The following is a 288,358-nucleotide window of genomic DNA, read 5'->3' as shown; positions in this document are numbered from 1 at the left end:
GGTCCCAGACTCGGTGTCTAAGCATAAGAACAAAGAATGCCCAAAAAGTAGTACCCCTGTTGTGAACGATTCCCACCCGCCACCCAGTATTTCCAAACCCTACCCTAATGTTGGAGCAGGGAGCAATAATGGTCCCAAATTAACCCATGCTGTACCCACTAATTCCCAACAACCATCAAATATCCCTATATTCCATCCTGTTGTACCAGCCACTAGACAACCATCATTCTATCCAATGAAGCCCCCTCAAAAGATGCCCCCTGTGAATCTTACCCCGGACTCCTATCCTTATGTGGCGGTCCTTACCAACGTACCACCTCTTTTGGTAGGACAAAGAGAAACCTTCCAGATGCTGAAAAATAAGGTAATGCACTGGTTAAGGGTAAATAGACCACTACCAGGGGAAGTGGATGGGCTGATAATAGGGGTAAGGAGGACAGATTGGATTGGGTACACTCCTAAAAACCTGGGGGGGATTGTATTATCATCAATTTTCAAGATCCCAGGGTGGCAGGGTGGATAACGAGGCTGGGCTGGGGCACAAGTAGTGGTGGAATTGGAATTGTGGACCTTACCTTTTTCTACCCAAGGCAAACTTGTGCTCAAGTAGGTGTGATAGGGAATCTAGGCTGTTCTAATGGTCTCCCCTTGGCAGGGGTTGTTCCATCTACTATCCCACTTCAATGGCAAACCTATAGTAATGACCAAAATTATAACTTTTCGGAAGGCATGCAAGGTTTGGGTTGGGGCTGCTGACCAACAACTGACTATCTGAATAGTAGGGGAGATACACCCTGTGGGATTCCATGTGGGAACCTTGATGTTTTTCCTTTAAACATTAATATTGTGTCAAATTAAACTAACACTGGTGAAAAGATTGTACTTGTGGAGGAAGTCAGGGGGGAGTTATTGCAAAATAAGGGGAATGGGGAACCACCCGCATTAAGTACCACTGGTACCCAAGGAGTAGAGCAGAATATTATGGGCAATGACCAAAACTTGGGAGGGCATGGTGGTAGTCCAATTAATCCGCCTATCCAGCCTTCGACAAGAACAGTATGTAGAGATGGTACTATTGTAGGGAGTTTTATGTCTTGGAATATTGCAGGATTGGGTAGTAAGCTGATGTCACAACCCTGGATTGATTTTATTAACAGGTTTGAAGTATGCTTTCTACAGGAGACATGGGCTTGTGAACCACTTTACCTCTCAGGTTACTTAAACTTCTCAATCCCAGCAACTAGAGGCGCCAGAGGTAGACCAATGGGAGGTCTTACAGTCTGGATCAAGCAGACTTTGGACATTACAATAAAAATGTGGTATTTGGGTTGTAGAGACATTTTAATGTTGCAAACTTCTTCAGAAAAGTGGGGTGTGATAGATTTGTACAACGTTTATGCCAGAGGCACTAATACCGGGAGTTCCCCCACTCTAGAGGCCCTGTCTACCTTTCTGCAAACTAAGTCCCTAGGAAATCGAGTGGTGGTGGCGGGGGATTTAAATAGGACCTTTGAACCCCTAGACAGCACTAACGATCTTCTGGGGCAAGAGGAGGATAATCTATGGGGAGTCCCCTCTCTGAACCTAGCGCCAGTTAAACGTTGGACGAGGGACATACTTCTTTTAAATGCCATGTGTTTGGAGCACGGGATGAGAGCCCTAAATGGGAGGACAAAGGGTGATAAGGAGGGTGTTTGTACTTTTGACAATGGTCACAATAGAAGTAGGATAGATTACGTTATAAGTAGCCTTAACCTATGGCAGGGGGTTTGTGATATGGAAATCAAGGGCAGGATAGAAAGTGATCACAACCCCCTTTGTGTGACTCATACCTGGTGGATGTCTGCGCTGTTTAATTTGGAGCCATGTGATGTTTTATTCCCTGACACGGCCAATGATATGCGCAGATTGAAATGGCCATGTGTGTTGGCTAATGCAGAATCTATGGACCTTATTGGCTCTGAAGTGGACAACGCTATTGACTCTATGGAGCTAGTGGGGCCCATGGTTCCAGGGTCAAGGGCAATCACTGACATCCATAATAACCTCTTTTCCCTTTTGAGACCTCATTTCATGAGAGCACACAAGGCAAATCATACAGTACCTCCTAAACCAGCTATGTGGTTTAACCAACAGTGCAGGGAAGCCAGATAAGCCTTGGGTAGGGCCATAAGAGACAGGGATAGGGCAGCAATTTGTGTAGCAAGAAAGCATTACAACGCAAGCATTTCCCTGGCAAAAAAAAACGTGGGACGAGAAGTACTGGGCTGACCTAAAGGAGGCCTCTGGAGCCAAGGATTCCAGGCTCTTCTGGAAAATAGTGAAGTGGGGTAGAGGTGGCATCCCAAATAAACCAGATAACAACGTTGCAGAGGCTGCTTGGGTGGATTATTTTAGACCCCAATATGCAGAAACAAAGGAGGTGGTGGCGGGGGAAGTGATTCCAGCTGTATTTCCCACTGATAATTTGTTTACCGCCAAGGAAGTCGAACTCGCAATATGCTCTGTAAAAGGGGGAAGGGCCCGGGTTTAGATGGGATACCCTGGGATGTTTTTAAAAATGACAAAAATAGGTGGGTTAGGTATGTGTTCCTATTGGGGAATGCAATCGCAAAAGGTGTGTTAGTCCCATACCAATGGAAGGGAGCAATTATTATACCGATATACAAAAAAGGAGATTGGTCCCTCCTGGCTAATTATAGGCCAATAAGTTTGATTGCCACTATCCAAAAAGTAATAGGGAAGATGGTGGTAAACAAACTTATGGTTTGGGTGGATGAGAACAATTCCCTTTCTCCGTATCAGGCAGGCTTCCGGAGGGCTACTAGCACCATCGATCAGGTGTTTCGTTTCACTATGTTGCGGTGGGGGACGGTACTTCTTGGCAAGGGCAGCCTGTATGTCGCCTTCGTCGACTTGCGGGCTGCCTTTGACTTAGTTCCGAGGAGTAAGCTATGGACAGTTTTAAATAAAATAGGTATCCCAGCAGAATTGCTCACCCTAATCATGAGGTTGCATGAGAACAATTTTGCTAAAGTTCAGTGGGGTCTGAACGGCCAATCTTCCATCGACTTCCCAGTCGAACGGGGGGTTCGCCAAAGTTGTGCAATGGCACCCTTGCTTTTTTCATTATTTATTAATGGGATTGTTGGCAGGATGCTGGATGTTAGTGTAGATACACCTTCGTTAGCGGGCCTCAGGGTCCCTATCCTGATGTTCGCTGACGATACGCTAATTATGTCCAAGACCCTTTCTGGGCTAGAACGTGCTTTAAATATTTTTGATGGGTCCTGCCTGGAGCATGGTCTCGAAGTTAATGTTGGCAAGACCAAGTTGATGGCTTTCGCCCGAGGATGTAAACCTCGCCCTAGGATATATATGAATAACATCGAGCTCGAGGTAGTTAGGGAGTTCACCTACCTAGGGGTACAAATATCAAATAGCCAAGGCTCGTCCCATCATATAGAAAAAGCAGTTTTGAAACACCAGCAAATTTCGGGGGCATTACGGGTGGAGCACAAAAGATCAAAAACAAAACCCATAAAACCCGTCCTTGCCGTATATGATGCAAAGGCAATAGGGTCGGCCCTATATGGGGTAGAGCTGTGGGGTTTTGAAAAGCTTACCTCCCTGCAGATAGTTGAGAACAGGTTCCTCAGGGGAATTACGGGACTACCACAGAGCACCCCACTAATCCCGCTTAGCCTTGATCTTGGGCGTAGATCCGTTAGTGATCGAGCTCGATTGCGTCCCATTCTATACTGGAGACGCCTCTGGTCTACCCCCGAGATTAAACACTATGCAGATGGGTTCTTGGCAACAATTAAAATTGACACCTTCCATAAAATATCATGGTTGAAGAATTTAAGAACCATGTTAGGCGAACTGGGTCTTTCCAACCTCTGGGATAATCCCGCGGGGGAAGTCTTCCCAAGTAAAGATACCCTTAAAACTTTATACTGGGAGTGGATAGAAGGTAGGCTCTGGAGGGGTACAAAATCTGATTCGATGGGGGGTCGTTTTCTGGAAATCAAAATGTGTCCAGTATTAGAACAGTATTGGGACGTTATTTTTCCAATTGAGATCTGGCTCCCTCCCCCTGAGATATCTAACAGGAAGGTGGAAGAGCTCGAGTACCCTGTGCTGCCCAGCGTGTGGTGCAATAAATGAAAGTATGGGTCACTTTCTATTTGTTTGCAATGCCTACGCCACCCCAAGGAGGGTGTGGTTAACTCCAGTTTGCAAGAACCTTGGGACATCTAGTAGTGTAGAGGCATTGAGAATCATCTGTACCTCCACTGAGGAGCCTATTGTTTTGGGTATAGCTAAGTACCTGGGGTGGGCTTGGTCCATTAGGCGGAGGGCCCTTTCCACAAATGTGATTTAATTGATGTTTTAAATCTGTGTTAATTTTTATATTGATCAAGCTTGCACAACTGTTTTACAAAATGTATTGTATAAATGTGATTTAAATATTTAATTGTGATGTATTTAAATGTATGTTGTGCTTTTATGAGTATATAACTCAAATAAAGCTCAATCTACTACTACTACTACTACTAATACACCCTTTCACAGGCTCACTCAGATACTCATGTACCCACTCACAGACCCACTATTCACACATGCACTCACAGACCCACTAAGACACTCATACACCCACACATAGACCCACTACTCGAACCCTTTCTCACAAGCTCTCATAGACACTCACAAAACTATTTAGAAAGCCATGTAGGCACTCATACACCTACTCACACATCAACTCACACACCCACTCAGGCACTTATGTACCTTCTCACAGACCTACTCACATATCACCACACCCACTCACAGACCCACTCAGACACTCCTGTACCAACTCAGAGATACACTCAGACACTCACACCCCTACTCTCAGACCCATTCACAAACTCACACACCCTCTCACTCACCCACTCAGACAATCACACACCCACTCATATACCCCTTCACTCACTCACTGACCCATGCAGACTGACACACCCACTTACAGACTGACTCAGACAGTCATGTACCCATTCACAGACCCAATCCAACACTCACATAATCGTTCACAGACTAATTTACATAGCCACTGACATACCCACTCACATACACTCTCATTAATAGATCCACTCTGACACCTATCCACCCCCTTACACACCCATGTAGGCAATCATGCACCCATTCACAGACGTATTCAGACACGTATGCACCCACTTACAGACCTACTTAGATATCAATACACCTGCTCACAGACCCAATCAGATACTCATGCACCCACTCACAGACCTACTACGCAAACACTTACTCAGTGACCCACTAAAACACTCCCAGGCCCACTAAGATATGCACACACTCTCTCACAGACCCTCAGAGACACACACCCACTTAACCCACAGAAGTACTTACATACCCACTCAGATACTTATGCACCCACTCATAGACCCACTCATAAACTGATATGCCCACACACAGACCCACTCAGACAATCATGCATCCACTCAGAGACCCATTCAGACACTCACACACCCACTCACAAACCCATTCACATACTAACCCACCTACTCACTCACCCACTAGGACACTCACATACCCACTCACAGACACTCATATACCCACTCACAGATCTACATAGACATTGACAAAACCAGTTACAGACCTACTCAGACAGTCATGCACCCACTCACAGACCCATAATGGACAGTTACACACCCACTTACAGTCTACCTCAGACACTCATCCACCAACTCATAGACCCATTGAGACACTTACACATACACTCACAGACCTACAGTGACACACCCACTCACAGACCCACTCAATCACACACCCATTTACAGACCAATTCACATACTCACACAGCCCCTCACATATTCTCACACCCACTTACAGACCCACTCTGACACTGATGCACCCACTCACACACCCATAATAGACAGTAATACAATCACTTAGTCTCCCTCACTCATGCACCTACTCACAGACCCATTGAGATACTCACACACTCACTCACAGACTCACTCATAAATTCATACATCCACTGAAAGACCTACTTAGACACTCATACATCCATTCAGATACACAGAGTCAATCAGACAGTTGTGAATCTCATATGTGTTTGTGTGTATTGCATTTGTGGATTCATGACAAACTTGCAAATTCAAATAAGAAATTAAAAAAGGGATCTAAATTAAAAAAAAATTGTGTTTGAGAAAAGGGGTGGATCTTAGATGGGTCTTTGGGTTTCTTGTTTTGTAGATCATACCTACACAGAAAACACGATGCACTTTTTAAGTTGTTAAAGAAACACCATTTTGCCTTTCTCTGTGAAATGAACTCCATCACCTCAACATATACTGTTCATGTCAAACATAACTTGTTGTTGTATATGGAGCCCACGTTGTGGGCTCTTAAGAATGCAGAAATAGTTGTAGTGACATGTTTCCTGGCTTTTTCTATCTGTGGACAGAGTTTGTTTGACTACTTCCGTTTCTGCCTTTGGCAAATGTTGAAGAACACAAGGCAGCGTAAGGGAAAAGTGCCATTAATTGACCAAAGGTATCCTTCATTAGGATCTCCAGTCCTACCCCAGTAAATGTGCCTAGGTCATTGCCACCACAATACACAATCATGAGGTCTGGATGTTGGCAATCCACAATGCTTTCAACCAATGGCAGCAATTGATGCCACTTTACCCTCTCTGGCCAACCCACGTAATGGCCACATTAAAGCAAACCCAAGTCCCTATTAATGCTAGTCTTTCTACCACACTCTCTGACCCAAAGCACATAGCTATGACCCACATTCCACACTCTAACCATTTTGAAGGGATGTGGAGTAGGACACAGGAGAAGACTACAGTGGAAAGAGAGATTGTTTAAAATGAAAGGCAGTTAACATGAAGAACAGGACTTGTTAAAAAAATATTTGATTGGATTGTGTAAATATGTAATGAGTTAAAATTAGGTATTGAATTTAAAGGAAAAGTATGTAGATCAGTGATTGGCTCAGTAAAAAATAAAAAAGTGTTATACTATATTGAAAATGCTTATATTTGCAAAAAGTCAACCACACCTGGTGCTGTTGGATTTGTAGCTAGATGAGGTACAGGAGAGTGTTCCAAAGGAGGTTTCTATGCAAACCGAGCTTAAAGGGTGTGGGGGTAAGGGTTCCAAAAAGACTACTTTGACGGTGAAAATGAGAGTGGTTCAGACACTTTGCTCATTATGGGGTACATATTTCCAAATTCAGTACTATCATGCAAGGTAAACTGTGGATGTAAAGTATTAACAGAATAATGTTAAATCCTTTTATGAACTCTCATATAGATCTGCGATCCTACCAAAAAAAGTAAAAAAAATATTGGAAACAAAACACTTTAACGTGAAATTAGGGATTCAAAAATAAACATACATGGTGATTTTGTATTCATTGTAAGCTACATCTACTGTGATCATAATAATATTATCATCCTGCAAAGTTACAGGTTTTAGTTAGCAAAATTACATTAAATAAACGTAAAACTCTATTAAATATCCGTAGCTTCCATGGATGTAATAGTTATCATATATATTTGAAAAACCTGTAGAAATTCACTGAAAAAAACTCAGTTCACAAGGGTGTTATAGTTAGGAAAAGTAAAATTAAAAAAACATAGACATTCACTGAAAAAACAGGCTAAAAGGGCATTATAGTTAGGAAATAAAATCTTTAAAAAACTCAAATTTCACTGAAAAATCCAAAGGTTACAGGGACATTATCGTTAGGCTCAGATTTCACTCATGAAAAAAAGTGGAATTCAGCTGTTATAGTTACCTGGGCTTACTATAAATTGCGCTGCTAATAAATCATCAGTGGCATCACTAATAACATCATCCAGTGATTGTGAGAGTTTTCTAAAAGCTTATGCATGTTGAACATATATACAAAGGTAAAAGTTTACATTAGTATCAGCACACAACCTACTACGCACACCCATCATCTGAGAGAGAGGTCTGACAGGAGAGGTCTGTCACTACCCATACACCCTACTATGCAGTCATTTAATCTGAGAGAGAAATCCGAAAGAATAGGGCAGTCCATCCACACACCCTACTATGCACACCCGTCATCTGAAAGAGAGATATGGAAGGGGAGACCAGTCCATCCACACATCCTACTACGCACACCCGTCATCTGGGAGAGAGTTCTGAAAGGAGAGGCTGGTCAGACCACACACACTCCCTCCTATGTACACCTGCCATCTGAGACAGAGATTTGAAAGGAGAGGCCAATTCATGCACACAGCCTGCCACACATACCCATCATCTGAGAGAGAGGACTTAAAACAGAGGTATGTTACTCCGAACACACTACTATGAACACTCGTCCTCTGAGAGAGAAGTCTGATAGGAGCGGTTTTTGCTTTATATATTCAATGGGCCAAATGATGATCAATTTTACTAATATAATCAACATCTGAAATCTGTTACTTTGTCCAGATTTACAGAAAAACACTTTTCTTAACTTACTGCCAAATGTACAATCTTGTCGGAGGGTCACAAGAGCCGATGAGGAAGTGCATCTTCTGTGGAGCCCATGCAGGGGGTTGTGTGTTCAACTCCTATCAGCATCTGATGAGAGTCACCCCCTTTCTCTAAAAAAATCAAAAAATGAATATTACCACCATATTTTTATGACTCTCTTTTTACAGATTAACATTAAAAAATTACTGAGTACATAAAGAAGAACTCTAAACAGTAGATTAAAACAAAATATAAAACTATACAACCTCGTGAGCATCTCTAAAGATTAATCACAGACAAATTTGATTTATATAAAGAAACTTAAGGCTATACAATATTAAAAAATGAATTACTCTCTTTCTGAATTATAATTTACAGCTTTAAGGTAAAAACACTTACAAAAGCTATGAAAAGTACGCTATTGCACTATTAATAAACTTGCTGGGAAATGTCTGAATATGAATTCAAAGAACTGAGGAAATAGACCTATGTGGGACAATGGCTTTGAAGGATGTGTGTTGTAAACATTTTTAGCACTGCTGAATTAATGATGTGCGCCCTGTGTTGCCAATGACTCATTTGTCTAGCCAGGTTGGTGTGTGTGTTTGCTATAGGCCACCATTTGGCTTTGTTCCCCATGTGACCAGGGGTCTTTTTGTATAGTTAGTGTCCATAGGCCTGCATATGATCTTTGTTTTCTAGGCTGCCTGCTTGTTTTTGTAACTATGTGGCTGGCGGCCAGTTTGTGTGGGCAGCCAGTGTACTTTTGTCTTAGGCCTGCATGTCATCTTTGCTGTGGCCATGGCTCCTTGCTTGCTGTTTTACCAGGTGGTCGGTTGCCATTTTGTGCTTTTGCCATAGGCCTGCATGTGTTCATTGTTTTTTAGGCCTCCTACTTGTTGTTGCTTGTGACAATGTGGCTGGCATTCATTTTGGGTAGCCAGCTAGTGTGCTTTTACCATAAGACTGCATGTCTTCTTTGTTGTGGCTATGCCTTCTTCCTGGTTGTTATTCTGACCATGTGGCTGGCAGCCATTTTGCGCAGGCAGTCAGTGTGCTTTTGCCATAGGCCTACATATGATTTTTCTTCTTTTGTAAAGGAAAAATGCTGCACAGTTTAGTACATTTCCCCATGTTTTTTAAAATAAGTTTGCTGTATTCTTTTAATGCACTATGTGGCTTAGCCTGCCAAAGGAATGGGGCTTCCAGCTTGTAGGTCCAGTGCTAGCCATGGGTGAATGAAAACCATCCGTTTTTGTCCTGTCTGTTAAATTGAAACATCATCTAGGTCTTGGTTGCCATTGGATTAAAATACCAAGTGTTTTTGTGGTATTTCTTTTTCTCTGCAACCAGTATATAGGTGGGGTAATGCCTTTGGAGTATGTGTGTTGTTGTAAACATGTTGAGCCCTATTAATTTTAGTTTTTGCCATTTCTGAATTAACTAATGATGTGTTCTTTCTGTCTAACCAAGGGTCCTGAGTGCCTTTGCAATAGTCCACCATTTGCCTTTGTTCCCCCTTCCATGTGAGAAAGGCCATTTTGTGTACTCAGTGTCCGTCGGCCTGCATGTGTTCTATGTTTTCCAGGCCTCAGGCTTCTTGTTGCCATGTGACTTGTGGGCAGTTTGTGTAGGCCGTCAGTGCGCCTTTGCCATAGGCCTCAATGTATTCTTTGTTTCTGGCCATGCCTACCTGCTTGCTGGTTGCTCTTGTGGATCAATGACCATGTGGCTGGCTGTCATTTTGTGTAGCTAACCATTGTGTGTTGACATAGGCCTGCATGTTTTCCCTTTTTCCCCAATGACTTATTGCTCAATATTGTGGTTGTCATTGTTGCTGACCATGTGGCAATGGTAGGCAGCCATTTTATGCTTTCCTTTGTTTTGCCATATGCTTGCATGGATGGTTGAGCAATGAAATAGCAGGTGAATCAAATATTATGATACCTTTGAGGATAACTTCACTTATTTATAATTTTTGTAATTTGAATGTTTTAAATTTTAATTTTTAATTTTTATTTTTTCAATTAATTTGATTTACATTTGTACACTTTTGTGACTTTTTCTATTTTTTGTATCTTTTTTACATTTTTTGTTTTTTATGAACCATTTTTATTACATCTGGCATCAATGAATTAATACAACACAAAAAAATCCTTGGGTCTAAAGTAAAGAGGCAAATGGTCAGAGATACTGAAAAAAATCACACAGAAATATCTGTTGGATAATCCCTTTCAGGACGTAATCCCTCACAAACCATAGGTGGCATTCTTCATCACCTGGGATTCTCCTCTTGATGGGAAGGCCTAGTCCCACCAAGGGCTGCAACATAGGGTATACATGAGCTGACATGATCGACACCCCAAAATCTGAACATGAGGGTGGTTACACTGGAACTACTTGGTAAACCCCGGGAATAATGTCTGGATTACTCTTTAAATTTGTTGGACACTTATTTTCTCCCTATGAATTAGAATCAATATATTTGCCTTCCCATGCTCCTGTTACTGATGATGTGCTACATTTGATAAACGTAAGTTAAATACAGATGTTGCACAGATATCTATGGATAGACAGCATAAAGAAGCTCAAAACCTGTCACGCGTCCTTGCTTGCATTTTTAAATAACGCATTAGGTGACAAGTTCACAATAACAAATAATTTATGCTGGTTGTTAACTGTTGTGCATCTGTGCTCGTATATCTTGTTCACAGATATGGGGAAAGTGACTTTGACGTCAATACCCTTACCAACAAAGTTTTCCAGGCAACCACGAGTAATAATTGTTCACTTTGCGAGCATGAGCAATAAAAGGGGCGGTTACAGGATCTCGACTACACTTCCCGTCATGCAGTAGCACTCTGACATTGAAGTTGTATAACTGGTATGTGCTCTGGTATCACAAATGCGGATCTGATACAATTAAACACAATGTTTAGACCATGAACATTAAAGTTTCAAGATAACCATGAGTAACATGTGTCCAGTTCGGGTGCATGTGTGGTATTACGCGCCATCATGGTATTTGAACTACATTTCCCGGCAAGCTCCAGTCACATCACACTCCTGCATGCACTTGAGACTCTGGGAAGAATACTTTAGGAGGTCGACTGAGCTGTCACACTCACCTCCGGTTGCAGCCTCGACATACTGCTCCTGTTTCTAGGGTGTTTCTATCAATTCCCCCTGGTACGGCATTCAGTTTACAATAACGTTGAAGCAATTATTGCCGCTTCTGTTTCCTGGGTTTTCTATTGATTCACCCCGGGCGCTGCAGTCATTGAATAGTGATGCTATTACTTGTATGCCTGCACTATACATCTCTAAACGCTATTAGACATATATGAGCAGTATCTTGGGTGTTGCTAATATCCATGATACAGCATTTCTCTTTTTAGGTAAATAATGAGTAAGCTACGAAACTACATACGTATACAGAGAGACACCAATTAATATAACTAATGCCTCTTTTAGAGAGTTACCAATAACGCGGTTGAGGCGGCAGTGCCTGGTCCGTTTCTCATGTGAAAAGGGTTTTGTCTTGATCAGTTCTTTTATTGAATTCTCCATGTTCCAGGTAGGCTACAATGCCTCTGACACTGGGTGAGATGTAATCCTAACATATGTGCATTCACATTTTTATAGAGCGGTGCCCCCCTTCCCTGAGCTGTTGCCAGGTAGAGGTGGGATATCTTTTCTGTACACGACGGGTAGGAAAACTTTATTTCACAATTACACATGATAATTGCATTTGATTTGTGGTGAGACTAAGGAACCCACAGGTGTATAAAGCTTTGTTAATACTTGTTTGGAGTCACTGATGCTTCTTTTTTATCTGTTCCCATTATGTAAACTTACTAGTCTTTGAACTGGAAACAGCTGTACAAGTGGTTTTGTATTTCAGTATCATTAATGTTTATTATTTGTTCAGTATTCACCTGTTTGTTCGCACCAGCATCTACCTAGGTCCTGACCCAAGCCTTGACACCATGTGGGCCATCACGGCTGAAACATGTTGACCTTCTGTTTCGTCTGATACATGCAGTTCAAATCCATACTGCAGGTGCACTGTTTTTAGTCCTGACAGTGAGAACACACTAATAAAGCACATTATTGGTTTTCTCTAGTTAGTTTTCCCATCACTTCCCACACAGTACTTTTCTGTTGCGCTGCACCCTCCCCTAACTTATCTCTCTCATCTGTTGGATTTAGAATGTCCTTTAAAGAGCAGAAACAAAAACATCCCTGAGATCCTCCCTCTTAGTGAGAGGGTTGAAGCCCTTGACTGGAGTGGGCCTTCCCATCAAGAGGAGAATCCAAGATGATGAAGCATGCCACCTTTGGTAGTTGAGGGATTACGTCCTGAAAGGGATCATCCCATAGATATTTCTGTGTGATTTTTTTCAGGATCTCTGACCATTTTCCTATTTACTTTAGACCCAAGGTTTGTTTGTGCTGTATTTAAGTATTGAGAATTGGGGATACATTCCTTTGCAGGTCTATAAACTTTCCCTTGGACTCTCCTTAAAACTTTCTGTTTGAAGCATCAATGTATCAATTCCATGCTGCTATAGGTGCACTACCGTATTCATTGTCTAACGATTATTCCATTGTCATTTGTCAGCTGCGCCTTCCTGAGCTCCACATCCAATGTGAAGTGATGCGCATAAAGCAAACAGTTACATCTGTATTTTGTTGTTGCTCTTTCTTATCATTCCTGAGTTTACAGTCAGTCACTATTAACGTTTATGTTGGTGTGGTTTTCTTTTTTACGAATGGATGCACTGTATTGTTAATTATTTATAGTAAGAGTAATCAGTGACCACTCTTAATGATATTGTTTGTTTGTACTACTAATTGAACTGCAACAATGCTATGTTTCACTGATATTCTTCTTTCTTCTTTTCTGTTAGGGGCGTAAGAGTCAACGTTACCCACAATACTGCCAGACAGAAGACCTGTGCACGACGTGGCGTGTGACCCATATATCACACAGACATCTCTTCAGCTTGTGAAGCTAAGTGCCACTGCTTACTGACAGCTTCAAGATGACCTGAAAGAAAGGTGCTACCAAGAAAGTGGCCAATGAGAAAAAGAAAGAGCTTACCACCACTAACATGTCGACCCAGGCCTTTTTTGGAGGGAACAAAACTGTGCCACAGGGCAGCAAGCTCCCCCGCATCAGTGGTCCCACCCCAATCTAGGTCCAAGCCAATGTCTGTCACAGAGCCAACCAGTCTATCAGAGCAACGGAGATAAGCAGTGATGTGGAAATTGATGTATCTTTATCGCAAAGTAATACCAAAACATTGCAGGAAACTCAGAGAAGTAGACAACAATAGCCGCATCCACCAATAGTAGGTCTTCCAGGAATGGGAACAGTTCAAGAGATTGAGCTTCATGCTGAAGAAGTCGAGGAAGCCACTCTTTTAGAAAGATCAATTATTTTCCAGATCTCCAGCTAGAAAATGTAGGGTTAGTGCATCATCTTCTTCTCCAATACCCCTTGTAATGATCTAGACACCACTTGGTTCCCGCCTCAGTCTGAGAGTGAGACATGCCACAAGACTAGGTTAGAGAAAAGGAAGGTTCCTGGAAGGCTTAGAGTTATGGAGCCAGATGTAAAAGAGGAAGATGACTACAACCCAGTCATCATGGATGTTAGCCCAGCCCCTGTGGAGACAGATGTTACTTCATCCCAACTTGCTTGGAGGGATATTGTACCACAGATATCACCACCAGGGCCAACTGCCACATTTGCAAAGTCCCTGCAGAGACCTAAATCAACAATCACCTCAGTAGAAGTAGGTACTGCAGAGAGTCAAAACGCCCGCCTACCTCCAGTTCATCTGACATTGGCAGTGGCACCAACATCAGAAAGATAACCTTCCCAGTTTGAGACTTCTTTATGGTTAGCAAGAAGTAGGTGAACATTGTCATATGGTCCCCTTGTGGAGCAACAACCCATTTGAGAAAGCATCATATGATCCAGTGGGGGGCACACCTTAGTGGCCAAGAAACCTCAAGTGTTGTTGGTGTAGGAGATGAAAGGCTGAGCAGGGAATCCGATCTAATCACGGTGGAAGGTGAGGAAGTGGAAGACTTTTCATTATGCAAAGCAGCCCTCTCTACAGCAGCCCTGTAGAATCACCCACATCAGCAACAATGCAATGATACAAGACTCAGATTGAGACACCAAGGCAAGAGAGGACAGTGACTGCCCTGCTGAACCACACATTGAGCCTACCACCGTCGGCTCCCAAGAAGTCAACTTAATCAGTGGTACCAGAAATGAAAAAAATCCAGGCTGCTATTTATGGAATGTTTCGGTTGGAGGGGCAGTGTGAACACAATCACCCAACGTCATGTTTAGACAACGCAAAGCTAGCTAAAATGTTAGTGCAGAACCTCCTCTCTTTTTCTTTACTAGAAGGGGTCAGTTTTCTTGAATTTGTGGCAGCCATCTGTTCAAAATGGAAGGTTCCTAGCCGGTCCTCTTTCTTCAGAGTTGCTGTTCCAGCGCTACACCACGATGTGCTGGAATTCCTTGGACAAGCTTTGCAGCAGAGTACTGTTCACACTATCCACCTGATGACAGGCATGTGGACCAGTTGCCAAGACACTAATTACATGTGCATCACTGTACACTGGATCTCTTTTGTGGGGACTAGAGAAAAGATATATGCAGGTGTTGACGTTGCTAACATTTTTAGTGCTGCTTGGAAGCATCCAACATGAGCCATGTTGGAAATAGAGAAATCCCATACTGAGGCAATCATTTTGGAAAACATTAGGAACAAGGTCTTTGAATGGTTACGACCAAGGGGGCTTAACATTGGATTTGTTGCCACCGACGATGGCATTAATATAGTTAAGGCCATTGCCGATGATGGCTATTTCAGGGTCCAATGTTTAGAGCACTGCAACCTCATTGCAAAGGACTTCCTCAGAAAATAAGACAGAGTAAGCAACTTACTGTCCACCTGCAGAAGAGTCTGCACTCATTTCCACCATTCAGTTAAAGTCCAGAAACAGCTGAAGGTCATTCAGTATGATAATGGAATGCCAGTTATAGCACTCAAGCAGGAGGTGCCAACATGTTGGAACTTAACTTATTACATGCTTGAGCACCTGTTTGAGCACTACAGACTGATCAATGAATATGTCATGCAAACAGGACTTGCAACTGTAAAAGGCATGATCATTGAGATGGGCTAATGGGGCCTAGTCAAATGCTTTACAGAGATGCTGTTTTATTTTGAGGGGTTCACATGTGAAGTCAGGAAGGAAGACTGAACCATGAGCTAAGCTATCCCGTTGTTGAACATGCTACAGCAGCATCTAAAGGAGGTGTCAGCAATGTATGCAGGTATGGAGGAAAAAAAGATGCTCATGACTTGGGGGAAAGCTTAATCCTTCGCTTATCTGTTAGTACAGGGATGGAAAGAGACACTGTGTATTCCAAACATTAAATCTGCGGCACAATTCTTGATCACAGTACAAACCATTGACAGTACAAACCATTACTGTCCACTTTTATTCCTTTTTCAGACGGGAATGTTGCAAATTATAAAACTTTGGTAGCTGAGCAAGCCAGTGAACTAGAAAAAGAGCTTCTGGGGAATTAGAGGCCCACTCCTCCAGGGAGAACAACCTTCACGTTTAGAGCCTGAGGGCAGGGCAGTTGGATCATAGCAGCCAAAACCAATAATAAAAACACAATCCACAACCAGAACAGAAGCATCAGCTCCAAAATGTGCAAATAATGGTTTCTACTTGTCGTGCTTAAGTCCAGCGCAGAGGTGAAGGCAAAAGAAGTCGAGCAAGGTGGAATGCCAATGACCATGGAGCGGTTGTTCTAGACCTATCTGGATTACCAAACAGAGGTCTACCTTTATCAAAACTCAATGATGTATTGGTATGGGAAGAGGTGCCAATGGTCAGGGCTAAGCAGACTGGTAATAAACTATCTAGCTTGTCCGGTAGCCAGTGTCTCCACTGAGCATGTTTTCAGCGCTGCTGGTTGCTGTTGTCACAGAGAAGGACTCGTCTCCCAACCCAAACATGGAGAGATGAACCATAATTTAAATGAATCACACTTTATACCACTGGATTACTTCATACCCGAGGTACAACAGGAGGAAGATGAGGGGGACGAAGGTCATGAAAGTAGTGTATTAGATGAACTTCTTCTGGGCGAACCACCTGAGTTTGAGTATGAGCTCTACTTTCCTGACTACTAGGCCGGGGCCAACAACCATTCAACTTTCTCTCTATCGATGATCCTCTTTCTTTGTTGCCCCAAAACAATACATATATAGTGTGCAGTGAAAAAGTCCCCCCCACCCATTTCCCTCAAGGACTTTGGACACACAAACATATGTGTGCCTACCTCCAACCCTAAGCCATGACTAGCTATCCTTTCCTAGTAGTTTATTATTCCCCTAGCCGGACTGCTCCACATTATTTGATTTTGACTTGTCTGTTTCTTGAACAATGTAACGGCAATGTACTACGGTTGAGATGACCACACCTGAATTGTCGTGTAGTTCCTAGGAGTCCTCAAGCCTAGCCTAGATTGCCTAGCCTAACCTGGATGTGTAATTGCGTACGCTTAAAGCTATGTGTATCTGTAGCTAAGAAACCCTTAGGGATGAATCAGCCCCTTCACCTGATGGTTTAAAATGAAGGACCCTGTCTCTGCGTCGAGGATGACAGCCCGCAAGAATTAGAAGAACAGGTAAAATGGCATGCATTGAACTCCAAGGGACTATTGTTTGTGAGTGTGTTGAGATGATTTGTGTGGTGGCAGGCAGCGACACTCTGTGTTTATTTATCTATAGCTATTATGCTTAAATGTGTTTGTGATGATTTAGAATGTTAGTGGCCTACTCACAGCTGGCCATTTTTCCATTAAGTTGATTTTTTCCTTCATCTTTGAGAGTTAGCAAGATTTGTTCGCCGATGATGAGTCCACTCCACACTGCTTTGTTTCCTGTTTTAGTTTATACTCCTCAAAAACAGTCAGACCCAACAAGTCCCTTTAGAATAGATAACACAAACACAAATCTAGTCTACACAAAAAATGTATCGATATTTCTCTTTTCGTGCATCAACCGCATTGTGCTACAGGTCGATCAATTCCACTTGAGTCGGGACACAGTCAGTATGGAGTTGGATACCATACTCAGAGTCAGGAGCTCAGGGATGATGAAAGAAGGCAGGGCGTGATGAGGTTCTGTAAATTATGAACTCGTTCGTACTCAGCCTCCATTTTGAGATCGCCCCCATTTTATGTTGCCCTCACTCAGGCAGCTCGGCGAACGCGATGTATTTGTCATTTCTGCCTTTGTGTGTCAGGTGGCTTCTTTGCCTATGTTTACTAACGAGTGTCAGGGTTTGGCTGAGTACACTAATTCCTGTCTGAGCTGATTAATCCCTGTCCGAACTACATGTTGGTTCACACCATTGTTTCCTTCAAGTTATCTTATCTGCTGTCCTTCGTTACATGTCTCATTCATTCTCCTGTTTCACGACTGTCCTTCTATAACACGCAGCTGTGTTTCTCTGCTTGTAAATCAAACTGTGTGGATTCATTTGTAATTTACTTAAGGGGTCGCGTGACAAACAGAACCGGAAACTTGAGTTGCTTTGGTCTTAAAACATTGTTTATAACGTTTGCCTATAGCTCATGCTCTTGTGTGATTGCATTTTCAATTGTATTGTATCGTATATAAACCTGTGCGCCATGGAGATAAGTGGCAGTCTCTTTTGAACCTCGTTATACTGACGACTTCTAAGACCACTGTACTAGCTGCAGCTAATAAATACCATCTTCTAGGTCAGACAAAGAGTCTGTGTCTCTGTTTTTGACAATTTGTGACATAAGTATTAGTGACGCAGTCAATATGTACCACGTAACTACGGTCAAGAGTACCAAAAACAAATTTATTTTCTTTTTTTGTTTTTTCAAAGTTTCAACAACACAAGGGCAAACTAAGGACTGTCACGACAGTGATTCCATGAATACCATATCTACACATATATACAGAAAATGCAAATGTACAATATTTACAATAGAAATAAAGCAAGACTAATGAAGGCAAATAGCCAAAAAATTAAACAAATGACACACAACTAACAATGCATCAATACAATATTCACAACTTGATTGCATTAATAAACAGTGAAAAAGTTCGTGCAAAAAGCAAGGGACAACCAGTCCATGGGGGTGTAAAACCATGGGACAGGCGGGAATGGATGGAATGGGACGCCTGCCTGCCTGACAACACTGCGGTGCAAGGTTTATATTGGGTTGCACTGCTAGGAACTCCGCTGTTAGACAATTTCTTTTCCTAGATGCACCCTTATGCGTGACCGCAGGGTGGTGGAGTCGACGCGTTTCGAACCCGGGAATTTAGGGTTCTCTTCAGGACGGGGACTGGGAGCAGGGAGTCTGCACGTGGCAAGAGATGTGCCTCGGTGTCGGTATTTCGCCAAAGGTAAGAGAATTCTTTTGTTCACCACTCATTAACTGAATGCTGACTCGACTGATAAGAGATCCTCTGGCGTGGAACAAGTCCCGGGCTACGGAGACACCGCCTTCTGGTTGCATATTGGTGCACCAGACTAGACACCTTATTAAGAAGCTGTTAAAATACGATGACAATGTGAGCCGTTGTCCCCCCCGAGTGTTGCACCGTGGGTCAAACTTCTACACGAACCGTTGGTGAACAAAAGAATTCTCTTACCTTTGGCGAAATACCGACACCGAGGCACATCTCTTGCCACGTGCAGACTCCCTGCTCCCAGTCCCCGTCCTGAAGAGAACCCTAAATTCCCGGGTTCGAAACGCGTCGACTCCACCACCCTGCGGTCACGCATAAGGGTGCATCTAGGAAAAGAAATTGTCTAACAGCGGAGTTCCTAGCAGTGCAACCCAATATAAACCTTGCACCGCAGTGTTGTCAGGCAGGCAGGCGTCCCATTCCATCCATTCCCGCCTGTCCCATGGTTTTACACCCCCATGGACTGGTTGTCCCTTGCTTTTTGCACGAACTTTTTCACTGTTTATTAATGCAATCAAGTTGTGAATATTGTATTGATGCATTGTTAGTTGTGTGTCATTTGTTTAATTTTTTGGCTATTTGCCTTCATTAGTCTTGCTTTATTTCTATTGTAAATATTGTACATTTGCATTTTCTGTATATATGTGTAGATATGGTATTCATGGAATCACTGTCGTGACAGTCCTTAGTTTGCCCTTGTGTTGTTGAAACTTTGAAAAAACAAAAAAAGAAAATAAATTTGTTTTTGGTACTCTTGACCGTAGTTACGTGGTACATATTGACTGCGTCACTAATACTTATGTCACAAATTTTCCCTATTTAGCCACTTTTTTCTGTTTACTCTATTGTTGAGATCCGGGCTAGGTAGACGTAGGATCCAAAACCTTATTTGTTTCTCAGTCTGTTTTTGACAAGGCAGGTGAATCCCAGGGATTTCAGGTGCACCCTGCTCCGCCGGGCCTTAAGGCTGTGGTTCTCTAACTGGCGCCCAACATGGGTCGACTTCAGCTGTAGCGGTTGAGCCCGAGGGTAGTGAGGAGCCCCGCAAGAAAATTCCGGAGGAAGAGCACCACGCGATCGACCCCTGAATCAGAAGTGGACCGAAGGTCTTTGATAGCACGGCTACTCCTCTCCGACGGCTGCTGATGACTGCTGCCCTGACTGTCGCCCTGCCTTGGACCCTTCTGATGATGTTTGGTAGAGCAAGAGGATAGACGGACCTTCGCTGGTGTAGAATGATTCTTAGTTAAGTATTTGTTGGGTCGCTCCCACAGACCTTTGTTTTGTTTTGTTTTTGGGATTTATTCGGGTATTGCAATAGCTGAAGCCAAGGGGTAAGTATGTTTGTACTGTTTCATTGATCTACACCCCTTGTTGTTTGTGATCAGTCTAGAGAAGTGACGATGCCTGGGCTGAGTAAGTTCAAAAGATTTTGTTGTTTGGGTTGTACAAGGGATTCCCAGTTGGAGGAATCATGTCCGATCCCTTCAGTTGGAACTCCCACTTATGAGCTCTATTCGAAACACGGTATTGGTCCCATTACCTTTAACGAGACACTGGGTCCGATTCACAGAATGAATTTAAGACTCAATCCTAAACTTACTACTATTTTGGTATTCACAGAATGCACTTACTACTTTTGGCATTCGCAGAATGACCTTACTACTTTTGGTATTCACAGAAGTTAGGATTTTGTCTTAAGTTTGTCTTAAGTCTGTCTTAAGTTTGTCTTAAGTCTGTCTTAAATTTGGCTTAAGCCTGTCTTAAGTCTGTCTTAAGTCTGTCTTAAGTCTGTCTTAAGTTTGTCTTAAGACAAACTTAAGACAAAATCCTAACTTCTGTGAATACCAAAGGTAGTAAGTTCATTCTGTGAATGCCAAAAGTAGTAAGTGCATTCTGTGAATACCAAAATAGTACTAAGTTTAGGATTGAGTCTTAAGTTCACTCTGTGGATTGGGCCCATGGGCCCGATACATGAAAAATAGTGGAGTTTTGAGATGGCCCCAGAATGGTAGCTTTGACCCCGCTATATTATATAATTTGGAATCGACTCTGTTTATAAGAAGAGCCCGGCCGGCCATGTTTGACTCCTTTCGCCTTTGGCGTAAAGAAGCAAAACAGAAATAAATCAAACAAGTGAAAAAGGATAAGAAAGCACAAGATATGTCGATTTTACAGGCTGCCCAACAGTTTAAAGATTACAAAGTAGATGGTGCGAAGGAGGTACTAGAGAGAAAACATGGTATGGCGATAGATAGGTGCTATCCGATGCTGCCTACTTCCTCTTCAGATAAAAATAAGGAATTAGAAGAAGATTCCCTAATGTCTTGTTTATTGAATTCACCTCCGGCCTATGTCCAAAATGCTAATGCACCTCCGTTACCCCCTCCTGTCACTCAACAAGTGGTTGCTCAATTGCTGATTGTCCAGCAACCGGCTCAGCCTATTAATGCTTCTTTGCCTGCTTCTGCTCCGTCTTTCCAGTCTGTGATTCAGCTCCCATCTTCTCCCGCTCTTACTCTTCAATCTGCTACGTTTCAGTCCCCGTTGCCTTCTACATCTGTAATGCCTCCTATCCTCTTGAGGGATTCTCCTACTTCACAGAGGAGGATAGCAGATGCTGTTTCAAGTTTCTTTTCTCCTCATCTTGGGTCTTTAAATATGTCTCCAGCTTTCTCTAAATGACAATCTCATTGTCAACTTCCCCTTACGGACGAGAAAGTAGTTTTGGGTTCTCTCGCTCATAAATGGATTGAGCATGGACTAGAATATAGTACCGAAGATATCATGAGTTGCTTATATCAATGGGGGGAGCCCACGCAGAGATATGTTTTCAATGTCATGTGTCAAACTCTTATTAGAGGTTGGGAAGATATGGAGTCAGATACAGTTCCTCCGGAACTACTGAAATTACAAGCTGATTTTGATAGGGGTTTTATTGTAGGACCTCGAGTTGAAGAGGCAGTGAACTGACTTATTGCGTTTCGAACAATGTTCTTGTCCCTATCTTTTTCCGAGGCTGATCCCGGCAATAAACACGGTAGTAAGAATTATCCAATGCGCGAAGTTCCTCCCGTATAGAGAGAAGCGGTGATTGGTCCACCTCCTGTCCCTGCTCATTTCCAGCGTATATGGGTCCACAAACCCTGGAAAAGGTCTGAAGTATTGGCGCTTAAACAAACTCTTCCGGACCCCCGTAAAAATCCTGCTGGATATTATAAAGAATTGTCCCAAACGGTTGACCCTTGTATTATGAATTTGGCCGGCATTGATATGGTATTTGGAAATGTTGTTCCGCAAGGCATATGGGCACGAATTCGTAAGGAAAAGTATGTGGCTGAATTAGGTGGCGATTGGGCTGCTATTAGAGTTGCGGATGCGAATCAGGTGGGTGATGCGAAACCCGAGGATTTGATTACGGCTCTTCCAAGTAGAATAATTGAATTAATGAAGACAATGATGCCTGCGGTGCGAGTGAATTGGGATAAGCTGGCTGCATGCAAGCAAAAGAAAGATGAAAGCGTCACTCGCTTTGAAGAAACGTTTATTGACCACAGTGGTCAGGATCTGAGTGTAGAGGGTGGTCAGCGATTGTTTGTGGACAAGTTTGTATATAATTTGCTTCCAGAGTAACGAATAAATTAAAGAGTTCTGAAAGCGCATGGGCTGGCTCTCCCTTTGCTAAAATATTGGCTACTGCACAGTATTACGAGAGTAGGGATAAGGAGGAGAAGGAGAAACAAGAGAAGAAAAACAAAGATTTGAAAACAAAGGTTCTTTTACAGCAGGCGTATCCGCCTCGCTCGAACAAGCATCAGCAAAACTCTCAGTTTCAGCAGCCTCCACAGTTTCAGAGATTGTTGCAGAAGCCTGAGTATTTTACGCTGCGACCTTCGTTAGGTCCTAATCAATGTGCGTATTGTAGAGAAGAAGGACATTTCAAGAATAATTGCCCGGTTTTATTACAGCGTAATAATGGGATGTCTGCTCCCCGAGGTCGTGGTAATTTTCAGACAGGATCTAGAGGTAGAGGACGAGGTGTGTCCTCTCAGGAGCAGCGTTCTTTTCCTCCATCTACTTCGAACTACTTTGACCAGCAGACATTTCCGTCTACGCAGTATTACAATGATGATTATCACACAGATAGGGCTTACGATTTTCAGATTGAATAGGACAGCAATGGATGAAGTAAGGGAGTTGTGTCGATTCCAGAAGATCAAAATGGGCCGTATGTCACTGTCAATACTATTGGTGTTTCAGAGCCGTTTCTTTTGGATACTGGTGTGATGAGAAGTTCTATCATTCATTCTAAACTCCCTGGGGCACCTTTGTGTGGCTTAAGGAATACCTCTGTGGGATTTTCTGGCGCCCCAGTCCGTAATCCGGTTTCTTGCTCTTTGTCTGTCTCGATTGGTCCTTATGATTTGGAAGCTTCACTTATCCTGACAACTGGTTGTGGTGAGAATTTGCAGGGTCTAGATTTGTTGAAAAGACTACATGCAACATTGTATTGTTCCCCTTCTGGTGCGTTTCTTACGTTGGGAAAGAAATTGATGTCCTCCATGTATTTGTCCCGAGACCAGTTTCCACCTGAGTTGCTTTCTCTCCCGGAAAGTCTTTGTGCCACGGGCCCGAATGACGTGGGTCGTCTTGTGATCCCACTGTATGTTGCCACAGTTAAAGATAATGTTAGAATGCCACGCATTCCTCAATATCGTATTTCTAGTGATGGAGAGAGAGCACTGTTGGCTATTGTTGATGATTTTATTCAGAAAGGTGTGGTCGAAGAGACCAGAGGCAATGTTTGTAACAGTCCTGTTCTTCCGATCCTTAAGAGGACGGATCCTTCACAGCCTCCTGTCTATCGATTTGTTATTGACCTGAGAGAGGTCAATAAAATAGTGGTGCCACAGTTCCCTGTTGTTCTGCACATTACAGCTTTATTGACGATGATCCCTGCTTCGGCGGCTTGGTTTTCCGTGATAGACCTCAAAAATGCTTTCTTTAGTATTCCTATTGCTGAAGAAAGTAGGGACATCTTTGGTTTTTCTCTGGGTGGCCAAAGTTTCCGATTTAGAAGAGCTCCTCAAGGCTACTGTGAGAGTCCCTCCATCTATAGTAAAGCTCTTAAGTCTCAACTTGATGCTTTCTCTTTGCCTCCAGGTGCTACGCTTATTCAGTATATGGATGATAGGTTGGTGGCTGCTGATACGGAAGATGTGTGTAAGAGTGTGACTGTTGCGTTGTTGCATCATTTGTCTGCTTTGAATCATAAGGTGTCACCCTCTAAGCTGCAATATGCCTGCCATCCTCGAACTTTCATCTTCTTGGATTGCCTAATTCCAGTTGCGTGGACCGGCTGCCTGGTATCGTACCCCTGCGCCCAGAATAGCATTGCATTGTTCAGCTTCAATTTATTATTAGTGCCGGCTGCCTGGTATCGTACCCCTGCGCCCAGAACAGCATTGCATTGTTCAGCTTCAATTTAATATTAGTGCTAATTTCATCCGCCTGTTTCTGCACCCCTGCATCTGTGCTTCCATTTGTATTTGCTGGTATCAATGCTAGTGACCTCCTGACTGCGCCCGATCTCGGCTGCATTACTATTGTGGTGCCATTTTGTTGTTGTTGTGCCCCTCTGCCTGTCCCTGCCGCTGCTCCCCCGCGGCCCCACCCCCGTCCCCTACAGCAGCTCCAAAGCAATCCCTTCCCCACTCGCCACCCCGCTACCGCCTCCCAGCTGCTCCTCCCTCTCTCCGCCCCCTCCTCTCTCTATTTATGACAGATGCTTTTGCACGCAGCGTTCACGCGCAGCGGGCGCGCCCCCTTTTCTGAACCATGCGCGCCAAAGGCGCGCCAAAGGTAAGCCCGTCTACGCCTGTCCGTGCCTGGACTGCGCCCAGCGCCAAACCCCCTGGTCCCCGCAAAACCCCCTCCACCCGCATAACATACGACGCCGCAACCCTCTCAGCCCTCAACCCCGGCCGACCACCAAACTGCCACCAAGCCGCCCCAGGACACACCCATGGACCCTTCACCTGCCACTCCTGCAAGCTCGACTGCATCAGGACCCACACCAAATCCACAACCCCCAAACAGAGCTCCAACACTAACCACCTGAAGTGCATCCTGCTCAACACCCGCTCGGTCCACAGACATGCCATTGACCTCTGGAACCTACTCGACACCACATCGCCGGACGTCGCCTTTCTTACAGAAACCTGGATGAACGCCTCATCAGCACCCGACATCGCCATAGCCATCCCGGACGGCTACAAGATCATCCGAAAGGACCGCATCAACCAAACAGGAGGCGGCATCGCCATTGTTCATAAGAACACCATTCACATCACGACCAGTTCCGACGATCACCTCGCAGCCGCCGAACACCTTCACTTCCAGATCCACACCGACCCCAAGACCACACTCAGAGGCACCCTCATCTACAGGCCACCAGGACCCCGCACACAATTCAGCGAAGACATCACTGACTTCATCAACCCACACGCCCTCCCCTCCGAGGACTACATTCTACTGGGAGACCTCAACTTCCACCTGGAAAAGGACAACGACAGCAACACCACCACCCTTCTGGACAACCTCGCCAATCTCGGACTCAAACAACTTGATAACACCCCCACCCACTATGCCGGGCCCACGCTCGACCCAATCTTCACCTCCAGCAAGCACATCTCGTTCAATCACACCACAGCTCTCCATTGGACGGACCACAGCTGCGTTCACTTCAACTACAAAAAGACTACGACCCACAACCACCCACAACCAATTACCCACAGAAACTGGAACAAAATTACCACCGACCAACTCTTCACATCGCTTCACGAAAACCCTCCTGCAAAATCATCGGACCCAAACCTTGCAGCCACCAACCTCACACAATGGATCACCCACAGCACTGACGAATTAGCACCCTTGAAAAAACATCGAACCAAGCAAGGTAGCAAAAAAGCCCCCTGGTTCAACAACAACCTTAAGAAATCCAAGAAGTTCTGTCGCACCCTCGAGAAAGCCTGGAGAAAAAACCCAACCACTGACAACCTGGCCACCTTCGAAAACGACTCGACAACAACGCCCACAACAGCAAGGAACTATTCAACATCGTCAAAGAATTTACCAACCCCATCGCCGGCACCAACGACATCACTCCCTCCCAAGACCTCTGCAACTCCCTAGCCTCATTCTTCCACAACAAAATAGTTGACATACATAACAGCTTTGAAAACCAGTCCGGAGACCAGTCCACCCCACCCACCTCCGAACTAAAACCCCCCTCCAACAACCTTTGCGCCTGGAACCCAATCACCTCTGAAGACACCATCCGCCTAATGAAATCCATCCACTCAGGATCGCCAACCAACCCATGTCCCCACCACATTTTCAACAAAGCAGACTCCATTATCGCACCCCATCTCCGAGACATCATCAACTGCTCCCTCAACTCCGCTACCTTCCCGGAAAGCTGGAAACATGCCGAACTCAGCGCCCTCCTGAAGAAACCCACAGCAGACACCACCAAACTTAAGAACTACCGCCCCATCTCGCTCCTCCCATTCCCTGCCAAAGTCATTGAGAAAGCTGTCAACAGTCAGTTCCCCGCCTTCCTCGAATCCAACAAATCCCTCGACCTTTCACAGTCCGGCTTCCGAGCCAAACACAGCACCGAGACCGCCCTCATCGCAGCAACAGACGATATTCGAACACTACTGGACAATGGAGAAACAGCTGCCCTCATCCTACTTGACCTCTCTGCAGCCTTCGACACAGTCTGTCATAGTACCCTTATCCTCATAGCTGCTAGTAAACATCCCTCCCCAGTGCTGCGCTGTCCATTGGAACTAGTGCTGAATGGACGTCCAATGGTCATGCGCAGCACTGGGGAGGTAGTGCTGCCGTCGGCCAACGCACCGAGGCAGCACTTAAGGGGTTATACAACGCCTCAGCAACGTCGGAATACAGGGAAAAGCATTGGACTGGATCATCTCGTTCCTCGCCGGAAGAACCCAGAGAGTCCGCCTCTCCCCTTTTAGATCAGAGGCCACCGAAGTCATCTGTGGCTTACCACAAGGATCATCACTCAGTCCCACCCTCTTCAACGTTTACATGAGTCCCCTCGCATCCATCGCGCGACAACACAACCTCAACATCATCTCCTATGCAGACGACACCCAACTGATCATCTCCCTCACCAAAGACCCAAACAACGCCAAAACCAACCTACACGAAGGGATGAAAGAAGTAGCCGAGTGGATTTAAAAGTGAACTCGGACAAAACGGAAGTCCTCATCTTAGGATCATCCCTCTCCACCTGGGACGACTCATGGTGGCCACCGGCCCTGGGAAACGCACCCATACCTACGGACCACGCACGTAACCTGGGCTTCATCCTGGACTCCTCACTCTCGATGACCAGACAAGTCAACGCCGTCTCATCATCATGCTTCAACATCCTACGCATGCTCAAAAAATCTTCCGTTGGATCCCCACCGAAACAAGAAAGACGGTCACCCACGCACTGGTCACAAGCCGACTGGACTACGGAAACACCCTTTACGCCGGAACCACAGCCAAACTACAGAAAAGACTCCAACGCATCCAAAACGCCTCAGCCAGACTCATACTAGACATCTCCTGCCAAGCTCACATTTCCGGTCACCTGAAAGACCTTCACTGGCTCCCCATCAACAAGAGAATAATGTTCCGCCTCTTCACCCACGCACAAAAAGCCCTCTACGACCTAGGACCCGAATGCCTCAACACGCGCCTGTCCTTTTACACCCCCACCCGCCAACTATGATCGTCCAATCTAGCCCTCGCCGCAATTCCTCGCATCCATAGATTCACCATGGGGGGAACATCCTTCTCCTACTTAGCGGCCAAAACCTGGAATTCTCTCCCCACCCACCTCCGCCTTACACACTACCACCTCTCCTTCAGAAAACAACTAAATCTTGGATATTCGATAAGTAAAGTACCCCCCTCCCTCAAGCGCCTTGAGACCCTCTGGGTGAGTAGTGCGCTATACAAATGTTAAACTTGAACTTGAACTTGTCGAAGGAGGGAAGGCGATTGACCCCAGAACGTATTCATGCTATTTCACAGATGTCTGTACCTACCACACAGAGAGAAGTGCGTGCCTTTTTGGGTATCACTTCCTACTGTAGAAAATGGATTTCCAATTTTTCACTTTTGGCGAAACCATTGGTGGCACTAACGTTGAAAGATACGCCCCATCCGCTCCCTTGGACGGATGAATGTCAGAGAAGTTTTGTTGACTTACGTACTGCTTTGTGTTCTGCTCCAGTGTTGGGTACCCCAGATTAACGTAAGTCCTTTACACTGTACGTTCACGAGAAAGAGGGTTGCGCGTTGTCAGTTTTGATACAGCGATTCGGAGATAAGCAGAGGCCATGTGCCTATATCCCTGCTACACTAGACCCAGTAGCTAAAGCTTTGCCCAGTTGTCTCAGAGCTACGGCAGCTGTTGCAATTTCTATTAGACAGTCTGCTGGATTAGTGTTGGATAACAAACTCATTGTTATGGTTCCACATACAGTGGATACTTTGCTGAATAGAACCAAGACGCAGCATCTCACGAGTGCTCGTTTGTCTGGTTACGAGCTGACACTTCTAGCGAGCCATGTACATATTAAAAGATGTAACACGTTAAATCCAGCTACACTGTTGCCGCTCCCAGATGAGAAAGACGATCAGGAAAAGCATGATTGTTTTCTCCGAACAGAAGAAGAAACGAAGGGTAGGATTGATTTAAAGGACACTCTGCTCAATGACCCGGACGGGACCCTATGGGTGGACGGTTCTTGTTTTAAGCTTTCAAATGGAGAAACTACTTCTGCCTATGCTGTTACCACCTTATGCACAATTGTTGAGACTGCACATATTGGACATAATTCAGCCCAAGCAGCTGAATTGATAGCTTTTACTAGAGCGTGTGTGTTGTCGAAGGGAAAGAGAGTGAATGTGTACACAGATAGTCAGTATACTTTCGGTGTTGCACATAGTTTTGGCAAGTTAAGGAGGGAGAGAGGATTCTTTACCTCCCATGGGACAAAGATTCAGCATGGTCAGTTAGTGACTGATCTTCTTGAGTCACTTACCTTACCTGCACAGATAGCGATCATAAAGTGCAGCGCACATAAGAAAGTCACAGATGATGTGGGTCGTGGAGACGAGGTAGCGAAAACTACAGCTAGAAACACCACTAGTCGAATGTATGTGACAGGTCCTGCAAACTGGGTTAGGGAAATTGGAATGTGTGAAGACACGATTAAGAGTGTGAAAACGATTCAGGGAGAGGCTACTGAGAAGGAATTGAATACGTGGAAAGAAAGTACAGGAATGTTAGATTCAATGAGTTGTTGGACGGAGTTGTCGGAACATCAGCGATGGTTGTTACCTGACGCTTATGTGTTACCGGTCGTGACTATGCTCATGGCCCAGCTCACATTAGTGCAAAAGGCATATGTAAGCTTTTGGCTCCTGTGTGGCAGAATGAAGGAATTCCGAAATGTGCAGAAAATGTGGTTAAGTATTGTATTGTTTGTTTAATGCATAACCCAGGAAAGGGTACCCCAACTCCGGCAGGTCATTTTGCTCCCCCTCCTTTTGAAGTGTTGCAGATTGATTACATTCATATGGATCGATGCAACAACCTCAAGTATGTTCTGGTGGTGGTATGTGCCTTTTGCCGCTGGATAGAGGCCTACCCCATGAATGATAACACTGCTCTGTCAACTGCTAAAGTGTTGATTAAGGAATTCTTCCCCAGATTCGGTTTGCCGCACATTGTCTGGAGTGACAATGGAAGTGAATTTGTGGGCCAGATTATGCAGAAAGTATGTTCTGGTCTTGGTATTAGACAAAAATTCCATGTGGCAAACCATCCACAGTCAGCGGGTTTAGTTGAGTGTTACAATGGTACACTCAAGCTTAAGCTGGTCAAGATTCAAGCCAGTACGGGCCTTGCTTGGCCTGATGCTTTGCCCCTAGCCCTTTTGTCAACCAGAACTACTGTGCACTCTCGTATGGGACTTAACCCATATGAAGTGGTATTTGGACGCCCAGCTAATGTTTGGAGCGCCCTGTCCCAAAAGATATTCAGACATACCATATCCTCTGTTAATTGACTATTTGCATGATCTGACTACTAAATTAAGTGTTATTCGCCAACAGGAATGGTAATACTTTATTATACATGGTTATTTAAAACCTTTACAATGTTAACAAAGGAAGAAACTTCGATTTATAAAATGTGTATCTGAATTAAACGTGTTAAAAAAAAACTAAAAAATTCTGTACATGAAGGAATTAAACGAGAATACTGGATAAAATATCGTCATTCCAATAGGAAGGGGCTAGCATCTTATCAAAACATCCTAATGTGAGAGTCAAGAAGTGTCAATGTTGGGGGATGGTCTTCTGGGGTACCGCTTTTGAAGCGGGACTCGGCTCTTTCAAGAAATTTTACCATTCGACAACTCAGCTGGATGTTGTCCCCTTTAAAGCAGGCCAGAACTGCTTGTCTACAGGTCTGTATCCTATGGAAGTTAAAAAGCGGTCGCAAGAAGACTCGCCGATCTTGAGTGAGCTCGGTACAGGTGGTGATCAGGTGGAATATGTTTTCCTTTCCTTCCCCACAAAGTCGGCATCTGGTTGGTGACGGTGGCCATAGCCATGGAGGCAAATGGGCCGCTGAAGGCAGCAGCCCCAGGCAAAATTTCAAAAATTTCTCTTATTTTTTTGGTAAAACCTATCTGCAAATAAGTTTGAGGCGAAGGCACGGTGTATGATTGTACTGTAAGCCAACCATGCGCCCGCTCTATTAGGGCGGCTTTTCGCCAACAGGTACAAAGTGCTTTGCCGGAGTCCTCCACAGACCAGGTCACACCATTCTGCCCGGCGACTGGGTCTGTATAAAGAATTTTCAATGGACTGAGAACTTGGAGCCTCGCTGGTCTATGCCTACGCAAGTTTTGCTCGTTATCCGCACGGCTTTGACAGTGGTTGGCAAGCATAACTGGGTGCATGGCGTGCACTGTAAGAAGGTGCCACTGCCATTACCCTTCGACCAGTGGATTCGCAGTGGTGTAAGGGAATCGGATGCTGCAGCGGTTCCTTGTTTTGTTCCCTTCAGTGATGCTCAAATTTATGGGACTCAGTCTGAAAAAGTAGATGATGATATTCTTCAAGCTGCTGTGCCTGTGCATCGTCGAATAGACACTACCAATCCAGAAACTCTATTCAAGGACCAGACCGTGCCGAGCAAAACAAGTTACAACCTAAGACCGAGAGCCAACAAGGAGAACTGAACATTTTGAACATTTTTTTATTACTTAAAGACATTCCCTTTTGGGTCCCCTTTCTGCCTCCTTGTTTTTTGATGTGATATTAGTATTAGATGTGCCATCTGTCTCCGTCGCGGGGTCACGGTAGGAGCCTCAGACTGTAACCTGATTTTTGTCATTTTAGTAAGTGGCTAGTGCCTCAGGATATACAGAAGTGAGTAGCTGAGTGATTAAGGAAGATTGCCGTGAGCGACATTTTTTTTTTAGATAAAGATGGATGGTACAACAATTGTAGGCAGGAAATGAGATCCAAATATTGTAAATTATTGCTTAGTCGATTTGGCGTAACATTGTGTGTTCTTATGTTTTTGTGTATTTTATTAGCTTGCACAGGTTGGATCGTACATGTTTTACGATCAAGAAATGTTGCTAATTCTACAACCTCTTTGCCTTCTCGTCTTTCTGTCTTTTCACACAAAATGCATACTCTACCCCCTCATGAACAGATAAGGAGAGCTGAATATATGAATAATATTATTCAGTTGTTGCACCAACATCAGTTGGCCATTAATATGACTGATTGTTGGGTGTGCGGACTCATGCCACACAATGCACAAAAGGGAATGCCATATCTGGTTCTTCCTTTTTCATATGAAGGTTCAGCTTGGGCCTATTTGACTATGTTTTCAGCCGCATACCACAACAGACTTAGAAGCCCTGTAAGAACTTCTGGGAATGGATTAGATTTCAGTCATAGCTCTTTGATTAAAGGTATAGTGGTAGTGGCTAAGATTATAGAGAAGAATAAGATTCCATTAGATGAGAATAGAGCTTATGACGGATGGAATGTTATCCACTATGTTTCTATCCTTGGTGACAAAACTAAGAAGGGTGAGTCTTCTCCAGTATGGACTGTGCCCCATCAAGGTAATTTTTGTCTCCAAGTTAATAGCAAGAAAGCTGATATCAAGCAGAAATGTTTATACACGTACATTTTCTCGTCCCCTGATTTCCCTCCGTTAGTTTCGTCTCAAGGAACATATTTAGTCTGTAACGACCGAGCGTATACTTGGCTCCTTTCCAACTTTTCTGGAGTTTGTTACATAGCTTTTCTCCTCCCCCTGCATATACGGCTCCGTCAGACCACCATAGAGTTAGACATAGCAGAGGTGTATTTGATGCCAAAGACACAGTAGAACAAGAGGGTGGAGATTTCCTTAAAGAATTCCTTCCCTTTTGGGGCCCGATGGTCAACAGCAGACACATCAGGCAACTGGTTCGAGTGGTTGAGACCACTATTAATGTTACTGCAGGTGCAATAGGTAACATTACAGCAGAGCTTCAGGCCGACCGTCTCATGACGTTGCAAAATCGGAATGCGCTAGATGTGATCTTAGCAGACCGAGGAGGTGTCTGTAGATTGATCGGATCTAGTTGTTGCATTTATATTCCAGATGACGCTCCGGCAGCATACCAAGCCATTTCCAAATTGCACACGGTCTCCGAGTCGATTCATCAGGACGAAGGAGATTGGTCTTTTATGGGATGGTTTTGGAGAATATTGTCAACTTGGGGATGGAAGATCTTAATGTTCCTTGGAGCAATTTTGGCCATCATATTCTCCTGTTGCCTATGCGTCCAATGTGGTCCTGCAGTTTGTGGCTTGTTGGCTACTTTATATGTTCCACAATCTGCGACTCAAAAGACAGAGAATATTAGGATGATGGTACAGCAACAGCTTGAAGATTTCATGAATATCAGTGTTGATTCCGACTCAGATTAGCATGAGTTGGTTCATTTTTGCCTGAGTAATGGCAAAAGGAGGGGCTGAGGTTCTGTAAATTACAAACTTGTTCGTACTCAGCCTCAATTTTGAGATCACCGCCATTTTATGTTGCCCTCACTCAGGCAGCTCGGCGAACACGATGTATTTGTCGTTTCTGCCTTTGCGTGTCAGGTGGCTTCTTTGCCTATGTTTACTAACGAGTGTCAGGGTTTGGCCGAGTACACTAATTCCTGTCTGAGCTGATTAATCCCTGTCCGGACTACATGTTGGTTCACACCATTGTTTCCTTTAAGTTATCTTATCTGCTGTCCTTCGCTACATGTCTCATGCATTCTCCTGTTTCACGACTGTCCTTCTATAACACGCAGCTGTGTTTTCTCTGCTTGTAAATTGAACTGTGTGGATTCATTTGTAATTTACTTAAGGGGTCGAGTGACAAACAGAACCGGGAACTTGAGTTGCTTTGGTCTTAAAACATTGTTTATAACGTTTGCCTATCACTTATGCTCGTGTGTGATTGCATTTTGCATTGTATTGTATCGTATATAAACCTGTGCGCCACAGAGTTAAGTGGCAGTCTCTTTTGAACCCCGTTATACTGACGACTTCTAAGACCACTGTACTAGCTGCAGCTAATAAATAGCACCTTCTACGCCAGACGAAGAGTCCGTGTCTCAGTTTTTTACAAGGCAGGTGAATCCCTGGGATTTCAGGCGTACCCTGCGCCGCCGGGACTTAAGGCTGCGTTTCTCCAGTGAGCGTGACTACTTCGAGAACCTCCATCAGAAGAAGGAAGTTTTCAACTCCACTGAAACCAACTGATTTGGTGATGACTTTATAGTGGCCTGCCCAACTCTGTAGAGTGGTGATGAGTGGTGACAGCAGTGCATTGATTTTACTTGATTTGGGAAATACAATGTTCCTCAGTGTGTGCGCTCAGTGAATGCTGTCTTGCTCAAATTTAAAGCTAAGTGGTGGTTGGGCCTGTTGTTGTAGGTAACTGGATCAATCAATCAATCCATCAATCAATCAATCAATCAGAGTACTTGTAAAGCGTGCGACTTACCCGTGATGGTCTCAAGGCGCTGAGGGGAGGGGGTGCCGCTACTGCTCAAAGAGCCAGGTCTTGAGGAGTCTTCTGGAGACAGACATTTAGTCCCAGATGATCATCACATTATGATTGTGCTGTGCCTATTAGGCTACATATTACTGTTATGATTCATGAATGATGATGAATTGATGATCATTACAGTTGGGAGTTTGATCAGCCTTATATCAAGAGTTATGTGCTGCCCACTTGCTTGATTTTTGATTGTTGTGAAATTGCGCTCAACTAATTGTTCACACATCAGTCATAAAAATGAAACAGTACAAAAAGGGCTATTTTTCACTTCTCTCTTGTGCTGCATCTGAGTCTTCTCAGTGCACTCCTTATGAAGTTTAACTTCTTTCTTTCTTTCTTCTTGATTCTACAATATGATTTTCCTCCCATAACAAATGTATGATGGTTGGCTGCTCATTGCCCAGACAAATGTTGTCCTTGTTTAGTGTTTGTCTTTGTCAAGCCTTTCCCCAAATTCCCCTTCCCATCTAGACATCAAAAACCCCTAACCCTTTTTCCCTGGGCTGTGTGGTTTATCGAGGTGTAGGTTAATTTACACCATCAATGGATCACACACTTGGTGGGGCAGATATGGTGCAAACAATACCAAGTGACAAAGAGAATAAGTAAGAGCTCTGTGATACTCCGAATGATACAGACAAAACCACACTGTGTTGAAGTAAAACCCGTCAGCCCACCTTAATGGCGGAGCATCGTCATCTGGGAATGACCACTTGAAATATGAGCCAATGCAGTTCACACCTATCCAGTCGGTATTCTCGAAAAAAAAAGAATTTGCAGTATCAGTTGGTCCTGAAGTAAGCCAGGTTACCAAACCGTTCTTGGCTGACACATGTCGAACCCTATCCTATTGCTTTAGATAGTTATTCTTTCAAACTACCAGCTTGTTCTTAACATTGACACTGAGGTAGCATTTATTAAAATTTCTTCTGTATCTCAGTAATCAATTTTAATTCTTATTTTCTTTTTTCACGCACACCTTTTTTGCACTGCAAATCATCAGCACCACCGACTTGGATCTTCAATTTGGATGGATCAGTCACTGGGTATGAATCAAGTGCAGTATAATCCGTCTGGATAGGTGTGAACTGCGTTGGCTCATATTCCAAATGATCATTCCCAGATGACGATGCTCCGCCGTTAAGGTGGACTGATGGGTTTTACTTAAAATGTTAAATGTCGTATACTTGTAAAGCGCAAAACTGCCCGAGCAAAAGGGCGTCCCGGCGCTGTATACAGCTGGGGAACCCATCCTGGCATTCCCTGTGAGATGGTCCCTCCTGAGCATCTCCAAGGTGAAGACAAGCATCCCCGGCGCTGATGGGGCTTTTAGTAGAGATAAAGCAAGCTATTGCCCAGAGTTGCTGAGTGGGACCCATGGTTGGAGTAGGCACAGAGGCGAGAATTATCGAGTCTGCTGACCCTGGCCCAAGACCCTGCCGCGTTGGGAAACAAACCCTGGTTCCGGGCCGACCTCTGCTTCCGGGTCTGCCGCCTCTAAAGAGTGAGCCACACCACTCCACTTTTACTTCAACACAGTGTGGTTTTGTTTGTATCGTTCGGAGTATCACAGAGCTATTACTTATTCTCTTTGCCTCTTTGTTTGTAGACCGGTAGTCCCCCTTTTTGTTGTTTCAGTTGTAATTGGGGATAGGGGTCTTCCTGGTCATCAAATACTTTTCCCTAGGACCCTCTTTTTTCAAAGAGGTGTATTGGCAAACAATACCAAGTCATTGCAGGATCTTCAGTTTTTACTCCTATTTCTGAAACAATAGTCCACACCGGTCCCAGTTACACAACTATGCATACACGTTGTTGATATGATGCTTATAGATGAACATCATTCATCAGTATCATCATTTAGGCATTGTGTGTTGTGTTAAACACTTAAACTACAATAACCATGTCCTCCAGACTTTAAGTCCCCCTCCTTACATATCTCAATGCAAGACTAAGAGTCACTTTTGTTTTCTCGAAATACTAGCTCACCAACCATTGCTCTGACTAATTTAGATGTTATTCAGTATCGGGTATTTTTTGTTGCGTGCTACATTAGTCTCAACTCTCAAAAGTTTGTAATGCTAATAATAAATAACACACTAACTTTTATTTCCAAATAGTTGCCTGAGATGAATAAATATTCTGAATAAAATCTAACAGTTGGAGTTCACCTAGGTGGGAGTGGAATCGGACTTCTGGTTCCAGTACTGTTGTTAGTGCGATATCCTGTTACTACTACCACCACAGCACCTTGAAACTCTGAATCCCTATGCAGACGAAATAGCAATAGATACCGGAGACGCTAACACAGCAGTGAAAGCAATGGAATATGAAGCAAAACAATTTGGGGAGATCTCAGGATACAAACTTAATCAGGAGAAAACTCAGATAGTCGTCAATAATAAGATTCGAGAGGCAAGATGGCTGCCGACAGGCTGTGGTGAGCAGTCGCTGCTAGACCTCTCTCTTCTGTATCCCCCCTGATGGTTCTTACTTGAGGATGTGTGCTCTCCACTGATGTTTGGACGCTAGATCAAGGAAAGCCTTCGTTGCTATGAGGCTCTGAAAAAAGCCATCTTCAAAAGACTTAAATTCAGGGCCCTACATCCCAACGCGGAAAGGAGCTTTGGAATCCTTGGAATCTTTGGAGTTGCTCAGGAGGCGAAGTGTCTTAGGAGGATGCGATCGGAGAAGGACACAAGTAAACAACCTCAAGATGTTGGAAGAAAGGAGGTTACACCAGTACCAGTGACCTTGAAAACGGGTGCAACACGGAAGACTGCTGTTCCGTTCCCTGCAGTCAAAGGGAAAAAAGCAGATGTCCAAGGAAAAGCGCCGGCAAGGGGAGAGCAGCCCGAGGATGGGACACCCACAGCTGCATCATACGCAAAGAAACAGAAGGCGGAAGCGCTGTTACGAGGCAAGGATGTCGCGCTCCGACAGCCCACTCTGACGGAAGCATTTACTCCGAAAAGCGGGCAGAGGCTAGAGGAAAGTCTCTCCCGTACTGAAGGCGTCCTCGAGGACGCTGCAAAGGACGCTACCGTGGACACGAGCGCAGCTATGGGCGTTGCTAGGCAACGCTCGCATACAGACTCGGCCCCAGAATTGCATGGAGGCGGAGGAGGCGGCGGTGGCGATGGCGGAGAGCTCGCAGGTAGCCCATAAAGGATAAGCAGGACAATGGAGCTCCCCACAACCCCTGAGATTTGCAGGAACTCGGGCAAGACTACCCACACTGGAGGAGCATTGGCACTTGCTGATAAGGGCGTGAACGAGGCTATAGCAGGGAACACTGATATGCTGGACGCCCTAATGCAGGTTGAAGCTGAGCTGAAGGCAGGGGGTTCGTGGCCCCCCCTGGTTAGCAAGAAGTCTTTGTTACCTAATAGTGTGGAGGTGGTGGATGGCGCAGAAGGAGGCTCAGCAGAGGGGGACTGCTTTTACTCTGTGAACGAGGATACGGATGTCTCAGCTACAAGTGAGACTGGGACAGAGGGGGAGGATGATGGCTCACTATCGGATTCCAGCTTATCAGGAAAAGAAAGTACACAGAAAAAGAGATGGACCAAAGGGAAAAAACAGACCTCGGGTTCAGGGTCTCCTACCAGAGGGGGTAAAAAGCTTGTATGGACTACTCGGCCACCTCGTAGACATACGAGGAGACTAATTCATCACAGCTTCAGGCCCCTTTGGATGCAATAACTAACACACTGAAACAGATCCAAGGGGAGGCCAGGGCTGAAAGTCGAAGGGCCAGACATGCCACGAAGAAACTGCATAATACTCTGAAGAAAGTCAATAAATTGTATGAGGGTATGGCAAACAGGGTTACTGAGGTTGAGGAGAAAACAGGAAGACTGGAGGACGATATGGGAGCTTGGCAGGAGTTTAAAGTCAACCAGGAAAAGGTGACCGATGATATGCTTTGGAAGATGGAGGAGTTTGAAAACCGACAGCGGCGGAATAACATTCGCCTCTTGGGTGTGGAAGAAGGGACAGAGGGTAAGAACATTATGAAATTTGTTGTAAATTTGCTCCGTGGGGCTTTCCCGGAATAGGACTGGCAGTGGGAAAGGGAGATACAGCAAGCACACAGGTTTCCCTTTGCAATCAGGAAAGGACGGGGAGGGGGCCAGACAGGTAAACCACCTCTTCCCAGAGCAATTCTGATATATGTTGGGAATTATCTCCTTAGAGAAGAGATTATGGATAAGGCAAGGCCAGATAGCAGACGATCATTCGAGGGCATCTCCTTTTTTGCCAGGCCGGTCTTCTGCCATGTCACCGTAGAGAGGAGGTGGAGGTTGAGGCAGCTTATTAAGCCGTTTCAAGCACTGGGCTCTGAGGCTTACCTGTTATTTCCAGCAAGACTAAAGGTGGTAACAAGAGGGAATGTAGAAATGTTTTGGTCAGAAATTAAAGCTCAAAAGTTTTTGGAGCAAGTAAAGTCACAGAAAGGAGGCTAAAAAGGAGGCGCTTGGCTGAAGTGCCTAAGGATATGAAATAGGACGCCAAGGCTTGTGTATTTTGTCTAAGGGGGGAGCACAGGGATTATAAGGTTTTTGGGGGGGTCAGAGAGGGAGGTAAGCGACTTCCACACACTGTAGCAACCACATATAGGTCTATTTGACCTATTTGCCCGTAGAGGGGGGGAGGGGGTAGGATCAGGAAGGGGGGTAGGGAGGGACATGGGGGGTTAGGGGGTCAATGGAGGAAGACATTGTTGATAAGAATTGGGTGGCACTGGTTGGTTCAGCACAAGAGAGGACAGAGTAGTTCACAAGTAAAACAGCAAACACAGTATATGGTCATGGAAATACAATATATGCAAACAAGGGACGGACTTAATTTGAGAAAATACATGAGGGGTTGGTTACTATCAGGTATGGAAGGGACTTCAGCCCATGGGGAAATGATCATAAAATCTTAATGTGTTGTAGGATTGCTACCATAAATATCTGTGGTTTAAATGATGTAAATAAAAGACTCAGGGTGGCTGCACTGTTTAAAATTCTTCGATTGGATTTAGTATGCTTGCAAGAAACGCATATTGAGGTATCAAAAAGCTATCTTTTGGGACAATTGGGACTTGCTCTTCTTGCAAACCCTAAGCAAGGCTCTAGGAATAAGGGAGTGGCTATATTGGGGAGGACTGGGGATGTTGTCGTGATCAGGAAAAAGGAGGACGAGGGTGGTCGATGGGTGATTCTGGAATTAGCCTTTAAAGGGGAGAAATTCACCCTCGCTACGGTTTACGGATTAACGGAGGATGATCCTGAGATGCTTCAGTATTTGGATATGGAATTGGCACACTGGGTAGAGCCAATTGTTATTTATGGGGATTTTAATCTACACGATCCTAAAAGTACATTTTCACAGGTGGGCGGATATTATCCAGGTAGGAAAAGAAGAGTGTATAGAGCATTATCTGATCTGGTTATCCACAATTCTCGGATTGATCCTTGGGTTAAGATCTATCCAAATAGAGATGGTAGCACAATTTATTCTGCCCCCCACAGAGTTTTGGTCAGATTAGATTATTTTTTGGTTTCTGGGTCCTTGCTTAAGAGAGCAAAGATGGAAAAACATCCCCGCGTGGTATCTGATCATAGCCCTTTAGTTTTAACTATTGTAATAGGTCAAGAGCAGAGGAAGGAAAGACAATGGACCTTTGAGAGAGCTCTCCTTAAGGATGAGGGATATAGGGAGTATATGGAAGGTTGGATCAGGAGTTTTCTGGACATTAACAGAGGAACAGCTGCTCCAGGGGCGGTCTGGGATTCGTTTAAGGCCAGTGTCCGGGGGGAAACTATGAGCTATGTACTCTCAGCGCAAAAAAGAGAGAAAGCCAGGATAGAGGAAATAAATAAAAAACTGATGGAAGCTGAAGAGGAGTTGGTGATAGCCATCCGACAGCAGTTGTCGCTAGAAACACACTTACTTAGAATTGTTTCCCTTAAAGCAGCAGCCACAGAGCATATATCCAAGAAGGCAGCAGAGAATTACTTAATTAGAAAGGAAGGGGTATATGAGCTTAGTGAAAAGGTAGGACATCTGTTGGCGGTTCGAACTAGGCAGAGGTTCGCAGCAACAGATATCTCGGAGATCACAGATGCTCAAGGGCATAGGGTGGTAGGGGTGAAGGGAGTGAGGGAAGTCTTTAGGCAGTTTTATGCATCCCTATACCGGGCTGATAGGGTGGGAGGGCTCTCAGAGATTGAGGGGTACTTAAGGGGTGTCACACCGCCGCGTATTACCGCGGAATGTAAGGGGGAACTAGAAGCACCCTTTAAGGTGTAGGAATTTCTATGGGCTTTAAGTACCCTACCATCAGGTAAAGCCACCGGTCCCGACCAACTGCCGGTGGAATTCTATAAAACGTTTCAGGGAGTAATAGGTGCGGATATGTTCAATATGATGAGGCAAGCACAACTGGGAGAAGCAATTCCTGATTCATGGGGAGGAGCAGATATAGTAGTGATTCTTAAGAAAGGGAAACCGTCAAATCAGCCTGGCTCTTATAGACCAATCACCCTCATGAACGCCAATGTTAAAGTTTATTCAAAAATATTGGCCAAGAGACTTGCAGGGATAATCGAGAGCTTAGTAATCTGTTCACAACATGGATTTATACCGGGTAAAGGGACCACACAACACACCAGACAGGTGATCACAATGTTTGACGCAGCAGGTATTCTGGGAGACCCTATGGCGGCACTATTTCTCGGCGCCGAGAAGGCATTCAATAGGGTCTCCTGGGAATATTTATGGGGTATCCTAAGGTGGAGCGGAATAGGTGAAGGGTTTATTAAAGCAATGAAAACCTTATATAAAAATCCATCGGCTAGAATTAGGGTCAATAGAGGGCACTCGGCAGCGGTCAAAATAGAAAGAGGAACCAGACAGGGCTGTCCATCATCTCCTCTCCTATTTGCGTCATATTTAGATCCCTTTTGCGCAAATTGGAAGGTAACCAAGGGATCCCCAGAATGTGTTTGAATGGCTGCGAAGTAAAAACGCTGGCTTATGCAGACGATGTAGCCATGTTAACATCTAGTCCGGAGGGTGCTATTAGGGAGGTGGAGATAGAGGCTCAGAATTTTGGCCAGGTTTCTGGTTACAGCCTGAATAAATCTAAGACCCAGGTAATTTGTAATCAGCATGTCCAAGGGGGGATGGATCCAAGAGTTGTAGCCTCAGCAGTATACTTGGGAGTGGCAATCTCGGCTGATGTTGGAGTTGTCGTACAGAACAATATGGCTCCATTGATGGCTAGTGTAAAAATAGATTTGGAACGGCTAAATAACCTCCATCTTTCTCTAATGGGGTGCACAAATATAATTAAGATGCTTATACTGCCTAAATTTTTGTATCATTTTAGGGCAATCCCTCTCTTTTTTGAAGCAAAATGGTTTAACATCCTGGAAGGTATCCTCAATAGATTTATTTGTGCACAGGGCAAGACCCGCAGGGCATATAGGTTCATGACACTACTGAGAGAAAGAGGTGGATGGGGGGCACCGGATTTCAGATTATATTATTGGGCTGCAGCAATCCAGTATATGCAAGGACTTATAGGAGGAGGGGGTTAGATCAAAGAATAGTAGATTGCTCTTCTAGAATTTATGCAGCTGTTCTGGGGGAGGATGTGGAAAATTGTTTTTTAAAATGCACAGAGTATGGATATTATAAAAGAACCAGGTTTAAGACAGTCGAGGCAGGTATTAAGGTATGGAGTGCTTTTATGAAAAAATGGGCCATAGGGAGATTTAACCGGTATACAAAGTGGGTTAAAAATAGATCTTTTCCGGTAGAGATATTTGGAGATATGACAATGGAAAGATGGGCAGCAAAGGGAATTGCTCAGATTGGAGATGTTAGGAACTCGGAGGGATTTGTATTATTCTCAGACTTAAGGGATAGGTACGGATTGGGTAGGCAGGACTTTTTTTAAGTACCTACAGATAAGGAGTTATTTAAGGAATAAGCACGGGGGGCAGGTGGGGTTTAACACAATTGAGATCATTGAGAAAATAAGGCTGGGGGGGGTTGTTCGATACGAAGCTTCTATGCCAGTCTCTTGGATACAAAGCAGGATGATATTGATAAGCACAGTGAGAAATGGGCAGAGAAACTGGAGGGTGAATTAGGGTGGTTTCAGGACTCATTAGAGTTAGGACAGACAGTTTTATGCTCTGCGTCGCTGCAGTCGCAACACTATAAAACCCTTTACTCACTCTACTATACCCCGGCTAGGATAGCGAAATGGGGTGGGACTACAGGCACTACCTGCCCGCGGTGCAACTCAGGAGAAGCAGATATAATACATATGTTTGCACTATGCCACAGCTTCATACCCTCTTAAAGGATATAGAGACCTTCTTCGAGGCTTCTCTGAGTATTAAGATAAGTCTCAGACCTGTACATATATTGTTAGGAGTTGTTCCCGAGGATGGTATCCAACAGCGGGAATTTATTTTTGTTGCCATGGCAGTGTATAGGCTATGCATTGCCAGGGCTTGGTTGGATAAGAATCCCCCAGGGCTGCAAATATGGTTGTCTAATTTGCTAGCAGCATATAACTTAGAAAAACCTATCTAGGCAAGGAAAGGTAGGAAAAAAAGGCAGCTGGGAATTCGAATTTGGGAACCGGTTAGTAATTGGAGAGCGGGGTTGGGATAGTATTCTGGGGACGAGTATGTGTCAGAGATGAAGTATTATCATGACTATGTTTATGTTTGCGCTTATCAATCTATGGTTTCTGGAATGTAGGCGTTTTGTTTAAAACTTTGTGCTGTATGGAAAATAATAAAATATATTTAAAAAAATAAATAAATAATAAGATTACATACCTTGATGATCGGGTAGTCACCAATGCCATATATCTAGGAGTAAATATAACATCAGACCTAGACAATCTGGTCAAAATTAACCTTGAACCCCTCATAAATCAAACAAGTAAAAACCTGCAGAGAATTCACAATCTTCATCTGACCTTAGTAGGCAGATGCAATGTCATCAAAATATTGTATCTCCCTAAATTTTTATACTTTTTCCGGACGATTTGCTTAGATTTCTCTACACAAATATTTCAGGACATTGATAACTTATTTTCACAGTTTATTTGGAATTATAAAAAAAAGCGTAGGGCACTCAAATATATTACACTCCCGAAAGACAGAGGTGGGCTCTCACTACCGAACTTCAAAATAAATTGCTGGGCCACAATCATACAGTATAGCAAAATACTTCTGACCTCATATAGCGAAGCAGTATGCGAAGGAACAATTCCGATACCACAGGGTTTAATATTAGTTAGTGAAACAAAAACGCATCTCTGGCGACTAACCTACAACTGTTATTACAAAAAAGTATGATTTAAAACCTTAAGGGGTGTATACTCAGCCTGGAACAATGTTCTAAAGCTGTGTGGGATTGGGAGATTTTCTTACTACACTACGCTAGTCGGAAATATCAATTTACCAGAAATATTTAATGATGCGTGCCTGATAAAGTGGCAAAGGGCGGGGATCACCCAGTGTGGTAACCTTTATTCCAATATCGGATTCAAATCATTTGACAAACTGAAATCAGAATTTGGATTAAACCAATCAGATTTTTTTTAATTTTTACAAATTAGAGATTTCTTAATGAAGAAAGGGGGGGCCGGCCAAATTTAGAAAAATCCACTTAATAGACACAATAATTGGTACCCACACAATAAGAATCGGTGGTATATATAATAACCTCATATTCGCTCTACCAGATGATATCACAAAATATATATCAAAATGGCATGAAAAATTAGACGTGATGCAAGATACCTGTGAAAAATCACTTAAGGCATCTCAATTATGGTTAATGTCGGCAAACCTCCAAGCCCAATATTATGAAACTTTTTTCCAGTTATACTACACCCCGAACAAGATCGCCAAATGGGGGTCAGGCAGAGGTACAGAATGCCCTCGTTGTAAGCAGCACGAGGTAGATATTGTGCATATATTCGCAACATGTGTCACATTGGGAACAATAAGGCGGGAAATCTCTACCTTTCTATCTAAAATCTTTAACTTACAATTTGAAATAACAACGGCAGAATTAATACTTGGTCTAGATGGAGATCTACGGCCCAAGGAAATGCAAGGTCTTATTTTTATTTCTGCAGCTGTATACCGCTTATGTTTGGCTTTGGCGTGGTTAGACTATAACCCTCCGGCTTTTGAACAATGGCAGGCCAGACTCTTGGCCACATATAATTTAGAAAAGGCTATATTCCGGAAAAAGGGAAGAAAGAAACAAAAAATTGGGTTAAAAATGTGTGACCCACTGACAAGTTGGATACAGAATACGGTCTGATAATTATATAATTTAATCTGTTTGTAATCAAATTAAGATAATGCATATTATGTTTGCTATAATTTGGACACAAAAAACAAGATCAGATTTAATGCTCTGTGCTATTTTTTTTTCCAACTGTTAATTTGCTTATGCATATACTCAAGTTTGGGGGGGAGGGGGGAAGCGGACAATTCACAATAGACCTAATTTTGTTTAAACAGAATTTTTTTTCTCTGTGTAAAATTGTGGAGGGGATAACATGTCAAAAAATGCTTCAATAAATATCTTTTTTTTAAAAAAAAAGAAACTCTGAATCCCTTTCTTCTCCTTCAATTCAGTAAGAAACTATAGTTCATCGTTCTACTAAGTTTCTGCAGTAAAGGCATTGGCAAACCCCCATACCCCCTTTAGTGGTCAATATAGTTGCAGACTGCATAGACTAGGAGAGTAGTAGGCCAAAAGTACCACATAGGCATAGCACATACCTAAATGTTTTTACACACTATCAGCACATTTTCCAAATGTGTTGCACTAAAAGGCAGCTTTAAAAAGGCAAAACACCCTTAAAAGGCCTTAATAAGATATTAGAGGCATAAATAAAGAAATGTAAATATTACTTTTACTAGACAAACAAAAAACCACCCCTTCAAGCCACCCCTAACAACTACTGGCCCACCCCTTTCCCCAAACAATTGAAATACCCCTGTCACTAAACATTGCCCATGAAAAAGAAACTCCAGAATTCCCAACCGCAAATCCCGCATTTCCACCCACTACAACAAACAAGTCCCACCCACCAAAATAAAAGTTAAAAAAGGGTTAAACTAAACATGTCACAGGATCTCCTCTAGGTATCGATCTATTCTTCTCTGTTGGGTCCTTATGCACACCAGCCTTTGCAGGACGTGGCACAGTAGGGTGCAGTCTGAGGCTGTAAAGGGACAGCAGTGTAAGTAGTTGAATGGCATGCAAACTGGGGCGCAGATGTTTTGTGTTGGGCTTTGGAAGCTGGAATGTGCTGGGACCTGGCTGGGGCTCTGGGCCACTGCCCTTCCTCCGCCTCCTGGGCCACGAGCTGCTGGTGCTTGGACCATATTGCCTCCAGCTTCGTCTTCCGAAGCCGGGCTGCTACACCCTGGCACGATGTACAATGTTGACCCAGAGTAGCTAGAAAGAAAGAAAAGACACATTGGAAGAAATGCTCTGTCACTCTGTTCCAAAAACATGTTTAAAATTATGTAGTGTGAGGCACAGTATATTATCGGTCCCCTGGGGCCATTAGATTTGATGTGATCAGAGTCACAGCCACCATTTCTCTCATAAAACTAAAGGTAAATGTCAAAAGCTCCAAGTGTCTAAAAAGAATTAGGGCAGCATTAATACAGCAAGGATTTTCTATTGAAGTGCCTAAAAGGTTTGTGGCTTCAAGAATTAGGCCCATTTACTAATGAATGGTCTGGTTAGCTACAATAATGACTCTGATATGATCAGACAACTTCAATTTTCTTTTAGCATCTCTGGCCTGAACTTTTCAATTTGCGTATTTCTTTTCATAAGAGATCAGTCTACTGCAAACTGTCCAAAGTGATCAGACCTCTGTCTCACTGTCTGCGAGGTTTTGGAAGCCTGTTGGATCTTGGGTCAAGGTATTTAGATTTTATCCTAATAGCTGGTCATACAAGCTGTAAACAGGGATTGTCAAACAAGAATTCTGGTGTTGCTATGTGTATGTTAATTTTGCTATCACCTTGGGCCAATTTAACCTTTAACTTCCTCAGCTACAACCTACATCCTTTTGAGGAAGTAGATGGCGGGAAAAGCGGTTAGGTTTGGTAATTGATATGCACCTTTTAAACTTTACATTCTCTCATCCACTCTTTTGCAATAGAGAACTAGTCCTCAGTATCTAATCAATCCATCCATCCAAACATAGCTCAGAACAAACCTTTCACCAACATCCATTTACCTAGCCATGCATCCTTGATTTCACCCATTCCATTCACCCATCCTGCTTTTCCTTTGCCCACCCAAGCATTCCTTAGTTACAACCATCCTTCACCCAGCCATGCAGATTTAATCATCTCACCATCACCCACCTACCATCAGTCCTTTCACACATATCATTTCACCCATATATTCCATACATCATGTCACCCAGCCTTTCTCTTTCCATCCAGTTTTTTCTTTCCCATCGACCCGTCATTCTTAAAGCTCATTTATGTAGAAAAGGACCTAAATAACTACTCAACTCCCACTAAATCTGTTAAAGTGTGGTGTTGTTCACCAGTCATGTCAATGCCCTCACAGTGAGTATATACTATTTAGCTATAAGTAAGTAATGGGACTTACTACTGCCTGTCCCTGCTGCCGCTGGTTCTCCTCGCTCACTTGTGACTGCTGCTGCCACGTACCCTCCGCTGACGCCGCCATCCCCGGCACTGGTGGTCTGTGCAGATAAAAAAAACATAATATTTATAATTTGAGATGCCAGATAAGCCCCACTGGTCTTTTTAAGCAAAATACAGCCACAAAATAACTCTACCGTTTGGTTACAGTTTCTTAATCTTGTATCAACATGCAAAACCTTACGTTGGTTCATTTCTTTGGTTGGCAATCATTGAAATACCAGGTAGTCAACCCAAACAAAATGTTTTGCAATTATAGAGGGGCTGAGGCAGAGCTATAATTAATCTGAGTTATTGAAGTGCACTGAAGTGGTTCAATGATTGGCCAATGAAGGAAATATGATCTTTGTTGGCAATTGCAATGGGGCCGTCCTCATCATATTTCCAAGTTCCAGCGATACTGCGCGGTCATTGCCATGTGGAATAACATTATCAGGGCACTAATGCATGCACAACACTGGGAGAGGGGTCCACCCTGACCATGCCACTCTCTCGTTTTACAGTACTGTTTGAACATGGGCAAGAAAAAGAAAGCCTTCTCAACAAACGTGTAGAATACCAGAACTGCATGACTGCAATGTTCGCAGTAGAGTACCTGACCTAAAATGGGTTCTCTGAGTCTGTACCACCAGTCTATAAGGGGAAAGGGAAAGCTTACTGACAAAGCAGAAGAAAAAGGAAGCTACAGACTAGTACAGATAGTTTTGAAGTTAAGTACAGAGACTTGAAATATAGAGAAAGTGGAGTAAGTAATAAATAGGATAATGTAGGGATAAGAACGATATAGGAAACAGATTAAAGTGGAATTGGAAAAAAATTAGAACACAGGCACAGTAAAAAGAAAACAAAAATAATTCTAAATGTGGAGCGGTAAAAGAAATATCAAGATAGGCAAATAAATTATAATACCAGGAGGATTACTGGGCCCAGCAGAACCGTATGCGCTTGTGGAGGCACCTCCAGCCCCCTCACCCACCTGTGATGCGTTGGTGGGACTCACTGCCGTATTCCTCCTGCCCCTGGATGCTGATGAAAGAAATAAGCAAAATACATTTGAAAAAGATTAATGGTACAGTTAATCTTCCCAAAAATGATTTAACTGGGAGAGGTAAACGCAGTAAAATTTGATTCAACATTTATAAATGAGATCTCTTCTCCTATTACTATTAAGCACCTATTCCTTAATTTCCTAACCCTCCCCTATTCCAAATTTCCTAAACTACAATGGAAGTAGAACTACTAATACATTTCAATGATTGATCTTTGCTTCTCATTTCATTCTGAATCTCTCACCTTTGACGGGTCACCTCAGTCTGCATTTTTTTCAATGCAGTAATGCTGTTACATGCATAGTTACTAGTTACTTAATACTTTCTACACATCACTGGGAAATTACATGGGGTTGAGAGTTGGGACTGTGCAAGCTACAAAAAATAAAGGCACGGAGAAATGAAGGAAGAATATGCTTGCCCATTGTCTAATACACCGCTATCTCAGTAATAGGACAGAGTAGTCTCTGCATGACTTCTTAAATAAAGAGTCTAAGCGAGTGCCAACGACGTGAGTAGGCTTCGGTAGCTCTGCTGAGCACATGTCTACTCCAGGATGATCATATAATATTTGTAACATAAACTTAACTTACCTAAGTGTGAGCAGCATGCTTGCTAATTGGGAAAAAAATATTAGCATAGATTGAACACAATAAAAAAATAATTAATACTCACCAAGCCCCGCAACCTCCACGCCCAGGAGATCGAGCAGGTCCTGGACCTGGTCCAAAATATCCACCCACTGGTGCCTCAGCTGCTTTGGGGTGCATTTGACACCCGAACAGGGACGAACCACCCAGCGCACTCTCTGAGGGCGTAGCCACTAGCATTGCCAGCCGCATGCTGCCAGGGTGGAGGAGGGTGGCGCTGCATGTAAAAAACAAGCGCTGCCACCTCTACCTCGATGAACAGTGCGTGGGGCTGCACCCCTTCCCTGCATGGCCTACCGCAAGGTAGGCAGTTATGGGTGGTGGTTTGGGGGGTCTGGCACTGCCACCCCCTTCTCTGCCAGTGTGTTGGATGGGGGCCAGAGCAGAGAAGAAAGAAGAAAATTGAAAAATAAGAAAGGAAGGAACAAGAAAGCAAAGCGGAAAATAGAGTACAAAAAGACAAGCAAAAAACCCAACAAAAAAAACATAAAATACAAAAAATAAACAGACACAGGGCAAGGATATACTAAAAAATGAGGGGTGGAGAGGTTTTAGAGGGGTAGGATTAAGGAAATTAGGAGGGGATTGAAAAATAGGCTGATTTCCTAAGTGAGAACGCATGTCGCGTTAAGTTTGACAGAAAACTTAACAAAAACTGGTGCGGCAAGCAACTCTGCCATCCTGCACTACTCTGCATAACTCACAGACTTCCCCTACTTAATATATCACTACAAATAAACATACAGAAATGGGAGGAATTGCCTCTATTGCTAACACTTTGGTTCACTCAGTGATGCATATCGATATAACATTCAGTCCATTTCTTCTGGATGTGAGAGTAGGTAAGCTTTAACCACTGAAGCCACAGAGCTATACTAATGTTAAGACACTTGTTGTTTGGCTAGGAGTAAGGCGATGGCTGAAAAGCCAGGTAAGGCTTTACTGGCTTCACATAGCCCAGCAGCGCCAGTAAAAGGGAAGGGGTCAGTCCGACCTCTATCATGTCAGCAAGGCAGGGAAAGACTTCACTCCAATATGCCAACAAAGGTGCAGGGTTCAATGCCATTTGTGAGAAATCTGTGGCTCCGTGGCTCATCTGGGGCAAATGTGAGGCTTAGTGGGGTCTATTTTGGTAAAAGGTTTGGGTGTAATGTATGTCCTGTGTAAGTATTTAAAGTGTAGCAGCTTATGACAATGGTTAAATTAGATATAACGGATCTGCTCACAGCAGTAAGTCCATGTTGCATCAGGTAGGGGGTTATTAATGTTCTGTTAATGGGAATTTGTAGAGCACGCTTACACCGGGCGGCTTCATGGCGCTAGAGAGGCTTAGTATGCTACCAGGATAATCTATTTGTACGCTTGCAGAAACAGCCAGGTCTTGAGTAGGTTTCTAAATTGCAGAATGTCAGTGCTGGACCGGATTTCCAGAGGGAACGAGTTCCAGAGTTTAGGAGTGAGGACCGCACATCTGCAGCCTCCTTGTCGTAATCGCTTGAAGGTTGGAATGGTGAGCAGTGAGAGATGGGCCAAGCTGAGATTACGTGTCGGGGTGTGTCTGAGTATCAGGCTGTTTTTTTTTTTTCTTTTTTTTTTTTTTTTTGTTCCTCATCTCAACCATGGCTGAACCATCAGAGCCGTGGGCTCGAAAGAGTGTGACTTGGAAGACTAAAATGCTGTCTCAGTACATGACTGGTAGGGGTCGGTCGTTTAAGAGGGAGCGCCAAGACCCTACAGCTAGATTAGCTTAACGCTAAGTCACAACCCCTTTAACAATATAAGATGGAACTTGCCATTAGCCAAATTACACCACCGCCTATGCCACAATTGACCTTAGGTATGAAGGACAGATGTGAATAAGCAAAAAGGAGTTCGACATGGCTTCGTAATCATAGGAACTGGGAAAAAAAAAAAAAAAAAAAAAACCCAGTTTCTACTCATTGAGACCAATCGAGTTTCAACCAAAAAGCTCTTTTTTCTGGTTTACCTCCTCTAGATAAATCTAGTTTCGATATAGAAAGCATGGAGGAACTCCAATCTTGTAGTGTCGGTGGGGAGGCCTCTTTCCAACGCTTACAAATCTCTCGTCGAGCCACCAAAATTGAGTAGAACAAAAGGTTATTATTTGCACTACGCTTTTTGTCTTTTACTCCAAAGATTACAAGGCCTAAATCTATATTCACCATGGTACCTATAGAAGATGTTAGTCTGTTGCTTATTGATTGCCAGTAAAATGTTAAATGTGGGCAATCGTGAAACATATGTGCATCTGAGGCTTCGACTTGTCCACACTGAGGGCAGGCCACTGGTGTACCAGGTGAGAATTTGGACAACCTCTGAGGCGAATAATAAGCCCTATGGAGGGTAAAGAGGTGGTTTCTTCGCAGCCACGCTGGTTTTACAATATCCCATAACACGGTAAAGGATATTTCCCAAAGTTCATGCAGATTAGTTATCGGCAATAGACGACCCCAAAGATGATCTGGAAGGTGGAATATTCCGTCTATTTCCTCTAAGATTAAATTATAGAAATGGGAAACCTCTTTGGTTTTTAGGGCATTGTCAAGTAGGGAGGATTCTAGTTGGCTGATATCACCCAATGAAGGGATTAGTTGGCGAGTGGAGTCAGATTCTTGTGCTGCCGCCCAACTGGAGATCTGGAGAAATTTCAGTCTTGATAAGTTTGAGCCTACCCTACTCACTAGATGTTCCCAGGAATACATTTCCCCTTCAAAAAAGAGATCTCCCCAAGTCAAAATCCCAGCTTCTTTTAGCGGGCTTATCAGTGCATCTTTAGTCCATTCAGGTGGAGCTGGAAGATCCCATATAGGAGAACCGTTGGAATAGTAGCCTATTTTGGTAGTAGTTCTAAGGTTGTACCAGGTTCTTGCTAGGCCCTGTAGTATCTTCAACTTAATTTTCTTAAAAAATTTTGGATCTCCAAACTTAAATAAAAATCCTGTTTGATTTAAACCTTCACATTTTAGTAGTGTAGAAAACATAAGGCCTATGCCCTGATCTTTTGGAGTTTTAAATAGGATTCGAGCATGTGCCAACTGAAATGCCCAGGCATAGATTTGGATATCAGGGCCAGCCAGACCCCCCTTCTCCCTACGGCGCCTTAGTTTATTCCAAGAGATTCTTACAGACTTATTCCTCCATATAAATGAAGTAATGTCACTTTGCAAAAAATTCGGCAAAATTTCCGGCTATGAAATCAACGCCACAAAAACCGAGGTAATGGTATGGAACATTACTAATACGACATTACCAGTACAACCCTGTGACAATATGAGATATTTAGGTATTAAAATTTTAAATGATATCAACCATATTGCCCACATAAATTTTACCCAGGTAGCTAAAGACTGCAGGAACTTAATGAATTCTTGGAGACATCTCCCATTGACGCTCTTAGGCCGCTCGAATCTGGTCAAGATGTCCATCCTGCCTAAATTGACCTTTATTTTCAACAGTTTACCACTTTACTTTGAGAAGAAAATGATAGCAAAGATGCAGAGTATCAGGCTGTTGATAAATGCGGGGCATTTGCCATGTAAGGTTTTAAATACAAGACAGCCCGTTTTAAAAGCACAGCGCTGAGAAATGGGGAGCCAATGTAGTTTCTTTAGCACAGGCATGACTGGTTGCCATCTTGGTTGTCGAAGGACCAGCTGTGCTGCCTGGTTTTGAATCAGTTGCAGCCATTTGAACAGATAGAGAGGCATACCCAGGTATACCGAGTTGGCATATTCTAAATGTGACAAGACAGTGGCAATTATAATCTGGATCAAAGCATCATGAGTTTAAAAACGGTGTATCGTCCTGATCTTGCACAGCTGGAAGAAGCACTTAGAGATCCCTCTGCCAACCTGGGACGTCAGAGTAAGTTCTTTATTAAGAGAGACTCCCAGTGTTTTGGCCGATATAGAGGGGGAAGCTGGGGGGCCCAGTGCTGGAGGCCAGTAGTGTGGGCCCCAGAACTTATGGCTACCCCCGGTCAGAACGATCTCAGTCTCTCCTGGGTTTAATTTGAGGTGGTTATGGTCCATCCACTGTTGTATGTATAATATAGACAGAGCTGTCAGAGCCATCTATCTTAAAGACCAACTGTAAATCGTCTGCATAATTGAACAGTGTCATATTTCTTTCCTTAAGGGATTGAATCAGAGGGGAAATGTAGATATTGAATAGATGAGGGGAGAGTGCCGAGCCCTGTGGAACTCCACATGTGATTTTGCATCGGGGAGCCAGGAAGGGCCCTTGGCGGACCACCTGAGACCTATCATTCAGGAATGAGGTGAGCCAAAAGGCAGTGACGCCTTGAATGCCAGCCCGTTTGACACGGTCGACCAAAATAGCGTGGTCGACCGCGTCGAAGGCCGCAGATAGATCCAGTAGTACCAGTGCTGGAGGGGAGCCCAGATTGTTTTCCCAAGCAACTTGCGCCCCCACACGCACCTGTGGTCTAAGTGTCAGAGCCAGGGGGCTGAGTCTGGAAACCAAATGGGCACCGGAGGGAGAGGTAATATTGAGTGACAGTGGGGGAAAGTCAGCTGGCTCAGCGTTAGATGCTCACAGTGCCGCTTTTAATGAGGTGCACTTTCTGTGGAACAGAAACCTGTCCATTTAAGATATATCATGATCCTCCACCAGGTTTTGGATTTATTGCATCTGAGTGTCCTGGAAGAATTGTTCGAGCGTGTGCTCACATCGGGTCAGTGTCCTCCTAGTGGGGGCTCCATGGTTGGGGAGAGCCATGGGTTCCCTTGCAGTGGTATATGTGGAGTGTATACGAGGTTGAATCTAAGGTAAATTTGTTCCAATTAATACTGATTCCAGAGAAAATCCGGAACCGCACCTACTCCCGAAGCGGGGGGGGGGGGGTTATTCTCAGGGTTGAAGGCGTACAGTATGACATAGATATACAAAAACGAAATGGAAGGTGCACACAATTAGAGTCAATAGAAATAGTGTATTAAAAATACTTTAATACACTATTTCTATTGACTCTAATTGTGTGCACCTTCCATTTCGTTTTTGTATATCTCTGACCTATACACCTAACGGTAGCAGGTGTAGGAAGAAGCTTGCACCATCCAAAATCGAGAACTAAAGGATCCGTAGTGCTCGACCTGGTCTGCTGCCTTGGTCTTTTTAAATTTTGCAGTATGACATAGATAGCATATAGTGAAGCCAGGAGTGGTCCCCTGTGGAAGTGGGGTCCAAGATGCAAGTGCCGTTCCAGCAGATGGCGGAACAGAAGGTCCATTGCGATTATAAATAGAAGCAATGATAATGGACAGCCCTCTCTAGTCCCCCGCAATAGTTCGAATGTGTCTGAAAAGCCACCATTTACGCGAAGTCATGCGACCAGACTTGTGTATAGTAGGTGAATGAGGTTCAAAACATTGCGGGGGATATCGAGTTTCTGCAGAGTCACATATAGAAAGGACCATTCTGAAGAGTTGAATGTCTTTTCTGCATCTAACTATATCCTTGCAGCTGGAAGTTCGGGGGCAATTTGGTTAATAATGGTAACAAGCATACGCAGATTAACGGAAGTGGATCGATTTGTAACAAATCTGGTTTGATAAGGCGAAATAATCAATAAGGAGACATGAGTCGCGGGAACCTTGGCCAGGATTTTATAGTACTGATTCAGCAGAGAAAGGGGTCTGTAGGAGTTGCAACACATGAGGGACTTCCCAGGCATCAAGTGCGTCACCTAGAGGAGAGGAGCGAGTAGTGTAGAGGCGGGAGTAATAAGAGTAGAAAGCAGTAGCAATTATGACTTTGTTATTGGTTAAAGTTCCATCTGGCATTTGGACCTGTGTGATGTTAGATGACTGACACTTAGGCCACAATATTTGAGCTAGTGTTCATCCGAGTCTCTCACCATCCCCCTATGTCCTGGCAGAAATTGGCCTCATGGGTGGCGAGTTCCTGAAACTCCGTTAACAATGCCACCACTTGGTGTACTGGAGCTGGGGCTTCCCCTTGTAAAAGTTTTGAATCAATGTCACCCAGCCCTTCAACCGTCTCCAGGTCACTGCGAATGGTGTGTAGGACACTGAACTGCTTTCCAATACAGGTTCCTTGAACACAGGCCTTAAACGCCTCCCAAAGTGTAGTGGACTGAATACTGACCCTGTGTTCGATTGAAAGTATTCCGCTATGGCTTCACTAATCTTGGCTCAAAATATGCTGCCTTGTATTGCTTCTGCGGGGAAGCACCAGGGGGGCAAGCGCATACTGAGGCTGGAACAGGGAGAACCAGCAGCACCTGGAGTGGTCAGACACTGTGCGAGTGAGATGATCTAGGAAACGTGCAGCTAATGTGAGGTTGGGCGACAGGTACCAGTGGTCTATGCGGGACCAGGTCCCATGAGGAGAAGAATAAAAGGAGAGTTTTTTGCATAAAGGGTTGCAGGTGTGCTACAAAACCTGCAGTAAAAAGAATTGTATTAGAGTGCCCAGTGACTATACGGATTGGGGTTTACTAATCAGCCCTGCTCCTGTTGTGTCAAAAGCAAGGTTTAGTATAAGGTTGAAGTCCACACCCATTAGTATAGTGCCAGTGACCAGCTGAGAGCTATGTGTAGTGATATTTGGGAAGAAATCTGGTGAGTCGATACTGGGAGCGTCGTATATATTAACTAATAGTATGCTTTCGGAGCCCAGGGTACTGGCTACTAAAAGGTAACGGCCTTCTGGGTCTGCAATTATTTTATGCGCTTTGAATGGTACCGCTCTTTGAGTAAGAATACATACTGCTCTGGAATATGAACTGTAGTTCGCCAAAAGATCAATTGTATCCCCAGTTTGAGGCAACCTGATTTACAGAGTTTGGGCTTAGTGTGATTCTGCAAAAGTGTCACCTTAACATCACACAACATATTGCAATACCTGCCATCCCTTACGAGGATCCGAGAGGCCCCTCACATTCCACAACATGCATCTTAGGTCCTGAGTCTCAGGGTGTCTAAGGGTGGTGCCATGTGTAATGTGAGATTGTGGATAGTATAAGAACACTACTTGAGAGTGCCAGTGATTGATCAGAGTGTGCAATAATATCCTGTAAAGAACTAAACAAATAACAGTTAACATCCTACATCTCCCACCGCCCACCCACATCGTATAGCCACCCAACCTGTATCCGGTGAATCCCAACGTTTCCCAATTAAACAGTAGGAGATATCCTTTGGGGGGAGGCAATGCTCAAGGGTGATCGCCAGCACCCCCCGATTATATAACATCTAAACTTTCCATAGAGCAGCAACACTGCCACATGTATTTTGAAAGGAAACAATGACCAGCCGTGGATGGTGCAAGTTGCAGCAAATGATTATGAAGGGTTCAAGAAGTTTTGGAGCCAATTCAGGCCTCCGTATCTACACACACAGGAAGGCCGCCGGTGCTGCAATCTGGCAAGGAGGGGGACAGTGGCATCTGCCAGATGCCTCCCTGATAAGTTCAGCACACCATTATCTGGAAGGAGACATGTTTGCTGAGTAGCTATGAATGTCCACCTTAGGAGGGGCAGCCTCTGCCCAGTGCTACCTCCAGAATTTGGCCACGTTGGTGGGTGTTTCAAATATGCAAGTCTTACTGTTCAACTGGATTTTCATTATTGCAAGGTAAAGCATTGCTTAGCGCACTCCCGCCTTCTGCAAGGATTCTTTAATATCCGTGAATTTCCAACAGGCTTCCTGAATGAGTGGAGTGAAGTCAGGGTACAGAGCCAGCACCATGCCTTGATATTGAATGGATTTACAAAAGGGGGTGGTGATGAACAGAGTGTCTGAATTGAGCAGACCACTCTTACCCAGTCCAAAGATCAGGGCTTGATCCATCACCGTTATTTATCTCACTGCCCCATCCCAGCTCAGAACCTGGCTATATGCAAATCAGTCTGTCCCTGGCCCAGTGCATCATGGGAACAGGGCAGACTAAACTACCAAGCCAATTCTTTACCAGAAAGGAGACAAGCTACCGGGGACCGGTTTCTGGCATTTCAGCCTCTTCGGCCCGGCTTGCTTGAATCCTGATGGAGCAGTGAGAAAGGGACTCATGTCTGAGTATACCCTGCCACACCTATAGTGGCCAAAATCGATTTACAAAAGGGGGTGGTGATGAACAGAGTGTCTGAATTGAGCAGACCACTCTTACCCAGTCCAAAGATCAGGGCTTGATCCATCACCGTTATTTATCTCACTGCCCCATCCCAGCTCAGAACCTGGCTATATGCAAATCAGTCTGTCCCTGGCCCAGTGCATCATGGGAACAGGGCAGACTAAACTACCAAGCCAATTCTTTACCAGAAAGGAGACAAGCTACCGGGGACCGGTTTCTGGCATTTCAGCCTCTTCGGCCCGGCTTGCTTGAATCCTGATGGAGCAGTGAGAAAGGGACTCATGTCTGAGTATACCCTGCCACACCTATAGTGGCCAAAATCGATTTACAAAAGGGGGTGGTGATGAACAGAGTGTCTGAATTGAGCAGACCACTCTTACCCAGTCCAAAGATCAGGGCTTGATCCATCACCGTTATTTATCTCACTGCCCCATCCCAGCTCAGAACCTGGCTATATGCAAATCAGTCTGTCCCTGGCCCAGTGCATCATGGGAACAGGGCAGACTAAACTACCAAGCCAATTCTTTACCAGAAAGGAGACAAGCTACCGGGGACCGGTTTCTGGCATTTCAGCCTCTTCGGCCCGGCTTGCTTGAATCCTGATGGAGCAGTGAGAAAGGGACTCATGTCTGAGTATACCCTGCCACACCTATAGTGGCCAAAATCGATTTACAAAAGGGGGTGGTGATGAACAGAGTGTCTGAATTGAGCAGACCACTCTTACCCAGTCCAAAGATCAGGGCTTGATCCATCACCGTTATTTATCTCACTGCCCCATCCCAGCTCAGAACCTGGCTATATGCAAATCAGTCTGTCCCTGGCCCAGTGCATCATGGGAACAGGGCAGACTAAACTACCAAGCCAATTCTTTACCAGAAAGGAGACAAGCTACCGGGGACCGGTTTCTGGCATTTCAGCCTCTTCGGCCCGGCTTGCTTGAATCCTGATGGAGCAGTGAGAAAGGGACTCATGTCTGAGTATACCCTGCCACACCTATAGTGGCCAAAATCGATTTACAAAAGGGGGTGGTGATGAACAGAGTGTCTGAATTGAGCAGACCACTCTTACCCAGTCCAAAGATCAGGGCTTGATCCATCACCGTTATTTATCTCACTGCCCCATCCCAGCTCAGAACCTGGCTATATGCAAATCAGTCTGTCCCTGGCCCAGTGCATCATGGGAACAGGGCAGACTAAACTACCAAGCCAATTCTTTACCAGAAAGGAGACAAGCTACCGGGGACCGGTTTCTGGCATTTCAGCCTCTTCGGCCCGGCTTGCTTGAATCCTGATGGAGCAGTGAGAAAGGGACTCATGTCTGAGTATACCCTGCCACACCTATAGTGGCCAAAATCGATTTACAAAAGGGGGTGGTGATGAACAGAGTGTCTGAATTGAGCAGACCACTCTTACCCAGTCCAAAGATCAGGGCTTGATCCATCACCGTTATTTATCTCACTGCCCCATCCCAGCTCAGAACCTGGCTATATGCAAATCAGTCTGTCCCTGGCCCAGTGCATCATGGGAACAGGGCAGACTAAACTACCAAGCCAATTCTTTACCAGAAAGGAGACAAGCTACCGGGGACCGGTTTCTGGCATTTCAGCCTCTTCGGCCCGGCTTGCTTGAATCCTGATGGAGCAGTGAGAAAGGGACTCATGTCTGAGTATACCCTGCCACACCTATAGTGGCCAAAATCGATTTACAAAAGGGGGTGGTGATGAACAGAGTGTCTGAATTGAGCAGACCACTCTTACCCAGTCCAAAGATCAGGGCTTGATCCATCACCGTTAGAGGCTGAAATGCCAGAAACCGGTCCCCGGTAGCTTGTTTCCTTCCCAGTGTAAGAATTGGCTTTTGTAGTTTGGTTTGCCCTGTTCCCATCATGCACTGGGACAGGAACAGACTAATTTGCATACAGCCAGGTTCTGAAACTGGGATGGTGCAGTGAGCTAAAAAACGGTGTTGGATCTAGCCCTGATCTCTTGACTGGGTGAGAGTATTCTGTTTAATTCAGAGACTCTGTCCCTCACCACCCCTTGTTGTAAATATTTTTGTCCACCCTAAGCGTGGAAGGGTATACTCAGATGTGAGTCCCTTGCTCATTGCACCATCAGGATTCAAGCAAGCCGGGCCGAAGAGGCTGAAATGCCAGAAACCGGTCCCCGGTAGCTTGTTTCCTTCCCAGTGTAAGAATTGGCTTTTGTAGTTTGGTTTGCCCTGTTCCCATCATGCACTGGGACAGGAACAGACTAATTTGCATACAGCCAGGTTCTGAAACTGGGTTGGTGCAGTGAGCTAAAAAACGGTGTTGGATCTAGCCCTGATCTCTTGACTGGGTGAGAGTATTCTGTTTAATTCAGAGACTCTGTCCCTCACCACCCCTTGTTGTAAATATTTTTGTCCACCCTAAGCGTGGAAGGGTATACTCAGATGTGAGTCCCTTGCTCATTGCACCATCAGGATTCAAGCAAGCCGGGCCGAAGAGGCTGAAATGCCAGAAACCGGTCCCCGGTAGCTTGTTTCCTTCCCAGTGTAAGAATTGGCTTTTGTAGTTTGGTTTGCCCTGTTCCCATCATGCACTGGGACAGGAACAGACTAATTTGCATACAGCCAGGTTCTGAAACTGGGATGGTGCAGTGAGCTAAAAAACGGTGTTGGATCTAGCCCTGATCTCTTGACTGGGTGAGAGTATTCTGTTTAATTCAGAGACTCTGTCCCTCACCACCCCTTGTTGTAAATATTGATATTGAATGGAGCCCCTCTCACATGCCAAGTGGAGGGTGACATCCCATTTTTGATAATTAATGATTCGGGCAATGATCAGTCGTGATGTGGCACCAGTAGCTGATCTTGGAGCTAAAGACCAAAGGGCCCGCTCTACTCTGAATGTAGCTGAAAATGAGTCCTGGCCAAATAGCTTTTTTAGTAAGTGTTCAACATAATCTTTCATAGGGCCAGTATTCGTAGATTCTGCCACTACGGATATGCGGATATTATTCCGGTGCGACCTCACCTCCAATTCTTCGGCTTTTGCGGCCACCACTTTAAGGAGACATTCTGTGCGCTCCAGTCACTTAGCCGTGGCTGACTGCATGTCCTCCATCGCCGAGATGCGCTGGTCCATGTGACTTCTCATGCCACCTAGTCTTGCCAGCAGCGTGTTGAGTCGTGTGTCTATGGCTCTGAATCCTGCCTGCAGCTCTGCCATTATTGCTGCCGTCCCATTTGACAAAGGGGTCCCAGATTCTGCCTGCCTCCAAGGATACTCATCTAGGGGGCCTGCATCCTCACACGGGGGGTCTCGGTGAAGTCAAAGGAGAGTTGGCACTGCTTTGGATCCCCTCCCCATAGTGGAAGTTTGAAGGCCACTGCAGTGAGGCTGAGCGGTCAGAATCTTTTAAGGTCGGGGAAGACGGTGGGTTCTTGGTTAGTCTTCAAATAAAGTTGTTGATGGCAGGAGGGGCAGATTTAAAAAGGAGTGTTACCTTGTGTCGAGGCCAGGGGGGGTGCTCATGTTCTCTTGCTGGTCAAGTTACCAATGCCCACTGGCCCACCGGGTCACTGCCCAGGGGGCCCGAATATGCGTCTGCAATCCCAAGGTAGCAGGCCGTCCCTGAAACCGGCCCTGCCCAACAGGACCCAGCCGGAAAGTGTGCCTGGTGTGCAGGAGAGGCAATAGAAAGGGGGGCATAACCCACCACCACACAACGCTGGCCCTCAGTGCAAGAATCTGTGCCTGATCTGCAGGCCTCTCAGCAACACTCTGGGGGGAAGACCCGAATCAGGCTGCAGCGTGAGCAGCAACTCGAGTGTGCTGCAGCCCACCCAGAATGCTAGCAAGGAGAGCTCACCACCATGGCCCAGGTCCAGGAGTCGCCATTGCAGAAATCATGCAGTACAGGATCTCCCAGGGGGAATCAGTGCACCGCGCAGCCACTGTCCATAACGGCAACCCCGCCCTCAGGGTCACCTATGGCTTCAATCATCACGGGCCTCTGAGAGCCGCATACGGCAGGGGGCATAAAATCAGCCCATCTTCAGCCCTGACAGGGACACCCAGGTGCTGTTAGCCGTCTCATCAACTTGAAGCAACTCGGGAGGCCAGGGCTTGAGCATTAGGCTCGCGCCAGGTGCCTGCGGCCCCTGAGTTTCAGAGACGTGCGGCCATCTTAGTTACCTTCCATGCTACTCCCCCCGAATTGTGTTTATTTTATTATTGCAGGATAGTGGTTTCAAACTTGAGCTTCAATTGCTTGCACTAACTCAGTTGCACAGCAGAATGCTTTTCATAAATATAGACAATTTGACCATCATTTAGACTTTAGACATGGTGGGCAAAATTGTTCGCCTAGCTGACAATCATGGCTGCATTCTAGTCAGGAGAAACAATGTGAGAAAGGGTCCACCAAGGCGTGCAAGCATGGCAGAGCTGCCGTCAGTTACAATATTTCCGAAGAGAGTCTTAAAAAGCTACAGGCTTATTTACAAGGGCTTTTCTCTGCTTTTTTGGCTTTTAAAGCAAAAAAAGCAGAGATAAAACTATCACCCTATTAACAAGAGGGTGCTAACATGCATTAGCGCATGTTAGCACCCTTTTACCTGACGCCTCCCTTTGCATCTCTAATGAGATGCACAGTGGGAGTCACTGGTCAGTATAACCTTGTAAATATCGCTGATGTGTACATCGCGATATTTACAAGGCTGCCAACGCATTTTAGCAGATGTTAGTTTTGGGCGAAAGCCGCTGTTTTCTCTGAAAACTAACATCTGCTAAAATGCAGATTTAGGCATACCTAATATGGCGGTGGATTATGCTGATATGACCACAGGGTCTTATCAGCAAGGTTATCGCTGTTTTGCAGGGAACATCGCTGAAAAACGGCAATTTCCCCGCTATCGCTGGTAAATACATCGCCCTGGAAAAACGCGTTGTAAATAACTCGCTAACAGGGCAATATAATCCAGCGATAGACGACGAGAAATAGAAAATCGCTAAGCGCGATTTGCGTTTATTTATCGCCATCCTTGTAAATATGCTCCTTAGATTTTATCTTTGGAAATCACATACTTAATGCCCACACACATTGGGAGTCGCCTCCTGGTGAATCAGGGGCATTAGAAGACTATTGAAATGAGTGACTTCCAATATCGTATTTGTGGAACTGGAGAGAAAGTACACTGAATGGCATTAAATGAAGTGCCCTAATTTGAATGGCCCTCAAATGTCTCTTCCAGAACCGCAAGGTCATCAAAATAGGTTTCCTCAATGGCAGAACTGAAGGCAGCTCTACCACTCTGAAAACCATATTCCCTAGAACATTTAGGCTCTCTATATAAGTGGCCCAGACGGGTATCTCTAGGGCAGAGGAATATCGCTCCAGGCCATTGCAGCCAAGCTGCTATCTCTGGTTATGGAGTTACATGGTCTGCATGGTGACCAGTGACCTTGGCCACTGCGACACCAGATCCAAAGCATTGTGTGTTTCTGTGGGTGCTCTAGGCAGCTGCTTTGTCTGCCTCCATACCAACCCTCCGTCTGAGCAGTGTGGGGAGCTTACAAGGTTCCCTCTAAGTCCTACCCAGCCTTGCCATGACTCCAGAAGTGTTACTTTTAACCCCCAGCCCAATAAGCCCTCGCTCTTTCATCCTCCACCCGGTCTCCACAGATAGAAAATATCAGCAGGTTTGACTCAGGAATCAATGGGAAACCAGAAGGACTGTTTATTCTCTATTATGGGAAAAATATACATAATTGCTAAAAGTTCAATCATACCTCAAGTATTCTAATGGTATGTGTAAGCATCTGGCTTCACCTCAAAATCAAACCACATGCATAAACTCTCGTTATACAGACTCTAAGCCATATCACAAGAAGTGTAAGCTCTAGAAATTCTAATTTAAGACAGGTCGCAGCCACAGTTTTGGGACAACTAGTGTCATATTTACTTGAAAAACTTGAACAGTGCCCTGATTACAAGTGCAGGGCTAAATTCCAATCTCTGCAAAAAACTTATTTTCCCAGGGATCCTAATTAGGAGTTGTGTGATAACTAACCCTGGGCGGAGTTCGCGGAGTGGGGCTTCGCGGAGCTACGCGAAGTGGGCGAGAAACTACGCCCACCTCCGCACTCCGCGTAGCCCCACTCCGCAAAACCACTGGCCGGCAGCCCCGCAACCCGCCTCCCTCCCGCCCTCCCTAAATACTTTAAAATAAAGGAACGCAATAATTTTAAAAGCACTTACCTTGCCGCCGCTGGCCGCCGCGTTCCCCGGGGCTCGTTCTCTTCCGTCTTCCGTATTTTGCAGTAATGCGCATGCGCGGGCGGCCGCGCATGCGCATTTTCTCGTGAAAATGCGCATGCGCGGCCGTCCGCGCATGCGCATTACTGCAAAATACGGAAGACGGAAGAGAACGAGCCCCGGGGAACGCGGCGGCCAGCGGCGGCAAGGTAAGTGCTTTTAAAATTATTGCGTTCCTTTATTTTAAAGTATTTAGGGAGGGCGGGAGGGAGGCGGGTGGCGGCCAGCTACGCTCCGTCTGCGGAGCGTGCGTAGTGCCGCCTGGCTCCGCCAGCTCCGCAAAATGCGGAGTAGGCGGAACTACGCACACTCCGCAGACGGAGCGTAGCTGGCCGCCCACGGTTAGTGATAACTTTCACACCCTTGCAATTTTCCCTTGATAAATTACGGCAAGTCTAACGTGCTGAAATCTTTCTATGTGGGGGTTGGAGAACCGGGCCTTATGGGACCTGCCTTGTCGAACAGAGACACGAAACACTCTGTTGAGCGTGGAAAACCAGGTTTATTACCTGCAGCCAAGCACAGTTGTCCTAGAAGTACACACGAAATGTAAATTCTAAGGAGACTGCCACTTCAATCCGTGGTGCACAGTCTTTTATAGCAAACATATTTACAGAGTTTACTCCCTACACATACAAAACAACCCAATAGGAAAAGTTGGAAAACAAGCTATCAGGTGTCTCAAATACGCGCCTCTCTCAGACCCCGTGTGTTACCCCTCCCAACAAATTAATCAGTGCTAGTACCGACAATCCAATTTGCAGGTGGCAGGACATATTTGTGTGCCTCAAAGGATAGTTGTGTAACAAGAGAATACAAGGAGAGAATAGCGAAGGCCAGTCGGATAAGATAATATAAGGAAAGAATAGGAGAAGGCAAATAGTCAGTCGAGACAGGGATCAATCAACCTAGACATGGATTAACAAACTCGGCCAGACCCTGACATCGGTTTCATAAACAAGGGCAGGGGGTTACTCTTTAACAGAAGAGACACTCAGCAGCTGAGAAAAGCAAAAACACTACGTTCACCGTGCTGCTTGAGTGAGGGCAACACAAAATGGCGACGAGACACAAAATGGCGGCTAAATACGGGACGTAGTCAGAAATCAAAGAACCTCAGACCCTCCTTTTGCCATTACTAAGGCAAGACACAAAGGACTCAATTTAGTCTGAGTCGATGTTAATGGCCATGAGGTCATCGAGCTGTTGTTGTAACATCATTCTAATATTCTCTGTTTTCTGTGACACAGGCTTTGGGACACACATAGTGGCGCAAAGACCACAGATGGCAGGGCCACACTGTACACAAAGACAACAAGAGAAAATGATGGCCAAGACCATTCCAAGGAAAGTTAGTATGTTCCATCCCCATGTGGACAGTAGTCCCCAAAACCATCCCATCACAGACCAATCTCCTGTGTCCTGGTGTAGAGACTCGGAGATGATATGCAACTTGGAGATGGCTTGGTATACCGTAGGGGCATTATCAGGAATGTAAATGCAGCAACTAGACTCGATCAATTTACAGACTCCTCCACGATCTGGAAGGACAATGTGTAGAACCATTCGGTTCTGCAAAGTCATGAGGCGATCCGCCTGAAGTTCGGCTGTCAGATTACTCAAGGCTCCAGAAGTTACATTTATGGTAGCCTCAACAATACAAACTAGTTTTCTGATGTCTCTGCTATTGGCCATTGGGCCCTAGAAAGGAAGAAACCCTTTAATAAAGTCACCTCCTTCTTGTCCTGCTGTGTCTTTCGAATCAATAACCCCTCTGCCATATCTCTTTCTATGACGACCTGAAGGAGCAGTATATGTTGGAGGAAGAAGAAAAGCCAAATAGCAAGTTCCTGAAAAGTAAGTAGGAAGCCACGTATAGGCTCTATCATGGCAGATAAAATATGTGCCTTGTGATGGCACTAACGATGAAGAAATCTGAGGTGAATAGACATAAGAATGGGAACAGACACTCTTCTCCTGTTGATTTTTAACATTCTGACCATTAATCTGAGACAGAAATTACCTCGATGAGGTACAGTCCAAATTGGTGGGGATCTTCTTCGCCTAGCCTTATCTGTAAGGCTAGTAACATAACGGGTTACATTCCAGCCATCATATGCTTTTTTCTCATCCACGGAAATCTTACTAATCTCAGCAATTCTAGCCATGGCCACTATTCCCTTTATCAAAGAACTGTGACTAAAATCTACTCCACCACCATATGGACTGCCAGGAGGATACCGTAGTTGGTTCTGATAAACATTAGAAAACATAGCCAAATAGGCCCAAGCGGAGCCTTCATAGGAAAACGGAAGGACTAAATATGGCATCCCTCTCTCTGTATTATGGGGCATAAGCCCACAAACCCAACAATCAGTGATGTTCATTACCAGTTGATGCTGATGCAGTAACTGAATAAATGAATTATTAAAGTATTCTGTTCTCCTAATCTGCTCATGTTCTGAGAGTGTATGAAACCGATGTGGGGAGGCAGTGGTAGGGAAAGACAAGGAAACAGAGGTTGGAACAGGTGCTTGCTGCATAGTGTAAACAACCCAACTTACACACGCCAATAAAACACATGAACATATTAAAATAAATAAGGTTATGCCACACGGACTAACCAATAATTTCTTACATTTACTTTTCATTTGTTCGTTCTTATCATTAATTTCCACTTTAGTATCCATACTCTAAAGCAGGGGTCTCCAAACCGGTCCTGGAGGGACCATGCCAGATTTTTAAAATTACTACATGTATCTCAATGGGGATATCCCAAAAATCTGGCATGGATCCGGCCCTCCAGGACCGGTTTGGAGACCCCTGCTCTAAAGCGTTGCTCACGGCAATCTTCCTAGATCACTTAGCTGTGATTAATAGCCATCCTATGACACTGCAAGTCCTGCAGACCTACTGTCATTACTCAGGTCACAGCTTAAGACTCCAACCGTGACCCTGCAACTTGATGGATAGTGGAAAAGAAAATGTCTCTCATAAAACGTAATCAGAAAATGAAAAAGAAAAATTCAGTTGTCTTTCGTTAGTCTTGTTCTTAAATTGTACCGAGTCTTATTAGGGATTGTTTGCTCCTTAAACAAAGTTTCTGGATTCACTGTGTTCAATTGCAGATGTGATGGTACAGCTTCTTGCAAAACGTCATCGTCTTCTTTCTCAGAGTTCGTTTGATCCAGGTGTGCACTATTGAAAGGTACAAATCGAGGGACACTTTCGCCTTCACTGTTGTTTATACCCTTACGAACCCACTGGTCAAAGGGTAGAGGCAAAGGTGCCCTCTTACAGTGCACGGACCCAGTTCTTTTTCCCAACGACCTTTACTGCTGTAAGTGTTGCTAACAAGACTTGCCGAGGCGGGCCCCAACGAGGTTCCAGATTCTTTTTCCGCTGAAAATTCTTCAAACAGACCCAGTCACTGGGTTGGATGGAGTGACCTGGATCCGCAGAGGCCTGCGGCAGACCGTTTTGAACCTGTTGATGAAGAACACGTAATTTAGTGTTAAGATCATGCAAGTAAACAATCAACATTGGGTATGGGATGTCAGAATACTTTTTAGGTCTAGGGACTCCCCAGACATTGGCTGGGCACCCAAAAACGACCTCATATGGGCTGAGCCCTAATCGAGAATGCACAGTAGTTCTCGTAGATAAAAGTGCCAAAGTTAAAGCATCAGGCCAAGCAAGACCTGTGCTGGCCTGAATCTTTGCCAATTTAAGCTTGAGAGTGCCATTATAGCACTCTACCAAACCTGCTGACTGAGGGTGGTTTGCCGCATGGAATTTCTGCCTAATACCAAGATCTGTACATACTTTCTGCATGATTTGGCCTACGAATTCACTCCCATTGTCACTCCAGACAATGCACGGCAAACCAAACCTCGGGAAAAACTCCTTCAAAAGGACTTTGGCAGTAGACAAAGCAGTATTGTCCTTTAGGGGGTAGGCCTCTATCCATCTGGAAAAGGCACACACCACCACCAGAACATACTTGAGGTTATTACAACGATCCATATGAATGTAATCAATTTGTAATACCTAGAAAGGGTATGTAGGGGGAGCAAAATGACCTGCTGAAGTTGGGGTTCCTTTTCCTGGATTATGGATTAAACAAACAATGCAATGCTTCACCACATTTTCTGCACATTTAGGAATTCCTTCATTCTGCCATACTGGTGCCAGAAGTTTACATATGCCTTTTGCACTAATGTGGGCTGGACCATGCGCCATAGTAACTACAAGTAGTACGTAGGCGTCTGGTAACAGCCAACGCTGATGTTCTGAAAATTCCGTCCAACATTCCCGTACTTTCTTTCCACTTACTCAATTCCTACTCAGTACCCTCTTCTTGAATCGTTCTCACACTTTCTATTGTGTCCTCACACATTTCTCCCTCTCTGACCCATCTTGCAGGGCCCGCAATACACATGCGACTCGTAGCATCTTTCTCAGTTTCTTTCGCTACCTCATCTGCAAAAGCATTCCCGCGACCCACATCATCAGTAATCTTCTTATGAGCACTACACTTCACTATTGCTATTTGGGTAGGCAAAGCAAGTGATTCGAGATGGGAAGTAAAGAATCCTCTTTCCTTCCACAAACGACCGAAGCTATGAGCCACACCAAAGGCGTATTGGCTATCAGTGTAAACATTCACTCTCTTTCCCTTAGCCAACACACACGCTCTTGTTAGGGCAATTAGTTCAGCTGCTTGGGCTGAGTTCTGTCCAATGCGTGCTGTCTCCACTACCGTATACAAGGTGGTAACAGCATAAGCTGCAGTCGTCTCGCCATTTGGAAGTTTGAAACAAGACCCATCCACCCATAGGATCCCATCCGGGTCCATAAGTGGTGTGTCTTTTAAGTCTATTCTGCCTTTCGTTTCCTCCTCTGTTCGAAGAAAACAATCATGCTGTTCTTGAATGCCTTTCTCGTCCGGAATGGGCAACAATGTTGCTGGATTCAAAGTATTACACCGCTTGATGTGTATATGGCTAGCCAAGAGCGTCTGCTCATATCCAGACAAGCAAGCACTCGTGAGGTGTTGTGTTTTCGTTCTGTTTAAAAGAGTATCTACTGCATGTGGTACCATAACAACAAGAGTGTTATCTAATACCAATCCAGCAGATTGACGAATTGAGATTGCTGCCGCTGCTGTAGTCTGAGACAACTAGGTAATGCCTTGGCTACGGGATCCAACGTAGCCGAAAAATAGGCACATGGCCGTTGTTTGTCTCCAAATTGTTGCGTTAAAACTGACAAAGCACAACCCTCTCTTTCGTGAACGTAGAGTGTGAAAGGCTTACTGTAATCTGGAGTACCTAACACAGGGGCAGAACACAAGGCAGTCCGTAAGTCAGAAAAACTCTTCTGACATTCATCAGTCCAAGGAAAAGGTTGGGGTGTATCTTTCAGAGTAAGTGCCAACAGAGGTTTAGCCAACAAAGAAAAATTCGGAATCCACTGTCTACAATAAGAGGTAATGCCCAGAAAGGCACGCACCTCCCTTTGTGTGGATGGCACGAACATTTGCGCAATTGCTTGAATTCGTTCTGGGGTCAATCGTCTTCCCTCCTTTGACAAGAGATGACCTAAATAGGTAACCTCTTGGCGGCAATATTGCAACTTAGAGGGGGACACCTTGTGATGCAGGTCAGACAAATGACATAACAGTGAAACAGTCACATCCTTACAAACATCCTCTGAATCAGCAGCAACTAACAAATCGTCCACATACTGAATAAGAGTGGCACCTGGGGGTAAAATGAAAGCGTCCAGCTGAGATTTCAAAGCCTGACTGTAAATGAAGGGACTCTCACAATAGCCTTGAGGTGCACGTTTGAATCGGAAACTTCGGCCTCCAAGAGGGAAGCCAAAAATATGCCTACTTTCCTCAGCAATAGGAATGCTAAAGAAAGCATTTTTTAGGTCAATAACCGAGAACCATGCCGGTGAAGCGGGTATCATAGTAAGCAAGGGAGTGATATCTGGGACAACAGGAAACTGGGGGACAACAATCTTGTTGACCTCCCGAAGATCGATCACAAAGCGATATACAGGAGGCTGAGAAGGATCAGTGCGTTTAAGAACAGGTAGAACAGGACTGTTGCAAACATTACCTCTCGTCTCTTCAACCACACCCTTCTGAACCAGATCATAGATAATAGCCAACAAAGGTCGTTCACCATCATTGGAAATCTTATACTGAGGAATGCGTGGTAATTTAACATTAGGCTTAATGGTAACCACGTAAGGTGGAATCTGGAGCAGACCAACATCATTCGGACCCGTAGCCCAAAGCGTAGCAGGAAGAGACTGCAATTCAGGCGGGAATCGATCTTTAGATAAATAAATAGGAGAAACCAATTTCTCACCCAAGGTGAGATTCACACCAGAAGGGGAACAATACAACGTTGCATGAAGACGTTTCAACAAGTACAAACCCAACAAGTTCTCTCTGCAACCAGTCGTCAAAATAAGCGGAGCTTCCAAATCTTAAGGACCAATCGAAAGAGGCAAAGGAAAAGAAACCGGGTTAGCAACTGGGGCACCAGAAAATCCTACAGAAACGTTTGTTAAGCCAGACAAAGGTGCCCAAGGGAGTTTGGAATGAATGATAGAACTTCTCATTGCACCAATATCCAAAAGAAATGGCTCTGCAACACCCAATGCAACAACTTTAACATAAGGCCCATTCTGATCCAATGGAACTGATACGACTCCCTTACTTTGTCCATGGCTGTCCTAATTAGAATGAAAATCCTGAACCTCACCCTCAACACAATAATCGTCATTATAATATCGTGCAGACTGAGTATTCTGCTGATCAAAATAATTTAAAGAATTCTGAGGGGGAAAGGAACGGTGACCTTGAGGCAACGCACCTCGCCCTCTACCTCTAGGTGCTGATTGAAAACCACCACGGCCTCGCGGCCCTGGGAATCCACCATTACGCTGCAATAAAACTGGACAGCTATTCTTAAAATGGCCTTCCTCTTTACAATAGGCACATTGATTAGGACCAAGCAAAGGTCGTGGAACCAAAGGTTCAGGTTTCTGTAACAACTTCTGAAGCTGGGGGGGCTGTTGAAACTGGCGCTGAGCAGAACGAGGAGGATAAGCCTGTTGCAAAAGAACCTTCATTTTTAATTCTTTAGTCTTCTTCTCGATCTTATCTTTCTCCTCTTTCTCCCTATTCTCATAATACTGAGCAGTGGCTAATATCTGTGCAGACGTAGAAACAGCCCATGAACTTTCTGAGTCTTTCAATTTATGCGATAATTCAGGAAGTAAATTAAATACAAATGTATCCACAAATAATCGCTGTCCACCTTCAGTACTCATATCCTGACAACTGTGATCGATAAACGTCTCCTCAAAGCGAGTAAAGAAATCGGAGACACTCTCATTTTTCTTCTGCTTACACGCAGCTAACTTATCCCAGTTAACGCATTAGGCAGGCATCATCGTCTTCATTAAAGCAATGATTCTACCAGGCAATTGTGTAATCAAATCATCTGGCTTAGCACTGCCCACTTGTGCTGCATCTGCGGCAGAAATAGCTGCCCAATTACCACCTAAGGCTTGATCATGGTCTTCCCTACGAATCCGAGCCCACAACACTTGTGGAACTACATTCCCCATCAGCATGTCAATATCGGCCAAATTCATAATACACGCATCAACAGTCTGTGATAGCTCCTTATAATACCCAGCAGGTTTTTTACGAGGGTCCGGTAGAGACTGTTTGAATGCCAAAACTTCAGATCGTTACCAGGGGACGTGTACCCATATATGCTGGAAATGAGCAGGGATAGCCTGAACAGCACCCGCTTGCGGAACCTCTTTTCTCCATACTGGAGGAACTTCTCTCATAGGGTACTGTTTCATTTTCTGTCTAACTGCAGGATCAGGTTCAAGAATAGTCTGAGAGGAGAATAAAGACCTGAAAGTGACAAGTGTCTTTACAGCGTCCTCAACTTCGGAACCCACAATAAGTCCTTTATCAAACCTATCCTGTATATCTAACAGACCCTGAGGGGCTAAATCCAACTCCATATCCTCCCATCCTTTGACAAGAGTGTCACACATGACATTAAAAACATATCTCTGCGTGGTCGCATTCCACTGGAGAAAGGTGCTCAGAATATCAGGTACACTATACAGTGGACCACTCATGATCCATTTGTGAGCAAGAGAGTCCAATGCAACTCGTTCGGCAGAATCTGGAATTTGACTACGGGATTGCCTTCGAGAAAAAGCAGGAGTCCTATTAAAAGACCCAAAAAGAGGGGAGAAAAGGCCGGGAACAGTATCAACCAACCAATTACGAGTTGGGGAAGAAGCAGACAATAAAACTGGAGACGCAGTATTAAGCAAAGGAAGAGAAGGACTAGCCGTCACAAGAGGGACCGAAAGTGAAGGGGACTGACGTACAGAAGTTGGTGGCAAAGGAGGTGCAGGTGGCAATGCAGGAAGAGGCAATTGCGGAAGAACCGGACCACCTGGCTGAATAACAGGTTGCCGGACAGGCGGCAACAATACAGGTGCATTAGCTCCTGGTACATAAGGCAGAGGCAATCTCAACAAATGGGACATCAAGGGATCTTCATCAAGATCCTTACTCTGCGGAAAAGTAGGCAACACAGGGTAGCATCTATCTATTGCCATACGATGTTGTCTGTCTGAGACTTCTATCGCTCGATCAGTCTCATCGTCCTTAAACTGTTGGGCAGCCTGTTTGATTGTCATATCTTTCGCTTTTCTATCTCTTTTTGCCTGCTTAATTTCTCTCTGTTTGGCTTCTTTACGCCAAAGGCGGAAAGAGTCAAACATTTCCGGCCGGGCTTTTCTCTTGAACAAAATTGCTTCCAAATTATCTAATATATCAGGCTCAAAGCTACCATGTTGTGGGCACCGTAAAACCCCATCTTTCTTCATGTATCGGATACATGCCTCATTAAAGGCAATGGGACCAACACCATGTTTAGAATAGAGCTCATAAGTGGGAGTTCCAAACGGAGAAATCAGACATGAGTCCTCGAGCCGGGAATCCCTATTACAACCAAAACAACAAAACTTCCTAAATCCGTTAAACCAGGCATCTTAAGTTTACTGGTCCGTTTATCAACTTCAAGGAGTGAAAACAAAGAACACAGTACAAATGTGCTCACCCCTTGGCTTCGGCTATTGCAATGGTCGAATAACAAAATGCAAAACCAAAACAAAGAAGTGGGCGCTACCCACGAGTACTTAACTAAATGGTCTTCTCACGCCAACAGAGGTCCGTCTAACGTCTCGCAATACCAGTCATCACCAGAGGGTCCAAGGCAGGGCGGCAGTCAGGACAGCAGTCGTCAGCAGCCATCGGAAATAAGTAGCCACGCTGCAAAAGACCTTCGGTCCACTTCGACATACAGGGGTCGCTTGACGTGGCTCGCGAATCCTCCGGAATTTTCTTGCGGGGCTTCTCACGACCCTCGGGCTGAACCGCTACCTCTGAAGCCGCCCCACGTTGGGTGCCAGTTGGAGAACCGGGCCTTATGGGCCTGGCGGCGCAGGGCACGCCTTAAATCCCCGAGTTTCTGCCTTGTCGAATAGAGACACGAAACACTCTGTTGAGCGTTGAAAACCAGGTTTATTAGCTGCAGCCAAGCACAGTTGTCCCAGAAGTACACACGAAATGTAAATTCTAAGGAGACTGCCACTTCAATCCGCGGCGCACAGTCTTTTATAGCAAACATATTTACAGAGTTTACTCCCTACAAATACAAAACAAGCCAATAGGAAAAGTTGGAAAACAAGTTATCAGGTGTCTCAAGTACGCCCCTCTCTCAGACCCCGTGTGTTACTCCTCCCAACAAATTAATCAGTGCTAGTACCGACAATCCAATTTGCAGGTGACAGGATGTATTTGTGTGCCTCAAAGGATAGTTGTGTAACAAGAGAATACAAGGAGAGAATAGAGAAGGCCAGTCGGATAAGATAATATAAGGAAAGAATAGGAGAAGGCAAATTGTCAGTCGAGACAGGGATCAATCAACAGAGACATGGATTAACGAACTCGGCCAGACCCTGACATCGGTTTTGTAAACAAGAGCAGGGGGTTACTCTTTAACAGAAGAGACACAGAGCAGCTGAGAAAAGCAAAAACACTACGTTCGCTGTGCTGCCTGAGTGAGGGCAACACAAAATGGCGACGAGACACAAAATGGCGGCTAAATACGGGACGAAGTCAGAAATCAAAGAACCTCAGGGTGCCCATTAAAAAAATGCAAAACACGCAGTTTTTGGTGTATTAAATACGTTAGTTCGGATAGTCTTTATTTCGGTACTATACCATAAAAGAGAGTCACATTAAAAATACAATGTTCATCAAAAATTAAAATTAACATCAACAGGTTAAAAGGAACAAAACAAAGCACCGGGCATTTAAGTTTGAGTATAAGCATACACTTAACCCTTACAAGTATATACATACACTAAAACCATGGGTTAAAAGAAAAATGTCAAGGCAAAATGTGAATTGAGAAATAAATACAATATTAATAAAATCCAATAGAAAATCCCATCTTAGTTGAAATTAACTGATGTTCTGTTTCTTAGCAGCCAAACATGCAACAGATAAAGAAAGGAAGCAAGAGGTAGGTAGTAGTGGTCCCTCGGAGGGAAGACCCGCACAATCAATTTTTAATCTATATTTGCAACTGATCAAAAAGGTGTGAACAATTCAATTAATATAGTCTGGCTGGGGTGCTATAGTAGCTTAAGACGCCTACTTCCTACAGATGCTATTAGCAAGTTAGAAACGAACAAGCATGCACATGTATATAAGAACAAAGCTATAACAGCACACCTCTCAAAATATTATAACAATCCAAAAACGGTACTGGAGAGGTAATGCACGAAGTCCAAGCTCTAATGTGACCTAAAAAATATTATATTAACTCTCAAGATTATAAAGATGGAGGAAGAGAAAAGATCCAGAATACCACAATTACCATAAAGTAAGAAAAAAGATTAACCCAAGGGATGATAGGAATAGAATCACATTTTGGGTCAATAGCTCATGTTCTCATGCTTGCAATCGGACGTTGCCTTTTGAAGTATCTACATCAGACTACATCGAGATAATTCTCTTAATCAGAGGGTCTTTTTTTTGTTTTATTGTAGTTATGATTATTATCACTTTGGTTTGTGGTAATTCTCTTTCACATATCAGCATTCTACATATAAACTTCTTCCCTTTCTTTGCACCTTGTGGGATGTCAATCACTTCTATATGATTCTATTCCTATCATCACTTGAGTTCATCTCATTTCCCTATTTTTTATTCTTTCTTACTATATGGTTATTGTGGTATTCTGGATATTTTATCTTCCTCCAGTTTTATAATCTAGAGAGTTAATATAATATTTTCTAGGTTTAATCACAATGTATATGGTTTTATTAGGTTCTCTGTAAGGTACCATCATTCACTGTTGCACTAGAATCCGTATGATAATATTATACGATATATATAAGTTCATCTTTGTGTATAGGTCTTTTAAAAAAAATAATTGGATCATGATAGATTATTTATTATATGATGTTTACTCTTTCCAGCCTTGACAACGTCTAGGATTAGACAAAACACGTGTCGGCAAGATCGCGTGCTGGGTATTTTGTTTTTAAATGATAAAAAGAGAATGAAAATAGACGGACGATTTCTTTGGACTACCCATATTTTCTGTATACCTGATGTCCCATTAAATTGTCTTCACAAATTTGTGTACAGAATAACAATAGAGCTTGGACTTTGTGCATTACCTGTTCAGTACTGTTTTTGGACTGTTATACTATCATGAGGGGTGTGCTGCTTTAGCTTTGTTCTTTGGTACATAAACATGCAACAGATACGTGGACTCGGAAGATCCGAAAAAAAGGGGTCGTGTCGGCTTGAAGATTCCCCTAGGCTTCCTCATTCCTGATTGTACCAAGCTTTCTAGAAATTGGGATCAGTCATTTTGCATGTGATTCTTTATATATTTGACAAAACAAAAACAAGTGTGGTACATCCTCCTTCTTATAACCACACATACTACACCCCTGATCTATGCTATTCATTAATCCTGGCCATTTTGACATAAAACTGTTGAGGTGCAAGTTTCCATGTCTAAACTGGATATGTTATGTGTATGTCATCACAAACATTTTCAAAATGGTAGCTGTCTTTAATCACTAAAAACGAGGGACTTAAAGTGCCTTGTGCGTGCACTAAAAACGAGTTATGTTTATAAATATTAAATACATTTTTTTACCTCCTTCAAAGTAATTAGGGTGCAACAACCTACTGGAACACTCCAGAAATTATCCAACCCATCCCCTTTAGAGAGAAAAATGTAATCCATGGTAGTTTAGTTGCATTCGGAAGACTAAGAATTTCCACTAGCCCATTTCGATATAGCAAAAGTTCAGTGGTGGCCCAAATGCATCTCCAGAAAATTAGCAGACGAATTTCAATCTTATCGCTAATCGGACCGAGGTCCAAATAAAATCTCAGCGGTGCTTGAGGAGTGTTGACTGGTAAGCACAAAAGCTATCTTGTAAACCTTTTTTCCACCATTGCCAAGGGTTTTAAGTTTTTATGCCCCCATATCTCTGCGCCATAAAGGGCAACCGCAAGTGCCTGATATGTATAGTTGGACAACTTGCGATACAAATTTACACAGATCTTTTGTACAGCTTCAACAAAACCCTGCTATGCTGCTCCAATTTTATTCTTCTATTAGCGACTAGAGATGACTAATCAAGAGTAATCCCCAGGTAATCAGTGACGTACCTGCTCTAAGGGGATACCGTCCAGAGTAGGGTTTGAACGCGAGGAAGGACAGGGATTAAAAACCAAAAGAATTGTTTTGCTAACATTAATTTCCAGCCCCCTCATCTGACAAAGTCTACAGAGACCATCAAGTAATTTCTGAAGCCCCGTTGGTGACTGAGACAGAAAGAGGGTACCAGCAGTGAACATGAGGGTCGGGACCCTCATGCCTGTTAATCCAGGTACATTGTTATCACTATTTAAAAAATCTACTAGATTCATAAAAACAAGGTAAAAAGGGTGGGGGCAATACACTACCCTCTCTTACCCCGCGCATCACAGGGATAGGATCGATAACATCATTCAGTTTGCCACATCTAATCTGCATGTAGTTGTTCTGATGCAGTCTCTCATTTATACTGCACAAATAAGCTGTGATGACCAGTTCAGTAAACTGTTTCCACAACAGGGTTCGAGGGACCAGATCAAACGCTGCTCTTAGATCGACAAAGACTGCATACAGCCTTTTCTTCTTGAGACTAACGGTATTCCAGTAAATCATGTGCATTCTAAGGACTTGATCTACAGTCAAAGTGTTGGATTGCAGTAGTGTTTGGAGAGGGCAAATGATATCATTTTATTCAAGCCTAAACTGGAGCCTGCTCAGTATAATCCTGCTGAAAAGTTTTAGTGTGGCGTCTATTAAACTAATTAGCCTATAGTTGGCAGGGTACAAAGGGCAGCCGTCTTATAAATGGGGAGAATCTCCGCTCCAGCCCACGATTTTGGGATAATTGCTCCCTTTGAAATGGCATTGAATACCACCGTAAAATATGGTGTCCCAACATCTATTTCTGATTAAAAATAAGTCTGCTGGAATCTTGTTGATGCCAGGAGCTTTTCTTGGGGCTATCTTCCTAATGGTCTCTTTTACCTCCTTGCACATTATCGGGGGAAATCTCTTGTGTCCTTCTCTGATCTGGCACATGAGGAAATGACTGTTGATTCTGGGAGTATATGCTCCTCTTGTTTTTGTTGGTATAAATTAGTGAAGTGGGCTATCCAGGCCTCAGCCGCAACATTATTATCAATTTTGGATCTTCCTTCCCTGTTCCCAGTAGCAATTAAATTCCAGAATAGGTTTTGATTATTTTCTCTGGAGGCTGCTAGAAGAAGGTCCCAGTTTTGGTTGTCCCATTTCCTTTTTGCCTTTGCAAGAACAATTTTATATTCAGTTCTCTTTTCCTGAAAGTCTTCCCTTCTTCTGCTCTTAATGGCAGTGATCAGGGTGCTTTTGACCATACTACATTGTTTATTGAACAAGGATGGTACTCTACTCTTAGGCTTCTGAAAATGTCCGCCTTTAGGCTATTAAAGAGAGAATTATGTGCTTCTTCAACCCTTAGTACAGCTAATTCCTCATTTGGCCCTATCTTTAGTATACTAAAAACCTCCAGTGCATATCCCATCTTGTCATATATAGATCTCAGGGCCCTCTCGGGCCTGACGACTGCTGGCCAATGAATTCTATGTGTCTTATTGGTAAGCTTACACCTCCCATCCAGTGGCTGGGAGAGGGCTAGCTGACTTTGGCCAATTGGAATCTCTAAATCCATCTCAAGCAAATTATGGTCACTAATGTGCCTGGCCAAAACAGCCATGGCTACTAAAAAGGCTACATTTAAAATCTAAGAATAAAGAATCAATAAGACTGGTGCTTCCTATTCCATTAAAAGTGTGGGTACCCTTTCTGTCAGTTTTGATTCGTCCATGATGGGTGCAAATCATACAATTCAGGGAAAGGGCAGTTAGTTGTAACGCCAGGGGAGTCCACTTCTTGATTGGGGTAATAATGAAAGCAGAGATTGACCAAATCATATCCTCCACTGACAAAGAATAGTGGTTAACCAGATTTGAGGGTTCAAACTGACAATCCCCCAATATAGTTAATGTGTTGGGGTGGAGACCTGCTATATGTGTTATCAGCACATCAATGGTGGCAGATTCCTAGTGCTTGACAGAGAGTCTTAAGTAAATATTATAGATATTTGCTTGGCATCTATTGGGGAGTTTGGTGGTTACACAAAGATTATCTTCCACTACTGGTTCAGTCCCCAGCACCACACATGTACCCCAATCCAGGTCATTAGGCCTAAGAAGGGCCTTCCCTGCCCATACGTCCTGGCATTAATACAAAATGCGGCAAGGTCGGGACGACTAATTTCCCTGCTTTTCACATTTCTTGGAAAAGTCAAATATCAAAGGTGTTTATGTAATTGCCCCATTCAGGATCACCTAACTTGGAGCCCAGTCCAGCGAGCTTCCAGGAAAGTAACCTTAATTTCCTATAGCTCCCCAGGAAGTGCTTGCTTAACTCATCTCCCCCAGTAATCGCCTTACGGCTACCTCCCACTAGGTCTAACGCCTTATCGGCTATTAAGGTATTAATGTAAATGTAAATGTACAGGAATTTATATAGCGCAAACCACCGAGCGGTTTCTAAGCGCTTGCTTAGGGAACCTGTCCTGGTATTCCCCTGTGTGATAACCCCGGCAGGGTATCCGCAAGGTGAAAGCCAGGCATCCCGCCGCGAGGGGCCGTTGTGGAGATTAAGCAAGCTATTGCCCAGAGTCGCAGAGTGTGAACCCGTGAATCAAGTAGGCACCGGAGCGAGAATTGTCAAGTCCATGGACATTTTAGGACTCAAGACCCCGCCAAGCCGGGAATTGAACCCTGGTCCCGGGCTGACCTCTGCTTCCAAGTCTGCCTCCTCTAACCAGTGAGCCACACTTCTCCACCACACTTAGCCATATTTAGACTTACAGAATGGGCATTAGACTGTATTTTGACCCCTAGGTGAAAATGGTGGGAAGCCCTTAGCTGAGTAGCTGTGACTAAAGGGAGTCTTATTACTCTTGGGGTTTCTTAGAGCTGTATGGACCATTAGGACATGCATCCATCTCCTTCCTATATGTTACCATACCACGTGCCTTGGCATGCATAACACAATTACTTCTACTGCCTTCTTCAAGTCAATCAAAAAGGTCCATGGGGCCAAACCTGTTATGCACTGGAACGTTATACAAATCTCCATACGGTGACTGATTACCACTAGGGTCCCTGGGGCACAAAAGGAGAATAATCTTGGTATCTTGAGGCAAACTCGTTTGGGAATTCAACAGGGGCTTGTAGAAATATCCCAGGGGAAGTAGACTAACCCCAGAGCCCCTCGAATGACCAAGGCCACTATTATATAACAATTTATAAACAACTGCATGATCTCTAAAATTGATGACCATACAGTCTCTGGGACAATCATTTGCCCCCTGCCGAAAGCCACCCCCAATGCTGAGTGAACAGAAAATTATAAGCCACAGAGGTTGAAAAATTCCTGAATTTTCCCAGCCAATTGAGACACTTATTTCTCAGTTATGTGTGAGTTTCCCTCAGCCCATCTCTTAAACCAGGAACCCCAGTCATCATCACCATGTAAGGACATGCCTTGGGCATATCAATTGTCACAGGGGCCTTGGTTTTAAAGGGATGTGTGTCAGCCACTCTACTTCTTACTGAAATGTCGCGAGAATCTTGGGAGAAGGTGTCACAGAGTTGCTATACTTCAAACCAATGCCCCTAAATTCCCCAAGCATGTGAAATGCTCCTGCGTCCCATGGGAACGGGATTCTGCGGTTCTGGAGATACTAACTCCAGCAGGCGGGTCTGTATGTGGAGAGGTAACTTCTGGCTGGGGTCGTTCTAAGTGTGGATTTGAATTAATACGTTTGGTTGCCCGGGATTCAAGGACAATTATTTTATCCTGTAGTGGGGTAAGTTCTAAATGTATCAACTCTTTGAGTTGGTCCATCCCAGCAACCACAAATTCATCTAGCCAGTCCGATTTGGTGCAACTGGTCTTTCCCCTCCTTCTGGTCAGGCCGTTTTACCAATTTTTGCCTTAGATTTAACAGGCAGGGTGGCTGTCGGAACAGCACTTTCAAGGAGGTGCATGTTAGGGACAACCCATTTATGTTTAGATAAGTGTTGGAGTGGATACAGTGGGTGCTTCCGCTTGTCCTTGGCAGCGACTATGGGGGGGCCTAGGTGTCATGGTATTTTGTTTGCTGGCAGTGTCAATTTCAAAATCAATTTCAGTTGTAGCTACAATTTCAGCATGAGCCTCCAGCGGGGGTGAAGCAAGTGGTAGTATACTCGATGCACTTATGAAGGGTTCGCCACCACCCCAAGTGAAAGTCTTCGTTTAGTAAGTTCAGTTTCAGTGGCTATTACGCCGCTAGCCCTTTGGAGTATGTTATCAATGGTGGTCACTTTAGCAGGAGGCGGGCCACGCAGGGTGCGACCAATGCTGCAGGACGTGGTGCATCTGCGCCTTGGCTTATGTCACTGCTGGGCAGCGCAAGCTGGGGGCTGAAGTCTCCTCTCCTCCCTCATTGCAACATACAGCAGCAGGTGAGGGTCCCACACTGCAGGACGCCTCAGGTAGATTTATGGTGCTCTGTGCCTTGGAATACATCAGAGCCGGGCAGGGCACACTGGGGTCTGAAGCCTCCTCTCCCCCTCACAGCAAAACTAGGCAGCAAGTGAGGGTCCAAATTCCTCCTTGTATGCATCATTTGCAAGTTAAAAGTGAAATAAAAGGATTATACCACATTTTTGAAATTACCTCACTCTGCGGAAATGGCATTTACTACATGTGGTAAATTTCTCACCGATTTCGACTAACTTGTTACGAGGGCCTGCCGCCTTAGTGACAAACTCTTGGCTGTCACCTGAAGTTTAAACGTTAATCCTGCACTTAGCTGGAAATCTAGCTTCATTGATTCACTAAGGTAAACAACAGAACAGAATACAGTCACATACACAAAGGATCAAGTCAACACAAGTAAAATATAAAATGTGAATGGAACACAAAACCACAGTAAAACACATCATATTACAACAGTGAAATGCAAAATACAACACAAAAGCACAAAAAACAATGCACGCATCATCACCACAACAAAATGTTGTAAACTACTTTCTTGTCACACATTACTACCTCCAGAGACCTGCTGTCATAAAACTCTGGTTATTGCATTAAGCCCTGCCTTGCTTACCACCAAGGGCATGAAAGAACGCCTGTCAAAAAAACTGTGGGGCATATTACCAAGTAATAGTGATAATTATCGCTATTGCTTGGTTAGAGACAAAATTTACCGCCGAGCTGCCGCGATTTTTATCGCAGATAAACCTTGGCATTACCAAGGTTTATGGCAAATTCGATAAAAATCGACCGCAATGCATGAATATCGCTGAAAAGTCCACGATATTCATGCATTACCGAGCTAATGCTCTTAGCCATGTTATCCACCTCCCATTGGATAACATGGCTAAGAACTGCTCAGGGCAGGTGTTAGCTTTTGGAGATATTCGCGCTTAGCACGAATATCTCCAAAAGTTGGTAATAGGAGATAGCGATGTTAGAGACTGTTTCCAGTCGCTAACATCTTGGCACGCCCACTTTGCATGTCATTAGTGATAAATATCACTGACATGCAAAGTGGGGCCCAAGATGGTCGCTATCTCCTACTAGCTGTCGCTAACTGGTGTTAGCGACAGCTAGGTGATAGGGAGATAATTTTATCTCCGCTTTCTTGGCTTTTAAAGCCAAAAAGCGGAGATAAACCCCCTTGATAATATGCCCCTGTGATCCGTCCTCCTGACTAACGAATCTCTTATCCACTTCTACGGGAAGGCAAGAGGCAACGGTAGCTTTTCATCTTTAACGTGACAGGTGAAAGAGACTTTTAGAAAAGAAAAACAAAGCGTTGCTTTGGCAGCTCTGACTATAATAAGACATAAAAAAACAATATATGAAACAGTGCAGGTGGTGGTGGCCGGGGATGTAGGATTATAGAGGGTTGAGATTAATGTTATTATGATGAGTTTTTGAACAACATATGCATTTGCACGCGCTTGGTCTTTCACTTACTTTCAGATCGTGCTCTCATTGCAGCCTGCTAAAAACACCAGCTTGCTTCTGTTTTAAAAGCAATCAATGCAACCCTCTCTTGTTTCCCAAGAGCCTGGAACGGCCCACAATCGAGAATATTTACAGAAACAGCACATGGTAGGAAGATGTCAGAAAAATGCCTTTTGAATTAAAACACCACTCTGTTGTGGTTTCCAGCATGAGCCGGCATGACCAAAAATATTTATCCCTTGGTTATTTTAGGAGGAGTATGTGTTGAAGAATGAATACACACAGGGTGTTTGGGGGTTTTCTCTGTTGGTCCGGTTTTTGTTTGTGTTCTGCCGACTCTCTTAAAATGGCCACCCAGTTAAACAACATTCAGCTCTCCAGATTAGCGTTCATTTCCTTAGTACAAAACACATTCCAAATGAATCCCCTAAAGCACGTTTTCCAGCGATGCCGTCGCGTTTCCCTCTGTTTGATGATGTGTGAAGAGGTCTGGAAATAGTTAGATTTCATTATCTAGCTCGAGTCACACGTTTTACTAGAGGAGCTCTTTACGGTTTATGTGCTGCTTTCAAGAAACAACATCCATGCAATGTCGCCAATGCGTAAAGGACCGCTTGGTAATAAAGCTTCTTGCTTATAAGGTGCTCTTGATGCAAATGATACAGGTAAATAATCCATACTGATTAATTTGGCATCTGTTACCTTACCCTTTACACGTCACTGGGATGGGGATGACTGCGGGGGCTTTTTATCTAGCATGGTTCAAAATGTATGTTGTAGTGTGTGACCTGATCACCGGAAGCACTTAGGTGCCTAACTAGGAATAGGAAGCGCTACATAAGTGCAGTTGGAAAGCAGGGGCCTCATTTATGAACCCTTGCATCACTTTTACGCCGCTGGTGCATCACTTTTTGTGACGCACCAGTGGCGTAAAAAATGCGCCTTGTTGCGCCATATTTACAAAGTGACGCATCTAGGTAGATGCGTCACTTTGTAAACCCCTGCGCCACATTATACCTGCGCCATATATATTGTATGCAAGGGGGGCGTATTGACGCAAGAAAGGGTCGTAGAAGTGTCGCAGTGAAATCTATGAGATTTCACTGCGTCACTTCTAGGATGCTGTTGCGTCAAAATCTTGCGCCTGCCTCACAGCAGGCGTAAGACTGATGCAGGCCCTTTCACATGGGGCTTGCCCCATGTGAAAGGACGCATTGCTGGAGTTGCGTCACTTTTGTGACACACTCCAGCAATGCGTCACTTTGCGCTTACAGATACGTCAGAAATACTGACGTATCTGTAACTCCTTGCGCAATGATGCATCATAATGTAAATATGACGCATCATTAGTGTCGCAAGGAGAGCGCAGTGAAAAGTGACGCATCGCTGTTTTCACGCAGCGATGCGTCACTTTTCATAAATGAGGCCCCATATGTGTTCGAGTAACTATTGGGTTGACATCTTCTTTTGGTTTCTAAAAAGGCTAAAGCAAACTATTAAAAACATTGTTTGTCATACCCATCGTATGCTGTGAGGCTAACTCAAGTATCTTCTCTCACAAGTTGGACATGCCTCAGGAATCACAGTAATAGGGACAGAGAGCAGCATTCGGACATATGAACATGAGCAATTACCTTTAGGAATGCACAACAATATTGAATATTGGGAATACATGAACATTTCCAGACCACTTGTACAGGAAACATAGCTTTTTTGATATCCACGTTTTTATCGAACATCCAGGAGGGACTACATTATCTACATCTCCTATTAGTTCGAAGGGGTGACATTTTCCCCAGATTCATTCCTAAACATTAAAGTGCATAAATTACACAGGGGGTGGCAGATTCGATAACACCAAACATTCCTGAAATCCTGCCTCCTCAATTCTAACGATCTCTTCCCTCTTCTGCAATACATTTTTTCTGTTGGCAGACACATGTCCCGAACAAACTGAAACACACCATCATTAAACCACTTCTAAAGAAACCTATTGTGAACAAGCATTGACATAGCCAATAGGTCTCGCTTTTGGGACCTTATAAGTGTTTAGCCATGCAACAATTGATGTTGTGGCACCAGGGATATTGTGCTGCATAACGAAATACTTATAAGGCCCCAAAAGCGAGACCTTTTGACTATGCCAATGCTTGTTAATTAAATGCCAGTACTAGATTATCTCAAGGCACATGCCAGAGGATGAAAATTCATGCACTTTTTCCTGCCGCTAAAAAAAACATATTTTCTTGAAACAAAATATAGAAAAACATTGATCACTGCAATAGTTTAATCACTAATCATGTGACCCAAATCACTTCCTGCGACTCCCAACCTGTGCCTTTGGTAGTTCTGTGTCCACAGAGGACACAGTGTGACCTGCAAACTCACAAGTGTTTCATATGAGGTGCTATCAGCTCCATACCAGATGTCTGCTCAAAATGTCCCCTTGGCCTTCAGAGAGCCTTTCAGAAACCAAAGTCACTGCGCTGCCAGGCTTATCAGCAAAGTCCGGCTAAGTCAAGTCAGTAGTAGGTCAAACTTCCGGCCAAGGCCAGCTTTAGCGCTGGTGGTGCCCAGTGAGGCAATGTTTGTTGGCGCCCCCCCAATGACCACCGTCATCACAGATTCCCTCACTACCACCCTTTAACCGAGCCCCTCAAGTCTCCATAACCTCTCTCTCATGTGCATTTAATTAGTATTTTAGCGCCACTAATACCAGTGTAGTGTGGATAAGTCAAGCATCGGAGATAAACAAAAGTGACATGTGTAATTGGAGGCACATTGCTGCATTATTTACTCACTGACGAGGATGGGGGGTTGTTAGAATTGGGGGTCTTTAGTTGGCACAGGTACGTACTTGTAACATATAGGGACCCTCTCCTCTAGTCAGGGTAAGGGGGTACACTCTTGAAATAACCTCTGCTCACCCCCTTAGTAGCTTGGCACGAGCAGACAGGCTTATTTCAGAGGCAGCGTGCAAAGCATTTGTTAACACATACAGTAATCAAGTGACAACACTACAAATGGACAACACACAGGTTATATATTTATAAAAATAAGTATATTTTATATACAGTTAGCACAACTCCATAAACAACAAAAATAATCCACAATACTATTAGAAATCAAGAGTTTTTGTTAAAAAAGCTTAAATCAAATTTCTGTGCGAGTTGGTAGCCCTGTCCGGCTACAGCGTTGATAAAATACCACAAAGTCTAACAATTCCAGCGGACCGCATCGATACGGGCCCACTGAAGTGTAGACAGACTCGGTCACAGTACTTTTACTTGATGCAGCAGGCACAGGTGTGTGAGCCGGTTCCAGCGTTCGTCGTGTTGCAGAACAGAAAGCATTACAGGACGCGTTGTCCCTCGATGTGGTGGAGGCAATGGCCTGTTGATGGAGTCGGTGGGTCCGAGGCGTACGTTGCAGGGCGAGACGGTGCTTCGTTGCGATGCTTGCAGCTTGCGGTGCGGCAACAGAGCTGGATTGTGTGAGCTGGCCTCGATTTAGTCCGGACAGCAGGACGAGTCGGGCGGTGCGTCACGAAGTGTGCGAGCGGTGCCCAACTCCGATGCGTTCACAGGACTCGAAGTCAGCAACAGTGATCGTGTCGGTCAGACCAGTTCGATTTGGTGTAGCGAGGCGTTGCATATCGCGGTGTCCACAAGTCGCGGTGAAGGCAACGGCTCAGTGACGGCGTCAGGACTAAGTCGGTAAGGTCAGAGCATGCATTGTTCGATGCGGATGTTGTTCGTTGTGGTGCCTACAGGACACCGGGTCGGTCGTGAGAGTCGGCCACAGCTCCCGGCCTCTGTAGCCACTGAAACAGAGTTCCTAGCAGCAAACCACAAAGGCTGGTGAAGTCTACTGGCCCAGAGACTTCGGTCAGGGGACAAGCTCTTTTCCAAGCCCTTGGAGATCCTTCACAAGTTGAAATAAAGCACACAAAGTTCCTTTCTCCTTCCTTTGGCAGTCAGGCAACCACTGCAGGCCAATCCCCAAAGCAGCACTTCAGCTTAGTCTCTCATCAGTTTCATCAGGTTCCTCTCCTCAGCAAAGGTTTCTTCTTGTAGTCCAAAAGTGATCTAATTTCTTGGGATCAGGGTCCCAATATTTATACCCAAAATCCTTTGTCCTCTAAAGGCAGAGGGGCCTTTGCCTAGTCCAAACCTGTTTTGGAGCACTCTGTTTACATGACTCCTTTCCTTTCACAGTGCAGGGCAGAAACACCAGATGCCCCACAGGAGGTGGAGCCAGCATTGTGGAGGAAAGGCACAGCCCTGGAGCACTTTGTTGACATGATTCCTTCTCTCCTTTCACAGTGCAGGGCAGAGACATCAGACGCACCACAGGAGGTGGAGCCAGCCTAGTGGAGGGAAGGGATAGCCTCATTCAGGTCCCAGGTGCAACTCCTCCCTCCCATCTAGATGCAGATCTTTCTATTAACCACTGGACAGACTCATCCTGTCTTTTGGAATCCCCCAACCCTGTCACTCAAACTCCAGACAAGGAATACACAACCTAGCAGAGGCAGGACTGGATAGAAAATACATACTTTCTAAAAGTGATATTTTCAAACACCGACTGTTAAAACCAACTTCACTAAAATATGTTTTTTATCATTCTGAGTTCAGGCATGCTAAACTCGAATTTCTACCATGTTCCCTGAGTCAGTTAGGATTGTGAGATGTAATAATCTAACTGCCCATTCTGGCCTGTGGAGAACAGGTAGCCTTGTAATAGTGAAAAACTAAAATGGCGGTAATTCATTATTAGGACATGCTGCTCACACCAGGGCATGTCCTACCTTATACTTATAATGCACCCTGCCCTTGGGCCTACCATAGGGGTGTCTGATATGAAGAAAAGGGAAGGTTTAGGGACTGGCAAGTGGGTGCCCAGTCAGCATGACAGTACCAGACTGCCCATAGGCTCTGCATTGGCAGACCTGAGATACACTTTTACAGGCCGCTTCTGTGGGTGGCACAACCAGTGCTGCAAGCCCAGTAGCAGAATTTGGTTTACAAGCTCTGGGTACACTCAGTGCACTGTACTAGGGTCTGACCAGTAAACTAAATCATCCAATCATGGAATCACTAATCCATACATCAATTTACAATAGGGAGAGCATAAGCACTTTAGCACTGATCGGCAGTGGTAAACTGCCCAGAGTCATAAAACAGCCAACAACAGGTCAGAGAAAATGGAAGAGGAAGGCAAAAAGTTTGGGGATGACCCTGAAAAAAAAGCCAAGTCCAACATGGGTGGTGTAAGAGTTTTACAATGGGGCAGCTGCAATGGTTTTGCTGACAAAGACCCCATTCACTGAACACAAGCAGTATCTGCTGTCACATCCTGCATGCAGTGACATGCATGGCTGCACATGTGACCGCTGTCAGTGTTGTCACTGATGCCACCAATGAAAACGTCTGAAGCAAGGCTGTACCGTAAGTTGCGGGAGCATGTTAATGGCATCTAGGCTCTGTACCTTACGCTATGTGCAGCCTCCAACCCTTTCTGCTTGTGTGACACTCCCGGCACAGCCATTACTTTGAGCATGGCACATATTGCTTTCATGCCTTCTCCTGTGAAAGCCTCTAGTCCCAAGGGGGCAGGCAAGGGAATCCACCACCTATCTGTAGTGGCACAACCCTTCACTGGTAGTTTAAGGCTTCCAGGTGCCTCCTTGTTATCAGGGCAACCCCATTCAGCTTTCATTTTGACTAAAGCGGTGAAAAGGTTTGTAAAAGCAAAGCTGGGGAAGGACCACTGTGTCCACTATGGCATGGCCTCATCTTGGTTACCTTAATTCAATAAGAACAGGCGCACAGATTTCTAATGAGTGAACTGTGCTGGAGAGCGCTACTGAGAACATGATCACCTCTAGGAGCCCCTCAGAGTACCTGATGTAGAGGGACACAACCACTGTGCCCAGGAAAACACAATGCGACTAAGTAAACCGAGTTTAGACCTCGGACCTTCTAGTTCGACTGCAGGTTAACCCCTTTTCATGCATCCTGAGAATTAGCAGGAGCCAAATAAACGGGAAAAGTTTCGAGAATTCTCAGAGAGCGCCGGAATAATGTTAGTCTAAAAAGTGAATGAGCAGCGTTGTTAGGGATTTTCATATTACAAAACAATTAAACACCACCTTGTTTGTTTTACATATCCTGGTCTTCACCATGTCAACAAGTACTATGAATACTATGTTGGACAAAAAAAAGTAAAATAATATATCTTGGTAAATATCTCTAGATATCAGGGTTTGTTTTTATCCTGACACATGGAGAGCATTGGATTTCTGGACACAGGTAACCTAATTAAAGTATGCAATGAGTAAAAATATGTAAACAAGCAATGAACAGAAGGGTGGGTGAAAGCAGTCACGTCATGATCAGAGACAAATGGAGCCATAAATAACAGCGTCCTGTGAGTTTTGTGCACGCTGTAAGGAAGAACAAGCGCGGCCGCCTGCTCGCTCCCGAGACTGAGGTGGGGTTACTTATATGAACTAGGCTGTATATAGAGAACCTGAAGCCCTCATACAATGCTATTCTCTCCTTTCAGTAAGTAGTCCTACGGTCACACCACATGCATTGCCCTGGACCCCCACAACAACCTTTTCCTCTGACAGCGTCATAGCTCACTCACCCTGAAGGTGAAACAACAGTATGGTCACCAGGTGACCCAGTGTCACTGAAAGTGCAATGCCCTAGATCCTGGAATTTCATCTGGATCAACTGAAGGACTATAACTCCCAGTTTGCACTAGACTGACCCAGTACAAGACCAAAGACGTCGGACAACGTTGTACAACATTGACAAATCCTATACTTCTAATGTTGAAATAAAGAGCAGACTGCAGTTGCAACCAACATGATATAATAATAAGTTGTACACAAGAACGAGGCTAGTGTAGGCTGAATAAAGGTACAGTGGGGGAGGGGCGTTGGAAATATCAATGGAAGTAAAGACAGACCTATGTGTCACAGTTAAACAAGTGTTAACAATGGGAGTTTGAGTTACAGGGACCAAATCTGATGACCTCCTACTTGGCAGGTACGTGAATGTTTGAAACAAATGAGGAGTTGTGTCACTAGCACACCTGTAGATATAAGTAGGTACGGGTAAAATAGAACACGTTTTACAGGAAAAAATCAAATCTAACTGTTGCGTGCTGCTTGGTGTCTGAGGGCTGCCAGTCCCTGGGATAACAAGACTGAAAAAGTGGATTCGAGATAGAATGTCTGGAATGGACTGGGCGCACTGCTGAAAGTGGGTAAAATTACTAAATACAACTATTGCAAACGTTTTCACTGTTTACTGCAATTTAACACAAACACAAGTAAACGTCGATTTTTCAACAAGACTTCTTTAGTTGAAAATGACATGCTAATTCACATATTGTGAAATCTTTCACTGTGAGTGGGTCAGTACTGCATGACTCAATGGATAAATTATTATCTCCACAACATACAAATACATGTAATCACATGATTAACATGATTGCATTGTCAACGGTGATTGATGGACTTCGGCCCGATGCATCTTGGGACCTTCTGTCCCTTCCTCAGGGGCCACTGCAAATAGAAAGTAAAAACAATTGACACATCCATATCCATTGAGAATAGACAGCCGTATAGCAAACTCATTGTCTTAAATGCAAAAAAATAAATTAAGCCATCAGAATCATACGAAGCTATCAAAAACATAATTTTTGTAGCTGAAAGTGATAGCGTGTCAAAGATAAAAAGTAGTAAAAGTCCCATCGGTGAGGCGTTAACCAGTAGAGTACGCATGATGACACTGTGATATTGGCAGGATGCCTAAATGTTGTAACTGTGCTGCCATTACCCGACATCCCCTGTGAAGAAGCCGCCCCGCCAGAGCCTCCCGCTTCAGTGCAGCTTATCAGTGAACATACCTGTTGCAGCAATGGCAGGAATGCAGTCCTTGGCTCATGGCCCAGGCCGCGGCCTGTTAGTACAAAAGAAAGGGAAAAAGAAAAGAAATGTGTGAGAAAGGAAAAAATATAGCCTGAGGGTATGGAGTCAGGAAACAACCATGGAGGGTCCGACCGCAGGATCTGAACGAGAGAGGGGACCAGAGGCTACAGTTTAACACCCAGTAGCCCCCCTCCACAGAGACTGTGGTTTAGGAATCATCGCCCCGGGAGCATCAGTGCGCTGTTGGGGGAATTACGAAAACTTTGACCACCAATGAATGACAAAGCGTGGGGTACGCCTGACTGGCCCAGGCCTCCGCATGCTTGAAACATCCTGTGAATGGCAGCATGAGTGAGTCAGCACATGTGTAAACAAACCTGCAGCCTCAAGGGCCCAGTTAAGCAAGTTTTGAATTATCGCGCACATGTCTGGGCCCTATAATTCAAAACAGATGGTGCATTGCGGGTAACCGGAAAAAATAGGCCACACGCATGAGTGTGTGGTGAGATTTTTGAATCCCCCTTACTATAAGTCTCGCCAGAGCAGCCCATGCGCGCTGCGCTAGGCTCAACCTAAAATGGGAACTATTAAGTGGGGAGGGAGTGGCCCAACCTGCCTTATAAGAAACTAACTTGGAAGACTGCAACACAGATTACTAAAAAAACTTTGCTTCAAATCTTGTTGTTAGACATGGCGTAAGCAGCAGATTTTTTTTCTCCAGAGAAATAAGATTTGTTCAAAAAGTACCAAAAAAATTGAAATCAGAAAACAAAAACACAATAAAACATTTTTAGAAAAAATAAAGAACTTTTAATTAGGGAAAGCACAAAAATGTTAAACAATTGTATTAAGGGAACCTGTGATAATTGTTTTTAACTTAAGTCAGAAAACACCCACAGGAACATGAATATTAGTGTTATAAAATAATAATAATCCATATTTGTAAAGTGCAAACTTATCACCTCCTAAGATTTCAAGGTGCTGGGGCCATCGGGAAGATTAAGTGAGTTACTGCGAAGAGTGAGTGAGTGGCTGTTTGAGTGGATATTTGCTTAAGAAAGTTGGTGTGTGAGTGGCTGTACTGAGAGTAATTGCCTGTGTGAATGGCTATATGGGTGAGTTACCGACTGTGTGAGTGCTTGTATGGATGTGCGAATGGGTACATAAGTGGTTATGTGGGTGTGTGAGTGCTTGTATGGGTGATTGAGTGGCTGTATTGAGAGACAGTATAGGTGAATGATTGGGTGTGTGAGTGACTGTGTAGGTAAGTAAGTGGGTGTGTGAGTAGCTGTATCGGTGAGTGTGTGGCAATGTGAGTGGCTGTACAGGTAAGTGACTGGTTGTATAAGTGGCTGTATGGGTGAGAGAATGATTGTGTGAGTGGCTGTACAAGTGAGTGAGTGGGTGTGTGAGTGCTTCTTTCGAGGATTAAGTGGGTATGTGAGTACTGGTATGGGTCTGAAAATGGGTTTGAACGTGGTTCTGTGGGTGTGTCAGTGGGCATATGAGAGGTTGTATGGGGATGTGAGTGGGCGTGTGAGTGTTCTTTGGGTGATGTCATCAGTGATGTCACTGGAGATGTCATCAGTGATGTCACTGACCGTGTCATGAGTGATGTAATATGTGAAGTCATAAGCAGTGCATTGCAGGGGATAAGTTACAGTTAGCTCAGGGAAATATACCTGCTGATTTCACTGGTTTTGTACACTAACTGTTATATCCCTGTAAAAGTAAATTTCTATGATTTTTAAACTAGTAGTTTCATTTGCAGAGTGGTGGAGCAAGGGGGAAGGCCTCTGACCAGCTCTCATGAATCCAGCTGCATAGGTCTTACTGGAGGTAACGAGGGGTTCTTGGCCCCCAGGTCCCTCATCATCTAAAAGGACTTCACCCCCAACCAGTAATCCTTGGGGGCCAACAAGCCCTCCTGTTACCTCCAGTAAGTCCCACAGAGCGTGATTGCTGAGAGGACTCAGAGGCCATGCGCTCTTTCTCCACCACTCTGCAAACGCACCTCTTGGTGCACAGCTTGTTGGGGGATGACGTCCCTTTGGCTCTAGAATGTCCTTGGGGTCCAACTTATCTCCTGTTACCTCAAATAAGTCCCAATCAGCATAATTGCTGCGAGGTCTTCGGAGGCCATGCCACCTTTCTCTACCACTCTGCAAACACGCCTCCTGGTGCACTGCTGGTTGAGGGAGGAAGTCCCCTTGGCTCTACAGTGTCCTTGGGGGCCAACAAGCCCTCCTGTTACCTCCAGTAAGTCCCACACAGTGGAATTGCTGAGAGGTTTTCAGAGGCCACGCCCATATTCTCCATCACACGACAAATGTGCATCCTAGTGCACTGATTGTAGGGGGATGATGCCCTCTTGAATACGGAGGGTTCTAGTGGGCCCGGAAGCCCTCCTGTTACCTCCAGTAAGTCCAAACCAGCAGGATTCCTGAGAGCTGGTCAGAGGCCCAGCCCCTTTTCTCCACCACTCTGCAGACGAAACTACAGGTTAAAAACATAGAAATTCACTTTAAAAAAAACAAGGGTTAGTGGAGGGACATTATAGGTAGGAAATAGAATTTGAAAAACTTTGGAAATTCACTCAAAAAACCAAAGGTTACAGGGTCATTAAAGTTAGGAAGTAAAATTTAAAACATATTAGAAATTCACTGCCATTTTGGCCACACCCCAATTACCTTTGATTTTAACAGTATTGCCTGTATATTCACATTGATCACCCATGAGGTGATAGGCATTGACTCACAATTCTCTGCATTTCTTTTCTTTTAAAATATGGAACTTAATTTATTGTTAATGAACATGTGATTAGAAATTTTCGAGCGCATGCTTGTTTGCACATAAAGCAAATAATATAAGGATATTGAACTTTACATACTATTGAATGATTCCTTCACCTACAAAGATGGAATTAGAAACAGTGTTGTAGTATTTTAATGAAATAAGAACGGAGGAGGTTTTTCTAATATTTTGTTTAGATTGCTGCCATGGGTGTGCTGAACTTGTGTAGTTTGAATTATTCAAAATTGCTGTAAATGACACCAAATTATCTGCAGTTATGTTAAATGCACCTCACACTCAACAAATAAGACCAGAGGAGGTTTGTTTTTAGATAGTAGCTAATAGCATTCTTTTAGATTGCTACTATGTGTGTTGAAATTTGTGTAATTTGCTTTTGCATAATTATGCCAAATCATAGCATATGCGAAATCATGTACATCAAGAGTTAAAAAAATTATGACATTAGTCTGCTTGAGTAAAAAAACTACTAATTTACATATTTTTTTAATTGATTCCAGAACCTCTCTCTCAAAAAACTTCCGCTCTCATTCACATTTATAGTTTTGTGCCCCTTCATTTCCCCAAAGGTATGCTTGAGTAAAAAAATCTGCCTTAAGTGTTTATTGCCTGTCTACCATTCAAAACACTGTCACTTGGATTAATAGTTTTATGCGCAAAAATACCCGAATAGTCACCTTGAGAAAGCACTCTACCCGAAATGCTATTGGTGTTCACAAATTACCCGAATGGTACATCTCATGGTAAAATTTCTCCCCAAAATTACATGATGTGTCCAAATCACATAATCTGTAATTTTGTGATAATTTGTTACTCAAAATCATCCAAATTACACTGTAGTAATTCCAAAACTTTTTGTCAAAATCTGTTTATTAAATATTTTCACACATTACAAACAATACATCTAACAAACACCGTAAGGCGTTCATCTTTCTTTACAGGTGCATGTACAAGACCTTAGATATCTATAATGTACACACAGTTTTATATTACACAGTGAACAGCTCCTGTAGTTTAACTCAAAGAGGAGTCTTTGTGCCAATAGGATAAGTAATCCCCACACCTACCCTGTAGTATAAGTGCAAAAAACCCCTACACCGCTTATGGCACAGTGGACACTTTTGGTGGAAGAACAACTAAGACCCAAATGAGTCAGTAAGGGTGCCTGTAATCAGCAAATTAAGGAAGAAAGAAGAAAATAAAAGTGTGAATCACAAGGAAAAAAATTTAACCAGCAACAACCTTACCCAGGGAGGTTCGTGAGGCACTGTAATGATCTGATGGGCGGGAGAGAGGGGAGCCAGACTTGAGCGTGAATCCCCTGCGGCCAGCACAGGGGGAACCGTAGTCGGCGCAATAGACTTACGGTCTTAACCTAGAGAGGAGACGGGTCTTGGCTGAATCAGGAAGAGATGTTAAACTTGTAATCTTGGACTGCAGGCAAACAGGGGGAGTACCTCTGAGTGGTAACTAACCAGGGGGATCCAAATATAATTGAAGCCCTTGCGAGAGTCATCCGCTATGTCCGATAGGCGTTCTAGGGCCAGTGCGCACCACAGGCGGCCACTGAGTGAGTGAAGGGGCCTCAGGTTTATCCAAGCTGCGGACAGAGCCATCTTTCCAGCACCCAAGCATAGCCACATGATAGATCCATCCCCATGTGTCTGGTACTTAAGCAGTCGATCATGTATACCCAGCTGAACATGCTCCAAAGAATTACCAATTGGGTATCCCAGAATAAGCTTGATCTGGAAGAGAATCTCTTTCCAAAAGGTCTGTTTGACCGGGCAGTCCCACCAAATGTGTTTGAAATCCCCCAGGAGGCCACAACCTCGCCAACACCAATCAGAGTGTCAGGGAATATGGAGTGCAGCTTATGTGGGTGAGATACCAATCATATAATGTTTTATAGTGGGCTTCCCTCAAGTACATGGACCGATTAAACTTTGCTATGTCTTTGTACAGGGAATTCCATTGCTTGCCCGAGGGTGGTGCTTTTAACATGTCTTCCCAGAATATTCTGTGATGCTGTGTGCGGTGTGGAGATAGGGAGAGTAGAAGGGTATAAATAAGCGATACAACCCTCCCCGTTGTGCCAGAACGAACACATTTTTCTAGTGGGAGTAGTTACCTTGTGGCCGCTTGGCGAAATTGTGGTTGTTGGACCCAATGCACCAACTGCGTGTAATGGTAGAGCTCAGTTTGCTGTAGGTGGAAACAGGACATGCAGTCAGCGAAAGAGCATAATTTATCCCCGTGGAAGAGGCCCAATATCATGATGCAGCCGCCTTCCTTCCAGAGGTTGAAGGGCCCTTCTTGAACAGCTGGAGGGAAGGCCGTGCTAAAGTGAATGGGGGTATAAGGGGACGGAAATGTGGTCAGAGGCAGCGTTTTGGTTACTGTATCCCACAATTGGAGGGTTGTGGAAGTAGGAACACTGAGGGATGCGTTGGTGGACCTAAAGGATTTGTGTCACCAGGGTAAATCCCATATAGTTCTTCCCGTCATCTGTCTATCGATACGGAGCCGCAGCTTCTCTGATGCTCGAAGTGTCCATTAACTCAGTACCCGTATTTGTGCAGCCCTGTGGTAAGTTAAAAAATCCAGAAGGGCAAGACTCCCTTGGTGCCCGGCCTTGTCAATAGGTGGTATGAGAGCCGGGCTCTCTGGCCTTGCCATGTGAACTTGAGTAGTATAGTTTTTAATTCATTGAGGAGACCCCTATCAGGCGGGATGGGGAGCCCCTAGAAGAGGTAAAGAAGACGTGGTAGCACGTTCATCTTGGTTGTGTTAATCCGACCAATCCAGGAGATATAGGCCTCACCCCATTTTTTAAAATTAACGGCAAGTTGTCTAAGCAGGGGTGGGAAGTTGACTCTATATTAGTCATTGAGCTTGGGGGTAATTTGGACCTCTAAGTATGTGATGGCTTTGCAAGGCCGATTGGAAGGGAGACGATTTTGTGAGCAGTTGCTGAGTCTCCGGTGGCAAGGTATCGTTTAAAATGAAAGATTTAGAGGGATTGACCTTGAAGCCGGACACAATTTCAAAGTACTCCACTTCCCGTTTAGTTTCAGAAAGGGAGGTAGTTGGGTTGTTAAGCGGAAGGAGGACATTGTCTTCAAATAGGGCTATTTTGTGATCGTCGGTCCCAAATCGGAACCCGCAAATCTTCAAGTTTGACCGCTGCCCCACCGCAACATGTTTGATGCTGAGGGCAAAGAGCATTGGGGAGAGAGGGCATACCTGCCTAGTTCCTCTAGCTAAATTAAAAAAATCTGAGCCACCCCATTGACGAGGACCCTAGATCTAGGGGCACTAAAATTTTCTTGAACAATTCCTATGAATGCCTCACAGAACCCGAATCGGGGCAGAGAAAGCCTCAAGAAAGCCCAGTCAACCAGAGCACTTTTGTGGGTCTTTCTCCGGCTTCAGGATGACGGAGATCAGAGCGTCTCTCATGGTCAGCGACACCACATGCTGTTTTTCGCAATAGCATTAAACAGGACAGTGAGGTGGGGGTGAAATCGGCTGAGAAAGTGCGATAAAATTGTTCCCTAAAGCCATTGGGCCTGGTGCTTTATGGGGTTTTATGCAGCCTGTACCTCTTCTGCAGTGATAACCCCTCCCAAGTTATCGTTGGAAGAAGCTGGGACCTGGGGGAGGTCAAGAGTGTCCACGTATTGCATTTCATCAGTCTCCCTGAGTGCATCAGACTGGAATAGTGTGTGAGAAAACTCATGAAAGGCCTGTGCTTTCCCCTCTTCACTAATGTGTATTGTGCCAAGCCCATCAGTAATTTGCTTCTTGCATGCCTTCTCCTGTTTGACCCGCAGTTGCTTTGCCTGGAGTGTACCCACCTTGTACTTCCCCTCATGTCCGAAGTCTCGGACGGCCCATATTGAACATTAGAAACCCAAGAAATTGCTTTCCTTGCATGATGGTTTTGAAGAGTTTCAAGAGTGAAAGAGTTGATAACGAATCAAATAAACAGGAGAAAAATACAAAAAGGAAAGAGAAAAATTGCAAATGCAGTACTGGCAGTGCCATTGGTTCCGGGGTGAAAAGTCTTCCCAACAAGATGTTGTGTAGTTTTAAACTGCAGTTTGGGATAAGCACGTAACCAATGAGCATGCAGCAATAAACTTAAAGGTTTAATAAGGATGAACGTGATGCAAAGATAAGGTGTGCAATCCGTCCCAAATAAGATGCAGCTGGAAGGCTTCCCAGGTACAGCCACCCCTCTCCCTAGAAGAGCCCCCTGCTGGCTCAGGTCTCCCCGTTAGGACAGCGCCCAATCAGTGGTGGAGCATCTGGGGAAACGACGTCTTCATCAGGTGGCAGAGGCCAGGGCCCTCACTGCCATCTTAAGGTCAGGCATGGAATCAGGCAGCTCCTCTCCAGGCCGCCAACTCTTCTGGTGCATATTGGGGCCCAGACAGTGACCTCCCAAGCAGATAGTGGATGATGCGCTTGCTGGGGAGCACCAGCCTCTGAGGCACTGTGTCCGGGTGCTGGTTCATTGTTGAGGAGAAGCAGTCACTCTCACCAGCTTGGACGTAGGGCGAGTTATTTACAGGACATCCCGGATGTGGTTGAGGATTGGGAGATCTCCGCAGGCGTCCCAATGTTCCCAGCGCACCCTGGGGGCCGCTCAGTCTCCGCCCCATGAACCGGAGCAATTCGCAATTTTATAGCAGCCGAGGCGCTGCCCGCATTGTCTCCACGGTGCTGTTTTCTCTGCCCCACTGCGCTCCCACACCAAACCTGACGTCCAAGGGCAGGGGTGAAGCTGCCACAGCTCTGACTTGTCCGCTGGCAGGCACTAGGTCACAAGCCGGAGTGGCGCCACCCACATCAGCGCCTGAACGCCATGTGATTGTGCGGCAGTGCTCCCGGTCCACTCTGCCCGTGTCTCTCTGGGCATGCCCCCAAGCAACTCAAGCTCCCAGAGCAAGCTTTAGATGATGGGCGTCCAGACTCCCGTCGCCTCCGTCATCTGGATGAGCCTGGACACCGAGGAAAGTGCTCGAGCAGGATTCCGGTGTGGGAGCTGAGCACGATCATGTTCTCGTGGCCATGATGGTTGGCCATGCCTTATAATTACAATTTTGATCGGGCAAAATTGCTACTTTGGTTGTAACCAAAATCTTCGAAGGAATGTGAGCAGGGAACAATGTAAGAGGTGTGGCGCCACGGCCAGGGTAATTGACTCCGGAATCTGGGGATCACGGTTCGATCCCCGGGGCCGGTGGCTGATTAGCCCAGCACCATGTGACTCTGAGCAATAGCTTGCTTAATTTTCCTGACGGCCCCCAGTGCCTAGAGACCCTAAATGGTGATGGTTCGCACTTTACAAATGTGGTTTATTATTATTATTATTATTATTATTATTATTATTATTATTATTATTATTATTATTATTATTATAAAGGGTATTCAGTTAGTCTTGGGCATGGCTCATGATATTGATTTCATAATCCTATATTAATAAAATATATACATATTTAACACTTTTAAAGGATATAATTGTGCAAAACAATTATGCCAAGTATATAATTACTTATTTTTCATATTGATACTCATTCAAGGAAGGTTTAAAATTGGAAAATTGGTGGTAAAGAAAGTTGTCAAGTGCTTGGGGAGAAAGGTTACGTTTTTTCAGAGAGAAAATATTTCGGGTAAAAAATCACGTAAAAAGCATCCAGAACCGTAAATACCCACAAAATAATGCTAAAGATAATAGTTACTTAAAGTGTGTTAGTGATAACATGCCAGCAAAGAATGTATTCACAGAGGCATCTATATCTTCTAAGGCTTGTCTCCACTCTCTGAGGAAATCCCCATCTATTCTATTGGACATGTGCTACCACAGGTCAAAAGCTTCTTTCCTGGCCATCTAAAGGTACACCCATTCCTATTGTGAAAGCACTTTAACAAGAAGCTATCACCAGAAAATGTTTGTCCTCAAGTCCGAGACTGCTTCATGCAGATGTCCTATCTTTGGGATTATGTAACTACTACCACAAAAAAATGGCTTCCCCGAAGATACTGTCTTGGCTAAAGTTTTCGAGTTTAGTTCAAGCAGAAACCTCTAGACTTTCCACTGTGTAAATGCAACCATAGAGCTAATTGACTCTTGGAGTCCACATCTTTGTCCTGACTAAAAGTAGGAGTAGGTCAGTCCCTTAGGGTACTCCTCACAGGTCTTAATCTGTCTTCCACAGTAGTGTTGTGGGAGTGTGCCCAAGGGTGCCACGTGTATGCCTGGCACTAGACTCTGGATGGCGGTGACTATGGGCTCATCCCTAACCAATTGGGAAAAAGTCCTCCGGGGTAACCCTACCCACTTTTGTAGCAGTTCCTGTGTGACCTACTACAATGTCTAGTGCACCTGAATCCAGCATGGCAGAAACCTTCTTCCCCTTGCATAGTTCCTATGCCCATTCTGGAGGTGTGACCAGGGGAATGATCAAACCCTCCCTGTAGTCACTCAAAACCAGTTTTGGGGACAAATCCTCTAACACTGGGATTAGTGCCTGGCTGGCTAGGAGGACAATAGAAGAGGCAGGCCCAGGTGTGAACTACCTCTGCCTGTGAGAGGATAGGCCCCTTTGAAGAAAAGTAACTTTTTAGGCACTACCCAGAGGGTTATCCTGTCAGTTGACCAGTACACCTCCCCATACCCAAGCCCTTTTTCTAAGCTCTGTGAGCCAATTCACACTGCATGAAGGACCTATTAAGCTCCTCGGTGACAGATGGAAGTTCATGCAAATGTGCTTCTAGATGCCTTATGTAGGTAGGAGGTGAATTTTCAAAAGTGTCTTTTGTAAAATATATGTTCTAAATCCAATTTTACTAATGAATTTGTAATACATATTTTTAAAAGTCCAAGAGTTAACTTTGTATCAGGTTCCTTGGTGGAGATATCTGTATTAACTTTAATGTTGTGTCCTAAAGTTGTCCTATGAAACAGCTAGCCCTGCTACAGTGAAATTAGGTTTTAGTGCATCGCCATTATAAGGACATGTTCACCAATAAATTTCTATATGTCATACTATCATGCACCCTGCCTTATGGGCATTTAAGGCCTACATAGGGAGAACATATTAATATTTAAAAAGAGTTTTGAAGTCTCAAACGGGCGTATTTTGACAGATCAAATTAGCAGTTTAAATCTGGGCAGCCAAGACACTGGTGACAGGCCTGCCGTCAGTGCTATAGTCCACCAGTGACATCAAAAATATATGCTGCAGTACACTAGTGAAATTTTACTTACAAGCCGTGGGTGCACTTTGTACCATATAGTGGGGACTTGTAGGCAACTTAAATATGCCAATTAGGATTTTAGCCAATCTGGACACGATTTATGGGGTCGTAGTACATGCAATGTATGCTGGTCATTAGAGTCCCAGTGGAAGGTAAAAAACCGAGCAGCATCAGTCTTAACAAATAGGTCTGATCATAGAAACAGAGGCCTATTCTTACAGGTGTTAGTCAAATGTACATGTTTTTAGGGGTCAGAGTAGGAGCACTGGAGCCTGGTTAGCAGTGGCCCAGTGCAGAGAGTCAGAAAACCAGCAGCATCAGTCCACACAAAATAGGAATGACCATGCAGAAAGACAGCCCTTTCTAATATTAAACTCCAAAGGTCAAAGATAGCTGCTATCCAAGGAATCTATCTGCATAGAACAAGAAAAGATCTTACAGTATTTTTGAGGCTCATTGGCTACTACCAAGGATTAACTCCACAACTCTCCCAAATAGAAGCCCCATTTACAGGCCTGCTGAAAAAATCTGAAGTACTAGCAAACAAAAAAATCCCCTAAACTAGTTTTTTAAAGGGTTTTAAGCGCTTACAAAGATTCATCTAGTCTGAACCTATATTACTATCCTCAGACATTGCAAAAAAGTTTATTCTAAAGACCGATATCTCTAATGTAGGCTTGGGGCCAGTCTTCCCCCAAGAAAATAGTAGAAATTAAGACAGGGTAATTGTATTCACTAGTCAGAATCTGTTCTCTAGAGAACTGAAGAATGCCACAATAGAGAAAAAATGCTTGCCCATCAAATAGGCCACATAGAAACTGAAATACACATTTCAAGTTTACATTTTATTTGCTTAGTTAATTAAAACCATTGCAATACAATTTACTCATCACTAAAAAAAAATGTATTAGCGCTCATTAAAATTAATGTTTCACTTTTCTAAATTGACCAAGTTTGTCTGTTAAAATTCAGATTATTACAATTAAAAACGTAATATGTCCAGGTGCAATAATGGATGCCAGCTTTAGAAAGTCAATGAAAAAGATTAGTGCAAAAGGGTTTTTTACAAACTCTATCTTTGAATGGCCCACTAGGAGTATGAGTTTTCTAAAGTGCTTTGAAGTCTTTAGGCTACTTCACAGTGAATAGCATTCTTCTTCCTAGGATCTAAAGCCTTGATCTTTTTCTCCTTGCTCCTGAATACTTTTGCCTGCGCACTATTGAGTGTTAGGTCGCAGGATTGTAACTCGTGAAAATGGCCTCTCCATAGGTTCTTTTCCCTCTCCTAATGAACTGTGTATGTAGTATTTACCGTTGTTCACATAAGGAGGCTTTGCATTGGCACAGTATGGGTGATGTTGTCAGGTGCTTCACCACAAAGTCTGCATTGTTTTTCTGGGTCTTTTCTTTTCCAGGGCAGGTAGTACTGTAGTTCTGGCACTATCCCTAACCTGAGGTTTAGGAATTGTTCCTTTGTCTGAATGTTAAAAGTTGTAGCTAAATAGCCTTGTGGGGATAACTTATTATAATCACAAAGAGTTAGCCAGCCATGTCTCCTCCTTATCAAACCCACCTTGTCCTCGAAGAGAGATATTGCTTCAATGTTTATTTTTATTATTTTTTAGCTCATTCTGGTTCAAATGCAGGGCCCAGCTGGCTGGGAGATCCAAGGTGGCAAGTGACCTTTCTAGATAAGCCCTCATGGGTGATGTACACCTCACCTGTATTTCCAGCCAAAGACGGCTACCAAGGGAGCCCTCTTTCACAAGTTTGAGGCTTTGGCAGCAGTCCACAAATGCCACATGTCTACCCAGGTTTTGCTTAACCAAGTCAAACTCCAATCTAATTTGTGAAGGTAGATGGAAAACCGCTTTGTATATTCTTGAAACAGCGAATTCTAGTATCGTACTGTCCCACCCTCTCAGAGCCTCACTTCTGTATGTTAATGTAGGCAGGATTTTGGCTTGGGCCACCTGCAAAATTGGACTAAAGGAGGAGCCCTTTATTTACCTATGGAGCATTCTTAGGCCAACTCCAAGTGCCTGCCCTTTCCTCTCAATTTCTTCCACGTGGGCTGCAAATCTCCTTTCGGACTAAAAAGAACTCACAGGTACTTATATACATCTATTTGTTTCACTTTTCCAGTACCCAAGTGCAGTGGCGACTCCTTTGCCCGGGCAGAGGAGTATTGTCTCACTGCTTTCAGCAGTGTGAAAAAGAAAGAATTAAAATGGTAACAACACGCTGTTATCATTTTATTTTTCCCACTGAGGCAGTTTTGTGGGATGGGGTGGGGTGGGGTGGAGCAGGGCTATACTGCTCATATACCAGGGAAAGGAGTGGTGAGCAGAGCACTTAAGTATGCATGGTGGTTTGGCCAGCTGCCTCGAGCCGGCTAAACAGTCATACGCACTTTGCATGTTCCCAACCAGGTTGCAAAACACAGCCTGGTGAGGAACCTGCACAGGCTCCCACTGCCTGTCTGAGCACTGAACCACATCAATCAGACCAATCGCAACACTGCAGTAAAGCGTTATGATTGGCTTAGGGTAATCCTGTGGGTTATCTTCTCTCAATCAATCAATCAATCAATCACAGCATTTATATAACGCACTACTCACCCGGAGGGTCTCAAGGCGCTAGGGGAGGGGGGTCCGCTACTGCTCGAACAGGGAGTTCCAAGTCTTGGCGGCCAGGTAGGATAGGACCTTTCTCCTGTGGTGGCTCTTCGGATCCGGGGGACGGCGGCGAGGGCGTGGCCGGTCGATCGAAGTTGGTGTGTGGGAGCATAGAAGTTGAGGCGGCTGTTGAGGTATCCTGGGCCTTGGTTGTGTAGGGCCTTGTGTGCGTGGGTGAGGAGACGGAAGGTGATTCTCTTGTTGACCGGGAGCCAGTGCAGATCTCTCAGGTGTTCGGAGATGTGGCTGCGACCGGGGATGTCCAGGATGAGTCGTGCTGAGGCGTTCTGGATCCGCTGGAGTCTCTTCAGGAGTTTGGCGGTGGTTCCGGCGTAGAGGGAGTTGCCGTAGTCTAGCTGGCTGGTGACGAGGGCCTGGGTGACCTTCTTCCTGTCTCGGTGGGGATCCACCGGACGATCTTACGTAGCATGCGCAGGATGTTGAAGCATGACGAGGAGACGGCATTGACTTGTCTGGTCATGGAGAGAGAGGAGTCCAGGATGAAGCCCAGGTTGCGTGCGTGGTCTGTTGGTTTGGGTGCGCTGCCCAGGGCGGGGGGCCACCAGGAGTCGTCCCAGGCGTAGGGTGAAGATCCCAGGATAAGGACTTCCGTCTTGTCCGAGTACAGTTTCAGGCGGCTGCTCATCATCCACTTGGCTACGTCTGTCATCCCTTCGTGTAGATAGGCTCTGGCGGTGGCGGGGTCGTTGGTGAGGGAGAGGATCAGCTGGGTGTCGTCGGCGTTGGAGATGATGTTGAGGTTGTGTTGGCGTGCAATGGCTGCGAGGGGGCTCATGTAGATGTTGAAGAGGGTTGAGCTGAGCGAGGAGCCTTGAGGAACGCCGCAGATGACTTCGGTGGCTTCTGATCTGAACGGGGGGAGGCGGACTGTAGGAGAGTAGGGTCTGCTATCCTATGGTCACCCCAAATTTTTGCTTTTTGCTTCACTGGTTTCTGACTTAATGTGGCTGTGGGCCTGCTAATCAGACCCACAGCCTGCTGTTCTCTCTCTAAATTACTGCCAATGCACTCTAGGTGCATTACGAATTGGAACTGGTTCACCTTATGAGCCCCTGTATCAGTGCACCATAGGTTCCCAGGGCATAGGTGTATCCAAGGCCTACCAAGGGCTGCAGCATGTATTGTGCCACCCCTGGCCTGGCCTCCATATTTGGCACAACTGGCTGATCACTCAGCTGGGGTAAGTCGGTGTAATCACCTCTTACTTAGGTACAGTATGTCTGTGCCTAACCCTAAACTGGACACATATGTTCCTATCAGCCACTCCTATGGAAGGCCTCATCAATCCTGGAGGCAGAGTGCTTGGAAATATGTGAGATGGTGCTCTAGCATGAGCTGAGCCTGTCTGCAGCTGTCGGGAACCACTCCCTAAGCTGTTCCGGGATATTGCCATACCATATACTCTTAAGTGCATTATAATCCTCGCGGTTAAATGCTATCTTTGGTTTGGCTTTATCAAAACATGTCGAGTAAGGTGTCATACGAATTGGAATACTATCCCCTCGCCAGTTCTGGCGACGGGGATAGCATTCCACCCTTCTAGAGGGACACGACATGTGTGTAGCCTTAACCCCGGTTAAAGTTAAACAGAGCCTCAGCATCACAAAATGGATGCTGCCACCACAGACACGAGTCTGGCCTCCTGCTGCTGACCGAAACTCGGCAGATGGTGGCCTGGACAAAGGGTTTCCTGCCTTGGGAGGTGCGAGCACCACCCCAGACAGGGTTTTGTGTATTGGGTAGGACAGGGCTGAATAGAATCAGACATGCCCGGGGCACACAAGGTGTCCCCGTGCATAGGCCAGTCCAAACCGGTCCTGGGACTTTCCAGACCCAGGCTTGGCGCGGAACTGGACAAAGGAAAGGGGGTGTAACCGCCCCCCTTCCTGGTTCCTCCCAGAGGAGGGACCTAGTAGGTGATCCACCCCTCAGATTGGGAATAAGAGTGGGAGCAGTGCCATTGCACAGCAGATCATCCTGAAATCAACTTTAAACAAGAAGAAGACTGGACTTTGACATTCTGCTGCACAGAAGACTGAAGAGAATCTCCCTTGTGGCCTAGGAGTGGCCACCCTGTGAACACAGGCACCAACCAGCAACTCAACGTCTGCTTTGCCGCCGCCTCCCGCCGGAGCCCGAGCCCAGAGCCCAACAAGAACCAGACTCCCAGACCTCTCAGAGCCCGATTCACAGTCCCTGCAAAGAAGGGACCCGTGGAGGCACCGAGTGACGTGGGACCGGACCTCTTGGAAGACACTCGAAAAGCTGACTGCGCAGCTTCTGAGGCATCCTCGACGTTGTGCTTTGGGGACTAAGAACCCCCACCACCGAGCAGCGCTTGCACCGAAGATCAGCCCTCCAGCATCTCCACGATCTGCGTGGGACCTTTTGCATTGTGCCACTCGACGCGCCATCCCGGCCACTAGCCACGTGGTCAGCGGCCATCTTGGCGACAAAACCGACAATTTACACAGCAGGTCTGGTTGCTCCAGACCAACCCAAGCCCCTGTAAAAAGGAGCACCCGCTCTGACCTTGCTGGTCCGAGTGTTAGGCATCTTTCAACTTCTGCCTGGCTTGCCTTTGCCAAGGCCTGTTTGCTCCGATCAAGTTGCCGATACCGCCAACAGCGAGAAGCCTGCGTGGGACAGCTCGTGACCGACTCCTGGACGTCCTCGACCCCGGGTATCCACGTGGCTGCAGAAAGAAGCTACCTGACAACGCCTGTTTGCACCCGACATCGCCTGGTTCCAATCTGGTTCCACGGTAGTCACTGGCTAGTGACTTTGAACACTGTCCCCTCTGCTTTCAGGTCTTCACATCTTCAGATCCACCCTTGGATCCACCGGAACTCTTCACGTCGAGCCGCCTGCAGCATCTTCAGCTCCAAGCACCATCGACCAGCGTGACGAAACCCGACACTACTTCGACCCTGTGCACCCGCTTCCTGTGGGTGAGGTAACTCAGCTCCGCCGGTGCTCCTGCACTGGTACACATCCCAAGGGCCTGTGTCTTAAGTTTCAGCTCCGTAGGTCACTCGGAAGGTTCCTAACTTTCTAACTTTGTACTTTTTACGCACCATAGACTTTGTATTGGAAAGTGCGTGCACTTTGAACACTGCACCCGAGTCCCGTGGGCCTCTCCCGACTTAGTCACTGCTAGTCTCGAATAGCTCCAGCGATTCCCAAGGCCCTAGGCCTGTTCACTTTCCCATTGGTATCTCTTATACCACTTTTTTAGTATATGGTTTAGGTGGCCCCTAGGGCTCATCCATATTGTGCAACTTTTGTGTATTTTAAACTGTCTTGTGATTCAACGCTTGTGCTTCTGTGCTCATAAAGAGTCCAGGGGATTTTATAGTTAATAAATCAATATATATTTTCAATATATATCTGTGTGGTGTCCCTTTCATTTGGTATTCAAGGGGGTTGTGTGTGGTATAACAGCTGGCTTCACATGCCTTTCAGAGTTTAGCCTAAGACTGCTTTGTCCACGTTACCACTAGGATAACTGGTCTACAAGGTTGAATTACAACCATCATCATAAGGGTTGCTTGGCATGGTACAAAGTGATCACTAAGAATTAGTGAGCATTATATACCAGGCCAACTTCTCACATTGGTGAGCAGCGGATTGGGATCTGAGCTTGCTGTTGTTTTACCATTACAATCTTTGAGATTATCATTTGAAAGATCACACAGGTACCTGCTAGGTACATATAAAACAAGACTAGTATACTTAAGTTCTACTGAACTTAGTTGTTGTAGAGCAAAGGGAGTAGCACACCCTAGCTACAACTACTAGATAGGTTTAGTAGGTAAACACCAGTGTAGGTAGATTGCAACACATCCACCCACACTAGAGCAATGTCTGGAGCAGAAGGGTCCAGTGGACTTACTCCTGTTGAGAGTGACCCTTCAAGGGCACCATCTAAATTTGCTATTTTTTCCTTTAAGGAATTAAGACAGCTTTGTGTCTTAAGGGGTCTGAAGACAGGGCCTTCCCCTACTACAGACCACCTAAGAGAGCTCTTAGACCAGTCTGAGACTCTAAAGCCCTCTAAGGCAAACCCCACAGGGAATGCTGAAGGAGGCCAGCCTTCAGAGGATGACACTGTAGACACCCCTGCCCCTATCATCCTGGTAGATGAGGAAGCCTCCACCACTGGAGCTCCTCAGGTAGATGAGGAGGAAGAGGAAGAGGAAGAGGAGGAGGTGGAAAGCAGTGAGTCAGATGATGACAGAAATAGTCAGGTGCTGGTCAGTAGACTGAACCAGGCTAACTTAAGCCAACTTGGGAATGAATCTGGTAACAACCCATTCAGACCCCCAGGTGGACTTAACCAGGGGCATAGGAGGAGGAGGAATCACTCAGGTGAATCCAATACCTCCCATGTCTCTAGAGGCTCTCATGGTCACTCCAGAAGGGAGATGACTAGCCCTCAGAGAAGGGAACATGAGGCCAAGTTGAGAGAATCTCAAATTAGAGAGGCTGAATTGAGAGTCCAGAGACAAGAGTTAGAAATTGCCCTGGCCCGAAAGAAACGTGCTAGAGCAAGACAGCCTAGAGAGAGTGGGGTAATAGAACCCACTGGTGGCAGCAATATCCACAAGGATAAAGACAGGTCTTTTGATAACAGAAACCTGAGTAAGATTGTGCCCCCCTACAAAGCTGGGGATGATATCCATAAATGGATTACTGCAATGGAGAGAGCCTGCAGAGTACAGCAGATCCCTCAGGACTGGAGCAGTGGGCAGCAATCTTGTGGCTCTCCTTTGAAGGTAGAGGCCGAGACAGACTCCTCACAGTTAGTGATGGGGATTCTAGAAACTACCTGGTCCTGAAGAGTGCTCTGATTGATGGGTTAGGCTTAACCACTGAACAGTACAGGTTAATGTTCAGAGATACCCAGAAGACACAGACTCAGGACTGGTCTGAATTTGTTGAGTGTGCCACTAAGGCTCTGGAGGGATGGTTGCTGGGAAGCAAGGTTACAGACTATGAAGGATTGTATAATTTGCTGATAAGAGAACACATTTTAAATAATTGTCAGAACCAGCAGTTGCATCAACATTTGGTTGACTCAGATTTGACCTCTCCCCAAGAATTGGGAAAGAGGGCAGATAAATGGGTAAGAACCAGAGTTAAGCAAAAGAACCAGAACCAGAACCAGGGTGGTGACCAGAAGAAAACAGACCAGAAGGGTGGGGAGCAGAAAGCTAAAGACCAGAAGTCTTCAACAGGGCCCCAAACTGAGACAGAGGGTGGGTCCCAAACTTCCAAGAAGAAGAAGAAAGAAGGTCAGAAGAAACCCTGGTATAAAACTTGTAAAAACACCTCTCACTGGACAAGTGAGTGTAAAAAGGGTGGAGCCCCCAGCACTGCAGCCCCTAAGGCAACTGCACCCACTAGTACAGCTAGCAGTGCTGGTCCTCAAACCAAGGGATTAGTGGGTATCACTTTGGGAACTGAAGGAGATTCTGACCTAGTCAGAACCCTTACACAGGCTGTTCTGATTTGTGAAGGGGACATAGATTTGACCCCTGACATAAGTCCCAGTAATCTGGGCAAATACAGACAGACGCCTTTGATCAACAATAAAGTGGCTCAAGCTTACAGGGACACATGTGCCAGTGTCACTATGGTGACACCTAACTTTGTGGACCCTGGACAGTACATGCCAGGTGATGATTACCTGGTGACCAATGCCAGCAATGTCACTACTACACATAGTGTGGCACTTGTTAACTTTTCCTGGGGAGGGGTAACTGGCCTAAAAAGAGTTGTGGTTAGTGCTGATCTCCCAGTAGAATGTTTGTTGGGCAATGACCTGGAGAACTCTCTATGGTCAGAAGTTGAGTACAGGACTCATGCAGAGATGTTAGGGATATCATCACATGTCCTTGCTGTGACCAGGTCACAGGCCAAAAAGTGCCTCTCTGAACCTCAGGTCTTGGATCCTGGAACAATGGACCAAGCACCTTCCAAGAAGAAGAACAGGAGGGTTAAGGCTGCGCCTTCCCAACTGCCTACAAGTGAGGATCAGGCTTCACAGGAAACTGATCTTGAGACCCCTGAAGGAACTGTCTCTGAAGAACTTGAAACTGATCAGGTTGAGTTTCTGGGGACAGGGGGACCTTCTAGGGCAGACTTGGGGCAGGCTCAGTTAACCTGTCCTTCTCTTGAACCCCTCAGACAGCAGGCTGCTGCTGAGGCTGCTGGGAATGCTGAAGGTGCCCATAAAGTTTATTGGGATGAAGGACTCCTTTACACAGAGGGTAGAGACCCCAAGCCCGGTGCAACCAGGAGGTTGGTTATGCCTCTGCAATTTAGGGGTTTCCTTCTCACCCCAGCCCATGATATTCCTCTAGCAGGACACTTAGGCCAGAACAAGACCTGGGACAGGCTTGTCCCTCACTTTCACTGGCCTCACATGTCTGAAGACACCAAGGAGTTTTGTCGCTCCTGTGAAACCTGCCAAGCCAGTGGTAAAGCAGGTGGAACAACAAAGGCCCCCCTGATACCACTACCTGTGGTGGGGGTTCCCTTTGAAAGAGTGGGGATTGATATTGTTGGTCCAATGGATCCCCCTACAGCATCTGGGCACAGATTCATACTGGTGGTAGTGGATCATGCCACCAGGTACCCAGAGGCAATTCCACTTAGGACCACAACAGCTCCTGTTGTGGCCAGGGCCTTACTTGGAGTTTTCTCCAGAGTGGGTTTCCTAAGGAGGTAATATCTGATAGAGATGCCAACTTCATGTCAGGATATTTGACAGCTATGTGGAAGGAACGTGGTGTCAACTACAAGTTCACCACTCCTTATCACCCACAATGCAAGGGGCTTGTTGAGAGATTTAACAAGACCCTAAAGGGCATGATTAAAGGATTACCTGAAAAGCTCAGGCGAAGATGGGACATCCTACTGCCCTGCCTTTTGTTTGCTTACAGAGAGGTCCCTCAAAAGGGGGTTGGCTTCAGCCCCTTTGAATTGTTGTTTGGGCACCCTGTAAGAGGACCCCTGTGTCTAGTGAAGGAAGGATGGGAGTTACCTCTCAAAAAGCCTAAGCAAGACATAGTGGACTATGTACTTGGTCTCCGCTCCAGGATGGCAGAGTACATGGAAAAGGCATCCAAAAACCTTGAGGCTAGCCAAGAATTACAGAAAGCTTGGCATGACCAAAAGGCTGTCCTTGTTGAACTTCAGCCTGGACAGAAGGTATGGGTGTTGGAGCCAGTGGCTCCAGCAGCACTCCAAGACAAATGGTCTGGACCCCATACAATTCTGGAGAAGAAGGGAGAGGTTACCTACTTGGTGGACCTAGGAACTCCCAGGAGCCCCCACAGGGTGCTCCATGTGAACAGATTGAAGGCATATGTCAGCAGGGCAGACATGGGCTTGCTCATGGCTACAGATGAGGGACAGGAGGAAGAGAGTGACCCTCTCCCAGACCTGCTCACTCAGAACCCTGAGGATGGCTCAGTTGATGGTGTGGCCTTAGGTGGCAGCCTCACTGAACATCAGCAACATGACTGCAGACAAGTTCTACAGGCATACAGGCATATGTTCTCATTGACACCCAGTCAGACTAACTGGTGTACACATGTGGTGGACACTGGTGACAGTCTTCCTGTAAAGAGCAAGATTTACAGGCAACCTGACCACGTCAGGGACTGTATAAAGACTGAGGTGCAAAAGATGCTGGAATTAGGTGTCATTGAGCCTTCAGAGAGCCCCTGGGCTAGCCCAGTGGTTCTGGTCCCCAAACCTCACACCAAAGATGGCAAGAGAGAGATGAGGTTCTGTGTGGATTACAGAGGACTCAATGCTGTCACCAGGACAGATGCACACCCTATTCCAAGGGCAGATGAGCTCATTGACAAGTTGGCTTCTGCCAAATATTTGAGCACATTTGACTTGACAGCTGGCTACTGGCAAATCAGGTTAGCTGAGGAGTCTAAAGCCAAGACAGCATTTTCTACCCCTAGTGGGCATTATCAGTTTGTGGTGATGCCCTTTGGTTTGAAAAATGCACCTGCCACCTTCCAAAGGTTGGTGAATCAAGTCCTCACTGGGTTGGATGACTTTTGTGCAGCTTATCTGGATGATATTGCTGTCTTTAGCTCCACCTGGGAGGATCACCTGGTCCACCTGAAGGAAGTGCTTGAGGCTCTGCAGAAGGCATGCCTCACTATCAAGGCAACCAAGTGCCAGATAGGGCAGAGTAAGGTTGTATACCTGGGCCACCTTGTAGGTGGAGGCCAAGTTCAACCACTGGAGAGTAAGATCCAGACCATCAAGGACTGGTCCCCTCCAACCACCCAGACTCAGGTCAGAGCTTTCTTGGGCCTGACTGGGTACTACAGGAAGTTTGTTAAGAACTATGGGTCCATTGTGACTCTTCTTAATGATCTGACATCCAAGAAGATGCCCAAAAAGGTTCAGTGGACAGAAATCTGTCAAAAGGCATTTGATGACCTGAAGAAGGCCATGTGCTCTGCACCTATCCTGAAGATTCCTGACTACTCAAGAGAGTTCATTGTCCAAACAGATGCTTCTGAGTTGGGAGTGGGAGCAGTGCTTTCACAGCTTAATGTAGATGGCCAGGACCAGCCCATTGCTTTCATTAGCAGAAGGCTGACCCCCAGAGAGAAACGTTGGTCAGCTATAGAGAGGGAGGCCTTTGCTGTGGTGTGGGCCCTGAAGAAGTTGAGGCCATACTTGTTTGGTACTCACTTCAAGATTCAGACCGACCATAAGTCCCTCTTATGGCTTAATCAGATGAAGGGTGAAAACCCCAAACTACTCAGGTGGTCCATTTCCCTACAGGGGATGGACTTTACAGTGGAGCACCGCCCAGGGACTGACCATGGCAATGCAGATGGTCTCTCCAGGTACTTCCACTTAGAACATGAAGACACAACTGGTCAAGGTTAGTCTAATGTCCCTGCGTTTGGGGGGGGGTTATGTAGGAGAGTAGGGTCTGCTATCCTATGGTCACCCCAAATTTTTGCTTTTTGCTTCACTGGTTTCTGACTTAATGTGGCTGTGGGCCTGCTAATCAGACCCACAGCCTGCTGTTCTCTCTCTAAATTACTGCCAATGCACTCTAGGTGCATTACAAATTGGAACTGGTTCACCTTATGAGCCCCTGTATCAGTGCACCATAGGTGCCCAGGGCATAGGTGTATCCAAGGCCTACCAGGGGCTGCAGCATGTATTGTGCCACCCCTGGCCTGGCCTCCATATTTGACACAACTGGCTGATCACTCAGCTGGGGTAAGTCGGTGTAATCACCTCTTACTTAGGTACAGTATGTCTGTGCCTAACCCTAAACTGGACACATATGTTCCTATCAGCCACTCCTATGGAAGGCCTCATCAATCCTGGAGGCAGAGTGCTTGGAAATATGTGAGATGGTGCTCTAGCATGAGCTGAGCCTGTCTGCAGCTGTCGGGAACCACTCCCTAAGCTGTTCCGGGATATTGCCATACCATATACTCTTAAGTGCATTATAATCCTCGCGGTTAAATGCTATCTTTGGTTTGGCTTTATCAAAACATGTCGAGTAAGGTGTCATACGAATTGGAATACTATCCCCTCGCCAGTTCTGGCGACGGGGATAGCATTCCACCCTTCTAGAGGGACACGACATGTGTGTAGCCTTAACCCCGGTTAAAGTTAAACAGAGCCTCAGCATCACAAAATGGATGCTGCCACCACAGACACGAGTCTGGCCTCCTGCTGCTGACCGAAACTTGGCAGATGGTGGCCTGGACAAAGGGTTTCCTGCCTTGGGAGGTGCGAGCACCACCCCAGACAGGGTTTTGTGTATTGGGTAGGACAGGGCTGAATAGAATCAGACATGCCCGGGGCACACAAGGTGTCCCCGTGCATAGGCCAGTCCAAACCGGTCCTGGGACTTTCCAGACCCAGGCTTGGCGCGGAACTGGACAAAGGAAAGGGGGTGTAACCGCCCCCCTTCCTGGTTCCTCCCAGAGGAGGGACCTAGTAGGTGATCCACCCCTCAGATTGGGAATAAGAGTGGGAGCAGTGCCATTGCACAGCAGATCATCCTGAAATCAACTTTAAACAAGAAGAAGACTGGACTTCGACATTCTGCTGCACAGAAGACTGAAGAGAATCTCCCTTGTGGCCTAGGAGTGGCCACCCTGTGAACACAGGCACCAACCAGCAACTCGACGTCTGCTTTGCCGCCGCCTCCCGCCGGAGCCCGAGCCCAGAGCCCGACAAGAACCAGACTCCCAGACCTCTCAGAGCCCGATCCACAGTCCCTGCAAAGAAGGGACCCGTGAAGGCACCGAGTGATGTGGGACCGGACCTCTTGGAAGACACTCGAAAAGCTGACTGCGCAGCTTCTGAGGCATCCTCGACGTTGTGCTTTGGGGACTGAGAACCCCCACCACCGAGCAGCGCTTGCACCGAAGATCAGCCCTCCAGCATCTCCACGATCTGCGTGGGGCCCTTTTGCATTGTGCCACTCGACGCGCCATCCCGGCCACTAGCCACGTGGCCAGCGGCCATCTTGGCGACAAAACCGACGATTTACACAGCAGGTCTGGTTGCTCCAGACCTACCCAAGCTCCTGTAAAAAGGACCCCCCGCTCTGACCTTGCTGGTCCGAGTGTTAAGCATCTTTCAACTTCTGCCTGGCTTGCCTTTGCCAAGGCCTGTTTGCTCCGATCAAGTTGCCGACACCGCCAACAGCGAGAAGCCTGCGTGGGGCAGCTCGTGACCGACTCCTGGACGTCCTCGACCCCGGGTATCTACGTGGCTGCAGAAAGAAGCTACCCGACAACGCCTGTTTGCACCCGACATCGCCTGGTTCCAATCTGGTTCCACGGTAGTCACTGGCTAGTGACTTTGAACACTGTCCCCTCTGCTTTCAGGTCTTCACATCTTCAGATCCACCCTTGGATCCACCGGAACTCTTCACGTCGAGCCGCCTGCAGCACCTTCAGCTCCAAGCACCATCGACCAGCGTGACGAAACCTGACACTACTTCGACCCTGTGCACCCGCTTCCTGTGGGTGAGGTAACTCAGCTCCGCCGGTGCTCCTGCACTGGTACACATCCCAAGGGCCTGTGTCTTAAGTTTCAGCTCCGTAGGTCACTCGGAAGGTTCCTAACTTTTTAACTTTGTACTTTTTACGCACCATAGACTTTGTATTGGAAAGTGCGTGCACTTTGAACACTGCACCCGAGTCCCGTGGGCCTCTCCCGACTTAGTCACTGCTAGTCTCGAATAGCTCCAGCGATTCCCAAGGCCCTAGGCCTGTTCACTTTCCCATTGGTATCTCTTATACCACTTTTTTAGTATATGGTTTAGGTGGCCCCTAGGGCTCATCCATATTGTGCAACTTTTGTGTATTTTAGACTGTCTTGTGATTTAACGCTTGTACTTCTGTGCTCATAAAGAGTCCAGGGGATTTTATAGTTAATAAATCAATATATATTTTCAATATATATCAGTGTGGTGTCCCTTTCATTTGGTATTCAAGGGGGTTGTGTGTGGTATAACAGCTGGCTTCACATGCCTTTCAGAGTTTAGCCTAAGACTGCTTTGTCCACGTTACCACTAGGATAACTGGTCTACAAGGTTGAATTACAACCATCATCATAAGGGTTGCTTGGCATGGTACAAAGTGATCACTAAGAATTAGTGAGCATTATATACCAGGCCAACTTCTCACACGGACTCTCTGTGTCCTTCCGGCGAGGAATGAGGTGATCCATTCCAGTGCCTTCTCCTGGATTCCGACGTTGCTGAGGCGCTGCACTAGGGTACGGTGGCAGACAGTGTCGAAGGCCGCGGAGAGGTCTAGGAGGATGAGGGCCGCTGTTCCTCCGTTGTCGAGCAGGGCTCGGATGTCATCGGTAGCTGCGATCAGGGCGGTCTCGGTGCTGTGGTTGGCCCGGTAGCCAGACTGCGAGAGGTTGAGGGATCCGTTCATCTCGAGGAAGGCAGCCAGCTGCTTGTTGACGGTCTTCTCGATGACTTTTGCAGGAAAAGGGAGCAGCGAGATGGGGCGGTAGTTCTTGAGGTCGGTGGGGTCGGCTGATGGCTTCTTTAGTAGAGCGCTGAGTTTGACGTGCTTCCAGCTCTCCAGGAAGGTGGCGGTGGCGAAGGAGGTGTTGATGATGTCCCGCAGGTGGGGTGCGATGACAGCGTCGGCCTTGTTGAAGACGTGGTGGGGGCAGGGGTCGGTCGGAGATCCGGAGTGGATGGAGTTCATCGTGCGGATGGTGTCTTCGGTGCTGATCGGGGTCCAGGGGCGGAGGGTGGTGGTGGGGGGCGGTGGTTCAGTCGTGGCGTGTGTCGGTTGAGAGCTGAAGCTGTTGTGTATGTCCGCGATCTTGTTGTGGAAGTAGGAGGGGAGGGAGTTGCAGAGGTCTTGCGAAGGGGTGATGTCGTTGTTTCCGGCATTGGGGTTCTCTCATTCCAGACTCGCCGGCAGGAAAGCGGGGGAGACAGAGGTGTAACACAGGCCCCCACAGCCCCCGCTTTGCAGGGGGGTCCATGCGCTCAAGGGGCCCCCTCACTCATCAAGCCTCTTCATCATGATGGTGCGAAAATAAATTAAATGGTGCGCACGCACGCCCGGGCCCCAGCCGGGGCTCAGTCTGAACCTCTTCATTAATTAAATCCCGCTCAGGCCCCGGACGGGCCTCTGAGGCTCTTTATTAACTAAATATGCACTTGGTGCGCGCTGTTGTCTCCGTAGAGGGGCTCCCATCTCCCCCACAAAAAACATTGGGCCTTATTTATGAAGGACTTGCGCTGCCAGTGCGTCACTTTTTCCCATGTTAAAAGTGACGCACCGGCGGCGCAAGTCCTTCATAAATAAGGCCCATTGTATCTAGAGACAGCAGTGTAGTGGTTGCTTCAAAGAATTTAAATGTCATATTTCCAAAAATACAACTTTTTGCGCTTTTCAAGATGTACCCACGTGTTGGAAATGGTATTTGTGCTTTCTTTTTCTAATCTTTCGAAATGTAGGTAAAAGTTGATATGTGCCGGATGCCTTTAATTAATGGAGCACAGTACCTTCTAAAATATCATTGTAAATCAAACACTTATACTTAAATTAAGTATGCCTTGGCTATTTGATTTTTTTTTTTCGTGCCCCGCCCCGAACACAACACAACACCCACTACCTACACCTTCTGTCAGCGCCCCCCACACCTCCAGCTATTTGCAATTTATAATTTTACCTTTTTTTAGTTTTAAAACAATGTTTTCCGACTGAGTTCTGAAGAGCATCAGTGATGTAAATGCAGCTTTAGGCAGCAGAAATGTCATTTTTTAATGCTAAAAAGAGCTGATTACCTTACCTGGAAACAGTTTTAGTGTAAACGCAGGCCAGGCTCCGGTTGGAAGTCATCTAAATGATGGTGCGCAAATAAATGAATGGTGCAAACGCACGCCTGGGCCCCAGCCTGGCCTCTGAGCCTCTACATTAATTAAATGGTGCTCGGCCCCGGATGGGCCTCGCTCTGAGGCTCTTATTAATGAAATGGTGGGTGGCTGGGTGCATGCGGTGTACTGTTGTCTCTGCATCACCCGTCTGACAGTCTTCAGGGTGGGGCAGGGGCTGGTTACCAATGCCAGATTGAATTTGTTGTCATGTGCATTTCGGAGCGCCCGCAATTAAAAGTGCGCCTGAGACTTGTGAGGTGCACCAGAGACTGAAAAGAATCGTCACCGGCCATAATTTAAGTCACCAGTCATAATTTAAATTATTACTAGCCCCTGCCTTCTGCTGCCCTCTCGCGCCTGCCTCTAAAGCTGCAGGCCAGGCCAGCCCTTAGGTCAGGTGAGTGCCCCGGCCACCGGCAGGGCCTCGGAAATGTACTGTATACAACTGCCAATGTATATGCCACTTATATTTTTCAATAAAGATTTTTATAAAATCAGAAAAAGTAATGTTGAGAGCAGTAGTAATAATAGTTGCGTAGTTAGGGTGCATATCTTAGTCATGCAGCTTTACAGCGCTGTGAAATACAAATACACTATTGGAGACTGCAGACCTCTAGCCTGTTTTGAAACCAGGTTTGTCTACAGCCATTGTAAGCTGCAGGCAGGCAGGTCGCGTCCTGTACACCTCATTTCGACTTTGAACCCTTTTCTCTACATTGAGCTGTGCTTTGCTTCATGCTTAAGTTAAGGCACTTCATTTAAACGAGTTTTTTTTATTGTATTGTTTACCGAACTGTTTTATCTATTTTTGAACAATGTAAAATGATTCTAAACCGAAAGAAGCATCATTGTGACTGGTTCATACATCTGGCTGTCAGTTAAAGAAACGAATGTACTACCTTTTATAGCAAACAGTAGGAATTCACGTTTGTACTTTTTGATGAGCCTGGTGTGATGTTGCAACCATGCTGTAAGACAACCCAGTACGTAAACGTTCCTGCTACTGAGAACTGGTTCCATAGGCACCAACAGGGTCGGATTGGGATCACAATTCGGCCCGGGCACTGACAAAAAAAGTGGCCCACATTCAAGAGGCGTGGCCCATATTTAAGGGGTGTGGCCGACATTCAAGGGGCGTGCCCTTTCATGAAACACCATTTGCACAGACAAGGAATGAAAGTGGGAGGATACTGTTCTTGCACAGGACACAGGGCAAAGGTGCCAATGGCCTACATGCGGAGCAACTAAAAAAAATAGCATGGCCCTATTCTGTCACAAAATTATTCCAGCCCTCCATCACAGGAGCACCTGAAAAGCAGCAAAGCCCCTGCTATTACTAACCTACTTAGCCCTCCCCAGACCTTCAGCTCAGGAGCACATGAACAGAGGTAAGGCCCCTGCAATTAGTAAATTAATCAGCCCTCCAGGCCTCAGGAAAATGTCCTGGCAGGGGAGCACAAAACACAGCTTTCTGGGTCATCCAAGGTAGCCAGGGGGGAGGCTGAGGTGAAGCTGGTGCATGGGAGGTGCCTTCCCAGTGTGTTCTGGCAGTTTGAGTGTTTACCATTTACTGTAGTATTACCCTTGTACCTGTGTATGGTACCCTTTTGTAACTTGCACACGTCACTTTTCTCTGGTATCACACTGTATGCTACCTCTCACTTTTGTTTGCTTTAGATACTTGCACAAGTGCCACCATTGCCTATGTAACGTTTGTTCTTGTGCTGGAGTGTCTGCCATTTATTGCAGTATTATACCTCTACTTGTACTTTGTACGCTTTTGTAACCTGCACGCATATCACTTTTTCCTCCTGTAATGTACCGATTGCTACCTCATGTATTTTGTTTGCACACTATTGTCACTTTTGATTCATGTAACTTAACGTTTGCTTTTGTAATTTGTCCACTTGTAATTTTTCTCCTCATGTATTATTGCTTTTCCTTGTGTGAAGCGCTCTGACACCTTCGGGTAAAGTCCGCGCTATATAAAATTGCATAAATAAATAAATAAAATAAAAAAATTCCAAACATCACCTGGCCCCCACAGCAAGACCCATTCTTCCTCGTCCACTATGCCCTGAATGTGAAGGGCTGTGGGCGAGGTGCTAAGACTAACACCGTTTCTGGGCTGCATTGGCCCCAGGGGGCCGAGGTGAAAATGGCTCAAAGGCCTGAGAAACACCTGGCCCCCAGGGAGGCCGATTCTTGCAAACAATCACCCCTCCCCAGCCCAGCCTCAGCTTGATTGCTTGGCAGGGCAGGAGTGAAGGAGAGGCCACAGCTGACAATCGCTGTCCGGCCGCACAGCGAGGCTGCTTTCATTTTCTCTGTCTGTCTCGTGCCCTCCGTGGGCCGTTTTTTTTCTCCCCTTTCCTAGTCCAATCTATGTGGACTGGGACAGGGGAGAAAAAAACGGCCCACAGAGGGCACTGAGGCACCAGCCCTTCGGCCCATTCCAGAATGCCCGCCTTGCCAATCCGCCCCTGGTCACCAAATCCAAATCCCTTTGGGTCTGCCGGTTCTTTTCGGTCGGATCAACTTAGTAGTGGATGTCCTCGGTCCTCTCCTGGGTGAGTCTTTGCTGGTGCTTGGCAGGGCGGTGCAAAGCTTCATAAGGTGAACCTCCCCTGTGTGTGGGCATACTGCTGCTCTGGACCTGCGGCGCAGTGATCGGTGCGGAGGACCTCCCCTGGGTGTACCTTTACTAGCGATTGGCAGGGTGGTGCAGGACTTTGTAGGAGTACCTTCCCTGGGTGTGCATTTGCTAAGGCTTCATGGATCTTCATCTCTGCCCTGCAACACACTTTCTTCTAGCAGTCCTTGTGGATCTCAGAGGGCAAATCCTGGGTTGTCATTTTGCAGCTATGGTATTTATTTAAAGGCGAAGTTCCTTACAGTCCTTTTTGGTCCTCTAAAGGCAGTGTTTGGCAGTTCTTTCTAGTCAAATGCCAAGTGGGTGTCAGTGTGGTGAAATACCTTGGGCACACAATTTCTAGAAACAGATTTAAACCCAAAATTTGCTTACTGGAAGCCATCAATGATGCCCCTGCTCCTGAAACTAAAGATGAGCTCAAATCCTTTTTTATATCTAGCAGAATATAAAGCATAATATGTAAGACATTTTGCTAATTTGACATTCAATCTCAGAGAACTAGTAAAAAAATGCACAGAATACCAGAGGTTAGATGAATATCATACCTTGTTCAAGCAAATAAAAGGAGTTATACTGTCAGCTCCTCACTTGTGCAGCTTTGAACCTAACCGCAAAACTATACCAACAACTGATGCCAGTTACAAGTGACTAGGAGCCACCCTTTCTCAATTAATTGAGGACAAGGAATAGATTGTTGCCTTTGCCTCACAAACTCCTACCAAGTCAGAAATGAACTACTCAGCGATTGAAAGGGAAGCCCTTGCATGCTTGTGGGTCGTGAAACCTTTAAAGTTTTTTTATGGGGCCTACAACTCTGCATTTGTACAGACCATACACCCCTAACATATATGGTCAGCTCCAAAGGTTCCTCTTGTAGCACACCTCACATTGCTAGATGGGTGCTAAGCTAAGAAGGTTTTTTGTTTTAGAGTAGAATATGTCCCAGGCAACCAAGATTCTTCTGCTGACTTCCTTTCCAGAGCACCATTAAACAAGTATGAGCAGTTTGATACTTTGAAACACCTCATACTGAACATTTGTTCCACATCCATTACGTCTCAGGAGTAGGAAGAATGGGTTTGGCAGGGATGTGGCTTCAAACAAACTCAAGGTGTATACCCTTCAAGGCTGGCCCAATTCTCTAAGCGCAGCCAGTGACGTTTTGGGAAGTCTGCCACAAAATCAACTTAAGTCAGAACCTTTTACTGAGAAACGAGAAAATTATACCACCAGAACACTTACGGAGTGGGATTATAGACTTAGTGCATGAAGGTCACCTTGGAAGGAGCCTGACTAAATAAAGGCTTAGGGGACAATTTGGTTTTTCAGCATGAATTCCATGGTGGAGACTAGAGTATATGAATGCACTATTTGCACCAATAGAGATGAATCCAAAACGATCCGCAAGTTTCCCTTATCCCCATTGGGGGCACATCCTTCATAAACGCCAGTGCCAGTATCTGCTATTTGTATATTTTAATTGTGTTACTGTGCTGCTTCGTGTTTTATAAAATCCACCACTTTGCTGCTATTTGTTTTATCAATTATTCATGCTGCTGACTGCTATTTTACTTCTGATTGAAGCTAGACATGTTTTTTCAAAATTTGTCTTAAAACGAACACTTAGGGGCAGATTTATGTTAACTGGCGCATCCCCAGGGATGCGTCAGTTAACGTGCGCCACAGTGCGCCACAGCTCCGCCACCCATGGTGCGCCGCATTTATAATGCGGCGCACCATGGTGCAAAAACGGCACAGATGCGTGACGCATCTGTGCCGGAAATGTGGCGCATTGCTGGAGTTGCGTCGCAAGCGCGACGCAGCTCCAGCAAGGCTCGGGTGTACACCATGTGCACAATGCTGCGTCAAGACCCATGCCTGCTTCAAGCAGGCGCAGGGTTTTGACGCAGCATTGCCCTGAAAGTGACTGAGTGAAATCTAATAGATTTCACTCAGCCACTTTCAGGAGGCGTTCCTGCGCAGGAACGCCCCCCCCCGCGCAGGAACGCCTCCTTATGGCGCAGTGCTTTACAACGTGACGCATCTCCTAGATGCGTCACGTTGTAAATAGGGTGCATTGTTTGCGCCATAGTTGCGTCAAATAAAGTGACGCAATTGCGGCGCAAAGAGGCGCAATGGCCTCATAAATCTGCCCCTTAATCACTTACCCCCACTCTTCACTCATCACAAGGATTACCGGCTGTGTAGACTAGGCCATTTTGTCAAGGGCGCGCTCTAGTCGTTAGGGGCACATTCTGCATCAAGTATGCGTGCTGCACAGACACGCAACGGGCGTGCCGCTGGTGTGTGGAAGGCGTGCCGAAGGCAAGCCCGTTTGGCCCCCGTCAGCGTCTCAGAGGCAGCCAGCGCCAGCAACGCTGCCCCTGCTTCCTCCGAGGGGCCGCATGACTGTTTAATTTATAGCCGAGTAGACTTGCTAGCCTTAAATTTCTCACAAGCTAACTGTGAGGGACACTGACCGGCCCTTGATAATTGGAACAGGAGGTGTGAGAACTGCAAGTTCAGTTTCGCGCCGTGTTGAGAGACTGTACCACTCCTGCAGGTATTCCCCCAACTACCAGGAAAGGCAAACACATATATGCAGCACTAATTAATGCCCGCTCATTTGTTAAATATGCCCCGGATATATTTGAGCTCCTCTCAGATTTGCAGCTCGATCTTTTATTTGGGACTGAGACATGGCTGTCTGATTTTTCCTCTCTAGCTACTGCGCTGGTTATTCCTGTGGGCTATAATTTAGTGAGAGCTGATCATAAAGGAGCTAGAGGGGGTGGAATTGCGTTAGTATTTCTGGATACATGGACGCTCACCCATGAAGACACTAAGCATTGGTGATGGAGAGGCTCTCGACTTCCATATTGTCATATCCCCACACTTCACATTAGGTGGAACACTGGTATACAGACCGCAGGACCCACCAGGAGCCTTCTTAAAATCTCTGGATGAGGTGATTGTTCCTACGGCCCTCCGTTTTTCGAATGTTCTCCTTCTCAGAGAATTTTAGTATCCATCTGAACTGTTTAGAGGCCAATGATACCAGAGAATTCTATGACTTACTTGATATGGCACAACTTACTCAATGGATTAACTCTCCATCTCACTGCGGTGGGCACATCTTAGATCCCGTTTCCTCTAATTTTCCCTTATCTATCACCGAACCGCTACAAGCGCCCTGGTCTGATCATTTCTTGTTACAGTTCTCTTGGTCGGTGGCATCTTCTCCCTTATCGGAGGAACCTCCTCAAGGAAGACCCTCACCAAGAATTGATTTGGTTGCTTTTTGCAAGGTTCTGGTGGACACACATCCCACTCCCTCTATAAATATGCCTAGTGCATGGGAGAGTTTTACCAACTTGATTTCTCAAGCAATTTAGGGGCATATTACCAACAGCTAGCGATAATTTTTGTCTCTAACTTGTTTAGAGACAAAAATTATCGCCGCACATCGGCGATTTTTATCGCAGATAAACCTTGCTATTAACAAGGTTTATCGCAAATGCGATAAAAAACGGCCGAAATGCATGAATATCGCTGAAAAGTCAGCGATATTCATGCATTATCGAGCAAATGCTCTTAGCCATGTTATCCACCTCCCATTGGATAACATGGCTAAGAACTGCTCAGGGCAGGTGTTAGCTTTTGGAGATATTCCCGCTTAGCGCGAATATCTCCAAAAGTTGGTAATAGGAGATAGCGATGTTAGCGACTGTTTTCAGTCTCTAACATCTTGGCACGCCCACTTTGCATCTCATTAGTGATAAATATCACTGACATGCAAAGTGGGGCCCAAGATTGTCGCTATCTCCTACTAGCTGTCGCTAACTGGTGTTAGCGACAGCTTGGTAATAGGGAGATAATTTTATCTCCGCTTTCTTGGCTTTTAAAGCCAAAAAAGCGGAGATAAACCCCCTTGATAATATGCCCCCTAATCTCTTACTCCACCTCATCGGAACAGACGAGCAAGAAGTACTCCATCAAAACCATGGTATTCCAGTAAGCTTAGGGAACCGAAACAGTCCTGAAAATCACTGGAACGCAGCTGGATACTGGCTTACTGCCCCCTAACCAAAATTGCGCTAAGGAAGGCCCTGCAGGTCTATTACGCTGCTACCAGGGAGGCTAAAAGCTACTTTTATTCAGAGTGCATTGCCAATTCCAAAAATAACTCGAAGGAAATTTTCACTACTGTCCAGAGTTATTTAATGGCCAAAGCCGAAAGCACTTTACTTCCTGTCTCCATGGATTAGTGTGAGAAGTTATCAATTTTTTTTATCGAGAAGATCTAGGCCATTCTGGACAGTCTAGGGTCCAACTCGCTCGGACAAGATAAGTCTGTCAGTCCGTTTATCCCCACCTCAGCCCAACCAGCCTCCCTCCTGACCTGGTTTTCATCTATAGCCCTCCCTGATACGCTTTCCATTCTTAAATCACTTAAATTAGGCTCGTCGACGGACCCGTGTCTCGCCAGACTTCTTGCCGAGGCAGCCAAGGTGGTTAACCCTGAGGTGAATACCATCATCAATTTTTCCCTTCACACTGCAACTGTCCCTCTAGATTGGAAACAAGCTAAACTGCTACCGCTCTTGAGAAAACCTTCCCTTGATCCCAACACTCTTGCTAGCTACAGACCTATTTCCTTTCTGCCAGCTGTGGCAAAGGTGTGCGAGAAAGCAGTTTTTAAACAACTTTCTGACTTCGTAGAGTCATTTGGTCCTCTTCACCCAGTTCAATCTGGATTCAGGGCATCCTATAGTATGGAGACAGCCTTAGTTGAAATATCTGAGGCAATAAGGGAATGCCTTGATGCAGGCGGCAGAGTGGTTTAATTTTGTTGGATCTCTCTGCCGCCTTTGTCTTGGTGCCTCATCATCTCCTGCTTGCTCGCCTATCAAGTATTGGGATCACTGGACAGGCTCGGGATTTGCTTAAATCCTTTTTAGAGGATATGACTCAACAGGTATGGCAGCCCCATTCTTTTTGGCCCCCAGAAAGGTGACTACGGGAGTACCGCAGGGGTCCACTTTGAGCCCCCTGCTCTTTAACATCTATGTCGACCCCTTGATTTATTTAGCTGAGGAGCTGGGAGCAAAGATCATCGCCTATGCTGACAATACCCAGCTCCTCTTCACATGGAAGAAAAATGTTCTGGGCCCGGATAAAGCGAAAGAATGTCTCTCTGCTGTTTTTAAATGGCTTGCACTAGCGCAGGTGAAGTGCAATGAAGACAAGGCCGAGGTTCTCCTGTACGGATCCTTTCCCCCGCATTTTAAGGAAACTATCTGGCCTACTGATTACCCCCTTCCTAACTCTGTCGGCAACCCTGCTAAAAACCAGGGGGTTTGGTTCAGGAAGACCTCAGATTTTCTATGCAGATTAATCAACTGGCGGGAGTGTGCTTTGGCACACTGAAATCTCTTAGAATGTTTTTTTCTCTGTTGACCTGACCAGCTAAGGAAATGGTGACCCATGCTCTCATTCTATCGCGTATCGACTATGCCAATGCCTTATACATTAGCCTGCCCGGTTACCATCTTAGAAGACTGCAAACTATTCAGAATGCGGCAGCTAGGGCGCTTGGAATTCCAGGTAGATCAAGTATGAAGCAACATATCTAGGACTTCCATTGGCTCCCTGTGGCTTGTCGGGTTCAGTTCAAAGCTCTCACTTTGGCACATAGAGCGCTGCATGGCACTGGCCCAATCTATCTTAGAAGACGTTTTTCCTTCTACATTCCACGTAGGCAGTTACGCTCCGCTGTTCACCGTCTGGCAGTTATTCCCTGTTTCCACCTTTCTTTTAAGGCTGCTTTAGCCTGGAATGCCCTGCCGGTGCAACTGCGTAACATTCAAGACACTAGAGTGTATAAAAAACAGCTTAAAATAATCCTTTTCAAGTAACTCTTGCTGTGTCTCTCCTCCATCTCCTTTTACTAGCATTTCCTGCCGGGACACTCCTGAGTAGCCGTGCAAGCTATAAATGTAGCATAATATAACATAACATATTCCAGATAAACAGTGGGAAAATTTGCTTTGAACATCATAGGATCCTTAAACCGCAAATGTCTATTCAAAATGATTTGCTTTCATTTTAGTAGGCTACCAATCCCGTAGGACAGTCCCAAGAATGGTGAACAAAATTACAACTGTATCTCTCATACATTTCTTAAAAGATACATTCACAACTGAAGGCATTCCGTCCACCATTGTCATTGACAAATTGATGCAATTCACTTAATCAATTATGACGGAATTCCTTAAGAATCTGGCCATCATCCACCTCAAAACAACCCTGTATTGCCATAAGGCCAACGACCTAGTAGAAAGAATAAATAGGATGATCAAAGATTGCATAAAAATAGCCTATGCCAACCACGTCCCAGTTGAACGGGCTATCTAAGAAATGCTACGGGCATAACACCGTCACTCCCAACAAAGTCACAGGTATATCCCCCTACACTGCTCCCAAAGAAAGAAAACCCTGCACAAAATTATTTTCTAATTGGTTGGGGGAGGTGAAATTGTAGAACATGATCCAAGGAACACCAGACGTAAGATTACATCACACCAAGTCAAATACAAGACCTACTAAGACCTCAAACATGGCACTAAACCTCCACAATGGGTGGTGGTGGACTAGGTATATGTTAAGAAAGCCCATGGGTAAATGTGGTGATTCTAAGTTCTACAAACCTTTGCAGATTGTGGTAATCAAACATAGAGTGGCAATCATGGACAAGGGCAAAACTGGGGAGCTTGGACAGGTTCGCCAAATACAACTCACTTAGTAACAACGTAACCAAGGATGTTCTTCCCTCGTCCAATCCACATACTAAGCCTGCATCCAGAATTCCTAACCGCCAACAGGATCTGCAACATCCCCAAATGGCCCAGAGACTATGACATGAAGAAATTAGTTTATAATTGTGTCCGTTTATATTCACTTTTCTCACCTTTCTTGAAATGGTTTCTCTGAGGGAAGATGTGTTATAGCTTCCTATCTTATCACAATATTGTTATCCTCATTGCTTAGATCTTTTTCTGTATTTGTTAAGCATGCATGAGTACAGTTTTTCCCTCACATTCACATATGTTATTTTCATTCTTCCCTCCCTCTTTCTACCAGTTGGGGTCTTGTTACCATTCCTCTAGAGCTTGCCATATATTGTCGAGCCACAGCGTGCCTGCATTGGTGTATTGGGATGAACGAGGGACTCCAAGTCCCAGGAGACAGCCTGCCCAAACCACCCTCACCTGTGCCTCGAACCATCGGGGGCTTCAAAACCACGTTGCCGCTCCGCGGGAGCCGCACCATGCCTGCATTGGTGTATTGAGATGAACAAGGGACTCCACATCCCAGGAGACAGCCTGTCCTAACCGCCCTCACCTGTGCCTCGAACCAGCGGGGGCTTCAAAACCACCTCGCCGCTCCCGCTCTGTGGGAGCCGCAGCGTGCCTGCATTGGCGTATTGGGACGAACGAGGGACTCCAAGTCCTAGGAGAAAGCCTGCCCTAACCGCCCTCATCTGTGCCTCGAACCAGCTGGGGTTTCAAAACCACCTTGTCGCTCCCGCTCCGCGGGACACGCGCCGGGCAAAACCCAGGCCAAGGGTGGGCCCGTTGAGCCTATTGGAGACCGGAGGAGGCCGGGCTGGGCCCCACCTCTGACATCAACAGCTCGCAAAGTTAGCTATTTTGTGTAAAATAGTGCTTATTAACTATTACTGCTATCCTGTGCTTTACCCAGTTTGTAATGTCGGGACACGAAGGAAAGGGGAGGAAAGCCACAATGGGCGGGTTCATAGCCGGGACACTTGATCAGTTTATTACAAAGGCTACTATTGCAATTAATGAGCGTCACCTTTCACAGGACCCGGTATTCGCCAAACGCTCATCTTTGGGGGACCTGATGTTGGCATGTTCCCTGGAGCAGCATACTGATATAACTACAGACCCTGGGGTTTCAACACAAAGTGGCATTCAACTGCCTCAGGAATTGGTCAACATTTCGATTGATGGGGAGTTCTGTCAGCCTGACCCAACTGCACACAATATTCCGACAACTATCGTTGGCGGGGTAGCCACCCGTGCATCTACTACTCTATCCCCAAAGTTCTGCCTAATCCACCGGAGCATACATCGGGGCAGTTCCTAAGAGGAAGCAAGGAGGAGGTGCACAGAGGGGAAAAAACCCTAAGGTGCCCAAACTGAACAAGTCTGGTGACTTGGTAAACATTGTATCTTTAAGCCCCGGGCATCCGCCCGTGAATATGCCTTCTGCAAATTCTTTGTCCATGCCTCCTCTTGTTGGTCCTTTGTCCCTGATTGATGAGGGTTTCTGGTCAAAAGTAGGTGGCCTCATTACATCTTCTATACAGCCCATACTTGCTAGGCTGTTGTTAATTGAGGTCAGATTGGCGAAATTTGAACAGCTGACCATAACTAATTTTGATTGTATCAAGAAGAATCTGTCAAAGAGTGTCCAGGATAAGGAGCTGACTACGAATGGACTTTGGAGTTTTTCTGGCAGTAACCCGACCACTCACACATCTGTTTATGTTCCTATGGAAGATGCCTTATGTGGAAATGCCGTAGCTGGACCCAGTACTGAGGGTGGAGCAGACTTGCAGGGAAATACAAACTGTTCCAGGGGTGAGAGTGCAGAACAACAGTTATTGGGAAGGGGTATGGCCAAAACCCTGCAGGGAGGCTTGAAGGGATCATACAACATCGATGACCATAAGGATGTGCTGCCACATTTTGATCTACCCCCTGAGTCCGTTCCGTATGTTGTTGTTTTGACAGGGGTCCCGGAGCTAGGCAAGAGTAGAGTCGAATCCTATACTGAATTAAAGAACAAAACGATCCATTGGTTGAACATTAATGGACCCCTCCCCCCGAATGTGTACAGCCAAATTTTGTAAGCTGGGTAGGCCGTAGAGCGAAAAATATACCAGATAATTGCATATTTATTCATTTTAGAGATAGTTGGGTGGTGCGTCATATTCGTGAGGGGTCTCACCAAAATATGAGAACAAGAATCCAGACACTTGACCTCAGTTACTTCTATACCCCCCTAATGCATATGGAGAAATCAGGGAAAGATCTGTGAAAGGCGAACCATGCTTGGCAATGCCAGCAATAGAACCAGGTCGGATAGTTTTGGTTTTGAGTCTAGTATCCCTCCTAGCAATAGATTCAGTGTGCTTGACATGGTGGACTGACTAACTCCAACTCATATCTGTCCTCCAACTCGGTCTAATCGGCCGTGTGATATCACCCTGGGTATGGGGGTTGAGACATCGAAACAACAGTTAGAGCGAAGTGACGCGCTGGGGTCTGAAGATAGAATTAGGGATACTATAGTTGGTGTCTGTGAGGAGGTGAGGAATTCCCAGTTGATGCTAACCTATATATTCCTATGATTAGTGAGGAAGGATTTCTCCCCCAAACCCTAGTGACTAAGGACAATAACCTCGGGTCCATTGAAGCAGTAGATAGACGAGAACTGGAGGTGATCCCTGAGTGTCGGATGGAAATAAGATCAAGTGGCCCCAAGATCCTGTCATGGAACATCGCGGGACTAAAGGCTAGATTAGAGCTGCCTGATTGGGGTGATTTCATAGACTCCCATGAAATTTGTTTATTTCAAGAAACCTGGGCCTTAAAATCTTTATATAGAGTAGGCTTCGTAGCATATAGTGAAGCGGCAGTGAAGGGTCCTAGGGGCATATCTTCGGGGGTCTAAGTATTTGGGTGGGTACCCATTTAGGGGGCACGGTGAAGAGAATAGAAACCCACTCAGCAGACATTTTATGCATTCTCCTCACCCACAGAGATCTGCCTAACCTGGAAATTGTTAATATCTATTCTCGGCCAGTCAAGTATTGGCATACTTCCCCAACTCTGGATTGTTTGGCGGCCCTCCATGCCTCACTTTTAGGGGAAGCGCACTTTATAATAGGCGGGGACTTCAATTGCCACTTTGAACCCCTAAGTGGGTTGACTTCCTCTATCACTAGCGATGAGGATTCAATATGGTCAATCCCCGCATCCAACGCCTATTCCAGTAGGGGGTGGACCCCCTTGGTCCTGCAACTGACTTCTCTTACCCTCACGTATTCATTGAGGGCTTGCAATAGCCGGTTTCTGGATGACAACCCTGGGCATCCCATTTTTGATCAATTTGATCAGGCCACTATAATAGACTATATCTTAATAAACACTGAAATCTGGCATAAAGTTGCAAAGTTTTGTTTCTATCCCTGGGAAGAAAGCGACCACAATCCTCTGGTCATTACATTAGAAGCCCAATTGGTAGAAATAGGAAAAGCTTTGGACTCCTATCAACAAGAGAATTTAGTAGTGGTTGATGGAGGGTGAAGAATCCGTTGGGATACAATAATCCAATCACCGGATACGATGGCGGATATGTACACCCGTTTTATCCCCCTCCTGGAAAAGGCAAGCATTCTCCCAGGTAACAGTGTTAATGGTGAAGTAAATATAGAACTCAGAAAAATCTACCAGGATTTGGTTGTAATCCTGGCTGATTTTTTTTTATTGTCGCAAATCCACTAAGAGTAACCGACCCAAAGAAAAAAACCTTTGGTATAATCTTTCGTGCAGGGATGCAAAGAGAGCATTGCTGTTATGCCTTAGGAGGGGTGATAATTTAAGCATAAGGGAAAGCAGGCTCTTTTTAAAAAAAAACAGTTTTACAAGCAATGGGAAATGGAAAGATGGCAGGCAATCAAGCATGTCTTGGACCATAAAGACTCAAGAGGTTTCTGGAATTTAGTCAACACCAGAAGAACCAAGGGAAGGACTACCATTGAGCCCAATATTGGCGAGGATGCCTGGTGCCTTTATTTTAAGGATCTGTATTCAAGCCCACACAATGGCCCCAGTGTGAGTGGGATTTTGGCTCATTGCCAAATTTCAGACTTCTCTGGAGACACACCGACCTGTACGTTGGTTGAGGTGTTGGCTGCCATTGCTAAGGTATCACCAAACAAAGCTCCTGGGTTAGATAGAATCCCTAGGGATTTGTATAAAAATGAACAGGTAGTGTGGGCTCCATATATCCAACTTTTATTTAATGCAATCCTTCAAGGTTTGCCACCCTCCCCTCCCCCGCGTGGGCAGGGGCAGAGATCATTCCGATTTACAAAAAGGGTCCCCCATTGAACCTGCTAATTACAGGCCAATTAGCCTTATTGATGTGACCCAAAACAAATGTTCCAGAGTATCACTGGGCAGACTCCAAGAATGGATGGAGGACCTTAGGCCCACATGCATCAAGCATTTTTGGAGTCGCAAACGGTGCGATTCCTTAAAATCGGCCGCTTGCGATTCCAAAAATGCTTTTTGGAATGCATCAAGCATTTTTAGAAATCGCAACATTTTTGTGATTTCTAAAAATGCGATTGCTTTTAGGAAATCGCAAATTTGCGATTTCTTAAAAGCAATGCATGATTACTTTTATAATTGCGAATTCGCAATTAGGGTGTCAAATTTACTGAGTGGTTGAACCACTCGGTAAATTTGCAAAAATCGTTAAAAACGCTGCAAAAGCATTTTTTACACATTCATGTTACAGACACACATGTCCTTAGGACATGTGTGTGTGCAACATGATGCGAAAACAACATTTCATGGGTGCAGGGGGGGTCATTTGAACCCCCCTCTCCACCCTTGAAATGCAATCAGGATTTGCGAAATTCAAAGTGCGAATTCGCAATTCCCATTCATTCCTATGGGCATTTTAGCCCATAGGAATGAATGGGAATTGCGAATTCGCACTTTGCTAATCGCATAATATTTGAGAATCGGTAAAAATTGCGATTTTTACCGATTCTCAAATATTTTGAGAAAATGTACATGCATCCCATTTTGCATTTCCTAATTTGCGATTCCCTAAAAATCGCAAATTAGGAAGTGCAAAATGAAACAATGATGCATGTGTGCCTTAATATTTTAACCCCCTTGCAAGCAGGCTTTAGAAGCAAAACATCAACCATTGATCAGTTATTTAGGCTTCAATTGATCTATTGGAAGCACTTAGTTTTGGAGGGTGGGAGCCTATACCTTACATTTGTTGATCTTAAGTCAGTGTTTGATATGGTGAATCGCAATCAGTTGTGGGGCATTATGCTGGATATGGGTGCTCCACCATATCTATGCCACCAGCTCAGACGTCTTCACGAGGTAAAATTCGCGAGAGTAAGGTTTGGCAGGAATGGGAATCTTACGGCACCCTTCCCCATTAGTAAGGGGGTGAGGCAGGGCTGTGTGCTTGCACCAACTCTCTTCTCGCTCTTTATTAACGGGTTAATTGAAGACCTTCTTGCCGTTAAGGATATCGACTCCCCAAACCTAGCTAACTGCACATTTCCAGGACTAATGTTTGGGGATGATACCCTGCTCCTCTAAAAATCATCTATGGGGATGCAGCGTGTATTAGAGGAATTTGGCCAGTTTTGCCAGAGGAGGAATGTGGTGGTGTACATCAAAAAAACAAAATATATGGTCTTCAATGTCAATTCTTTAAATTGCCCACATCCCAAAATGGATGATAGATTACTGGATAGTGTCCCCATCTTTGATTATTTAGGTCTTACCTTAAATGATAAAATGGAGTGGGGACCATAAATCAATAAAGCCAACTTAAAGCTAATCCAGGCTATTGGGGATCCTAAAATTCCATAAGACCTGCGCCCTAAAGGTTATAAGCCAGCCAGTCTAAATTTAAAAAGTCCAGGCAAGGGGAGCCACCGTGTACGGGGCAAAATTGTGGGTGCACAGCGTAGCGAATGTCCTTACAATAACAGAAAATAGTTTCATCAGACAGATCTTAAGTCTGCCCAAAATTGCACCCCTAGTATCCTAAGGATGGATCTGGATATCCTCCCGATTGCGGGCTTAGGTCTCTTCGCGCCCACTGCTGTATTGGCGACGGCTATGGAGCACGCCAGAGTTGAGTTACTATAGGGAAGAAATAAAAGTGGTACTGTCTACCTTTGGGGCTGGAAGAATCCCTTGGTTGTCCTTTATTAGGGATTCATTTCGAGCAATGGGGAGGGAGGATCTATGGACTGCACCTGAGGAGACATGTCCAGCGATTTTAAAAAAAATCGCTGGCTAGCGCTCTGAAGGAATACAAACTGACACGTATCTTACAGATGGCTAATCCCTCCAGTTTAACCTATGGGTTTCTGGATTTTAAGTATCTTTTTTTTTTTTTTTTTATTTATAAAGATTTTTAGTGAAAAATAAAAGTGGCATACACATTGGCAAATGTACACAGTGCATTTGTGTTATCTCTACTTCTTGGCCTGTTGCAGAAGAGAAGAAAAAGGAAAAGGAAGAGGGTGGGGGGGGGTGTTCAGTGTGGCTTCTTTAAGTGTTCGTCGAGTGGTTCCCACATAAGCTCTTTGGGGGTGTGTTCTTTCGAGAAGTTGCCTGTAATGTTATCTGCTCCTCTTAGGAAGGTGACCCAGTTGATCCATGTTTTGAAGTTTGCTTTCACCGTGTTCTTCCAGTTCGTTAAGATTATCTTTAGGGCCGCTGTGAGAAGCAGGTCTAGTAGGTCTCTTTCTTCCCTGCTGTTCAGGTTCGTCGTTACATGCCCTGTCGCCAAGGTCGCATAGTTGATTATTAAGTCTGTTTTGAGCATGTCGTTTATGAATGCGTTTATCTGGGCCCAGAACTTCCTGACTTTGACGCAACCAAAGATGAGGTGTTCGAGCGTGCCTTCCTCCTTCTGGCAATTCCAGCAGTCGCTTAATTCTGCAATGCCGCTTTTATGGAGCCTGGATGAAGTCCAGTAGGCTCTGTGGAGGAGCCAGTATTTCGTTTGCGCCAATTGTGGGGTGATTTTGTTTTTTGTAGCTGAGCACCAAATTTGTGCCTGTTCTTTTTCGTTTAGCTGTCTGCCTAAGAGTGTTTCCCATGAGTTTGTCGTCTTCTTATTTAGAGACAAGGTGGTGGGGCTGAGCAGTTTGTAGATCTTCGCAGTCTGGTGGCCTGCCGAGTTTAGGGTTTGCACATACCTGACGATGCCCGGCTCCTCTCGGATTAGGCTTGCTCTAGTTATAGCAGTTCTTATCTTCAGAAATGTGTATAGCTCTTTGTTGGGGAGGTTGTGTAGTTGTTGTATGTTTGAAAAGGTCAGCTGCTTCCCCTTAGTTTCCATCTGTTTGGGGAGACTGATTCCTTTTTTGATCCATGTGTCATAGTTCATTATTGCCCCTTGATATATTATTTTTGTATTGAGCCAGATGGATTCCCATGCTGTGCCTCTCAGCTTCTGTATCATTCGCCTGTCTACTCTCATCAGCGCTTCTCTGGTGTGTTTCAGTATTATGTTCGACCCTAGGGGGTGTTTGTTTGCAGTCAATATCGCTGTCGGGTGCAGGCCTTCCAGGAGCTCTTTCTCCAGTTCTAGCCAGACTGGCTTGTACTGTTGCGTTTCGTCGATCCATGCCATTCCTTGTCTAGCCAGGCATGCTGTCTGGTAGATTTTGAAGTTTGCCAGGTTGAGGCCTCCGAGTTCTTTCGCTAGTCTCAGTTTGGGTAGGCCAATTCGTGGTTTTTTGTTTCTCCATAGGAAGATGTTGATCATGCTGTCCAGTTTTTTGTGGAAGCTTTCTGTCATTGGGATCGGTAACATGTTTAGTGTATAGTTTATTGCGGGTGTTATCATCATTTTTATCGTCTCTATCCTTCCCCACCAGCTGATGTACTTGGGCGACCACAGCTCTAGTCTTTCTTTAACTTTTTTTAGCAGTGAGTCCTCGTTGTGCTGTATTGTGGATGTTAGGTCTCTTCCAAACTGTAGACCTAAGTACTTGAGTGGCTTGGTTTGCCAGGCTAGGCCGGAGTCCCCCAGTACCGATTTTGTGGTGTGAATGTTCATTGGTTTGCATTCCGATTTGTCTTTGTTGAGTTTGTATCCGGATGCGTATTCTCCTATTGTCTCCATTAGTGCTGTGATTGACGTTGATGGGTTAGTGGTTGTGATGAGGATGTTGTCTGCGTATGCTGCGAGTTTCACTGTTTTCCCTCCGATCTTAACACCGGTTATTCCCTCATTGTCTCTTATTTTCGCAAGTAGTGGTTCAAGTGCCAGTAGGAAGAGGCCTGGTGACAGTGGGCATCCTTGCCTAGTTCCTCTTCCTAATAGGAGTGACTCAGATGTGCTTCCATTCACCACTATTTTAGCTCTTGGTTTGTTGTATAGGGCCATTACCATCGCTATGTATTTTTCCCCTAAACCGAACTTTGTCATGCAATTCCTTAGGAAGGACCACGAGACTCTGTCAAAGGCCTTCTCCGCATCCAGTGCTATCATGACCACCTGCTCATTGCTCTGTGTTGTGTGGTTGATTAGGTGACATAGCAGCCTTGTGTTGTCTTGCGACAGCCTGTGTTTGATGTATCCCACTTGTGAGTTGTGGATGATGTCTGGTAGGATTCTATTCAGTCTGTTCGCAAGCACCTTTGCATAAATTTTGCAGTCGACATTTATGAGCGAGATAGGTCTGTAGTTTTGCGGGAGTTGGGGGTCTTTACCTTCCTTGGGTATTATTGTAATGTTGGCCTCCCGCATGGTGTTTGTCATCTCGCCTTTGTGTATGCAGGCGGTGTATGTTTCCGATAGTTTATTTTTTATTTTTAGGCAGAAGGTCTTGTAGAACACGGTGGAGTATCCGTCTGGTCCTGGGGCTTTGTTCCGTTTTAGTTGGTTGATTGCGGCTTCGATTTCTTCTTCCGTTATATCTGCCTCTAGGGGTGCTTTCTCCTCCTCCTTGAGTTTCGGCAGGTTAACGTCTTTAAGGAGAGAGCAGCCTCCGTCTTTGCTCAGGTTTTTATCTTCGGAATAAAGATCTTGATAGAACTGTCTGAAGACCTCTAGTATTCCTTTGTTTGTTGTTTGCGATTTGTTGTTTTTGTCTGTTATTGCTGCTATTGTGTGTTGCCTTTGCTTCCCTTTGAGGTAGGACGCCAGCTGTTTCCCTGCTTTGTTTGCCCTGCACAGATTCACCGACTTGAATTTTGTTAGCCACGAACCTGCTCGTTCGCTTAGGATTCTGTTCAGTTCGTATTTTTTTTTGTGAGCGTGGTGAGTGTGTTCTTGTCTGTTATGTTTGCGCAGTGGCCTCTCTCCAGTGCTGCTATTTCCTCTTCTATCTCTGAGATTTTTTTGTTCCTGCTTCTGTTCATTCTTGATTTGATGTTTATCAGTTTGCCTCTTAGTGTTGCTTTGAGTGCTTCCCAGATGGTATCTTTCCCTACTTCGCCGTTGTCGTTATCTTCCAGGTAGTTCTTTAGTGCCTCCTCTATTTCTTTTACATTGTCTTTGTTCTGTAGGATGTCGTCGTTCAGTCTCCACCTTCTCGTCAGGCTTTCATTGTGTTTGCCGTTCAGGGCAAGGGATATGTGCGCATGGTCGGAGATGGTTATTGGGGCTATCTCCGTGTTTTCGATTAGATGCGTGTGGTTGTTGGACATCAATATATAGTCGATCCTGCTGTAAGAGTTGTGCGGGTGTGAATAAAAGGTGTATTCACGCGCTGTGGGGTGTTGTAGCCTCCATGGGTCTGCTAGGTGGTGCTTGATGCATAGGTCTTTAAGGGTGTTGCTGCTTGGGGAGTTGTGGCTTGGCCTGCTTGGGTGTCTGTCCGTGGCTTGGTCCATTGTCTTGTTCAAGTCGCCTGCTACGATCAGAAGGTCTTCCTATGGTAGGTCGCTGAGTTTGCCGTCCACCATTTGCCAGAAGTCTTTGTCTTCAGAGTTTGGTCCATAGATGTTTGCCACGTGTAGTCGGTCAGTTCCTCTTTGGACACTTGCTATCAGCAGGCGTCCGTCTTCGTCCGTGTTTGTCTTTTGGATGGTGAGGTTTGCTTTCTTGCTTAGGATAGTTATTACACCTCGCTTCTTTCCCTTAGCAGGTGAGCATAGGATGTCGCCTATCCATCTTGCCTTGAGTAGTTTAGCCTCTTCCTCTGAGAGTTTGGTCTCCTGTAGCGTGTATATGTCCCCTTTGAGTTTTGCCAGGTGTTCTAGTATTTTCCTGCGTTTGACTGGATGGTTCAGGCCTTTGACGTTCATGGAGACCACCTTTAGGTTCGCGGACAGGCTGGCCGGTGTTTGGTCTGTCATGGGGGTTTGTTGTTGCCGCTGGTGGTTCTGTCTTCTTCCTTATCGGATTTTGAGATGCCTGCCTTTGTTTTGCCCAGGTACGTGGGTCTCCCCCCCGGGGTGTGAGTGAGCAGGATGGGGATGGGGGTGGGGAAAAGGTGTGGGAGTTGGTGTAGAAAAGGGTATAGAAATGAAAGAAAAAGTAGTTATACGTTGCACAAATGTCTGTTATCTCGCTAGCCTTCATGCCCGCCTGTCCCTCTCGCCTCATCTGACCTCCCCCCTCCCCTCCCTCCCCCCTCCCTCCGCCTGTAGAAAAACGGGTGTGTGACAGCAAGGTTCCTCACACTTCCCCCCCCCCCAAGTCTGACATTGTCTCTGCAAAGATAGAGCAAAGGATATGTTCGTCGTTTGGTCTTCTTTGTCGCTCTTATCGTTGGCGACGATGAGGTAGAAACGTTGGTCAGTGTGTGCATTATCGAGGTAGATTTGGTTGCTTAAGTTCAAGGTTCCGTGGTTCTTAGGTGTGCGCTTGAGCTCTTATCATGGGGGTTCAGAGCTGGTTAAGCTGGTTTAAGACGGGCCTTACATTGTCTCTTTCTGCAGGCGTTCGCCTTTGTCAGGTCTTCCTTTGTTCCCGGGGTTCAGGCAGTTTAAAACGCGCTCTCAGTTCTTGTCATATGTCGTCTTCTTCGGCCTCGTCTGTGGAGGCTCTCCTCTTCGCTCCTGGGCTTTGGTGCTCCATCTCTTCTGGGACTGGTCCTTGTAGGTACCTGTGTAGTTCGTTGGGGTCATCGAAGGTTTTACTCCCGTGTCTGTCTGTGATTCTCAGTTTTGAGCGGGTTTTAGATTCCATACAACCACCACTAGCAAAAAATGTTTGGGGGGAAATTAGATATGGGACGCTTCCACTTCATGCCTCAACCAATAAGTGGGCGGGTACCAGTTGCCGTCCCTGCCCCGGGTGCCTAGTGGAGGAAGAAACTGTGATTCATGTGGTGTTCTTCAGTTTGGTCGACAAGAGGCCTAGATCTAAGTGGGTGATTCAAATCTGCAGAAACCTGGGTATTGGAAATTACATAGAATTTTTTAGGATTCTTAAAACAGATACCAACCCGGTTTTTGTTGTCGCTATTTCTAAATTCTTATTTGCAATGTGGGGTAAACGAAGACATTTGCTTAAAAATTGATATGAGAATTTATAATACCTGCTATTATTTGCCATCTGTCGTGACTATTGATTCTGCAAAATATAAGTTTGTAAGCGTAGATACCTGTTAATTAACTAACGTGAAATATAGTAATACCTGCATTAAATGGCTGCTATTTGATGGCTTCAGATATATTATTGATATGAATCTTTTATTAGTTTTAATACTCACATGTTAAATTGTATTTTTAATGTAGTTTTTAATTAATCAAATTTCCCATAGTGACGATTTTTATTGGCCAACTTCCCTAAATGTGGTTTTATAATCCCTTGTGTACCATCTACTTTTGTATGTGATAATTGATTACTTTTGTGATATGAACTCTATGAACTCTATGTGGTTGTACATTTTTTTTATGTGCTTTTATGGCTGTAATAGCCGAAATAAAGTTTCAATAAATTAATAATGTCGACACTGGGGATTCTACTCCGTCATCTGTGGAAGAGAGGACTTGCATAGTGGAGAAAGGAGACACTTTAATAAACTGGATTAATATTGATCTTGTGCGGTTTGTTAATTCCAAAACACTTGTGTTTAGCAGCATCATAATTCTGTTCATGACACACATCAGAGGAGAAAGAGAAAAGAAGATTATTCTGCTAGTATATGCTGTTGGTTTATGTGGGTTATTATTATTTTTTTAAACAAATTTTACTTTTCAAACCAACTCTTTTAAATTGTCTGTGCTGAACGCCTTTATCTCGCGGAACAGGCCCAGTGAGTTACCATTTTCAAAATTCAGAACGCAAATTTAGGCAGACTTCATTGATACAAAACATAGCATGAATAGCCGGGGGTTCAGGTTTGGCCAGATGAGCATGTGATGTCTACCGCAGTATTATATGGCATTATCTAAGTGCCCTCTTCTATGTCTCAGTGTGTTATTGCACCTGTGCATTCACGTTTGCATAGGAGAGAAGGTCATGGGTTTAAATCCAGGTGGCTCTCATGGAGGCGTTTATCCTCCTGAGTTCCCTGCAATGGATACTGTTCATTATGGAACTATGTATACGTGCTGTTTGCATTGAGTAGTTCAGCCCTGTGTTAGGAAGTGCTCTCAGAAAGCACAGATCATTGCTGGAAGCACATTTGGCCCACTTACTTAAAGACATTCCTAGAGATACTGCTGTATGCTTATGCCTACTTCCTAGCTTTTTACTACATTTAGGTAAGTGGGGGGTGTTTTTTCCCTTACAACTATGTGAAAGTTTTAATTTGACCTTCACAGTACTGTGAGCTGTGTAAATCTTAAGGTTTTGTGATAGATGCAGCAATAGCACCGCTTTTTTCGCGACAATTTTCCTTGCATGTTTATCTTTCGTTCTTCCCTTGTGCATTTCCATGTACATCGAAAACTAACAAGTGCTGAAGGTATGTGTGAGTGGGCAGAGCCTATAATCGTCACTAAAAATATACATTTTCCTCAGCGTATCCTTATTTCGTCTGTGTTTATTTACTGCAAATGTATGCAGAACTTACAACACTCAAGGGTTGTAGGATCATCTCCATTTTTCGTTGGAAATTCTAGTTCACTAGACATAAATTATTTCTACTGAAGTTGATTGTCTTTGGGTTTTTAGTCACCCAGGCCTAGATTTACAAAGGTTTTGCATCAAGCGTGTGTTACGTTTTTAATGCAGACCTAACAAAAAAAATATTTTTGCTGTTTACAAAGCAACGCAAATGGCTATTGCATTGCTTTGAAAATAAAGTACCACAACTTGTGTTAACTTTGTATCAAGGATGTGATCAATGGGTGGTGCATGAGCATTCCCTTGTATTCACTAATTAATTTTGATACACATCCATCTCTAAAAAGACTTGAGTTTGCACCAAAATTGTGTGACTGTGTGGAGCACCCCTGAAAAGGCTCCGCCCTGTTCTTGTGACCATTTTTCTGAGCAAAGTACAATGCATTTTATAATGTTTTGCAGCTATTATAACGATGCTCGGAAGTTGTTTCTTGTACCTATACTCAAGGAAGCAGGATTTATCTCAGTCAGACCTGCTCTTATTTACTTACAAATGTTACAAACTCCCAGGATCATGTTTTATGTGGCAAGCTTCCTGGTGAGAGCTATAAGAAGCAGGAACATCAGACTTAAAAATGTGCCTACCTCCTTTTGTAGCCCAGTCTCGCATATCAACTAGTCTGGCTGCTGGTAATTTTCGGTCAAGGATCTTAGATTATATTGTAACAGGGCTTGTAGTTACCTTACTTTGATACTCATGTGGGGACACACCTAGGAAAACTTGCACCTTTTTCTGCACTTTAGCACTTTGCACTTTAGTACCTCGTAGCTTGTAATAATATTTTATCTATGAAATATAATATGTTGTACAATGATTTTAACTAAAATGTTTTTTAAATGTTTTTTTAACTGTTTTTATTCATGGTATTTGTTGTTTGTGATTTCATGCCATTGTCTTTGTATGATATTAAGTTATCGCAATAAAGAATTTTGACTGACTGTGTGACTGCTTTAAGTTGTCGTAACAAGGGCAAATATTTTTATTTCTCCTCCTTTTCCCTCTTTGCATGTGTGCTGCATTTAGAAAAAAGGGAACTTCCTTTTAGCAGCATACCTTTTATGCAGAAGGGGACCCCTTCCTTCACAAAAACTAAGCTGCCCACAACACAGACCCCCTTGCACTGTGGTGCATCGGTGTCTGTGTTAGCTCATGACAGCCACATGTGCACCAGCGTCTGGAGAGAGCAGAACAGTGCAACGTCCCATTAAATATGGTGCTGTTCTGCTCCCACGTTCACTCAAGGCAACTCAGCATCCTCACTTGCAGCACTGCAGTGCACGATTTAGTTGCAAATCTTGGCCCAAATGTACTGCTGAAGAGAAAGTCACACTTGATTCAAATTGTGCCTTGGAGTTAGCAAGTCGTGTTTTATGGATCTTGTTGGCTTCAATTACTGTTTTTTAATCATCAAAACAGCCCTCGTTTTTCTGCAGGGAAATTATTACACAAAGCCAAAAAAACGCATATGCACCAACCGGTTTAAATAGAAACCATGTGTGATCTGCCAACTGGTATTTCCAATATGGTTCCTAGACTACACACAGGACTAGAATTTCCAATAGTTCAGCAAACCCTGATTGCAAGGTGTCCACCACCCCCATCATGCTGGGATACATATTTTGGATTCTCTTGCATTGGTTTCCGCGCCACCCTTGCTGTTTCACTACCTGTGCATTAGAATGTATTCTGAATTTTATTAGGCGGCAACCCATTTTGCATCCTGGGCCAGTTAATGTTTACATCCACTCAGAAATGTTTCTTCTTGTGTAACCACAGCATTCTTCCAACCTCAGGGTGACAACAGTGGCTTTGATTTGCTAGCAGAATTTTTAAAAATGACAATGCCTCAACTAATAATTCCAACACACATGCTCTCATGAAGGAGGAGGTAGTTCCAACATCCAAGCTGTCATTAAAAACATGCCAACATGTTGATGTTACTACGAAAACATATGAAATTGTGTAGTTCCAGGTGATGCACCACATCCACGCTCCAGAATGTTAGGTTACTGTCTGTTGGTGAAAGGGACCTGACTGGAAAGGACTGTCCTGCTTGTTCTCTATTAAACTTATACGTTTAATCAGCGACGGCCCGTGGAGGGAGTTACGGTGGGGCAGGAGGGCGGGGAGGGGGAGGGGCAGGGCGGAGGTTGCTAAAAACCGGCATATGGATAATTGCAGGTAAGTAAACAATTTAATTAATAAAACGAATTTCGTAGCTCGCACTGCATTGCATTTTGCGATGCAAGGCGCACTACGAAATTCGTTTTATTAATTAAATTGTTTACTTACCTGCAATTATCCATATGCCGGTTTTTAGCAACCTCCGCCCTGCCCCTCCCCGCCCTCCTGCCCCACCGTAACTCCCTCCACGGGCCGTCGCTGCGTTTAATACTTTATTTGAATTCCTCGTTCATTACAATATGGCGACAGAAGATGGGATCAACTCATGATTGACAAGCAGGGAGATTGAGAAACTACGCGATTTTTTTTTTTAAAAAAAAAGACAATCTTCATCTCTTATTCCTTTCCTGGACTTTAAACGTCAGAAAAGTTTCTGAATTCGGAGCTCAAGATCTCCGATGAACATTCGTGCAACATGAGTAATTTTGTCATAATTTTATGACATTTAAAATTGACTCTTTACCTTCCTTCGATTTAAAGGACCTTAAACCAGTTTTAACTCTCCCGAATGTTTATAGGAGCACTGTTTCAAACGTTATTACTTCTGATTGGGTTTTTGTTGTCCTTTCACCAAATTTGTTAAAATTCATCGTATTCCAAACAACAAACCCGCTTAAATAACGGTCCAGGTGATGCACCACATCCACGCTCAGAATGTTAGGTTAATGTCTGTTGGTGAAAGGGACCTGACTGGAAAGGACTGTCCTGCTTGTTCTCTATTAAACTTATACGTTTAAAACTTTATTTGAATTCCTCGTTCATTACAGAAATGATACAGCACTAGCCCAGAAAAACATATTTAATGTTCCAGTTTATATTTCATATTCGGAAAAAAGTTGCACGCTGAATGAAAGACGTGTAAAAACAAAGCCATGACTAGACAGCGGCTGCCATGTTTACAAAAAAGGCCGCATGTAACCAAACCGGCCCACGAGTTCTTGTTGTACTTCGCTATGCCAGGCCTCCCCCGGGGTCTTTTGCTAACTGTACCCCCTGTACGCTGTGCGCTGTATATATAAATCTCTTTTTCAATAAAAAATTACTGAAATAAAAAAGAGGTTTTACTTTTTGTACACAAACATTTCACCCTGACTAAAATTATGTGAGTAAGGTATTTTTGTCTAAAATACCTACAATTTGCAATCCGATCTATGGAAACATTTGTGCTCTCACATATTTTACAAATCTTGTCTCTGGTTTGTCGTGGTCTTTTTTACTATGTTTCCATGTAGGAGATAAACATGTTCAAGGTTTCTGCTGGGAAGTTATAGTTCCCAGCTGAGGAATGTTCCCCCCATATGAGAAAATTCTAAGAATTCAACAAAACGTTTTTTATTACGCTTTGAAAAAACACACATACCACAGACTCCTCCATCTGAACCGGTCAGGAAATACAAGGATTGGACGTAACAGGAGACCTCGGCAGCACCAGACACCTGGCACTTAAACATTTATACATAATAATATAAGTCAATGATACGCGGCGAACGGTCCAAAGGTCCAGCTCTTTTTATGCTGACGGTGACGATGTTCCCAATCGCAACGCTTAAAATAATTCGAGAAGAAAGGACAGTTCATTGCTAGCCATCTGTGTAATAACACACCGGAGCCCGCCAAGTGTTCCAAGGCATGTGAAGAGGAGGTCAAACTAAGAGCAAATTCACCTCTCTCCAACTAGAAGATCAGAGTATTTTATTTATTTATTTATTCATAAAGTTTTATATAGCGCGTTGTAAACACGTTTCACACATTAAAGGGGGCTCAGATGGAGTCTTTAGCGAACAGCATTCTGCAAACAGCATAGCACACACCGAGCGACTTGGTTTCTTTCATACTTGTAGAAAAGGCAAACATATTTGAATACCTGTATTGAAAAAGGCGCCGGAAAAGAAAGGCCAGTAGTGCTCCATGGTCAAAACAGACATGTGGCAACGATTGTGTGTGTGTGTTTTATCTGTAAGTGTCACACCATTGTGAAAATATAATTATTTGCTTCAGTAGTCAATTAGAATTCTTCATTTTGAGCGGACTGGTATTAGCGTGAAGTGAGTTTCTTTTGCCACCAAGCTCAGATTTCCACACTGACTGAGTTTACCTGCTCGAATGTGGAATGATGTGTGAAATCAGAAATATCCCTCATGCAGTACCCTCATTGACCTCCTTTCATCCAGCTGTCCTTGTAAAAAGCTCACCTGTGGAGCGCCACGTGCGCGCTGCGAGCATTAATTAACCTGAGGGACACAAGTGGTTTGGTTCATAGCCGGTCCCGACTACCGCCGCCAGGCCCGCCTCTTTATTATATATGGGAGCATTGCATCATGCGCCAGTGCGTACGCTAGAGCCCAGTGCAGAGGTGAACTAGACCGTCACCCCGCACTAAGAACATGACATGCCTCTTCACCTTAATTAAACACAAACACCACAAATGTTAACCACTGTTACCAGTTCTGGAGAAGTCCCACTCAGCCACCTGACTCCGTCCATCTTCGCAGCCATACCCATGATGGTAGGCCCTCACACAAAGAACCCTGCCAGACAGGAGGAGGGGGCAGGATTGCTCCTTAGGTGGTACTTGGAACTCTTTTCTCTGGATGGGACCGGAGACGGAACCTCTTCTCTCTCTGTGCAGCAACCTGGAGATTCCAGTGGGGAGCAGGCTCGCTCTCTATCCGGATTTCTTTGTGGTGATGGGGACTCTTGCCTTGGCGTGCTCTGGACTGTCTTTGGGAACATCCTCTCACTGATGTCACCTCCTTCCAATGTCCTCAGGCTTGGACTTGCTTTTTTGTTTTCTCGGACTGGGAGATTGGGTGTCCCAACGTGTACTTTCTTGAAAAAGTACTCATTTCGTGAAAGTTCTTCCATGCCTTTTTGGGCAGTGACCATTGTGCCTCTTCGGGGAGTTACTGTCCATGGAGATTGCTCGAACGGGAGGTGGAATTTACTCCCTGGATGTCTGTCCTTGACGTACACTCCTGCACAGATGCTTGACACCTTCGCTTTCCTGTTGATGCTGGACCGGACATTAGTGGTGGTTCTTTTCGCTAGGGCTTGAGCCCCATCATTGGGGCAAGGGACCCATGTCGGGTGATGGGGGATCGTGTCTCTTACTACCCAGCCCATGCTTGCAGGTCCCGGTGCTCTCTCTGTTGTGAGATGGGGCGTTAGACGGTATTCCCTCAGGAAACTGTATATGGCTCATTCCAGGCGCGCTTCCTCGGCAGGAGCAATGTGGATGACCTTGTTGAGGGTGCGCATAAACTGCTCAACTCCGTTTGCTTGTGGCCACCGCGGTGTTACTTTGCGATGGCGGATGCGCCAGGATGCAAGATATTCAGCAAACTCCTGTCCTTGAAAAGGTGGGTCTTTGTCCATCTTTACTACTTCAAAAATCCCGTGTGATGGCGATGAATTTTCCACTTTGGTGATCACTTCCTCTGCAGTTTGGCTTGCCAAAATTTCTATCTCTGGATATTTGGTGTAGTCGTCTAGGACTACCAGGGCATAGCGTTCATCTGGCAAGTGTCCGAAGTCCCTGCTGACGCACTCCCAAGGTCGTTGTTGATTGGCTTCTGTGATGAAAGGTGCGGGTCGCTTCGGCTGGCCTGATACTTGGCCCTATCGGCACGACTTGACGGACTGTTCTACCATTGTGTCCATCCCTGAGAACCACACCTTTGCTCTCAGCCTGCATTTTGTTTTTACCACGCCTTGGTGCCCTTGGTGTGGGAGATCCACTGCCTGCTGTGTTAGTTTTGAAGGAAGGACTAGTCTTGCACCCCTCAGAAGGCATCCGCTGCTGTCGGTGAATAGCTCTTCTTTGACTCTCATCAGCGACTCTAAGGTGTCCTTCACTGGGATTGTCCGTCTGGCCATGCTGGTCTGGATTGGTTGCCAGTCATTTGCTTGAACTGCCGTGATGGTGAGCGGCAGACACTCATCATTATTCATGGCTTCAACCAGTGTTTCGATCGTTATTGGCATCGGCCGGGATCAATCCGCTATGAAATGGACATATTCTGCGGTTTCTTCAACTTCGTACTCCTCTGCTTTGGTTGCTGCCCTAGAGTGTCTCGAGAGATAGTCTGCGCGGTTGGATGAACCAGGTTTGTAGTCTACCCGGTAATCATAACCTTGTAGTTGGAGTATCCATTTTTCTATCCTCGGGTGGGCTTCAAGGCAGACCCTTGGAAGAGGGAGATGAGAGGCCTGTGGTCTGTGGACACAGTGAACGAGTGGCCATATACGTAGATGTGCCGACAGGCCCAATGAATAGCAATTGTCTCCCTTTCAATCTGCAAGTAGCTCTGCTCAGTTTCCATCAGGGACTGGCTTGCAAAGGCTACTGGGGCCCATTCATCATTGGCTTGCTGTTGAGTAAGCACAGTGCCTAGGCCGTAGGGGCTGGCATCCACAGCGATGTTGGTAGGCTGTGCGTGGTGTCTGCCAAGAGGACTGCCTTGGTGTCCCTGAAAGCTTGTTCTTGTTCAGGTCCCCACTGCCAGCATGTGGCAGTTTTCGTCAGTTCTCAGAGTGGTTTCGTGATATTGGTCAGATCGGGAATGAAGCGGCCACAGAAATTCACCATGCCCAGGAAACTCCGCATTTCAGATGTATTGGTGGGAGCCGGAGTGTCTTGAATGTCAGACTTTGTCCGGGTCGGGGACTACTCCTTTATCTGAGAACGTGTACCCAAAGAAGCTGATCTTCTTTTGCAGAAATTGGCACTTCTCCCTATGAAGGGTGGGACCGGCTTCTTGGATCCATTTAAACACATCGCAGAGCCTTTTATCTTGATCCTCTAGGAATGTAGCATAGACCAGCAGGTTGTCACCGACGTTTAGGACTCCTGGGAGCCCACTCAGGACTTCTCTAATGGTGTTCTGAGACACATCGGCAGCACTCGAAATCCCAAAGTTCAGCCTCTTGTATCTTCTCAGGCCTACATGGGTAGAGAAGGTAGTTATGTATCTGGATTCAGGATGTAGGGGCTGTTGGTGGTACCCTGAGCGTAAGTCCATTTTCGAGAACCAGACAGCACCATTTGACTCACTGAGGATGTCGTCTATGGTGGGGATTATGTGACGTTCTCTCTTTATGGCCGAGTTTGGAACTCGCATGTCTACGCAGATGCACACTTGGTCTGGTTGCTTCGGCTTTCTGGCCAGTATGATTGTTGACACCCAGGGCGTGGGCCCACTGACCTTTTCTATAATGCCTAGCCGGTCAAGCGCCTCTAGTTCCTCTTAGACTTTCTGCCGTAGGTGGAACACTATGCGTTGGTGTCTCAGCACCACTGAGTGGTAGATGTGGAGAGAGACCTCTTTACCTTTTAGGCACCCTATTCCGTGGAAGACGTTGTCAAACTCTTCCATGATTGCTGTCAATTCTTCTTGGGTGGCGAGAGCGAAGGAGATTAGTCGCAGTTCTTCCACTGCGTAGCCACTGACCAGCATGCCGCTCCCTACTTCTGTCAAGTACAATGTGGTGTGGATGCTTAAACCTTGATGTCGAAGTTCGGTTTTGAAACACCCCAACAGCGGGATGGGCGTCTTCCGTCCATATCCAAATGGTAATCAACCTTTATCCGGCATGTTTTTTTCCTGCGGCCTTTCAGGCCGCATACTATCAATCCGTAATGTCATTCATCCCACATACCATCATCCCGCATTTTTTTATAACGCATGTGCTTTTATCACGCATGCCTTTACATCAAAATACGTTGTAAAGGCATGTATGGTAAATGCATTTGCGTTGTAAACGATGACGATGACGAGAGAGGTAAGGGCGTTTGGGTTAATTTTTAAGGGTGGGGGTTGTGCTGGGGTAGTGATTGTGTAGTGTAGTGTTAGTGTAGTGTAGAGTTGTGGTGGTTGTTTAGTGTAGGGTCGTGCTGGGGGAAGTGTAATAGGGGTTAGGGTATGGTTGTAGTGTTTCTGTAGTGTAGGGTCAAGCTGGGGGTAGTGTTTTTTAGGGTTTAGGGTAGTGTTGTAGTGTTTGTGTAGTGTAGGGTCATGCTGGGGGTAGTCTTTTAGGGGTTTGGGTAGTGTTGTAGTGTAGGGTCATGCAGGGGTAGTGTTTTAGGGTTTAGGGTAGTGTTGTAGTGTTTGTGTAGTGTACGGTTATGCTGGGGTGTAGTGTTTTCAGGGGTTAGGGTACTGTTGTAGTGTTGTAGTGTAGGGTCATGCAGGGGTAGTGTTTTAGGGTTTAGGGTAGTGTTTTAGTGTTTGTGTTTGTGTAGGGAAGTAAAGTGCTTTATTGTAGTGTTGGGGGGTTGTGCTGGGTAGTGTAAATGTAGAAAAAGGACTGTGTGTCAAGGGTGGGTGGTGCAGGGGTACTACTTTAGAGTGTAGCGTAGTGTAGGGTAAGGTTGTGTACATTTACTTACCTTTACAACTTTTACAACGAGTATACCTTTAACATGCATGCTTTTACGTTGTAAAGGCATGCGTGCTAAAGGCATATTCGTTCTAAAAGTCTTCGTTCTTTTAATTTGCGGACTAATAGTACAGGCGGGATTATTTTTGCGGACTGATGGCATGCGGGCTGTTTGTCTGCGGGATTACGTCATATATTCTATGCAAATACACAGATTTTAGCTTCTCATAGCTGTGGGCGTGGACTGAGGTTTCTGTACACGTTAGCGGCCATCAGCTCTATTGTAGCGCCGGTGTCTATGGTGGCTTGCACTTCTGTGCAAGCCACCATATTGTGAATCCTTAGGCAGCGTTTCGGAAGTTTGAGCCTTTTCCTCGGTGGGTGGTCCACTGCAAGCACATAGTGGACTGGGTAGGCTCCCGTTTCTTCGTCCATGTCCTCACTGTCAGGCGATTCTCCTACCGCTTGAGCCGCTTCTTTCCGTGGCTTCGATGACCTGCACATGGCAGCAAAGGGTTTTATCCTACAGCAGGCTTTAGACTTTCTTCCTTTTGCTGGGCAGTCCTGCATGCGGTGGGGCATGCATCCGGAATACCCTTATTCTTTTCCTTCACCCTGGGTACATTTGCCAAGTGAGCGATTTGGTTTGGCCTTCACGGCTTTCGCTTGCTTGACCATTATGGGGCGGTGGAGCGCAGCCTCCATGTGCAATGCCCTGGCCTTCGACAACTCCTTAGATCTTCCCACTCCACAGTAACACCCTCAGAGTCTCGACCAACACCGACAACACCCTGAGCACCACCAAACACCGCATTTCCAGATCCACACCGACCCCAACACCACCCTCAGAGGAAGCCTCGTCTACAGATCCCCCGGACCCCGACCGCCGTTCAGCGACTCCATCGCTGACCTCGTCAGCACACACGCCCTCGCCTTCACAAACTACAACCTCCTCGGGGACCTGAACTTCCACCTCGAACAACAACAACACCAACTCCACCACCGTGATCGACAACCTAGCCAACCTCGGACTCGAACAACTCGTTACAACACCCATTCACGCCACCGGCCACATGCTCAACCCCATCTTCTCCGCAAGCCCTCACATCTCCTTCAACCACACCACCGAACTCTACTGGACCGACCATCTCTGCATCCACTTCAACTTCAGGAAGCGCACCACTGCACCCAACTGATACCTCGCCGCTGCAGGAGCAAAGTCACCGATGACCAGCTAACCACCACACTCGCCCAGAGCCCACCTGCCGACCCCACCAACCCCGACACCGCTGCCCACAACCTCAGACAATGGATCAATGACTGCACCAACACCTGTGCCCCACTCAAGAAACCCTCCAACAGTCACACCAGCAAGAAAGCCAGTTGGTTCACCGAAGACCTCCAGGGCTCCAAACGAACATGCCGAAAACTGGAGAAGTACTGGCTACATGAACGAACACTGGATAGCCAAGCAGCCCACAAAAGCGCCACCCGCAGACACCATCACCTCATCAGAGCCGCCAAAAGGGCCTCATACAAAGACCACCTAGACAACAATGAATACAACAGCAAAGAGCTCTTCAACATTGAGAACGAACTCTCCAACCCCAGCTCCAACACCAATGACATCCCACCCTCGCAAGACCTGTGCGACTCGCTGGCCACCTTCTTTCACCGCAAGATCACTGACATCCACGACAGCTCCAACGCCACAACCACCCCGCCAACCACCAAAACCTCCACCCCCTCGACCACCACCCGCACCAACCGCCTGCTCTCCTGGACCAAAATCAACGATGACGAAACCTGCAAGATCATGAACACCATCCACTCTGGATCACTGTCAGACCCATGCCCACACCACAACTTCAACAAAGCTAGCACAGCCATCGCACCCCATCTCCGGAAAGTAATCAACAGCTCCTTCGAGACAGCAACCTTCCCGGAATACTGGAAGCACACCAAGATCAATGCATTACTCAAGAAACCCAAGGCGGACCCCAAGGACCTCAAGAACATCCGGCCCATCTCCCTGCTCCCTTTCCCTGCGACGGTCATCGAGAAAACCGTCAACAAACAACTGACCCGCTACCTCGAGGAAAACAGCATCCTGGACTAAGCATGGGCGGAAAATCCGTTACGCTCGCGGATTTTGCGGATTTTCGGTAAATTCGCAATCCGCGAGATTCGCGAATTTCCCACAAAATCCGTAAATCCGCGAGCAGCGGATTTTATGGCTTGCTCGCACTGTTCGCGTGAGTTCGCGGCTTCCCAGTACAACTTCGCGCCCCGCGAATAAGCGCTAAATTGCAGAAATACGATCTTAGCAAAACTGAAACTACTTACCAGGTTCAAAAGTTCAGGCTCATCATTAGTAGCCATTTCCTGTAGTGCTTCCTGAGGGGCCCCTCCAGAGTTCAGTTGCCTACTTGCAACTATTATGTGACCCTGCTCTGACCCTCAGAATAGTTACACAAAGGTCCTGAATTACAGCTAAGGCAGACAAGCAGGAGCCAGGCTGGAAGTTCAAATCCAGTGACACATTAATCAGCCCCTAATTCATTATTGTCAGTTGGGGCAGGGCAGGTGTTGTAACTAATTTTGCAACAATGAAAGCACTTAGCAAGTGCAAAAGATCACTAATCAGGAAGCACTAAGGAAGCAGGTGCCAGCTAAAAAAATATTCTGTGACACATTAATCAGCCCCAAATTAATTCAGGTCACTTGAGGCAGGGAAGGTGTGCTTTGCTTTGCCACAATAATGTACACTGGACAACCAGAGGGTGCTGTGATGAAACAGAGGGTGGCATGGGTGGGCCAGAGGGTGGCATGAGTAGTCAGAGAGTGGCAGTGGTGACAGAGAGTGGCAGTGATGAAGAAGAGTGTCCCAAACAGGCTGGACACGTAGAAACAGCAAGTTCGCAAAACTTGCGACCCGACAGGTAAGTTCGCGTTTGCGAAATTGTACAAAACCCTCGCGAACTGGCAGAAACCCGCGTGAACACAAAAAAAAAATCCGCAAATTCGTGAGAATTCGCGAATTTTGCGGATTGCAAGTTTGCAAATCCGCAAATTTGCGAACGCGAGATTCGCAAAATACGCCCATGCTTATCCTGGACCCATTCCAGTCTGGGTTCCGCAGCAACCACAGCACCGAAACCGCCCTCACCGCCCCCACTGATGACATCAGGACCCTGCTGGATAAAGGAGAAACAGCGGCCTTCATCCTCCTGGACCTGACAGCCTCTTTCTACACGGTATGCCACCGCACACTATGAACACGCCTCCATGACGCCCGGGATCCATGAGAAGGCACTGGACTGGACCACCTCCTTCCTCTCCGGCAGAACACAGAGCGTCCGCCTCCCCCTTCCACTCCAAGGCCAACGAGATCATCTGCGGAGTACCCCAGGGCTCATCCCTCAGCCCAACCCTGTTTAATATCTACATGGCCCCTCTCGCCCACGTCGCCCGACAGCACGACCTCAAAATCATCTCCTAGGCCGATGACACCCAGCTGATCCTCTCGCTCACCAAAGACCCCACACTGCCAAAACCAACAGAGGTCCTCATCCTCGGATCAACCCCTTCGGCCTGGGACGACTCCTGGTGGCCGACCACACTGGGAACAGCTCCAACACCCACCGACCACGCACGCAACCTAGGGGTCATCCTCTATAGTTTCTGTATGGTTGTCACTGGGACACTCTAAGCCAGATTCGCCTGGCGACCTGTGGTATGGGGCTTTTGGCAGAACAATATGTCTGGCCATGCTTTGGGTGGTTTTTCTGCAGAATCTCGGGAGAGGTGGCTACCGCCCAACTACAGTGGTTTCAGTGTGGAGGTTGTTGTCACAGTGGGAGATCCCTCAAGCGTATTTGGCTCCCACTCTTTCTGGAGCAGGGTTGCTAGAGATGCATCACAACTGGGTTGGGGCAGGGACTGGTTATGGCAGTGGGCAATAGCAGATATGTTTGCTTTCCCAGATTGTCCAGCTGGGTGCATGGCTCTAAGTAAAATATAGATTTCCATGGCTTACTTGTGTGTCTTTTCAGATGCAGTAGCGGGACGGATGTGGCGGATCTGTCCACTTGTGAATAGGACATCAGTTTGTACAATGGGGAATGGCATGAAGTGCAGAAGGGGAATGGTCTGAATTTTGGGCAGAATTTTATCGGAAGGGTAGGATGCATAGCACGTGCTTCTGCTTTGTGGGTTAAATTGAGGAAATGCCATATTTGAACAGCTGTTTTATATTGCATGTGGGCGAGGATACATTTGGTGACGTAAAGTTTTAGTGTTGCTGAAGCAGATGAAGAGGAGTTTACTGGACATAAGTCAGTGTTGGTCCGAATGTTTTTGCAGTTGTTCAGAATGTAATCCTCGGCCAGAGTGGCAGGGGCAGAGTGGTCAGCTGCATTGGTGAAGCAAGGAGAAAGATAGTTAGGGACATGAGAAGCTTTGTAGGGAGGAATGCTTTGGTAGGATAGAGCCCCGTGAGTTGAGGTTTGCAGCAATGGAATTTTCAGAGGAGTTGAAGTGCATGTACCGCTTTGGGGGGGGGGCTGTGAGTGTTTCGGAAACTGGAGGCACTGGACAAGGTTCCCAACATAAGAAGGTATACTAGATATTCCTAGTAGGGGGTAAGAAAAGTCAGGGAGGAGGAAGGACTTTTCTGAGTGGCGTTCAGCAGCCAGTTCTTACATGGATGCACGTTAAGTTTACGGTTGTTACACCAGGAGGAAGCTATACATGAGAAGTTAAGATAGGAGATATTTAAATAGGTAAGAGATTAAAGGGGTTAAAGTTCAACAGTTAATGACCAAGTAGGTGTTTTAAACTGTTGCAAAGAAAGGATATAAGGGGGGAACCTTTGGGGTGGGGAGGAGCCAAGTAGGTGAACAAATGTTTGCTTGGGTGTAGTTTTGTAAGGCAAATGCCAGGTTTAACATTGTGAGGTGCACCTGTTTTCGAAAAAGCAGCATTTTTCTCAAATAAAGAGCGAGTTTGTGGTCTGTGCTGCGCCTCCTTTGGCACAAGAAGGCCAGCAAAAATGCCACCCTGAACAGAGCTAGTTCAGCCAGCGTCTTGTACACGCTAGGAAGTGCTTGCAGCAATGCCCCCAACCTCCTGAAATCTATGGGCTTTCTGCTGTCCCAACCCAGCATGGCTGCCCTGTAGTAGAAGGAGTTGGTTGGGTCTCTCCCTGCTTGTAATTTTGCATAGTAAGCGACTAAGTGCACTGAGATGCGCCAGCACCCAGTGTTTCGACTTTTTATTCTTGATCATGTGCATCTCTCACAGCGTTTCTTTTTGCTGCACTTTGGCCGCACCCCCAATTCCTTCAATGGCCTTTTTAGAACCCTCCAACCAATGCTGCTCAGGCATTTTTGTTGGCTCTGTCTGCCCGCCCCTACCTTGTTTCGACCTAGGGGTGTGTTAGTCACGCATGGTCCCCTCTAGGACTTCTATGCAGTGTATGTATGTGTTTTTAGGTCTGGGGTAATCTAGTGCACTAATAAATGTTTATATATATAGAAACACAAGGTCAACCACCTTGAGACGGTTGCTGCATTCACACATTGAACTGTCATTGGTTAGTTATAACCATGATTCATGATGTAAGACGTTTTGCTTTTGTAATGATTTAAGGACATTTCATTGGTGCAGCAAGATATAAGTTAACACCGGTATGAACACCACCTGCTGTTGCAAGACTTGGACGGCGAAGCAGCCATTCAATGCACTGGAACTTTTTATTTTATGCAAATGGCAGTCATCATCTCAGATTGGTAGCACGAGTTGTGGCTAACGCAGGAACTATGGACTTGGTGTGACTCGACGTAATGCTGTGAGCCATGCCAGTATTACATTCAAACATCAGTACCTCATGCAGGCAAATGTAGGGCTTCTTCCCACACTGTGCCCGCTTCTTACCCTGTTGGTTTTGTCCTACTCTTCGCCATATGACAGTCCACTCCTGTGTCCCTTTTCAGACATTAATGCTTACTTGTCTTGAGTCTTGCAGAGTTGAAGAGAGGAATCACATTTCTAGAAACAAAAATTGCTTTTTTCCATTTTTGTCTTTCTCTTGTTTTGTTGAAAGATGCTTAATTCCTTGATTTTTGAATCAAGGTGTTGAAGCAATATTTCTACTGCCACTCTGTAATTTCACTTGCATCTGGAGCTATGCTGAACCTCTGAAATCATGGAGTTTATTTTTGTATTCAAAACTTTGCTTTGAAATTTTACAAGTATACATAAACACATACAACAAATATATACCACAAAATAATAAGTGATTAACCTTAAAATGAAAGCATAGTAAGCAACAACCTAAAAGTAAAATATACATGAGCCAATAATATTAGGAAAGGTAGGTATACAAATTATCTGGTATGTTGACTAGAAATAACAATGCAATCATTTTAAGGTTTCCAGAACAATGTATGACCAATAAGAAGTTTCAATAATTTTGATGAAGGTATTTAAAAAACAAATCTACAGAAATCAACCCATGTACAGTGGAGTGCACAGAGTTTTGCTGCTCGCACTCTGTTTGGGGCACACAGTTTTGCCGCCGACCTCCCGTGGAGCAGTGTTTACTGGCAAGCTGCTGTGCTCGGTGCGCTCACTGTAGAAGTGGCATGATGAATCTGAGTGAGGGATATGCAATTTATACAGCATGAAGGAGGCTTGCAAAAGTCTTATGCTTTGCTGGAAACCGTAAGGCACTGACGTGTACAAACGTAGACCACACGCATGAAGATGATTCCTGCTGTCAACATGTTAGGTCAGAGTGCATACATATACAGAAACAAAAGAGGAGGAGCAGGGTTTTACTACTGAGCTGCGTCTGCCTTCCGCTGGAAGCGATGGTTGCGGCAGGATAATATGAATGTGCTGTGAGGTCAGGCCCCAATCTCCAGGTTGTGGACGCCCTGGCTGAGTTTATTTGCCACTCTCTGGGCTCATTCAGCTTGACCAATAGCACTTACTACAAGTTGCCTGGTGGTACTTTATTTGTCAGACAGCTCCTCCAATTCTGGAGTTTATAGATCTGCAAATCCTTTCCTGCATGGGCAGCGCTCGCACCTCTACGCCCATTTCCAGACTGATAAACATGGATTATTACAGAGTTTTTTTGCTATGCCTCTCTGCTGTTCTGCATTGCCTATGTGTACCCTTTCATTAAACAAGCATCAGAAGGGCTACTGGACATTCTAGTTTCCCTGCGCAAAGGGTGTTATCATTGGGCAGAGCTTGGAAAAAATGGAAATGTAGTGGTCGGAAAGGGGAGTCCTTGGAAGGAAGGAGCTGCCAGAGCGCTGCCTGGGAAAGGTTAGATCAAAACTGCTCTGGTTATGGGAGAGAGGGGGGCTCTGGGAGACTGGGGTCCTTAGGGACTGTTGAACTGAGGCCTGGGCGTGAAGTGATTCTATGGGCCTTGTTGACATGCAGGTGCAAGTTGCCAGTTTTGAGGCGCAAGACCAGGGCTAATGGTGGATTGGACTTGAATGGTGGCCAGTCAGTGTAAGCAATGGAAGGCAAGCAGCAGATTCCTAAAAACGGCCAGTGGACTAAGGCATAGCAAAACAGCGGAGTGAGCAATAAGCTTGTCTCGGTTGGCCGGTACCTGCACTAACACCTGCACTGAAACAGGCTCCCTGGTTACGTGTGTACCTAGTTAACACCATCGATGCTCATGGTATTCTCCTGCGGTGCTGCAGATTTGGGAATCCCATTGTTAATGACGAGCTCAGCTCGTCATGAGTGTATGGAGGTGTACATCATGACGAGCTGAGCTCGTCATGAGCGTCGAAGGAGCTAAAAGTAATACATGCCAGGATTAGGGAAGCAGGTTAGAGTGTGCTAATGCGGTGTGGGGCAGGGTTGGAGTCGCAGCAGCTCTGGGTTTGCCATTCGTGCATAATCCCCCTTGAGTCAGAGAGGTAAGAAGACCTAACTGATTGCAGTACATCCTCTGCGGTTTCCCTGTGACACTGGGCTATTTCCTACTTTCTTCTCTCAGAACAGTGGTGGTCTGCCCTAAAACTAAGTTGTTTGACACTAGACGGCAGCATGACACTACACGTCGGCTGAACCTAAGCTGGAGCGAATAATGTTGGAAACATTCAGGGACAATGTATTGACTTTGAGCTTTCAGCATACATGCTGCAACTACTGCTTGCCTACTCCGCATGCTCACGGAACTCCGCAGAATTTGGCGGATTTTGTCAGTAACTCTGCAGAATTCCACAGAGTGAAACTCCACAAGCTTCGCCCAGTCTTGGTTGTGTCTTGTACCTAAGCAAGATATTTTATGAAGAGAACATATTAGTATGGAAGCGAGAATCACAATAAAAACATCTTTTCAAGTCATATGGATAACCACTTATTGGACACAGAGAACAAAGCTGAGGATTAACCTAATTCCTTTCTATCATAAGCCATTAAGGTTCCAACACAGCACAATTATCAAGCAACCAAAGACTACCCACAGCAAACAAAAATGTTATATGATATTTAATCTTAATCCACTACACCCAGCATTTATTTTAGCTTGTTTCTTGAACATGAAACACCTTGAGAAAATAAGAGACAAGAGGCGTTTTGCAAAACAGGAATAGTTTATTTAATTATACAGCGCACCCATGAGATCCGCCATGGGCATGGGTCCTGAGGACTGTCTCAATTTACAATCGGTCTGACATGGGTTTTTACACAGTTCATTAAATGCAATAAAATAGTGCTTGCAATCCTCTTTTGGTAAGGAATGCGAACATCTGTTTGTGAAGTCATAAATTAATGTATTCGATGAATAATCGATGTGGGCCTTGATCTTGTGTGGAAGCAATGTGGCCAGTGGGTAACGTGTCCAGATGTCCGGCAAGGGGAGCGCGTGATCGCTACATGCATTGTGTGATGTTTCTTGATTGCCCATGTGTTCCTATCTTCATGTGGCTTCTGACTTTATGGTATTTTGGGAACATGTGCACCCCTTTGGCCATTTGTGCTTTAATGGGGCCAATCTCTCCTTGTGGTGTTGCTGGTCATATCTGTGTGATTGATCTGGGATTTCCTGTTTGTGCTTCTTTCTGCCGACTACGTGCCATCCTACCTGTGATCTGTCAATCAGTCACCTTGAGACTGGGCTTTAGAGTCTGCCTGACTACATATTTCTGAGTCAGGGTTGACGTGGAGTTCCCAACGGGCAAATTAATCAATAAAGATGCAATTTAATTTTAAGGGTATTAGGTATTATTCGTTGACAAAAACAATGGTGTGTTGTCCGCACTGAGTGATTTATCTCTGATTCATTTAAATAGGTTTTTTATTGATATCAAGCCTCGATGTACAAGACCATAACTTTTGAGAAAGTGGCCGAACACGATTTCTTCTGTCATATGAAGGGCCACAACAGATGTTTATTTTAACAAGCAACAACACAATGAGGGAGGTACCCAAAGACCAGTGAGGGACTGGGTAAACCAATATGCAAAAAAACACAAAGAGTCCCTAGTTGGTGGGGGTATATACCCTACAGCGTAGACTGACCCAACCAAAAGGCTCTAAGGGTAGCTACGTTGTCAAGGACAAGATAGTCTTTAGCATAACATACACATAATTTACAAATAATTTACGAATACAGGCTAACAGTCAGTATAGGAACCCTGTCTACAAAGCACCACATTAATAAGGAAACTATAATCTTTACCAGTGTAAAAAACAATTTATTAAAAGCAATACAGTTTAAATTCGCATTCATAAAACAATTATACATTCAAACATATATTAAAAAACCAAAGAGTCGACGCGGCGTTTCGGTGTCTTGTTTCGATGATAACACCTTCTTCAGGACAGGTTTTTAAGTTAAAAAAATCTCTAAAAGGTAAGATTAAAAAAAACATAATCAGCAGGGGCCTATTGTATACTGACGTTAGCATTGTTATGACATTATTACAAAACATGGATTGTACACACAGAATAACATTCGTGATCTCTATATTCACATTTGTATATTCAGGAAAACAATCACTGTTCTCTTTTACTTTTTTTATCCATTTGAACACCCAACAAGGTTACATCATGTCTAGGATTATTAATTGTTACACCAGCAGTGCCAGTTTGATACACATACCCACATTTGATACTGGTGACCAAAGATATTGTCTAAGTCATGGTTTTATCCTTCTGTAGATTCACTGTTAGCTTGCATTACACATACCCTTTTATCCCAACAAGATTAACTTATTACTATCTTATAATTATCCTTATGGTCCCATGCAGTTTCTCTTTTATCACTTAACAATTCTAGACCTACCTCAGAAATAGAGGGATTTAGGGAATTTGAGGTCTTATGAGGGTACAGTTTTTTTCAGTCATTAGTCTGACTCTCATGGACTTATTTTCCTTTGATGTAGTTTAAAAGCAATTTTGTTCCACCTAAAGGGTAAATTACACAATTCAGATGAACCCAGATTCTATTACACTTAGAAAACTTATACCTCCGTGATAGATATAGAGGTTCATTACCTGGATATAGGTATTCAATAAAATTATCTGTGCTGTATCAGGGGTGACCACCGTATATCAATTCGGCTGTTTAGCATGTAACTGTAAAGGGCAGAAATACAATATTCCTATTATTAAGACATAACGTGTGAACCAGAGTCTTGTTGGTTAAGGTCAGAAAATTACCCATGATTACCTTTAGTTGTATCGGGTTGGGGATGATCCAACTTATCTCTTGTAGGTAGCGGTCTTCAGATTTGTTACCTTCCCTTCTACCAATTCGCTTACTATTCCTTCTTAATTCTCAGAATAGTGCTGTTAATAAATGCAAAAGATATAGAGATATTTATGAGCTATCTAGCTATTATCTTAACTATTCAGTTATGTCTTCAGTTTTTAGTAACTTATTGTGGCAGTGATGTAACTACCTACATTGGATCAGTTTTTACATAATGGGCTCATTGGTTAGATTATAGCATATGCACGTATTAGTCTCTTGGTAATACCGTGGTTCTATTGTGAAGGTATACCCAGGTATCATTCTTTTCTGCTGTTTGACATTTAAATTCGGACATATTGTGTACTACCTATACTTTTCCTGGCAGCAGGAGCTTTAGCCAGGATTCAAGATTGTTTGCAATGGTATATATCTGTGCTTACAATCATCATGTTCCATTACTCAATGAGCTTTGAACATTCATTCATATTAAAATAGTAGCTTCTCCCCTTAGTGTAACATTATGTTTTTGGGCTCTACTTATTTGCTATTATGTTGTTTCTAGAGCCCCCTTACCCCCCTGCAGATATATAATGGGGCGCTAAGATATTCACACAGTGTAAAGCCCACATCTAGGGTGCTCCAGCATTAATTAGAGGATAGCGCTTGTTCCATAGTTCTTACCTTTTTCCTGTGTATCGGCCTCCCTGTCACCTGGTCCTCATACAGCTTCCCCATGGAATGAATGTTGCTTGCTACAAGCTCCCTTATATTGGGATTTTGGCGCCATTTTCTACATCGTTAAGCGTATGTGCTATGTTCTATATGGTAGATCTCTGTATAGAACGTCGGCCATTTATAAATGTACATACTCAAGGTCTAAACAGTACCCAATTCTTGATATTATCTTCTTATTCTAATTTTAGGAAGCATTACAGAAGTTTCTTTATTGTTCTAATCGCCCATTTACTATGTTTAAGTTTACAATAAAAATATTGGCGCGCGATGTATATATACTGTGAAAAAAATGTTGAGTAAAAAATTTTGAGAAAAAAAGATCCCGGATTTTGCCTATTTTCTGAATCACTTCGTTTTATATTAGTTTTTAGTGTATGACTATATGCACTCAGCGTATGCTATTTTAAGGAACGTTATGTTGTGGATTGTGTGATCCCGTTTTTTTAGGGTAAATCACCGGCCATCTTGGAGTGTCTAGGCTCCCAGCATCAGCATGGTCCGAGAGCTCCTACGGTTATAGATCCAAGTCCTCTATGGCAACCCCAATGTTCCTTTGTGCAAAATTGACTAAATGTCTTACTCCACTCAGTATCTTGGTTTTTTGGAGTATGGTGTGGACATTGTTATATCGCGTTTTTTCGCGAAGATTGCGTCGGCCATCTTGGAGTGTACAAACCTCCAAATTTCTATTATGGTCCGAGATATTATCTCTGCTGCAGGGTTAATTTTTTGCATATTGTCTAGGGATCACAACAGAAGCTCAATTTTTTGTTATGTAATAGAGAATAATACAGCAATGGATGCTTATGTTTCAGTATGCTACTATAACATAAACATCATTTACTTTTTTATTTATTTTTTCAGAGACTTCTAGCCCCTAGGAAAATAAGAACATCATAGGAGGTATATTGAAGTCCGGATTTGTAGCTTCCCTGCACAAAAATGGCTGACATATTTTTCAGGAGATATGCAACCTTTTTCTAGATTGGTGCATCTGCAACCATTATAGCTATCCTTAGTAACGTATTCAGTTTGTTATAACATCCACACAACGCGACACCAGGGATGTTACAAACACTTAATCCTACAGCAGATATAAATCCCGGATCATAATAGAAGTTTGGAGGTGTATACACTCCAAGATGGCCGACGCAAATATCTTGAAAAGACGCGATTACGTAATCCCCACACCTCTATAGTTATTTTTAGTAACACATGCAGTCCGTTAAAACATCTACAGAACGTAACACCAGGGATGCTGCAAAAAATTAACCCTGCAGCAGAGATAATATCTCGGACCATAATAGAAATTTGGAGGTTTGTACACTCCAAGATGGCCGACGCAATCTTCGCGAAAAAACGCGATATAACAATGTCCACACCATACTCCAAAAAACCAAGATACTGAGTGGAGTAAGCCATTTAGTCAATTTTGCACAAAGGAACATTGGGGTTGCCATAGAGGACTTGGATCTATAACCGTAGGAGCTCTCGGACCATGCTGATGCTGGGAGCCTAGACACTCCAAGATGGCCGGTGATTTACCCTAAAAAAACGGGATCACACAATCCACAACATAACGTTCCTTAAAATAGCATACGCTGAGTGCATATAGTCATACACTAAAAACTAATATAAAACGAAGTGATTCAGAAAATAGGCAAAATCCGGGATCTTTTTTTCTCCAAAAAATTTTTACTCAAAATTTTTTTCACAGTATATATACATCGCGCGCCAATATTTTTATTGTAAACTTAAACATAGTAAATCTGCGATTAGAACAATAAAGAAACTTCTGTAATGCTTCCTAAAATTAGAATAAGAAGATGATATCAAGAATTGGGTACTGTTTAGACCTTGAGTATGTACATTTATAAATGGCCGACGTTCTATACAGAGATCTACCATATAGAACATAGCACATACGCTTAACGATGTAGAAAATGGCGCCAAAATCCCAATATAAGGGAGCTTGTAGCAAGCAACATTCATTCCATGGGGAAGCTGTATGAGGACCAGGTGACAGGGAGGCCGATACACAGGAAAAAGGTAAGAACTATGGAACAAGCGCTATCCTCTAATTAATGCTGGAGCACCCTAGATGTGGGCTTTACACTGTGTGAATATCTTAGCGCCCCATTATATATCTGCAGGGGGGTAAGGGGGCTCTAGAAACAACATAATAGCAAATAAGTAGAGCCCAAAAACATAATGTTACACTAAGGGGAGAAGCTACTATTTTAATATGAATGAATGTTCAAAGCTCATTGAGTAATGGAACATGATGATTGTAAGCACAGATATATACCATTGCAAACAATCTTGAATCCTGGCTAAAGCTCCTGCTGCCAGGAAAAGTATAGGTAGTACACAATATGTCCGAATTTAAATGTCAAACAGCAGAAAAGAATGATACCTGGGTATACCTTCACAATAGAACCACGGTATTACCAAGAGACTAATACGTGCATATGCTATAATCTAACCAATGAGCCCATTATGTAAAAACTGATCCAATGTAGGTAGTTACATCACTGCCACAATAAGTTACTAAAAACTGAAGACATAACTGAATAGTTAAGATAATAGCTAGATAGCTCATAAATATCTCTATATTTTTTGCATTTATTAACAGCACTATTCTGAGAATTAAGAAGGAATAGTAAGCGAATTGGTAGAAGGGAAGGTAACAAATCTGAAGACCGCTACCTACAAGAGATAAGTTGGATCATCCCCAACCCGATACAACTAAAGGTAATCATGGGTAATTTTCTGACCTTAACCAACAAGACTCTGGTTCACACGTTATGTCTTAATAATAGGAATATTGTATTTCTGCCCTTTACAGCTACATGCTAAACAGCCGAATTGATATACGGTGGTCACCCCTGATACAGCACAGATAATTTTATTGAATACCTATATCCAGGTAATGAACCTCTATATCTATCACTGAGGTATAAGTTTTCTAAGTGTAATAGAATCTGGGTTCATCTGAATTGTGTAATTTACCCTTTAGGTGGAACAAAATTGCTTTTAAACTACATCAAAGGAAAATAAGTCCATGAGAGTCAGACTAATGACTGAAAAAAACTGTACCCTCATGAGACCTCAAATTCCCTAAATCCCTCTATTTCTGAGGTAGGTCTAGAATTGTTAAGTGATAAAAGAGAGACTGCATGGGACCATAAGGATAATTATAAGATAGTAATAAGTTAATCTTGTTGGGATAAAAGGGTATGTGTAATGCAAGCTAACAGTGAATCTACAGAAGGATAAAACCATGACTTAGACAATATCTTTGGTCACCAGTATCAAATGTGGGTATGTGTATCAAACTGGCATTGCTGGTGTAACAATTAATAACCCTAGACATGATGTAACCTTGTTGGGTGTTCAAATGGATAAAAAAAGTAAAAGAGAACAGTGATTGTTTTCCTGAATATACAAATGTGAATATAGAGATCACGAATGTTGTTCTGTGTGTACAATCCATATTTTGTAATAATGTCATAACAATGCTAACGTCAGTATACAATAGGCCCCTGCTGATTATGTTTTTTTTTAATCTTACCTTTTAGAGATTTTTTTAACTTAAAAACCTGTCCTGAAGAAGGTGTTATCATCGAAACAAGACACCGAAACGCCGCGTCGACTCTTTGGTTTTTTAATATATGTTTGAATGTATAATTGTTTTATGAATGCGAATTTAAACTGTATTGCTTTTAATAAATTGTTTTTTACACTGGTAAAGATTATAGTTTCCTAATTAATGTGGTGCTTTGTAGACAGGGTTCCTATACTGACTGTTAGCCTGTATTCGTAAATTATTTGTAAATTATGTGTATGTTATGCTAAAGACTATCTTGTCCTTGACAACGTAGCTACCCTTAGAGCCTTTTGGTTGGGTCAGTCTACGCTGTAGGGTATATACCCCCACCAACTAGGGACTCTTTGTGTTTTTTTGCATATTTTAACAAGCAACCATTAAAACAATGATCACTTCAATAACCACGGCAACTGAAAGTAGTTAAACCACAAAATCTAATATGGCAGCAAGGATGAGTGTGTATATTACGAGAGATCTGTGTGTGTGAGTTTTTTGATTACAGGGCAAAATGCTCTCAGAATAATGACGAAAAACGTTGTGAAAGATCCTTTCATTTCAAACGGCGAATTGAATTCAAATTTAGATGAAAATCGCTGGTTTAACAAGGAAGCAAATTGGCCAAAAACAAGATACACTATATAGAAAAATATATCACATTATCTTTCTAAAAGCAGACAGTCCACGTGATGGAGATGTGTTATGAAATACTTCACAATGCAAGTTGATTTTATGTTTTTTTTTCTATTTCTTCTTTCTCTCACAGAGACCAATTGTGGTTATTTTTTCATAAGGGCCAATTCAGCCCTTACTATAAACATACTGGCCTATTTTTTCCAGCCTGTTTTAGGAAAGTAGGCATATTACACATAGATGTATTATTGTAGAGTGCAGTAGGGATTAACAAAGGTCCTGATGAGAAAAGTAGTGGGGACTGCTTTCAAAACATGTCGACCAAGTAGGGTATAGTATCTTATCCCTACCACAACCCCATTTTAACATTCTCTGCTAGAGAAGTGAATAAATTGTTTTTTCTACTAGCCAGGGAATTTTTAAATTTTTTATTCATTTCACGTATTTTCACCCCCTACCACTCACTTCCTCCACAATACACATAGCCTGACTCCAATAACAACAAGTGCTCCTGCGTAGTTCACAGGTAGTAGCACCCCCGCCCCATAGAGGGACGGGAAGACCCCAATGATGAAGCATTACACTATGGGATTCATAGTGCGTGAGGGGTATTTTAAAAACACATAGTGCTTCCCTTGTCATCTACAAGGTCTAGCAGCAGCACCGTCCACTCACAAAAGTTTAGAAATACACCTATTTATATATAAAAAATCCTATAAAATTGATAGAATCTCTTTGATTATAAATATCTGTACAGGAGGTAGATTCTATCAGATACTCCTCTACTCTCCCCCCTTTTGTTTTCTTTGCAATTTAATTGTATACATGAATCTATCATTAGTCTTATTGAGTTCAATTTTTTCAATATTTATAAGCTATTTGAAATGTTCTGTAACATATCTTTGGTTGTTTTTCTTTCCAAATAAACTTTGACAAGATTTTAGCAATTTGAGAAAACGATGTGGCTGGAAAGTTTACCAGTAATATAGACGGCATAAACACTTTAGACATTCAAAAAATTATCAAAGCTTCTATTCTACCCCACCTTGAAAGAAAAAAAGGTGACCAATTTTAATTTTCAATCTTTTCTTTAATAGCTCCATAATTATTGTCAACGGTATTTTAATAGTCTAAAAACAAACAAAATATTTTAGTGAGTGACTATAAAATGTAGTACTTGAGTTAGGAATTATGTCAGCTTTACAATGGTCATTTAGAGGAAAAAACTGTTTTAAAAATGTTTATTGTATAACCAAATATAATTGCATATATTTCAATATTTTCTATAATATGTGGCATGATGATGGACATACGACCAATACATATTAAAACATCATCTGCATATGCCAATGATTTTAAATTAACATTTGCATTATAAATTCATATAATCAGTTGCGATTTACCAACCAAGCATAAACAAGATTTAATAACTGTAAAGAACTGAAGTAGAGACAGAAGACTACCTTGACTTGTTCTAGTGTACAATTGAGAAGAAAATGATGTAACATTATTATTAACAAATATTCTGGTTCTGGGGTCTACACTAAAGAAATTACAATTTGTAAGGATTTAAGCAAACATTGCTATTGGACTTTATCAAAGGCATTTTAAACATGTGAAGCCATACTACCAAGGGGAGATTTAGACTTAATAGAGGTTGTGAGCAGATTACGCTCTACCCTATTGTTATATGATCAAAAACTTCCCTTCAAGATTCCAGTTTCATCATTATGAGTATGTGAGGGGAAAATTGTTGTAAGTCTACTGGACATAACTAGCATACATTTTATAAACATTGCTGAGAGGGGATATGATTACCTGCATGAATAGGATCACAATGAGACAAATACAGATAATTGCAACTGTAATCAATCAATCAATCAATGCATTTCCAAAGCGTGCTACATACCCATGAGGGTCTCAAGGCACTAGGGGGAGGGGGCGCTACTGGTCGAAGAGCCAGGTCTTGAGAAGTCTTCTGAAGGCCAGCAGGTCCTGAGTCTGTCGTAGGCTGGTGGGGAGAGCGTTCCAGGTCTTGGTGGTGAGGTAGGAGAAGGATCTGCTGCCGGCGGTGGTTTTACGGATACGAGGAACTGTGGCCAGGGCGAGGTTGGCTGAGTGGAGACTCCGGGTGGGGATGTGGAAGCTGAGTCGGTTGTTGAGGTATGTAGGTCCGGCGTTGTGTAGTGCTTTGTGTGCATGGATGATAAGTTGGAAGGTGATCCTCTTGTTGCCGCGGAGCCAGTGCAGGCCTCTCAGGTGTGGTGTGATGTGGCTGCGTTGGGAACGTCGAGGGTCAGGCGTGCCGAGGCGTTCTGGACTCGTTGTAGTCGTCTCAGGAGCTTGGTTGAGCGTTCCCGTAGTCGAGTCTGCTGGTGACGTTGGCCTGGTTGATGTTTTTTCTCGTGTCGGGAGGGATCCACTTGAAGATCCTGCGGAGCATTCGGAGGGTGTTGAAGCAGGATGCAGAGACTGCTTGAGTTGCCTGGTCATGGAGAGGGTGGAGTCAAGGATGACCCCCAAGTTGCGTGCGTGGTCTGTGGGTTCCGCGGCTGTGCCTAGCGATGTGGGCCACCAAGAGTCGTCCCAGGCTGATGGGGTTGGGTCCGAGAATGAGGACCTCCATCTTGTCTGAATTCAGCTTTAGTCTGCTGTCCTTCATCCAGTCGGCTACGGCATTCATTCCTCTGTGGAGGTTGGCTTTGGCGGTGTGGGGGTCTTCGGTGAGGGATATGATCAGCTGGGTGTCGTCGGCGTAGGAGATGATGTTGAGGGTATGTTGATGTGCAAAGTGGGCGAGCAATGCCATGTAGATATTGAACAGAGTCGGGCTGAGGGAGGATCCCTGTGGGAAGCCACAGATGATCTCTGTGGTTTTTGAGCGGAAGGGTGGGAGGCGGACACTCTGTGTTCTACCGGAGAGGAAGGATGTGGTCCAGGCCAGGGCCTTCGCTTGAATTCCGGCGTCATGGAGGCGTGCTGATAGGGTTCAGTGGCAGACTGTGTCAAAGGCTGCTGATAGGTCCATGAGGATGAGGGCGGCAGTTTCTCCTTTGTCCATTAGGATCCTGATGTCGTCAGTGGCGGGGATGGGGGCGGTCTCGGTGCTGTGGTTGCTGCGAAAACCGGATTGGGAAGGGTTCAGGATGTTGTTGTCTTCGAGGTAGCAGGTTAGCTGTTTGTTGACAATCTTCTCTGTCACTTTCGCCGGGAACGGGAGCAGGGAGATGGGCAGGAAGTTCTTGAGGTCCTTGGGGTCCGCCTTGGGCTTCTTAGGAAGGGCGTTGATCTCGGCATGCTTCCAGCTTTCCAGGAAGATTGCTGTCTCGAAGGAACTGTTGATTGTTTTCCGGAGGTGGGGGGCGATGGTTGTGCTGGCTTTGTTGAATGGCATTTATATAGCACTCACTACTGCTGATGAGGTATCAAAGCACTTTTTGGAGAGTAGAACACTACTACAGAATCCCAAAAAGATTAGTGATGAAATAGTATAGGGAAAAATTCATTATTTTGAGTGTTGGATGTGTGTGTTTGTTATTTGGATTGAAAAGAATAATGGAGGGATAGAAGAGGGAAAGGTCTAGAAAGTGTTAATTTGAAGGTCATAGCAGTAGGATGAGATTTAGGATGAGTAGAGAAGAGATGGCGGTGGAGGGAGTCTCTAAAAGTGGATTAGTGAGAAAAAGTGATGAAAAGATGAGTCTTGGAGGCATACATGAGGGAAGGGTTTAGAAAGGCTTGTTTGAAAGATCTGAATAGTAAGAGGTTTGAGATGATGAAAAGAGGGATGGGGAGGAAAGAGTCTTGAAAGGGTTATTTTGGGGATACTAGCGGTAGAATGGGGTTTGGGATGAGTCAGAGAGTGGAGGTAGAGGATATATTGAGTGAGATATAGGGTAGTGAATTGGAGAGGCTGACAAAAAAAATATATATATATATATTTAACAGTAGGAGTAAAGTAATAAATATACAGATACATAAGTACTTTAATTTATTTTTGTTTACTTATTTATATTCATATTTCTATATATTTATTTTCTTTTAATAATTCAAAAGTGAAGCAATTGTAGATAAATAGTCATGATACAAATGTATATATTGTGATAGATAAATAAACGGGGAACCATTACCATAAGCATCTAATCAAAATAACTTATATGAAAACCATGCATTGACCTGTACATATGTTAAGCACAGGATAATATAACCATAAGTAATACATACATTTGTTTAGTACACCTAACGAATATCTGTATATTTATAAACATAATTATTATTCACGTTTACATAAAGGAATACAACATATCCAGAAATATACATACATATAATCAAATTAAATGCTTATATACACAGGGAAATACTGTACATTTATGTTTGAGATTGTGGTTATGATAGTTATCAGTGGATCCTATGCTTGGGGGTAATGAGTTCCATAGTTTGGATGCTTGAACAGAGAAGGATGTGCCATATATATTTTTTTTGATGTGTGGTGAGATTTTGAGGCAAGGTGCCAATCTGGAGCGGAGGTTCTTTTGTTGAATGTATTTGATGATTTTATTCCTGATGAAGAGCAGCCCTGATCCATATATAGCTTTGTAGGTGATACAAAGCAGCTTGAATGCGGACCTTCTGGCAACCGGTAATCAATGTAGGGCTCTCAAGGCAGGGGAGATATGGGTTTGTGACTTCACATGTAGGGGTAGACTGGCAGCAGCGTTCTGAATCCATGGTATTCTTTTCATAGTTGATAAAGATGATCCATGGTAGAGGCCATTGGCATAATCAAATTTAGACAGTAATGTAATGTAATGTAACTGGATTTATAAAGCGCATGGTTACCCGGAGGTGTCCCACTAGAATCAGGCTCAGGAAGGAGAACGGAAGGCAGAAGGTCACTTGGGGAAAACAAAGGTTTTCAAAGCTTCTGGAAACGCGAATGACAGGGTTCCATGCGCAGTTTAGAAGGAAGGGCGTTACACTGTGAGGCCGCATTAACGGAGAAACGGTGGCCTCCTGTGCGTGTCTTCTTGAATCTTGGCACTCTCGCCAGGCACTCATTATAAGAGCGCAGGGGCCTATTAGCCTTATAGGGCGTGACTAGACTCTTCATGATAGAGGGTCCCTTACTTTGAAGGAGATTATGAGCAATAAAAAGATTGAAACTTAATCCTTTCGCGAATGGGGAGCCAGTAAAGTGATTTGAGTGCTGGTTTTGCTGACGTCCTAGCTGAGGTACCCATCAATAGCCTAGCTGCGGCATTTTGAGTCTGTTGAAGTTTGTCGATGGTGGCTTCAGGAGCCCCCCAAAAAATGGCATTACTGTAATCTAATCTGGACAAAACTAGTCCTTGTGCTAGTAGCTTCCTAGAATACTGCGGAAGGAGATGAAGAACTTTCTGGACAGACCGTAGAAGGCCAAAACAGATTCCTGCCATTTTTTTTGCTTGTGTTTTAAACGAGAGATCCTGTTCCAACCAGACCCCTAAGCTTTTAATTTCTTTTTTTAGGGCTGGGAATATCCCCAGACAAGCAGACCAGATGGTAGTAGGTATAGATGTGCCATTGTGACCTAGTAACATATTTTCGGTTTTTGACCCGTTCAATTTGAGAGAGGAATCACACATCCAGGCATGTATTTTCGTCAAACAAGAGCAAAAACTGTCCATCGATCAAGATGGGAGAGTGAGACGACCAGTTGGGTGTCGTCTGCGTAACTTACAATTTTAATCCCAAACGGGACAACCACATCCTCCAGGGGGGCCATGTACACATTAAACAATGTGGGGCTTAAAGACGAGCCCTGCGGCACGCCACACTGGAGGGGGACTGAGGCAGATCGTGAATTGCCTTCCCAAACTTGAAAGGTGCAATTGTTCAGATAAGATGTTAACCAAGCCAGGGCAAACCCCCTTACTCCCACCTCAGCCAGGCGCTGGATAAGGACACAGTGATTAACCGTATCAAAGGCTGCACTCAGATCTAGGAGGATCACTGCCACTGATCCTCCCGAATCCAAGATGCACCTTGCCTCCTCGATGAGAGAGAGGAGGGCCGTATCCTTGCCCTGGCCTGGGCGGAATCCGGTTTGAGAGCTCCGCAGTAGTTCGTTTGACTCCAGTACAGTACAAGAGAGATAGTAGCCTGGAGCTTGTGTTGGAATCTCAAGTGGTGGAAGATGGGTTGCAGAGGTTTTAAAGTAATGAAGCTTCATCTCACTAATTTGTCCACTTGGGCATCGATTGTAGATTTGAGTTCATGGCAATTCCAAGGTTTCTTACTTCCTTAGATACTTTAGGCGGTGTTCCAAGATCAGGTGTTAAGTGAGTCATAATTTTTTCTATTGCCACATGTGAGTATTTCAGTATTGGAATTATTCCATTTGAGATAGCTCCAAGTCAGTCACTGATTGACAGCTCAGAGGCAACTGAAAAATTGTGAGTTTACAATGTCTTTCAGGCTTTCCTGTTTAAGGAATATTTGTGGGTCATCTGCATAGTTATAGCATGTGAAGTGAAACTCATTGATCAGTGCTGGTATGACCTCATGTAGATGCTGACAAACAAGGGTGAGATGATAGTACTTTAAGGAACCCCTTCTTTTGTGAAGAATGTTTTGGATGAGAAGGGTGTTAGGGATGGCATTTGCTCTGTTTTGAAGGAGGGTTAGGATCTAGTGAAGAGAGAGCCCCTTTATGCCGGCTTTGTAGAATCTTTGTATTACAGTATTGTGAATTATGACATCAGGGCAAATGCTGCTCTTCCTATCAGTTTGCCCAGGAAAGGTACTTTTGTAATTGGTCTGTAATTGTCAAGGTTAAGCAGGTCCAGGTTTGTTTTCGTTAATAATGGGTGTATGTATGACTTTTTAAGTCTTATGGAAATATTCCCATAGTTAAGGAGTTATTGATGATTCTTTTAACTGGTGTTGGAGCAGAGGTAGTTAGAAGAAATTTCTTGAACGTTTGCGGCGGACATCGGTTAGAAGGGCTACAGGCATGCCTGCTTGCTTTGACCACATCCATAAATTCATAATTCACTTTGAGATAGTCTTTGGAAGGAATGCAGAGGCTGGGTAGTCTATTCTTAGAGGTTCTTTTTGCAAAAAGGGTCGGTGCTGTTGGTTTTCCTTTGTTTTAAATAGGAGTTCTTTGATTGTGAAATGATTTGCAGGATTAATCTGAATTCTTGAGTAATGGGATACGTCCCTTCTAGGTGATTTGGTTTATTATATTCTATGTGAATTTTATAAAACTAACTGTCTGAATAGTATAATTTTTTTGCTTTTTTGATTGCTTACTTGGAAAATCTGCTAAGTTTCTCTATGTGAAGTTTGTCATGATTAGTGTTTGTTGTGAGCGAGGTGCATTGCAGGTTTATAATTAGCTCTTTTATCTCATTTTAGCTCTGTATTTCGCCAATGTGCCTGTTTTCCTTTGTTCTGTTTGTTGTGCTGAGTGGTATTAGGATATGAAAAGCTTCTTGTAGCCACTCATATAGTTTTTTAATGGAATTTGTGTCTAGATCTGTATTGAATGTTATTTGTGTTTCTAAGTGTTCAACATTTAGTTTGCTCCATGGTCAATATATGGATGCATGGCAGGTGGTTTTAGGTGTGTTGCTATATGGTGTTTTATATTGGAAAGCCAGCAAACAGTGGTCGGTCTGACAGTGTAACTTGAGTATTTGTTTGAAAGGTAACTAGTTCTCTATTTACAGAAAATACATCTAGGGTGTGTCCAGCAATGTGTGTGGGTTTGTGGGTGATCTGATGTAGGTTCAGGGCATCTAGGCCAGTGATGATTGTTCTCGGATGGGGCATATTGGGCTTGTCAAACCAAATGTTTAGGTCACCAAGAATGCATAGGTTGGAGTGTAGAGTTATCAGGTTTGAAAGTGTGTCTAGAAGTATGCCTGTGAATGTTGCACTGTTAGGTGGAGATCTGTCAAATGGTAAGAAGTTACAGGAGGAAGATGGTGTGGGGTTTCGTTGGTGAAGAGGGCCTCAAAAAACCTGTCTTTAGAGAGGCCACAAAAAGTATAATAAAGAACACCACAAGGCTCCAGCAAGCGGGCTGGAGAGTGCAACTGAGATTTAATAACGTTTAGTGTGATTTCTTGTTGCTGTGAAGCCTTCTGGCATTTTTTTCTAGTGTGAGCAGATGGAATCAGGGGCTGCTTCTCGATTAGACTTTTTAGTAGATGTGTCGTTGCTTGACTAGGGTAGAAGCTCTGGCCAAGCAGCAATCACAATCCTAGTCAGGGTAAGAGGCAAGCAACACTAAATTAACCTGTGCTCACCCTCTGATAGCTTGTCACAGAGCAGTCAGGCTTAACTTTAGATACTGTGTGTAAAGTATTTGTGCAACACTTCAAACAGTAAATCAGTGAAAACACCACACAAAAAGATTCCACCCTAAGTTAAAATGACTATGACTTTAATATATAATAAAAGACCAAAATTACAAAAATCCTATTATTAGATTATTTGAGATATTACATTTCAAAGTTTTTAAGTAAAATAGTACCAAGAAGCAAGCAAAAAGCACTATTTGAGATATCTAGTCACAGTGGACCAGGATATAATTTCAAAAACAGGACGATGGGGACAGAGCATGGTCTAGCAACAGGGACCCAGTCAGGCCCATTGAACAGAGTAGTTTAAATCCTGGTTGTGGAGCATTGTTGGGTTACTCATCAAAGATGCATCCTGCAGCAAAGGGAATGCGTTGGTTCAAGATGCGATGAGGCTGCGGTTATGTTAAATGTTATGTTAAAAATTCTTATACCGCGCACGTTCACCGTAACGGTTTCTTGGCGCTCATAACAGATGCGGAGGGCAAGGGCTGAAGTTTACTCAAATGCAGCTTTGAAAAGGAACGTCTTCAGTGTCCTGCGAAAACATTCATAAGAGGGCAGTGACGGAAGGGGGAAGGGAGGGAGTTCCAAAATGTAGGGGCTAAAAAAGAAAAACGAAGGCCACCATGTTTCTTGCGATGGATTTGAGGGATGCGCAAGAGGTATCAGCAGAAGAGCGCAGGTTACGTGTTGGTGTGTACCGCTTCAAACTGGAAGAAATAAAAGCAGGTGCAAGATTGTTGAGGGCTTTAAAAATAGTGCATCCAAGTTTAAAGACACGGTGATTAACCGTATCAAAGGCTGCACTCAGATCTAGGAGGATCACTGCCACTGATCCTCCCGAATCCAAGATGCACCTTGCCTCCTCGATGAGAGAGAGGAGGGCCGTATCCTTACCCTGGCCTGGGCGGAATCCGGTTTGAGAGCTCCGCAGTAGTTCGTTTGACTCCAGTACAGTACAAGAGAGATAGTAGCCTGGAGCTTGTGTTGGAATCTCAAGTGGTGGAAGATGGGTTGCAGAGGTTTTAAAGTAATGAAGCTTCATCTCACTAATTTGTCCACTTGGGCATCGATTGTAGATTTGAGTCCATGGCAATTCCAAGGTTTCTTACTTCCTTAGATACTTTAGGCGGTGTTCCAAGATCAGGTGTTAAGTGAGTCATAATTTTTTCTATTGCCACATGTGAGTATTTCAGTATTGGAATTATTCCATTTGAGATAGCTCCAAGTCAGTCACTGATTGACAGCTCAGAGGCAACTGAAAAATTGTGAGTTTACAATGTCTTTCAGGCTTTCCTGTTTAAGGAATATTTGTGGGTCATCTGCATAGTTATAGCATGTGAAGTGAAACTCATTGATCAGTGCTGGTATGACCTCATGTAGATGCTGACAAACAAGGGTGAGATGATAGTACTTTAAGGGACCCCTTCTTTTGTGAAGTGTGTTTTGGATGAGAAGGGTGTTAGGGATGGCATTTGCTCTGTTTTGAAGGAGGGTTAGGATCTAGTGAAGAGAGAGCCCCTTTATGCCGGCTTTGTAGAATCTTTGTATTACAGTATTGTGAATTATGACATCAGGGCAAATGCTGCTCTTCCTATCAGTTTGCCCAGGAAAGGTACTTTTGTAATTGGTCTGTAATTGTCAAGGTTAAGCAGGTCCAGGTTTGTTTTCGTTTATAATGGGTGTATGTATGACTTTTTAAGTCTTATGGAAATATTCCCATAGTTAAGGAGTTATTGATGATTGTTTTAACTGGTGTTGGAGCAGAGGTAGTTAGAAGAAATTTCTTGAACGTTTGAGGCGGACATAGGTTAGAAGGGCTACAGGCATGCCTGCTTGCTTTGACCACATCCATAAATTCATAATTCACTTTGAGATAGTTTTTGGAAGGAATGCAGCGGCTGGGCAGTCTATTCTTAGAGGTTTTTTTTGCAAAAAAGGTCGGTGCTGTTGGTTTTCCTTTGTTTTAAATAGGAGTTCTTTGATTGTGAAATGATTTGCAGGATTCATCTGAATTCTTGAGTAATAGGATATGTCCCTTCTAGGTGATTTGGTTTATTATATTCTATGTGAATTTTATAAAACTAATTATGTGCACGTTTAGCATTTTGAATTCTGTCTGAATAGTATAATTTTTTTGCTTTTTTGATTGCTTACTTGGAAAATCTGCTAAGTTTCTCTATGTGAAGTTTGTCATGATTAGTGTTTGTTGTGAGCCAGGTGCATTGCAGGTTTATAATTAGCTCTTTTATCTCATTTTAGCTCTGTATTTCGCCAATGTGCCTGTTTTCCTTTGTTCTGTTTGTTGTGCTGAGTGGTATTAGGATATGAAAAGCTTCTTGTAGCCACTCATAGAGTTTTTTAATGGAATTTGTGTCTAGATCTGTATTGAATGTTATTTGTGTTTCTAAGTATTCAACATTTAGTTTGCTCCATGGTCAATATATGGATGCATGGCAGGTGGTTTTAGGTGTGTTGCTATATGGTGTTTTATATTGGAAAGCCAGCAAACAGTGGTCGGTCTGACAGTGTAACTTGAGTATTTGTTTGAAAGGTAACTAGTTCTCTATGTACAGAAAATACATCTAGGGTGTGTCCAGCAATGTGTGTGGGTTTGTGGGTGATCTGTTGTAGGTTCAGGGCATCTAGGCCAGTGATGATTGTTCTCGGATGGGGCATATTGGGCTTGTCAAACCAAATGTTTAGGTCACCAAGAATGCATAGGTTGGAGTGTAGAGTTATCAGGTTTGAAAGTGTGTCTCGAAGTATGCCTGTCAATGTTGCACTGTTAGGTGGAGATCTGTCAAATGGTAAGAAGTTACAGGAGGAAGATGGTGTGGGGTTTCGTTGGTGAAGAGGGTCTCAAAAAACTTGTCTTTAGAGAGGCCACAAAAAGTATAATAAAGAACACCACAAGGCTCCAGCAAGCGGGCTGGAGAGTGCAACTGAGATTTAATAACGTTTAGTGTGATTTCTTGTTGCTGTGAAGCCTTCTGGCATTTTTTTCTAGTGTGAGCAGATGGAATCAGGAGCTGCTTCTCGATTAGACTTTTTAGTAGATGTGTCGTTGCTTGACTAGGGTAGAAGCTCTGGCCAAGCAGCAATCACAATCCTAGTCAGGGTAAGAGGCAAGCAACACTAAATTAACCTGTGCTCACCCTCTGATAGCTTGTCACAGAGCAGTCAGGCTTAACTTTAGATACTGTGTGTAAAGTATTTGTGCAACACTTCAAACAGTAAATCAGTGAAAACACCACACAAAAAGATTCCACCCTAAGTTAAAATGACTATGACTTTAATATATAATAAAAGACCAAAATTACAAAAATCCTATTATTAGATTATTTGAGATATTACATTTCAAAGTTTTTAAGTAAAATAGTACCAAGAAGCAAGCAAAAAGCACTATTTGAGATATCTAGTCACAGTGGACCAGGATATAATTTCAAAAACAGGACGATGGGGACAGAGCATGGTCTAGCAACAGGGACCCAGTCAGGCCCATTGAACAGAGTAGTTTAAATCCTGGTTGTGGAGCATTGTTGGGTTACTCATCAAAGATGCATCCTGCAGCAAAGGGAATGCGTTGGTTCAAGATGCGATGAGGCTGCTGTTATGTTAAATGTTATGTTAAAAATTCTTATACCGCGCACGTTCACCATAACGGTTTCTTGGCGCTCATAACAGATGCGGAGGGCAAGGGCTGAAGTTTACTCAAATGCAGCTTTGAAAAGGAACGTCTTCAGTGTCCTGCGAAAACATTCATAAGAGGGGCAGTGACAGAAGGGGGAAGGGAGGGAGTTCCAAAATGTAGGGGCTAAAAAAGAAAAACAAAGGCCACCATGTTTCTTGCGATGGATTTGAGGGATGCGCAAGAGGTTATCAGCAGAAGAGCGTAGGTTACGTGTTGGTGTGTACCGCTTCAAACTGGAAGAAATAAAAGCAGGTGCAAGATTGTAGAGGGCTTTGAAAATAGTGCATCCAAGTTTAAAGGTGCAACGTTTGGCCACAGGAAGCCAATGGAGGCTCCGTAATAGCGGCGAGACGTGCTGGTGCTTAGGCTGGTGGTATACTAAGCGGGCGGCCTGGTTTTGTATCAGCTGTAGCCTCTGGAGCTGGTAGGCGGGGATCCCTGCGTATAAGATGTTGGTGAAGTCAACTCTGGAGATAACAAGAGCCAGGATGACTAGGATAAGTGCGTCTCTGGTGAGAAATCTACAGATCTTGCGTATCCTGCGCAGATGGAAAAAGCAGGATGATGTTACCGCAGAGATCTGAGACTTCATGGATAGATCAGCAGAGATGACTACACCGAGGTTTTTCACAGAGTTGACAGGGCGAGGGGGAATCCCAAGTGAGTGGGGCCAGAAGCTGTCGTTCCATGGGTTGGCCGGCCCACCCACTAGCACAAGCTCAGTCTTTGTAGGATTTAATTTGAGCTGGCTGTGAGCCATCCAGTCAGAGATGTCTAACATGGTGGTTTGAAAATCAGTGTGGGAGGAGGGAGAGGTATCGATAGGTAAGATCAGCAGCAAATCATCTGCATAGTTGAAAATTGTTGCAGAGGATTTGCGGAGAGAAACCATAAGGGGCTGCATATACAAATTAAAAAGGAGAGGGGATAGCGCTGAGCCCTGAGGGACTCCGTAGGAAAGAGAGGAGAAAGAAGCAGAGAAGGTAGAAAGATGTACGGCTTGAGAACGCTTGTCAAGGAAAGATCGGACCCAATCGAGGGCAACGCCCTGAATGCCGGCGTTAGTGACCCGGTCGATCAGTATAGAGTGATCGACCGTGTCAAAGCCGCCGACGGGTCTAACAGGATGAGGGCTTGAGAGATGTTGTTGTCAGCCCCAGTTCTTAGAATGTCCATGACGGCAGCAATGACCGCTTCAATAGAGTGAAGGGGGCGGAAACCGGCCTGTTGGGGGTCCAGAAAGGATGAACTCTAAATAAAGGCGCTCAGACAGCGTGTGACATGGGTTTCCAAGATTTTTCCTAGGTAGGGGAGGAGGGGGAAATAGGCCTGTAATTACTTAGGACCAAAGGGTCTGCATTAGCTTTCTTTAGGATTGGTAGCACCACTGCCTGTTTGAAGGAGTCAGGAACTACTCCAGTGGCCAAGGAGGTGTTAAGAAGTGCCAAGGCAGGGCCGGGGCAGGCCAAGAAGATTTCTTTAAGGATCTGGGGAGGGCAGCAGTCATTAGGGGAGCCGGAACTGACTTTATGCAGGAGTCTCTGGAACTCGGTAATAGAGATAGGGGGGAAAGCATCCAGATGCTGCGGATTGTTGGGGGGTAAAGGGAATGAGAGGGTCGATGGGGCGGAGGAATATTATTTTGATGGTAATCATTTTATCCCGAAACTAAGTGTTTAATGCGTCACATAGAGCCTGATTGGGCAAGGGGGGGAGGGTGACCCTGTCATGAAGGGAGAGCTCGTTGACAATGGAGAATATATCTTTTGCCTTGGAAGCAGACTCCATTATTTTGCGAGAGAAATAGGTTGTTTTGACCTCGAGAATAGAGGATTTATAGGCTTTTAGGCGGTTCACGAATTCAAGCTTGAGAAGAGGATCATAATTGCGGCGCCATCGGCGCTCCGCCTGGCGGAGAGCCAGTTTGTCAAGTTTTAATTGATCAGTGAACCACCGCTGAGCGTCATGAGGGCGCATAGATTTTATGGTTTTTAGTGGGGCTACAGAGTTGCAAGCCGACAACAGCCATTGTTCAAGGGTAGAAGCTTGATGAGTGGCTGAGCCGGAGAGCGAAGGAACTGTAAATGCCAGTATGGAGTGCAGTTCTGTTAAGTTAGCTTTCTTCCAGTTACGAGCTAGAACGTTTGTTGTAGGAGGGGGACGGCGGGGAATAGATAAGCCAACAGAAAAAGAAATAAAATAATGGTCTGACCAAGAGCAGGGAGTCACCAAGGGGGGCGAGATGTCAAGGTTTGCCGTCCAGACCTGGTCCAGAATGTGACCCTTACAGTGAGTAGGTGTCGAGATGAATTGACGGCAGTTCATGCTTGTAAGAAGATCCGAGAATTCTTCCGATAGGCGGCTTTCCCGAGGGTCAGAGGGCCAATAATTAAAGTCACCAATAATGATAACTTTGGCGTTATTAATAATTAGTTGGGAGATAAGAGCACCGACCTGTTGTGGGAAAGAGGGCATATAGACAGGGGGTCTGTACATAAGGACACAGGTAAGGGAGGATCTGGTAGAACTGAGTTTAATTACAAGAGTTTGTGTATTGGGAATCGCAGTGCAGGCTAAGGTGGAGAAAATATGTTCTGTACGAATGATGGCTGCAACCCCACCGCCAGCTTGTCCCCCTGGGCGGTTGGATTGTATGATGTAATAGCCAGTGGGAATGGCAGCGAGGATGTCGGGAACGGAATCGTCCGTTAGCCAAGTTTCCGATGAAAGTAAAATATCCACGGTGCGGTGCGGTGTACGATCCTGATGTGTTGGCGTCGAGGATCCTGTCAATGAAGCTTACGATGCGTAGTTCGGTGTTCAGAAAATGAGGCACAGCAGAGACGATGCGCCGATTCTGATGCACAGTGAAGTTGTGATGTGGAGTTTGAGTGTCATCATCAAGTCTGCAGTCAACAAGGGATGAAATAAACTTCTGCCAGATAAAGCATCATGCAGTGGTGATTCTGAAGGTAATGTGTCAGTACCAAGATGTGGGAGATGGCAGAGATGTGAGCAGTGCTGATGTGTTGGTTCTGCTCAGGGATGTACCCCTCAGCTGAGGTGATGCCTCTGTTCTACTCCGGGATGCACAGCTTAGCCAAGTAGATGTGTTGGCTATACCCAGGGATGCATCGCTCAGCAGACAGAATGTGCTGGTTGCACTGGTAAGCACCTTAGGTGCACATCCAAGTGCTCAGGACTGGGCTGGCATAACCTGGCAGGATAGACCCACAGTGGACAGAGTCCAGTCCAGGTGCAGAAGAAGAGTGGGTTATGGGGTCAAGTGATGCAGGTCCAGTCCTTCTCACCCAGGCAGAGGTCAGCAGGCAGCAGGTCAGCACAGCAAAGCAGGAATCCAACAGAGAGCAGTCCAGCTGAGTGGCAGTCCTTCAGCAGCACAGCAGTCCTTCTTCCTGGCAGAAAATCCACAGTTCTAGAAGCGACCGAAAGTGGTGGTGTTTAAGGTCCAGTACTTATAGCTAGTGGTGTCTTTGAAGTGGGGGAGACTTTAAAGACATGCCTTTGAAGGACACAGAGACCCTCCATTCCTGATCTGATTCCAGATTTACTACAGCAAGGTATGCAGCCCTATGTGTGGGGACAGAACAGAGCCTATTCAGGTATAAGTGAGGCTATGCCGAACTCCTCTCTCCTATCCTGCCTGGATGACCCATCAAGTCAAGCCTAAGCTCCCATAATTTTATGTGGCTGTCTAGGAGGAATACTCAAAACCAACTGCATCCAGTCAGTTATGGGCATGTTTAGGCAGTAGGGGCCTATGGATACCACCACCCAAAGGCACGTTTGTACAACGGGAAGATGGCTAAAATGTTAGCACCGGACCTCCCCCTTTTCCTTCTGTGGAAAAGTGAGGTTTTCTAGAATTTGTGGTGACCGCTTATGTGTAATGGAAGATTTCCAGCCGGACCATTTTTGCCAAAATTCCTGTTCTAGCACTCCATCATGATGTGCTGCAATTGCTTGGCCTAGCTATGAAGCAGAGTGTTGTTCAGACTTTCCACATGATGATGACATGTGATCTAGTTGTCAAGCAACTGAATACATGTATATTAGTGCACACTAGATCTATTTTGTGAGGGTTAGGTAACAGAAACAGGCAGGTCTCAGCACTGAAGAAAGTTGTGAGGGCATTTGATGCCATGCAACAGCAATGATGTTCATCATGGAAAAATTCCATACAGCTGTAAACATCTTGGAAGAGTTTAACAGCAACGTGCTTGAATGGCTTCAACTCGGAGATCTCAGAATTACATTTGTTGCCATGGACAATGGCAATAATATAGTCAATGCCATGGTAGATGATGGATATTTCAGGGTCCAGTGCTTGACACATTACAACCATCTGATTGTGCAGGACTTTCTCAAAAATAAGAAATAGTCAGCAATATACTGGCCAGCTGGCGAAGAATCTGCACTAATTTCAGAGATTCTTTCAAAGCCTGAGGCAGTTGAGGGTCATTTAGCACACTAATAGAGTACTCGTTAAAGCCTTCACACAGGAGGTGCCAACACATTGGAACTTGACCTAATACATGCTGTAACATCTGTTTGAGCAGGACAGACTGATCACCAACTATGTCCTTAAAAGAGGAGGAATACAGCTGGGAAAAGCATTAAGCATGGGCGGAAAATCCGTTCCGCTCGCGGATTTATCGGATTTTCGGTAAATTCGCAATCCCGAACTCTCGCGAATTTACCGAAAATCCGCAAATTCGCACGCAGCAGATTTTTTTGCTTGGTGATACAATATTGCGGTGTGCGGCGTTCACTTACCGTCATTCAGCGTTTGCCGAGTTGTTTTTCTCGATATTTTGCGAGTGCTGCGCCATTTTGGATCTTGCTGCTGGATCCCGCGGGAGTTTGGCGACGCATCGTGAGAGTACGCAATTGCGAACATGTAGATGCGGCGGGCAGCAACAATTTTGCACTCGCGAAATTACAAAATTTGCAATTGTGCACAAGAAATCCACTAGCAAGCAGCATAAACCTTCTGAAAATTATGATTTTTATCAGAATAACTCCTCAGGTTGACATTTGCCTGCACTTTTTTGGATTTGAGGCCTTTTTGACTTTCTTTGGATCACTTTTGGACTAGAAATCACCTTTCACAAGTACGTTTGTTTGGGGCATTACAGTTGCTGTTCTGCAGAAAAATGAGTTTTGCAAAACTGAAAGCAAAAGTTCACTCATCATTAGTAACCATTCCCTGTAGTGCTTCCTGAGGGGCCCCTCCAGAGTTCAGTTGCCTATGTTTGTTTGGGGCATTACAGTTGCTGTTCTGCAGAAAAACGAGTTTTGCAAAACTGAAAGCAAAAGTTCAAACTCATCATTAGTAACCATTCCCTGTAGTGCTTCCTGAGGGGCCCCTCCAGAGTTCAGTTGCCTACTTGCAACTATTCTATGACCCTGCTCTGACCCTCACAGCAGGCTCATAGAATATCTACAAGTAGGCCACAAAGGCCCTGGGAAAAAAAATTGCACTGCAACAGAAAGCAAATTACAGATAAGGAAGCAGGTGCCAGACAGGAAGTTTAAATTCAGTGACACATTAATCAACCCCAAATTAATTCATGTCAGTTGAAGCAGGGCAGGTGTGCTTGCTTTCCCCCCCATAATCTACAGTGATGAATCAGAGGGTGGCAGTGATGTACCAGAGGGTGGCATGGGTGAATCAGAGGGTGGCAGTGGTGAAACAGAGGGTGCTGTGAACCTGTGATGATGAACTAGACGTAGAAACAACAAAGTCGCGACCGTTGCGAGCCGACAAGTAAGTTCGCAATTGCGAACTGTTACAAAACCCTCGCGAACTGGCAGAAACCCTTGCGAATACAAAAAAAAATCCGCAAATTCGCGAGAATCCACGGATTTTGCGGATTGCGAGTTCGCAAATACGCAAATTCGCGAACGCCAGATTCGCAAAATTCGCCCATGCTTAAAAAGCATTACAATGGAGGTAGGTAAAAAGGGTCTAGTCAAGTTCCTGAAACAAATGCTACATTCTTTAGAGGTTTCACATGGGAAGTCAGCACAGAGGACAGTATGATGAGCCAAGCAATACCTTTGCTGCATCTGCAACAAGACCCGTTGGAAAAGGTGGAGTAAAGATTATTCAGTGTGAAAACAGAAGCATAGGAGTTGGCTCAGAGATTAATCCTTATCTTGGCTGTTAGCCTCAGGTTTCAAAGAGAGTTTGCACCCTCCAAAGAATAGAAATGTGACAAAATACTTCATCCACAGTACAAAAAATACTGGCCCTTTCATTCCTTTTTCAGGAGGGAATGTTTCACTTTCCAAGACTTGGATTGTCAATCAAGTAAGAGACCTGGAAGAAGGACAGCTAGAAGTTAGAGGCCTGAGCAGAAGTTCTGGCATGCAGCCTTCAACTTCGAGAGAGGACAGTGCTGTTGTCTTACAGCCAACACCAATGCCATCAGCAACAAAATAATCTGACCAAACCTCTACAATGGCTTCATTCCAAGAGGCAGGGCTTAAGTCAACTGCAGAGGTGAATGAAACAGAATTTGAGTAAGTGGCAGTACCCAATTACCATTAAGAGGATTGTCCCAGACTATCGAGATAACCTAAAAGAGATCCACCTGGATCACAAACCATTGGTCTCTTGGCATGGGAAGATGTGACAATGGCTAGAGCTTAGCAGGCTGGCAATAAAGTATATGGCATGTCTGCCAGCCAGTGTGTCTTCCGAGCTTGTGTTCAGTGCAGCTGGTGCAGCTGTAACAGTCAGAAGGGCCAGTCTCTAGCCTAACTTGAAAAACAACACAACTGCCTGTGCTGAGCAGTTTTTTGGAAATAATTCTTTGTAATTGTGCATGAACAATAAACATGAACAATGGCTTTTGAAATTGCAACGTTTCTTTTAATTTTACGCAGACTATTTTATTTTTTAGTCTTTTGCTTGTTTTTTGGCATGAGAATACAAAAAAGAGTGTAAGAAAATACTATACATATTCATTAACACAGGAAAAAACAGGAAAAAACACACTTTGGTATGTACAAAATTCATTCAAACTGACATTCAACACATTCTTGGCCATCCAGACATACAAAACACATTCATACAGGTCCCATCATCATAATATGATGATGGGACCTGTATGAATGTGTTTTGTATGTCTGGATGGCCAAGAATGTGTTGAATGTCAGTTTGAATGAATTTTGTACATACCAAAGTGTGTTTTTTCCTGTTTTTTCCTGTGTTAATGAATATGTATAGTATTTTCTTACACTCTTTTTTGTATTCTCATGCCAAAAAACAAGCAAAAGACTAAAAAATAAAATAGTCTGCGTAAAATTAAAAGAAACGTTGCAATTTCAAAAGCCATTGTTCATGTTTATTGTTCATGCACAATTACAAAGAATTATTTCCAAAAAACTGCTCAGCACAGGCAGTTGTGTTGTTTTTCAAGTTATTATTGGCTCAGCCTTGCTGAGTTTTTGAGTCAAACCCTTAGTGTTTTTCATAGTCTCTAGCCTAAAACATGGAGAGATTGACCATGATTACAATGAACAAACAATTCATATCACAAGATTACACTGTTCATGAAACAGCAGAGTAAAAGGATGAGGGCAATTGGTCAGACTCAGAGATGTTAGCCAATGAACTTTTAGGTGAACCCCCGGACTTTAAGGAAGAACTCTACTTCCTGATTAAGTAGCTCAGAACAGAACTTGAATATATATTGTCAAACTGCTTTGAACAAAGATGTATGGAAGACTATTTATATATTTGGTGTCTGACTTACACTGCCCCATTACCTTCATGTATGGACTGGACCAGTGTGCACACCACAAGACTCCATTCACTTAAAGGACATGAGTACAATGCCTTCCATCCCTAGCCTTCTTTTTTTATTCCCTTTCTGGGCTGCCAGTCAGATCATACCTAATTGTACAGGACTGCCTTTGTGTATTTCTTCCAAGGGAAAAAAGATAGAATACAAAAATGTGCACCACGCTTGAAACAGGTAACTATTGCACCAATAATGATATATTGAGTGATTGATGATTCATGTGGTAGTAGGGTGGGTGTTGTAACACCATTTTAAACTTTATTTGTAATGGTGGGGCCTGGAGGATGATTCTGTCTGAATGCCTACCTTTCTTTCATATTTCACCATAATTACACACATGGTCCATTCATGTACTTCTTTTCGTTCAGATTCTTCTGAAATTGTTTTGCTTTTCTTATCTTTCCACACTACAGGTCTATCTCAATAGGGTCTGACTCAGGATAGGAGTTGGTACAAGACTACCACAATGACCAGAATAAGGAAGTTAAGAGCAATGTCTATCTACTGGGAAACAACATGACTTAAAGACTAAGAGGCCTACTCCTGTTGACTTGAGAGAGGTGTGTTGATTAGGAAAATGCAGGGTAGTGGCTCAAATATCCAACTTTAATTAAGAGGTTGTGGTCTGGGGAGACAGTCAATGGACACAACACATGTCACATGATCGCCGCACACAGGTAAATGGTATTGACATTCATAGGGCTGATCAGCCAGGTACATGAGCTACTTGCCTAGAATCGGTGGAGAGCTTGTTCTCAATTCTCAGTTAATCACACAAGATTGCATTAGCATATGATTTGTTCTCTTCATCCTCATCTACCATGAAGCATACCTTAACTCCACAATATTGACATTTACTTTTCTGCATTTCACAGGCCTTCTCTTCTTCTGCACTTAAGCTCCATAACACTCCTGCTTACTGGACCCGGTGAGCCCTGCACCGAAGACCGACTTTCCACGAAGAAGAATGCAGATGCAACACCCATTTTGGCATTTGTATATACTGTAACATTTTTATTTTCTTTACAATAACAATTATTAGAACTGTATTTGTCAACTATAGCTAGCATAACAATTAGATAACTTGGTACTCTGGGGCTAAAGGACTGTTTGTATTTGGTAACTAATTCATCTTCTTCCTTCCACAACAGATCATGAAGATGTGCTGTTCAAATGACTTGTTGAATGTTGTGTTTGCTTTTGTCTCAACTTTCCCCAACTCCAGCTTTCCCATCCATTCATGATATGCTTAACCTTATTCCTTCAGGTTGTATCATCTATTTAGGTGTGACTTCATAATTTACTCCATAATTTAATCACACACTTGGCGGGATGGATGTGGTTAAAGCAATACCAACTATTACTGAAACTAAATAAAAGCCCATGCCATCCCTACTACCTACCTAGCTAGAAAGGTACATCATCATAGTGCAGAGTCTTAGAGCAATGTCTGTCCAAGAATAGGTAGTACTAGAGGGCACTATGGCCTGATTCACAATGGTACAGATATACTTATGGTGCAACATACTATTGCAGTATAACAGTACGATCAGTAACTTCATGAGTAGCAAGTAACTAGTAGTAACTCCTTTTAAAATAATAGGAGCAGATTACTACTTGCAAAGTTACTGATGGAAATGTTACTAGTCATAAACGTACACTGCAAGACTACAGTAACACCAATTGTGTAACTTTACCATTGGGAATCAGTCCTTTGTTGCTTACAAAATCTATGCAACATGGAGTAACCTGATCTTGAGTCCAGACTAAGAGTTTCTGTAAGTTTAGTTTTATTTTTTAATAAATTGAATATGAACTCTCCAGATTGCTTGCTAGTTGCTGTTTGTTTGACTTTTTTGTCATAGCTTTGTCAGTCTATGATTATCTAGTTACTTTGTCTTTTATTTCAGTCTAGTTACCTGAGATGGATAATCCTCCTGAACAATCCTACAGTTGGAGTTCACCTCCTATGCATCATTCGAAATAGGTGGGACTTCTTTATGTTATGTCTTCCCTGTTAGCAGTAGCCCACTACCACCAGCATTGAGAAGGCCCTTTGGGAAACTCTGTAATATGGTTTGTGAAGATAGAGAGAGGTAGCAGACATCAAGTAATCTATTCAGGCAAGAACTAGTTAAGAAGTAAGTACTGACGTTGTTCTCTGAAAGGAGAGATTGCGATTTTTGTGTACATTTTTGGCCCTTGGCAGACCATATTAGTGGTCAGTAGTTACAGATGATAGGACATGGGCAATACCTAACCAGCATACAAGTATCGTAGATCTGTGGCTGGGTGCTGCAAAATCCCAGCAAGCAACAAAATCAAATATATAGTCAGTTTTCTGTTCCCACTCTGTAAGCAGGGTATACTGGACAGCAGAGAGATGAATGAAATATACTGAAAAATAAATACATATCAGGGGACTTTAAGTATGGAAAGCCTAGGGGGAAAACAGATGTAGAGAATAATGTGTGACAATTTCAGAAGACAGATTCTCATCTCACTCTTGTCACTGAACCATAATGCTACCCTAACTAGCAATGCAAAGAGAGATGATAAAGATAAAGGCCCCTTTATTATTATTATTTTTTTTACATTGGAAGCAAACCCTCTCCACCCACAACAGGCCCACACCTCTCCCTGCAAAACCCCAAAAATGTCCCTTTGCCCAACTCCCTTGCACCCTATCCACCAACGACAAGCCCACCCTCCTCAACAAGCAAACCCCCTAAAAATTCCCTTGCTCAAGCTCCCCTTCCAACCCTCTCCAACAACCCACGACGGGCCATTCCACCATAATTTTGTTTTTCAATGAAAGAGTTTTTTGCGGCATCCATGTCTTTTCTGGACATCGGCCACTTCCCAGGCCAGGTTCTGCTGGCAATGCCTGATGAGTGCCAGCTCACGAAGGATGCGGTGGTAGGTTGATGATGACAAGGAGGGAGGCTCCTGCTGTTCCAGCCTCAGTTCAAATTGTGGACCTCAGCTGTACGCAGAAGCGGTGGTGTTGCCGGGTTGGAGGCGAGCCTTGCTAGGGGCTTGTGTCTCCTCCTTCTCCAAGGCCACCAGCCAGTGGTATTCAGGCACCACAGACTCAAACTTTTTTTTTACCACAGCTAGGTGGCTATCACCCACTGGGTTGGTTGTCCCGCTCCAGTAGGAGGAGTAGCTAAATGATCAAGAAAGGGAAAAAAAAACACAAATTGTGAATGTCAACACAGACACTTGTTTATACTGTCTATAGTGGAACAGTAGCAAAATATTGCTAGTCCCCTAGGGGTAATGGAATTTATGATGTGATTAGCTATAGGACCAAATGTTTTCTGCACAGCTGCTTTGAATGCGTCCCAAACAATAGTTTCAGCAGAAGTGCTCTTTTTAATACTAAAGAATTCTATTATCCATTTGGACATATGCTCGCAATATGCCTGTTCAAGGAGCAATTTCCTCTCAAAAGACCACTTCCTCTGAACCCTGAAGATGCCACTTACTGGTAGCTCAATGACCAGTGGATTGTGGTCTGAAATGATACCAGGGAAAATATCAATGCTGGCTTTCTCCGCAATCTGATGGGACATAAAAAATAGTCCATATGAACAGATTTGTTATGGGGTGCTGAGTAAAAGGAGTGCCCTGGGTGTGACTCAGAGATCAACTAGTCCATGTTCCCTCACAACTTCCTGCAGAGCTTCAAACATCCTGACTTTCCTTCCTTGATATGGAGCATTACTGAGAAATCAAAATTACTATCCAAATAGATATTGAAATCTCCACAGAGAACTACCAGATATTTCCATAGGGCCATTTCGATGTTGAGATGGTGTAAGATCTCTGGAGCGTCCAGATGAGATCCATACAGTGAGCAAATTTTCAATGGGGTTTCATTAATTACAAACTCCAAAATCACCCACCGTCCCCATTTATCCTCCTGAATTCGTTGACACATACCAATATCTTTCATATCTAGGATAGACACCCCCCTAGTGGTAGTACCTTGTTGAGTACAAGCCAATAAATTCCAGTTTGCCCCGCAGAATGTGGGTCTCGTGTATACATAAGATATCTGTTTGCATAAATTGTATGATTTTAGCAAATACATCTCTTTTCTTTCTGTCATTCAAGCCACATATGTTCAAAGAGCAAATGCTAATTTTATCCTTTCCAACCATCATTCTTATTGACAATTGATTCTCCCCTCAACCAAGAGAAATAGTTTAGACAATAGAAGTAGACTCAATGAGTCCTATCAAAAAATACTCTCATATTAAGACAAAAAATGCCATGACTTTAAGTTGCAAACCCTAGCTGTATAGCCCTCTTGACCATACTCAACCCACCACCGCCAACCCTTACCCCACCCACTCCCATACCCCCCTCCAACCAGTCTCTGCCACCCTTTCCCTCCTCCTGCTACCTATCGTATGAGGCTTAGGAACCAGCAGTCCCTGGTGATGGAGAGCTGTGCCATCTTCCCCTCCTCAAGACCGACTCTCCCCCGCTACAACATCACAAAAAAAGTTCCAAGAAAAAAGAAAAAGGGCACAGGAATCCTCCAAAAGAGCTAAAGATAATAGAAAGAAACAGTAGAGTAGGGGGGATAGGAGGAAAACCTACATCAAGCTTACATCATCCACTGGAAATCATCCTCTTATCCATCGCAACATTGCTGAGAACTTTTATCTCCCTGTGCTTTTTAGATAGTTTGTAAATATTCTTTTGCTAAAACCTCAGATAGGAAAAATTGTGTCTATCTCTGAAAAACGACTAGCGATGAGTATGCAAAAAAAAATGGGCCCCTTTTGCATGGAATATTGGGATTAATTGGCGAAGCTGCCATCTTTTCTTAACTATTGCATGGCAGAAGTCTGGCCTTACATAAAATCTCATCCCCTTCCCCCTTCCTTTTCTGTCTGGCCTAGCCAAATCGTACACTGCCTCTCGGGCCAAAATCTTATTCCAGCAGATATGGATGGCCCATGGTCTTTCAATGCCTTCGGCCCATTTTTTCTGATGGAAAGGAAACCGATGAGCTCTTTGCAATTCCATTTTCCAGTCCCAATGTAGTTCTGGGAAGGCCTCCTCGAAAAGTTCAATCACAAATTGGCAAATACCCTCTGTCCTTGTCCTCTGGTATACCCAAAATGCGTAGATTATTCCTCCTTGAATGATTCTCGAGATCCATCAGCTTCCATTAGGGATCCTCCTTCAAGGATTTTAGGCACTCAGTGATGGTTTCTCTGGTTAGCCAAATCTTCCTCTAATTTGAAAATTCTTGTCTCTGCCTCGCCGATCCTAGCTGCAAACTCTGAGCAAGTATTTGCCACCCTGTGCATTGAGTTTTGCAGTTTTTGGCATGCACCCTGATTGTGCAGACTTTCCAGATGAGTCTCCTCCCGATGGGCAAGTATTGACTGATAGATAGTAGATAGTGTGATTTCTTCGGGGGTTCCTGATCATGGCCTCAGTGTATCCGTTACTCCAGTCACTTCTTTCTCTCCTTCAAGTTTGGGGAGAATGAGTAGTCCCAGACCATAGAGCCGGCTGATCCCAGATTTGTATCTGAAAAGGCAGCCACATGTTCCCTTTGCTTGCGCACCATTCCCGGAGTATGAGAGGATTTATCTTTGAGTTCTTCTTCTTCCCAGCACAAGCTGCTAGTATCACTCTCCTCTCCAGCCCAATCTTTACCAGGACTTTCATCCCCTGAGGAGTTTGACTGGTCTGACAGAGAATAGAATTTTTCCCCTGAGTCTCCATCATTCACAGCACCTTGAGGTTCGTGTGCTCCCTTTTGCAGACCATCAGCTCTCACAGCAGTATAGCTTAGTAAAAAGTGGAAGGGGCTGATCTAGGTTTTTGTGGGGATTTCATAGAGTGAGAAGGGTGACCAGAGAGAGATAGGGGGTTGGAGAGTTCCCAATTTACCAATGTATAATTGAGCATCATTGTTACAACCCATGGGGATTCTGGTGACGGGGATTATAACTGAAATATCTATGTCTGTAAGACCAACTATTAATGAAATTGTACTGGATAATGAAGCTTATCAATGTTTAGTTAGAAATCTAGAACCCAGCTACTATAAAAAACTAGATTTAAAATCCTCAAGGCAGCTTAAGGGCTTTGGAGAAAGGACCGACGGAGGCTTAAGGTTTCTAACATAAAAGTGTATACTCCTTTTTCGGTTGTGGTGTCTTACCGCCAATTTTTCAATATCAAATTACTTTCAGATGGGGCAGCACCGGGATTAGTGTCTTGGGGGATATATATGATGAAGGTCAAATAGATACATTTATATTTTTGCAAGAAAAATTTGGGTTCTTCAAATACCTGCAGGTTTGGAGCTTCATGTGGACAAATGCTCAAGGGACCACTGCAAATCTGGAAAATATATCTCTGGTGGAAATAAGCATGGGCGGAAAATCCGTTACGCTCACGGATTTTGCGGATTTTCGGGAAATCCGCAATCCGCGAGATTTGCGGATTTCCCGCAAAATCCGCAAATTCGCACGCAGCGGATTTTTTTGGCGGCGGGCGGCGTTGGTGATACAATTTTTGCGGCGCGCGGCGTTTATCATCGTTTGCCGAGTTGTTTTTTTCGATAGTTTGCGAGTGCTGCGCCATTTTGGATCTTGCTGTGTGATCCCGCGGGAATTGGCGAGCGCGATTACGTCATCGCGGCTTGCCAGCGATAGTTTGTCAACGCGAGTACGGCGAGATCACGTCTCGCGGTACTTCGCAATTGCGAGATTTGAGATGCGGCGAGCGAAAATATAAATTTGCAATTCTGCACAAGAAATCCACCAGCAAGCAGCATAAACCTTCTAGAAATGATGATTTTTATGTGAATAACTCCTTAGTTTGATTTTTGCCTGCACTTTTTTAGCGAGGAGTCCATTTTGGGGAGGGGGGCAGGGGGGTGGGAGGAAGGAAGTGCCCCATAGTCTTCAACTTCCTGTTCCTGTTCAGCAGGCTCCTCCCAGTGCTTTGTCCATCTCCTGGTCACTTTTCATTTGGATGTGGAGCTGGAAGGATTACTTTTTGTGGATGCTGCTGGATCTTTGGATTTGAGGCCTTTTTGACTTTCTTTGGATCACTGTTGGATTAGAAATTTTACAAGTAAGTTTGTTTGGGGCATTACAGTTGCTGCAACTAAAATGTTGGAATTTTCGATTTTTGGGCTGTTTTGGGGCCTTTTGCCCAGGGGTACTCAGTGGTGGGTGGACTGATTCTTTCTGTGGGTTGTCTTGAACTTAAACATCATGGAGGCCATAGATGAATTGGGATTGTGCTGATTTTTCTGTGTTTTTCGATTTTTGACCTGTTGTTGGGGCCTTGACCAGGGGTAGTGAGTGGTGCATGGGCCTAGTCTTTCTGTGGGCTGTCTTGAATTTAAACATCATGGAGGGCATGGATGGAATGGGATTGTGCAGATTTTTCAGTGATTTTCGTTTTTTGGGCCTGTATTTGTGGCCTTTTCACCAGGGGTATTTGAGTCTAGCATGGGCCTAGTCTTTCTGTGGGCTGTCTTGAATTTAAACATCATGGAGGGCATGGATGGAATGGGATTGTGCTGATTTTGCAGTGTTTTTCGATTTTTGGGGGTGTTCATGGGGAAGGACATGCCATGTGGCTGGTGGCCATTTTGAGTGCAGCTACAGGCACTGGCCATGTGCTGGCAGGCAAGTGGCCATTTTGAATGCAGGCTTTGTTGTTAGGCCTCCAACCATTTTGCCTACTTTTCAACCTTTATTTATGCCCAGGGGTAGTGAGTCTTGCATGGGCCTAGTATTTCTGTGGGTTGTCTTGAATTTAAACATCATGGAGGCCATGGATGGAATGGGATTGTGCAGATTTTTCAGTGATTTTCGTTTTTTGGGCCTGTACTTGTGGCCTTTTCACCAGGGGTATTTGAGTCTAGCATGGGCCTAGTCTTTCTGTGGGCTGTCTTGAATTTAAACATCATGGAGGGCATGGATGGAATGGGATTGTGCTGATTTTGCAGTGTTTTTCGATTTTTGGGGGTGTTCATGGGGAAGGACATGCCATGTGGCTGGTGGCCATTTTGAGTGCAGCTACAGGCACTGGCCATGTGCTGGAAGGCAAGTGGCCATTTTGAATGCAGGCTTTGTTGTTAGGCCTCCAACCATTTTGCCTACTTTTCAACCTTTATTTATGCCCAGGGGTAGTGAGTCTTGCATGGGCCTAGTATTTCTGTGGGTTGTCTTGAATTTAAACATCATGGAGGGCATGGATGGAATGGGATTGTGCAGATTTTTCAGTGATTTTCGTTTTTTGGGCCTGTACTTGTGGCCTTTTCACCAGGGGTATTTGAGTCTAGCATGGGCCTAGTCTTTCTGTGGGCTGTCTTGAATTTAAACATCATGGAGGGCATGGATGGAATGGGATTGTGCTGATTTTGCAGTGTTTTTCGATTTTTGGGGGTGTTCATGGGGAAGGACATGCCATGTGGCTGGTGGCCATTTTGAGTGCAGCTACAGGCACTGGCCATGTGCTGGCAGGCAAGTGGCCATTTTGAATGCAGGCTTTGTTGTTAGGCCTCCAACCATTTTGCCTACTTTTCAACCTTTATTTATGCCCAGGGGTAGTGAGTCTTGCATGGGCCTAGTCTTTCTGTGGGTTGTCTTGAATTTAAACATCATGGAGGCCATGGATTGAATGGGATTGTGCTGATTTTGCAGTGTTTTTCGATTTTTGGGGGTGTTCATGGGGAGGGACATGCCATGTGGCTGGTGGCCATTTTGAGTGCAGCTACAGGCACTGGCCATGTGCTGGCAGGCAAGTGGCCATTTTGAATGCAGGCTTTGTTGTTAGGCCTCCAACCATTTTGCCTACTTTTCAACCTTTATTTATGCCCAGGGGTAGTGAGTCTTGCATGGGCCTAGTCTTTCTGTGGGTTGTCTTGAATTTAAACATCATGGAGGCCATGGATTGAATGGGATTGTGCTGATTTTGCAGTGTTTTTCGATTTTTGGGGGTGTTCATGGGGAGGGACATGCCATGTGGCTGGTGGCCATTTTGAGTGCAGCTACAGGCACTGGCCATGTGCTGGCAGGCAAGTGGCCATTTTGAATGCAGGCTTTGTTGTTAGGCCTCCAACCATTTTGCCTACTTTTCAACCTTTATTTATGCCCAGGGGTAGTGAGTCTTGCATGGGCCTAGTCTTTCTGTGGGTTGTCTTGAATTTAAACATCACGGAGGCCATGGATTGAATGGGATTGTGCTGATTTTGCAGTGTTTTTCGATTTTTGGGGGTGTTCATGGGGAGGGACATGCCATGTGGCTGGTGGCCATTTTGAGTGCAGCTACAGGCACTGGCCATGTGCTGGCAGGCAAGTGGCCATTTTGAATGCAGGCTTTGTTGTTAGGCCTCCAACCATTTTGCCTACTTTTCAACCTTTATTTATGCCCAGGGGTAGTGAGTCTTGCATGGGCCTAGTCTTTCTGTGGGTTGTCTTGAATTTAAACATCATGGAGGCCATGGATGGAATGGGATTGTGCAGATTTTTCAGTGATTTTCGTTTTTTGGGCCTGTACTTGTGGCCTTTTCACCAGGGGTATTTGAGTCTAGCATGGGCCTAGTCTTTCTGTGGGCTGTCTTGAATTTAAACATCATGGAGGCCATGGATGGAATGGGATTGTGCTGATTTTGCAGTGTTTTTCGATTTTTGGGGGTGTTCATGGGGAGGGACATGCCATGTGGCTGGTGGCCATTTTGAGTGCAGCTACAGGCACTGGCCATGTGCTGGCAGGCAAGTGGCCATTTTGAATGCAGGCTTTGTTGTTAGGCCTCCAACCATTTTGCCTACTTTTCAACCTTTATTTATGCCCAGGGGTAGTGAGTCTTGCATGGGCCTAGTCTTTCTGTGGGTTGTCTTGAAATTAAACATCATGGAGGCCATGGATTGAATGGGATTGTGCTGATTTTGCAGTGTTTTTCGATTTTTGGGGGTGTTCATGGGGAGGGACATGCCATGTGGCTGGTGGCCATTTTGAGTGCAGCTACAGGCCCTGGCCATGTGCTGGCAGGCAAGTGGCCATTTTGAATGCAGGCTTTGTTGTTAGGCCTCCAACCATTTTGCCTACTTTTCAACCTTTATTTATGCCCAGGGGTAGTGAGTCTTGCATGGGCCTAGTCTTTCTGTGGGTTGTCTTGAATTTAAACATCATGGAGGCCATGGATGGAATGGGATTGTGCAGATTTTTCAGTGATTTTCGTTTTTTGGGCCTGTACTTGTGGCCTTTTCACCAGGGGTATTTGAGTCTAGCATGGGCCTAGTCTTTCTGTGGGCTGTCTTGAATTTAAACATCATGGAGGCCATGGATCGAATGGGATTGTGCTGATTTTGCAGTGTTTTTCGATTTTTGGGGGTGTTCATGGGGAGGGACATGCCATGTGGCTGGTGGCCATTTTGAGTGCAGCTACAGGCACTGGCCATGTGCTGGCAAGTGGCCATTTTGAATGCAGGCTTTGTTGTTAGGCCTCCAACCATTTTGCCTACTTTTCAACCTTTATTTATGCCCAGGGGTAGTGAGTCTTGCATGGGCCTAGTCTTTCTGTGGGTTGTCTTGAATTAAACATCATGGAGGCCATGGATGGAATGGGATTGTGCTGATTTTGCAGTGTTTTTCGATTTTTGGGGGTGTTCATGGGGAGGGACATGCCATGTGGCTGGTGGCCATTTTGAGTGCAGCTACAGGCACTGGCCATGTGCTGGCAGGCAAGTGGCCATTTTAAATGCAGGCTTTGTTGTTAGGCCTCCAACCATTTTGCCTACTTTTCAACCTTTATTTATGCCCAGGGGTAGTGAGTCTTGCATGGGCCTAGTCTTTCTGTGGGTTGTCTTGAATTTAAACATTATGGAGGGCATGGATGGATTGGGATTGTGCTGATTTTGCAGTGTTTTTCGATTTTTTTGTGCTCTATAACTGAACTGATGTTCCTCTGTCTTCCATTTTTTTTAGGTGCACAAGACTCAAGAGAACAACCAGTGCCAGGAAGAAGTCCTGCAGCTGTGTGTGTGTGCAGCATAACGTCACGCGACGTCACGTCTGGCCTCAGACAACTCTACAATTCGTGCAACTGCGGCCTGCTGTCTGACCTGCTCTGAAGAAGATGGCCCCGCCCCCAAAGAAAGTTCTCCGTAGCTCCTCTAGCAAGAAAGTTGCTAGTAAGGAGCAGAAGAAGCAAGTTACCAAGGAGGCTGGTGTGCCACCCGCCACTTTTTTTGGGAGCAAAAAAAAAAGTACGCCTGCAGCAGCAGGATCTGCTGGGGACCAAGCTGGGAGCAGCACCCCTGCTCCATTGGGTTCAGTGCCTCCACCACCACGCCAACTTAAGTCAAAGCCCTTGAGTGCTTCAGAGGCAGTCAGTGTACTTCTCCAATCACCATCGACCAGTGATGTTGGCTCATCGCAAGAAAGTAGCAGCAATGTCCCTGAATCAACACAGGTTGTTGTAACTCATCTGACAAGTGTTGAACAACCACAGCCGCAACAACAACACCTTGTGCAAGTACACGCCCAAGTACATGTGGAAGGAGAGGCAGCAAAAGGAGATGCGCAAGCAAAGGTGTATGGAGGTTCACAAGTGCCCACAATAGTTGTTCCTCCCGAAGTAGGGGCACATTTGGAAATCGACAATGAAGCCGAGGTATCATTGGAAGCCACTCCTCCTGATGATCATTCATTGTCTTCCACATCCCTAGCAAGGAAAAGATCAAGGGGGGTGTCTACATCTTCTTCAAGCCCACCTCGTTCTGATGCAAGTGATCCGTCTTGGGAACCACAACTGCGGTCTGACAGTGAGGCACACCATGATCTGACACCGGTACCTAAGCGTAAAAGGAAGGTCGTCCAAAAACTCAAACCTATGGAGTGTGATGAGGCTCAACAAGAAGTGACAGATACTGCTGGTGATGAAGCCTCTCACGATGACGACGAGCCAGTCATCACAAAGGTCACTGCAGCCCCACCGGGCATGCAGCAAAGAGACATTTTGACCCTATCCCGAGAAGCTGCTGAGCGTGATGATGATGTCGGCGAGGAGGCAATGGAAATGGAATCATTAGATTTGGAGTTAAGTAGTACACCAAAACCTACCGCTTCCATATTTCTTCGCAAGAAGGTACCCACCTCGTCCCCGACCTCAATTCGTGGTGGTGAAAGTGCAAAACGTACTGAAGTTCGGCAATCCACATCCTCCACTTCATCTGGCATTAGCAGCAGGACCACCACCACCAGTATCGCCGCCTCCTCCGGCCCCCGAAGACATTTCAAGTCTCCAGTTTGGGACTTCTTTAGTGTTTGCCCAAAAAAGGAACACGTAGCCATTTGTAGCCTTTGTAAGCTTCGATTTAGTCGTGGTAAGCTTGGTTCTAACTATGGTACCGGAGGCCAGAGAGGTCATCTTGAGAGAAGGCACGCTGTCCAATGGTTTCCGCACCTAGAGGCGGTCAAGAAAGCAGGAATTGCACGTAATGAAAACGTTGATTTTTCATCTGCTGATGACGAGGAGGTAGAAGAAGACGATTCAAACACTTCACTTACACCCAGTTCCCATGTCAGCAGCACACCCCATGGGAGCCACACTAAGAGTGTGGGAGAGAGTGAGACATCAATGCGGAAAAGTTCATCAGCGAGCGTAACTGGGTCGAAGAGATCATCATCATCCCGTAAATCATTGGTCCAGGGCAACATTAAAAAGATGGTGTTTACAGAAGCGCAATATGAACGCAACCACCCAATGACCCGTCTGTATAACACTAAGCTGGCTAAAATGCTAGCTCTGGACCTTCTCCCTTTTTCTTTTGTAGAAGGGGTTGGTTTTCTAGAATTAGTGACAGCGCTCTGCCCTAAATGGAAGGTTCCTAGCCGGTTCTATTTTGCCCGAGTTGCGGTTCCAGCACTACATGAAGATGTTCTGAAGGTGATTGGGGCAGCTTTGCAGAAGAGTGCTGTTCACACGATACATCTGACAACAGACATGTGGACCAGTGGCGCAGGCGCTGATTACATGTGCATCACTGCACACTGGGTCTCTTTTTCAGGGGCTACAGCAAAGCTAAACTCAGGTGTTGACACTAACATTGTTTTTAAAGGTGCTCGGAAACATGCAACACTAGCCATGTTTGGTTTGGAGAAACGTCACACAGCAGAAAACATTTTGGATGTCTTTAACACAAAGGTCCTTAACTGTCTGTCCCCACTAAAACGCAAGGTTGGTTATGTTTCCACGGACAATGGCGCCAATATAGTTAAGGCCATGAGGGACGGTTACTATTTCAGAGTGCCGTGTTTGGCGCACTGTATAAACCTGGTTGTCCAAAAATTCTTGGGTAATAAACGCAGTGCAGCGTACAGTGTATTGGAGACCTGCCGAAAAATTTGCAAGCATTTCAGGCATTCTTTTAAGGCCCGGAAGCAGCTGAGGAGCATGCTATATCAATGTCAAATGCCAGTGAAAGCACTCATCCAGGAGGTGGTAACACGTTGGAACTCAACCTTCTACATGCTTGAGCGTCTGTATGAGCAGTATACGGAACTCGATCAATATTTCTTGAAAGAGGGTATAGAGGAGCTGAGGATGGGTGGGCCGCAATGGAACATAGTTGAAAGCCTGACACGCATGCTTCGTCCTTTTGAGGTCTTCACGCGTGCAGTCAGCAAGGAGGACTCTAATTTGGGAAAAGCTATCCCATTGTTGTACATGCTGGAGGACCAACTGAAGGAGGTGTGTTCTGTGTTTGGAAAAGATGACAAAAAGCAAGACTCTTTGCTTCTGGCTGAGCAATTATTAGAGCTCCTACAAGGTGATGAACGTCTTAAAAAGATCCACTCAGAACAGCATTACATTTGTGCTACTATTCTGGATCCACGCTACAAAAAGGCGCTGGCAGGCCAAGCATTCTTTCCTTTTGATGATGAACATGTTCCAAAGTACAAACGTTGGCTAGCCTTGTCAGCCAAGAAGTTTGAAACAGAACGGCTGGAAATTGAAGGAAATGGCAGTACATCAGCAGGCCATCCCAAGTCAAAACAATCCACTTCTGCACCTGTGGCTGTGGCACAAGTGACCTCTCAGCCGTTAAAGACACCGGCAACCGGATCATCTGCACGAAAGACAACAGAAACATTGGAGGCTGAAGAGGATTGGCTAGCTCTGCGTGGGTTTGGTTCTCAAAAGGTCAGAGGCACAGCAAGAGCTAAGCAAAGTGGAGGAACCTTGGAGGAGGACCTTGAGTCGATGGTGAAGGACTATCTGAATGACTCAACAGAGGTCTATGTTAATTCTGACCCATTGGCGTATTGGCATGGGAAAAAAGAATTGTGGCCACAGCTCACCAACCTGGCTTTAAACTAATTGTCTTGCCCACTCGCAAGTGTGTCTTCTGAACGGGTTTTCAGTGCGGCTGGTGGGATTGTAACTCCCAAACGGAGCCGCCTCTCGCCCAAAAATGTGGAGAGGTTAACAATGATCAAGATGAATCAGCACCTCATACCACCAGATTTCAGAGTACGAGAGAGCGTGCCGGATGAAGAGGAGGTGGCCAGCAACATAGATGAGGGAATTTCTACTCTGTCAGGTGACACTGACCTCACCCTGCCTGAATTCGCAGAGTATGATGACGAAGCCTTATTCTTATTCCTGGACCGTGATACCGACTTCGAGCCCTGAAAATGAGACAACGAATCAATAACTTTCTTTTTCATCCTTATTCACTTTTATTCCTGTGTGTCTGTCTTTCTTTGTTGTGCACAGTTAATATAATTCAAACTTTAATCAGATAATCACAAAAACAAGCCCATCAGCAGAACTGTCTTCACTTGTTTGCTAATTTATTTGTAGGTGCCGCAGTCTGCATTCCTCAGGTTCACAAGTTCAGAAGAACATGCTCCTCTATCCTCCTCCTCCAGACTCCCATCAAAGCAGAGGGCTGGTTTACGCCCAATGAAGAAAGACTCAGCACTTGTGGGGGTGTTGTTCTACCTCTTTGCAGGTGAGTTGACGGGTCTGGGGCCATTGCTGGGAAGCACTAAAAGTGGTTTGGACCAAATCCGAGGCGGAATTTTTTTTGTGTTTTTGATGACTTGCTTGCCTTTGAGGTGCTCTTAGGGGGGGTTCCGTCTGTTTGTGGGTGAGTTTCGTGGTCTGGGAGCATTGCTGGGACACTCTAATCTTGATTGCATTTGCTTTTCAGGAAATCCGTCGTGCCAACCCCGACTTATGGCCTAGCTACGCAGCGCGTTTGGACCGAAGGCCCAGAAATATTGCAAGTATGAGATTTTGCTTTTGGCCTGTTTGGGGGTGTTATGCTTCTTGGCGGGTGGGTTGCCGGGTCTTGGGGCATTCCTGGGAAGGTCTAATACCGGGTAGAAGTGGTTGGGACAAAATCCAGGCCGATTTTTTTTTTGGCTATTTCTGACATTTTGCTCTATGTAGCGTTTTCGGGGGCCTGTTTGGGGGGCTTCCTGGTGTTTGTGGGTGAGTTTCGTGGTCTGGGAGCACTGCTGGGACACTCTAATCTTGATTGCATTTGCTTTTCAGGAAATCCGTCGTGCCAACCCCGACTTATGGCCTAGCTACGCAGCGCGTTTGGACCGAAGGCCCAGAAATATTGCAAGTATGAGATTTTGCTTTTGGCCTGTTTGGGGGTGTTATGCTTCTTGGCGGGTGGGTTGCCGGGTCTTGGGGCATTCCTGGGAAGGTCTAATACCGGGTAGAAGTGGTTCGGACAAAATCCAGGCCGATTTTTTTTTGGGCTATTTCTGACATTTTGCTCTTTGTAGCGTTTTCGGGGGCCTGTTTGGGGGGCTTCCTGGTGTTTGTGGGTGAGTTTCGTGGTCTGGGAGCACTGCTGGGACACTCTAATCTTGATTGCATTTGCTTTTCAGGAAATCCGTCGTGCCAACCCCGACTTATGGCCTAGCTACGCAGCGCGTTTGGACCGAAGGCCCAGAAATATTGCAAGTATGAGATTTTGCTTTTGGCCTGTTTGGGGGTGTTATGCTTCTTGGCGGGTGGGTTGCCGGGTCTTGGGGCATTCCTGGGAAGGTCTAATACCGGGTAGAAGTGGTTGGGACAAAATCCAGGCCGATTTTTTTTTTGGCTATTTCTGACATTTTGCTCTATGTAGCGTTTTCGGGGGCCTGTTTGGGGGGCTTCCTGGTGTTTGTGGGTGAGTTTCGTGGTCTGGGAGCACTGCTAGCTATATATACTTTACTTTGCAAGAGGTTTGAAGCAAATCCATGGTGGCAGAGGGGACTTAGGGCCTAGCTGCAGAGCGCGCGCGGAGTGATTTGGGAAATTTGTGAAAAATTGACTAAGTCCCCATTTTTGTACTTTTGCTCTTTGGCTGTTTGGGGGTCTTCTACTCGTTTTCTCCTGGGTTGGCGGCTCTGGGGCCATTGCTGGGAAGCTCTAATACCGGATAAAAGTGTTTTGGACCAAATCCCAGGCGGAATTTTTTTTGTGTTTTTGATGACTTGCTTGCCTTTGAGGTGCTCTTAGGGGGGGTTCCGTCTGTTTGTGGGTGAGTTTCGTGGTCTGGGAGCATTGCTGGGACACTCTAATCTTGATTGCATTTGCTTTTCAGGAAATCCGTCGTGCCAACCCCGACTTATGGCCTAGCTACGCAGCGCGTTTGGACCGAAGGCCCAGAAATATTGCAAGTATGAGATTTTGCTTTTGGCCTGTTTGGGGGTGTTATGCTTCTTGGCGGGTGGGTTGCCGGGTCTTGGGGCATTCCTGGGAAGGTCTAATACCGGGTAGAAGTGGTTGGGACAAAATCCAGGCCGATTTTTTTTTTGGCTATTTCTGACATTTTGCTCTATGTAGCGTTTTCGGGGGCCTGTTTGGGGGGCTTCCTGGTGTTTGTGGGTGAGTTTCGTGGTCTGGGAGCACTGCTGGGACACTCTAATCTTGATTGCATTTGCTTTTCAGGAAATCCGTCGTGCCAACCCCGACTTATGGCCTAGCTACGCAGCGCGTTTGGACCGAAGGCCCAGAAATATTGCAAGTATGAGATTTTGCTTTTGGCCTGTTTGGGGGTGTTATGCTTCTTGGCGGGTGGGTTGCCGGGTCTTGGGGCATTCCTGGGAAGGTCTAATACCGGGTAGAAGTGGTTGGGACAAAATCCAGGCCGATTTTTTTTTGGGGCTATTTCTGACATTTTGCTCTATGTAGCGTTTTCGGGGGCCTGTTTGGGGGGCTTCCTGGTGTTTGTGGGTGAGTTTCGTGGTCTGGGAGCACTGCTGGCTATATATACTTTACTTTGCAAGAGGTTTGAAGCAAATCCATGGTGGCAGAGGGGACTTAGGGCCTAGCTGCAGACCGCGCGCGGAGTGATTTGTGAAATTTGTGAAAAATTGACTAAGTCCCCATTTTTGTACTTTTGCTCTTTGGCTGTTTGGGGGTCTTCTACTCGTTTTCTCCTGGGTTGACGGCTCTGGGGCCATTGCTGGGAAGCTCTAATACCGGATAAAAGTGTTTTGGACCAAATCCCAGGCGGAATTTATTTTGTGTTTTTGATGACTTGCTTGCCTTTGAGGTGCTCTTAGGGGGGGGTTCCGTCTGTTTGTGGGTGAGTTTCGTGGTCTGGGAGGATTGCTGGGACACTCTAATCTTGATTGCATTTGCTTTTCAGGAAATCCGTCGTGCCAACCCCGACTTATGGCCTAGCTACGCAGCGCGTTTGGACCGAAGGCCCAGAAATATTGCAAGTATGAGATTTTGCTTTTGGCCTGTTTGGGGGTGTTATGCTTCTTGGCGGGTGGGTTGTGACGGGTCTTGGGGCATTCCTGGGAAGGTCTAATACCGGGTAGAAGTGGTTGGGACAAAATCCGCGCGGAAAAGCCTTTAGTTTTGGCACTTTTTGTAACTTAGGGTTCGTTAGGGTTAGCCCTAGCAGCAGGATTGCATGTGTTTCGGGGTGTTCTAGATTTTTCCAACTGAGTTCTGGGGTCTTAGAGCACTCGTGAGAATGTGTAATTTTGGTTGCAAGTCATTTGAAGAAAATCCATGGTGGGAAAGGGGGGATTTGGCATAGTTAAAGAAAGCCTTTGCCACTATTCTTAACTTAGGGTTCGTTAGGGTTAGCAGTATTTCTATTGCATGTGTTTGAGTGGGGGGGATTTCGAGTCTTGGAGCGATGCTGGCTATGGCTACTTTTGCTTGGTTGCTTGCTTGCAAGTGGTTTGAATGCAATCCACGGTGGGTAATGGGTAATTAGGAAGGGGGTACTTCGGCCTACTTTTACTTTCAAAGTAAGTTTTGTCACCAGTTTTCTGCTAGGCCTCGTTTTTTGAGATTTGATTGGGGGTCTTCTACATTTTTGCGACTGGCTTTAGTAAGGGTCTGGGTGGGAGCACTGCTAGGAAGATCTAATTTTGTTCTAAAACACAGTTTACAGTACACCTAGCTTGAGGGGCAAGATCCGCTACATTAATTTGCCCATACTTATTTATCCTTCAAAAGGTGACTCAGAGTACGCACTTTCAAAAATATTGTACTGTCTACTAGAAAAATCAAATTGTGACTTTTTGCACTCCACAGCCTACATACCTTATATTTATTTATCAGTGGTGTTGTAATATTATATCACTTCCTGTTTTTCGTTGAATAATTACAGGCCGGGTTTCAGTCTCTGCAATGGGGAAAAAAGGATGGAGTCAGGCTTCACAGTAGCGAGCCACAATTCAGCATCAGGCAGGCAGTGGACAGGGTGTCTTCTGGTGACCAACATCGATGGACGAGGCGTCGGCTGCAATGGAGGAGTGCCGCTAATAGGAGGATTTTTTTTCTGCAGGCAACTTACTTACCACTTCCAACAGGACCACTACAACCACATAGATACAGTATCCCTTGCCTTTTTCTCTGACTGTGACTGCATTTCTTGGCTCTCTCTCGGCTTCTACATTGATCCCTTAACACATCACTTAGTCCACTCCACTATCACATCTGCACCACACATAGTCATTTGTAAGTGCTCCTACGTAATTCGCAAGTCGCAGCACGCCCCAGGCCGTAGAGGACTGGGATGGCCCCAATGATGAAGCATGTCACCAAGGGGCAACCCTGGTGAGTGAGGGGACACCTAGAAAAAAAGCAATTTCTCCTTTTCTATCTACTATACTGTAAGCGGGACTGCAGGAAGAGGCAGGAGACGGGTCTTAGTGATCAAAGAAAAAGGTTTTATTGTAGATAACAACTGGTCGGTGCTTCTGAGTCTACCAGGTGGCTTCCTTGGTGAGCGACTCCTCTCAGCCCGGCTCTTGGAGAGGACACCCTCTGTCCTCCGTGTCTTTAATGTCCGCCTTCGGTCAACAGCGTCAGGCTCCGTCGTGTCGTCCTCTCAATGCGGACCCATGCAAATAAAAGGGGAAAAGCGCGTTACTGTCACGGCCTTTCCGTGTTCAAATCCCAGACACCAGGGGGGGGGGGAAGTGAGGTGAGGTATACTTAGTGCTCCCAACGTTTTTATGATGCTTGTTTCCGCTAGAATTGGGGTTTAGGCAAATGGTATACTAAAACACTACGTCCCGTCCCCTTCCCTGTCTCTAAGTGGGAAGCGCTCTAGCGCCTCACCCGTCTCCCGATCCAACCCGCTATGCGGTCACGTACCTCGCGGAGCCACGCCCCTCCGGGGGAGTGGCTGGGCGGATCGCGGTGTCGGTGGCCTCCTGGCTCCGTTCCGGGCTCTGGATCTCCTCCGGCGGCTGCGTGATGACTCTCACCGCTGCTGGGCTCCGCTCGGTCTTCCCGGGTCCTGGGGTCGTCCTCTCGTTGCTCGTCCTCAATCCTCTCCTCTGCTGGGCGGAAGTCCAACGAGCTTCGCTCCGACTCCGCGATGTCTACCTGGCGGTAGTCCGGGGAATCCTCCTGCCTCAGCGGGAATCCCTCGTAGGTCACCACCTCCTCCGTCAGCTCCCTGGACTGGATCCGTCGCTGTAGTCTCAAGTCTGGTGAGTCGTCCTCCCACCATTCGATGTCCTCCTCGTCTCCACTTCGCTCCGCGTCTCTCCTCCTACAAACTGCTCCGCCGGTGTACAGACACACCTGGTCTGCCTCACCTGCCTCTTTTCTAGCGGAGTTTGGCCACTCCCCCTCAGAAGCTGGAGGCCAGTTAAAGGGGCTGCCGCCGATGTCCTCTTCCTCTCCGCTGTACGGTTCCTCCACGGAGTGCCAGCACGGTGATTCCAGTCTGGGCTGTGGAAACAGAAAGGGGGGTTCACAGGTTACTTCGACCCCAGGGGGCGCCTCGGGCACCCCGTTACATTCCTCCCCCCCTGAACACTTCCGTTCGGGAAGGGGATAGCGGGAAAGAAAGTCAGCCCCGATATTGTCAGTTCCACGTGTGTGAACCACCTTGAAGGAGAAAGGTTGCAGGGACAGGAACCAGCGCATCACTCTGGCGTTATTCCCTTTATTACGGGCCATCCATTGTAGGGGAGCATGGTCAGTATATAGGGTAAACGGCCTACCCTCCAGGTAATAGGACAATTTACCCACCGCCCACCTTATCGCCAAACATTCCTTCTCCACCGTGGCATACTTTAGTTCTCGGGGAAACAGTTTACGGCTAACGTACAATATGGGATGTTCCGTCCCTTCCTCGGATTTTTGGGAGAGTACTGCCCCTATCCCATAGTCTGATGCATCGGTGTGTAAAAAGAAATGCTTTGAAAAATCAGGGGACGTCAGAACCGGGGTGGAAGTGATACTCTTTTTCAGGGCGGTGAATGCCTCTTCCATCTCCCTCGTAGGGTTGAGAATCGTTTTTTCCGGGGTCCTGTTTCTCAGGGTGTCAGAAAGGGGGGCCGATATCTGGGAGAACATGGGAATGAACCTGCGATAATAACCAATCAACCCCAAGAACGCCCTCATATCTTTTCTAGATTTGGGAAACGGTGTCTCGGCTATGGCTCGTACTTTCTCTATTTGGGGTTCTATCATCCCGTGCCCTAAGACATAGCCCAGATATTTCACTTTTTGATAGGCCATTCGCGATTTCTTTGCATTGATTTTCAACCCTGCTTCTTGTAGTGTCACTAACACCTTCTGGAGATGTTCTAAGTGGGTTTCCCAGTCGGGACTGAAGACGACGATGTCGTCGAGGTACGCCGAAGTGAACATTGACAATTCTTTCAACACCGTGTTCATCAGTCTCTGGAAGGTGGCAGGGGCCCCGTGAAGACCGAAGGGGAGGACGGTAAATTCATAGTGACCGTCCTCGGTCGAGAAGGCTGTTTTGTGTCTGTCATCCTCATGGAGGGGCACCTGCCAATATCCCTTGGTCAAGTCGATGGTACTGATATATTTGGCTTCTCCTAATTTCTCGATCAGCTCATCTATGCGGGGGATTGGATAAGCGTCAAAAAGCGATACTTCATTAAGGGCGCGAAAATCCATGCAGAATCGTCTTGTTCCGTCGGGTTTTGGAATCAACACTACTGGGCTAGACCAGTTACTCCTTGAGGGTCGGATTACGCCCAACTTCAACATCTCCTGGATTTCCTGTTTTATTCCTTGTCGCCTCGCCTCAGGGACTCTGTATGGCCTGATCTTCACGATTTTTCCAGGCGCGGTACATATCCGATGAGTGGCTAACGTGGTCCTTCCGGGAATGTCCGAGAAGACTCCGGCGTTCTTCCTTAAGGTATTCATCAGGTCTGTTCTGTCTTTGTCAATCAGGTCTTCATTTATGACTAGTTGGTCTATCGTACTGGAGGACAGCGGGGGGAGGTGTTCCGTCAAGTGTATCCCTGTAGGAGGGGGTCCGAGCCACTTCTTTAACAGGTTGACATGGAAGACTTGAGTCTTCCTCGGGGTGATTTGTAACTTATAGCTGGTGTTACCGATTGTGCTTATGATTTTGAAAGGGCCTCCCCATTCTGCCTTAAACTTCTGTGAGGAGGAGGGGAGGAGTACCAGAGCCCAATCACCCACTGACATCCTTCTCCATCGTTTACCTTTATCGTAGAACGTTTTCTGTCGCTGTTGGTTTTTCTCCAAGTTGGCATACGCTAGTTCGCGTAACTTTCCGATTTTGGACCTGAGGTTACGGGCGTATTCTAGGGTTTTCAGGGTTTCGTCGGGTGTTTCTTTCTCCCACGCTTCTTTCGTCATCTCTAAGAGAGATCGGGGTTGGCGACCATATAATAGCTCGAAAGACGAAAACCCCAAACTGCTCTGTTTCTGACCCCTTAGGACGTACAAAGCAAGTGGCAGTACCTGATCCCACTCTGCTCCATTGATTTCTAGCATTTTTCTTAGGGTTGCTTTCAGGGTCCTGTTGTATCGCTCGACGAGGCCGTCGGTTTGGGGGTGGTATACTGCCGTTCTGATCTGGTGGATGCTTAGAAGCTGGCACACCTCCTTCATGAGCCTCGATACGAAGGGCGTTCCCTGGTCGGTGAGGATCTCCTTTGGGAATCCTACTCTAGAAAACATTTCGACCATCCGGTCGGCTATGTGCTTGGTCGTGGTGACAGTCAACGGATAGGCTTCAGGGAATCTAGTGGCATAGTCCACTATAACTAATACATACTGATACCCTTTCTTTGTTTTGGGGAGAGGTCCTATGAGGTCCATGCCAATATGCTCAAAAGGGGTCCCTATTATAGGGAGGGGTTGTAGGGGAACCGCCGGGGGCCGGGTCATGTTCTTTTTTTGACATACCTCGCACTCCTGACAATATTTCACTGTATCTTTATATATCCCTGGCCAATAAAAGTGGCGTAGTAGGTTTTGCGTGGTTTTCTCTGCCCCTATATGTCCGGCTACCAAATGTGCATGTGAGTAGAACAACACCTGTTCCCGGAAGGAGTGGGGTACTAGCAGTTGATCGGGCTCATCCTTTTGGGCCTGCCTATACAGTAATTCGTTTTTTACAAGAAACCTTGGGTATAGCAAGGGAAGTTGGTTCTTGTCTCTCTCTGCCGCCTCCCACGCGTGGGAGAGGGTGGCGTCATTTAACTGAGAGAAACGAAAACTACGGTCGAGCACCCAGGGTTCGTCATTTATTAAGGCAGGGACACTCCCATCCTTTTTTTCCGATTCTGGTGGGGGGTCTCTTGTCTTTAGGCTATGCTTAAACATGTTTAGGAACTCGGGATTATCAGTCCCTATAATGAGGTCCTCAGGGAGAGTGGCCAATACCCCCACCCTTATCGTATGGGGACTCCTCCCCCCAGGTGCTATGGGCAGCAAGGCCACAGGATAGGACTTGACATCTCCGTGTACACATCTTATGTTCACCCTGGTTTGTACAAGGAGCTGGGAGGGCAAAACCAGACGGGCGTGTACCACGGACTGACGACAGCCAGAGTCTAACAGGGCCTGGAGAGAGGTGCCGTTTACCCCAACACTTACCCTAAATGCTTGACCCATTTCGCTGGAGAACATCACCGCCTTGGGAAGATACCCGACCTCCATAGGTTCCTCCTGCGGTTTCCTCCGGGGGCACAACCGGGCGATGTGTCCCCAGGTGCCACATTCAAAGCACTGCGGCCCGGTAGGTAGAGGCCCCTCTGTTCTCCATGTTCTGGTCCGTGTGACTTCCAGAGGTTTCATCGGTTTCCTTTCGGTTTTCATCGGAGTTTTGTGTTTCTCAGTCTCCCAGCCTTGAGAGATCCTAGGCTGGACTCTAGAGAAGGTCGTCGCCATTTCCACCGCTTTCTCGGTAGTGAGGTGGTGGTGTTGTCGTAGCCACCTCTGGGTGGCGTAGGGCAGGGCCTCCAGGAATTGCTCTAAGTATATCCTGTCCATGATCTCTTCCCTCGTGCTTACGGTCGGGGTCAGCCACTTATCGGCGGCCATCTTGAGCCTCACGAACAGGGTTTTAGGGGACTCGCCGGGGTTTCCCCTCTCCTTACGAAACCTGAGTCTGTAGGCCTCCTGGTCTAGACCCAGGTGATCTAAGATTATTTTTTTCACCTCATCATAGGTAGTATCTCCCGTGGGGTTGGCCACCTGATAAGCCGCCTGGGCTTCGCCTACGAGGAGGGGGGCCAAAAAGAAGGGCCACTGGGGCACCGGCCACCCGCAAGCACGGGCCGCCCTCTCAAAATTGAGGAGGAAGGCGTCCGGATCCTCGCCTGGCTGGTACTTTTGAAGTGAAACCCCACTGATATGGGGGTTTGTGGCGGACGCGGTGACAGGTCCCGCTACAACGGGATTCTCCATTGCTCTTGCGGCCACAGCGTTTTTCATGGCCTCTCTGTCTGCTGCTCATGTAATAATCTGCTGTTGAATGGCCCACTCTAGCCTCTCCTGCCCCTTTACCAGAGACTGCACCACCTCATCCATCTTGGCGTCACAGATGGTCACTCTGCCCGCATTCTCCACCACTGTAAGCGGGACTGCAGGAAGAGGCAGGAGACGGGTCTTAGTGATCAAAGAAAAAGGTTTTATTGTAGATAACAACTGGTCGGTGCTTCTGAGTCTACCAGGTGGCTTCCTTGGTGAGCGACTCCTCTCAGCCCGGCTCTTGGAGAGGACACCCTCTGTCCTCCGTGTCTTTAATGTCCGCCTTCGGTCAACAGCGTCAGGCTCCGTCGTGTCGTCCTATCAATGCGGACCCATGCAAATAAAAGGGGAAAAGCGCGTTACTGTCACGGCCTTTCCGTGTTCAAATCCCAGACACCAGGGGGGGGGGGGAAGTGAGGTGAGGTATACTTAGTGCTCCCAACGTTTTTATGATGCTTGTTTCCGCTAGAATTGGGGTTTAGGCAAATGGTATACTAAAACACTACGTCCCGTCCCCTTCCCTGTCTCTAAGTGGGAAGCGCTCTAGCGCCTCACCCGTCTCCCGATCCAACCCGCTATGCGGTCACGTACCTCGCGGAGCCACGCCCCTCCGGGGGAGTGGCTAGGCGGATCGCGGTGTCGGTGGCCTCCTGGCTCCGTTCCGGGCTCTGGATCTCCTCCGGCGGCTGCGTGATGACTCTCACCGCTGCTGGGCTCCGCTCGGTCTTCCCGGGTCCTGGGGTCGTCCTCTCGTTGCTCGTCCTCAATCCTCTCCTCTGCTGGGCGGAAGTCCAACGAGCTTCGCTCCGACTCCGCGATGTCTACCTGGCGGTAGTCCGGGGAATCCTCCTGCCTCAGCGGGAATCCCTCGTAGGTCACCACCTCCTCCGTCAGCTCCCTGGACTGGATCCGTCGCTGTAGTCTCAAGTCTGGTGAGTCGTCCTCCCACCATTCGATGTCCTCCTCGTCTCCATTTCGCTCCGCGTCTCTCCTCCTACAAACTGCTCCGCCGGTGTACAGACACACCTAGTCTGCCTCACCTGCCTCTTTTCTAGCGGAGTTTGGCCACTCCCCCTCAGAAGCTGGAGGCCAGTTAAAGGGGCCGCCGCCGATGTCCTCTTCCTCTCCGCTGTACGGTTCCTCCACGGAGTGCCAGCACGGTGATTCCAGTCTGGGCTGTGGAAACAGAAAGGGGGGTTCACAGGTTACTTCGACCCCAGGGGGCGCCTCGGGCACCCCGTTACATATACCTTCCAGACCAACCCCACTGAGTGTTGTTGTGAATGGATTTATAGTGACCAGCAAGGCTCTCGGGTATCTGGCTACAGAGACCTTAAGTTGAATATCGTTATCAATAATTTACACATAGGCCCTTTACTGTTGCATTCTTTCTTCCACAGTTGTCGAATGTACTACTTACTTTTCACTGACATGCATGCAGTAGTGCATGCACTTTCAAAGATTGATGGATAGGTTTGTACCCAAAGAATTGTTTATGTTCAATTGTTTGTCTATGCTGTGCTTTTTTTTACAGGGTGTCTTCTGGTGACCAACATCGATGGACGAAGCGTCGGCTGCAATGGAGGAGTGCCGCTAATAGGAGGATTTTTTTTCTGCAGGCAACTTACTTACCACTTCCAACAGGACCACTACAACCACATAGATACAGTATCCCTTGCCTTTTTCTCTGACTGTGACTGCATTTCTTGGCTCTCTCTAGGCTTCTAAATTGATCCCTTAACACATCACTTAGTCCACTCCACTATCACATCTGCACCACACATAGTCATTTGTAAGTGCTCCTACGTAATTCGCAAGTCGCAGCACGCCCCAGGCCGTAGAGGACTGGGATGGCCCCAATGATGAAGCATGTCACCAAGGGGCAACCCTGGTGAGTGAGGGGACACCTAGAAAAAAAGCAATTTCTCCTTTTCTATCTACTATACCTTCTGTCAGGTTACGCAGCCCCTAAGCGCCTACCGTACTATGAAACTACATTTCCCATGAGTAGGCGGGAGACTTGCAGGAAGTTTATCTGGGGAACAGACGCGCTTCCTGTTGCGCGTTATTCTGGTTTCTGTTCTGCACCGGCATGAGAGCGGACGCTCTGCATGCTTTTCTATCGTGTCTCCTGTGGACTATCACCTTCCCCCCCCCCTGAGGCTCAGTGGGGAGCGCTTCCGTGTTCTGTCCTTGGCGGTAGACGGACTTCACGCGTCTTCAGGTAAAGCCGCTCTAAACTCTTCGGCCGCCCGTGCGGTCAGCTGATTACTGCCTGAACGGATTGTTAAGGGAGGTTCTGTGACTGTTTTCTAACAGAATTCTACCTTTGATGAATTCCTGTTTGGTTGAATTGTGTGTGGCGGAGCACAGTGGCGGTCTATACCACGTGTTAGTGTTCACATCGGGGATCGTTTTTGTACTATTAAAACGGAGCGCGGTAGTAAGGACAACTACGCGTCTCCGTTGTATAACTGTGTATTTCAAAGGACCTCCATAACTGGGCATGTAGTGAGGTAACTACAGGCTACCCCAGTTCTCTTTGTGTAGTGCACCGTGGGGTGTGTTGTTGGCAGAATTCAGTGGTGGTCGCAACAGCAACTACGTTTTTCTGTTTGACCTTCACCAAAGATTCTCTACTGGGTCATTACTTAGAGAGCGCAGTGTTGTAGTTCTTGCTTCCTACACACTACCGTTTCCCTCTTCCTTTTTGTTGGACCATACATCTTTGCTTTGACTATTTGGAACCCCCTTTGTACATTGAGTCCTCTACCATGTTTGTGGTATGTTGTGAGTAGTGGGTTTGATGTCTTAGTATAACGCGAGTGTGTTTGGTGCGACAGGAGTGTGTTCGTTAACTATATGTTTATGTGTTTCTTAGGCCTTCCTCACAGATTGTGGCAGAAGGGCTATAGTATTTCCTATCCAAGGTCATGTTTTCTTGGTGCTCAGGTACTTGTCTACTTCCTTGGTTATTTAGTGAGACTATATGAGAGTACCCTTGTATGTTAGGACAGCACTTCACTGATGCCTGTCTTGTCTTCTGTTACAGGTATCCTTTCCCTGCTGACCCTACCTTTACCCATCCCACATTTTTTATTTTAGTTTGTTATTTTTCTCCCCCGCCTAATGGCTCGAACACCCTGTGTTTACACTTCTGGGTGTTGGTGACATTTGGAGGTGGAACCATATTTGCATCGACTGGATCACGGGGAGTAAACCTGACACCTTCCAGACCAACCCCATTGAGTGTTGTTGTGAATGGATTTATAGTGACCAGCAAGGCTCTCGGGTATCTGGCTACAGAGACCTTATGTTGGATTTATTGCTGTAATAATAATTTAGTCACACATCAATAATTCCACACAGGCCCTGTACTGTCGCATTCTTTCTTTCCACAGTTGTCGAATGTACTACTTACTTTTCACTGACATGCATGCAGTAGTGCATGCACTTTCAAAGATTGATGGATAGGTTTGTACCCAAAGATTTGTTTATGTTCACAATAGTTTGTCTATGCTGTGCTATTTTTTCTTGTCTCCCAAAACCTTTCCCAAAAACCCCCGTACCCATCCATTTTTCAAACCCTAACCCTCTTCCCCCGGGTGTGTGGTTTTGATTGATGTGTGACTAAATTATTATTACAGCAATAAATCCACACACTTGCTGGGTGGGGAGGATAAGGTGATAGCAACAGGCTGGTGAAGAAATCCGAGGATATATTCTTACTCTGCTTGACAAAGAACCATTGCTAATGTGAAATAACTTCAACCGAATTAGTAGTTATACTTTACCATTTGTTAGGCTACAATGTGGCACTGCTCTACTGTACTTCTGTCACCTGCTATATTATCAGTTGTACCGTTGAATTGCTCAGGAGGACAAACCAGATTTCATTTTCTTTTTTTTCATAGGCATGTAACTGCCACTGTGTCACACCACTAGTACCACCGCTATGAGGAAATTTTATCCGACCAAGATTGCCAACCTTATTCGGTGTTTCCCGTGGAGCCAGCCCTGGGTCTAGCCCTACTTTCAAACACAAATTACAGGTAAGATAAGCGTTTGGTGGTTTGGGGGTATAATGGAGTATTAGTACGAGAGACGAGAGACTGAAGGTAGTACTACTAAAGTCCTAGGACTCTTGGATTCACTTCACTTAGTCTGTGAGAGGCACTTAGTGTTGAAAACATTTGGGCATTTACACTTAAAGGAAGAAAATGGAACTAAACTTTCAGGAAAACAGTCAACGTTAAACCCCCACCCACCAGGCAAGCAGTAAAAAACAGGTATGCTCAGATAAAGTTTGAAAAAGTATATTTATATCCCTAACAAAATAATCTCCCGCAAGACCCTCCCTAACCCCAACGATTGTCCTTCAAAAGTCCCCAAAAACCCAACTCCCAATTCCCACCGCCCAAAAGTCTCTAAAAAAGGGGCAAGGGACACTATGGGTGGATGCTGTTAACTTTTTGGGCCAGGGCATCATGCTCCTCGCGGAGCAAGGCGAGCTCCTGATGAAGGCGGGACACCATCAGGGTAGTGCGGCGCAGGCGTGCCTTCACTGCCTTGCAGGTGCAATGCCTGTGAGAGGCAGCTGTTGGCCTTGCTGCTCGGCGGTGGCGTTTGCCTTTGGCAGCCCGGCTCAGTCTGGGTGGACCACTGTGCTGGGTGGCAGCCCGTGGGGCCACGGAGGCCGATGCAGACGACGTTGTTGTCGACTGCACACTTTCCACGTCCTCCAGGGCCACCAGCCGCCGATATTCCGCAACAGTGGCCTCGATCCTCCGTTGCCGGGCCGCTCTAGCCAGCTCCTTCCTCCTTGTTCGTTTGGAAGGAGAACCTATATGAAGAAAGAAAGACATAGTCTGTAACCAATGCTCTTTAAGATTAACTCAATCATTCAGCAGAAATTTGTGTTGCAGTACAACTAGCAACTTGCAAGCGCATTACATAACTATTGAGGCCAGTATCTATCTAACCTCACACTTCTTCATCCTTGCTCTAACATTAGTGGGAGTTTAAGGAACAAATTCTACGAGCACTGTGGACTTCCATTGGAGTCGACTATGAAAGTACACCAGTCTTATTCTTCTTCTTATCTCTTGTTTTGGAAAATTGGTACGTTATTTTCTGCAAGCCGGCATAATGCCAGCGCAGTAAACTTGCACCCGAGAAAAAGAGACGCACGCCATGAGGAGTGACCTAGACTTGCGTTGCCGTTGCGTTACTGTACCCGTCCAGTACATGCAGGTGGTGAAGCTCTTACTTTTCTATTACGGGTGGCACTGAGAATACTCTGTTACAACTCAAGGGCTACTGCTTAATTAATTTAACTTTCACCCTACAGTGGAAATGAGTACTAGAAATGGAAAATTGAAGAAGATAAATAATCTGATTATCTATCACTTCACATGGGATGTTTTTGCTTATATATGGGATGACTTTAGGTGCTTTGCTTTTTATTGAGTGACCAGTGATACATCCACACATGAATGACTGAGTACTACTAAACTTATTACGAGAGGTAGGGAGTGGCCACCATAATAACCGGATCTATGCAGTGCTTGCAATACAAACTACTGCTACTATTTATGGTAGTATTTGGACAAAATTAAAAGTTCTTTTCCTTGCCTTTCCTACACTGGAACGGACGTGCGGGTGCAGTGTTACATGCTCTTCAAAGTTACACTTAGTTCATCCACTGACCGTCTACTCTCTCTAGATCATGGGTACTCACAAACTTTCTCTCAGGGGCTACATTTACAGTGTAGTTTGGGGCCGAGGGCCGCACTGGTGGGGGCGGAGTCAGAGGGGGCGGGGCTAAAGCAAAACGATAACTTGTGACCATGAGGTTGCACACAGGTCCCTGCAGCAGATGCCCTCATCCACTGAGCCATATTTACAACAAGGGGTGGTGAGGGACAGAGTCTCTGAATTAAACAGAATACTCTCACCCAGTCAAGAGATCAGGGCTAGATCCAACACCGTTTTTTAGCTCACTGCACCATCCCAGTTTCAGAACCTGACTGTATGCAAAATAGTCTGTTCCTGTCCCAGTGCATGATGGGAACAGGGCAAACCAAACTACAACAGCCAATTCTTACACTGGGAAGGAAACAAGCTACCGGGGACCGGTTTCTGGCATTTCAGCCTCTTCGGCCCGGCTTGCTTGAATCCTGATGGTGCAATGAGCAAGGGACTCACATCTGAGTATACCCTTCCACGCTTAGGGTGGACGAAAATATTTACAACAAGGGGTGGTGAGGGACAGAGTCTCTGAATTAAACAGAATACTCTCACCCAGTCAAGAGATCAGGGCTAGATCCAACACCGTTTTTTAGCTCACTGCACCATCCCAGTTTCAGAACCTGACTGTATGCAAAATAGTCTGTTCCTGTCTCAGTCATCCACTGAGCCACCAGACCCAGCATTTACATACATCTCTCTCCCTCCTACTCTCCCTCCTGCCCTCCCTCCATCTCTCTCTCCCTCCTGCCCTCCCTCTCCCTCCCCCTCTGTCATCTCACTGTGTGTGTGTCTATCTGTGTCAGCCTTCAGCCCGGGTTGAGACCGCTTCCTCAACGCGCACACACAGACAACAACACCAAAGTACTTAACAGGTCTTTAAAAGACCATTAACATATTATTGAGGCTTTGTTTGTTTTAGCGCCCCTGCTTCTCCACCCTGACAATCACTGCTTGCCCGGCCCCACAGAGCAGAGGCTTTGTTCTATTTCACCTCTTTGTGGCCTTGCATCTCCACTCTGCTCTGTGGGGGCCGGGGGAGCAGTGATTGTCAGAGTGGAGATGCAGGGGCGCTAACAGGTGAAATACAAAAAAGCCTCTGCTCTGTGGGGGCCGGGGGAGCAGTGATTGTCTGCAAGGTCTGCGCACCGCCAAGGAAGGCTTGCCGGGCCACCACCGGCCCGCGGGCCGTACTAGGAGTACCCCTGCTCTAGATACACATATGCTATCTAAGAGTCAGATAGTAGCATGATCCAGGTATATGGACACATACAGTTTCTGTGTCACCCACCCAGGCTGTTGTCCTTCCACCCATCATTGCTTCATCATTCACCCAGCCATGCATCTCATATTCTTGCCTTCCCAGCTAGTCTTCAATCTCAATAAGTAAGGAATATATAAGAGCTTACCTCTGGCCGCCACCACCACCGTCTCAACTCTCACAGCCGCCGCCGCCGCCTCCTCCCCTGAAGAATCGCCCTCCGCCTCCGTGTCGAGCACCACCACCTCTACACTGGCCCCGCCACCAGATGTTCCACCTACAAAGTACATTTAAGAATGTTAGAATAAAGCACTCACTAGTCACTAGTATTTGGTCTAGGAATGAAGACATGTGAAAACAATGTAATTTGTGACTGTCTACGTTAAAGTTAAAAATAATGTCCCTTTTTCCAGGGAAGGTTGTCTTGCTGCACTTTTTGGCACAACTGATGAAGGCTGTTTTTTTAACACGCACCATTTTTCTCCACACAGACAGAAGATGGACTTCTAACAACAAGATCAAGTTGAAACCAGGTGAGAGCTCGGCTCGACCACAAGAAATGTCTTCAATTAATCGTCAGCACTAACCACTTTTCCATTATCAGTTAAACGTTTAGTTTTATTATGACTTCATTTTAATAAATGTGTTTACTTTTAATAAAGCTTTTAAACTTAAATACAATCTGTGTTTTTTGGTCCAGACTAGAGTGACTGAGCGAAAGGTTTTGCAATTTTTGCAAGCATGAGTCCAGATAGAACACTTCAAAAGACATTATGGACAATCCCAGAGGACTGCACTAAGTTGATAGAGCTATTGCTGACTAGAATCATGGGAGTTTCTCCAACCGTGCAATCTTAGTTAGCTACACAGACAGACTAATAAGAATAATCTAGTAATACCACAGGGAGTCATAGTAGAGGCAGGATAAGAATTTAGATACAGTCTACAAGAAGAGCAAAGACAATTTTGAAAAAAGTCAAATGAGGAACGCTAGGAAAAATAGGTACTAGTCTAAAATGAAAACTTACTGGGGCCAGCAGAGGAGCCCTCGCCTGCCCGATCCTGGCCCTGTTGAACAGCATCCGCCGCCTGCTGCTCCTGTGTCCTCCTCTCGCCCCTGGGGGGAGCTGACGTACAACATGAAAGAAAGAACAGAAAACATGGATGATTGTTGCTTGTCAATGTCAACCAAATCAAACATTTCAAAAGAACAATAACAAAATATTTCCGCGAAATTATATTGATTATGGTTACTTTTCATTTATTTGCGGACCTGTGACTTCGAAAGTCACGTAACTCACTAAACAAAGTACTGAAACGTTCACCTAGGACTGGCAGGCAGCAGTCCGCAGGCAAGACGCAAAGTGACAGACAAACTCCATTGTGATTTCAGTCAGATCAGTGACAACACTAACAGTTGCCTGCTACATTACCAGTCATTTAAATAGTCAAACTATCAATCCACCGCCACTATTTTTCTTATTGTCAGGGGTACAAAGGAAGGGGCAGATTTAAGCCCTTGCGGCTCTTTTGCGCCGTTCTTGCGTGACTTTTGTGACGCAGCAGCTAAACAAAAAAGGGCGCCATGGTGCGGCGTATAATATTATAACAACGTGACGCATTTGGGAGATGCATCCCGTTATAAAGCCCTGCGCCATCAGGGGGCGTTCCGGCGCAAGGGAGGGCATTCCTGCGCTGGAACACATCCTAATAGTGGCTGAGGGAAATCTACAAAATATCAATCAGTCACCTTTAGGACAATGATGCGTCACACAAACCCTGCACCTGCTTGAAGCAGACGTACGGCTTGACCCAGCATTGGGGAGATAGGGTACCCCAGAGCATTGATGGAGCTGCACCATCGTTGCGACGCAACTCCAGCAGTAAAGCTTCGGTGACGTTTTGGGCCCATGGTGCGCCGCATTGCAAATACGGCGCACCATGTTTGGTGGTGGTAGCGGGCCGCACAATTAATGGCGCATCCCTGCTACTTTGCAGGGATGCGACGGTAATTGCAATTCTGCCCCTTAGGGGCATACTTACTTACGCGTTCTGGCGCATCTCCAGAGATGCGCCAGATCAAATGCGTCACGCAAAACTACCCTTGCGACACGGCAGATGTGCCTCATTTACAATGCGGCGCGCCCTGGCGCAAGGGTAGGCACTTGCGTGACGCATCTCGTCACGTAAGAGCGGCGCATCGCTGGAGTCACGTCGCCAACGCAATGCAACTCCAGTAATGCTCAGGGCCACCCAATACTTAACATGCTGTGTCAGTCCTTTCGCCTGCTTCGAGCAGACATAAGGAATTGAATTGACGTAGCAGCGTCGCAGAAGTGCCTGCGTTAAATCTTGTACATTTCACGCAGGCAATTTTGCGAGGCGCACAGCCGCTGGACCGCCCACCCTGCGTACTAGGAACACACCCATTGTGGTGCAGGCCCATGGCTTTATAACGTGACGCATCTCCCTAGATGCGTCATGCTGTAAATGACTCGCAGGGATGCGGCACGTTTACGCCGCTGTTGCGTCACGCAAGGCAACGTAAACGTGGCGCAAGGGGCTTGTAAATGTAATCTGCCCCCTAGTGTCTAGCATTACGCAGTTCTGTAAAGTACACTCATACATAATAGTTACTCAGGCCAATGAGACCACGAAATAGAAAACAAATAAGCATAGTAGCAACGCCACTGAGAAGGAGAGCAGTGCACCTGAAATGCACAGAAGATTTTGAAATATAATTTAACTACAATGTAATCGTCATCAGCGGCATTATTGGCTTGCTCCATGTAAAAAACAAATATTTGCAATACAACAACACAGAGCAGGAGAAAACATCATAGTAGTGAGTGATTAAATGGCTACTACTACTCACCAAGCCCGGGGATCTCCAAGCCGAGCTGGTCCAGCAGGTCGCGCTCGCGGTCCAGGAGGTCCGTCCAGCGATGGGTGACCTGGCTGTAGGTGCGCTGGACCCCGTAGAGGTGGGATATGGCCCAGCACACCTTCTCCCACCGCTTCCGGCGCAACCGCATGTTGTAGCCGCCGGCCGCGATCCTGCCGCCTCCCGCGATGGTCCTGGGCAGGCGGCGCTGGACGAAGTAGACCAGCGCGCCCACTTCCTCCGGGCTGAATATCTCCCGTCGCGTCACCTGCTCCCCCCTCAATCTCCCGCATGCTGTCCTGCCACTGGGTCCAGCACTACTCCCCGCCGCCGCTGGGGCCCTCAAGTGCCTGGGCAGCTTCACGGCGCCTGGCTTGACCATGGTCTGGGCAGGTAAGGTAGGAAGAAGTAGAAAATTAAGAAAGAATAGGATAGGGAAGAAGAAAAGAAAAGAGTTTAAAAAAGTAGTTTAAAAGTAAAGAAAAATAGCAGAAAAGACAAAAATATACAGCTAGGAAAAGAGAGGGATAGATAAGAAGCAAAATCGTAAAAAAAAAACTGAAAACAAGCAAAGGATGGCAAAGATACCAAGAGGATTAAACACCATGCCCAGACACAGGAAATGAATGAAAAACAAGATGGCCGGTGCCCGTTCACGAGCGCGAAAGTAAGTTCGCGCGAGATTTTCCTCGCGATCTCGTGCGAACCTCTAGATTTCCCGCGCGATCTCGTGCGGACCTCTACTCGCAATGCGCTTACTGCGTGAGATTATACATAGCGGGCGGAAACGGAAATACGTCACGCAAACAAAATGGCCGCGCCCGTACTCGACCTTGGGGTAAATTCGCGTGTTGCGCTGCAAGCGGCTCGCGAATACTGCAAAAAAACTCGCGAAACAACAAGCCGCAAAAAAATAAAATGCTCATTCGCACGAATTGGCGGCTTCCACGGTCGGTTTCGCACGACGCCGCGCCCCGCGAATAGCGCGAAAAAAACCGAAAAACGATTTCAGCAAAAGCAATGAGCAGGTGCAAAAGGTCAACCTCATGATTTGTAACGATTCTTTGTAGTGCTTCCTGAGGGGGCCCTCCAGAATTTGGTTGCCTGCTTGCAACTATTGTGTGACCCTGCTCTGACCTTAACTGTATGCCACAAAGGTCCTGATTTACAGCTAAAGGAGCAGACAAGCAGGTGCCAGGCTGGAACTTTAAATTCTTTCAGTGACACATTAATTAGCCCCTAATTCATTATTGTCAGTTGGGGCAGGGCAGGTGTTGTTAATAAACTAACCCCAAATTAATTCATGTCAGTTCAAGCAGGGCAGGTGGGCTTGCTTTTCCCCCCCATCTTCTACAGTGATGATGAACCAGAGGGTGGCATTGATGTAACAGAGGGTGGCATGGGTCAAAGAGAGGGTGCCAGTGGTAAAACAGAGGGTGCTGGGAGGCTGTGATGATGAACCAGACGTAGAAACAACATAGTCACGACCGTTGCGAGCCGACAAGTAAGTTCGCAATTGCGAACTAGTACCAAATCCTCGCGAACTGGCAGAAACAATTGCGAACACACAAAAAAAAAAAAATCCGCAAATTTGCGGGAATTCGCGGATTTTGCGGATTGCGAGTTCGCAAATCCGCAAAATTCGCGAACGCGAGATCCGCAAAATTCGCCCATGCTTAGGTGGAAACAATAAGTGCAAGGTTCCGAATCGGTAAAATGTATCAAATATTATTGGAAGCTTTCCTTGAGGACCTATGTAGTCAGAATACTAACTGGGAGGGAACATTTTGGAAGGAGGGGATAAATATAGAAGATTCAATCATTTTAGCAAATGAGACTTCAACAACAGGAAGCCTTAGAACACAAAATTATATGTCTATTTTTGATCTTTACTATACTGCTCGGAGGTTGCGAAGTTGGGAGGTATAGGGGGTACACGGGGAGGCAAGTGTAGCAGATGCAGCCTAGTGGCTGGGGATACTGTACATATGTTTTATTCATGTCCTAACTTGGCTCAGTTCTTTCAGGATATTGAATCTTTCATTAATGCAGTTTTGGGATCCCACTTGCAAATAACACCAGAATTGGTAATCCTGGGGAATGAGTGCAATTGGGGAGGAAATGACAAGAGCAAGACCTGAGATTAGATTTGTATTTGTCACCATGGTAATTATACGATTATGTATTACTTCCCAGTGGATTAACCCCGACTCTCCTACATTTATAATTTGGAGATCAAGGATTCTAGCTATCTATAATATGGAGTCCTCTGTAAATAGATTGAAAGGACGTAAAAGACGGGAAAAAACTTGGGCTCCTATTTCCAAGTGGATTGAGTAAATTATGTTGTTTGTCTTTTTATGTCAATTTATTATGGTTTTTCATTTTTTCTCGATAATGATTTTGCCATGACTTGTAACAGTAATATGGAGATTTATAATTTTAGTAAAAAATGTTTAAAAAAAATAATCAAATAGCCATGGTCTTCTTCCACTCTCTTGACAATTTTACACTGAGTCCAGACTACAAACTTAGGGTCTGATAGAGTCTGGTAGATGGGATATTCCATCACACATGTGTTGCCGTATTACACGAGACAGTGCACAGAATATTATGGATGCACTGTATTATTTATCTGTTGTGTTTGTTACAGAGTATCCCATTTGCCAAACACTAAATCAGGCCCTTGGTTTTAGTTATATTTTACACAGGGGGAATTATTCAAAGTTATGGGGATCGCGTTAGTTACGAATTTAGAAATAGAATGGTAGGGTGTCACTGATCATGTACTGTGCTTTTGCTTGGTCAGATTGGTTGACCAAAAGAAAATATTGCAACCTTATATCCATAATAAAAGCCATCAATTATTAGTCGCTTGAGCAGAAAAATGAGACACATGCTGAGATGGAGTTTACATTTTTAACGTAGGCTGGGTCAGAAAGAATGATGGAGTGAAGTACTAGTAGTTGACTCAGTGGGCACTGGAAAGCACACTTTATCTTCGGTTTGTAGGCATTGCAGACTTCATGCTGTTCTTTTTCTGAAGCAGATACACATTTCACCACCTACACTGCAGTGCCAAATTAAGCTGCACAGCACTTTTAGGCGGTAAAATGCTGTGGGCAGGGAGGTGATGGGCAAGATGTCTGCCTTGCTTAAAAATGGCAATATTGCCAGGGTGACTTGTCCCTTGCCACTACTGGGACTGCTCCTCTTTCTTCAACACGCTCGTCCTCCTCATCTTTCCCATGGAAACTGCTAGTATAAGGCAACATTGGGGGTCCATGGCCGTCCAGTATTTTCTAACTGTTTGATGAAGAAAGCCTTCTCAACCAATATGCTTGGTGAATAGTTGGCCAACGATTCTCTTCATGTTATCAAAGAGTTGTTCTCTTAACAGTACTACACAAGACATGTAAAGAGGGGACAGAGAAAGCTTACTAAAAAAGGAGTAGTAGAAACCTACAGACAGGAGAAAGTCACCTGTGGAAACAAGAAATATGGAAAACACATGAAAATCCTGGCATAACAAAGATTAAAACGGGGAGTTAAAGAAAAATTAAATACAGAAGGCCATAATACATTACTAGTGGGATTAGTTAAAAGTAATAAATAATGATAAACATGACTTACTGTGGCCAACGGAACCATCTACTGCAGTGGCGGCCTTGTTAGTGGCCCAACTGACCGCAGCATTTCTGGGGGTTGCAGCCTCTTGGCCTTCAGATGCCCTCTTCACCTTGGATACTTATAAAAAGAATATAGATTAAAAAAAAATAGTGGTATGCTCTACACAAAAACATGTTGACCGACACAGCATTGTACTTTTAAAATCAGAGAGCCTATTCATAGTTTCTTATCTAAAATTACATTTTGACTACTCATTCCTTCCAAAGAATAAACAATTTTTTTCTGCTCCTTTAACTATTGATAGGCCAAGCCAGTCTCCCATGGTGTATTGAACATCAGGGAGATTAGTGCTGTATGATTTACATAAAGGCACAGAGAAGAACGCTAACACACTGATACACTACTATCATAATTGTGACATCCCTTAAACTGGCCCAAGCGAGCACATGGCTCACACTTGAACAGAATCCTGGCTGTATTAATGCTTGATGTCCACTCCACTCCTATAGTCCTACACTCTCAATGTGAGGCTGTCTCCATGCACCACTACTTCAAATACCACTGTCTAAAATTATAAAAGTTTATTTAAACTTTGTGAAATGCAAGGTGGCGCACAGTCAATACAAACTCTTAGGTGATATTTAACAAGCCATGCAAAGGCATTTTACGTTACTTTGTGTGGCTTGGTAAATCTAAAGTAATGTTACAAGGCAGTGCAAGTTGCTACTTTGTGTTACTCTACTCTGAGAAGGCATTCTGCATTATGTGGGTGAGGAGCATTCCCAAATTTTCCATCACTGGTGAACCTGGGAATGCATTAAAATGCGAAGTCTTCCCAATATTGGTCCTTGCAACAAGAAGAAACATGTTTATTCATTCTCATGTTTTCCTCTTTCTAAGTGTGCTGCATTCCGTTGTAGCACACTTAGAAAGATAAAACTGCCTAGGCAGGAAGGTGTGCCTTCCAGCACAAAAACAATCCAGGCTGTAACGTGGCTCCCTTACACAAGGGTTTGCATTGGTGCTAGGAGGCACTCAATGAGCCAGTGCAGGGAAAGAGCAGGAATGTGATATATATGTTGGTAAAAAAAGATGTCAAATTTCTTCCCTTCCCCTTTAACACACCACAGAGTAGCAAGTTGTCTTGCTGCCCTGCGCTGCATGAAAGTTTGATCAATCTGGGACCGAAGCACCCTGCAAAGGGCATGGATATACCCCGGCATACTACATGTCCACTTCTTTTGAAAGCAAGACAGTTACGCTTGTGTTAGCAGAATGGTATAAAAAGAGGGCGTCGCCTCGGACCACCTCTCTGCAATACAGCTCTGTGGCGCTTACTGGAGGTACCTGGTGGGCTAGTTGGCAACCACGGACCCTCAGTATTCAAGGGGACTCAATTTTAGAACACACCAGAAGTTGCATTTGCAGAGTGGTGGAGAAAGGGGCATTGGCCTGTGCCCACCTCTCAGTAATCCCACTATGTGGGTCTTACTGTAGGTAAGAGGTAGGCTAGTTGGCCCCTAAGGACCCACGGCAGTGAAGGGGCTTCAATCCCCACCAAAGAGCATGCCAGGGAGCGTGTTTGTAGTGTATTTTGTAAAGCGCACAGCTGCCCCGATGGGGTGTCCCGGCGCTGTATAACACTGTGGAACTCTACCTGGCTTTCCCTGTGATATGCCCCTCCTGGGCACCCCCAAGGTGAAGCCTGACATCCCAGTGTTGTAGGGGCCGTTGTGGGGATTAAGCAAGCTATTGCCCAGAGTTGCAGCGTGGGACCCATGAGTAGAGTAGGCGCCGAGGCCAGAATTATCGACCTTGCCGCGTCGGGACTTGAACCCTGGTCCCGGGCCTGGTCTCTGATTCAGAGTCTGCTGCTCTAACCAGTGAGCCACACTTCTCCACTCTTTGCAGAGTGGTGGGCAAATAGGGCATGGCCTATTGTGAGAAATTAGCAATCCTGCTGTGTAGTACCTACTGGAGGTAATAGTAGGGGTAGTTGGCCCCCAAGGATGTCCTTGGGGGCAAGTATCCCTCTTGTTACCTCCAGTAAGTCCCACACAGTCGGTTTGCTAAAACGTCTTCGGAGGCCATGCCTCTTTTCTCCACCACTCTGCAAATGTGCCTCCTGGCAGACGATGGGATGGGGGATGATGTCCACTTTACTCCTGAGGGACTTTGGGGGCTAAGAAGCCCATCTGGTACCTCCGGTAAATCCTACGCAGTGGAATTCCTGAGCGCTGGTTGGAGGCCCAGCACCCTTTTTCCACCTCTTTGCAAACACGACTACTAGTTAAAGAAGTGTTTACAATGTACGAGGTTTCGCATGTACAAGAGTTTGAGCTGTTGGCGTAATAAATGTAAAAGTAATTTTTTTACTAATGTTTTTTTGGAGTGGAGTGATTGTACGTTGTGTGTAGTGGAATTATGTGGTTGTGTGTAGTGGAATTATGTGGTATGTTGTGCAGTGAAATTATGTGGTTAGAAAGTATGTGGTATTTAGTGTATAGGAATTATGTAGAGTGGGATTTTGTGTTATGGAGAGTAATTATGTGGTATGGTAGTCTGTGTTGTGGAGTGGTAACCTCAGGTTTAGTTTTCCTCGTTTCCATAGAAGATCAACCATGAACTCAGTGAGACAAAAACAGAAGGAATCATTGAGGAGCACTTGTGGACCTAGTCAGAGGTATGAACAGGGCCACCAGAATTATGCAACTGTTTGGCTACACTGACATTCGCACAATTATACATTGTCTGCCTTAGCCACATAATTTATCATCTGCTCCCTAATCTGCAGATTTGAACAAAAAAAGCCTTGTTTCTAGCTCAAACGGCTAAAAAGTTACCAGAAATGCAGTGACAAGTATTAAAGCATGGTGGAAGGCCCTTTGCAAACCTAGAATGGTCATCTGTTAGTTATTGCTAAATGTGGGTGTTAAATTGGTACTAATGGTGTGTAAGCCACTCTTGCTTCCTTCTGAGCCTCTCTTGCCCCTTTCTGTATTTCTGTTGCTTCTTTCTGCAATTTTTTTTTCTGCTCTTCGTTTGCCTCTTTTGGAAAATCTCTTCTACTTTCTGCACATTCCTTCCCTTACTTCCCTTTTTTTGTACGTGTGTTGTCTCTTTCTGCACCTCATTTGCTCCTTTCTGTACCCCTCTTGCCTCTTTCTGCACCCTTCTTCCCTCTTTCTGCACCTCTCTTGCCTTTTTCTGTATGCCTCTTATGTCTTTCTGCAACCTTGGTGCCTCTTTCTTCACTTCTGCTACTTTTTTCTGCACTTCTCTTCCGTCTTTCTTCACCTCTCTTCCTTCTTTCTGCACCTCACTAGCCTCTTACAGCAACTCTGTTGCTTTTTTCTGAAGATCTCCTGCCTCTTTCTGCACCTCACTTGCCTCTGTCAGCACCTCCATAGGTTATTTCTGCACTGCTCTTACTTCTTTTTGTACCTCACTTGCCTCTTTCTGCACTTCTCTTGCTTATTTTTTACATCTCTGTTGCTTCTTTCAGCAATTCTCCTGCCTCTTTCTGTACTTTTTCCCCTTCTTTCTGAACCCCTCCTGCCTCTTTCTGTACCTCCCTTGCCTCTTTCTGCACCCCTCCTACCTTTTTGTGTACCCCTTGCCTCTTTTTGCACCTCTGTTGGTTCTTTCTGCACTGTTCTTGCTGGTTTCTATACCTCACTTGCTTCTTTCAGCAATTCTCTTGCCTCTTTCTGCACTTCTCTTCCTTCTTTTTGCACCCCTCCTGCTACTTTCTATACCTCTCTTGCCTCTTTATGCATGTCTCCTACCTCTTTCTGCAACCCTCTTGCCTCTTTTTGTAACTCTGTTGGTTCTTTCTGCACTGCCCCTGCTTCTTTCTGCACCTCACTTGCCTCTTTCTGCACTTCTCTTTCTGCTTTCTAAACCTTTGTAGCTTCTTTCAGCAATTCTCTTGCCTCTTCATGCACTTCTCTTGCTTGTTTCTGCACCTCTCTTGCATCATTCTGTACCTCTTTTGCCTCTTACTGAACTTCACATGCTTATTACTGGACCTCTCTTGCCTCTTTCAGCACCTCTGTTGCTTATTTCTGCACCCCTTCTGCATCTTTCTATACCCCTCTTCTCTATTTGTGCAATTCTCTTGCCTATTTCTATACCTCTCTTCCCTCATTTTGCACCACAGTTGTCTCTTTCTGTACCTCTGTTGCTTCTTTCTACACTTCACGTCCTTATTTCTGCACCCCTCGTGCCTCCTTTATGCACCCCTTCTGCCTCTGTCTGTAACACTCCTGCCTCTTTGTGCAACCCTCCTACATTTTTCTGCACCACTCTTGTCTCTTTTTGCACCTCTGTTGGTTCTTTCTACATTGCTCTTCCTTCTTTCTGCACCTCACTTGCGTCTTTCTGAACCCCAGTTCCATATATCTGCACCTTTCCTGCCTGTTTATGCACCTCTCTGGCCTCTTTCTGCACATCTGAGTTAGAGGTAGTTTTATTCCCCCTGCCCTATTATGTACTAGAGCCTTATAGGGAGGTCATGCCAATATCACAGGGATACCCCAACCCATAGTGTACCCTAGTGTATGTAGGTAGTTTTACTGTATTCTAAGTGTCTTTCAGCATTGCACTGGCTCCGTGCCCAGTTAGTCAGAGTCAGTTACCACCAGTACCATTCACTAAAAAGTTGGGGGCACAGGATGACTTTGAAACAAGACATCTTTCTGCACCTCTGTTGGTTCTTTCTGCATATCTCTTGATTGTTTCTGTATTTTTCTTCATCTTTTTGGAATTCTGTTGCCTCTTTCTGATTTCTCTTGCGTCTTTCTGCGACTTTTGTCCTCTTGCTTCACATGTCCTATCTCTGTAGGTATAGTTAGACATTAGCATTTAAAAAACCTTAGAAATTCACCAAAAAAACATAGGTTTCAGGGATGTTATAGTTCAAAATTATTATGCAAAAATCCTTTGAAATTCACTGAAAAAACCAAAGATTTCAGGGACATTATGGTTAGAAATTAGCATTTAAAAAAACATAGAAATTCACAGAAAAAAACATAGGTTTCAGGAACGTTATAATTAGTTGGACATTTCACTCGTACAGAACCAGAGAAATGTGGCCGTTTTAGTTAGTTGAGCTGACTGTAACTAGCGCCCCCGTAATGGACTGCAGATTACATCAAATATTACATAATTCATGACATGGTCAGTGACATCACTGATGACATCTCAAATAACATCACTGATGACATAATCCACGTGATAATCTGATGTACCTCCTCATACCCTAATATAACCTTTGATATACAAACACTCTAAAATACAGACTACCATTTTCAGACACCTTTACAGACACTCACACATCGCCACTCATCCATAGAGTTACTCACACACCTAGTGAATCATGCAAAGAATCATTCACATTCCCATTTACTCACCTACACAGTTATGCACACAACACCTGACCTATTAATACAGATACTTACACATACTTACTCTCTTATGCAATCACTGATACAGGACACACACATCCATATAGCCACTCACACAATCACTCACTCTCACATATAGTGATTTATATACTTCAAGACTCACATATACTGCCTTTCACATATGTAGTTACTCACACATGTACCACTGAGACATCCATTCACCCACCCATACAGCCCTTCACAGATGCACTCTTGAACCCATACACTCAGTGAATTACCCACTCACACATCTTTACACAGAGTCACACACCACCACCAACTCACACAGGCACTCAGGCACCCATACAGATAGTCAGACAACCAATCGATAACCCATATAGACACTCATGTAGCTACTCACCAACCCATGCAGCTGCTTACACACCAACTGACAGACTGACACAGACACTTATACAGTTTACTTACTAACCCATGCATTCCGTAAGACACGTTTAATCAATCACGTATAAAGTCAGTCATGCACCTACTAAATCATCTTTTCAGACACTTATACACCCACTCATATCTCAATATACCTTGCTTATTTAAAGAGAAACAAGGGAACCCAATAGGTAATTAAGGACCTTGGGTAGCAATTTGTGTCACAAAAATGGTCCTTAAAATACGTTTTTAGAACTTTTGAATACAATATAGCCTGCAATAAGTACTAGTACACAGATTTTTAATCCATTGCGTATATCAAGGAGTATTTCAAAAGCAACAAACAATACAGTGGGATACAACCGTGCATCCAGTACATGAGAACGAGACAAACAAAACAAATAAACAAAAGGTATTTCAGGCAAAAAAAGGGAGGATGTTTCTGGTCAATGATAATACATAAACAATCTATCCTAGATAGTTAACACACTGATAGAACATAATGGTTGACTGTGTGAAACTATACAGGTGGTCGACGGCGTTTCGATCCCTTTGAACGGGTAATGCGATCATCATCAGGATTGCATGAATCACATGCCTGCATAAAATACAACTGCCTTTGCCGCAGGCAAGCGTGTGAATTCCACACGATCTACTAGGCAAAGACGATACCTTTATTCCGGTCGGTTCGACCAAGGAATTCAAGTTGATTGGGGCCACGGGATCGGTGTTCTTCAAGGGCGGGCATCTGGGAAGGGCGATGCCTTACAACCGGCATGAGGTGACGATATTCGCTGCCTCAATGGCACGAGCAGTCGGATCTAAAATATACCTTAGCATATATATAAATAAAACATATTTAAACTTTACAGAAACACACAGCCACTGGATGATGCCATCAGTGATATCATGAGTGATGTCACTGACCATCTCATGAATGATGTAATATGTGACATCATCAGCAGTGCATTGCTGGGGCGTGAGTTATAGTTAGCTCAACTAACTATAACAGCTGAATCTATCTGGTTTTGTACGAGTAAGATGTCCAACTAACTATAACTTCCCTGAAGCCTATGGTTTTTTCAGTGAAAAATAAATAAAAATAAAAATAATATATATATATATATATATATATATATATATATATATATATATATATATATATATATATATATATATATATATATATATATATAGCTTCTTGTATAATACCTGACCTGTACCGTCTCTGTCGAAATCTTGTCATCATAACAGTGCTTTCATGTTGAAATGTCTCTGTGGTACTGCAATTCCCATGAGGCCTAAGAGCTTACCAAAGGATGTGCTCCATGACAGCTTTCGTATGCATACAGGACAGTAGGGAATTCCTCAACAGAATCTCAGAAATAATGTGGGAATATGAATTTCTGATATTAGCCTTGGATGTTAACAGCAATGACATTTTGAACGGGAAGCAAGTCTCCTGAATTGTTTTTGGCATCTGAGGAAGGCCGGTGTGCGGCCGAAATGCCTTATGCCTTTTCATCACATTAAAAGCTTCCACCAGATTCCCTGTTGTGGCCTCTGCTTCTTTGCCTGTCGAAAGAGTTTGCTGTCATAAATTGCGCGGAAACCAGCGATTGTTGTGTGTCCAAGGTATTGGTTTAGCCCGGTGCCCGCCTCTCTTCGCATCTGACCCCAGGGCGGCTGCTACATGGTCCGTGACTTCATGGAGGTTGAGGAATACATTGTCTCCTTGACCCCTGCCCGGCTGACAATTGTTTTAGGAGGCTGGAACGTCTGGGGACTGGAGGAAGCATTTTACGATCCTAATCACTGGAAAATGACTTTGTCTTCATCGCTACTTTGCCGCACAACGCATAAATCCACATGGACTCACCCTGTGCAGCACTTACCTGGGAGATGCATCCTGGGGCTTGTGGTCCCTATGAACTAAAAGGAGTGAGCAGCTAGTTGTGAGGGGGTGTGGTGAATTTCAGCCAATGGTAATGCAGCAATTACATTTTAAACGGGAAGCAAGTTTCCAGAAATGTTTTTTGCATCTGAGGAATGCAGGTCTGTGGCCAAAATGCATTATGCCTTTTCATCACATTAAAAGCTTCCACCAGATTTCCCGCTGTGACCTCTGCTTTTTGCCTGTCAGAGGAATTTGCTGTCATAAATTGCACGGTATCCAGAAACGCGCTACAGGGGCCCGTTCTTCAAAGTGGCCCGGGCTCATCTGGTTTCTGCTTCGGCGGTTGTTGAGTGTCCAAGGTATTGGTTTAGCCCGGTGCCCGCCTCTCTTCACATCTGACTCCAGGGCAGCTGCTATGTGGTCCGTGACTTCATGGAGGTTGAGGACTGCATTGTCTCCTTGACCCCTGCCCGGCTGATGATTGTTTTAGGAGGCTGGAACGTCTGGGGACTGGAGGAAGCTTTTTATGATCCTAATTACTGGAAAATGACTTTGTCTTTATCGCTACTTTGCCGCACAACGCATAAATCCACATGGACTCACCCCATGCAGCACTTGCCTGTGAGATGCATCATGGGGCGTGTGGTCCCCACGAACTACAAGGAGTGAGCAGCTAGTTATGAGGGGGTGTGGCGAATTCCAGCCAATGATAATGTGGCAGTGACATTTTTAATGGGAAGCAATTCTCCAAAAATGTTTTTTGGCATTTGAGGAAGGCCGGTGTGTGGTCGAAATGCAATATGCCTTTTCATCACATTAAAAGCTTCCACCAGATTCTCAGCTGTGGCCTCTGCTTCTCTGCCTGTCAGAGGAGTTTGCTGTCATATATATATATATATATTCACTGAAAAAACTATAGGTTTCACACCAGTTATAGTTACCTGGAAATTTTACAGACATAAAACCATTGAAATTCCCACGTTATAGTTAGTTGGACTCACTATAACTTGCGCGTGTAATGCACTGCTGATGACATCACATATTATATCACTCATGACATGGTCAGTGACATCACTCATGGCATCACTGATGACACCATTCAGTGAATGTGTGTCTTTCTGAAAAATAAATATGTTTTATATATGTATATGTAAAGGTCGATGGAAGTATAAATTGTTAAATAAGTGTCTTAATGGATATTTTTTTTTTTAAATGATTGGTTAACTGGCTTATTAAGTGTATCATAGTGAATACATATATCAGCAAGTATTGTTTCAATATTTAAATGTTTGAATCAGTGTTTCACTTTGTATATAAGTGGGTGCATAGGTTGTTGAGTAGCTACATTTGTATTTCTATGGCTTATTAGATGTTTTTTTTAGTATCAGTATAAATGTCTGTATGATTTGGTGGGGGTGTTACTTAGCACACTGATGCATAAATGACTGACTCACTGTTTGTATGTGTTTTGAAAACAGCATATGTGCCAGACTGTATGGGTGAGTGAGTGTGTATATGTATGTGTTAGTAAGTGAATGACTGTCTCACTACTGTCTTTATCAGTAACTACATATGTTTTAATCTAGTATATGTGAGTATTGGTGTATATAAGTGAGTATATTTGAGAGTGAGAGATTGAAAGAGTTCTTGTTTTAATAAGTATGTGTTTCTTTAAGTGATTGTTTAAGAGAGTAAGTATGTGTAAGTTTCCTTAGAAGTAAGGTGGTAGTGTCTGTATAGCTGTATATGCAAATAAATGGATGTTCAATAGTTTATTTGCATGTGTGAGTATGTGTGTGAGCAACTTTTGGAAGACTGTCGGTGTATTAACGGATGTATAGGTGTCTCACTACATATGATGAGTGAGTATATGTATGAGTGACTATATAGAAGTGTTGGTGAGTGAGTGGATGTGTATGTAAATGGTGGAATTACTGAATTGGTTGTTGTAACTGGTATAGGTATGTCCACTTTTTTTTAAATGTTAGTTTTTTTTTTCAAAATGTGTTTCAAGGGTTACTTTACAGTGAATGTAGGTCAGTCTCTCTGTCACAAGGATGGTGTCATGAGTGATGTCATGAGTGATGTCACTGACCATGTCATGAGTGATGTAATATGTGATGTCATCAGCATTGCATTTCTCGTGCAAGTTATAGTGAGTCCAACTAACTATAAAGTGGGAATTTCATTGGTTTTATGTCAGTAAAATTTCCAGGTAACTATAACTGTTGTGAAACCTATGGTTTTTTCAGTGAATTTGATAGGTTTTTTAAATGCTAATTCCTAACTATAACTGGTGAGAAACCTATGGTTTTTTCAGTGAATTTCATAGGTTTTTTAAATGCTAATTCCTTTCTATATCGAGTTTCTAACCTATGTTTTTTTTTACAATTTGCTGTTTTGTGTAAGTATTAATTTTGAAGTTTTTTTTTTTTTAAATAATTTTTTCCCGGGGCGCCCTGGGTGCGCGCTCCGGGAAGCTCTCCGGAAAGCGCACCAAGAGCGCTACTTTCGTTCGTGAAAAAAATATGAATGAAAAGTTAATAATAACGCAAAACATTTCGTACCATACAAATAAAAGCAGTTTTTTTTTATAAGGAAATGAAAATGATTTTGCATTTCCGTAAAACTATGAAGACGTCACTTAGGCGCGCAACGTAAGCGCCCCCGGAAGCGCCTACGTTCGCGCCGCTTATGCGCCCCGGAAGCTCCTACGTTCGCGCCACGTGCGCGCACCCGGGAGTGCTCCGGTGCGCGCAGCGTCAGCGCGTCAAGTCATGTGACCTTAAAATAACACTTTTCATTGGTTGCTAACAGTTTTTTTTACAAAGAATTAAATCCTCACCCATTTCCTTCACTTCTTCTTTCACTTTTGTGACTGAAATACCTGTTTTTTGCTCCTGGATCTTTCTTGGTTTACCATGGCTGCCAGAGAATCCAGCAGTGATGAAGAACCTGATTTCATCAATGAAGAGCCTCCTACCCCAAAGGTGAAGGAACATTTTATTTGGAATTTTTTTTTAAATACCACCTGACCAAAAAAAGGTGAATGCTCCAAAAGTGGAGTGCAGGATCTGCAAACAAGTCCTGTCACAGGGTGACCCCCCACATAAATACTCATTTGGGAACTTTACGATGATCCAGCATGTGGAGAGGAGGCACCCCCAGAATTTTGCCCGGGAAAGTGTCAGGGCTCCCAGTGATGGGGCCTCTACATCCACCGGAGGAGCAACTACTTCTGGGAGGGGGCAATCGCAGGAGCTTGTGCCAAACATTCAACCTGCTTTTAACCATGGTGTCCTGAGATGCAGATACTGCAATCAACTCCTTACCTTTGGGGAGCAAAGTGTCCAGCTCATGGTTCGAGCATTGGAAAACCATCACTGCCCTTTCCACCCCTAATTTTTTTTGTTTTTTTTGCTCTTGTTGAGCAGTTTCCATTCCCTGTTTTTGTTCCTGTTTTGAAAAAAGAAGAAAACAAAAAGTTTGTTTCAGAACTACCTCCAATTCTCATCAAAGAGCTATATTCTTTAAAAAATGAAAAAGAGTAAGTGAAATGGAGTGCATTGATAATGGAAAGGAAAATGAGTAAGAAAGAACAGAAAGGTATGAGAGGAGAAAGGAAGTGAAGTAGGGGAACTGAAAGAAGGTGAATGTTGGGAAGGAAAGTAAGGAGAAGAAGAGTGAATATAGGGAATGTTGATATTCAAAGAAAATGTTGAAAAGGAACGGGGGTGTGGAAGGGTAAGAAAAGATGCATTGCTGGAGTTGAAGGCTGAAGGCCTCATTTATGAAGCCATGCGTCACCTTAACACCAGAGCGTCATATTTACAAAGTGGTGCATGTAGGTAGATGCGTCACTTTGTAAGCCCCTGCGCCACATTATTCCTACATCAGGTGTAATGTATGTAAAAGGGACGTATTGACGCAAGAAAGGGTCGTAGAGGTGACGCAGTGAAATCTATGAGATATCACTGCGTCACTTTTAGGACACTGTTGCGTCCAAATCTTACACCTGTTTCACAGCAGGCGTGCAGGCCCTTTCACATGGGGCTTGGCCCCATGTGAAAGGATGCATTGCTGGAGTAGCTTCATTTTTGTGACACACACCAGCAATGCTTCACTTTTGCGCTTACAGATACGTCTGAAATACTAACGTATCTAAAAGAACTTCCAACATAATACGTCATAAATTTAATATGACGCATGAGTAGAAGACTGAAGGACTCATTTATGAGGCCATACGTCACTTTAACACCACCAGAGCATCACTTTTTGTGACGCACCAGTGCTGCAAAAAATGCACCTTATTCAGTCATATTTACAAAGTGACATATCCAGGTAGTTGCGTCACTTTGTAAGCCCCTGCGCCACATTATTCCTACGTCAGGTGTAATGTATGCAAAAGGGACGTATTGACGCAAGAAAGGGTCGTAGAAGTGATGCAGTGAAATCTATGACATATCACAGTGTCACTTTTATGACGCTGTTGCTTCCAGATATTACGCCTGTTTCACAGCAGGTGTGCAGGCCCTTTCACATGGGGCTTGGCCCCATGTGAAAGGATGCATTGCTGGAGTAGCTTCATTTTTGTGACACACACCAGCAATGCTTCACTTTTGCGCTTACAGATACGTCTGAAATACTAACGTATCTAAAAGAACTTCCAACATAATACGTCATAAATTTAATATGACGCATGAGTAGAAGACTGAAGGACTCATTTATGAGGCCATGCGTCACTTTAACACCACCGATGCGTCACTTTTTGTGATGCACCAGTGCTGTAAAAAATGCACCTTATTCAGTCATATTTACAAAGTGACGCATCTAGGTAGTTACATCACTTTGTAAGCCCCTGCTCCACATTATTCCTACCTCAGGTGTAATGTATGCAAAAGGGACTTATTGACGCGAGAAAGGGTCGTAGAGGTGACACAGTGAATAAACTGGGGGCCTCATTTCTGAAAAGTGACGCATCGCTGCGTGCAAACAGCGATGCGTCACTTTTCTGTGCGCACTCCTTACAACATTCCAGATGTGTCATATTTAATGTATGACGAATCATGTCGCAAGGAGTTACAGATACGTCAGTATTTCTGACGTATCAGTAAAAACAAAAGTGACGCATTGCTGGAGTGTGTCACAAAAGTGACTCAACTCCAGTAATGCGTCCTTTCACATGGGGAAAGCCCCATGTGAAAGGTCTTGCGTCAGTCTTACGCCTGCTGTGAGGCAGGCGCAAGATTTTGACGCAACAGCATCCTAAAAGTGACGCAGTGAAATCTCATAGATTTCACTGCGTCACTATTATGAAGCTTTTTGCGGGGGAACGCCCCCTCTGCATGCATTATACCTGACGCAGGTATAATGTGGCGCAGGGTTTTAAAAATTGACCCATCTACCTAGATGCGTCACTTTTTAAATATAGCGCAACGAGGCGCATTTTTTACACCGCTTATGCGTCACAAAAAGTGACGCTCAGGCGGCGCAAAACTGTCGCAAGGCCTTCATAAATAAGGCCCTGGATTTTCCCCATGCTTCGCTCCCCGGTGCGCTTCCCAGTGCGCGTACCGGGTGCTCCCCCCGCGCTAATTGAAAAAAAAAGTATTTTTTAAATGCCCTGCGGGACCCTATTTTAGCCCCCACATCAAACCTAGGGGGTCAGGAGGGGGTCTACCCTGCCCCCTTATAGTCATTTCTCCCTTTTTTTTATGTCACCTCTTGTGTCTCGATCCTACCGAGACACAAGATGGTGGCCGCTCCGGACTATTTTGAATGCTTACAAACACCCGTGAGCCAATCAGCTTTCCATGCGCAAGTCGCATGGCGCGCCTGGTGCGCTCCCCAGTGCGCGTACCGGGGCGCGCTTATAGATATATATATTTTTTTAACCTAAATTACTCAAAATCCACTGGAGCACATATCTTGAGACATAGCAAAGGCACATCGGGCTACCAGTCCCTACAATTTTGCCAAGTTTGGTGAAAAACCATTCAGCCGTTCGGGCTAAAAGTGAGGTTGACCGCCCTATGGAAATTAACATGGGGAAAATGCGTTTTGGGACCCCCCCTTTTATCTCAGCCCCCGCTTGAAGAATCCCCCTCAAACTTTCAGAGAAGGGCCAGAGCTCAAAGAGGCCATTTTGAAGAAATTTTCAGGCAGATTCGTCAACCAGCGCCAAAGTTATTCCAAATAGAATTTTGAGATTTAACATTGAAAAAAATCCTAACTATAACTACCTACTGGCGACCGCCAGTAGGTAATGTATATGTATATATATAAAATGCTTCTTGTATAATACCTGACCTATAGCCTCTCTGTCAAAATCTTGTCATCATAACAGTGCATTCATGTTGAAATGTCTCTGTGGTACTGCAATTCCCATGAGTCCTAAGAGCTTACCAAAAGGGATGCACTCCATGAAGGCTTTTGTACACATACAGGACAGTAGGGAATTGCTCAACAGTATCACAGATATAATGTGAGAATAAGAATTTCTGATATTAGTCTTGGATGTTAACAGCTTGTACACAAGGATAAGAGGCTCTTATGGAATAACAGCTTGCAGACATATTTTTAAGGGCAAGGTTGCTATCACTGTTCTTCCACACTGAGATGCTCATTGAAAAGGTCCAGTTCTACTTGGAGAACAACTTCTTTGTTTTGAACATAAGCTGCACAAGAAGAAACAAAGAATTGCTATGGGGACCTGTTTTGCTCCCAGTTACGCCGGTCTCCTCAGGGATGTGGAAGCAAATAGTGGAGACATCAGCGGATTTTAATCCAAAAGTCATCATGTGGGTTCACCAAATTGCTAATCTTTATGTCATTTAGAGAGGTACCAGAGAAGAGGCAAAAGATTTTGTGAGGAAACTTATCCTTTATTAATCCCTTCAATATAGGCTTGACAGCTCTAACGAATGAGAACATAATTGATTTCCTCACGGTGGAGGTTGTTGATAAGAAATTGACCACCAGTAAAGTCACTGCTGGTATTACTCTCCTGCATGCCTCGAGTAGCCCTCCCAAAGCTCTAATTGAAGGCATACCCTACGGCGAGCTCCTTCGGTCCCATATGAATTATAGTATCACAGAGGCACTCCAACAGTTATGCACAGTTATGATGGAAAGATTTCAACATAGAGGGTGTAGGGCAGGTATCGGACAAGCAGCATTACAGAGGGTTCAAAATGTTATTAGGGAGAAACTGTTAGTACCCAAGAAACAATTGTATAATGCCTCCATGTATATAGCGAGATTACCATGTACACCAGTGAAGCGGGTAAAGCGGGTGACTTCAGAAGTATCCTTAAAAAACATTGGTATATTCTCTCTATTGAGAACAGCCTGAAAGGCTGCATTGATGATATTCCTAGTGTCACATTCAGGAAGGATGTAACACTCAAAGAAAGATTGAGTTACAGTGACATCACTCAGAAGAGTATTACTAGAATGCAGGATGTTAAAGGATTATTTCCTTTACTTGTCTTAAAAGCAAAGCCCGTAAATGCATCATGGTGGTCACTGAATATCTCACCCACTGACTGGCTTAGTCAAGAAAATTACCCAACGCTCAACATGTACCTCAGCTTTTAGCCTTTATGTATTGACCCATCCTTGTGGACTTACTTATGTGGATAGTACCATCAATCCAACCAAATAGGCTTGTACTATGGCACACAATGGTTATCTAACATGTTGATCAACAGTACACTGTTGGATGATAGTTTGATATATTTCACAATAGGGATAGCACAAATCTGAGGTTTTTCATAATTGACTGAGTGGGTATATAGAGAAGAGGAGGGGATAGAACGTGTATTCTAGGACAATTGGAATACAGATATATATTGGATTTGAACACCAAGTCTCCGAATGGCTTCAATGCAGATGAGGAATTACTTAGCCATTTGGGATGAGTGGTGAGTATCAGATAGTATGTATAGAAATACTAGGCAATCTTTTCGTCGGAGCATGAGTACTGAATGAGTACAGTTGTTATCACTATGTATTAAGATTTTTAGAGTCTAAAGCATGTTTTTTTCTTTTTGTCATCTGTCTCTACTTTCTTCCCACCAGTATGGCTTTTAACGTCAACAACATTTTTTATTCTTTTCTTGCAGGGTTGCAGGATACAGGAGAGTGTGTGTTAGCAGCCCTATGATGAAGTATGTCACTTTCCAGTAGGTGAGGGCAGTTTTTACAACTTTTTGGGTTCCCGAGTAAGGTTGCTTTTTTCATTTTCTTTTTCCTTACTTTATTTTTCTACTCACTTGAGTAGATTAGGCCCAAACACTTGGGACCTGTTTTCCTTTCCCCCTTTTTTTAGTCCTTCTCGTACAGTAATTTGTACAGGAGAGATGTACCTGTCTGTCTATGGTGTTAATTCAGTTAAGATTGTGACCAAATGTTATTGTTTATTGCTGAGGACAAAGTGATTTTGCCCAGTAGGGCATAATGTTTTTATTATCAGTACAATATTTCTATGATTTATTGTGTTTAGTTAAAGATCTGAGATGCTGTAACAACAGGCGGATTGGTATTGCACATTAAGGACACCAGTATTGCATATGAATACATGAATGTGGTGCCACCAGTATATTTATGAATACATGAATGGGGTGCCAGTGTTTAAGCGATGATGGCATAATATGATATGAGGTTAAAATGAAGAAATTGGCACGAAAGAAAAGTGGTTATTATTATAGCCCACTTCGGCTACACGGAGACAAGTCCTAGCGAATGAAACATCTGTCATTAACCCAAACTATTGGGAATTTACAAGTAAATATTTACTTTTGTCAAAAATGTACTTTCACCAAAAATGTACGTTTACCGATGATGGAGACATTGTTAAAATGACATTTTTTCTGTGTTTTAATTGATATATGTAATTTCAGGCTGATTAACCTTAGGTATGTTTGAAATATAACTGTTGACCCCGGGTAGGCCAGCATGTTTAATACAATCCAGCATGTTTTTATCCATTGTGACAATAGGATTTTAACACTGTTAATGCCCTTTTCATTATACCTGTTGCTCTGACTGATTTTTACATGAATAATTATTTTTTTCATATGCAATATTTGCACTGATAAACCCATGGACAACTGGATATTTTTATTGGTGCTGTTAGACATGTTGGCACCTCATTTTATCTTTATTCACAACATTATTTCATGGCTGCCATGCTACTACATTATTTAGTTTTATGTAAAAATAATTTAATGTATTTGCATATCTATGCCATTTATCAGATGCAGTTGTCAGGACTGACCAACATAGTGCAAGAATCATCGATGTTCTTGGAAGTGATAAGATCTCATTCACTGTGTATAATGTGAGCTGGAATGATAATATAGTACTAATACGATGGTCACCATGCTTGTGCATACCTCTGCTTTACCTGCAAGTCCTTTTATAATGTTCACATGTGGTATTACGAGGTGGGTTTAAATGTACTGTGGAAATTTGAGTTTTTCACCCATGAGTAAAGCATTGGTTACCCTGAAATGTATAGGGAGCAGTGGGGGCTGGTGGAATTTGAAACTGGTGAGATATATGCAGAACAAATCAACGAGTACAGCGAGCGAGCCCAACGTCAATAAGGGTGTTTCATGGGAGTTCTCCCCGTGAAGAAGTTTTTTAAAAATTGCCATATTTTTGGTGCGATTTTCAGCACTATTTCTGTGATAACTGGCCTAAAAATTCAGTTCTTCTAGGCATTCATGAAAGAAAACTCATACATTATTACAGAGAATTTCTGGGTTGCCAAGCAAATCTGACTTATGAAGAGGGCTAGGGTACTAAGCAAGACTGCTTGGCTCTACCCTTTTAAATAAAAAACACTAGTTAGTGATGTGAACAAGTTCAATGGACAAACCTGGGGTCTAGAAAGAGTCCCTCTCCTGAGAAATACATTTAAAAAAGATTGGCAAATGATGCACTTTTAAGCAAATTAATGCAGCGATAAAGCAAGGCTTATTAAGCAGTGGGAACGTATAGTATTGAAATATTAAATACATTAAAAACTGCCCTGTATCTTCTTGCATTAATTTGTTCAACAGTTACTGTAATATGTAAAATGTTCTGCATGAAAACTTTAGCCCTTTAAAATGTATGCTTGCCTAGTGTCTTGCACTGCATGCAGCATAAACTTTGGAGAAATATGGTCTAACCAGACTTCGGGAAGCACCCACAGCTGCTGGCTATAACTAGGGGTGGGCAGAATTTGCATAAACGCGTTACGCAAATCTCCACAAAACGGTAGAAAATCTCAGCGAACACGCAGAAATTCCGCGAACATGCGGAATTGCTTTTTCGCGAAGTTTTTTTACTGTTCGCAATCGCTGTTTGCGTGCTCGGAGGAAATATCTTGTGAACACGAATTTGAGAACGCGAACAAGCAAAAAATTTCGCAAACTCAGAATTTTGGGCAATTTCACATTCTCCGCGGAACGTGAAATTACCCAAATTCTGCAAATTCCGTGAGCGGAACGGAATTTACCGCCCAGGCCTAGCTATAACCAGTCATATAGAAAGATATGCAGACAGGTCTCTCTATAAAGGAACATGCCAAATATGTTTCTGTGATTCCCATAGTGTGTCATCAGACTGGTATTTTGGTTTCTCTCTGAGATGTAATTTTATCCAGATAAATGGTGACATACGCCTGTCAGCATGATTGGCTTTGTCACTGGATGTTAGCTGTTTAAGCTAAATGAGTAACAAGAATGATTTCTTATAAATAATTAACATTGACATTTTTTTAATTCTTAACTTCTGAAATAGTGAGTCTGTGAATTAAATAGCATTGAGACCTGTGAAGGGAGTTTTGCCCTTCAATTAAATGTGCTTTATGTTAGATATGTATCCTCTTTTTCTCTGCATATCTTGTTCATCTGCACATCTTCAACCCCCTCTCTTCCCTCTTCAGCATCCTCTTTTCACTCTTCCCCCAATGCCCTTTCTCACATCTCTGTCACTTCACCGCCCCCAACATACACTGCACTCCCTCAAATATAAGCACCTTTATTTCTCTTACTTTTGCCTTGAAAATATTTTGACATCAGTGTACCCCCTTCACACACATTTCCACATAATTCCAGTTGCAAATGGAATACACAAACATTGTTCTCTGTGCTCTGAAGAGAGGCAAACCCACTGACAGACTTTGTTTGGCTTTAGCCTTAGCGCCTGCATGCTCAATCAAAGCCCCTCATAAACACTTGGCATGGCTCAAGCTTCAAAGTATGCACAGAAAATATACAGATAAACAACACCAACCTACGCAGATGTCTTCGCAGCCCAGTCGGGGGACCAGCACATATAAACATAGCTGCCAAGGTTTCAGATGGCAATTTTCATAATCTCAGTGTAATTATGAGTGACATTCCTCAACTTTAAGTGACACTTTCTCACAAGCAAAATCAAGCCGAGGGAAACTCTAAGTTCTTAAAAGTACTACAAAGTCCCAGAATTGGAAGGACTTTGTGAGACACAACTGTTTCATACAGGATGTGAGAGGCCACACTGCCTGCAAATGAGCCTCATGCTCCTGGCTCCCGCTGTGTCCACTGAAATGTTGCTACACACATAGGCAGGAGTGAGCAGTGTGCCTCCTTCACTACCGCCTTTGCAGGTGACACACACAAGGCATGGAGCAAGGCTGCTGCATGTAAACCAAAGCTAGCACTGCATGCGTAAAACACCCTGTAGCAGGTTGGCCTCTCGAACCGGCAAAGCACATGCACACAGACTTCACACTATCACAGTCAAGCTCATTACTGACAGCTTATGAGGCACACGGGTGTGTGCCCCCACATTCAGACATTAAAATCACCATTAGTCCTAACTGTTGACATTTAAAAAATCAAAGACTAATGAATCTCAGTGACTGCATGCCCTGCACACGGAACCCCACAAATATGTCCTGCAAGGATTGGCCACTTGCCTCCCAGGCCGGAGATCTGGCCTGGAAACCCCTCAGTCATAAAGATCTACTCCACCAATCGCAATGCTCCTTTCAGTTTTATACTGGGACTAAACTGCACTACATTGTCACTTTGGAACCACCCTGTACACACTGGGAAGAGTTTGATATTTTGAATTATTCATTATGCACTGTATATTGTGAAGGACGAAAATTAAATTTAATAACCATTTCTTCTTCATGGTCCAGGTCAACACAGGGCCGTTTTTGCAGCATAGCTGCAAATTCGGCCCTGTAACAAAATCGGCAGACAACCGGCCCTGGCAAAGAGCTCAGTGGCGCCCCCAACCCCCCGGAGAGGGGTGAGGGGGCTGGCCGAGCACTTTGCCAGGGCCGGTTGTGGTTCCCTGCCAGCCGCCCTAGCTTAGATATTTTGCGCACCATAGGGTCAGCTATTCCCTACGAACTCAGCAATCTTTGTGTAGTAATTAAAACGTCAGCGGAGGGCGGCATGCTGAAGGGAGGGGGTTGTCGTGGATGGGGAATAAAGCAATTAAAATAAAATGTACCTGAGTGCTGGGGTACCACACCGCCTCCGTTCCAGGCCGGTCACGCTGCTGTACTGGTGGGTCTGCGTGTTCCTGCTGCAGGAAGCATCCAACAGGCAGCTTTGCTCCCCTATGCAACGCAAGCCAATCACAACACTGGTAAGCACAGCAGGAGAGCTCCTCAGCCAGGACATTTTCTCTGCATAGAGAAAAAGGGAGAGTGGGCGGTGCTGCTCGAGGGCAGGGGGAGTAGCATACCCACTGTTGTGGGTACTGACTGTTTGGTCCGCTCCAGGGCCAACCAGACAGTCAGTACCCACAACAGTGGGCAAGCCGCTCCCCTCCTGCCCTCGAGCAGGACCGCCCACCCGCCTGCCCCCAACCTGGCACCTAGGCTGTGTTACAGGGAAAAGGATGGAATGCACCGTATTGAAAAGAGTACAGTGAATTCTGGCTTTTGTCCCTACGCTGGTGCCATTTTGGCTGCCTAGTTCAAATGCAGGCACCCATGCCCAATGGTGCAAGGGTGCCTGTGTTGCATGCAGGAGTGTTTTTGCCCACAAACCTACACCTTTCTGAACAAAAGCAATCCTGAGAGGCGTATTCCTCTTTCTCGCAGAAAGAGGAAGTAACAAGGAGAAATAAAGATATTTCTTCTCCTTAGTCCTCCTCCGAGAAGGCTTTTTTTGGCGCATTCCTAGGTGTGACACTTTTGGTAAATCTGGAAATTCATCAAAAACTGTAAGATTTGTGTGGAAACAGCCACACAACATCCATGGTACCCCTCCCCAGGGCAGAACAACGCAACACAGTGATTTGTGCAGCATTGCGTCACTACGGATTCATGAAGCCACTCAAGTCCATGCATATGGCCTTGTGTGGCTTTATAAATCATATTTTCGACTTGCATCGCCCTTCTGGAGCAAGCACAACACAACCCAACCCCCCCTTATAAATAAGCCTCCAAGTGTCTCATCCTTCAGACAGTTTTTGCTTGATCATCTGCCCAGAACTTCCTGTTTTTGTTTGCAGACCCAATAGCTCTAGAAATCCAACCAGCTCTAGCTTCATGACTCCTGCAGACTCAACCTGCAGGAGCACAGAGGCCTAATACAAAGTCATCCCTTTTGCAAAAAACAAAGCTGGCAGGAACCTCTGCAGGTGTCATGCCAAGAGCATAGGAACCAAACCAGGAACTAGGAAATCGGAAATGGTGATGTTCCAAATGCAAGATGTATTGATTTAGAGCCAACTAAGAGTGGATATCTAATAAGGACTCTGATAAGTTATGTGGACATGGAGATTATACGTTTGTTTTGGTTAAACTGAGACAAGTGAAAATCCCTGCATTTTGGCTAATCTGCTGACGCCTTGCCGGAATGTATCTCTCGAAACCTAACTTTCATCATGTTTATCCGTTTTCAAAAGACAGTCTTTTCTACTTAAAACCCACACTAGATCCCACAAATGCGGGTGGTAATGTGGTTTTATTCCAACATTCTTTGCCTTTAGAGTCAGTTTTAGGGCACATTTTATGAAAATAACATTTAAATCATAATAGTGCCTTGTAAATTAACAAAACACTGCAAATACATTTCCATTTGTTCCATTGTTTAACTCTTCTGCTGTTAGTAGGAAAAAAAAGCAGTTAAATTACCACAATTATGATATTGATATCGCCATTGACCTGTCACAGCAGACGTGAATAGTAAACTTTAGAGCCAAGCTAAAATTAAGACTTTTCAGCCTTTGAAGATGTGAGTTCTTTGAAAAGTGCTCTAGCTAATCAGAAAAAAATGAAACTGGAAATCAATACACTCCCTGCCAATTCCATTTGACAAATACTGAGTTTTGGATTTGTCTTTCAAACAGATCTCTGAGAGAAAACAACTTCCAGATGGATTTCTAATAACATTTTAAATACACACATGCACTAATCTACTTTGCATTCCTTGCATTGTAACCATGACATTGCATATATTTATATGTTTCTACATTCCAGTCATTTTCCATGAATATCCATTCTGTCATCAATTAAGCATGCAGAGTAGTTCTGGGTTGTGTTGCACAATGTGTGTTAGTGCTCGGCATAGACCAACAGATGGTGGGATAGTTCAACACACATCAAATGTACATTTCAGTGTCCCCGGTGGTAGTAGCAGCTTACAACATGCAGTGGAGGTTTGTCTTCCGGAGCCCTGAAATACAGATGCGCGCGGGTTATAATATTCCTGCTTGGACAGCTCGTTATCTAAAATCTCCTCTGTAACCTTTGCATGCGCACATCATTGACAGGTGCTGACATTTCCTGTCCTCGACGGGCAACCTCCGTGCCCTTAGCTCACTCTGAACACTTCACGACAAGGCAATTAAAATTGGAACTATTATTACAGCTCTTTCGCGAGCTAAGGACAACAGCCCTCTGGAATACCAATTGCGCATCGACAAGCTTCCAAGAGAAGCCAGAAATGATACCGCATCGAATGGTAAGTTCATAAAACACTCCCTCGCCCACTGGACCATGATTAAAAGCGGCTCATGAGAAGAGTACGAGCCGAGAATGACAATTACATTTGATGTATGGCAGGTCAAAATGTTGTATTTTTGCTAAAATACATTTTGATAACGCTCACTAAACTATTGTGAAACCCAACATTAAAGATATGAAAATATTCCAATGGCGTCATATGAGTTCTTGGAGGCCATTAAGTGGTCTCAAAGAACCATTTCAGAAGGAAGTAGCAACTTTTGATCCAATGACATTGTAAAGCCTTATGATTTGCAGAGAGGCATTTGTGACACACATTTAGGGCTCCAATGTCAGACACACTGATTGATTTAAAGTCCCATCCAATGTTGCTTTTATAGTTCTAGCCCTATGGGTATTACGTTATCTGTTATACTCCCAAGCGAAGGGACATTTAACCATTTCAGGGGGCAGATTATGAGCGACGCTTTAAAAATGTGGGACATTAGATAAAAACTAAGGGCAAGATTTACTAAGAGACATGTGACAAAAAAAAGGTCACTGTGGGACTTATTCATGATAGACCTGCGTCACGTTTGATCCACGTAAAGTGGTACATTTGTGACGCAGGGCTTTCATGAATATTTATGATGCCACGCAAGGCTACCCTGCATGGCTTTCAGTGGCCTCATAAATCAGGAGTAAGCTCAAATGTGTGCACCACCACTACTCTGTGCCGGGGAAGCGTTCCATGGGCGTTGTGGTGGGGCAGGTAGGGTGTTGCGACCGGTGTCACCGCACCAGGTGCTGACTCTTCGAGGGGGCGCTGTGTTTTTTGCCTTTAAAAGCACCTGCTGCTACATTGCTAGCCTCAACAATTTTCATACAAAAACAAAAATGTCAAGATAACAAAGTTATTAATGTTCTTCCTGGAGAAAGAAAGAGTTTTGTCAAGTGGAAGTTTGAACTCATTTTATGGTAGCACAGAGAGCAGCGAGCTACTAAAAGTCATCAAAGAACTGCATGCAAACTGTATGGTATAGATAAGAGCATTATGATGTTTTCCTCCGTCTTTCATTATTCTAATGTTTCAAAAAGGGTTCACCTTGGTAAAAAAAAACTCTTATTATTAAATGCATCCCCAACCATGGGGTTATATTTTAAATTCTGAGTCTCTTCTTCTCCAGACCAAGCACTCTTAAAGTATAATGTCTACCAGTATGGATGACATGTGTCTCACCTTGTAGTCTTCTGGTTTATGTAACATTTCCTATACACTGATTGACACACATATGATTGATTGGCCCTGTGTAATATGTGTGTGATGTCAAGTGCTTTGACACCCTACACTGGTAGAGGTGGTGCTATATAAATAATTAAATACATCTGTGAGAGAGAGTGGTTATTGAGACTTGAGGTGACACTGTTAGAGGGTAGAAGTGAGGGAGTCGGTGGGGGGCACCTGAGGGGGGCGCCAACAAACATTGTCGCACAGGGTGCCATCAGCACTAAAGCCGGCCCTGTGATGGGGTTTCCCATTCAACACCCATGGAATCTGACTCTGCCCCAGATTTACAAAGGGATGTAAACCTGGGGAAGTATCAAAAACTATTCGCCTTCCGAGGTGAGGTGTAACAAGGAGAAATATGATAATTTGTCCTCGTTCCTCTTTCCATGTGTGCTACATTCTGCAGCACACATAGGAAGAGGAAAAGGCCTTGTAGGATTGTGCAGGAGGGTGTCCCTTCCTGCACAAAACCAATCCTGCTTGCACTGGGGGCACCCTTGCACCATGGTGTAATGGTGTCTACGTTCGTGCTAGTCTGCAAAAATGGCACCAGCTCAGGCAGAAACAACAGGAATGCATCATATTGCCTAAATACTGTGCATTCCTGCACTTTCCCTTTGACATAGAGCGGTGTGGGAAGGTGCCTTGCTGCGTTGCCCGGTGCCAAAATGACATAAACGAGGGATTGCTCATTTCTTTTGAAACCTACCAGGGATTGGGACTGCGAGCACATCAAGGCGGATTTGCTCTTCCCTTAGCTCCTTGCTGCCACGACTCGCGGAACCCGCTTCGCGGGTCCCGCTTCGCCCGAGGGATTGCAGGACTGGCGTAATTGATGCAGTGGAACATTGCTGGGTAGTAATTCAAGAACTGGCCAAATCCCTTCTGAGGCGGTGGTGAGTGCAGGGCTGTGAGCGAGAGCAGGCGCAGGACTTCAAGTCCCAGGAGCGCCTGACCCCCAGCATTACCAACAGCTGCAACGCTCTCCCTGCTGGCCCCTCCCCCGCCCCAGCGCTGCTAAAACTCTTGGGCTTGAGGACGACGCTGGATTGCTCATTTCTTTTGAAACCTACCAGGGATTGGGACTGCGAGCACATCAAGGCGGATTTGCTCTTCCCTTAGCTCCTTGCTGCCACGACTCGCGCAACCCGCTTCGCGGGTCCCGCTTCGCCCGAGGGATTGCAGGACTGGCGTAATTGATGCAGTGGAACATTGCTGGGTAGTAATTCAAGAACTGGCCAAATCCCTTCTGAGGCGGTGGTGAGTGCAGGGCTGCGAGCGAGGGCAGGCGCAGGACTTCAAGTCCCAGGAGCGCCTGACCCCCAGCATTACCAACAGCTGCGACGCTCTCCCTGCTGGCCCCTCCCCCGCCCCAGCGCTGCTATAAATCATCTCCTAGGTGCCGCTGCGCGGGAGCGCGCAGGAGCGCGCCGGGAGAAGCCCGGGACAAGGGCGGGACCGTTTGTGGCCGTTCGTGACCCGGAGTGACCGGACCGGGCCATCCATCTAACCTGTGTGAGTCTCTTTTTTGTAAGGACTATGGCTGGCAGAGACAATAGGATCAAATCCTCCTTAACTGGAAGCCTGTCAACCGCTGGAGGTATGGAGAAATTCCTTATAAGGGCCAATAATATTATAGACAAGGAGATAGTCATACTGGAAAAGCGTTTGTCAACTGAACTCATTTCTCTTAAACGCTCATCCATAGGACCCCTTGCTAACGCTAAAACGCCAAATAGAAATAGCGACCAGTCTGCTATCACGGAGATAACATCCCCGCCTAGAGAAGATCCTGGCGCCTTGGCTACCCTGGTTACCACAACTGACATTGTGGCCGACATTAACTGTGTCCCCGCAAGCAATAATGTCTCCCTCTCATCCAACCTTGATGTGAGCATTACTGAGAATAAGAGCCAAGGGGAGAGAGAGGGTGCAGTTAGGAAACGGAAAAGAGTGTATAACAAGAAAGAAACTAAAACGGGAAGGGCTGTAAAATCTGCCAAGGTGCGGGGGGAGCCACCTCAGACCACTACTAACCCCCATGATGTCCCCCTCTCGGGTAGAGAAATATCCATGGAATGGGCCGTGGCCTTACTTAAATCAATTATATCCCCATTAGAGGCTAAACTGGATAGGCTATGTTCCAGAATATCCAACGTAGAGAAAACAACTGCCTCCATTTTAGCCACCCTTGGTAACCCACAGAGTCAATATATTCCCCCGACAACTACAACCCCATCGATCCCTGCTCCTCCCAACCCGAACCAACCAAATATCCCCCCACTGAATACCTGCTTACCAACCCCCTCTCTGCCCAGTAATTCAACCACCGATAATGTGGCAAGTCATCAACCTAGTCAATCTAACCCACCAGTCCATATGGTTGAGGGAAATCAGGGAGCACCGAATGAGGTACACATTACCCCCAGACCTAGACGGCCTGATCTCCCACCGGAGGCTAATCGGTTTACTGTCATTCTAGCCGGAGTACCACCACTAGAAACAGGGGAATCAGAAACCTTTAGCTCCCTGAAAAATAAGGTAATCAAATGGCTCAACTGGAATAGACCCCTCCCGGCCCACTTACACAACGAAATTATTATGGTCAGGAGGGTTCCTTGGATAGGCAAGACCCCTAAAAACATCAATGGGGACTGCCTAACCGTTAGTTTTAGAGATCCCCGTACAGTATCTCACATATGTGCAGGCTTCAACAGATCCTTCGACTCAACCATCCAGACCCTTCCAGTTTCTTATTTTTTCCCACCAACTAACCCTCGCTACCATCCGAGAAGAGGGGACTGGACCGTTGTGGAACGGAGGGGCAGGCAACGAGCGTATGATGCCAGACCACCTAGACTTCCCCAATACGCACCCCAATTCCACCCCTTCACGGATTATAACCGCTTTGGTTGCTTAGAAGGCCTAGAGGGAGTAGACTGACTATACCCCGTCTCTTCCTCTTTGGAGCCGACCCATGTCCCAGCTAATATCGAAGCCCTAACTACGGTTAAATTACCAACTCAATGTTTGGAAACCCTTCCTACCCCAGCTATCTCCACTAAACCGGACCATATCCCACCCGTTATGGTCCTTACTACACAATGCTTGGAAACCATTCCCACCATTGCTACCTCAGCTATTTCCACCGAACCGGACCTAATTCCTCCCGATACGACCCATACTATACCTTCTATCCCATCTATTCACACTAAAACAGTACAGGACCGAAGGTTAAAGGGATATTCATTGGCGAGCTGGAACATTGCTGGGTGGCGGCAAAAAGCTTCAGCCTTGGGTTGGAGGGAGCATATTTTGGACTTTGACATTTTATGTCTGCAAGAAACGTGGTCAGTGGAAGATATTTTCTATGATGGATTTGTTTCATACAACTGTAATGCGGTGGAATCTGTAATGGGGAGGGCCAAAGGTGGATTACTGATCTTAATATCTGTACACCTCCCTATACATGTAAGGAAAAGTCATATAGTGGGGTCCCATTCGCAAATCCTGGAAATATTGGTAGGCAGGGACAGAAATTTATTACTGATTAACCACTACAATAACACCTTTGACCCTTCCAGTACTACTGTAGTAGACGAACTTGAATCTGTTTTGGACCCAATTCTCTGCAAATCGGCTGTATCTTATGATATTGTGTGGGGGGGAGATTTTAACATGAAAACTTGCCCCCACTCCTATTCAACTACATGTGGATACGATGGGGACAATGGGGAGAATCTACTACACTTTTTACACTCTCCATACGGCACTTCCCTTAACAACCTGATGTTAAAAATTGATGTATCCATCCACCAACATGCCCCTGACTATGAGGGCAACTTGGCGCCCACCTTCACGGGGAGAAATATTACCTCTATCATTGATTTTCTGCTCATTTCCAACCGGGTAGCTCCCCATTGTTCGGTCCCACAGATTGTAGACCTCGGTCTGAGCGACCACAATGCTCTTACCATGGTTATATACTGCGAGATCCCTAGGAATGTATTTTCCGGTAGGGTTGTTGACGACATTATTCCCTGTAGACCAAATGGGACTCGCATCAAGTGGTGTGGGGAAAAATCAGAGAATCTACATCGTAGTGTTGTGAAAGCTGGCCTAAATACGATACTTAGTTGCCTTGATACGGAAGCCCCCCCAGAACAATCTGTAAATAACTTTGAGAAATTGGGCGCCATAATCAAGCAAACCCTCACCACAAAGAAGGCCAAAACTAAACGGGATACACAGGGTTGGTTTAACCAAGCATGTAGAAGGGCACTAAAAGCCCTTAAACTTGCCCTCTCCATCACCCCCAGAGACAGGGAAGCAGTCATATCCCTGAGGGCTAATTACAAAAATGAGCTAAAACTCAGGAAACAAGAACTAAGAGAAATAGCCTGGGAAGATCTGAGCAAAGCTGCAGCTCTCCGGGACAGCAAACTGTTCTGGAGTACTATCAATAGCCCATTCCTACAAAAAGAGGAATTCCCTGTTCTTACCGCCCAAGTTAGTGAAGATGGCTGGGTGTCCCACTTCTCAGGGATCTTTGATCCAACTGGAGAACCCAATGATAATCCTTATTCTAACTGTATTACACCAGTTGAAACTCTGAGAATCACGATCCACGAGGTGGATATGGCAATAATGAATAGTAAAGGAGGTAAGGCTCCGGGCCCAGACGGGGTACCAATCGACCTATACAAATTCAATCCAGGTCTCTGCAGTCCATTATTGACCATAGCTTTTAACGCCGCTATGGATAACAGGACTCCCTCTACCTGGGGTGAATCCATTATTATCCCAATCTACAAGAAGGGGGATAGAGGAGAGGCTAAGAACTACCGCCCTATCTCCCTTCTGGATTCCTCACTAAAAATCATGAGTAGGGTCCTGTTAGCACGTTTGGAAGATTGGGCCTTAGATAACCATATTCTTGCCCCATCCCAATATGGCTTTAGAAAGGGCCTTGGTACGATTGAACAATGCATCAACCTGAACCTTTTAATAGGGAAGTATACCAAGGCCAAACCGGGATCACTATTTTTGTGTTTCGCGGATCTTTCTAGCGCATTTGATCTGGTCGACCATGCCTTGTTATGGACAACTTTATTGGGTATGGGAGCCCCCCCTGACATTATTCATTTTTTAGCCACACTCTACTCAAATTTATCTGCCCAAATCCGCTATGGTCCAGTGGGGGAGTGCACACGAAAGATTAGAGTAAGATCTGGTATACGACAGGGATGTGTATTGGCCCCGTTGCTTTTCTCGCTCTTCATTAACTCGGTTGAGCAAGAATTAAAGCAAATCCATGCTGATGCCCCCCAAGCTGGAGGCACTCCCATACCGGTATTACTCTATGCCGACGATACGGTCCTACTCTCTAGGACCCCTATAGGCCTCCAAAAACTGATGGACGCGTTCTATGATTTTATACAGAGAAGGAAACTTAAAATCAATAATTCTAAAACTTTTGTCATGGTGTGTGGGAAAAAGCTGAAACTTTTTAAACCTTTTTGTTTTAAGGAAAACCATATCGAAACTGTTACTAATTTTTGTTCTTTGGGTGTTACTTTTAATGACAGAGGATCGTGGGCTCCAGAGGAGATAAATGTCAAAGCCAGAATGGGGAAAGCATCCCTAGGCGTCTTCCGCTTTGCCTCTAAAGTAGGAAGCCGCCGTATTGTTGACATGTTGACTATATACAAAGACAGATGTACCTCGATAGCACTGTATGGTTCAGGGGTGTGGGGACACTGCAGTGCGAGGGCGCTACAAATTGAAGAAAACAAGTTCATCAAACGGCTGCTTTGTCTTCCCCCCTCGGCATCTACTGTTTTAACTCATTCGGAACTAGATATGGATTACCTGTCCGATCTTACCGGACTAAGGCCATTGCTGGTATGGAAATCTATTTTTACCAAGACAGAAACTGCCTTTACCAAAGACATTATCAAGGACTGCTTACTCTTGGATAAAGTTTTAAGTATCCCATGGTTAAAATATGTGATTTCAACTGTTAAGGACCTGTTTGACATGGACATATGTATCGACCCCACCTGTTTGAATTCTCTGAGCAAGCAGGAACTAAAAAACGACTATCTTAGGGCGAAATCCGATGTGCGAAGTTATGCTACCAGAGAATATTCCACACATACTTTTCATTACTCACTGAAAGATGATAGTCGTGGTATTCCCATGTACCTTAATGTTATCCACAGACAGTCTCATCAGTTTGTTCTCTCGAGATTGAGATTAGGTATAGCTCATAACCTGGTTGCCTTCCCAACAATGAAATCTCACCCAGTCACTCCTTGTCCATGTGACGGTTTTACCAAACAAAGCACACCGCACTTTTTACTACTTTGCCCTTTGTACAAAGCGCAGCGTATTTGTTATCTCAAGCCTATGTTCCTTAAATACTCCTTGTATACCACAGGTAACGCTATGAGGCTTCTTTTCTCACTTTCAAGCCCAGATATATGTTTTTTTACTGCTGCTTTTACTTTGAAATCCATTAGAGCTAGACTTAGTATGGTTTTCTCGTAATTCATGTGCAGCAATTCCCACATCATGTGACAAGGCTATCCCTGTTCATCACATTGTTTATCATGTATATGTAATGTTTTAACTGTATACTTTTATGATGTTTTTAAAACATTCAAATAAAGTTATAAACTGAAACTGACATAAACGAGGTCTTAATTGCACACTGTCTTTTTGTGACCTTCCTCTGATTTGCGAAGTGACCTATGGACAAAATCTGTAGTCATACGGGATTGTAGAAAATCAAAATGATTATTAATCAGGCAGGCCACTCTTTGCATCCCCCTTTGTTTGGCTATGAACACAATGATGGAAGGAACACATGAGCACCATCCGTGTCTTTACATTCCTGAATGCGAAGCAGCTCTTTTCCTTAAAGGTTTGTGAATAACCCCCTTCATGCCTAATGTATGCTAATGTCCTGATTCTATTAGATTACACCCCTGTATGCATACAGAGAAAAATAATGCCCTAAGTTCCTATTGTTCTATCAATAAATTTACTTTTAGTTGTTCAAAATTGAAAACCTTGATTTTTGTAAAACAAAACTAAAAGGTTTTAATGGTACTTTGATTAAACTCCTTTAGAACTAGTAAGATAGTGCAAATATCTTGGCCCCTACTTTGCTAATAATCTTAGCTGAAATGCTCATTTACCATTTTAAAATGTCTCACTTTAGCTACGAACAATGTTTTAAATAATTTTCACTATGGAGAATATTTGTATGACCCACTTGAAAAAGCTAATCTAGGCAAGGTAAATCCTCAAGCACTTTATAGTGCAGAACTGCATTCCCTAGACCACAGAATTGATTGGGACTGTAATGGAAATTGGTATCTAAAGAAATGGTTTTCCGTCTCAAAAAGTTCAGTGATCCAAGCCCTGAGGTAAGAAGTTGCACTGTCCTCTTGGAATAGTGCAACTTCTGACCTCAAGAGGTGGATGAGTTACAGTTTAATGAGTAAAAAAACCTGCAGGCACCAGCCCGTATCCTATGATTTGTAATCTCATTTTACTGTAGATCTAGGATGAAAGTCTATCTGGAACCTGGTGAGCTTTGAGAGCCGGAAGAGGCAACCCTTCAAATGACGCTGAATCCACAGTAGCACATTCAGCACTGGAGATAAATCAATCCCATTTAGCAAATTCTACTCCAAGTGCATAATAACTGAGTAAGTCTTACTAATTAAGATATTGACAGTTAATATTATGCAAATAAAAGATCAATGGTAGGTTTTATGCTTTTCAATGTTGCCAAATGTATATTTCTTTGCTTAACAGAGATCCCTAATAAAAACTTAAGAAATCAAATATTGAGAATTAGAATGGGCATGACCCAGCATGGAAAATTAATGGTTTTAGAACGGAGATTTTAGCAAATGGTAGTCATTGTTTCAGTGGACTAAATGTTAAATACACTATTGTCTGTTTCCGGCTAGACTTTTAACATTTTGCAAAGAAAATAAAGGGATCAATTTGTCCAATGTTTCTAAAATATGGCTGTCAGTTCACAAAGCAAGCTCTGAATATCTTCTTTTCCTTACATTCCATTGAGGTTCGTGTCACACTTGAGCATTATATTAAACTAGCTCAAAAGATAATTTTTCAATATTTCTTGATCTTACTGAGGGCTGTTAGACCTGGCACCTTGGCGTGAGTCTCCCTTCCACTTTTTGCTGATGTGCCTCCGATGTTTTGCTGGTTTTCCGATACTCAGGGCACTGCGCCACGGCTGATCCGTGCTGCAGTGCAAGTGCTCCCTACTGTAAACTGTATATACGATTGGTATCCATGATTGATGCATTGGATCTACTGTCAGTCCTTAGTAAAGCGCACTAGAGAGTGCCGGGGCTTGTAGGTGCCAATACTGCTGGTGGGCCTGCAGCGCTGGTTGCGCCACCCACCGAAGCAGCCGTAAAGATGTGTCTGGGAACTGCGACCGCAGAACCCGCGTGCAGTCCCGTACTGTCACGCCAGCTGGGCAAGTGCACCCACTTGCCAGCCTCGACCCTTCCCTTGACTACATATTAGTCACCCCTATGGTAGGCCTGCGGGCAGGGTGCATTGTAGGTGTAAGGTAGGACAGGCCCTGATGTGTGTGGCATGTCCTAGTAGTGACTTACAACCGAGACCGTATTTCACTATTGAAGGCTACCTGCTCCATTAGGCCAGACTGAGCTGCTGGAGTTATTACACCATATAATTCCCGCAGGCTCAAGGAGCATGGTAGCGAGTCATGTTTAGTATGCCTGAACTCAGGATGATAAAATATTTCTTGTAGTCAAGTTTATTTTAGTATCCTGGGTTTGCAAATGCTACTTTTAGAAAGTTAGCATTTGCTTGCTTAACCATTTCAGCCCGCCTCTGCTGGTATGTGTATCTGACTGTCTAGGATGTGTGAGTGACAGGGCTGGAGGGATGACAGGTGGTGAATGTGCAGATTACACCTTAGTGGGAGGTAGGAGTGCCTCTTGACTCGAACTGTAGCTGTGCTCGGCCACCACAATGCTGGCTCCACCCTCCTGGGGAGCGGCGGATGACTCTGCCGGCACCTGGCCCAGGAAGGGCGAAGCCCCCATCAACAAGGTACTCTGGCCGCCCCTGTCCGCACAATGCTGGCTCCACCCCCTGTGGGGCGTCTGATGCGCCTGCCCCTCACACTGAAAGCAGAAGCCGGAGTACACCCACCAGGGTACTCAAGGACTGAGAGTGGCTATGCAAAGGCCCCCCTGGCCTGCGAGAACAAAGGAAATGGCCTATAAAAGAAGGAGCCCTGCTCCTTGAAAATTAGATCCTGTTTGGGCCACAGAAGGACTCTGCCCTACGAGAAGGACCGTGAGAGACAAGGAAGGGTGCTGACTCTTGCCTGTGTCTGGTGCCTTGCTGCTGAAGGAGAGGAAGAAGAAAAGACTACGAGAAGACTTTTGCTTTACTTTGTGCCAAACTCTGCTAAAGAGATCTCCAAGGGCTTGCTGTGAACTTGCCCCCTGACCAGCGTCCCAGGACCAGTGGACGCTACCCCCTGAAGGAAAGCGACTGCGGGTGCTGACCATCGCCGCAGCACCGACGGAGGAATCTCCTCCAAGGCAACGACATCCACCTGACCACCGTGACCGGGGCCCAAAGCAACAGCGAAAGCAAAGTGAGGACCAGCCGCCGCTGGCCCGAACACCGTGACCGCAACTGCACTGGGAGCCCGAGAACAAAGCGAAGGAGGACCCGTCCGGTCCGAGCTCTCGAGGTGACTGCGCAACGAGCAGCCACTCACCTGCAAAGACGGACAGTTGCCCTGTGAGAATCCGCAAGGTCGGTAGCCTGCCCGACAGCCCAGCTGTGAGCCCACAGCTGCACCGGCACTTGGCTGGGTACGTCCCGCACTTGGGGACCGTACTACCACTTGCCGCCACCGCACAGCCGCCGCCCCCAGGGTCGGAGCGGACGACGAGGAGAGGACCCTGCCGCTACAGAACACCGCTGCCCCGGATGACCAGTGACCTACTCGGCTGAAGAGCCACAACGATCAGCGACCCCGGGAAGGCAACGCGACGTGGGACAGATCCCCTGGAAGCCGCCGGCTCCACAAGAACTTTGGTTAACACCGGCCTACGGGCCCAAAGAGAACTGCTATAAGAACTGTGGTAACCTGAACTGAGTAACTTGCAACCGATATCATAAAGTACATTGACTGTATTCACAAGCCTGCTTAAAATCTATATAAAGATATATATTTTTACAGAATACAGTCTGGTCTCGTTGTGTGGTGGGTTGGTTGTAAAGGTGTACTATTGCAAATGTTTAACCTATATGCCCCAAAGATTAGCCTGCGACTGCTTAAGCCACACTACCTAGAGGGTAAGCAGAGGTTGTCTGGAAGGTAACCCTCAGCCCTGACGAGGAAGAGGAGAGTCCCTGCTTGTCGCTAGTGTTGCACTGCGCCAACTAGAGACTCCCCCTTCCTACAAGGGCTTTTCAAAAATTGTTCTAAACCTGACAACGTCATAGCACTACGTTAATGATTATCAGTAGAAAACCAAATTGTTTATTCTTATATGTTTACTTTAGTGAAGGGTTTGACCAGATTGAACTAAACTGTCTTTCGAAGTAGTTTTTAAGCTGGGAATAGACTTGACACTGTTAATCATTCCTACTGTTTTGCATTATGACACATAGGTCTTGTTCTTAAATGAAATGTCCATGCAGAGATTTCAGGACATGGAAATTTCTTCTTTTGCATAGGAGCAGATCTCCGCATGGATGATGTTTACCAACTCCAGGCATTGATCTCCTCCAAGTAGTGAATATTTGGGTTTCCACTCCTATATTTCATCATGGATGGTGACATTTTTACTAAGTGTCTATTTAGGTAGAACTCAGCTTCTGGTGAAATCTCTCATACAGCATGAAAATATCTACAGCTAGGGTGGAAATGTCGGATTGGTAGGGAGTAGGGAATAACATAACATCCAAACATATAAACACAGGACACAACCTATGCTTGCCCTCTGACCTTTATATTATGTCCCCCTGGAACAACAACATGAACCGCATCCAACCACCAGGTTATAGACACAACACTCAAGAGGAACAGACAGACATTGTAAACAACTTTAGCGCTGTTCATTGTATGCAAGTATAAGGGTTGCATCCATACTCCCTAAATAGAGCAGAGAATGGAGTCATACAGCAGATATTGAAGCAACATTGAGACTGGTTTGCATATGGCTAAGTCCAAACTGAGGTGGCATGATGGGCAAAAAAAATGGGTTGGAATGTTACCCTGAGTGATTGTCAGTGGTTAGCCTAATTGTAAGCATTCCCCTCATTACTTTTTGTGTGTTTGATGTACCACCCAAAGTGGCAACGGTACACTCGAAACATGGTTCCCTTGTTTACTGTGCCACTAAAACCAAGTTATACCTGACTCATGGGCCCCAAACAGTGTGAAATGGTTTTTGCATTGCCTGTGATCACGGACGACCTAGCCTGGCAACTCATGCAGTATTGTTACTATTGGAGTGTGGACGAGACTGGTTTGCATATGGCTGGGTACAAACTGAGGCGGTGTGGTCACAAGAGAATAATGAGTTGAAATGCTACTCCGAGTGATTGCTAGTGGTTAGACTTATTAGAAGCATTCCCCCATCACTTTTTGTTTGCATAATGTGGCAGGAATTGACAGCCTCTGTTAATCAATTGGGGTTGGAGGTAGGCAACATGAGGGTCTCAGGACAAAAATGTCACAAGGAGGCTGAAGGAGATGTTCTCCACAGTACAGGTCGCAAATGATATCCCTTTAGGTTGACATAGATCCAGCTTCAACCACACGCTCAATGATAGGTCTAACCTCTCCACTATGCCCACAGACCTGCAATACAGCCTGCTTGCTCAAGGTGAAGCCAATGTAAGTCAAGGCTTGAAAATATAACCCTTTATTTAAATTCTAGCATAATGATCCACACTCATGTCACACTCCCCCATCAAGAATAGGTACACATCTCACAGTTCCCACTCACATGCAGGTTTTAAAAACAATTTGTTTTCTGTTCATTAATGAATAGGACAATGGTTATGCTTTTATTTATTTGTATACAGTCTCCATTTTAATTGCATTTGTATTGTCTTATGTAGCAGTGGTAACATCTACAGCGGCAGAGGGATAAACGGGGTGTGCCATACTTTTGCCTTTGAAAATGTCTATTGCAATGCATGATTATGTTTTATATCTCTCAACATTGATTGCACAGTGTCTTTGTTATATAAGTTTATGTTACATGTAATGAACACATACGTGTTAGACCTGTCAGCCTTAGGGTGGTCTTCCCCCAACTTTTGACATTTTCTTGCACTCGTCATTTTGTGCCTGCAGCCTGTTTCCGGTCACATGACCGGGTGTAGTTGACAGCTGAGCTTTCCTTATTCCTCCTAGACAGCCACACAAAATGGGAGCTTAGGTGTGACTGTTAGGGCTATCACTGCTGTGTCCAGTCTACACACAAAGGGTCTAACAACCCTGCATTGTCACACAGCCACTCATGAAATATGTTAGAAATAGTATCCTACATTAGTAGTAAAGAAACATAGGTAATTTAACTTATGCAGTAGCTTAGTATATTTCTTTAAGTCTCAAAAACGTTTACAAAACAAACTGAGTGATGTAATTTGAGATGTCATCAGTAATCTAATTAGTGATGTCACTGGCCCAGCGACGGCTCGTGGAGGGAGTTACGTTTTTTTGCAACCTCCACCTTCCCCTCCCCCTCCCCACCCTCCTGCCCCACCGTAACTCCCTCCACGAGCCGTCGCTGCACTGGCCATGTCATAAATGATGTAATAAGTGAGGTTATAATCAGTGCATAGTGAGGGGAAAGTTATAGTTAAATCAGGTATATATAACTAATCCATGTAACCTTTGTTTTTTTAGTGAATGTCTAAGGATTTTTAAATTCTTTTTCCTAAATATATTGTCTCTGTAACCTTTCTCTTTTACAGTGAATTTCTAAGTTTTACTTAAATTCTATTTCCTAAAAACAACATCCTTGTAAACTTTGTTTTTTTGTTGTGGATTTCAACGTTTTTTTTAATTCTGTTCCCTAACTCTAATGTCCCTGTAACATTTGTTTTTTCAGTGAGTTTCTAAGTTTTTTAATGGGATTTCCTAGCTATAAAGCCCCTATAACCTTTGGAGTTTCCAGTGAATTTCTAAGGTTTTTCAAATTCTTAAGTGTTATGTCCCTGTAATGTTTAGTGCTTTTAGTTAATTTCTAGGATTTATTTGTAATACTAAGCATACTACAATTTAATTTAGCTTATTTATTTTAATTACAGACATTCCTTTTTTTTATAAACTTTACATATGTTTTCAAAGGAAAAAAAATCGCCTGTGTACTTAATGTAAAATATATAAACTTTTTGTTATTGTACTTAAAATCGCTATTTTTTTGTTTCTCTGTATTTCCACGGGTCTAAAAACATAGACTGGACTAGTACTCTATGGTTTTTAATTCCAAATACGGGATCGGAATGAAAACGGAAATCTGCGGATTCGCTGAAAATTCTACCATTTATTTTAGATATGTACACTTCTCCATGTTCAGTAATGTTATCAGTGTGAGCATATTTAATGGTATATATATACAGTATCTATCTATTTTTCAAGACATTTACCCATTTTACAAGTTTTGTGAATTCATGAATTACGGACCAGACTCGTGAATTCAGCCGATAACACACCCAAACATCCCTTTATATTGGACATGTTTAGAACCCACCCATGTACATGGAAAACCACACCCCAAAATAGGTAGTTCTCTAGTGAAGTTTCTAGAAAGAGGATTGAGAACCAGAGGTACTCTGCTTTCAGAGAATGGCTAAATCTACATCTTCTATCCCGGATGAACATCCAAAAACCTAGGATGAGGAGGAAGATACTGCACCTCGAAGAAAAGAAAGTGATATCTGGCAGCAAATTACAATACCTTCTGGCGAAAAGAAGGTGACAGCAAAATGAGTACAATTCAAGATTTGTGCCAAGCAGTTATCCAGAGGCAGTGCAAATAATTATTCACATGGTTCAACTTTCATGTTGATGCACTTAAAAACAAGCAATAAAATGGTCTACAAATGGATGATGCAGGAGAAAGCAGGTGCAGCAGGACAGTCCACCTCTACAACAACCTTGGGAGAACCATCATCATCTGCAGTCATTAGAAAACCAACTATTTGGGAAGATTTGAGTGACATGGTAACGAAGTGCCACATGCTTGTTACTGTAAAAATATCCTCTGTGGGTGCATAATCAAGTCAAATTTATTCAAATGTTCGGTCTTTTAAAACCATTACACTATATAATATCATTACATTACTTAACACATCCAATATAACATACAAAATAAAAAAATAGAATCTTTGTTCATTATTCTACACTTCGTAAAAGCAAAGACCTATCCAAAAAGTGTTGAACCACAACATCATCCTCATCTTAAAAACCATCATCGTAAAACTGTGTATTAAATTCTTTGGTTTTCTTCTACGATTCTTCCTAATCCCTTTAGATACAAATTCAGGAATGTAACCCCCCCCCCCGCAGACCAGCAGAATTGAAGACTCACCTAAGCAGGGGGTTACAGCTTCCCTGCATGTTCGTACATTCATATTAATGAATTTTTCGTTCAAAAATATCTTTCTTTCTTTTAATAACTTCAGGCATGCACAGAGAATATGTGATAGGGTTTCATATTTCTCATTGCACAGTCTGCAGTCTCGATTTTGGTAATGGTGTTTCCAGGAGGGGATCAAATGCCTTGTTTCCCACATACCAAGACGCAAATTCATAAATTGGTTCTTTAAAAATTTTCAGAAATGTGCTGATAAATAAACCTGCGGTTTCTTGGTGCCATATGAATTAATCAGTGTCCAGGCATCACGTCTTTGTAATAAGCTGTTTTCTTCTGTTATATTAGACAGGATTTTTGTCAACAGATTTAATGCTTCGTTAAGGGCTTGTTTCCCCAAGCCTGAGTTCCAAATTTCTTGAACACAAAGATCCTCAATAACTTGTGCTAAGTAACAGCCCCAGGAATCTTGTGTTTTCTTCTCTCTCTGTGCTTCTATTTCTTTCCAGCACAAATTCTCAATAAAACCAATTGTGGCTACTCTAAGCCATCCACATAATTTAATCAAAGCACTTTTGGTCCGATGTGTTTGATTGGTCAGACCAAACTCTAAACAGACTTGAGCTGGTGATGCTGCTTGCTGTATGAGGAAGACATTTTTATAGACCTTTGTTTGGAAATTATTTAAGATTGCGATTTCACGACCCCTCATAATTTCACTACCATATGTGACAGAAGGCATTAACTGTGCCGACATAACAGATAATAGGTGCCTGTAAGATGGACAGCTTAATTTCTTTATTAATAAATTGAAGCCATAGATAAGACTTTGTGCTTTAGCCCTCATTGCTAGAGATTGATGTTTATAACTCAGTTTTCTCACGATTTTAAACCCCATGTATTTGTATGAGGCAACACCTCAACTTTTTTTCCATCCCAAATCCATGTGTGTTTTTTGAATTTGGCATCCACTAACCGCACTACTTTTGTTTTAGATAGATTTAATTCAAGTCCATGCCTATCCATATAATTCGCTAGTGTGCTCATATTGTGCTGTAGCCCTATTGGGGTTTGACTGAAAAGCATTGTGGGTGCATAGTTGAATGTAGTGAAGAAGCATCCCTTCCAGTTTCTAAGTAGTGTTTTTTCGAAGACTGAAGCAAGTTGCTTGTTAAAAAAGAACATTTTAAAAAACTGTTAGAAAAGATCTAAACATTTTTTTAGCCCAACATCTGGTCAAAGAAAGAGCATACTCTGTGTTTTTAACGTGCCAGTGACTGTATCCATGTACGATTGGGTGTGTCAGTGTATGCCTGGGTATCTTACTGGATGCATTAGTGTTTGGCTGGATGTGTCGGTGTCTGCAATGTGGAATGCCTGGGTGTGTCAGTGTATGCATTGGTATGTCTCTGTGTGTTTCCGTGTATGCATCAGTGTGTGCCTGGGTCTGTTATGGAATACATTAGTGCTTGGCTGGGTGTAACAGTGTCTACATTGCTACATGCCTGGGTGCCTCAGTGCCTGCATTGGTATGTCCCAGGGTGTGTCACTGCATGCATCCATGTGTGCCTGGGCTTATTAATGGATGTATTACTATTTGTCTGGGTGTGTCAGTGTCTGCCTTGGTGTATGCCTGGATGTGTCAGTGTCTGCATTGGTATGTGCCTGGGTGTCTTATTGGATGCATTCGTGTTTGGCTGGCTGTGTTAGTGTCTGTATTATTGTGTGGTTGGTGCGTTACTGGCTGTATCAGTATGTGTATGGTGTTTGAGATGCTGTATCTGTCTTTGGCTGAATGTTGGCTGTAACAATATTTTACTGAGTGCCATTGGTGGTATGACCATGCACATTGGTGTATCAGTTTATTTATCAGAGTGTGGCTGGGTGTATTAGTAGTTGCATCAGTGTGTGTCTGGGTATGTTAGTGGCTGTATCAGTGTGTCCCTGATTGTGTCCGAGGTTGTATCATTGTGAGCCTGGGTCTGTCAGTGGCTGTATCAGTGAGTGCCTGGGTATATCAGCGGCTGTGTTGGCATGTGCATGGACGTGACAGTCTCTTTGTGCTTTTATTAGTGTATGGCATGGTGTGTGAGTAGGTGTGTGTGAGATGGGGTGTTTAAGACAATTGAGGCCTTATGAATATCGCTCTACAGAACACCGGTCATATCCATTGAGAGGTAAACTTTAATTATAACAAGCCCTGAAGAAGTCCCCTGTGTGGGACGAAACGCGTCAGCTGTGTGGTACTCCAATTTTGCTGAATAAAGATTGAAAATCCATCAAATGAAAATCATCGTTTGCAACTTATTGTAATATTAATTTGGACATTATTGTTTGTGGTGCACCTTAGCTGTTGTTGAAACCAAGTTTGAATTCCTTAGGGAATAGGCACCGGGACGGTGGGTGCTACTCAGTGTGCACACGATTCCCTTTCTTTATTCTAGGGACGAACTAGAAATCTAAAAGGGTGATTGCAGATTAGGTGCTTCAAGAGGTAGGGACCATCGTTAGATCTTTTTTGTCATATCTCTATTAGTGTGTACCTGGGTGTGTTAGTGGCTGTATTAGTGTGTGCCTGGGTGTGTGAGGGTCTGTAACAATGTGTGCCTGGGTGTGTCAGGGTCTGTAACAATGTGTGCCTGGATATATTAGTGTCTGTATTAGTGTGTGCCTGGGTGTGTCAGTGGCTGTATGAGTATGTATTTTAGTGTTTGAGAGGCTGTATCAGTGTTTGGCTCAATGTGGAAGTGGTGGTATTGATATGTGAGAGTGTGTGTTATTGGCTGCATTGGTATGTGATTGGGTGTGTCAGTTTCTGTATCAAACTGTGGCTGGGTGTGCCAGTAGTTGTATCAGCGTGTGCCTGGGTATGTCAGTGTCTAACAATGTGCACCTGGGTGTGTCAGACACTGTATCAGTATGTGCCTGGGTATGTCAGTGGCTGTAGTTGTATGTCCATTACTATTTTAGAGGCTGTATCAGTGTATGGCTATGTGTATCCATAAATGTATTAATGTGTAGCTGGTTGTGTCAGTGTCTGTATCAGTGTGTACATGGGTGTGCTAGTAGCTGCATTAGTATCTGCCTGTGTACCCTGAGAATGTAATCTCATGAAAGAGTCCTGAAAAAGTAACCACTCCAAGAAATGATGCCATATGAAGAGAAAAAAACACAAGTATGAGTTAGTATTACAATTTATAAAATTACACAATATACTTACAATGATAAAAATGAATAAATTAATAGCAAACAAATTACTATTCATCTATTATACTGTAATGCTGTCTTATATTAAAACTAGCAGCCCGCCCCAGCATTGCCTGGGGTAGAAGGGGGCTGGGGTCTGCATTTCAGGTTTGCGTGCTCTCCCGCCCAGGCCCCCACCCGCCACGACATTGTCTGTGTCCCGGACAATGTTGTGGCGGGCGGGGGCCGGGGCGGGAGAGCACGCAAACCTGAAATGCTGGCTTTCCCTACCCCCGCCTGCCCTGACATTTCCCAGCAGCACGTGCCCCGCCCGCCCCGACCCTGGCTGTCCCGGATTCTTACCTTGCCTCTGCTGCTCACACCGCCGGTCCATATTTCTCCGCTCCGCCGCTCTGCCACTCACCACCTGTCCGCCGCCTCTCCTCCCCGCGCCATATCCGCCTCTCCGCTCCGCCGCTGGCCTCACTTCACCGCTCCTCCCCTGCACGCCATGTCCGCTGCTCCTGGGATGCTGCTCCTCCCCTGCTCCTGACGTGACGACGCACAGTCGCGGCCGGCGCTACTTTGGGGGAACTACTTTTTGTAAAAATGTAACTTTTTATATAACGTTTATTTTTAAAAATTTTAAAGCCTATGACCATCTACACACCCTGCCGATTTCAACGGTGTATCGGGTGTGTAGATTGGCGCTGTGGTTCCCGAGTTTACCTTGCCAAAAGGTGCAAGTTCTCTCTTTATAATAGTAGTATAGATTAAGCATTTCATTTTTTCTTTATAACTGTTCTCAGGTTCTATACTCATACGCTATAATTGATATACTATTGTAAGAATCACCATTGAACAGTGGGGAAAAAACAATCATCAAGATTGTAAAAAAATGCACACTATGTCAGTACAATGAAGGAACATTGTGCATTGCACTCTCGACAATTTTTTTAAATATTTGTTTACCTATATTCGTATTACTTTTTGAGAAATCTTATGCTGAAAATGAGACACTTATTATAGGAACTGCTAATAGATATATAAGGCACACCAGCACATGGTGAGCATCATAAAGACATCACCCCTGGTAGGTCGAATAATGTCAAAAAACTAATAATGGATCTAGAACAAATACGCTATACCACCTTCACAATTGTAATCCTCCTTAGAACTTTGGTTGTAGAAATAAAAGATAAGCATTAGGTAGTTCAAAAGGCAGTTTTTGCTTGAATTTAAGGTAGCTATCATTACATTCTGTCCATCCACTTTTACATTGTACATAGACAGTGTAGTGGCCAGATGTACCAGTAACTCCTTCATGAAATATGATAGATAGATAGATAGATAGATAGATAGATAGATAGATAGATAGATAGATAGATAGATAGATAGATAGATAGATAGATATTTATCCAGCGTTGAAATTTGTAATCTCTGTTTCCATTTTACTTCTATCTGCTTTGCATAATTGTAGCATAAATATTTACCACTTCTTCATAGACATAATGTTGACATGAGGTCTGAGTGACAATTTGGGCAAGTATTGTTTTTTGTAACTTGTTTGAACAACCTGTCAAAAGACAGTTTTGCAATCTGGTACTGTTAAATAAAGAAATCACTCTGAAAGTATTTCTGTAATGTGACTGAGAAATCTTCACACTGTTAGTTCCATGAGTAAGTCAGTTCAAATAACTCATCAATGCATATTTCTTTTTCTTTCAATACTCCAAAGAACCCTATTAAAAACTCCTGTGCATCCTGTTGAGTGTTTGAAGTAAACTGTACAGATTCTCTACATATATCTACAAGGTCTTGAATGTGTGAAGCACAATGTGTTGTGGTCCTATCAGAATGAAAACATTTCAACAAAGTATACAGTACAGAACATTATCTCTTCCGTGGTTTCTGTTTAATTGTAAAGGCAAGATAAGAACATTGAAAGAGTACGTTTAAATCAACATTTGCGTAGCAGTTCACATCAGGAGCGGTTTGACAACAGGTAACCAAGAATATCCCCCTCATTGTCATTTTTCTTAAACAAATTTTTACTTCTTAATTAATTCTTTCTTTCCAAGAATATCACTACACTCCTGTGCAAGCTTTTGCTTTGGACAGATGATGCATTTTTCATAAATGCGATACTGTCCTAATTGAGGAGCAGAAACACTCCCTAATCAATTGTACTCTTTAACACAACTTGGTATCATACAGCTTCCAATTTCTCAGTGGGAACTGTGCATTTGTTGTAAAACATAAATGCTGGGATGGCGCCAGACTGATCCTATGCACCCCCTCAGGATATGTTGTCCTGCTAGCTGACAGTGCCTCTATAAGAACCCATAAACCACAGAGGGTAGCAAATGGACATGGCAACCTCAGAACATGACATCCCTGACTCCCCAAGGACTAGTGGTAACAGACCTAGAACATTTTTGCTCAGTCACTCCTGCATACCCAGAGAGATACACAGAAAGTACACTAGGAGGTGTTTCAAGATTTATTCAACCATTGTGATTCTTGTGGAAAATATATGTACAGCAATGATTAATAGACAGACTTTCGACCAAATTCCCCCTGATCTCCAGAGGAGAGTTCTTGGCTCTCCTAAAAAAGGTGAGATCTGGATCCCCCAACGACTGTTGCCCCCCACACATTCTGAAAGAGGCCTTTCTCACTTGCCCTGACCCACCACTTTCACCTCTCAACAACTCTCTCAAACTGGGCATTGTTCCGAACACCTTCAAAAGTGCTGTAATCAACCCAATACTGAAAAAACTCAATGCCGATCCTTCGGTGTTGAGAAATTTCCACCCAATCTCCCTGCTTCCCTATCTTAGCAAGATACTAGAGGCTCATGTTATGAACTGCCTCAGCTCATTTATTGAGAATTCTCTGCTTCTTGACCCCTGGCAGGCTGGCTTCAGGCCAGAACACTCCACAGACTCAGTCATTCTGGCAGTCATGGATGAGCTCAGGAGAGGAGCAGATAAAAACATCACCCAGGCCCTGGTGCTGTTAGATTTATCGGCTGCGTTTGACACGGTCGATCATGAACTTCTGATCGACCGTGTCAGCAATGTCGGCATCCAGGGCCTGGTCCTTAAATCGATCTCCTCCTTTCTTCATAAGTGCTTCCAGGCTGTCTGTCTGGCCAACTTCTTGGAAACAAGACTGACCTGTGGGTTCCCCCAGGGCTCGGCTTTATCACCCCTTTTGTTCAACCTATATATGCAACCCTTGATTACGTCTTTACGGAACAGCCCAGCCATAACTTTCAATTATGCTGATGATCTTCAGCTGGTGTTCAACATTGATTCCTCTAATACATCAGTATTCAACTTTCAATCGACTATGACCTCCATCAGCGAATGGATGTATACCAACCAACTTAAACTTAATCTCGACAAAACGGAGCTCATACTGGCTGGAGGTGCTGCCAACCCATGGAACTCCAGCTTTTGGCCTTCATCCCCGGGCAGTCCCCCTTGCCTAGTGGTTTCTGTAAAAAGTCTTGGGGTTATCATCTGCAGCGATCTGTCCCTGAAGCCACAAATCAATGCAGTAGTATCCTCCTGCTTTTTTCATCTCCATAGAATTCGGAAGATCTGCACGTTCTTGACCACTGAGGCCCTCACTCTTGTCATCTTGACCCTGGTCACTTCGCTCATTGACTATGCAAATACACTTTACTTTGGCATCCCGGCATACCAGCTTCACCGCCTTCACCTCATACAAAATCAAGTAGCTAGGCTTATCTTCCGTCAACCTAAGCATCAACACGTTAGGCCCCTGATGAAGAGCCTCCATTGGCTCCCAGTAGCCAAACGCTGTGTATTTAAAATGGGCTGCACCATCATTAAAGCCCTCGCTGACTAGGGCCCTGCCTTCATTTCCTCCACAATGCACCAATATGTTCCTTCACGTGAACTCCGCTCTTCTCACCTTAATCTGCTTATTGTCCCCACCTTCAAATGCAAAAAAATATGGTGGTCTCAGGTTTTCCTTTCTTGACCCCCGTTACTGGAATTCTCTCCCTACTGAGCTGAGATCAGTAACTGGCTACGCTCAATTCAGAACCCTTTTTAAAACCCTTCTGTTTTCACAAGCCTATGAATAAAACTCTTGTAACTCCCCTGCCGCCGTCCTCCCGCTCTCAGCGCAATGAAACCGCCTGGTGTAAGTGCGCTCTATAAATAATTTTAACATAACATAACATAACAAGCAGATGAAAATGATTAGCAATTTGAGAATAGTGAAAAGAAAGTAATGATTCCATGATTGTGCAGACCAGTACAATGCAGGCATATAAGTATGGTGTATAGTGTACACCTACTATGCGCTCCCAAACCTATATGGCCGAGATACCCGCCACCCCCTCTCAACACAATCCCCAAAAGGAGGGAAACCGGAAACAGTTCTGGAAGTTGTTGGAAGTGGGATGGAGTGACCATCCCGGCCGTATTTATTAAAACAAAATTAAAACATTAAACGTTTCATGTTATGTACAATTTCATTACCATATTGCGATGTTTGGCTAACCTTAACAGATTCTCTAATACAGAGGTTCTCCTAGCCGAACTAACAACCTACAAAAACATTTCTTGACATATTGAAATTGTACAACCTAACGTTTAAGGGCCAACGGCAAGGTCATAACCGGTGTCAAGATCCCTAACCAGACTTACCCCTCCCACTTGGGATGGGCGACAGCACGGAGGCGTACCTCAAGTGCAACTACTACCAATTTCCCTTGACTTGACGGGGGCACCTAAAAACTCGACGCCAGTTAAAGGTCGTTCGAATACTCGTGTGAGGTATCTAGAAGGTATCGTGGACCTTATCCCAACCCCACACAACTTACCGCATCTGCCGTCGCAGATGTCACTGGCCCCGGGAAATTCCCCAGGAGGGGGCTGTAACCCCTCCTACAAAGGAAGGGGCCTTGACCGCCTTTCCTTTACTTCCGGCGACCCATCCTTAGAAGGGACCGCCTCCCCATTGAGGGGCCAATGGCCACCTCTCCCGAGCGCTCCCATCCGTGTTGGGTGACGCCCACTCATAGGGATCTACTAATTAGTGCTCACCGATCATGACCTTACCGCCTACCAAAATAAATACGACAGTGCAAATTAACCTAAGAATACATTGGCCACTATGACCGAAAGAGCATGCATCAAAATTCAACACTAAACTGAATATCTTTAATGGCAAACATACTCAAAAACGACCATTCTTTATTAACTCAAAATCAACATGGCACTACAACCTGTAAACGAAAACAGAAACAAAATTAATCAACTTTATTATACACAACTGGCTGTCTTCAGGGGCTGGTGGGTGGGTCAAAATTGGCTCTTCGTTCTGTCCCGAGCTCACGTGCAGCGAGGAGGTGCAGCTTCAGAGCACAAGAACAAGAGGATGTCTTCTGGTCTTGCGTCCCTTTTTATCCGTCTTCAGGGCGGGCGTATACCCGCCCCTGCCTGCCCTGAGGGCGTGGCTGGCTGCGTCGGTGTCTAGGCCAGCCCACTCTAGGGCGGGAACGAGCGCGCCCCAGCTACGCCGCTTCGGGCATACCAGCTGAGACGCGCCTCCCGCCCCAAAATGGCTTCCCGGGGGGATCGAGGCACTCGGCCATACGTTCGGGGGGACCGAGTTGGTCGCCCCTTTCCATATGGCCGAGATACCCGCCACCCCCTCTCAACACAATCCCCAAAAGGAGGGAAACCGGAAACAGTTCTTGAAGTTTTTGGAAGTGGGATGGAGTGACCATCCCGGCCGTATTTATTAAAACAAAATTAAAACATTAAACGTTTCATGTTATGTACAATTTCATTACCATATTGCGATGTTTGGCTAACCTTAACAGATTCTCTAATACAGAGGTTCTCCTAGCCGAACTAGCAACCTACAAAAACATTTCTTGACATATTGAAATTGTACAACCTAACGTTTAAGGGCCAACGGCAAGGTCATAACCGGTGTCAAGATCCCTAACCAGACTTACCCCTCCCACTTGGGATGGGCGACAGCACGGAGGCGTACCTCAAGTGCAACTACTACCAATTTCCCTTGACTTGACGGGGGCACCTAAAAACTCGACGCCAGTTAAAGGTCGTTCGAATACTCGTGTGAGGTATCTAGAAGGTATCGTGGACCTTATCCCAACCCCACACAACTTACCGCATCTGCCGTCGCAGATGTCACTGGCCCCGGGAAATTCCCCAGGAGGGGGCTGTAACCCCTCCTACAAAGGAAGGGGCCTTGACCGCCTTTCCTTTACTTCCGGCGACCCATCCTTAGAAGGGACCGCCTCCCCATTGAGGGGCCAATGGCCACCTCTCCCGAGCGCTCCCATCCGTGTTGGGTGACGCCCACTCATAGGGATCTACTAATTAGTGCTCACCGATCATGACCTTACCGCCACAGGCCCGGATAGTTGACCGGCTATCCGGGCCCCCCACAAAAGTCCTACCTAAAGGTCATGTTTCAACGTTTTTAACCATGCTAAGAAGTCTCCTATGAGTAACTCATTTCCCACCCGAGACAAATGCACACCATCCCTTAAATACATACTGTCCTCATTAATACAACCATGCGAGATAGAATGCAATGTCCTGGAACGGAACAACCTATTCACTTTGTTATTAAGTTTACTAACAGAATGGTTCAAAGCATGAATCGAAAAAGCCCCCCGCCACACTTTTCGTGGGATCATGTGAGACCACGCAATTATGCACCCCGGAACTTTCCTTGCCAACCAACTTACAGTGGAAAGCATTGCCTCTAGGAGAAGTCGTCTACCGGTGGTGACCAAATCATTGCCCCCTAAATGTACTATGACTATAGACGGCGGTGACCTCGTCCGCCCTAACAAACCCTCAAAGAATGCCTGAAACTGGTCAATACAGAGACCGCCCCTTCCGTAGAAGGACATTCTGTACCCGTATTCCCCAGCTACGTGAATCATGTCACCTGCTTCGAATACGTCTGCGGCACGCCTCACGTATGAGTGGCCCACGACCCACACCTCCTTTCTCACAGCCGGTGATGTCTGACCGCTGGCCTGGTGTTGGGTCGACTGCATAGTCCGCCCCGCCTCGAAGGCTTGCGTAACTGAAAACCAAACAAAGACAAGAAGCGTGAGTACATTATTACAGCTTCACAACATGTGCAACCGCACATACCTCTTATAACAATTGGAGGACCAACGCCCCACTCGTTTTACTTGTTCCACATTAAGACCCCTGGCTGTAGCTTCGGTGGCAGCCCCTATCCGAAAGGAATGGGTCCCAAACTCGCCCGGGTCCAAGCCCGCTGCGGTAATTGACATCGCCAGCACCCGCTGAAACTGAAATCTCGTCAGTGGGGTGGCGTCAGCGTGTCTCAACAATGTCCCTCCCCATGATGCCACCCTTCGTGCTAGGTATTCTTCTAAACTCTTTACCGGACACATGGAGGACCCTGGAATCCTGCGAATGACTACGCAGTCCCCTATCCCATCTTGATCGGTTTTGGACCTGACAAAGGATACAGTCATCGTCTCACCCCTGATCTGAACGTGTTCCCGGCACAGACCCCCCGCAACATCCTGCTTGTTCCTTGCCACCAGCTCACTTATCCTCATTGCCCCGTGAAATGCAAGCGTAAAAGCAGCTCGGAACAAACAGGCCTCGAACTGAGACGAGCATGTGGCGGGGAGTGTGGCCAGCAACTGGGACAACCTATCCAGACCTATCGGGCGCCTCTCGTCTACTCTGCGACCCTCAAGGCGTTGCCACCCACGCAGCGCTTTCTGTACTACAAAAGACGCTGTCGGGTCCTGGATATTATGAGCCCTGGCAACAAAGGAAATAGCAGCACGATGCCTCTGGGCTGTAGCCACCGACTTCCCAGCCCTACGCAAGGACATCAGAAAATGTACTACCCAATCCTCTTGCCCCCAAAGCCCCCCTCTCTCAGTCCCCAAAAAGGCTAAATAAGCCCGAAACGCCCCTTCGTATGCCTTCCTCGTCCTTGGTGCTAGACTCTCTCCCACGAGGTAACGAAGTTCGGGGCACCGAGAGACCAGAGAGCTTCGGGAAAGGGTGCCGGCTCTGGGTCCGCTGAGGGAAGGAAACCCGAGAAAGCCTGCATTTGAAAACGAGACAGTGCATCAGCAGCCTGATTCATCACCCCTGGGACATGTTTTGCTCTGAATACCACGTTCAGTTGCATACACGGTAAGACAATTTCTTTAAGCAGCCTTAAAATCATTTTACAACGTGCTGCCTGACTGTTGATGCAGTCTACAACGGTCATATTGTCAGACCAAAATATGACGGAGTGATTTTTGAATCCATCGGGCCACGTTCTGAGGGCCACCAAAATGGGAAACAGTTCAAGGAAAGCAATATTACTCGTCAGCCCCTCTTCATGCCACCATGTTGGCCACCTTTGTGCCGACCATTTTGTGCCGAAGATGGCGCCGAAACCCATGCTTCCCGCTGAATCCGTCCATAGACCAAGCTCTTCAGAGGACAAGGCCGGTTTGTTCCAGACGACTCGACCATTGAAATCCGCCAAAAATGCTAACCAAATACGCATGTCTTGGCGGACCTCGGCCGATAATCTCGTGCGATGATGACCCTCTTTTAGGCCGACCATCGCCTGGGCAATTGAACGGGAAAAAGGGCGGGCCATCGGGATCACCCTTAGAGCAAAGTTCAACTTCCCCACCAATTGCTGCAATTGATGCAGCGTAACTTTAGAAGCATTTATACACACTTGCAGGGCTGCCCTGAATTTCGATACTTGGGGGGCTGGTAAACGGAAACAACCCTCACTAGAGTCCAACTCGATCCCCAGAAACTCGAGGCAAGTCGTGGGACCCACAGTCTTACCTGGTGCCAATGGCACGCCAAATCGATCCATTAATACACAAAATTCAGTCAAGGCCCGGGCACATTCGTCATCCCCAGCGGCCCCAAGGAACAGAAAGTCATCAAGGTAATGCATCACATTTCGAAAACCCGTTTCCTTCGTGTAAGCCCATTGTAAGAAACTACTGAATTTCTCAAAATATGCACAAGATATAGAGCACCCCATCGGCATACACCTATCCATGTAATATGAACCTTGAAACACGAATCCCAGAAGACGTTGGTCGTCCGGGTGTACCGGGAGCAAACGGAACGCTGACTCGATATCCGATTTCGCCATCAGCGTCCCGGGCCCCAGGCGATTCAAAATGGCTACGGCCTCATCGAATGATGCGTACCGCACCGAACATACCCCTGGATCAATTGCATCGTTCACAGAAAGGCCATGAGGAGCTGATAAATTGTGGATCAATCGAAACTCATCTGGGTCCTTTTTGGGGACCACCCCTAAAGGAGAACAGACAAAATTCTGTACCGGGGGAACTCTAAACGGGCCGGCAACCCGACCTCGGATAACCTCTTTCCGGATTTTGTCCTGAACTACATTCGTATGCTGTAAGACAGAAAGTTGGTTCTTACACGTCCCGACACCCTGAAAGTCCCCCACCGGGATGCGGAAACCATATGAAAAACCGTTTCGCAGCACCCCAGCAGAAGTACGATCTGGGTATTCGCTGAGCCAAGGAATCATCGCCAAGGTATCAATCGGGGTTGGTAAGGGCGCCCCTCGGACTACATTAGACCTGTTTGGCGCCTCCTCTACCCCCATTTTCACCCGTTTTGGCTCTGCACGAGGACTCAGGATGGGGGGCCCCGCAACCACTACATTCGTGCTTGAATTTACAGGATCCCGGGGGCCTAGTACATTTACCTTTGTTGAAATTGAAACAGAAACCCCTCTTCCCTGTGTTGCCAGCGGGTCTCGGATAATCGTCGGTACCCGTACCCGACCGAAAGGGCGTCCCCCCATATTGGCGGGAGAACTCACCCACAGTACTCCCCACCAACGGTATTTTCAACATCCCGGACTCTTTCATTTTATCCCATGTCAAAGAATCATAACAGTCCCAGGTTAAACTTTTGTTATGCTCCATTGCTTTCCTGAACAGGTTGTCATAACAGAACCATTGGTTACCTTGGTGCGATATCGAGTACCCCATAATTCGTGACTGATATACTGGAAACTCAGGGAGCAATTCAGGCCTACGTTCCCCCAAAATTGACGTAAAAATTCCCCATGCATTGCCCCAATTGCCAATATTCTCATTCACTTTAAAGGCGGCCATTTTTGCGCGCCAAACACTTGGATGCATCAGATCCTTCTGACTCTTAACAGTTTCAACTTCATAATGATCAACAAGCAAGGAGAAAATGTTTACGTATTCCCCAGCCCAAATCTTTTCCTTTATAGCCAAAGGAACATGTTGCCCCAATTTTTCTCTACGAGAGGGTGTTGACTCATCCCTCGCGATCGGCAATGGCCGCTTACCTGCACCGGACGCTGCTTCCGTCCCTCGTGGCTTGTCTATCGCCGCATCCGGCGCGGGCACCTTGGTTGTATCACGTTTCTCGCGCAACTGCTTTATGAGTGCTTGCGCTTCGGCAGCCATGGCGCCCCCATTACTGTCCCCCAACCATGCTGCTAACTGTGCCGCCAACTCGGGAGGCATATCCTCGGCAGATGTCGGGGTGACTACGACGGGAATCGGATTCCCTTCCTTCGGTACCGGGGCCGGTACCGGAACTGGCGCCTCGAGCGGGGAACAGGGAACCGGGACGTCTCCCCCGACCGGCCCCCTTCTCGGCTTCTTTGGCCTCCCTCCGGCCGGTGGACGCCCCGATCCCTCCTCCCCGTCTCGCTCCGCCAACTGCCTCTTTATTTCGGACATGTCCTTCATAAGGGCCCGAACCATCTGGTCAGTTGACATTCTCTTCGCGCCTTTCTTGGGCATCTCTCAGACGAAGTATCTAGAAGACAAAAAGAAAGATTAAAACGCTCAAAATTGGCTCTTCGTTCTGTCCCGAGCTCACGTGCAGCGAGGAGGTGCAGCTTCAGAGCACAAGAACAAGAGGATGTCTTCTGGTCTTGCGTCCCTTTTTATCCGTCTTCAGGGCGGGCGTATACCCGCCCCTGCCTGCCCTGAGGGCGTGGCTGGCTGCGTCGGTGTCTAGGCCAGCCCACTCTAGGGCGGGAACGAGCGCGCCCCAGCTACGCCGCTTCGGGCATACCAGCTGAGACGCGCCTCCCGCCCCAAAATGGCTTCCCGGGGGGATCGAGGCACTCGGCCATACGTTCGGGGGGACCGAGTTGGTCGCCCCTTTCCAGTTACCTAGGATGGGTGATCTGCCAATATCCCTTACTGGATGATCAAACTCCTTCAGGTCCCAGTCTCGGTCACAATTTGAACATCCATCCTCACAGAGGAAAACAGGAATCAGATGGGCTGAGACTAAATTAAAGAGTGACATCACATTTAAGGCAGAGTGCTCCTCTTATTTGGATGCAGAAATTCATGTGTATATTTAATACCTATATCTATGCTTCTATGCTAGTGCCTCAGTCTAGCTGTCATTGTTCATCCTTCCTGTGAATGCTGTGTCTCCTTACGGATGAACCATGAACAACAACATTTGCACAATGGATATTTAGGCCTTCTACCAAACGTACAAGGTGTGATGATAGTGTGCCTACAAAATGGAAATGTAAGCAATATGACTTCAGAGAAACTAATCTTGCACATCACACAAGCAAATGTGTGTCAAAAGTCATTGTGTAGAAAAAAAATCCAATTTACTAAACATGTGCATGGAAAATGGCAGTTTTGTTTTCCCAGGCCTGACCCAGCCATGTGACATTTGATCAGCACTTTCTTTGCTGTCATAAAATGCGATTGAATACAAACCGGATAGTGTTCTAACTCAAGATAAGGCTACATATGAAATTCCTTCCTTAAACACTGCAATCCCAACATTAACCATTGTTGAATCTACATGTAAACCTTGAGATTTATGAATAGTTACAGGATATGCTAGAAAAACTAGAAACTCTTTCCATCGCACATCTAAGCCTTTCACAAGCAAAAAACATACAATTATACATCCAAACTGCTTTCAACTAACAATCTGATCAAATGTAATTGCTACATACTCTATATTCATACTTGTTAGGCAAGCTAATGAAATCAATCATTTACCCACAGCACCATTAACTAATCCTTCTTCATGTATACATTTCGGCACAAAGTTACTTGACAGTTCTTGCAAACACTTCAACATTTCTCAAGTCCTGCAGCTTTTGAAACAGATTGTTCCAATGAATCCAATTTTGTTTGCAATCTTTCATTTTGGAATACTGTGACACCAAAATGTCTTCATTTTCCAATTGCAGCAATTCTTTGTTACACGGGGCGCACTCCTCTAGTGTAGGCATTAAGCACACAATTGGTTTTCCTTCTTGAATGAAAGTGAACATCATCTCTGCTGCTGTCTTGTTCAGTGGCAATACATTTTTAATAAGACAACCCCCTAGCAGATGCTTTTCGTCTTCTAAATATTCCGATATTCTGTCAGATGCTTGCCACATATTCCTAAGTAATTCTTTTAATTTTAAGTTTAAACTAATATTGAAATTTACAATGTTTCCCAAGGAATCTCTACTTTCATTGTGGAGTAGTATTTTGAACACAGACTTTCTTTTTACAGGTGTAATCTGCTGTAGGTCGCCAAAACCAATCAAGTGTTTTCCTCCAAATATAACATCATAGTCTGCTTTTTCTGTGGGTGGATACTCCATCATATGGGTGATGGATGTCCCGTCTGCCAAAATATAATAATCCCATATTATTTCAGTGCGCAGGATTTCTGTCATCGCTGTGACAGAGCAACCTGTCCACCAAAATCTAAATCAGGACCATAATTTATACCATAAGTAATACCATGCTCACCTCATCAATGATTAAAAGCTTTAACTTTTTTTGCTCACCCAACACTTCATGGCAAACTGCATATGTTTGTTATTCTACTTTGTTTTCATGCTCCACAGGCAGCATAAAAAATCGATGTAAAATTATTCCTTTGATATTATGTGTAGCTAATCCAGTGGGTGCTGTTACTACACATGGCAAATTATACTCTGTTATCTTCTATAGGTAAGAAGTCAGAACCTGAATTAAAAAGCTTTTGCTGGTGCCAGCTTGACCAATGACATACAACAGTATAGGCCTAAATGGCATGCATACCCACTCTTTCTTGTTATGAAGGAATCCATGCTCAACTTTGTCTTTCACTTCCATATTACCTACTGGCGGTCGCCAGTAGGTATATATAGTTAGGATTTTTTCCCTATGGCATTTCTGAAAATTCTATGTCTAATAACTTTAGCGTTTGTGGACGGAATCGGCTGAAATTTTCAGGAAAATGGCACATTTTGTTTCTGAGCAGCCCCTGAAAATTTGGGGGGCGGGTCGTCAAGGGGGGGCCGAGAAAAAAGGGGGGTCCCAAAACGCGTTTTTCCCATGTTAATTTCTATAGGGCGGTTGGACTCACTTTTAGGCCGAACGGCTGAATGGATTTTCACGAAACTTGGCAAAATTGTAGGGACTGTTAGCCCGATGTGCCTTTGCTAGGTCTCAATATATGTGCTTCAGTGGATTTTGAGAAATTACCGTTTAAATCAAGATATATATCTGTAACAGCGCTCCGGGCAGCGATCCGGTTAGCGAACTTTTCGCGTATCGGAACTTTGCGAAGCGAAGCTGATTGGCCCTTCGGTGTCTGTCAACATTCTAAACAGTCCGGAGCGGCCGCCATCTTGTCTCTCGGTAGGATCGAGAGACAAGAGGAGGCAAAAACAAAGGGGGAAATTACCATAAGGGGGCATAGTAGATCCTCGTTGACCCCCTAGGTTTTATGTGGAGGTTTTAAAAGGGCCTAGGAGGGTCCCAAAAAAAAATATATATATATATATTTTTTTTGCGTGGTAAGCGCCAAGTTCGCGAACCGGAAAGCGTTCTGGGCAGCGTACTTTAAGGATAAAAGAATGATAGACTTTTCTAATACTGTATGTTAATTATTTGTTGTTTTTGTTCGTTTTATTTATTTATTTATTTATTTTGATTTAAAAAAAAATTATTTATTATTTTCATAGTTCATTAAAACTTCCAGCATTATATCATCTGGTATCTCGTCGAACATGGATGTTTCTGTCTCTTGTAAGGTTTGAATAAATTGTTCGTCAAAAGATTGATCCATAAAATCTTCATCCACATTTTCTTCAGTTACAATGTCTTCGGATGTAATCTCGAAGGAAACATTAGTTTCTTCTTGCTCCCCTTCCATTTTTTTGCTGTAAATTGCATTAAAAAAAAATTATATTAGAAGACTTAGGGCACTGTTGGGTTTAAGTTCAGACATGTCGTTCTGTTTTTTTAACAGTGAAGTTAAAGTAAGTAAATTCATAATTATAGCAGAGAAGTGTAAGTCAATCAATAAATGTAACAGAGGAGGTTATCTGTATCTATAACTATAGCAGGGGGTCAGTAAATAATTATCAATAAACATTTTTACAAATTAATTTAAAGTGCCACTTACAAATTATCAAATAACTTTACAGGGAGGTGAAAAGGCTCTTGAAATGTAGTTCAGGAAGTAGCAGTGAAAATGGCTGTGTTTCCTTCTCTTCCTTTATATATATTCAGGTATATAACCAATCAAATGTCAGGTAATAAAAATTGTAAATGAAAGTAAAGTTTTCATTGGTTGTCAATTCTAATATTTTAGATGTGTTTTGTGAAGTAATTTACCTCAGGGTATTTAGATAGGTGTGCAGGCTAAATGGCTAAATGAAATTTCAATCAAATTTGTGAGAATGAAAGGGATTGTTATGTAGTATGAGGTAATCTATATTTGGTGAGAGTGTCTCTAGTCGTTTTTCTGCTAATTACTTTCCCACCTTTTTTTAGGACCGCTTTCCGGAAAGCGGCCCGGTTAGCGAACCTTAAGCGTCACGGGAGTCCACCATTTTGTGTTTCGGTCGCATTAAGATACAAGGTGGAGGGCAAATAATGTTCAGAATGTGTAGAAGGGGGCACGGTAGACTTATCTTGACCCCCTAGGTTTTCTGAGGGTGGCTGAGGAGGTTTAAATGTGCGGAAAAAAAACATTTTTTTAAAAAATTCCGCGAGGTTAGCTTTCGGTTAGCGAACCGGGGAGCGTATTTTGTGGAAAATTAGCGAAAAAAGTTAGAAAAAAATAATAATTGTGAGTGATTAGATGAAGGGTAGCTCTGAGAAGAGCTTTTGGGTTTATGGTACATTTAGGTACTTATAAGTAGGTACCAATGCACATTCTTAAATTCAGAATGAAAATTCTGTTGCCCTCATCTGAGAAGTGAACTCCATCTCCTCTGTAGATATCTTGCATGTAGTAACGCAAGTTATTGTTGTACAGGGAGCCCATTCCATGGTCTCTCATGTAAGCTGAAACAGATTTGTTTACATGCTTCCTCGATTTCTCAATTTGTGGACAAAATTGGTTGGACCACCTCCATTTCTGTCTTTGGCATATATTGGAATATACCAAGGCAGTTTGAGGAAAAAGTGCCATTAATTGCTCAAAGGTGTCCTTTAATAGCATTTCCAGACCTACTCCTGTCAAAGTGCCCAAATCATTACCTCCACAGTGCACAATTAACAGGTCAGGTTTTGGCAAATGCATAAAGGTTTTCACCAATGGTATCAATTGGTGACATTTTAATCCTCTTTAGCCCAACCACTTAATTTCCACATCTTGTAAATTGAGGTTGTGTAAATTTCTGTTCTCGGCATACCTTTGAGCCCAGTGGATGTAACTATGTCCAACAATCCAGACGTTAAACATGGTGGGAGAAGGTTGTGCTGCAGTCAGATGAAGTGTGGTAATGAAAGGGCAGTTGAAACAGTAGGAGTTTGTAAAGAAAAAAAACTGTGGATTTCCAATGCTAATGATTCATTAGGAGTGATTGGTGTATTTCCATTTCTGAAAACATAAAGTTAGGGTGCATGGATGTGTTCTTTGAAAGATGTTATTTGAATGGTCAAGGAAGAAACTTTTAATGAAAGATTGCACTGGATACGCAGGTGCACTGAGAGTTCAGAGTTCAATTGAAACATTGTTGTGTGAATTTGCAAACATGAGAGGTCTTCCAGGAGGTGGTTGCTATGGAAAAAAGGCAGAGAGGGCAGAGGGGGGAAGGGTTTTGATTTGAAAAAAGTGAGGGAAGAGTTATGATTGGCTAATATGAGAGATATGTGAAATGAATATCTGTATTTCTGTGCTTTCAATAGCTGCAGCTTCTGGAGTGCATCGTTTTTCTTCTGCTGAAGACAATTTGGTGTATTTCTGAGACTGTTTTCAAAACTCAAAAAGTATTTGCTAAGGTGAGAAAAGATTTATTTATTTTAGATAGAGAATAGTATGAATTAAGGAGAAAATAATGAAGAAAGCAGTGTTTTTAAACTGTGGCTTTGTCTGTAGTGATATAGAAATAGATTGTGTTACTTAGAGAAATTGTAATTGCATATTCGGTGTAGCATTCTGGAATGCAGTTATACAAGTTATTGTTGTATATGAAGCCCAGTCCATGGTCTCTTATGTAAGCTGAAACAGATATGTTGTTTATAAAAATAGTTTTTGAAATCAATTACATTTCTGCATATGTACTGCTAGAGCTTCATAGGTTGTTTTGGGTCATATTTATAAGGCATTTGAGTGTCTTTGATGTTATTTTTCCTTTTTAAATGGAAAGCGTTCCTCATGGGGCTCTGAGCAGTTCTTAGCCATGTTATTTAATGGGAAGTGGATAACATGGCTCAGAGCATTTGCTGGACAATGCATGAATATCGCTGACTTTTCAACGATATTCATGCATTGCGGCCGTTTTTTTTCGCATTTGCGAGCAGTTCTTCGCCATGTTATCCAATGGGAGGTGGATAACATGGCTAAGAGCATCTGTTGGATAATGCATGAATATCGTTCACTTTTCAGCGATATTTATGCATTGCGGCCGTTTTTTTCGCATTTGCGATAAACCTTGCTAAGGAGAAAATGATGAAGAAAGATGTGTTTTTAAACTGTGGCTTTGTCTGTAGTGATATAGAAGTAGATTTTGTTACTTTGAGAAATTGTAATTGCATAATCGGTGTAGCATTCTGGCATGCAGTAATACAAGTTATTGTTGTATATGAAGCCCATTCCATGGTCTCTTATGTAAGCTGAAACAGATATGTTGTTTTTAAAATCCATTTTTGAAATCAATTACATTTCTGGATATGTACTGCTAGAGCTTTGGGTCATATTTATAAGGCATTTGAGTGTAATTGATGTTATTTTTTTCCTTTTTAAATGGAAAGCATTCCTCATGGGGCAAGTGTCTTGTAAATACGCTCCCTCCTGTGCTTGGCAAATTTAGATTTTGATTATGGGAGTTACATAGCCATGTTAATAATGTCCAAAAAATGGTGCTAGGGCATTCCAGAAAACGCTTTCATGTGTCTCAAGGATATTTTCAGTCATTTCCTCTTGAATGCAGGTATACAATTGATTTATATGTTGTGTTTAAAAACGATTCTTTTCTATAATGTTATTTTTTCCTTTTTAAATGGAAAGCGTTCCTCATGGGACCATGAGCAGTTCTTAGCCATGTTATCCAATGGGAGGTGGATAACATGGCTAAAAGCATATGCTGGATAATGCATGAATATCGCTGACTTTTCAGCAATATTGATGCATTGCGGCCGCTTCTTATCGCATTTGCGAGCAGTTCTTAGCCATGTTATCTAATGAGAGGTGGATAACATGGCTAAGAGCATTTGCTGGATAATGCATGAATATTGCTGACTTTTCAGCGATATTCATGCATTGCGGCCGTTTTTTATCGCATTTGCGATAAACCTTGCTAATAGCAAGGTTTATCTGCGATAAAAATCGTCGATGTGCGGCGATAATTTTTGTCTCTAAAGAAGTTATCGCTAGTGGTTCGTAATATACCCCCGCGTTTTTGGTTGCAGGAATCGGGAGGCGGGAGAGTAGCACTGAAATCAGTAGTCTGACGCCTGAATCGGGAGGGTTGGCATGTGTGGATTCTCTACAGCTGGGGCTAGGTGATAGCCTGGGACCGGCCTGGCATCTAAAATGGCTGCCGTGCACGACAAAATTGTGTCATTGTAAAAAAGACAAGATTGCGCAGACAATGTTTATCAATAAGGATTCATTTATAACGAAATATTTTATCGCACTGACAAATTGGTTGTCAACACTTCCCGATTTCCTTCCAATCGAACGTTAACAGACGTGACGCAGCAAAGAAAAAAAAAAGTTCACGCAGAGCCGCTGGAACACATGTATCAACATATATGAGCCTTCTCAGCCACCCTCAGAAAATATAAGGGATTAGGATACGTCTCCCGCACCCCCTTATACTTAGTAATTTAATTCAAACGAAGCACAAAATGGTCTCCCGCACCCCCTTATACCTATTCCCGTTTTGCCAGCAGTTTGCGGCCCAGTTCGGTGTTCGGAAAGCGCTTCTACCGTGAAAAATATATTTTTTTTATTTTCCCCACGGGACCCTTTAAAAACCCCAACATCATTCCTAGGGGGTCAAGAGGGGTATACCTTGCCCCCTTTCATTAAATTCCCCCTTCGTTTTTCACCTCTTCTTCTCTCTCGATCCTACCGAGAGATAAGATGGCGGCCGCTCCGGTCTGTTTAGAATGTTGACAGACACCGGAGAGCCAATCAGCTTTCTGCGCGCAAAGTTCCGTTTCGCAGGTGGGAGCGTATTTATAAGAAACTTGCACCATGAACAACGCTTTCCATTTAAAAAGGAAAAATAACATTATAGACACTCATATGCCTTATAAATATGACCCAAAGCAACCTATAAAGCTCTAGCAGTACATATCCAGAAATGTAATTGATTTCAAAAAATCGTTTATAAACACGGCACATAAATCAATTGTATATCTGCATTCAAGAGGAAATGACTGAAAATGTCCTTGTGATGCAGTGCTGGTGCAAAAGATTATTGATCATGCTTTTGAAATTAAGCGGAAGTTGTTTATTTTGGTAATCAATAGAATTAGGAAACTAAGCAAGGTAATTTCTGATTTCAAAACAAACAGTAGATGGAAGAGAGTAGTAAATAGTAGTAACTTTTGTGAAGTTTTTTCCGGAGAATGGATGCATAGTTCAAGTTCTGAGGCATTTTTTAATGAGGAGAGTTATTTTCAGGATAATGATTTGATGTTTGCAGTTGACACCAGTGGTCGAGCTTATGAAGTGAAGGATGGTTGTCCAGTTGAAAAGGAAAAACTTGTGACAACAGAGACAGAAGAGGTGCTAAGTGATGAGGTTTTAGGAAGACGTCCTAAGGGTCCTGTGTACATTTGGAAGTGTAGTTCTATTTGCAGTGTGCGACAGGTTTCCATCAATTTGCTTTGTGATTTTATACGGACATTTAATAAGAAAAGTTTGAAGCAGAAAATGAAGTTGTTGCAAAATTTAGATCCTTGCAGAGTGAGACAAATGACAGGTTTGCGTGGTCATTCACTGGCTTGTCTTTCCAGGAGAGTATGCCAGAGTGTTTTTCATCATTTCAGGATGGTAGCAGTGCATCATAATAAAGTGAGAAAATTAGTGAGAATGTTGTATTATGCTAAGAGTCCAGCAATTATGCTTAAACAATTATGTGCTGCTCTTTTGCATGGTTCAGAAATAGATGTGAAGAATATTTGTGAAGAAATTGAGTTTTGTTACTTTAGTAGTAAAGATGAGAATGTTCAAATTGACGGTAGAGGGTAATGTTGAAGATAATGTACAGGTTTCCAGTACAGATAATTTTCAGAAGGAAATTGCCACTTTTCAGATGAAATCAAGTGAGAGGCCTAATTTCACTTGTGTATGTTGTCGACGCACTTATTATAAGAATCAGACTAAAGTAGTGGATTTATATGCAAAAAGTGAAAGGGAAAATAATAGTGAATGGAAGGATTTTGCCACATACTTGATGGTAGAAAATTATTTTGATTTAGGATCGGATCAACGAGTGTGTACTTATTGTTGTAATAAATTAAACCAAAACCAGATGCCTGCTAGGGCAGTACATAATAATCTGGAATTGGTTGAGGTTCCTTCTGAATTGAAGGATTTAAATACTTATGAATGTATTTTGATTCAAAGTATCCATCCCTTTCAGGCTATTGTAAGAATGGAGCCAAAGACAGGGAAGTTGCCTCCAGCAGATTTACAGCGAGGATTAAAGGGAAGAGTTGTTTATTTGCCTCTAGATTTGAACAAAAACATTAACACAATTGGAATAGAAAAAGTGGAAGAGGAACCTCTGGTTATCTTAGTTAATGGGGTTCCGACAAAGAATAAGAAAATATGGCAAGATTTAGTGGATGTTAGGAAAGTCAAAAAAGCAACAGTGTATTTGAAGACAAATATTAAGTACTATAAGAATGTATATGTTGCAGAAGAGGAAGTAAGTGATGAAGAGGATAGCGATTTGTGTGCTGGCCAAATTGAGAAAGTAGAGGCCTCTAAAAGTGAAGAAATATATGAACATTATAGTGTTCATCCTTTGCATTCCAAGGAAGTCATGGGGAATGCTATTGAGTTGTTTCAAATGAAACAAGCTAAAGGGAGTCCCATTAGTGTTTGGGAGGAAAGTTTGGAAGCTCGGTGTTTCCCACAGCTATTTCCCACAGGTCGAGGAGGAAGATATGATGAGCGACCTCATCAAATTCCTGCGTCTGAATACCGGACTTTACGATTGTATGCAGACGATCCTAGGTTTCGTCAATGCATTCCATATTTGTTTCATCTCCTGTTTGAAAGCGATCTGTCTGGACTGTCATATGCAGTTAACCACATCTTAAAAAGTGGTATACAGATGCGAAATATCTCGGCAAGGGACTTTATGCATAAAGTCAATGTCCAAGACAGTATTTTGGATTCTCACTTAATTAATCTCATGGCGTGTCAGCGTGGTACTAATGAGTACTGGTACCGTCGTCATGGTGATTTAAAATATATGCTGAGGAACTTAGGAACTCCGACATGGTTCCTCACTCTGAGCTGTGCCGAGTATGGCTGGGAAGACTTACTTGAATTTCTACGAGAGGCAAATGGAAATATTGAAAACATTGAATTCAAGACACCTGGAGAACTGTGTTCTTTGGATCCTGTGAATGTATGCAGGTACTTCAATCATAGATTTGAAGCTATGATGTCTTTCATCACAAATAAGAAGAATCCACCTCTTGGAGAGGTGTTGGATTTCTTCTGGAGAAAGGAGTACCAAGCAAGAGGTGCTCCTCATATACATATGTTGTTGTGGATCAAGGATGCACCTAAATTTGGAACAGATCCGGATGACTTAGTGATGAATTTCATAGAACAGTATTCTACGTGTGCTGTTCCAAACGCAACGGAGAAGAAAAGCCTAAGAGAACAAGTTTTACGTTTCCAAAGCCATCGTTGTGGAAAGTACTGTCGTCGTAAATTCAGAAACAAGGACAAGTTCTACACCAAATGTCGTTTCAACTTTCCACGACCGGTGATTTCTAAAGGAAAAGTGAACAGTTTGATGTCTTCACTGCGACATAATGTGACGAGGAAATCACCCAAAAATACATACAATTTGAAAAGGAACGAAGAGTCCAAGTACATAAACGACTACAACCCAGTGATTTTGTCCATGTGGAATGCTAACATGGATATACAGTTTGTGGGTGACAACTGTATGGCTGTGGCTCGGTATGTGACATCTTACATCACCAAAAAAGAAAAGACAGAACTGAAGGATATGTGGGAGGACATTTCCCATGAAAAGAGCCTCAGCAAGAAGTTGTACAGTTTCAGTCTGAAGATGTTGTCGCATCGAGAAATCGGAGCTTACGAATGTTCAGATCGATTGTCTTCAGCAAGTCTCTATGCCAAATCCAGGAGTATTGTTTGGGCGAGTCTTGGTCTTGCTGCAACGCGAAATCGGGTTCTAAAACCTGTCCGGGAAATTGAATATTTGGCAGAAAAGGAACCAAACAGTACCGACATTTTGAAGACCAACATGTTGGATACATATTATCCAAATCGAAGCAGTCACCTTGAGAATGTTTGTCTATATGAGGTTCTACAAAATTATATATTCAAGAGGAACATAAAAGAAGATATTGAGAAAGGAGTGTATGCTGTAATTGGAAGTGAGGGATGCCTGGTCAAGCAAAGAAAATGCCAATTAGTAAACCATCGAAAATTGAGTGGCGAATCTTCAGAAACAAAGGAGTTTTTCTATTTAGCACTTTTGCAACTTTTCAAGCCTTGGCGTGCAGAAGAGGAACTGCTTGGAGATTTCCTCTGTTACGAAGACTCTTTCAATGCAGCCAAGGAGTCCATAGAATGTCCTGCTTTTCCTAAATATCAAGAAATGCTAACTTTGGAAATTGAGCAGGAAGCAACGATTGCAGCCGAGATTGCCAGAGACAGTTCTCAGGACAGTCAGAGTTCTGTTTCATTGAGTCAAGATCCACTTGGAGGACCTATTATCGAAAATGAAGCTGCCACTGCTATGAATGAAGTGGAAAGAGCCATGGCACATGCTCAGGAGGAATCAGTTAACTTAGAAGACTTGGAAAAACAACTCAATGTTGAGCAGAGGAAAATATATGAAGAAGTTACCAAGCAAATTGAGCATGGATTAAGTCATGAGAAGAAAGAGTGCTCATGTACATCGTTGAAGCCTGTCCGACTGTATGTGAGTGGAGAAGCGGGAACTGGAAAAAGTTTCCTTATTAAAGCAATTTCATGCTATTTGCAGGAAAGGACTGAGTCATCGCTGTCTTGTGTTGTCACCGCTCCTACTGGACTTGCAGCACATAACATTAAAGGTATTACTTTGCATCGTCTACTGATGCTGCCGGTGGAGCATGACAACAAATTACAATATCACAAGTTATCTGGGGATGCTTGCTTTGAAGTTTCAAGAGTCTTGAGGAAAATGAAACTACTTATCATTGACGAAGTAAGCATGGTTTCCAATATCATGCTTGCCTTTGTGCATTTGAGAATGCAAGAAGTACTTAAAACTGAATATGATGTGTTATTTGGTGGCAAACACATCATTGTTTTCGGAGATCTTCTGCAGCTGACACCAGTAAAAGGAGAACCTGTGTTCAAAATACTCACACATGAAGATACCAGGAAGTGCCTAGGGAGCATTGGCAACGTCAATATATGGTTAAACTTCTATGGCTGAGATACCCGCCACCCCCTCTCAACACAATCCCCAAAAGGAGGGAAACCGGAAACAGTTCTTGAAGTTTTTGGAAGAGGGAGGGAGTGACCCTCCCCGGCCGTATTTATTAAAACAAAAAATTAAACGTTAAACAGTTCATATTAATGTACAATTTCATAACCACATTGCGATGTTTGGCTAACCTTAACAGATTCTCTAATACAGAGGTTCTCCTAGCCGAACTACCAACCTGCAAAACAGTTCTTGAAATAATGAAATTGTACATCCTAACGTTTAAGGGCCAACGGCAAGGTCGTAACCGGTGTCAAGATCCCTAACCAGAAATACCCCCCCCACTTGGGAGGGGCGACAGCACTGAGGCGTACCCCACGTGCAACTACCAATTTCCCTTTGACTTGTCGGGGGCCCCAATAAACTCGACGCCACTTAAAGGTCGTTCGAGGACTCGTGTGAGTATCTAGAAGGTAGCGTAGACCTCCCCCCAAACCCCACACAACTTACCACATCTGCCGTCGCAGACGTCACTGGCCCCGGGAAATTCCCCAGGAGGGGGCTGTAACCCCTCCTACACAGGAAGGGGCCTTGACCGCCTTTCCTTTCCTTCCGGCAGCCTCTCCTTAGACAGGACCGCCTCCCCGTTGAGGGGCCAATGGCCACCTCTCCCGAGCGCTCCCATCCGTGTTGGGTGACGCCCACTCATAGGGATCTTCCAATTACTGCTCACCGATCATGACCTTACCGCCACAGGTCCGGATAGTTGACCGGCTATCCGGACCCCCCACAAAGCTCCTACCTAAAGGTCATGCTTCAACGTTTTTAACCATGCTAAGAAGTCTCCTATGAGTAACTCATTTCCCACCCGAGACAAATGCACACCATCCCCCGAATACACACTGTCATCATTAATACATCCATGCGAAATAGAATGCAATGTCCCGGAACGGAACAACCTACTCACTTTGTTATTAAGCTTCCTAACAGAGTGATTCAAAGCAGGAATAGAAATAGCCCCCCGCCATACCTTTCGTGGGATCATATGGGACCACGCAATTGTGCACCCCGGAACTCTCCTCGCCAACCAACTTACAGTGGAAAGCATTGCCTCCAGGAGAAGTCGTCTACCGGTGGTGACCAAATCATTGCCCCCTAGATGCACTATGACTATAGACGGCGGTGACCTCGTCCGCCCTAACAAATCTTCAAAATATGCTTGAAACTGGTCAATACAGAGACCGCCTCTTCCGTAGAAGGACACCCTGTACCCGTATTCCCCAGCTACGTGAATCATGTCACCGGCTTTGAATACGTCCGCGGCACGCCTCACGTATGAGTGGCCCACGACCCACACCTCCTTTTTCACAGCCGGTGATGTCTGACCGCTGTCCCGGTGTTGGGTCGACTGCAAAGTCCGCCCCGCCTCGTAGGCTTGCGCAACTGAAAACCAAACAAAAACAAGAGGCGTGAGCACATCATTACAGCTTTACAACATGTGTAACCGCACATACCTCTTATAACAATTGGAGGACCAACGCCCCACTCGTTTCACTTGTTCAACATTAAGACCCCTGGCTGTAGCTTCTGTAGCAGCCCCTATCCGAAAGGAATGGGTCCCAAACTCGCCCGGGTTCAAGCCCGCAGCGGCAATTGACATCGCAAGCACCCGCTAAAACTGAAACCTCGTCAGTGGGGTGGCGTCCACGTGTCTCAACAAGGTCCCCCCCCATACTGCCACCCTTCGTGCTAGGTAATCTTCTAAACACTTTACCGGGCATATGGAGGACCCCGGAATCCTGCGTATGATTATGCAGTCACCCCTCCCATCTTGATCGGTCTTGGACTTGACAAAGGAGACCGTCATTGCCTCTCTTCTGATCTGAACGTGTTCTCGGCACAAACCCCCCGCCACATCCTGTTTGTTCCTTGCCACCAGTTCGCTTACTCGCATCGCCCCGTGAAATGCTAGCGTAAAAGCGGCTCGGAACAACACCGCCTCAAACGGAGATGAACATGTGGCAGGGAGTGTAGCCAACAACTGGGCCAACCTATCCAAACCTATCGGGCGCCTCTCATCTACTCTGCGACCCTCAAGGCGTTGCCACCCACGCAGCGCTTTCTGTACAACGAAAGACGCTGTCGGGTCCTGGATACTATGAGCCCTGGCAACAAAGGAAATAGCAGCACGATGCCTCTGAGCCGTAGCCACAGATTTCCCAGCCCTACGTAAGGACATCAGGAAATTCACCACCCATTCCTCATGGCCCCAAAGCTTCTCTCTATCAGTCCCCAAGAAGGCTAAATAGGACCTAAATGCCCCTTCATATGCCTTCCTCGTCCGTGGTGCTAGACTCTCTCCCACGAGGTGACGAAGTTCGGGGCACCGAGAGACCAGAGAGCTTCGGGGAAGGGTGCCGGCTCTGGGTCCGCTGAGGGAAGGAAGCCCGAGAAAGCCTGCATATGAAAACGAGACAGTGCATCAGCCGCCTGATTCTGTACCCCTGGGACATGTTTTGCTCTGAACAGCACATTCAGTTGCATGCACAACAAAACAATCTCTTTGAGTAGTCTTAAAATCAGCTTACATCGTGCTGCCTGACTATTGATGCACTCAACCACAGTCATATTGTCGGACCAAAATATCACAGAGTGATCCTTGAACCCTTCTGGCCAGGTTCTCAAGGC

This window comes from Lissotriton vulgaris, chromosome 8, assembly GCF_964263255.1.
Source record: "Lissotriton vulgaris chromosome 8, aLisVul1.2, whole genome shotgun sequence".
Classification (NCBI taxonomy): Eukaryota; Metazoa; Chordata; class Amphibia; order Caudata; family Salamandridae; genus Lissotriton; species Lissotriton vulgaris.
Note: the sequence above shows the minus strand (reverse complement) of the source record.